Genomic DNA, 288358 nt, shown 5'->3' with positions numbered 1-288358 from the left:
TGTTGATGATTTTTCCTTCAAAACTGTTGTGCTGTCTTCTTGTTGGGATGGAAAGTTAATCAATTGTTTCACACAATTCATCCCACCTTTGCTCACTTGGTATCTCCAGATTTACCATTCTTCTAAGTATCTCACCAACTTTAGTATATATTTCAAAATTGGGTTTAGTGAGAAAAAGATGTCCAACTTCATATTTGATCGTGAGGTCAGGGCTCAAAGCTTCCAAAAAATCTTTTCCAGTAATTTGTCTTTTTATCCCTGCAAATTGACTGTTGTTTGCTACAATAGTATATAATCTTTCACAGTAATCATCCAATTTTACTAACTGATCATCTGATGTCACTAACTCTGGTAAACCTTTATTTTTCAAAATATAGAATTTAGAATGAAACCTTTGGACTACAATGTTCAGAGCTTCACACTTTGCTTTCAGCTAAGTCAGTAGATTCTTCTTCATTATGACTTTCTTAATTTCCAAAATAGCAGTTGCCTTATTTGGAATATTTATCTCTTGTAACTATTGCCTTGTCTTAGAGTTTAGTACTTTGATCCTCCCTACTGCTTCTTTGGGTTTTGTGCCCAATGCTACCCTCCTATTATCTATCTTCGTCCTACATCTAGCAATCAATTCTTGCTGCTCAAAAATAATTTGAATAGATGGCCATATTTCTATTATGGAGTGGCTGATATCTAACTAGATGTCCTCTTTGGTCTGGGCCAAAGTGTCCACCATTAGATTCTTACTCTCTAATTGTTTGACCCTTTGTTCTAATCTGTGTGATTTTTTCATTTCCTCTACATACAAGGTATCATTCTTTACCTTCTATGACTCCAGGGCTTGGAACTTTTGGAGTACCTTTTCATTCTATTGTTTTTATGCCAAAGAGGATAAGATAATGTTTATAGTCCAAATATTATTAAGAGCTAATAATATTCGACTGTTCTATATTTAGACTGGCAGTCTAAAAATAGACTCCGCCCATATGTCTAAAAATAGAAGTCCATCTATTTTGACCAACATGACCAATCATACACAAATAGCATCCTACAACTCATAGACCATGATCCATATGTCTAAAAATAGACAGTGTAAAAATATACTTTGCGCCAAAAATAGCCTGCGGGCCCACTTAGTGAAGGCGACTTCTTTTCACTAAGCTCCATCATCTTGTTGCATTTTCAAAACTCCCTCTCAACAAGATATGGATTATTTGCAACCCCTATCCTGCAACTCTGGAATGTTTTGCATGCAACACATTTGCCCGGTCCACTTGCTTCAACAACACTTGGAACAAAAACACTCCCAACTGACCACTCTGTTGGGATAGGAACATACTCTGATGCTGAAGCTCTACCTGCTGCTGACAAGTGCTCCCTCTCTAACATTTGCACTACTACAACATCTCCATGCATCTCACACCATTGCACACTTCTCTGTGCCACCTAGCACTATGTAAAACACTTGTGCCTCTCGCATTGTTGCAGCCTACTAGCTATGCATTGTCCCAGGATTTCCTACACTGTCGCTCTCTCTGCCACTCCATCCGCATCTGTCTCTACCCAATCATTTAGTTCCTGCTACTCCACATCGGGGCTCCCGTAGCAAGGTCTCATCTAAGAGGTTGGGTACCTCAAGGATCCTGCCCCTCCTCCTTGGGACGATCACTCTATATCGCCCCACCTCCTACCTGGAGATATGGTTGCATGTGATCCCTCAGCCCACCTGGCTCGAATTTTCCCCCTACTGGAGGTCTTTGCATGAGTAGATGTCTCTACTCGATCTCCTCTTAGTTTCCCTTGTTGTGGCTGCTTCACAACCTCCTGAAGCTGCTGCACCAATCGTGGCACCTCCACAATCGTCTGAGACTTATTTTGGCTCTACATGTTGAGAGGTAATATACGCTCCCTCTTAACCACCAAGTCTTCATCAGTTTCCTCGCTACTCAAGGCTTTGCATGAATCTTGAACCTCAAGAGCATACAGATTCTTGACCCGTGAACCAATCTGCTTCACTTGTCTAGTGATGATGTGTCTAAGGAAAACCTTTCCCTTACTGAAGAATACATCATTGCCTCCATCTTCCAGCATCGCGATCAACACCAAGTTTCTCTACAATCCTGGTACATACTTGACATCAGTCGAGGTAAGGCGAGCTCCATGATCCCTCTGAAAAATAATCGTGCCTACACCTGAGACATTATACTTCTCATCGTTACCCATCACTATGAGTATCTGGAGATATTTCTCCTCCAAAGTACTGAACAAACTCTTGTCACTGGTCATGTGGAAAGAAGCTCCACTGTCAAGAAACCAACCAATTCCCACCATGGATGAAACCATGCATGCAAAGAGTGTGAAATCCAACTCAGACTGTGAAGCAAGTGCCTCACCTTCAGATCCTTCCCAGATCCCTTCTTGGACTTCCTCCGTGGACAATTTGTAGCATAATGGTCCACCTCATGATAACGAAAGCATCGCACTTTCGATTTGTCAACCTTCTTCCCATCATTGGAAGAACTGGATTCAGAAAGAGAACCCTTCTCCTTCCCCTTCTTTGCTTTTCTAGCCAAAGCACAATTTCCTTCATCAGATGCCTTTGAGGAAGATCCGTCCCTGGTATTCCGCCTGATCTCCTCTTGCACAAGATCCGACCAAAGTCTCTTCCATCCTGGCAATTTCTCCCAACCATTGACAGAGTCCTGATAGGAATGCCAACTCTTCAGAAGACCAAGCAGAGACAAGCTCACCATGTCCTCATCATCGACAGTCACCCCCACACTTCCCAGCTCATCTCGGCATTGGGTGAACTTTGTGAGATACTTGGGCATACTGTCTCCATTCTCACACTCAATGTTTCTGAGTTTATCCTTGAGTGCCAACTTCCTCTGGTCGCTCTTGCTTTGGAATAAATATCTCAACGCTTTCCACATCAAGTATCGAGAAGCCTTTCCATGCAGGCTAGATACAATGTGATCCTTCACGCCCTCCAATAGAATCCTTCGACACTTTGCTGTCTTCTTTTGCCAAACCTCAACATGAGCAGCATCAGTAGGCTTTGGGACCTCATCATCTATGAACTCCTTCAACCCATTGTCATCTAACACCGCCTCCATCTTGTCTTTCCATGGCAATATAATTCGAGCTGCCTTCAAGGGCATACTCCAATCGCAATCCGTTGAAAGACATTTCAACTTTGACACCAAGAAAACACTGCTGCAAATTCGAATTCCACCAGCTCAAAACTCAACCGCTTCTAATCTAAAATCAGTGAGAACAAAGTATTTCTCATACAGAGATTGACTATATGGTCATTCACCGGATATCTCACCTTCCAAAAGAAGGATGAATCCAACGGCTACCTGGCCCGATTACAGACTCTGCCTAAAGAAATAAAATGTAATCACTTTCTGAATAATAGATCTGATGATCAACTTCGCTCTAATACCATGTAGAAATTCTGAATAATATAACACTTATTCACATATATTATCCTTATTATACACTATTTGCGGAATGCATGCATAATACATAACCTCCTCTACGTTGATCATCAATTTTGTGGAATTAAAAACAATGAAACATCAATCACATGCACACATTAACACAATATGTAATGGGGAAAGAATACAACTGAAAACCCCCCAACTATCTGTATATTATAATGATAGAGAACATGTAACAATACATAGTACAATACTCCTCACAAGTACTCAGTACTATCTTCACTTGCTACACACAAACTAGCTCAAATCTGAATCAAGTCACAGGTTCAAATCTCCTCCACTATTTTCCTGCCTCTACTGCACAATCCAATGTGAGAATTAGGAATGATCCAAGTTGAATTTGTTGGAAATAATACTGAGAGGGGGGGTGAATCAGTATTATCAGATCAATCAAACTTTTCAATTTCATACTCAGAAACATATACGCTACTTCAATTAAGTGAAACCGCGTGTACACGCTACTGTGTCTAATGAAACTCGCGTATATCCAGAGATCTTATAATTCAGTTAGCTTAATCTTCAGTAAATGCATCAGATCATTATTAAGCATATTAACAGTAAACAGGTGCAGAATAACAGAACAGAACATCACACAAGAGCCACACACATGAACGCAAAGATATAAGGTGGAAACCCAATGTGGGTGAAAACCACCTGCTGCAAGTCATCTCAATCTTCTTCTTAATAAGAAAATCCTTTTACAATATTTGTACTGGTGCAGTCTTATACCAGTACGGGAGCTACAACCCCCTTTGCTCTTGTACTAGCCGATCCATTTACTAGTACGCAGGCTGCTACCTGCTACAATGCTCCAAAGATCTCCTTTAGCTTTTGTACTAGCTTAGATACTAGTACGTAGGTGCTTGCCTACAATCTTCTCACCTCCAGGTACCACGTTTCATCAATTTTCAGACTGGATACACTGAAGCACAACACATAATCTGAAAGGCCACATTTCATCCAATTTTCATACTGGACCCATAACTATCATTGAAGCTCAAAACAATCATCAAACTCTGAATCACTGAAACCCTGTTAACAACACTGTCACCAGAACACAGAGCAGACACAAAACTCTGCAATAACCATCAGATCCATCTGCAACTTCAAATATCAAGCTTTACAATGTATACGCTACTTCGATGAATCAAACCCGCGTGTATACGCGCTTTTTCAAAAGACAACCCGCGTACAGATCTAAAAATAATTCCTCATAACTTGCAGCTGTACCAGACATCAATCATACTCATAATACTTATAGAACAATACATGCGTCAGTATGTAGATCTAGAATAAGCATCATAAAGATAGTTCATTTCAAACCATTTGATCCCGATCTCTCCTTAGATCTTGTTCTCCATCAACCGATAAGATCTCTCCTTAGCTCAGATCAAGCAATGCATCATCAACCCATAACCTGCATACTGGATCTCATACTTCTTCAGATATTCAAGACATTTCAGATACACTTGCCTAATGATTTCCTTCTCCTTATATAGCCTTAGGCCTTGTTCAATACCAAGAGCCAAAACCATAGTAACACAATACCATCAACTTCAAAACTAGGGATCGACACGCCCGTCGAGACACAATGGTCCGAAACCATAGGCACAACTTCCAAGGACTAACCGCCATGGACCAAAGGTACTTTTCCACATACACGCGCTTTTACTGAAGCCAACCTGCGTGTACACGCGACTTGGGCTTAACGCACCTGCGTGTATGAACTTTCTCTTCTTCTTATAGTCTGATCATCAATTCCTTGCTGCTGACCTTCTGCACTATGATTTGTCATCAGTGTGGTTTGCCATCAAGGACAACACTTATCTCATAATGCCAACAATCTCCCCCTTTGGACTTGATGGCAAAGCTAACTTGTCACACTTAGAATTAGCATCTGATTCCTTTGAGCTGTCCTCCATCAGTCACATCTGATATCTCTTCTGAAGATTCATCATCTGATTCCTTTGAGCTATCCTCCATCAGTCACATCTGATATCTCGTCTGAAGATTCATCCAGTTATACATAAGTGAGATATTCTTCCATCAGTCACATCTGATATCTCTTCTGAAGATTCATCATCTGATTCCTTTGAGCTATCCTCCATCAGTTACATCTGATATCTCGTCCTGAAGATTCATCCAGTTATACATAAGTGAGATATGAGAGGGTTGCCATCAAGTACAACACATGCATCATAATGCCAACAATCTCCCCCTTTGGACTTGATGGCAAAAACACCAAATCACTCTCCCCCTTTGACATCAAGGGCAAAGGGTGGACTAAGATATTCTCTTCCTTTGCTGAATCATTCCACTGTCCATACTCCCCCTGAGTACCTGCTGAGATCTCTGAATAATCTCCCCCTTTGTATATGCCAAGGTGTACCAATCTGTCAATGCTCCCCCTGAGTACATGCCAAGTCTCTGTACTGCTGAAGTGTGCTGTTCATGCTCTTCCTGACTGTAGGCAAGATCTGCAAAAGATGTTCTTCAAGAAGAACATGACTCTATACATCATAAAAGACCTTCCTATCACCAAAGACTCATACATACATCCATCTCTCAACTAAGTGAGGATATACAAAAATTGACTCATCCACCCAACCAAGTGGGGATACATCAAAAGTTTACATATGACAACCAATCATATTGCATCAATCATCCCAGGCATAGTGGGGAAACCAAAATAGGTCGTTACATGACCTTGACACCATGAAAGAGATACCACAAAAGAGATATATGACATAGAGACGAAATAACTAGACCAAGACTTATGAAAGTCACTAGCAGCATCTGATAATCACCATTCAGATCAGCAACCAAGAGATCCTTCTGTTCTCATTTCGCCTTTGTTCCTCTTGAAATCAACACCAAATGTGAACTAGAACCAAAAGCTTTAAGATAATGCCAACAATGCATCATTGGAAGATTATCTGCTCCCCCTGAACCTGTGCCAGATGATCTCTGTCAGACCTATATTAGACTTTCTGCAACCAACATCTGTCCCTGCTGATTTCCTTCAAATCTCTATATACGCGTCTGTATACACATAAACAGGCGTATATACGCAGATATAACTTACGCAACACGCGTACACCATATACGCGACTATCCCCTTGTAAAACTGCGTATGCACGCGGGTATCCTTTAAACAACACGCGTACACAAATTTCCATATCAGCAACCTGTAAATGTCCTGTAGAGAATAGGTCATGAACCTATAACAAGGTATGTCTACATCAATTCATCCCTTTGAACAGAATTCAGAGTCATTCACATTGTATCATGTGTGAAACCACCATAGCCATTTCATCAAGCTCTACATGATCCAAGTATCATTTCTTGGGAACATCTGCATCAATTAACATATGTAAGTATAAACCTATCATCATATAGATAAGAACTCATCATCATGTCTCCAACAAAGCAATTTTGAGTAGTCATCCATGTATCAACATTATGTATCTTGAGCTCAAGCTCATTTGTCAAACTTCTTGATATCATCAACAGCAACAATCCTTATCCACAAGAGTGCCTGCATCATAACTGTATGACCTTTATGCATATGATATCAAGTGAGGAAGATGTGTATTCAAACTTTGTACTTCTCCTTGTCCTTATGCAGGTCACCATGTAAGCACCATATATGCATCATCAAGGAATCAACCATAAATCTGATCTGATCATCAATTATGTAACCCCAAGAATCATATGTGATACAACCACATCATAGCAAGATATATCATTTAGCCATATAAGAATCATCACCAAGGACTATTAACCATAATGCCAACAATGAATTATTAAAGGCATATGCTCCCCCTCAACCTGTGCCATATGTTAGATCTGATCAGCATATATCAGCAATAAGCATCAAAACATCATCATCCCCAAGTTAGGATCAAAGACACTTCTAGACATCATACAAGTAACAAAACATTTCCACACATCCTCAGCAGACTGTAACCAATAGAGCAAATAACAGACTGAATCATATCAGATCCTTTTTCTGATCCTGTTCCCACTGCTTTTCCTCAGACTGACATATACGCGACTTTGCAGTGTCTAACTCGCGTATATACGCGACTTCCCTTCAAGGAACTTGCGTATGAGATTCAGAACACTGAAGTTTTACACTTTCAGCTCCCTCTGAGTCTGATATGTCTGTGCTGTGCTGTGTCTCAGTACATTGTGCTGACTGTACTTCCTTCTTCCTCCTCATATCTTCAAGTGTGATGAGGTTTTCTCCTTTTGGTGTGATGTCCATCCTTTGTTCCTGCATTCCTTTGCTATATGTCCAAGCGTGTTACATGCATAACATCTTACATATTTCATATTCCTCCTGTAGCAATCAGCAGCTTTGTGACCAAACATATTGCAAGCAAAGCAATATCCATTAAAGTACCTTGAGTGTGATGATCTTTCTGCATGATGGTCTTGAACCCTTCTTCTTCTACATCTAGCTGCAACATGTCCAAGATTATGACATACATAACATTCAACATTATTCATAGGAGGAGTAACAGATTTTCTTTGAGGAGTCTCTTTCCTTGATTGTTGATGGGGTTGACCTTTCATCTCCTTGTTGATCATTTTAGATTTCTCTTTAGAGTTCCTTGCCTCACCTTGTGAACTAGATTCACCTTCAACAGATTCATGGAAACCAAGACCAGTCTTGATAGCAGGAGACCTTTGACTACTAAGAATATCATCCAAGACTTTAGAACTATCTTGAAATCGTAAAAGCTTATCCTTTTCTTCTATTTTACCTTTCAAGATATTTACCTCAACTTGAAGTTGTTCCTCCTTTTCTAGACATTGCTTCTTCATGTCTTCTCCATCTTTCCTTCCTTCTTCCAACTGATGCCTTAGTTTGAGAATTTCCTTTTCTTGTTCTTCATTCAGATCCTGCTGCATTTGACGAACTCGGAAGGCACATTCTAGTTGAGATTTTAAGCTGGTGACTTCGTTTTCTTGTTTTGCAATAGCTTGGAGTAGATCTGTATTCTGCTTCTTTGATTCTTCAAGATCTCCTTTTAGTGAGGGGATTGTAGCTTCAAGATTTTCATAGTAGCTGGATCTATCTTTGAGTTTCTTGATGGTTGTGCTTCTTTCGTTGACTTCTTTTCTTAATGATGTCACTTCATGCTGCAATTTTTGACATTGGTCTTCCTTGTCCTTGAGTAGCTTTCTTACCTTGTTTCCTTCTTCTATTTGGGCCTTTAGTTTGGTAACTTCTTCTTTGAAAGCACATTCCCTTTTGTTCAATAGATCTTGTTGATCTTTAACTTTGTCTGCAAGCCTTCTAAACACTGCCTCTATTTGACACTTTTCTTGCTCACCCATAAAAGCATGTTCAGTAGTTTCACTATCACTTCCATCACTTTCACAAGGAAATATAGCAGGAACATCAGAGGATAACACATTCATACCTGATAATGATTCTGAATCTGATTCTGAATCTGAAGAGCTTCTTATACCTAATCCCCAATCGACTCTCCCACTGTCATAGTCCTTCTGAGATGTCTTCTTCTTCTTATGAGCTTTCTTCTTAAGCTTCTTTCCCATTGTTCCACGGATCTCCTTCAAGCGATCAAGCTTCTACCAAAAAACTTGCTCCGATACCAATTGTTGGAAATAATACTGAGAGGGGGGGTGAATCAGTATTATCAGATCAATCAAACTTTTCAATTTCATACTCAGAAACATATACGCTACTTCAATTAAGTGAAACCGCGTGTACACGCTACTGTGTCTAATGAAACTCGCGTATATCCAGAGATCTTATAATTCAGTTAGCTTAATCTTCAGTAAATGCATCAGATCATTATTAAGCATATTAACAGTAAACAGGTGCAGAATAACAGAACAGAACATCACACAAGAGCCACACACATGAACGCAAAGATATAAGGTGGAAACCCAATGTGGGTGAAAACCACCTGCTGCAAGTCATCTCAATCTTCTTCTTAATAAGAAAATCCTTTTACAATATTTGTACTGGTGCAGTCTTATACCAGTACGGGAGCTACAACCCCCTTTGCTCTTGTACTAGCCGATCCATTTACTAGTACGCAGGCTGCTACCTGCTACAATGCTCCAAAGATCTCCTTTAGCTTTTGTACTAGCTTAGATACTAGTACGTAGGTGCTTGCCTACAATCTTCTCACCTCCAGGTACCACGTTTCATCAATTTTCAGACTGGATACACTGAAGCACAACACATAATCTGAAAGGCCACATTTCATCCAATTTTCATACTGGACCCATAACTATCATTGAAGCTCAAAACAATCATCAAACTCTGAATCACTGAAACCCTGTTAACAACACTGTCACCAGAACACAGAGCAGACACAAAACTCTGCAATAACCATCAGATCCATCTGCAACTTCAAATATCAAGCTTTACAATGTATACGCTACTTCGATGAATCAAACCCGTGTATACGCGCTTTTTCAAAAGACAACCCGCGTACAGATCTAAAAATAATTCCTCATAACTTGCAGCTGTACCAGACATCAATCATACTCATAATACTTATAGAACAATACATGCGTCAGTATGTAGATCTAGAATAAGCATCATAAAGATAGTTCATTTCAAACCATTTGATCCCGATCTCTCCTTAGATCTTGTTCTCCATCAACCGATAAGATCTCTCCTTAGCTCAGATCAAGCAATGCATCATCAACCCATAACCTGCATACTGGATCTCATACTTCTTCAGATATTCAAGACATTTCAGATACACTTGCCTAATGATTTCCTTCTCCTTATATAGCCTTAGGCCTTGTTCAATACCAAGAGCCAAAACCATAGTAACACAATACCATCAACTTCAAAACTAGGGATCGACACGCCCGTCGAGACACAATGGTCCGAAACCATAGGCACAACTTCCAAGGACTAACCGCCATGGACCAAAGGTACTTTTCCACATACACGCGCTTTTACTGAAGCCAACCTGCGTGTACACGCGACTTGGGCTTAACGCACCTGCGTGTATGAACTTTCTCTTCTTCTTATAGTCTGATCATCAATTCCTTGCTGCTGACCTTCTGCACTATGATTTGTCATCAGTGTGGTTTGCCATCAAGGACAACACTTATCTCATAATGCCAACAATCTCCCCCTTTGGACTTGATGGCAAAGCTAACTTGTCACACTTAGAATTAGCATCTGATTCCTTTGAGCTGTCCTCCATCAGTCACATCTGATATCTCTTCTGAAGATTCATCATCTGATTCCTTTGAGCTATCCTCCATCAGTCACATCTGATATCTCGTCTGAAGATTCATCCAGTTATACATAAGTGAGATATTCTTCCATCAGTCACATCTGATATCTCTTCTGAAGATTCATCATCTGATTCCTTTGAGCTATCCTCCATCAGTTACATCTGATATCTCGTCCTGAAGATTCATCCAGTTATACATAAGTGAGATATGAGAGGGTTGCCATCAAGTACAACACATGCATCATAATGCCAACAGAATTCCCTTTTGTTGTACTACACAATCCTCATTGGAAATCTCCATCATTGATTGTGAAAATATCATGCACAACTATAGTCACAACTTATAGCAGTCTCACTCTTTCACCCACCTCTAACACTTGTCTCCACTGAACTGTCCATGCACTGAGTTAAATGATGTATTCTTTAGTTGATTTATGAGTTAATAATTAGTGAATTAGTTAATAATTAATTCACATCAGTCATCACTAGTGTATTCTGCAGTTAGACTAAATACAACTAGTTGAACTAAGTCAATCTGAACACAACTCCATCAACTCCTCAATCAACTCCACCAAACTCAATCACTTGAGTTCTAACTAAAGTCCATCATGAAATAGCTCAACTAACCCATAAGAAAAGCGTATTTCCTTCTAGCAGTTGCATGTGCCACATCCGTAGCTCGAACTAAAGTGCTCCAAGAGGATAAGATAATGTTTATAGTCCAAATATTATTAAGAGCTAATAATATTCGACTGTTCTATATTTAGACTGGCAGTCTAAAAATAGAAGTCCATCTATTTTTACCAACATGACCAATCATCCACAAATAGCTTCTTGCAACTCATAGACCATGATCCATATGTCTAAAAATAGACATAGTCTAAAAATAGACTTTGCGGCAAAAATAGCCTGCGGGCCCACTTAGTGAAGGCGAATTCTTTTCACTAAGCTCCATCATCTTGTTGCATTTTCAACAGAACTGGATGTACAAAAGAATCTATGAACTGAGAGAATGTAAACTTTGTTGATGCTACTTTCAGTAACTCTGTCTAGTGAATCATTGATTCATTCACTCCCTGCTCATCTTGCCTGTTAAGTCGAATGTGCAATGAATCTCCCTGCTGAAACAAAATCAAATGGATTACGACTGAGCTATATTTGAAAACTCATTGTGTGGTAAAATTCATAAACTATTCATGTATATTATCAGCCAAGAACTCACTATAATTATACATGAAAGCTGGTTGATATTCTTTGTTGAAAATGGAAAAGAATCCAAGGATGGATTCATCAACAAGTTGATAATTTTCATAACTTAGGAGGTATGATAGGAGGGCGATGATATTTCTAGTGGCTTCAGGGAACATAGAATATGAATAAGGTGGATTTCTCTTAGGTAATTCAACATCTTCTGGCAGAAAAAGTTCAAAGATAAGGGCTCTCTATGGGAAGGTGAGTTTATTGTAAAGGTCCATGAGAGCTTCTAATGAAAAATGGCTGAGGGAGTCAGATGAAGTATCATTAGCATTTGGTTTATACTCTCATAAGTAATGGCGATCAGGATTTTTCCATCCTTAGTCATAACTGTTCTTTGTACAGGATCATACCTGGCTTGACACCAAGTGATCAAATCAGGGAAGTGATGAGTCTTGGGAAAAGAGTACAAGGGAAAACGTGTTGCCCAAAAATGAATGGGATCTTCTTTATCATCATATTTGCGCTTTAACCATAAATGAAATTTATGGAAATTGAATTCGCAATCACAATTAGTAACTTTAAACAGGGAGTCTACAAGGGTAATATGATCCAAGTTAAGAAAGGCTGTAGAGAGATTCCTTTCTTCAACAGTTTTCTGTGTTTTAGCTTTGGGAGCCATCTTACTACAGGGGGTAATTCAGAAACTATTTTTACTGAAGATGGATGATAGGGGAAAATGGCATAGAGTGAATATAGCTTTTGGTGTATGGATGGAAGCAGAAAAGTGATAAAGAGTAGAGCCATGTGATATTTATAAGTGAAATTGGGCTTAATTTTCCATTTAGCACTAATCGTAGGAAATTTATTGAAGAGGAGTGGGATTAATATCTAATGGAAAAGTAAACATTTAAATGAGGTTGGCAACATATTTGGAGCGTATGGCGCAATGGATTTGTGACTTGGTGGGTGGTGAATGGGTGAGATATAATGGATTAGTGACGTGGCAGATTCTGTATGGAGAAGGGGATAACAGGTCTATGACATGGTGCGGGAACAAGGTCAACTATTGGAAAGGAGAAGAACCATCAAAGAATAGCTTCCATAAATTAGTTTGATTTGATATAAGGCTTTCAAATACATATTCAATTTTTACTTGAGGTTTATGTATTTGATCTGAAGAGAGTTGGAAGCAGCTAAAATCTTGATTAATTGCATAGATGGGGTGGTTCCTTGGTTGATCTATTTTTCATACAATGTGCACAAATCTAAATTCTCTATACAACCTAAGTTTTTCTCCCCCATAAACCAGAATAGTGGCATAATACATGTCCATTTGAAGAGTTCCCCCTAATTTGGCACATCAAGACCTTGAAAGGATCATTCTAAGTTTGGGAGGGATGTCAGTGACAACTATATCTAATACTATGCTTTTTACTGGGATTTGGGCAAGAGTGTCTGCAAAGTCCTTAATCAATCCTAGACAAGGTACCCTCTTGGAATCAAAGGTGTCTAAATCATGACAGGATCTAGTTAAGTCAATATTTAAATGATCCATGATGGTTTTTGGCATGAGATTATGTGATGCTCCAGAATCTAGCATACAGTTGTATAACATAGAATCATTTTCCTTTAGTGTGAAATAGAAAGGGGGTACTATTTCATCTATCATAACTGAGCTAGGACCAAAGATAACTGTTGTTTTTTCATCCTGAAGGCTAATAACATTGCTTTTAGCATCAAGAGAGGTGTTTTGTATCCATTTGGAAACTTGATTTTTATATCCAGGTTTTTTTGAAAGTTCTGAAAGTGGTATAGGGATCTTAACTCTCTCTAACTCCTTTTCAACATTAAATGTGGTTAATAGAGTTTTATCAATTTGAGATGTATCAGTTAACTAATTTAATGATGGAATAGTAGTTGTCTGAGTTTCAACAGCTCTAGTATGAGGATAAATTATTGGAGGTTCCTTAAGAGGTCTTCTGGGACCAGGTCTAGGTATGAGATCATATCTTTTGTTTAGCTCTGCAATTAGAAATTTAGAGAAGGCATGATATTTGGAAACCTGTGAGGATTCTTGATCTTCTTGAACTTGTCTATTGTGTGAAAGAGGAACAATAGTGGTCTGACTAGAAGAGGTATCCATGTTGTTAATGTCTTTAGTGATAGTCATGGTATTATCATCAGGCTGTTGATCATCGATCAACAAAGGAGTTGGAACTTGTTGATCATTACTAGGTCTTTGAAGAATTTGTAATTGTGGAGCTCTTTTGTATTGACCTTGATTCTGATTTTGAGGTCGAGTGACCGTCTGTTGAACTATTTTGGGTTGAGTTTCAATCTTGGAAATTCTATTGGATAGATTTCTAAGCAGTGAAGTGATCTCATCAATTTTGTAATCTTAAGTTTTAGTTTTTGAAGAAGTAGAGGCCCCTTGACTAGATTTAAGCTTTCTTTGGGCCTTTTCCTCTTTAGCTTTCAAGGTGACTGAGGCAACCCTATTTTCTTCCACCTCTATAGTAGTAGTCTGCATGTCTTCAAGAGTCCTAGAAGTTATTTCTCTCAACATTACAACAAAGTAATCTTCAAAGGCTTTTGCAAACCTAGATTTGGCTATTGCTACAGGGGGTTTGTAATCAGGGGGCATCTTATGGTAAAGTTTGTTGAACCTTTTAATAAAATTAGCTACAGGTTCACCAAAGTTTCGTTTTAGTTCTTCAAAATCAGCCAAAAAGTAAAGAGGGTATTTCCTCACACCCCATTGGTTTTTGAATATATTTGTTAACTCCTCCTATGTCCTAATGGAATTGGTAGGTAACTGCCTAGACCAAGTTCTAACATTTCCCTCAAGGGATTGGACAAAAAACCTCATATAAACATTTTCTTGTTCTATGTTCATATTATTTTCAAAATCAAGAAATGATTGAAGATAGTCCTCAACTGAGGAACCAGTTTCTCCATTATACCTAGGAAGGTGTTTTAAATATCCAGGAGGGAATGCATCGAGGTTTTGAGGCAAAACTAAAGCTACATATCTAGCTTGTACAATGGGTTGGAATGCCATAGTAGAAGATGGTGTATGAGGTGTTTGTGTAGATGATGAAGAAGAAAAAGAGGAAGGTGGTTATAAAGAAGGTGTATATCTATGTGGAGGTGAAGAAGGAGGAGATGAAAGAGGAGATCTCCCAAATGAATATAAGGGAGTCCTAATAACTAGCTTCTGAACCTGTGAGTGAATGTCATCTTTTGTTTCAAAGAGTGGGTTTGAGTATACATAGAAGGTTTCTTCAGGTTGTTTAGAAGTAGAAGGGAATGAATAAGTAGTGGGGGATATGAAGTCTGTAGGTTTAAATTTAGGTAAATTAACACCTAATTCAACCTCAGATTTAGGTGATCCTAATGGTAGTGAGATTTCTTGACATGTTTCAAGTGAGTGAATAAGGAAAGCTGATTTAAAATCAACTCCCTTACCTCAAAGTTTAGAAATCCTAGGTGATAATTGTGTCCAATCTGGATTGGATGGAATGTTCCCTAAGGGATCTGATAATAATATATCTTTAGACTATAGGGTTGAAGAAGAAGAAGATGGCTGAAGTCTTCTTTTGGAATTGATACTTTTCACCAGTTTTTCTAGGTCTGATAGAGGACTAACTATGTCAGATTTAGAACGGGATCTAGTGTGCTTAAAAGGTGCCAGTTTGGCACAGTGGAGTCACCAGGTGAAGAATTTAGACCTATCTAGTCCTTTAGTCTCATTTAAAGGAATAGGATTTATATTTTTGTCCCACAAAAACTAATCAAATTCGAGTCCCCGGCAACGATGCTAGATTGATGTTGTACCTCTGAGATGATAATGGTCAATTGATGATGCCAAAGCATCTAAGATATTTGTTTTGGGGTTTTGGGTTTTGATATTTATGGAGGACCAATACATTAAACAAATTATTAACCCTTTTAGATAGCACTAATAAATAACAAAAGGGTTGTTATTTAACTTCACACAGTGATTTAAGTTGATAAAATGTGCAGAAAGAATAGTAAGGAGATATGATTGCTTTAAATTTCAAATAGAAAGCTAAATCATCATAAGTGGAAAAACCTTTGACCAATGTTCATAAGTTAAACAAAATATTCTTAAAATTACATAAGATACTAGTAATTTTATGATTTAGAGGGAGCCTTTCAGACAGATAGTCCAATATCTCAAACTCTTTATAATAATAACTTTAGAAGGAATTTTTAGAATAACTGTAACACATTTATTCTCACCTGATATCTCTGTAAAACTTAAACATATGAATGGAACATATGGAAAACTTACAAAATAAAATGAGAGTGTATGATATCAAATTTAGAATCCTTTGCTTTACTATCAGTGATCTAGAAAAATCTTGTCCATCAATGCTTTACAAAATTGCTTATGGAAAGGTACCACCTTTAATAACTCATAGAAGATAGTTATTTATACTAGTTTGGATAGTGAAAAAAATATCCTAAACTGATTACAAAAATAGCCTAAAAGAAAATAGGAAAAGAAAACTGTTGAATGATGTGCCCCTATGAGGTAGGAAGTTATTGATGATTGTTCCTTCAAAACTATTATGCTGTTTTCTTGTTGGGATGGAAAGTTAATCAATTGTTTCACACGATTGATCTTGCATCTACTCACTTGGTATCTCTAGATTTACCATTCTTCTAAGTATCTCATCAACTTCTATATATCTTTCAAAATTGGGTTTAGTGAGAAAAATATGTCCAACTTCATATTTGATTGTGAGGTCAAGGCTCAAATCTTCCAAAAACTCTTTGCCAGTAATCTATCCTTTTATCCCTGCAAATTGATTGCTATTTTCTGCAATAGTATATAATATTTAACAGTAATAGTCCAATTTTACTAGTTGATCATCTAATGCCACTAACTCTGGTAAAAAAAATTTCTTCAAAATATTGAATTTAGAATGAAACCTTTTGACTGCAATGTTCAAAGCTTCACACTTTTCTTTCAGCCACGTCAATAGATTCTTCTTCATTAGGACTTTCTTAATTTTTAAAATAGAAGTTGTTGTATCTGGGATATTTATCTCTTACAACTGTTGCCTTGCCTTAGATTTTTGTACTTTGATCATCCCTATTTCTTCTTTGGGTTTTGTGCCCAATGGTGCCCTTTGATTATCTATCTTTGTCTTGCATCTAGCAATCAATTCTTACTGCTCAAAAATAATTTGAATAGATGGCCATATTTTTGTTATGGAGTGGCTGATATCTAACTAGATGTCCTCTTTGGCCTCAGCCAAAGTGTCTGCCTTTAGAGTCTTACTCTCTAAATGTTTGACCCTTTGTTATAACCTACGTGATTTTTGCGTTTCCTCTACATACAAGGTATCATTATTTACCTTCTGTGACTCCAGGGCTTGGAACTTTTGGAGTAACTTTTCATTCTGTTGTTTTGTGCCTGTAACTCCTGTGATATCCTTATTGTTTCAATTGTTTCTAAAGATGAAGAAATGTTAGTAGGAGATCAGCTTGGATCTGTACTTGCTACGGGAATTGCTGTCACTGAGGTCACAACAAGCTTTGATGCCTTTTTTTCCTTGAGAATTTTTTCTATTTGCTCTTCCTTTTTCTTAGTCTATATGTTTTGCTAAATAATGAGCTTCAACATCTCCTCCCTATGCCATCTCTTTGGTTTGGGGATCCTCAGTTGCAGGAAGTTTCAAATGTTTCTTCAAAGTTGTTATCTTTAAATTCTTATTCTGGAGTATTTCTTCAATTGATTTAAAGTCTTGGGGATCATATCCAATTTTGATAATAATATCTTCTAAAGACTTTAATTTGTTATCTTTAGCTAAATATGACCATTTTCCAATCTTAAGTTGTGACTGCACATTTGACAAGGCAGTTCTGAGCTTTCAAAGAGAGATGGCAGTTGTAGTGATTGTTGAAAATAACATTTCACCCATTTTCTTATGCGAATCCATTTGTTCAATAGGATGTATCTGGTTTACTTCAAATGAAAATATGGTCTTCTTGTAATCTGCTGTAGATTTGGGAAATGGAATTTGAGCTTGCAATAATGCCATTTGCATCCTTCCTCTTTCACTATCAAAGGTAGAGAGAAGTTTGTGCTGAGAAGTGGATGTTTGCTTCCAAAACTGACTGTATACTTTTGATTTAAGACTTCCATTTTTTTGTTTGATTTCCAAAAATGTTGAGAAGATATTAGTATCTTCTGTTGAGCTAGTCTCAGTTGACTGAATAATCTCCATAGGTTCATTTGAAGAAGGAGTTGAAGAAGTAGAAGGACGCTTGGGATCAGTGGTCCCTGCTGATGAAACATCTTCTAGATCTACAAGATCAATTATTTGTGGTTGCTTGCTTCCTGATGACATTGAAAATCTAGTGTTCAATTTCTTTTGGAGTATATAATACTCTTTAACAGATTATGTAGCTGATTGAGTTTCCTCTCTAGAACTTTTGTGTTGAGTACTCTGAGGAACTGGAGTATTTACCTGTGGAGTGGTTATAACCTGTTCATCTGCTTCTAAAAGAGTCCCTTCAGACCACTTCTTTTGGTTCATAAACTTATCTAATTTTGGCATGTGAGTATGGTTGTAGGTGTTTCCTTCAACTGAACTCTAAGAGTTGAAATGATCACAAAAGGATCATAGGACTAGGTGAAGCTTAGCTGGAGATTCATGCCTTTTAATAATCTATCTGCCTCTGTACCTGCAGACCTAGTATTACAGATAAATGTTCCTACCTTGGCCTTGAGTTTGAACTATGAATTTTTCTTACTTGATACAAAATGGACTTCATCTGTATTTAGCATCTACCTGATGTATTCTAGTGAGAATATCCTCATTGGCACATACTTAGGAAGTTTGTATGGAGCTAAATCACTGCCATATATTATAATTTCAGTGTAGTTCTGGTGCAAATACCAGTCACCAGTCTTGGTCTGTTCTGATAAGTGCAATGTCTTCCTAATATCTTCCCCAATTCTGGGCTCTTCTTGGCTATTGAGTAATTGAAGAACTGGATTTACAAAAGAATCTATGAACTGAGAGAATGCAAACTTTCTTGATGCTACTTTCAGTAACTTTGTCCAGTGAATCGCTGATTGATTCACTCCCTGCTCATCTTCCTTGTTAAGTTGAATGTTCAATGAATCTCCCTGCTGAAACAAAATCAAATGGATTATGGCTAAGATATATCTGAAAACTCCTTGCATGGTAAAATTCATAAACTGTTCATGTATATTATTAGCCAAGAATTGGCTATAATTATACATGAAATTTGGTTAATATTCTTTGTTGAAAATGGAAAAGAATCCAAGGATGGATTCATCAACAAGTTGATAATTTTCATAACCTAGGAGGTATGATAGTAGGCAAATGATATGTCTAGTGGCTTCAGGGAACATAGAAGACGAGTAAGGTAGAATTCTCTTGGGTAGTTCAACATCTTCTGGTAGAAAAAGTTCAAAGATAAGGGCTCTCTGTGGGAAGGTGAGTTTATTGTAAAGGTCCATGAGAGTTGCTGGTGAAAAATGGCTAAGGGAGTTAGATGAAGGTACCATTAGCATTTGGCTTATACTGTGAGCAGTAATGGTGATTATGATTTTTCATCCTTAGTCATCACTGTTCTTTATACAAGATCATACCTGGCTTGACACCAAGTGATCAAATCAGGGAAGTGAGGAGTCTTGGGAAAAGAGTACAAGGGAAAAGTGTTTCCTAGAAACGAATGGGATCTTCTTTATCAACATATTTAAGCTTTAACCATGAATGCAATTTGTGGAAATCGAATTCACATTCACAGTCAGTAACTTTGAACAGGGAGTCTACAAGGGGAATATGATCCAAGTAAAGCAAGACTGTAGAGAGATTCCTTCTTCGACAATTTCCTGTGTTTTAGCTTTGGAAGCCATCTTGCTATAGGGGGAATTCAGAAACTGTTTTTACTGACGATGGATGATAGGGGAAAATAGCACAGAGCGAATAAAGGTTTTGGTGTATGGATGGAAGTAGAAAAGTGATAAAGAGTAGAGACATGTGATATTTATAAGTGAAATTTGGCTTAATTTTCCATTTAGAACTAACCATAGGCAATTTATTACAGAGGAGCGGGATTAATATCTAATAGAAGGGTAAATGTTTAAATGAGGTTGGCAATGGATTAAGAATTTATGGCACAACAACTTTGTGACATGGTGGGTGGTGAATGTGTGAGATATAACGGATTAGTGATGTGGCAGATTCTGTATGGAGAAGGGGATAATGAGTCTATGACATGGCACAAGAACGAGGTCAACGGTTGGAGAAGAGAAAAACCGCTTGTGGGATTTCGGGAGGAGGGGGGATGCGGTGGTTTATCATTTCATGCTTAGGGGGCCTAAAATTCTACGGGAGTGGCACGTAGCAAAAGAGGGCAGCCATTAAAACTACTTTTCGGACCCCCCTCCTCGTGTTAACAAGAAACGACAAAAGGGGGGCTGAAAAGCTTCCTCCGTCGTTGATACAGGCAGAGTGAATCCTATCCATTGAGAAAAGCTCAATGGTTATTTAGAAATGATTTGATGTTTTGTCGCTTCCACCTATACGAAAAAATCATATGTTATGACTATTTGTAATCAAGTTTTAAACAATAATTAAACCCTGATTAAGGAATTTAAGCACTGTTTAATTTTAAGCTAAACAACAAATTTCAAAGGCGCGTTTGAACTAGCAACCTTAATTTAATTTCTAAAGAAAATCTTTTTTTTATTGCTTATCTAACATTTTTGTCATTTTCCTTCGTTTTTTAGAGCAACTACCCTATCATTTTTTATGATATGGACCTGAAATGATAATAAATCCTAGCATTTTTTATTTTCAATTTTGTTTTTGGTCCATATCCTAACTTATCTTTTTTTCTATGGAATTTTTATTTTTTCAACTAATGGCTAACTTATAAAAAATGAAAGAGCTACAAAAAAAGGATACAAACACCCTTGTTAAAAATGGAATATTTACGTGTGTTCTTGGGAGATTTTTATTTATTAAAAAAATATTTTCAACATTTTCCCATTCAATGGCATATTTTCTACTTGGATTTCTATTGTTAGAAGAATATATGTTGATGGGCCAAGCTTTGATAACATTTGAAAACGAGTAATCTAAATGTTTTGAAACTTAGAATGCTTAGCTTTCTCTTTATGAATTTGATCCCATTTGAGAACTAGGCTACCAACAACAAATTCTCTATGGGTTGAAGATGACTTGCTCTAGTAGCGAATCATCCATCTCATTAATCTTTTACCTAATTTTCTCTATTGTTTCTTAACTGTTGTTTTTTTTTTTGTTTTTTTACATTTAGTGGTCTGTGAATAGTAACAAAGTATATATATTTTTCCTTATTTAAAATTTGAAATTGAATTGAGGAATTTGTAAAATGATATTCTGGTTGCACAATTTCTTTTGAAACTGCTACTATATTTCTTTAATTCATTATTTCTTTGAACCAGACTTAAGGAAAAAACATGCAGGGATTTCTTCGAACGTGTTCATTAATTTATATATTTCCTTAATTCATTGTTTCTTCGAACTAGACTTAAGAAAACAACATGCAGGGATTTCTTCGAAGGTGTTGATTAATTTCTCGTAAGCATGGCAACTATTTTTCTTTTCGTGAATCAAGAAAGCATGAGGAAATTTATTATTGATTTAACAAAAAATAAATTGAACGTGAAACAAAAAAATTGAAAATCTATATAAAAAAGAGCAATGCATGCAAATCAAGGGAAATTTTATTTTATTGGGATGATTGTACAGTCAGTAGGTCAGGCAATAAAACATTTTTTTTATTTTATGATTGAGTTATTCTATCTCGACCTCGACCATACCATAGTTGGGTGTTCTCATTAGGTCGGGTAGTTGGACAGTCCGACAATCCTGTGGTCGAGTGATCAAGGATATTATTTATAGAAAATTTCGTAGTCAGCCCAACTTGATAGTCGAGTGGTCGAAAGGTTAGTTAGTCAAGAGGTTATAAGTTTATTTAGAAAATATTTATGGATCCAACCTCTAACTTAAGTCTTCAAAATGAAAAAAAATGTTTAGGGCCTTTTGTCTTTATTCATTTCGCAATGCACTAAAGAAAAAAGGGTTCTTTTAAACCTGACAATGGGAATACAAATCATTTCGTGAATTTTTACATTAAAATTTCATATCAAGAAATTCTAGAACATGGGTACTCATCGAATACATGAGCATTGGATTTTGATTTTGAAGCAGAAACAACACTAGTAGTAACACAGATCCATTCTATCTCTCTTGCATTCAATTAATTTATGTTAATGTCTCAGGTACATATGATAATGAAAAATGACTCTGATATGCAATCATAGCTTTAGTTCTTGCGTGCTACCTACTTAACATTGGCAATAAAGAATGGATTTATTAATGTCTAAATAATTTTTTGCATTCTACTTACTTGAAGCTAGGAATGATATTAAATATAGTTAAAAATGGTATCTTCTATGCTTAGCACAATTAATTCAATGTACTTTAAGTATCCCAATGATAATTTTCCAAATAAGTTTCCAATAGCAATCACAATGACCATAAATGAAATTGACAGTAATTGTAAATAGAACATAAAATAAAATGTAGAAGACAAGCCAAGACAAGAGGACACCAGATTTGGCAGATGCGAGGGAAAAAAACCCCAATGTGGGGAAAACCCTTTAGTCAATTATTCTTATTATTATATCAAACGTTCAAAAAAGAGAGAGAGTACAAAAGTAAAAATTGACTTGCCAAATCAAAGTCAAAACAACCCTGTCAAATCTGCAGAAAACTGCAGTCAAACTCAACCCGAACCAAAAGGTCAAAGATGATCAAAGAAGTAGTCAAACAATCCACTTGGAGCTCGTTCAAACCCAGTGAAATTCGACCTTACTTGCTGGTAAAATTCAACCCAAAATAATCCTTCAAATTCTAGTCAAATTTAGTCAAATGAGAGAGAAAGTGCTATAATTTTGTTTGGTCAAAGTTGCATTCAACCCTGAAGTCAATGCCGGTCAAAGTGATTTTTTTTTCAATTTTTGTGCCCAATAATGTGGCCTAGAGATATAGAAATAATCCTTGAAAAATTATAGTCAAAATACGCCAAAGAGTCTGTAGTCAATGCTAGTCAAACTTGGTTAACTCCTGAAATTTTTGGTCTTGTAATTATGTCTAGAAATTCAACCTCTTTTTTTTTGCACACATGAGAGAGAGGGGGAATGCCCAATAGTTGTACAAACCAAAGAGAGAAGGAGAGATAAGTATGTGTGAGTGATGATGATGCCAAATGAGGTGATAGGTCACTTGCATTTATACAAGTCGCTGAGGGTGAAGTGACACATCTATGAGGCTTCATGAGCATACATGATGATGTGGCCAACCTGAACAATTTGCACATGTGTGGGCATAAATTCAAAAACACACTTTTTCTTGTCTAAATTAGATGATATTTATATCAATTTTGGTTCTCTCAAAAATAGTAATTTAATGGAATCATCATCTCCATCAAATGAGTTGTCCCAAGGTGGAATTTGGCCCTAGTTTCCAATTTTAACACTCCCTCTCAACTAGGGAGAGTTCAACCCGCCAATCCATCCATCATCATCTATCATCATTCCATACTATCATCATGAACCATCTCTGTATCTTATCTAATCTCTTCTTTGCTGAACACTAATATTAATAATGAAGACGAATCGATTGAGAGTGAGCCACAAGACCTTACCACTCTCCATTGGCAAAATTCAATCTAGAGATAGAACCTTAATCAGACTTGATCCCAGATCAAGTTGTTGAACACCATGCATCCTAGTCATAGGGAGTACGACAATACATGATGCGTCCATTAGTAGTGATATGGTCCTTAACCACCTTTCCCAAATCATTGGCCAGATGAGAGGTACTTCCCATGAGTTCCATACTACATGGGTAGGATGTATGTTGAGGCATCGATAGGAGAAGGTGAAACACTCATCCTACTCATATGCCATCAGAGAAGGTGATTCACTCATCCTATGCATATGTCAATCATAGGGGAAGGTGAACCCTCACCCTACACACATGTGCCATCAATTGTAGGGGAAGGTGAATCACTCACCCTACACACATATCAACCATCATGGAGTATCACAAGGGAAGATGAACCACTCACCATGTACATAGCGCACTAATAAGGGAAGGTTAACCACTCACCCTGTACACAACACACCAATAGGGGAAGGTGAACCACTCACCTTGTACATAACACACCAATAGGGGAAGGTGAACCACTCACCCTGTACATAACGCACCAATAGGGGAAGGTGAACCACTCACCTTATGGTTGCTCATAGCTCCAAAAAGTACCCCAGGCCCCCAGGAGCTCCCAAATATCAATGTCCAACTCAAGCGGGACCATCATGGGATGGTCTTTCCACAACTCCAAGTCTCTCTCTGAAGGCTAAGAATTCGACCTTCCCTAAGGGCTTCATGAGGATTTCTGTGACCTGCTCATCAGTCTTGATGTGTTGGAGCCTTATTTCTCCCCACTGCATCATATCTTGAATAAAGTGGTACTTGATATCAATGTGCTTGGAGTGGTTGTGGAACACAAGATTCTATGAAAGGTGAATATCACTCTGGTTGTCATAGAATATCATGGTGGTATCCAACACATGCTCAAATAGCTCACTGAAGAGATTCCTCAACAAAACAACTTCACAATAGGCCATACTAGTTGTAATGTATTCAACCCCAATGATGCTTAAAGTAGATGATTTCTGCTTCCTACTCATCCATGAACTTGAAGCAAGCCTCAATAAGAAGAAACATCCTGATGTGCTGTTTTAATGCACCGCATTTCTAGCCCAGTCAGTATCCTAATATCCATGTAGCCTCAAACTCCCGACAATGTATCTCAGTCCATAATTAGTTGTGCCATGGAGATACCTCAAGATATTCTTAGCAACAATCCAATACATGTCATGAGGCTCGAACATAAATTGACTAAATGTATTCACATCAAAGCATATGTCTGGATGAGATTTAAAAAAAAACATTAGGGTCCCCACAAGTTGTCTATATTCAGAAGGGTTTTCCAATGTGGGCCCAACAACACTACCACATAACTTATTGAAGTTGAGTTCCATCAGAGTAGACACAGACTTTCAATCCACCATCCCACATCTCTCCAAAATTACACAATGTATTTTCCTTGAGAAAAGATAATATCACCTAGGTTTTGCCAAACTTACAGGCCTGGGAAGTAGTGCATTAGTTCTAGGTCCTTCACCTGTAAATCAGAAGCTAACTTCCTCTTGCATTGATAAATGAGACGGTATGCACCTGTCAGAAAGAGATCATCTACATAAAGGACCAAGATGAGAGGCATATCATTTTTAACCTTGAAGTATAGGTTAGGATCAACATCACTCCTTGTAAACCTTAGCTTCATAACATAACTTTCAATCCTCTCATACCAAGCCCTAGGAGCTTGCTTCAACTCATAAAGAGATTTCTTGAACCTGCACACGTGTCCTTCGATCTTGTACTTTGAACCCCTCAGGTTTTCTAGGTAGACTTCTTCCTTAAGTGATCCATGCAAGAAATAAATATTAATGTCCATTTGGTGTAGGCTCCATCCTTGAGTGGAAACAAGAGAAATCATAGATCAGATAATTGTATATCAAGCAATCGGTGCAAATATCTCGTCATAGTCCACTCCTTCCTTTTGAGAGAATCCTCGAGCAACGAACATGGCCTTGTATTACTCAATACTCCAATTTGATCCATGTTTTATTTTGTATACCCATTTTGAGGTGACTACGGACTTGTTCTCCGGTCTAGGCACCACATCCTAGACATCATTTTTCATGATATATTCATACTCTTCATTCATCGCATCCTTCTAGAATTAGTGATTTATGAATTATTTGAATGTACTTGGCTTAGTTTGAACAATAGTACTCATAGAAACTAAGTACCCTTGATACATGTTTGACTTCTTACTTTAACGAAATTTACATCTTAGAGAAATATGTCTTTCAACATCTTTGAGAGTCTCTTTGAGCCGCAAAGCTTGAGGTAGAGAGATCACTAGGAGGTGGGATCAATGGGATCCATGAGGCCTTCAAAATCACGCATAGGTTCATCTGTCAAAGGTTTGGTTCATCCTATTTTTCTGCAACATCATCATTATCCTTCCTTAGAATGGGGATATCCCTGGCTTTTCGAAGGGTAGAGTCTTCATCGATGGTGACATGATGTCTTATTTCCATGTCTCTTTGATGAGGCACATAGATTCTATATGCCTTTGAATTTGCAATGTAGCTCGCAAGTATACCTTTCTTCCCAGATGCTTCCAACTTGTTTCTTTTCTCTTTAGGAGCATGAAAATACACATGACAACTAAAAATTATAAAATGAGAATCATCAGGTTTCTTACTACTGAAAACTTCTTTGGGTGTCTTAAAATATAATGCTTTATGCAGGCTCCTATTTTGAACACACACAACGGTGTTGCCATATTATCCCCATAAGAACTTCTCTAGACCTTGATCATGGAGCATGGCTCAGATGGCTTCCATGATTTTTCAATTCTTCCTTTCAACAACTCCATTTTCCCATGAGTGTATGGAACGATTATATCCCTCTTAATTTTATCCTCTCTGTAAAAGTCATTGAATTAATTTAACTCATATTCGGTTCCATTTCCGGTCCTCAATATTTTGATCTTTTTCCCTATTTGATTCTCCACCAAGGCTTTGAAAGAATGAAACCATTTGAATACTTCATGCTTCTTCTTTAATAAATAGATCCATGTTTTGCGAGAAATTTCATCCTCAAAAATGCATTGTACAAGTATCCTCCCAATGATGTTACGAGAAACATACTAGATACGTAAGAATTAACCAATTGAAGAATATCGGTAGTTTGGATTTCACTTGAAGGGAATGGTCCCCTTGTAAGTTTCCCAACTGCACAACCTTGACAAGCTCCTTCATGATTCATGTTTAAATTGGGCATACTTGTGACCATCTTCCTTAACCCAGGTAATGCTTTGTAATGAAGGTGGACGAATCTCCATTTCCACAATTCAGATTGAATAGAAGTATCCCAAGTCAAGGCTCCGAAAGGACTTATTCCAACTTGATAGAGACCATCAATCCCAAATTGGGGTTTTTCCCTCACATTTGTGAAATATATGTATTTGGCAGATGCGAGGGAAAATCCCCAATTTGGGGAATTTTTTTGATCAATTCTTCTTATTATTATATCAAATGTTCAATAGAGAGAGAGTACAAAAGTCAAAATTGACTTCCCAAATCAAAGTCCAAAAAATCCCGTCAAATCTACAGTCAACTGTAATCAAACTTAGCCCTAACCAAAAAGTCAAAGATGGTTAAAGCAATAATCAAATAGTCCACCTGGAGCTTAGTGAAACCCAGTCAAATTCGACCTTCCTTGCTGGTCAAAGTAAGCCCAAAACAATCCTTCAAAGTCTAGTCAAGTTTAATCAAATGTGAGAGAAAGTGCTATAATTTTCTACGGTCAAAGTTGCAGTCAACCTTGAAGTCAACACTAGTCAAAGTGCCCATTTTTTCTCAATTTTTTTCCTAGTAATGTGGTCTAGAGAAACATAAATACTCCTCCGAAAATTTCATTCAAAATAGGTTAAAGAGTCTGGTCAACGATGGTCAAACTTGGTCAACTCCTGAAATTTTTGGTACTGTATTTTTGTCTAGAAATTTGACCTCTTTTTTCTTTTCCACACATGGGAGAGAGAGAAAAAGCCCAATAGCTTTAAAAACCAATGAGATAAGGAGAGATAAGAATGCGTGAGTGATGATGATTCCAAATGAGGTGAGAGGTCACTTGTATTTATACAATTCGTTGAGGGTGAAGTTACACATCCATTGGGATTCATGAGCCTACATGATGATGTGGCCGGCCTGAACAATTTGCACATGTGTGGGAATAAATTCAAAAACCCACTTTAGCTTGTCCAAATTAGATGATCTTTATATCAATTTTGGTCCTCTCGAAAAGAGGAATTTAAGGCAATCATCATATCCATCAAATGAGTTGTCCGAAGGTGGAATTTGGCCCTAGTTACAAATTTTAACAAATGAAGGCTAGGTTTGGTAATTTCTAAATAATTGCTTGCATGTGACATAGTTAAGATTACCGATGAAGACTACAATTGATAGTCTCTAAGAAATTTTTTCAGGAAACTGGAAGCATACTACATACCTGCTATGCATATAACTATTTCTCCAAGTAAAATCCAAGACTGTTTTGATTTTCTTCTGAATTAATCAAAGATAATTTTGGGATAGAAAGTTTTGAAGACACTTATATAATACATGGCGATATTATAGATTCCAATGAAGGAAATAAATAAGAACCATATCAAAATAGCAAGGGAAAAGAGTAACCAACTTTTTAGATTCTGAATCTTTGAATAAAGAAGAGTATAACTAAGATCGCCATAGATATCATAGTTATCACGTTTTCCCTTATTTTTCTCTCTAGTGGCAAAGATTTGAGGGTATTCTACACGGTGCATAATTGCAAAGTCAGCAAGAGGAAATATATGAACATTTACCAAGTACATGAAAGGAAATAACACTGCTAACACTTGCCTCTATTTCAATCAGAACTGTGGAAAGTAGGTAGGAAAATGGAGTGCTTCTCAATGATTGGAAGATATACCTTTTATTCTTTGTTGACGAAAATTTATTAGGAAGTACTTTGGTTAGGGTTGCATACTAATTCTTTCTATTTGGAAGGATACTCAGATTGAATTTATGTTAGTCAATGTATTTCTCATTCATAGCTGAGTCAAAAAATAACATCTATATAGCTATAATTAAATTGGATGAGAAAACACAATGATAGATATAAAAAAAGAAAGAAAACCTGAAATTTTTGTTATTCTAAGAGCAAGCCCAATAGAAGAGTATGAAAAAGACATGGTTGTCGCAATGGTCGAAATCCGTGAAATTTCCTCCAAGCTTGGTAGCTTGGACAATATAATCTTTAATACACCAAACATAATCATGTATAAATTGCTTGATATCTAAAAACGAGCATTTTTCCCTTGTTCATGAAATCATGTTTTCCTTTTTTCACTATATTACAAGAACAATAGTTAGACTTCACTCCATATCAAAATAATCTCTAGCTTAACCAAAACATGCCATAAAACTATTTGAGAAGATGTAGGGTGCTGTTGGGTTACAATTGATGCTTACATCATGCTAATAGCTCCTGTAACTATTAAGAAATTAGACATCCATAAAGATTTGAATATTGAACCCAGGCACATAGGGAGACCTTGTAGCCACCTAGTGCAAAAATCAATATATCATAATTTGTCTTGTGAAGAAAAGTTAAAAAAGGACAAGAGTAAAGCATGGTATTCATGACTTGTTGGTTTACCTAGAAATGACCTTCACATCATCCCTGGTTTTGTAGTTTTTCAATTCTTTGACTGGGTGTGGCAACTTGTAACATTATGTATGTAGAAGAATGATATAATACACAACCATGAGAAATACAAGAGAATGGGTTATTTGCAAAGGCACATGATAAAATAAATAATTAGATTGAAAATCATGAAATTACAGGAAAAATTACCTATAACCAAATTAATTATCATATTGATATTGAATTATTAAAATATGCAATGCATGGAGACTAGTTTAAGCTTCAATAATGACTGCATTACTAAGCATGTCATGATTATCTAGGTGCATAATACTAGTATGTTAAACACATCAAATGTTAGATCAGTGAACTCAAAGTGCATTTGATAAAACTTCCCAAGAATATTAAACAATAGGTAAGAAGTGCCTAAAAAATGCATACCTCTTTATTCATAAATTTATGCTTTTCTATTTGCTTAGTCACTCCACCATTTGAAGTGTGGTGCACATGTTTTGCATCATCATTGAGATCATTTCATTGATTCATTGATAATATTGGAGTAGGAAGAACAAGTGGTTGAAGAGAAATTTTTGGCACATTCTTTGTTACACTCTATAACTTTGTTTTAAAATGCTCATCTAACATATGTTTGTTTATTCTTGTATTCATAGAAATAACAATTTCTCCCTCAAATTCAGGGCTAAATGAAACTGAATTAACATTGGACATAGTTCTACTATGCTTAATAGATGAAGGGATAAAAGCACTTGGCTCAATGATTCAAGAGGTTTGCAATATTTCTGAAGTAGGTGAGTCCAAAGATATAAGTTTACTGATATTTGTATCAATGACACTGATTGGATATTGTTACAACCAAAACATAGAGCCTAAAGTGACACAAGAGATAAAAAAATAAGCATTCATGTCACCGATGATTCATATATTATTTTACAAATTTTTGAATGTATTTTTTACAATATATTTAGAGTATTAAATTGCATATGTTAAATAATAAATACAAAAAATACCTAAGAGAATATTGTTAGGAAAAATTCTATCCTAGTGAGAGAGTAAAATTTGTCATAATGTCCAAGTAAAAGTGATTATATAGGTCTATGAAAAATTTATCATAACAATTCAAAGTTCAAAAATAACTAATATATTTATTATTCATAGCAATGACATTGTGCTATAAAAAATGGATGATTGACTGAAAATAGTACATATATCCTCCACCATTCACTAAAGGTTCATTATCACATGCCAAACATTCAAAACTATAAACAAATGCTATGATTAATAAGAATCGAAATAGCTTACAAAGGAAAAACAAGTGGCTGTAGAAATCATGCACGCTCATTACCATTTATGACTGGGGAAAAAGAGCTAAAAAAGTATTTTGTAGCATAGTTATAACACTTAGGATTAGAAGAACCACAATTTCCTTAGATTAGAAATAGATTTGCAATTTTTTGCAAGTTTATATGCATTATAAGAGGAAAAAAAAAGAAGAAAAAAAGTGAGATGCACATTTTGTTAATTCATTAGATCATAAATTTGAAATTATGTATAATTGCAATCGAACACTATATGCCTTAGAAAAGGAAAACCTCTATACAAGAAAGCCAATCAATAAAAACACACAACATGAAAAAAACACTTGTGCAAATAGAAAAATAGATTTTCTGGAATATTTGATATATGCGAACAAAAAAAGAGAACACAGATGTCTCAATGCTCTTGAACATACTTTTTTTGACATAGAACATTTCATTGAACATATACATAAATTAAGCAATTGAGACACTTGCAACTCTTTTTTATTTTTTTTCTTTTGTTCCTTAACACAACACAACTTCAAAATTTACAGAAAATGAGAATTCAAGTTAATATTGCAACAGTGGAAAGAAAAACATGGGCATATATATAATATGGTATAATAATCATTTTGGAATTACACTATGTTATTGTGAAACTAAGATATTATGGTCCTATTAACAAAATGATGCATTAATTTGGCAGAAATTCTGGAAAGAACAAATGGTTATAGAAACTACGGACATTCGTCTCCATTTATGCCTTGGGAAAAACAAGAAAAAAATTATTGGTCACCATAGTCGAAGCATATAGCATCAATAGAACCACCATCTCCTTAGTTTATAGTTAAATTTGCAAAAAAAATTTCTCTGAATTGAAGTGCACTTTAAGAGGAGATAAAAAAACTAAAACAGAAATAAGATACAAACTTTCTTAGTTCATTCGATGATAAATTATCAATTGTATATAACTACAATGCAACACTATATAGCTCATAAAAGGAGAACAAGAAAGTTAATCATCAAATGAACACAAGATGAAAAATCGTTATGCAAATAGGAAAATAAGGAGGATTTGATGTATGAGAAAAGAAAAGGAGAACACATATATCTCAATTCCCCTGTAGTGGCTTATTTTAACACAGAGCCCCCTGCCACCCGCCCCAGCCCCCCTTTTTTTTCTCTGAGTTGAAGTGCACTTCAAGAGGAGACAAAAAACTAAAAAAAAATTGAGATACAAACTTTCTTAATTCATTGGACGATAAATATTCAATTGTATATAACTGCAATGCAACACTATATAGATCATAAAAGTAGAACAAGAAAACTAATCATCAAATGAACACAACATGAAAAATAGTTATGAAAATAAGAAAATAAGGAGGATTTGATGTATGTGAAAAGAAAAGGACAACCCATATATCTTAATTCTTGTGTAGGCTTATTTTAACACAGATCATTTCATTGGGCATATACAAAAATCAAGACATTGACACACATGCAAATATTTTCTTCCCATTTTTTCTTTCTTAAAACAATACAATTTTAGAATTCACAACAAATGAGAATCCAAGTTAATATTCCAACAATGGAGAGAAAAATATGGGCATATTTATAATATGGTGTAATCAGTATTTTGGATCTACATTGTGTTACCATGGAAGTGAAATATTATGTTCATATTAACAAAATGATGCCATAATGTCACCTATTTTTTATGTAACTAAATTATTATACTACATAATGTGCATATGGCTCTTTGTTTTCATTTGCAACAGGAAAAGATGTTTGATTCAAAAGTTATAGGAAAAAGAGAACAAGAACTAGTTATAAAAAAAAGGTTCTTGATTCAGGTATTGTAGCAAATATCAACAAGGCAGTGAACAAGATTTTTGTATTTTGCAATTATGGAACCTGTAATAAAAGAAAAACTATACATTAGTGTTGGTGCAAGGACTTGTGAATTATGAGTTGGTGAAATGAAGGAAGTAAAAATGGAAAGAGAAAGAATATCTTAACTGTAAAAATGTATAAACTTGATGTACAGAGAAAGAATTTATTTTATTGGTCATAACTCTTTTATCTCAACAATAATGTTGTTAAATATTAAAGTGAAAAGACTCCGAATATAAAGTTTTCTTAAATTGAAAACTATATATGAAATGCTTTGCATGTATTTCTAGAAGCTTATCTCAGAAATAACTGGGAAATGTTCTTTTAGTTGCAGCATTTGCAACATACAATCAATTTCGCAACGATCCATTTCTAGTGTGCATTCAACAATGTGCTCATAATTAAATGTTCTATCATCTTTACGAAATGTGCATTTAGCTGTGTTTGGATGAACGAGTTGTTTGCAATTACTGCAAATTTGTTGAAAAGGAGGAGAAAAAACTTTTTTGGCTTTTAGAACTCTTTCCATCTGTTTTTTTTTTTTTTTTGAAAATTGAATTGTTAGGTTCAAATATGTTTGACCAAACTGCAAGGTTTTGTACGTAAAAGTAAAACTATTGTTACTTGAACAAACAAGGTGTTAGGAAATATACTTGTGTTCTTGACTTGACAAAAAGATAATAGATGCACTCTTGCAAATTCATCATTTAATGGATCAACAAAAGTTGTTCATATAGAGCACAATTGTTGATTGCCTTTCACATCATTTCTAACAATGTTTTTGAACAAATAGAGCAGAGTCGTCTTTGATGCCAATTCATGTTGTATTTTGAAAAAATGGTCTCTATGACTATCATTCAATAGCAATTGCAGTGAATCAGATAAAATATTTTTTGTTAAGCAATTTGCACAAGAAATGATGAGATAATTGCTAGCTTGATAACAATGGAACACAAACATACAAGAACACAGTTTGAAAGAAACTATTAGCTTTTGGTGAAAATGAAAGTATGGTTATTGTAGCAACAAACTTACAATTGCATTGTCATCTGCAGCTTCACCATATTTTATATTGAGTTCAAGTTTCTTGTTATTTTGCTGACAACCTATCACTATTGCTCCTATTGAACCAACTGCATATGTATCACTTGAAACAAGAAGACTGTGTATTGTTGTATTTGGAGCTAGTCTATGTTTTTTGCAAACTTATGCAATTGATTCAACTGTGGTTTTTTCTTGTAACACTATACAACATTTTTCATCTCCTCGTTCATAAATTCCCTTGTTTCTTATTGCAAAATTTATAATTTGAACACAGTTTCTAATCGTAAACATGTTTTGGAAATGTTCTATAAGATTGTTGCTCATGTTCACTATGATAGTCAGTTGGCCATGGCTATCAACCAAATTAGCTTGGAGAAACTGAGCCTTTGCAGGTGAGTTGAGGCTTTTAGTTTGTGCTAGCCCATAAATAACAAAGATACCACCTTAAAAAATCTTTTCATATGCTCCTAAGCATATTTAAATGATTGACAAGGGTGTTGGTTCCATTGTTTTTGGTCTATTTATATGCAAAGTTAGAATAATATTCTTTAAAAAACATTGTCATTGATTTAATGTAAATATGTCATTTGACTATACAAATATTCATCGCAAGACAAATCTAACCTCTTTGGATTCTAATTTTCCACCATTTCATTTTCAAATGATTCACTAGTAGAAAATGACTAATTAATTACTAAAAAAGGGAATAAAATTTGCATATAAATGACTATTTTTCGGTCGGTGACCAATAGTAGCTAATTTACAATATCTTATAATGTGACCAACTTTTAGTCGTTTTTAGCTTAGTCATTAATTGGTTGTCTCAATTTTATTATCTAGTAGTATATTTAGTCATAAATTTGGTCATTAAATTAGTCATTGATTTAGTCATTAATTGCCACAATTAATGACCAAATATACAACAAAATATATTACTAAATGATCACCCGAGAAAACCAATTAATGACTAAAGAAATATGACCAAAATGTTGGTCGTGTTATAAGATACTGTAAATTAGCTACTAATAGTCATATATATGCAAATTTTAGTCATCGTTTGAAACCAATTAATTACCAAATAAATATGACTAAATTTTGGTTGTGTTATAAGATACTATAAATTAGCTACTAATAGTCATATATATGCACAATTTAGTCGTAATTTGTAATCACAAATTTATCATTTGCAGTAGTCATTTATTGTTTTTTGGTAGTTTCATATTCATTATATAAATGACTAATTTAGTATTTTATATTCATTTCATTTACTTTCATTAATAATATTTATAAACGACTAATTTAGTCGTATATTCATTTTATTTATGTTCATCACTAATCAATATAAACTACTAATTTAGTAGTTTTAAATTGATTTTATGTGTTCATTATTAATCAACATAAATTAATTAGTATGATTTTGCAGCTAAATTAAAAAAATGCCATACAATGTGCATGTTCATCCAATATGAAAACACAAAGTTACATATGTTAATTACAATACTAAACAATAACAAGTGCAACTATAAATAATTACAACCACATAAATTATATTATATCAAATGTCAAGTATTACAATATTGTAGAAAATTTCTACAAATCCAACTTTGATACCATGTAGAAAATTTGTTGTAGGTTGACCCGATAATGCAATATAAATCAAAGAAGAATAATATAACCTACTTCTACTATCAATTTGCGGAAGCTTAAAGATCGAGCTGAACAATATATCCAGAAGAAGAATCAATGGCACAATACACATGAAAATACTTTGGGGAAAGCCTCAGCTAAAAACCCTATTGGAAACAATACTGAGAGGGGGGTGAATCAGTAATATTAAGTCAAATATTCCTTTTACAAAATCAAATGATATATGCTACTTCAATTAATTAAACCCACGTATATACGCAACTATGCAGAAGGAAACCACGTATACAAAGCAAACTCTTAATTTTACTTTATCTTTCTGATGATGATTGTTAATCTGTGTTTCAGAATAAAATAACCAGTAACCGGAATAGTAAAACAAAGTAGAAAGACAATCACACACAAGAACACAAGATGTAAGGTGGAAACCTAATGTGGGTGAAAACCACCTACTGCAATTTGTCTCTATCTTCCTTTAAATTAGAAATTTATTTTTACAATTGTACTGGTGCAGTTCTTTAACAGTATGCAGGCTACAACCTGCAGAGAGCTACAACCCTCTCTCATTCTCCAGCTTCTCTTGGAAGGGAGCTACAACCCCCTTAGCTCTTGCACTAGCCAAGATACTAGTACGTAGGTGCTGGCCTACAGAAGGCTACAACCTTCTCTTTCTTTCAGGGACCACGTTTCATGAATTTTCAGACTGGATCCATGAACATCAAACAATCATAAACACTTCCTGCATCAAACAACCTCATTTTCACCAATTAGACCTGAATCAAGTAGATACTTCTCTGACTGTTGTACCCAACTCCCAGTAACAGCAACTACACACCAAATTTTGAACCTAGAATACTGCGTATACGCTGTTTTCATACACTGAACCAGCGTGTATATGCGCGTTCGCTTCAACTGAACAATGATACTATCATTCAAGCTTAAAGATTATGATCCATCAATAGAAATTATCCTTCTCTTTGCGCTAATGTTCCTCCTTCATTCAGCTCCAGATCTGCACCATAACCCAATTACCAGTATTCCAGATCTAGCATTTTATCAGATATTCAACAATAATTCAGATGATACTTTTCCAAATGATCTCCTTCCTCTTTTATAGTCTTAGGCCTTCCACAATACCACGGTCCAAAACCATAATAAACCAATACCACGAACCCAATACTTGGGATCAACACTTCTGACAAGGTACCATGGTCCAAAACCATAGGTTCAAATACCAAGGACTAACTACCATGGACCAAAGGTAAGTTATCCAACATATACGAGCTTTTCCTTGCATGAAAGTGTGTGTATACGCGTACACACCTTTGAAACGTCTAACCCGCGTGTATACGCGTCTTAGTCTAGATGAACCTGCGTATATGTCTTGAAAGCCTGAACTGAGATCTGTTATCAAAGAGAGTTGCCATCAAGGACAACACCTGTGCCATAGCTCCAAACCTGTGCCATAATGCCAACAATCTCCGCCTTTGGACTTGATGGCAACCCAAAATCCTCAAAGTCATTCTCCCCCTTTGTCATCAAGGGCAAAGGGTTGTGCTCCCCCTGAGTACATGCTGAAATTTCTACCCTGCTATGTTGACCATGCTCCCCCTGACTATAGGCAAGATCTGCAAAAGATGTTATTCAAGAAGAACCATGAATTATACATCATAAAAGATCTTCCTATCACCAAAAGACTCAATACATACATCCATCCACCCAACCAAGTGGGGATACATCAGAAATTTACATATGACAACCAAGTTCATTACATGTTCATCCCAGACATAGTGGGGAAACAAAAATAGGCTGTTACATGACCTTGACACCATAAAAGAGATACCACAAAAGAGATACATGACATAGAGATGAAATATCTAGAACAAGACTTATGAAAGTCACCAATAACTGATAGCAGCAGCATCTGTCCATCACCATTCAGATCAGCAACCAAGATTTCCTTCTGTTCTCCCTCTGCCTCTGTTCCACCTGAAACCACACAACAACTGTGAACTAGAACCAAAATCTTCTAAGATAATGCCAACAATGCATTATTAGAAGATTATCTGCTCCCCCTGAACCTATGTCGGATGGTCTCTGTCAGACCCATATCAGAATATGTTCAACCAGAGCCTGTCCCTACTGATATCCGTCAAGCCTCCATATACGTGACTGTCTCCGCACAAACCGGTGTATGTACGCGGATCCTCCTTAGGCAACTCGCGTACACCCATTTTTCTCTGAAACAGACAAGATTTAACAGCAAGATGATGCATCAACTACTCCCAGCTTTTGTCTGAGGTATTCAAATGTCTCCCTGGGCAGTGGTTTGGTGAGAATATCAGCAACTTGTTCCTTAGAAGGAACATACTCCAATTTGACCTTTTGTTCCAACACTTGTTCCCGGAGAAAGTGATACTTGATCAGTATGTGCTTGGTCTTTGAATGCATGACTAGGTTCTTTGAAATGTTGATTGCACTTGTATTATCACATAAGATGGAGATAGGTGGTGTACAAGTGATTTGAAAGTCCTGCAAAGTTTGCATCATCCAAAGAAGTTGAGTGCAATAAGATGCAACAGCCACATATTCTGCTTCAGCTGTATATAAAGCAATCGAACTCTGTTTCTTGCTGAACAAAGATACTAATCTGGAACCCATAAAGGATGCACCACCACTTGTGCTCTTCCTGTCATCCACGCTTCTAGCCCAATCTGCATCTATATACGCATGAAGAGTGAGATCTGTATCTCTAGGATACCATAAGCCATAGTTTTGAGCTCCTTGAAGATACTTGAAAATTCTCTTCACTGCCTAAAGATGAGTTTCCTTTGGATTTTCCTGAAATCTTCTAACTACTCCCACTGCATGCTTGATGTCTGGTCGGGTACCTATCAAATAAAGTAGACTTCCAATCATAGATCTATAGGTTGGTTGATGTACTGCTGCTAATTCATCATTTGCACTAAGACTGCATCCTGTAACCATAGGGGTACATACTGGTTTCGAATCTTCCATGCCATACTTCTTTAGAATCTGCTTGAGGTACTTGGTTTGAGACAAGAAGATACCGCCTTCATTTTGTTGGATTTGCAATCCAAGAAAGTATGCCAGTTCTCCAAGCATGGACATTTCGAATTCTTTCTGCATCACCAAGGCAAAGCTTTAACTCATAGCTTCTTCATTTCTGCCAAAGATAATATCATCTACATACACAACAAGTATTAGCAATTTGTCATTTTCAATTTTTATATAGAGATTGCTATCTGTTGATCCTTTTGAAAAACCTTGTTGATAAAGATATTTTTCCAAACGGTAGTACCAAGCTCTTGGAGCCTGTTTAAGACCATAGAGAGCATTTTTTAATCTGCATGCAAGATTTGGATCATTCCCAAGAATGAAACCATCTGGTTTCTCAATGTACACTTCTTCTAAGTCTCCATTCAGAAAGGCTGATTTCACATCCATTTGAAATACTTTGAACTTCTAAAAGCTTGAGAGAGCAAGGAACATTCGGATGGCCTCAAGTCTAGCAACGGGAGCAAAAGTTTCTTCAAAGTCTATTCCCTCTTGTTGAGCATACCCTTTACACAAAAGTCTAGCCTTGTTTCTGATTACTTCTCCATTTTCATTCAACTTATTTTTAAAGATCCATTTTGTCCCTATGACATTCTTATCTTTTGGTCTAGGAACCAACTCCCAAGTGTTGTTCTTTTCTATCTGCTCAAGTTCTTCATCCATTCCCTTGACCCAAAATTCATCTTTGCATGCCTCTTTTACATTTTGTGGCTCAGTGGAGGAGAGCAATGCCAAATAGCTTGAGGCTTCTGCAATTGTTCTTCTTGTTTGTACACCTGCCTCTTTCTGCCCCAAAATCTGAGATTCTGGATGGTTCTTTTGAACATACCTGGATGGAGTCTTCTCTTCTATCCTTATCTGTTCCTCTGGTGCCTCTTGAGGTTCTTCTTCATCATCAGTCTGATTTGGAGAGTAGTCTTCATCCTCTTCGATATTTTCGTAATTTACTTTTCGAGGAATGTATCCCTTTTCATCAGCCACTACATCAATGATGTCAACAATTCTTCCAAGTATTTTGTTGTAACACCTATATGCCTTGCTGTGGGGAGAATAACTAAGGAGAATGCCTTCATTTGCTCTAGGTTCAAGTTTGCCAAGCTGTTCATCATTGTTCTTAATATAGCATTTGCTTCCAAAAATTTTGAAATGCTTTACCGAAGGAGTCTCACCATACCAAAGCTCATGAGGAGTTTGAGTGTTGTTCAATCGGACATTTGTTTTGTTGAGAATAACAACCGCGGCAAATGCAGATTCACCCCAGAAAGTTGCGGTAGTTCCAGATTCATCAAGCATAGCACGAGCCATTTGTTGGACCATTCTGTTCATCCTTTCCACCACTCCATTTTGCTGAGGAGTCCTAGCTGTAGAGAATTCCCTTCTTATTCCATGTTCTTCACAGAAATCGAAAAATTCGTTTGAGGTAAATTCCCCACCTCTGTCGGGCCTGAGGCACTTAATTTTGTGATCTGATTCATTTTCAGCCAAGTCTTTGAAGGATTTGAATTTTTCGAATGCTTCGTCTTTGTGCTTCATAAGTCCTAACCAAACCATCCTGGAGAAGTCGTCAATGAATAATATAAAGTATTCTTCTCCTTGAGGTGACCTTGTCCTAAATGGACCACATACATCTGTATGGACTAGCTCAAGAGGCCTGCTAGCTAATCCTTCCTTCTCAGGGAATTTAGTTCTGGTTTGCTTACCAAACTGACATGATTTGCATATTGTGTTGTCTGGAATTTTGATATCTAGAAGACCACAAACCACCTGGTATTTTCATGCTTTCCTTATTTGTGAAAAGCTTAGATGCCCCAACCTCCGGTGCCATAACTAGTGTTCATCATCCTTGATCAAATAGCATTGTTGTTGTCCTTCTTCAAATATGTATAAATTATTTGGAGTTCTTCTACCTTTGATCATTGTTTTTCCTGTATCAAGATCACGAACACTACATCCATTTGATCGAAATATTACCTTGGTTCCTTGATCACACATCTGACTGACACTCAGTAGATTATGCTTCAGGCCATCAACATACAAGACATTTAGCTTTGACCTTTTCTTTCAACTGAGCAGTTCCTTTTCCTTTTATGGCTGGAGGGGTATCATTTCCAAAAGAAACTTTCTTTCCCTTTTCTAAAGCAATATATGATTCAAGTTTTTCTTTATCACCTGTCATATGCTTTGAACATCCACTATCGATGTACCATAGCTTTTCCTGTCCTTCTACATAAAAAGCTATCCCACATCTTTCTGATTGTGGTTCCTTTATTCTCCATGTTCTGGTGCTTGAGGCTTGTTCCTTTGTCTGCCGAAACCTGCTCCTGCATTCAAAATCTTCATGACCGAAGTTATTACAAATAGAACATTCAATTTCATTTTCAGGGCCGAAAAGTTGTTATAGGTCCTTTTCACAATCCCAATCATACTTCTTTGTTTTTGAGCTTCTCTAGTCATGATTGTCTTATAGGCAACACATTGAGCTGCTTTGTGACCAAAGTTATGGCAAGAGAAACATTGGCCATTGAAGAAACCTCTACGATTATTAAATCTACCAGCCAAATGATTGTAATTTCTATTGTCATCCATTCTTGAAGCAAATTGAGAGGTTTTTACCTGTGGCTAGTTGTAGCTTTTGTTCACCCTTAATATGGATTGCCCCTGGTTTACCTGGTAGTCTTTATTTTTTCTTGATGTAATTCGTCCCTGTTTTACTTGGTGATCTCCATTGGGATTTTGATCATTCCTCCTTGCTGCATTAAGATAACTCTTTGAGGTGGATGCTTGAGATGTTTCTCCATTATAACCCAGACCTGTCTTGATTAGTGGAGAATGTTGTACATTGATAATCTCATCCAGAGTTTCAGATCCTTTAACAAATTTAAGATTAAGAGCCTTTGTTTTCTCAATTTCTTTTCTAAGGCCAACAATTTCACATTCTAACTTCTCAAGGGATTTTTCTTTTTCATCAAGTTGGAATTGTAGAGTATTAATGATCATATCTTTTTCTTCTAAACATGTTTTGAGTCGAGAAATCTCTTCATAAAAACCATCTGCATCTATAGCGTCCATTTAATCATCATCTTCTAAGGCCATTAAAATTTTATAATCATTTACCTCGTTCATCTTCGTCACTATTTGATAGGCCATCACTGTCTTCATGAGTGTAGTAACTTTTCTTAGTTGCATTCTGTTTCTTGTTCCATCTAACAGGTTCCTTCCCTTTGTCAATCTTATCCTTATGAGAACACTTGGCAGCATAGTGACCGACTCTTCCACAAGCAAAGCATTTGAAAGGTAACTTACCTCGGAATCATCCAGTACGCCGTTGAAGATTTCTGACAAAATTTGATTCTTCTTCTTCTTCTTCTGACACGTGTCCTGACTCATAGTGCTCTCCTTTGCCTAAAGCCTTGAAGGCAACTTCTCTCCTGTTTGGTGGACCTCCTTTCCTCATTTCATAAGCAATTAGAATTCCGTGCAGCTGTGACATTTTAAGGTTTTGTAGATTCTCCTTTTCTTCTATTGCAGAAACTTTAGATTCAAACCTAGGGGACAAAGATCTTAGAACTTTTTCAACCACAATAGCCTCTTTTATTTCTTCACCCAAATTTTTCATACAATTAACAATCTCATCTACACGAAGAAAATAGTTAGCCACACTTTCATCATTGTACATTCTGAGATTTTCATACTGAATTCTGAGGGTTTGAAGTTTTTCTCATTTTACCTGATCATCTCCTTCATAGCTGAGAACAATCTTGTCCCATATTTCTTTAGCGGATTTATACTGCATAACCTTGACAAATTTTGATTATCATAGGCATCCTAATAGAGTATTGACTGCTTTTGCATTTGTTTCATATTTCTTCTTCTCAGTCAGATCTGTAGGAGTTGTTGAAGGAAAAGTATACCCTGTTTCTATGATATCCCAGACTTCTGTACCAAGAGATTGAAGATAGGCAGTAACTCTTACCTTCCAATATACGAAGTTTGTCCCATCAAAAATCAGTGGCCTGATTGATGCTTCCCTCTCGTAGTTGCTCATGATGAAAGATCTTCCTTCAAGCGATCAAGCTTCTTCTGAAGGACCTGCTCTGATACCAATTGTTGGAAATAATACTGAGGGGGGCGAGGGTGAATCAGTATTATTAAGTCAAATATTCCTTTTACAAAATCAAATGATATACGCTACTTCAGTTAATTAAACCCGCGTATATACGCAACTATGCAGAAGGAAAACCACATATACAAAGCAAACTCTTAATTTTACTTTATCTTTCTGATGATGATTGTTAATCTGTGTTTCAGAATCAAATAACTAGTAACCGGAACAGTAAAATAGAGCAGAAAGAAAATCACACACAAGAACACAAGATGTACGGTGGAAACCCAATGTGGGTGAAAATCACCTGCTGCAATTTGTCTCTATCTTCATTTAAATTAGAAACTTCTTTTTACAATTGTATTGGTACTGTCCTTTACCAGTACGCAGGCTGCAACCTGCAGAGAGCTACAATCCTCTCTCATTCTCCAGCTTCTCCCGGAAGGGAGCTACAACCCCCTTAGCTCTTGCACTAGCCAAGATACTAGTACGTAGGTGCTGGCCTACAGAAGGCTACAACCTTCTCTTTCTTTCAGGGACCACGTTTCATGAATTTTCAGACTAGATCCACGAACATCAAACAATCATAAAGACTTCCTGCATCAAACAACCTTCTTTTCACCAATTAGACCTGAATCAAGTAGATACTTCTCTGACTGTTGTACCCAACTCCCAGTAACAGCAACTACACACCAAATTCTGAACCCAGAATACTGTGTATACATTATTTTCATACACTAAACCAGCGTCTATATGCGCCTTCGCTTCACTGAAAAATGATACTATCATTCAAGCTCAAAGATTATGATCCATCAATAGAACTTATCCTTCTCTTTGCGCTAAGGTTCCTCCTTCATTCAGCTCCAGATCTGTACCATAACCCAATTACCAGTATTCCAGATCTAGCATTTTATTAGATATTCAACAATAATTTAGATGATACTTTTCCAAATGATCTCCTTCCTCTTTTATAGTCTTAGGCCTTCCACAATACCATGGTCCAAAACCATAATAAACCAATACTTGGGATCAACACTTCTGACGAGGTACCATGGTCCAAAACCATAGGTTCAAATACCAAGGACTAACTACCACGGACAAAAGGTAAGTTCTCCAACATATATGCGCTTTTCCTTGCATGAAAGTGCTTGTATACGCATATGCGCCTTTGAAACGTCTAACCCGCATGTATACACGTCTTAGTCTAGATGAACCTGCGTATATGTCTTGAAAGCCTAAACTAAGATCTGTTACCAAAGAGAGTTGCCATCAAGGACCACACCTGTGCCATAGCTCCAAACCTGTGCCATAATGCCAACAAACCCCACTATCTGTATTATCATACAAGGTGGAAATACATAGGAATTATACAACGCCTTAGCTCTCACAACTAGCCAGCTCTCAGTAGAATCCTCACAAATGCTCATAGGCAATCTTGGTTGCTCTCTAGCCTTCCTCTCTACCCTCCAAGCTCTTATTTCCCTGCGATATTCCTATGGGATGATTCACGTTCAACCAAGTGGAACACTCTGATCTCACACACTGTCATAACTGCGCAATCCTCAAGGAAATGATTCCTTGACTGCATGCATGAGTTTTCTTTATAAGAAAACACATGCAACTGATAGTACACTATCCTTGTATTTAATCTCACCCGGGTCTTTCTCAGAATAGACATGCACGAGTTTCCGATGAGGGAATCTTCAGTTAACTGGAGTACACTAGTTGAGTGCATGCATGCATCAACTAACTGTTAACTCTCTATTAGTTCCTCAAATAGTTTGGAACTAATTTAACTGGACTTAACTCAGTAAACTGAGTTAACTAATTACAACTCAAATATAACTCAATCTTATCTCCTTATTTTAAGGCTTATCTCCTTAATTTAAGGGATAACTCTTGCATGACTTCGAAAAGACTTCTAACTTGAATTTATCCAACTAATTAATTCCAAATGAATTAATCAATTATTTCCAAGTAGTTGTTAAGACTAAATTCAATTTTAATTCACAATTTAATTCAAGGACAAATTGTTGTTGCCACATTTCAACACTGTCTCTCAACAAGAAATGGATTATCTGCCACCCCAATCCTGTCTCTATGGAACTCAAATTTGCACTTTGACAATGCCTTTGTCAAAATGTTAGCATCTTGCTCCTCTATCGAAATATACTACAGCAACATGATCTTCTCGACCTGTGAAAAGCCACGGGCAACAAATATTGCCTTATGGTTCTCCACACTACCATTAGTAGCTTGATTTACCTTGTAAAGCCAATGGGAACTCACAATTAACTTGTTCTCCGTCTCAGAACCATGTCCCAAACATTGTTATGAACTATGGAGTCATACTCCTTCACCATAGCATCAACCCAAATCGGCTACTACACTGCTTCCTCGAAGGAAGATGGCTCAGTCTCAAAACATTCTCCAACAACGGCCATGTATCCAATGTACCTCTCAGGTGACCTCCTCTATCTGCACTGAGAATATGGTTCTCCCACATTCTCTCTCGCATCCTCCAACAATCTGTCAGCTTCTCTTGTGCGCTTCCATCCATCTCTGGAAGACTCTGCTTGAGTGGATGTCTCCACTCCTGGAACCTATGCATATGGCTGCTCCACATCAGTTTGAGGTTCCTCCTCCTTAGGAACCAATAGTTCCTCTACAAACTGTAGTTGGAGCTCCCTCTCAAGGGAAAATCGCATGGCCTTTTGCTCATCAAACTTGACATCTCTGCGAACCACTGTCCTTCGATTGGTAGGCAAGTACACCAGATAGTTATGAGGTGTATTAGTGTACCCCAAAAGTATCCCCAACTCTGTTGTCGGCTCAAGCTTCTTCCATGCATCCTTTGTCACCTGGCAATATACCGATGAGCTAGAGATCCTGAAGTGACCCACATCTAGTCTCTTCCTAGAGAAAGCTTCCTCTAGTGTCTTCATCCCAAGTATGCAATGTGGGCTTCTATTATGCAAATAGACCATTGTGTTGCATGCCTTAGCCCACAAGTGAAGTGGTAGGCCTTGTTCATGCAGCATTGCCCGTGCTACCCCTATAATAGTTTTGTTCTTCCTCTCGGCCACCCCATTCTGCTGTGGGTTATGAGGTTCTGTCAACTCTCATTTAATTCCTTTCACTGCACGTAAGTCCTTAAACTCTTGAGAGAAATATTCTCCACTGTTGTCACTTCTCAAGGCCTTGATCTTCTTCCCTGACTCTTTCTTGACCAAAGCTTTGAACTCACAAAACTTTGTGAAAGTTTGGTCCTTCTTCTGCATGAAATAAATCCAGCATTTATGAGAATAGTCATCAATGAAAATAACATAATACCTTTGCTTCGCTGTGGATGCCATAGAGAATGGTCCACATAAATCAGTATGAACTCGATCTAAGATAGCCTTCGCTTGACTGTCTTGATCATGAAAGGAAGACTTGGTGTACTTTCCCAAGGTACAACCTTTGCATGTGTCAACTTGCTCAAGTTTACCTTTGGGAAGTCCTGTAGATATCTGCTTCATTATCTTCAAAGCCCCATGATAAAAATGGCCCAACCTCCTGTGCCACAACTCGCCAATGTCTTGGCTTTGCACCAATTATGCTCTCGTACTCAATGATGCAGAATCATCTACCTCTAGTTTATAGAGATTCTTCACCCGAATCCCTATCCTCTTGTTCTGACCTATGGCTATGTGTCTTAGGAATGAATTTCCTTTACTAATGACAACATCATAGCCTTTGCCTCCAACATCGTGACCGATTCCAAGTTCTTCTTCAGTCTAGGCACATACTTCACATTTGTCAAGGTGACAGGAGCTCCATGCTCCTATGAAAAGCAACCGTGCCCACTTCCGAAACACTATACCTTCTGTCATAACCCATCTCTATGCGCATCTTGAGGTCTTTCTCCTCCAAGACACTGAATAAATTTTTATCATTGGTCATGTGGAATGAGGTTCCATTGTTAAGATACCACACAAAACCCATCATCAATGACATCATGCATGTGATGAGGGTAAAGTACATTTTGAACTGAGAGGCTAATGCCTCACCTTCCGATCCTTCCGAGGATCCCTTCTTGGACTTCTTCAATGGGCAATTAGTCACACAATGTCCCATCTTGTGACAATTAAAGCATCTCACTTTAGACATGTCACCCTTCTTCCCTCCATGAGAAGAATTCGATTTGAAATGGGAAGCCTTCCCCTTCCCTTTCCTTGCCTTACTTGTTAAGGCCTGATTTTCTTCATCGTCATTCTTGGATGAAGAACCATCTCGTGTGCTCCTCCTGATCTCCTCCTGCATGAGATTCAACCATAGTCGTTCCCAATCCGACAGTTTCTCCCTTCCATTCACAGAGTCCTGGTAGCTATTCTAACTCTTTGAAAGGCCAAGGAGAGTGAGGCTCACCATATCATCATCGACAGTAGTTATTCCCACACTGCCAAGCTCATCTCTGCAGGTTGTGAGCTTGTTCAGATATGTGGAAATAGTATCACCCTTCTCCATCTTGATTCTTCGAAGCTTATCCTTGAGCACCAATTTCCTCTAGTCGCTACTATTCTGGTAGAGGTCCTTCAATGTCTTCCACATTGAATATGGAGTATCCTTCCCATGGAGACTCGAGACAATATGGTCTCGAACTCCCTCAAGGATGATCCGTCTCGCCTTTGCCACACACTTCTTCCACTCAGCCAAATGTTGTGCATTAGTTGAAGCTGGATTTTGGATTTCTTGATCAATGAATTCCTTCAAGCCATTGCCTTCTAATACAACCTCCATTCTATCTTTCGATGATATGTAATTCGAGATACCTTCCAAGGTATACTCGAGTCTCAAGCCATAGAACGCCATTATCCAACCTTGAAGTATGATATGAATTCGATTGCACCTGTAACCCCGAACTTCAAACTTCAAATTCTCTTCTCAGTATACTGTTCACAGCTCTGATACCCTGTATAAAATTTCTACAAATCCAGCTCTAATACCATGTAGAAAATTTGTTGTAGGTTAAATCGATAATGCAATATAAATCAAAGCAGAATACTATAACCTACTTATACTATCAATTTGTGGAAGCTTAAAGATCGAGCTGAAAAATATAACCAGAAGAAGAAGAATCGACGACACAATACACATGAAAATACTTTAGGGAAAGCCTCAACTAAAAACCCCACTATCTGTATTATCATACAAGGTGGAAATACATACGAATTATACAAACCCTTAGCTCTCATAGCTATCCAGCTCTTAGTACAATCCTCTCATATGCTCACAAGAAATCTTGGCTGCTCTCTAGCCTCCTATCTACCCTCCAAGCTCCTATTTCCTTATGATGTTCCTCTGGGATGATTCACCTTCAACCAAGTGGAACACTCTGACCTCACACACTATTAGAACTGCGCAATCCTCAAGGAAATGATTCCTTGACTGCATGCATGAGTTTTCTTTATAAGAAAACACATGCAACTGATAGTACATTGTCCTTGTCTTTAATCTCAATTTGGTCTTTCTCAGAATAGACATGCATGAGTTTCTGATGAGGGAATCTTCAGTTAACTAGAGTACACTAGTTGAGTGCATGCATGCATCAAATAACTGTTAACTCTCTATTAGTTCCTCAAACAGTTTGGAAATAATTTAACTTGACTTAACTTAGTAAACTGAGTTAACTAATTACAACTCAAATATAACTCAATCTTATCTCCTTAATTTAAGGCTTATCTCCCTACGGATAACTCTTGCATGACGTCATAAAGACTTCTAACTTGAATTTCTCCAACTAATTAATTCAAAATGAATTAATCAATTATTTCCAAGTTGCTGTTAAGACTAAATTCGATTTTAAATTCATAATTTAATTCAAGGACAAATTAAATTGGAATATTCTTGATGCCACATTTCAACAAATATGAGTTTCCAACTTAATATTGGTTTGACTACAATTTACACGTGAAATATTGTTTCATCACTTTGTGTTGCCAAGGCATTTACAGGTGAATTCACCAACTCTGAAGATTCGACCATCAATATCTATATGTGTGTCTTATGTGAGATATTGGCTCTGAGGATATCACTAGACCAATTCTCTTATCTCTCTCTTTTCGCATTTGTCGCTCCAATGTTCTTGTTCTCCTCTTTCTTCAATTTCTACTTACCATCAATATTGAGTTTCCTTTCTGAAAAAAGAAAATACAATGCATAGTGTAAGACATGAAAGACGATGAATACTAGAATATAAACTAAAGTAGACTATAAAGGATTTATATGACATATACCTCAACATCAGCAATGTCAAAGCCATTTTTCCCCATAAAAGCAAGAAACTCGAACAAGTTTTCTTCAATTGGGTGATAATGGCCACTATGTGGCCAGATGACCTGTATAAACAAAGAAAATAAAACGTCACCATAGAAAAGAACACCTTAGTAACTTAGTATTCTACCTTCAAGGAAAGCTTAGGCACAATCATGTCAACTAAGTTACATGCTAAAAAGCTCAAGCTGTAGATAACTTGTGAAAACAAATAATCTAAGGTGTGATGTCTAATCCTTGTCATTTTATTTGCAACAACATTTCATTCTCTAACGCATGAACTTGGTAAAATATATAAACATGTGCTCAAATAAGAACATGAAAATAAACTTTTCTAATAGTCATGAAAATATTTTAACACAAAACAACTAAAATGATTTCAATGAATATCATGCAATACTAATTTCATATTCAAGGTTTGGTCATTGTTTAAATGGACATGATACCAAGTATTTTCAATTTCATAGTTAAAAGACAAAACAAAATCAAAAGAAACGTTCAAAATACAATCAAACAATAAAGGGAGGATATCATGGAATGAACGTTGCAATTATAAAAAAAGTGTTTACCTGCCCACCAATGTCTTGTCTGGCATTCCTAAAACATGTGCTTGCCCAAAATAACCATAAGGTGAAAGAATCACAACATTAAAAGCCATAGGAATCCCTACTAGAAACATTTCCAAAGTCGATGGCGCGAGTGCCTGATGGATCTCTAACAGCAAATGAATCATATCCAAGACATGCTCTGCATTGTCTTCCCATCTTTTTTCCAATCACATTTCTTGTAACCTGCCCACACCAAAGTCAATTAACAATCAAACGAAGGCATTAACATTTGTTTTTATCTTTTATATCTATAAACTTTGAATCTGATTTGTTTTAGGAACATATTAATTCATATTTAAAGTCTTCTTGTTGTGAGAAGGTATCAATCAAGTAGGACATCAGAAAAATCGAACTCAATGAGGTCCTCAAACAATTTCTACAATATCAATATTTTTCTTGTTGTGATATCTTGGATAGAAAAATGAACATATCTGCAAAAGAAAAAGCCATATATTACTTATGTTCAAACTTTGTATATGGTGTATTCTTAGGAATATTTTTAAGATGTTCCTCCGCCTTTACCAAAGAAGACTATAGCTTGGTTAAACTTTGTATCCTTTCATTCAGCATCAATTTCTGCAAGATAAATGTCACACATTATTCTTTCACATTTCTCAACATGCTACATATGATAAATTGTAAGTCACATAAAACCAAGAAAAAACCCTTTTCTAACCAAAACAAAAAAACAAACAATGCCTCTAATAAAATTTCACACCTCATAAATTACTCTGTCGCGTGCTTAGGCTAAAGGTGAGATTCTTTGAATCATCTTTAAGTCATATTTAATGGGATATTCGTATGTTTACCGTGATGTCAATTTGGTGTTAAAAGAAATATATAAATCCAGGTTATTATCAATGAAATTCAAGTATAATTCAAAAAAATAATGTCATTGTGAGGTAGCAATACAACTCACCATAAATGCAATAGGTAAGAAAAATATAGTAGTACAAATGTACTTGAAAAGACCTCCTATGTCACAAATGTAGCAGTACAACTCACCATTTTGTACTATATTCTTTTGTGCATATATCCATTAGAACTAACCATTCAGGTTATACTCTTTGATAAGTTTATGCATCTTATATCTAACCATGTTGTCCATGTAAAGGGACAGAAGTGACAATATTTTAACCATAAGAAATACCAATAAATATTTCAATGGAATTCTTGAGCAAGCTTGTAGTTAAATATCCTAAGCGAGAAGAGTGGAGGTGGGAAAAGATCTCTAGAATCCCTAGAGTATCTAGTGATCTAGTCATTGGGACAGGTTTCTTTCACTAGGGGTGATAGTTGTATATTTGAGCAGTCTATCAATGGTTAGGAGGAGATTTTGAAACCTGATCCCAATGCCCATTTTAAGTCAAATTTTGCTGAATGTTTCATTAACTATCTAGGTAAGGTACAAACTACAATGTTGTATCTTTTTAGGCATTTTGTTAATTAAAGAAACAAACTCATGAATTTCAAATTGTAATAATAGGGTATTGTTGGGTTAAGAAATATACAAACCTCCTTGACATTGATATGGAACAAGAGGTATAAATCTAGGCCACCAGGTATTAACTATTAAGAAAGTGAATTGATGCCTCAAAAGGCTTCATGTATAGTCTTTACATGATATCCCTACCTTAAAGATGATAATATGGTACTCATTGCCTATGAAACATTAATGGTTCACACACCATACATTTTAATAACTATTATATTTTTTTATTATGTTGTGGCGATGTAACTTAGTTATGTGAGAGAATTGTCATTGTGTTGGAGCATTGTCAGTCTGGCATAGTTTGTGAGTCTCTTAATTGATCGATGGATCCTCTGTTGTATTGTGGCTCTATCACTAGAGTGTATGTATGTCCTCACTACTGCATAAACACTCGTTGATAGTAAAAAGAGTTCCATTGGAACACAAGGTAATGGTGGTATACCAATTTTTGTGTTAAAATGGTTTCCTTACCTGTTAGTCCATTAATGTGTTAACCAACACATAATGTATTATTTCAACACATGGAACTGTTGACACACAACATAGATTAATGTATAGGACCACTATGCTAATGCATAGACATAAAGTAGTGCTACAACAAATCGTCTCATTCCAAAGTTGAATACATCGTCGTATTGAGCAATATGTATCCACCATGGTAGCACTTGCAACCATAAGAAATGTTGTATATCTCTCTTTTGGCATGTAAAACTAAAGGTAGTTTGTTTCCTTTTCTTGAGAATGTGACATACATCCCTCACATATCCCCTGCCTTCATAATACTTTGTGAGATAGATGGATGTATCACATGTTAAATAGGGGAATAGAACAAGGTTACAAAAAGGATAATTATGTTAACATTCCTGAATGTGCCTCAAGAGGCCTATGCATTTGCCTTCAAAGTGAAACTTGAGTCAAACGTTACACTAGACAAAGATAGTTCGAAGATTTATCAATGCAACACATGCAAGAGTAGATTTGATCAAATAGAAGTCGATTTGCTTATACATGTCAGAATGAGGACACACATAACATAGACCTATTATCTCATTCATAACAAGGTGAAAACTTATGGATGAAACTCTCTACAATCCCATTGCAAGAGGAAGTTGATGGCAAAGATTACAGGGTTAGGTAAGACATTAATGACTAACCTTTGTGAGGCATGAAAAGGTTGACGAAGACCTTAAATGGGCAACAATAGATCATGTCAATCCAGGAATTGACCTTATGCAGAGTTTAGGTAAGTGAGGATTATCTTACAATCTCAAATTAAAATCAATTGGAGACATGGGATGAAGCCCAAGAAGAAACTGGATGACACTTGTCACAATGATATTTTCCATGCTTGGATTTCTTTCACCATCCCATCGTGGTGGACTTATGACAACTATGGTTCTCTTGTGGGTGTTCATGGGTTTTTTTGTTGGTTACTCTTCTGGTCATCTATATAAGATGTTCAAGGGCACAAAATGGAAAAAAAACACGCTGAAGACTACATTCATCTTTCCTGGCATTGTTTTTTGGCATTTTATTTGTCCTCAATGCACTGATTTAGGGTAAAGAGCCCTTTGGTGTCGCACCAATTGGGACAATGGCTACTTTGGTATTTTTATGGTTTGAGATATCTATGTCTTTGGTCTTTGTTGGTAGTTACTTTGGCTACAAGAAACCTATAATTGAAGATCATGTTAAGACAAATAAAATTCCCAGGTAGATTCCAAAGCAGGCATGGTACATGCAGCTAGTTTTCTCAGTACTCATTGGAGGCATATTACCCTTTGGTGTAGTTTTCATTGAATTATTCTTCATCTAAACATCTATTTGGCTACATCAATTTTATTACATTTTTGGGTTTATGTTCATTGTCTTTGTTATCCTTATTGTTACTTGTGCAAAGATCACTATTGTCCTCTGCTACTTTTAGTTGTGTAGTGAGGACTACCACTGGTGGTCGAGAGCTTATCTAACTTCAGGCTCATCTGCACTTTACCTATTCCTGTATGCTACATTCTACTTCTTCACCAAGATGGAGATTACGAACCTTGTCTTTGGTATTATGTACTTCGGCTACATGACAATTATCTCATATGCTTTCTTTGTATTGATAAGTACAATTTGTTTCTACTCATGCTTCTAGTTTTTATGGACCATTTATGCTTCATTGAAGATTGAATGAAGTTACATGTTGTAGCCAAATTTTCCTCAAGGCTCAAATTTTCATTTGAGCAGAATCAGGTGGTAGAATGCTAGATGTGTGTTCTTTTCTCTAGTGTTTAGGAAAATAGAATAGGAATTTTGTTGTGCTAGCAAGAGGAGATATCTGAGTGGATATCATGAATATCATGTATTAATTAAGTATCATGAGTTCATTGTGTCAGATATGCATATCGAGGTAATTGCAAACTTATAAAGATGAACAACCAATGAAATTTTAAAAACTATGAGATTTATAAATTAAAGACATGGAGGTATTTTGATGGAGTTTGTCAAGGTATTACTGGAAAATATGGAGGAAGATGCAATATAATTATTGGAGACAACCATGTTGTTACTTTAAAGGCAACAATCGGGGTTGATACTAATAATAGATTAGAGATATTTGCACTTTGTTAATGCTAAAAATTGTTGTTGAAAGAGGTATAAACTTTCTTTGGATAAGGGATAATTCCAAGTTCATTGTAGAATGCAAAAAGCATAATTAGAGGGTTACTTCTAGGGTTATGAGTAGATGTATTCAAGAGCCCAAAATGAAGGGAATAAGATTTGATCTTTTGAGAGAGCCTCAGACTACCAAGAAGATGAAAAGCTATTATGACACTACTCACAAAATGGGGTGATTCACACATTGTGACATAGCTAGCAGGTCTTAATATATGGTCCATTTCCAACAACACATATTTCAAAGTTTCAAATGTGCATATAAAAGATCATCTATTCTCACTCAACTCAACAAAACAAACTTGTTGCCTTTCACAAAGTGAATAGAAGTGTAACTACTCCAATTTATCATTGTTGATGATGAGCTCCCAATTGTGAAAGAATGATATTGGCAAGTGTTTGCAGGTGTAAATGATTTTCACCACAAAAAATCCATTTCTAGAGTAAGAAAAGTAGAGAAATGAAGTTGATCAATAGATGAATGAATCCAAGAGAAAAAGTAAGGGGAAGAAGGAGATAGCTAGCAAGTGTAGATCAACTACATTAATTGACTCAAGAATCTTTGTTGGTTGCAACAGCTGAACTACTATCAACTCAGTGTGGAAAAAAAGGGAGGTCACAAATGATAATATATGGAGTTGTGAAAGCTTAGAAGATCATGAAGCTCTACAAATATATCAATGTTCTAGGCAACCTAAAAAGAAGAATTACAATAGGAAATCTATGGAGAAATTAGAGAGAACCCAGCTTGGTCCAACAAAAACTAGCAGTTTACAGAGGCCTGAGGTAAGAAAACACATTCTTCAGTATGGTTCTAATAATGTGGCTCGATTGCCTAGCCTATACAAGATGATGATGATCAAGACTAGAGGAAAAATTTTGATCAGCCCCTTGAGAAAACTGTGAAATAAATGTTTGATCTGGTTCATGAGCCATTCATGGTGAGTACCACAATTATCACTTTCTCTAGCTCCTATAGTTGTAGGTCAAGTGACTCTAATTTATTAACTCTTGAGGAGTTATCAGAGGAAGAAATCAGCACGAAAGTGCCATTTTTCAACATAAAATATCCTGATCCATGCAATAGCACTTCGAATTTAGAGATGAATTAGAAGACATTTGTTCAAGAATTGGAGCTAGAGAGCATTAAGCTTCCATCCACTACATTCAAAAATGCAGAGCCCATGCCAAAGATTACTTTTGAAATAAGAGGCGTAAATTTTATAGTAAGTTATTAATATGATATGAAGGTACAAGAGATATGGAGACCAAACAATTAGGGAAAATTTTATGGCAGTACATAATAATAATAATAATATATTAAAATTTAATTTAGTTTCTAATAGTGGCTAGAGTTGACAAATGGGACTGCAAAAAGGATGACCTTAGTGCATATTAGGAGTGTTCAGGCACATGCGGTAGAGAGTGGTACCAAAGTGCACAAGTGATGTAATAAAGCAAACTGCACAAAAAATGCAGTGAAGCAGAAGAAAATCTAGTGGGTTACTAGAAAAGGTAACAATAGTAATAATAGTAGTAGTAGTATCAGTAATAGCGCTAGTAGTAATAGCAATAGAGTAGTGGTTTTAATACCATGTAGTGATGGTAATGGTAGTGGTAGAGGTAATATTTTAAAATAATACTATTAGAAGTGCTAACAATAATTATTAATAATAACAACAATTCTGGGAGGGATTTGAGAAAATATTGTATGGAGTAGATAATTGGTGTTCCGAAGAAAACCAAACACCACTCTGAGAAAATATCTGCTCATAACAAGTATGATTCTGGGCAACCTAGTTCGAGTTCTCACATGAATTTCGATAGTTATAAAGGATTGGATGCGAAGCAGGACATGTCTGGTGGATCAAGGTCTCGAGTCATCCAAAGTAGAAGAAAATATGAAGGATTATTTTCCAAGACTGAGAGGAGGGTTAAACAAGCTCAAGCTCGATTCTCAAAATGGTTCACATGGTCCTTTTCCCGAGTATGAAAACTGTGATGAACATCCTGCTAGTTCGGCTAAGAATATTTCATTCTCTGATAGCTTTGCAATGGTGAAATCCTTGTATGACCCACAAATATTTCAGAGATTCGATGGTGGAAATGATCCTGGAGAACAATATACACTATTCAACAGATCTTCAGAAGTTGCTTCGATGCTATCTATCCCTGAACTCTGATGAATATCACAATACCATCATCAAGGTTTTTGAGATCCAACTGCAAATTTCTTCCACTCATATAGGTAGGAAAACATTATAAGACATGGATCATAGTGGGTTACATGGCTTCTCACTATGGTGCAAATCGTTTACACTTGCAAATATCATTCTTTCACAATTGGGAGCCCATCATCAACAGTGCTACAAATCGAAGTTATATATCAAACATTGCATGCCTTCCCTATACCAAATGTGGTAAGGCATGTTTCAATTCATAACATGCAATCATATTCCCCTCATCCACTGCATATGTTCAGATATTTTGGTTTTAAAGTGGCACTGGGTTAATCAATTCATAACACTAGTGAAAATTTATGCAGGTGGGATTATGAATATCATCATTGTTGATCGCTTGGGTTTGGAATTCAACCAAATGGAATTGCACAGGCTCAACCTTTGATTCCTAAGAAGCATTATATCCCAAGTGAAGCCTTTGATTGTCAAATTAGAGCTAAATTCTCCCAAGACCAGTCATTTTGGGCTTCACAAAGATTGTATTCATACTTTGAATTTTAAAGGAAATGCATTCATCAGAGGGTCTGTAGTGTCTGTGTCCCAGGGTTCTTTTCAAGGAAAAGTGTTCTTTGCATTAGGAGGAACCAAGCAAACTTGTGAATTTCCTTTCACGTAGCATTCTCTAGAGTGTTTGTTCTCTTTCCCTATGTGAACAATACTACGGCATTGAGATTAGGCTACAGGAAAATATATAGCTTTTCCAATTCTAGGTTTGTTGTGGTTAAGTTTGGGAATAAGGCTTATGCTTTTGGTAAATCTGTTTATGATTTTGGACTCTTGAGTTTTCTCTGTTGTCTCACCCTAGACATGTGGTTGCTCCTTAAGAGACCAATTCAATGTGGAAATTTAAAATTGACACTGTTGTTGGGATGTATGAATACACTGGTAACAATAACTATCCTAGGCATTTCCCTCTTCACATATATTACGATATTCAAAGGATTTTGAGGCATGAGTAATTGACAATAGGTAACAGTATATCAAAATTTTCACTGACAAGGAAAGTGAATGCACAGGAGGACATCCACAAAAATGTATGTGCCTTTGTAATGGAGAATTATGTTGCAAAAAAAATGGCAAATGCAAGCACAGGAAGTTGAACGTAATTTTCTCTACCATATTCTTACAAAAGAGTATGGATTCACAGTCTATAGCCTCACATGTAAGAATATCAATAGAATCAGCCCAAGCAAAACTCAAAGAGGAAGAGACTATCCATCAACTACATGCAGCAATAGATATGGATGGACTGAAAAAAGTAAATAAAGAAGAAGCTTAGCTACATAAAATACTCAAAATAATAAAATGAAATGTTCAAGCTAACACCCTCAAGGAGGGATATCCAATTGATTTTGATGTAGATTTTAGATATCCTCTCTAATCTCCTAGGTTAAGTCTCATTTAGATAGTAGGAGCTGACCTAGAGTGTCTAAATATTACATGAAAAAGGGCAAGTCGATTGATAGAAATGGCCACTAATTGAAGCAATTAAGAATAACCCATAACAATTGCACCAAGGAGGGGTCTATTGAAGCAATACCCTAAACTCCACCTAGATGATAGATTGAGGAATTGCATGTTTGCAGCAGATGAAGCATCATAATATAAGGATCTAGAATCTCTCTATCCTATCCCAATCAACCCAAAGCAATCTAGGTCCCCAGACCTTCAAGCCATAATGGGTCATGGCTCTAATGATCATGTCCAAAGAGGTGCATCTTGAAAGAGATGTCCTAGAGAACTATCTGTTTAGCCAAGAAAACCATATTCCTTATTAAGTTGGGGCTAGAAAGCATGCCTCAAGCTAAGCTAGACTCCTAAGATCTGACCCCCAAGTATGTGTAGGTTGTAGTAATATCAATCCCATCCCCTCCAACATAAAAATGGTAGTCGAAGAGAGCATGTTGAGACATGTTGAAGATCATAACCTTAGTCTCACTAAGTTCAAATGTCAACTATAAAAGATCACAAGAGTTGGATAAGGCATCAATTTGTCTCTACAACCCCTTAAGTGAGGTGCCAAGAGGATCATGTTGTTGAAAACTAAAAGCAAGGAGATCAAGATGTTGGGTAGAAGACAACCAACACCATCCTATATGTGCTCCTAAGAAAGGAGTCCATCTCATCGATATAGAACCCAAAGAGAGTTAGTGAGAGAGGGAATTCCTATTTGACCTCTATAGTACTCCTAAGGTAGTCTAAGAAGATGTGGATAGTGTAGAAATGACCAAGCACTGACTCATATAGTCTCATGATAGAATCCAATGTCGTATCACCTCTAAAACAAGGCCTCTCTCATGAGTCATGACAGAGTCAAATGCCTTGCAAAATCCAACAAATCAAAAAAATATTTTCAAAGAGAAATGATGGGCCTCTCCGATAATGGCACAAAGAGTGAAAGATGTGGCTAGTAGTTTGGCACCCCTTGTAGAACCCTAGCTACATTCTATCTCTAGGGTTCCTCCACTCTAGCTCATTTAATAATCACATGGGGTATTGTACCATAGAGCATGGAAAATGTGTGTGCAATCATGATGGTCAGATAATTGTTTTAGTTTTAAGCAACCCCCAACTTAAAATTGGAGTGGATGATATGGTGGGGCCATCATAAAGAGAAACCTAAACAAACAACATGATTACACACATAAAATGATGGCTTCTGCCAAGCACATCTTGAACATGTAAATAGTTTTGTTAATTGATTTGACTAAAAGGTTGGGTTGAGGGGGTGAGAGAGCCCTACATCTCAGTTTCCCTTTCTATAACAAATTTACAAAAGAAACCGTAGACAACATTGTTGAATGGAAAGATGGTATTATTTTCCCTGTAATAGCTACATCCTGTGAGCCTTGAAGTAGATGAGTAGAGATCATGTTACCCTACATGTTGGCCCGTCTTTAGGTGACTCACGTGGAACTGTTGATTGAGGAATTGATATAAGTTGTCCACTAGGATTTGGGTGTTGAATATATTGTAACTGAGTTGAAGGATGAATATTGTAGGTTGTGAAGTATGGTGGTTTGTCCAACTTTACAACATTCTCTTTTACACTTGTTGGTGATGATCTAGAGGGAACACTTAATGGCATTGTTTAGGTGGTTACTTGGAAGCTTTTTCTTTCAGTTGTGGTAGCACATCACCTACTTTTGATAAAGAATCTTGATGAGTTGCTAAAGATACACTCTTGTGAGAACTTTCTCCTTTTGATGGATGGATCTACGTATCCAATATTACATTTTCAGTTTGCATAGATGCACTTGTTTGTAAAGATCAATTTTGCATTCTTTGCAATAGTTGGGCTGGTGGAGCCAATCTAAGTCCAAAATCGTGAGGAGAGAGAGGTCTTGATGACTGGTTATGACCAAAATGAGTAGCTAAAACATAAGGTGAAGCAGATTCATTGAGGTCAACATATGCTTTCTGCTCACTAAATATAGTGTGCTTTAATGTGTCACTTTCATTTGGATTATCTGACTTCCTTAGAAGGTCAAGAATGTTTTGGCTGGATAGAAAACATTTATATGCATAAATTGAACATCTCAGTATATTGTAATATAGAAAACTAGTTGGTGGAACAACAAATAGACAAATTACTTAATAACAAAACATGAACCAAAACCTTGCCCTAATAAATATGATGGTTTGTTTGAACCAAATATGTTTGTGGGGCTGTCAAATACATATGAGTTTTCAGAAGCATAACCTATAGAAAAGTCCCTCGGATGTCCTCCTCCCAGATGTTCTCTTAAATTGGTTTGCAAATTTGAATTTAGAACATCCTGCAAAAGAAACAACTGCTTACTACAAAAGGGCTGCAAAAAAATTGAGCATATGATATCAATCTAAGCGTGAAGTATTTTCAATTGAGATAAAAGGATGCACAATACTGAGAAAATGAACTTCTTACAAGGATCCACAATATTCATAGATTAGATATTTCTTTCAAGTCCAAATAAAGTGAATAAATTTAATACCTCTCTTGCATTCATAGTACTATTTTGTGAGCCTGTCCTAACCACCTTTGAACGCATAAAGTCTACTTGTTCAGGAGCCTTTTTCCCTTGAGAATCCATCTGCACTATTCCTCTTAGAAATGAGTCTTGTTTAACACTTTCTACATGCCACTGGTTCATTGAATCCATTCCTACTACCTGTTGGAGCATGTGCCTAGGGCACATTCTCAACATACCATTTCCAGAACATTCACCAGAACCAGTACTCAATCACTGGGACCTAAGTAAAACGAGTCTTGTTTAACACTTTCTGCATGCCATTGGTTCATTGAATCCATTCCTACTGCCCACTGAAGCAAGTGCCTAGGGGGAATTCTTAACATATCATTTCCAGAACTTTCACCTGAAGCAGTACTCATTTTACTTAGCTCCGAGTGATTAATATTACTTTAAGATTGCAAATTATCTTCCCTTTGAGGACTTTTCTTAGTGTAATCACTTCCATATTTTTCACTCTGATTAGAATTCCCCTTGCCTATTATCTGACCAACACTTGTGCAATCATTTTGACTGTATTGTGACCTATTTATATCATTTGTATATCTCTGAGAATTGTCACATATTGGGAAATGTATTTAAAGCTATTGAACTATTTCCCTGCTAACAGACCAAAGTGTTCCCAACATGTCTGTTTTTGGCACAAGAGTCCCAAATAACATTGTTAGAATTCAACTGGTAGTTGCTTTCTATTGCTTGCTCATACTTTTCTACATTTCTCTCCTGATTATCTACATTAGGATTCCTAGTAAATCTACCCATGTGAAAAACTTCTTGCTATATTATCTGCCCATTCTGGCTTGAATTAATGTTTGGATCTTGATGCTAGAATGACACGATTGTGTCTTTTCCTACCTTATCATGTCCTTTGTTGACATTTACTAAAAGCTTATTCTGTTAGGATCCTTGTGCTTCACTTTTTCTCCAAAAACTCTACCCCTTGGATGTAAGATGAAAGATTATGTCAGATTCAGACTTTACCTTGGTCCCCTAATGAGTTATATTGTTTCCTCCTGTCAAAATTCATATAGTGTAAAGATACCCTACCATCAGGAGGGAATTTTTCAATATCCTAACTTTTCCAAGAATTATGTTGTTGGTCATCAAAATTAGTGTGAGAGTGAATATTGCAACTATTTTCTGAAGGTTGATAAAGAATCTTTTCTTGCAATCCACCAGCTTTCTTGGGTGTTTCTTGAAGAAATTGGGAGAAGGACAATTTAACATCCCATTCATATCTCCTTTTAAGTTACACCATCTTTACATGCCTCAGAACTTATAGAGGAAAGTTTCCTGTCAAACGAATATGATCCAATGTTTGGCGTAGACCATACTGAACTACAGCTACATTACCCAATCTAAAACCTTCTCCATATGCCAGTGATGTGTCCACTGAAATCTAGTGCATGAAGAACTCCCCAAGTTTCTTTTCAAATTGAGACCTATTTTCCTTTTTTGATGAAGAGGAAGAAGCTCCCGTTGATGTTGAAGCTACATTGTTGCTTGATCCTACCATGACCTCTGACTCTAGCCACATATGAGAAAGCACTTGACATATTTCCTCTTCAACCTTAGGGCTGAGATTATGAAAGCCTGTAAATGAGTCATGTTATAACAAGTAAAATTATTTGAAGCAACAATAATATCAATCTTAAGAAATGTCAAATAGATTACAGTTCTTATTTTGCTTCAACCGGAAAACAAATAGAATTCCAGGAACATATAAATATAACGTTAGCACAAACCAAAGAAAAAAAAAATTTATAATGTGGTGAAGGGAAGACGTAGGTGACAGAAAACATTCTGCCTACTCCAAAAGTTAAAACGAGAACATGCATACAAACTATTTGTGGTCCATATTAGCTTATGGATATTGCATGTGTTTGACCTCTTAATATAATGGAGCATGACCAAGGAGATCACAAAAGGGTGGTTATATGATTGATGATGTGTCTTTTTGCAATTTTGGCTAGTCACTTACATAATAGAATGCAAGTGACAATATCTGCTTCTTTGACTAAGAGTTGGGTTGTAATGGGATGCAGAATTTGATGAATGGAAATAATCAATATTTGTTATTTGATATAGTTTTACTTTATAGCTACATACAGAAATGTAGCTGAGTATTATTGGAGGCATTCAATATCTATTGTACCGCAATGTAAATACTCATAATGATTAGCAGAAGCCCTAAAACTCTAAACGTTTATGGCAGAGTTTACAACAAAATACTTAGAATGGACCTTTAAAAGATAAATGAAGTTGGATTATTTATTTCATATTCTTGAAGAATAACATGTGGCATCTTAATATAAACACAAAATCTAAATTATGAAATATTTAGGTGAAACCTGGTCAAACTGTCCCTGGATTCCAAACATTGTATCTCAACCAAAGAGGACCATACACAATATGCTTCAAGAAAGCAAAACAATAGTAATAATAATTCTTCCCTATCATCTATAGCATATATATAAACTCCCTTTTGTGGACACATTGGAATTATAACCCTAGCTAAAATTCACACAATTTATTGCTTAAGAGCCAAACTGCCAATGCACATGATAAAATTGGGCACATTTGGACCACATGAAAAAATATGCACTCCAGTAACACATGATGTGACAAGATTGTGTAGCACAGAGATATGTGTGCAATAAAAATTCGACATTCTTTGATCATATTGTGGGTATATTGTGCCCCTTCAGGATTCATTCCAGACCTGAGGAAGTCATGGGATTACACTTGAGAATAGCAAGGTTAGGATTTTGTCCTCTGCAAGTTCTAAAGGGTTAGGTATCAGGCCAGTTGATTAAAATAAGTTATGGGAACTGCAAGATGGGGTTATAAGCCTATGGAAACACCACATTGTTAGATTTTAGGCCATCAGGTTACATATATAAAAGCAGACAAGGATCAGCTAGTTGGAGGCCCCCATGTTGTACCGCAAGATTAGGTTGGAGACTGATAGGCTGTAGAAGACTAAACACCCCATAAGGCTGTGTTGCAGGTTAAAGGATGCATCACAGGGTTTGTGAAGATTGAAGAGAGTGGAAGAAAAAACAGATCAAAAAGAAAATGAAGTGGAAGAGATCAAGAGGGAAGCTAAAGAATCAGAAGCTGAAAAAATATATGTAACAGATGTAATTTGTAGTTGATATGTAATTGCAGTGTATTTATAGAAAAGATTTTGATAGTGAATGTGTGAGAAATAATATGATTGTGTTGTGTACTTTCCATCAATGAAATATTGAAATGAATATTTGCACTGATTCTCAGTGTTCCATGTGATGTGTTTTACTTGGATAGAATGTTCTTCAATTGTTAAATACAGATGATGATGTGTTCTGTAAGTGAATTTTCTTTAACGAGCTAAGGATGGGTACACTGTCATGGGCAATCACTTTTGCATGAATATGAAGAGTATAAGTTGAAAATACAATTGTATTGCTCATATTTCTTGAACGAGAGTGAACACAAACTAGGAAGCTATGACATTTATCCTCATCCTTAAGGTGAGAAACTCAAGTGATGACCTTCATGTTAGAGAAATAGGGCAATGAAATCTGGCACACCATGCCTAAACTCCATAGTCAATTTTTTTACTAATCAAGTTAACATATTTAGAGATATAATTTGGATAGGAGCACAATATCAACAATGCAAGGAGATACTCACACAAAAAAAGCACAAGAAGGCAAGCTTGAAAGCAGATTGCCAGAACTGTATACATAGTTTGCACTCGTTTGCATTACTATATCTAGGGTACAAAAGTGTGTGGAGTGTGATCAAAGTTGACAACGTATTATAATAAAATACAATGAAGTGGGTGATGGATCAATTTAAAAGCCTACTAAAGTACATAAAAAGTAAAATTTTAGTATATAGTTCACATGTTCATTAGACCAAGTCTCATCACAATTTCATTTTAACTTATTGCCATGTTACTTTCTTGTTACCAGGTTGAAAAAAGTAGCCTAATATCAAAAGAAAACAATTATTCCATTCAGTATTACAATATACATTCAAGGGCCAACAAGAAAGCTTGAAATTATATGTTGCATATGGTAATGTGTTTTTAAAAGTGTCTTTCATGGCCCTATCTTAAACTGTGGCAACCTACTGTGCATATTTTGTACCCATGGTGTCGCATTGGATCAACTGTTGAGTTTTTAGATTTTTACACATTCAGTTACATTTAGTAAATTACTATATTTAGTATATTCCACCTTCCTCTATACAAAAAATGCACTAGCACCCCAGGCTTGTAAATGGGTGAGAAAATTACAACATATATTTATCTAAATTCCATATAAGAATTGTTGGGTTGATATTCTGCCACTATAAAATTATTACTTTCAATGGCCATCTGAGACATCAAGCCACCCAAATGCATAAATTTAGACACATTATGCATTGAAGAATGATAGGGTGATGGAGAAAATTGGTTCCATAAAATTTGTTTGTCACCAGGAAGAAGATGTAGTTTTTGTTGCCCAAAGTGTTGTTCTAACTATTGCGCTTGTTGTTGTTGAGCATGCTTCTCCAACTGGTGTCGTACATACTACTTTAAGAGTTGGTCTTGATGTTGTCGAGCATGCTCTAACTATAGGGCTTGCTGCTGTTGAGCATGCTCTAACTGTTGGGCTTGCTGCTATCGAGCTTGTTGTTGTAACTGTTGGAATTGTTGTTGACAAGCTTGATGATCTAACTATTGGGCTTGCTATTGCCAAGCTTGATGCTCTAACTGTTGGGCTTGTTGCCATTGAGCTTGCTACATGAACTGCTAGACTTGTTGCCATCTTACCTGTTTCTCTAACAGCTGGGCTTGTGCTTGTCTTGCTTGCTGCCTTAACTGTTGGGATTGTGGTTGCCTTGCTTGCTGCTCTAGCTGCTGAGCCTGCTATTGTCGGGCATGCAACTCTAGCTACATAATTTGTTGTTGTCTCTGTAGCTCTTGCACGTGATTTTAATATGAAAATTGTTTCCATAGCTACTTCTAATCCTGGTTGCAACCTTGTACCATGGAATTGTGGACCTGCTTGAAGCTGACCTTTCAAGAGAAGATGGCTCCCAAGAAAATCATAGTTAACCTGAGCTTCCACATGTTCCACCCCTTCTGAATTGTTCCTACTGTGATTCAGCCTTGACCAACAATGTGTCCCTATTGTATATCAAGCCCTGCTAAGCTTCCCATGCTTGACTGATTTCGCTCCAATGTTCCACCATCTCCAGCTGAATTTTCTTGATTTGATGTGATATATCCAGCTGAAGACCCGTTCACTAGCCTGTCAAGAATCAAAGGTTGGTTCCTTGATTGAATTTTCATAACATTATTGTTTGGACCTTCTTGAGGACTTCTAACACCTAACTCCATGTGAGATGTCACCCATCATCAAGCCGTGTGTCTGTTGGCATGAATGAAAGCATTATAGATGAGAATATGTAATTATTTTGAGAATGCTCAAATATTGAATTATCACGGGCATTGTTAGCTTTAAAAGGAATATTTTTTCTACTTACTAGGCTCAGTGTTATATGATGATTGTTGTATGTGGTGGGATGCATTCCTCTAGTTGTCATTAGGGCAAGCATTATTTTTCATAACAGAACAACTCACTTTATCCAATTGAGACTGTTGTTGAGATAAATGCTCTTGCTCAAAAAAATCATGTACTTCGTCTCCTACTCTTTTGCCAGATGTAGATAGTTGTGGTTGTAGATTATTGGATCCTGACTGTTTTGTAGAAAAAAATACCTTGTGGAATAGATATATGAAGTTGAGATGATGAAAATTTTGGTTCTGGATTTTCACCCTATTGAATAGAATATAGTGCCACACCAACATGAAAAATTAAAAATCAAAGGAAGCTTTGAAAGTCAACTTTAAAATCCTCTAATATGATTAACCATTAAAACAAACACAATAAAAATATAATCCACACCAAAATTATCATGTTGTTTAATCAGGGTTAGATCACAACACTTACTCCTTGTATATACATAATAGCAAAACTGGAATGAAGTTCTTTTTCCTTTCCCCAATCCATGTCCTTATGAAGTTCTGGTCTAAAAGTGACAAGGAGAAGATCAAAACCATGAAAAATCCAGTTACGGTTTATTCATAATAAGATGGGAATACCTGAGATGCACAAGAACACTAGGCATTCTCATTAGACAATGCCCAAAGGTAGAGTTCAAAGGAAAACAAAAGTCATGGCAGACTGAGGTTTCTGGTGAGATTTGCTTTCTCATGTAGACCTCTCCCAAAAGGTGGTTCTCCCCATACTTTCCTTTCAATTTGTACATTAGACAAATGCTTTTGTAATTAGTAGCAAGCAGTTTACAATTAGGGAACATATTATTATTGGAAAATTACAAAATCTCAAATGCATAGATTGACCAAGTCAGAGAAGCAAGTCCAGCAGTTAGAACACTAAGCTCATTTCAGATGCCTTACTTGCTACTTTAACTGATAGGCTTTCTACTGTCAGAATATGACAGATTTTCAGTTATGTGTGTGATAGCTTGCACCCTAATTTAGCTCCCAACTACATACCACAAATGTAAGCTAGCACATCTAGGTAAACAACCGTTTAGTAGCCCTGCCCATGTCACACATGAAGATATTTCCCTTCATATCATAGGTTGTGCCATACTCAAAAGAGTTAAGATACATTTGTCACCCTGGAAATTTTCAAATGTCTATTTTGAAATTTTCTAGACACTTAGTAAAATAAAAAACTTAGGAATATATTTGAAAAAATGTTTATGAAATTTCATATAAATGCAGTTCTGTTTTCTGTTACCTTTCATGGCTATACAAATGTGCTTCCTCTGCATTGTGAAGCACACCACCCAAGGATTTGATGCTAGAGCCATCCCAAAAATCAAGTGAAGGAGAAGAGGAATCTGTGACCAGGAAGAGCCTCTAAATTAGAAATGTCTTCTAAATGCTTCAAGTCAGAAATCACCTTAATTGTATACATTGTTGAGTTATACATATCAATTTTCTACTATATGATTGACATGCTTCAAGGTCCAACTGGGGGAAAGGGATTGTAAACAGGAGAAGCACAAAAATATAAAGGCTTGTGGAATCCCAACATAGGGAGACCTGACGAGATTTGTTAGCAATTTCAAAATTCTGGTGATCTTCTGGATTCTGATGGGGCTGAATTATGATGACATTGACATAATGAAAAATATTAAACCAGGAAAGCATAAATATTACTAGCTATACTATAAAATAATCTTTAGACACAAAATGACAGGCAAAATAAAAGAGAAATCTAGCTAGAGTATGAAGTTAAAATTCAGAACCTAGAAGCAATGGAGCTGTAAATTCCAGAGCTGATGCAACACTACAGATGTCCAAAAAATAGATTAATTGCAAGCTATTACATATCTTGTAAATTTTGTCTTATAGAGTGTGTGGAAACACTGTAACACACCCCCTTATCTAACCAGGGATGGTTACTATGTTACCCAAATCTTATCTTGCAGTTAAAAGAATAGGGTAAAGTCTCCTCTGCCTTTTTTTTCTTTTTTCTTTTACTACCAAAACAAATAGAACTTGGAAAATCAACTAACAAGTATCTAGGCACAACCATGTGCTCAACAAGTAGTCAAAGGTGCTAAAGGCATGCTGCAAGTTCTATCCAACTGATTGGAGGGCAGTATTCAAAACTAGGGTGACTACCTTTGAAATTGTGTAATTGAATTTTCTACTTAGCTACTTGTATAATTGCACTAGTTTGTGTCTACTTACGTAGCTTCCTGTACTTGTAACAAGTGGTGCAAAGACAAATAAAGATCACCTTCAATGGAAGGTCCAAAATGCCTATCAATGATAATGTTTAAAACCATTTTATAGTGGCATAAGACTACATGTACTATTACTTGTACAATGTTTACTACCTTGTGATTCAAACTAAAAGAAAGAAACCAAACTAAGCCCATATAACAATTCTTATTTAAATAGGTCGCAAACCATGGAGAAACATTTCATCCCTCTTCCTTTGAAATATGGAACACATGAAAATTTTCATGTGATTCTCTCTCCTCTCTCTCTCTCTCATATGGTCAAATTTGATTACGTTATAAATAAATCATTCTCGTTGTTACAAGATAAAAATATAAGCACTCATGTAATTTCCAACAATTTTCATAAACAATTTTTCCACTTGAAGAAAAACCAATCCCTTTTATACCAACAACAAGTGTCATTTTCCAGGACAAAGATTCATCTTTGATTCCATTTTCTAAAAAGAAAAATAATTTGATGTTAGTAACACTCGTCAGATAAGATTTCAAAAGTTGAAATCAATCTAGAAATATTTTTCATCCTCACAATATCTACATTTTTGTACATTAAAAAAATCAAGAGTATCACATGGCTTTCATCATTTTTAATATTTACTAGCATAGATTCATCTTAATTTCATCAAGAGTATCACATTTACAGGTGCCAAAAACATCCATTAATAGAAGCAAAAGGACATCACTGATGATCGGATAAACCAACAACAACAGATTCAACACTAGCAACAAAAATTCTAGCGAAATATTTGATAGTAGATTTTTGTAGCACCAATAGCATAAGGAAAACCAACAATAGCTACAAGTAACAACACTTGAATGCTCAAAATCCTCAGCACATAAATTTGAAACTTTCTTACACCAAATCGAGCCAAATCCAAGGAAGTATAGATGCTCCTCTTGGCCCAAACAGTCTCTTTCAGACTACCTATGATAACACACTTCCCAGGAGAAACATCCATACTACCTTAAGCCCAAATATTCTGATGATGTTGGGTCTAAAATTTCCATGGCAGTAACTTATATTGGAGCAGATCATGCATTACAAAATATCACAACTTAGAATGAAACTCGTAAATTGTTTTGTTAAAGGTTTCCAAACTCACATACAGTATTTCAGCCATGAAGAGTATTACACAATGTCTAACACTCGGCAGAATCCAATAGGGACCCATAATTGGTTCAAAAGGCAACACTTTTGGCAATAAAAATATTTTTCATTAATCAAACAAATCACAACATCCCACCAAGAGGAACAACCATTTTCCACCAATATTGTTGGGCAAGTTTACAGGGACAGGCTGGGCAATATATATTGTTGTGTATGTATATATATATATATATATATATATATATATATATATATATATATATATATATATATATTCCAGGCTCGATCTAGATAGCACCATGACGAGGACAGATGTACCACACTGGGCTCCCAAATTTCAAAGATATGAAGATACCTGTCAGGACTTGACAATGGGTCCACAAGAAGAAGCCCTTCTTGTTCCACCTCACATTGATCAAGATAACTAGATATCATGAGGTTTTTGATGCAGAAAGTCACAAAGCACTTGAAGAGAGCATTGAAGAAGATGGGAAGTTGTGTGATCCGCTGGTTAAAGACTATTGTGATGTAAATTTTTTTAATTGGACTTTGCGTTGAATAAACAAATGAATTTGACACTATTTTCCAAAATTGTGAAAGTGACCCTATGCATGCACTTGTCTTGGAACTTGCTAAAACGCACAAGGCATTGAACTCATTATGTGTTGCTGTACAAATGAAGAATGATAGTAAGAAATTTTAGGCTTGGATCAACCCTCCATCTTATCTAGGGAACAACTAGAGCTCGACATAGCAAAAGAAGAATGGGGAGATCTAGAAGAAGATACCTCTGACGAAGAAAACTTAACTTGTGCAAAAAATGAGGTTGGTGATGAAGCAATTGTTGAAGAAAACATTGCAGACCTACAAAAGCCATAGACATCAACTTCTGACTTCATCATTCTTGAAGACAGGACAATATGTGGGGAGTTTTTGAGCATGATAACTGACACAATTCTTGATAAATAAATGGAAAATTTTAATGGTTGGCATGAGGAACAGGGGATAGATGATAAAACCAAAGATGCCCCTCTTGTGATCCATACTAGTGAGGATCTTGGTTGCAGCCCTGTAGTAGAATATGAAACACCAATTGAAGGATGTTCCCAGCCCTTTAAATTTAATAATGCCTTTGAATATTGACAAGATCAACCAGCCACCATGTAATTTCAGTTTTGGTAGGGAAATGACTTCCAAGCCATATGATTCAGATAAATGTTGTGTGTCCAACTCATGGAAGGGATTTTTTCTTCACGTTTTCAGATGATGACCATTAGGATAATGATACATTTGTTTTTCCACATAAAGGTAAGGAATAGGTGTCAGGGGATGAAAGGCAAGAAATAGGTCTTGCTATTTTCCTTGAATGTGTTAAAGCCAACAAGCAATCCCAATGTATAGGCCTCAATGATGGGATACCTATTGTCCCAGAAAAACAACAAATCCTACATGAAAATGGAGATCTTGTTATACCCCTTAAAGAAAATAAATTCATTATTGCACATCACAATATGGACTTTAGTGTAGACAAAATCTCAGTTTCAGATTCTAGTATTCGCTCTAACATAACATTCTTTAAGATGCCTAACAACATTTCTAGCTCTCCCACAAGTTTTAATGCTACCCAAGACTAGCTAGATTGTAGGCATGCAGAAGGAACAATATATATACAACCCATGGCCATCTTTGGTAGTGCATTTCACAAGCCTGAATTGTATGATCCAGACCTAAAATATTTGGGTTATACAGGGTATGTTTCCTTGCATAGAAAAATGACTGGACAAACAACCCTTGATCAAGCAGATAAGTAGTTTTAAACCAATGCTACATTGAAAGGCCAATCAAAACCCATTGGCATTTAACATAAACAAATCTCAGGTGCCCTTGAGAAGCATGATGAGATTACCATTCAAGAGATGGAATTCAAGGTAACAGAAGATTGGTCACATGATGATATGTGTGCCATAGAAAATCAACTAGTGAAAGGAGTTAGTGACCATGATTTCAATGGCTCTCTTGGGAATTCAAACAGTTTCCTTGCGATTGCAAAAATGCACTGCGATCCCTCTGATACTGACTTGACAGAACATAAACAGAGGTCATGCTACAGGCATCAAATTGACAAGATGAAATTCAGATAGCACAAGGATATTAATAAAACCCATAAAGGATTATACAACGTCAATGTTGAGAATGTAAATTACAATATGGAAATCATTGGTGGAGAGCGTAGACCTGATCCGAGTGAAAGTTTTCCTTTTTATATTCCTTCGAACAAAAGGATGCCATCCCCCACCTATGCAAGTGAACAATATTGAAAATTTTCCAAGAAAAACTGGCCCTAAACCATTGGTAATTCCACAAAAAACAACCGAAGGACATTTAGGTGGTATCGACTCTGATAAGTAGAAACCTCTTTTCATTGGTGCAGAAATTGAATGTCAGCTCTATATTGAGAGGTAATTCTGATTTATCAACAACCTGAAAGGTTGCCCCCTAGTTTCTTAAGTCCAACCTAATTCACAACTTGAAGCAATGAACAAACCCAACCGAATATGAGAATTTATTTACTGCAATAGAGCGTAACTAAAATCATAGTTGGAAGCATTAAGCATAGCCAACAAAATGTAGGGACATAAACAAAACACATCCTCACAAAGCCATGCATGCACAATAATATATGCAGAGTGAAATTATGGTTGAGAAATGAGTTCTGCCACTCTTTCAACAGGTCCCAAGTTCCATTCTCCCCTACAGCCTATGATGTCTGAGTCCAAACACCTTTAGAGATGCCACAATTATCCCTTACTATCCAAACAACCCACCAAATCGCTTGATGGCAGTGACCGACCTAGACCTCTTTGGATGTGCAGAGGGAAATTGAAAGAGAAAAGAGCATCCACTACCAGCCAAAAAATTAAAATGCCCATTACAGAAAAACCAAAACACCCATGGATAAGTAAAACCAAGTACCAAGCAATGCAGAAGGATTTGTAAACATTATCATGGAAAGTTTGAATTGGGAACACATGATTCTACACGATTCTAAAGTGATCAGGCCTTCCAAAGTTTAGAAATGAGTTTTTATTCTCTCAATAGGTCCCAAGTTCCATTCTCCCCTGCAGCCTTTAGAGAGATGACACAATTATCCCTTATTGTCTGAACAACCCACCAAATCGCTTGATGGCAGTGATTGGCCTATGCTTGATGGCAGTGACCATCCTAGACCTCTCTGGATGTGTAGAGGAAATTTAAAATTAAAAATAAATGTAAATGTGCAAAAGTGAATTTAGAATGAAAAATAAATGTAAATGTGTAGAGCAAAATTTAAAATTTAAAATAAAATAAATTTGTGATCATTAAAAAAATAGGAGGGAAGAAAAAATATGGAGGGAAGGAAACAAAGATGGCTTTGTTATAGTTTCACTAACACCATATGGTAATAAAAAAGATCAATTTCTTAGATTTAAGTGTTTATTCACATTTTTTATATTGAATTGTTAAAAATTAAATTAGAGTGAAAATATGGTGGTCATGATAGTCATTGAGAAGAACCCCATATATATATATATATATTTTTCTATTTATGACAAGGATATTGAGTATGTTAATATGTGTTGTGGTTAATCATTTTAATAGCAACTTTTATGTTGGTTTAGTAGTGTTGGTTTCATTGGCTTCATCAAAGAATTAAAATTTTATTCATAACTCTTGATTGTGAGAGGATGAATTCTAGTGTGAATTATCACGTGTGTGTTGTTATTTTTTCAATTGTAGTTTTGACCTCCACAATTAATTTGGTTTAAGTCCTCTAACTAGTAGTCATCAATCACCCATTCGGTGCCATGTGGGGTATTTTACTTTTCAACAAATCCAAGGCACCTATGTTGCATTGGGATCTAGTGACCTTGTTTAAAAACCCTAGCAAACACCTTTGAGACCATCTATTAGCACTAGTTGGACTTTAACTTGAGATTTCCAAAAAAATCAAAGGAAAAAATTATGAGGGTTGCTTGGCCAATCCACTCATAGCCTAAGCCTCTTTGGTGATGAAGGGAAACCAACTATAAGATATCAAACACGTTCCCTCACACACACCCATGGAGGCTCTACACCTATACAGGTTTTTTTTTTTTTTTTTGTGTAAGTTAGAAGATTATATTATAGAACAGAGTATAATACAAAAAAATCTGCCGAGGCAGATTGAAAGCAGGGATGTACAATAATCCAAAGCTAATCACCTGCTTAGAAGTTCAAACACAAAAAGACAGACTAGCAGCACACCGCGCAGGGTGGCTCGATCTGAGCAAAAACCTTAAAACTGATACTGCCGACACATTACAGTGAAAAACAACAACACAGACAGTCTAACGCCGAAACAGAAAGAAAGCAGAAGAGAACTACACAGGTGCCTCCTTAGATGTATTTGCCCATTTGGCCGATGGTATCCAGTCCTATCTCCCGCACATGACGATCCACCTTCGCTTGCATGGCTGCAAGGGACTCGGGCTCGTGCTCTTCAGTGGTTGCCGGCTGTGGGGTAGGAGGAGCCGAGTTGATAGTGTCTCTCAGAAGCCTAATGAGCAGAGTTAGCATCCGATTGAGAGTCTTAACCGCTTCATGCACAGTAGAGATCCTGCTATCCAGCAAGCTATTGTAATCAATAATTTTGGCCAATCCACTGATAGCCTAAGCCTCTTTGGTGATGAAGGGAAACCAACTATAAGATATCAAACACGTTCCCTCACACACACCCATGGAGGCTCTGCACCTATACAGGTTTTCATATGTGTTGTTTACATGGTTTGAATATGTGTTTTTTATGTTAATCATTATTAATTTTGTCACTTATTATCTAGTTGTATATTTTAGTCTCGGACTAAATTATTCATTTTAGTTAGTCACTTTTAGTTTGGTCACTTATTATCTAGTCATATATTTTATACCTAAACTAAATTAGTCATTTAAGTTAGTCATTTTTAGTTCGGACACTTAAAATTACTCAAGTTTAGTAGTAATTCACTTGAAATAATTGTGGTGACTAACATTTTTAGTCACCTAGTCACTAATTTCATCATTTTCTACTAGCGCTTGTTTGCTAGAGCTATTTAGTGCTTCCATGATGTTTTTGCAAATGAATCGTCCAATTGCTACAAGAAAACATAAATCCAACTGGTTTAGTTTGAAACAGCTGTATAGAGAACCTTTTAAAACAATGTATGTTCTACAGTGATCTCTCTCTCTCTCTCTCTCTCTCTCTCTCTCTCTCTCTCTATATATATATATATATATATATATATTATATATATATATATATATATTTATATTATTTTTTATTTTTAATTTTTAATTTTTGTGAAAATAGAATGTAAGGAAAACAAATGGATATGTAGAGAAAATGGCGAATTGAAAAAAGGTAATTAACAAAAAGTAAAATGAGCATGGCACTGTATGGACACTAGCCAATTTTTGTTTTGTTTTGTTTATGTATTCTATTTTTATACTACTATTAGCCATTGTTGGTTTCTATGTAGTAAATGTGCATAAGTTACAATAAAAAAATGTATTATAGATTTCATTGACAATTACACATAAAGTTCATTTTTGGAATGTGTTATTAAGAAACACTATGGCTACACACACACACACACATTTTCAAAGTCAGTTGGACAAGAAATAATGAAACATGAACTAGAAACTAAAGAAAATAATGGTATTTAGTATATGGAACAAAATGTCACAAAGTGAAAGCCAAGATGTGTAAATTCCTTGGTAACTATGGCATAAAAAAATTACAGTTATGGAAGACAAACTGAACAAATTTATGTTGATGTTTCAAAGAGTTATAGGAATTTTATATTTGCATTTTTTTGTTGTTTTCTTATTTGTTGTTGTGCACAACTCTTTTTTTTTTCAATGTTTGCAAATAAAAGTATATGTTTAAGGTGCACATTTGCAAATGTGACAAGTATTGTGATAAATGAACAATGAAATTGTAGAACATGAACAATTACAAAATGATTCAAGATGGAAACAAAGATATGGTAAGATAAATTGTATGATGATTTGTCCAATAGGCATCCAAGACATGGAAAGAAAAAATATTAATTGCAAGGTTTATCCAAAAGTGGTCTAGCATTGAGCTATAGTCAGTTGTTGTTTTTATGGTATGAAAATTGAATTCATTACTTTGAATAAGTGAAAGTAGTTTTCTTTGTTGACGGTTATTTTGTAACATGTACAAATTGAAATCACCAACAAACACAACTAGGTAGCTATTGCATGTGTTATCTAAAATGAAATTGATGAAATTAATTATTTCTTGAATGCTTGTATTTGGTGCAATGTATACATTCGTAAGTGTAATGGTTTTTTTTTTCAACATGGAATGTTGCAATTGTTGATTCAATTTAACTTTCTGTATAAGTGAAATGATTGCGAACTACAATATTTTTTTGTGTAGTATGTGAGAATTCCATGTAAGTGGTATAGATGTATGTAGTGATATTTGTTTGACAAAAATGGATTTGATGGAGGTGATTTTGTTTTTCTTTCTTGGAAACAAAGAATGTCAACACTCATTAGATCATAGTTAGCAATGCCATCCTCAAATTGCAAGGAGAAATTACGTGTGTTCAATGAACATATTTCCAAGTCGTCATTTATTTACTTTGATATATGCTATATTCAAGCTGATAAGAGGCATTTTCTCTAAGTCTGTCTAGCTCAACAATAACTTTGTAATTGAGGGAAATTTTTCTATGTTCCAATTTGTTTAGCAAATACAAGGATTTAATATATTTGACACGAGAAAGTGAAACATATATGATTCCATGTTTCCTAACTCCTTTTGGTTCAAAATCTAATTTGTCCATTGTCAACCATTGTGATCGATGTATAGTTCGTGCACATGCAAGTTGAACATGGAATTGTTCTCTTGTAAAACTAATTTTATTGTTTGATTCGTTATTCCTACAAACTCTGGTAATAGATGTCCATATATACATTATTCCCTGTTTGAACAAATGTGCCTTTTTTTTCCATTGAATAGTTCCAACAATTAGATCAGCAAGTTCAATCAAAATTGCACAATTTTCAAATGTCGTGGATGCTCTAAAAATTCTTTTAGCGCCATTGACCAAGCCATCCAGAATATCGTAATTTATGTCAATTAGTTCAATAAGCATATTTTATTTGAGCACAATGGTAGATGTCAACTGAACTTTGATGTTTTTATTTTGTTTTGTATTTTTTGATTCAATTATGTTATCATATGCCTTTATTATGTTTTCTTCTTTGTTGATGAGAGACAACATTCTTTCATTATGTTCATGTACATTCTTGTTTAAGTAGAAGAGTTATGGAAATGTTGGATCATTTGGTGCACATATATAGCAATATTTGTTCAAGAATGCAAGATCATCATCAATATGTGAACATGTCCTAATTCTATTTAATATAGATACAAATTATTTATTGTTTAAATTTCATGTTGCCTTTCCGGAAGTTGAAAGGAAAAATAATAATTCCTTCAAGACATGGTTGATAAAATATCCAATGATCATGTACAGGCTGTTCTTGACACAGGTCACCACAAAATATTATGTCAAGGTTCCCAAACAGGGAAGCTAGAGTGTGCACGATTTAGTGAAGTCACTTATCAATGTTATATAGCAATCAAGATCTAATTAATGAAGCTTCATCTATCAACATAAATTTAAGTTGTTCATATTCTTTGCTCAATATCAAACATGTAGAAGCCAATGACACCATGTGACATGGTGAAAGTGGAAAATGAAAAGTTGAATGGACTATGATACCATGTGTAATATATGAATCTTTTCCATTAAATGCAAGTATTAGACCCATTTTTTCAATGGGTCACCTTTTAAGTCTTTTTCATAAAGACGTACTAGTGCATGGTAGAGTGATTGTGTAGCGAATGTCTTTCTTGTGCACCTTTGGTGATGAAAAATAGAAGCGCTTACCTGGATTATTTTTTTCCATAGAACTATTTGTTTGATTATTGATTGTTGCTCTTGATTTAATTGTCTCATAATTTCATGATATGCCATTGTATCTAAAACAAAGGGATTCTTAATGAATTCATTTCTTTTTGTATATTTAGTTTGAGTGTTTCTAAATTGCATTTTCTTTTGCAGGTCATGATGAATGTCATATTTTTCATTAGAACAAACCCTATTATCATCTTCTAATGGGAAGTGAAGCATAAACATTTCATCATTTTGGGATGCAGTTGTGGTAGAATCAGTTTCAATTTAACGCCATGGTGTGATTAAATGAAAAAATTGTTTCCCAGTGACATCAACAATATGTTTATGCGAAGAGTATGCTTCAACCCATGTTTCTTCATTTTTATTGAATGTGTATTCAGAATCTCTGTATGGGATGTAGAGAATCATTTTTTTCTCTATAATGGTATTTTGGGTCCATGTGTTCGTGGTATCAAATGAATCTTATGAAACATGGATGTTTTATTTTTTATTGTTGTTGTTTTTGTGATTGAATAAGAGGAAACATATTCTGTAAGAAAACTTGCTCAAGGGCAATGACTCGTGCAACATATATATCAATTGTTGTCATGCAAACAATATATTTAGAGTTATCGGGTTCTTGTTGTAACAATATATGTCCTTTTAGAACATATGTTTGTTTTTCATCTCGAGCATTGTTAATGAAAATTGTTTCTCTAGAAGTTGGATACAAAGGCAATGAAAGAGCAACGTGGACTACTTGTTGACTTGACATTTGTTGCATATTTAGCAATGTGTTTCAAAGTTTATGAATAGTTTCAATTTTTTTGTGTCCACAATATATGCAATTTTCTCAAATTTGTATGAAGACATTTGACATGGAGTGATCCATTTTTGTCATATAAGAGCTACAACATGTTGCCGCAACATAGGTATTTAAAACAAATTGTGCATTTGTGTTTGCTTTCCACAATGAAGGGATTTTTCGAAAATTCATGTATCCACACATCGAAAGGGTTACTTTTGAGTAGTACAATTGGACGAGTAATGCAAAATCATAGGAGCATGATGTATTCTTGTTTTTTAATTCCAAGATCAACTAAAAACATGTCAAATGCCATGTTTTTTGATTAGAATTTTTTTTGTAGAAGAAATGAAAGTTTCTTTTGCATTTGATCGGATATTGTTTTTTTCATTGCACAAAGGGTGTAAGATACAAGTTTCATCAATTGGTGGAATACAGAAACGAAATCTACATGTAGAATTTTTATGTTTTTTCAATTTTTTCTATGGTGATGAGTTTGAAATTGAATCATTTGATTTGACAAGATTGTTGAATCATAAGTCAAATACTAATCAATGAAAGCTATGACATTGAAATCAGGGGAATGTTGATATAATGTCGCACCTTGAATCCAAAGTAATCCATGGTCATGCTCTGTTCCTCTACTTTGGAACTCTGTGATAAAAAAATAATCTTGCACTTGACCAAATAATTCATTGTTTTTTGTTAGCAAGGAATGTAGTGACGCGATTCTATGCCTATAATGTTGACTGCAGATGACTAGTTGATGATTGATCAATGTTTCAATACATTCATCATCAAATTTCTTTTTTTGATTTGTTGTAGAGTCAATTCTTTGTTTTTTTAGTGCATTTATCAATGGATCCCAAAGATGCTCAAAACTAGTGAATCTAACAAAGAAAGTTAGTGAGCCAAGATGTCGTATCATTGTAAAGATATATTTTCATAAATATTCAAAATAGTCAGGCGATGTGCAAATGCTCCTTAAACATTGATATGCAATTGGTGATTTTTTTTTGTAAGCTAAGGAGGGACCATTCTTTTTCTATTACTTCAAATTGAAACCATTACATTATCCTGGTGGCCTCAACCTGCCCCGAGGGGAAATCGGGTCTGTTGGCCACCTTAAGTTTTTGACAGCCATCCAAAAACAAAAAATACTAATTCTTCTTGTCCAGGCTATGTAAACTAAACATTCGAAAAGATTACTACTGCTTCTTGTTTGCATTCTAAACTGGAAATAGAAACGAGACTATCCAACTACTTTCAAAAAACTAAAGACAACATATACATATCTTCAAATATTAGCCCGCCATGACTTCCTGCTGCTCCTCTTCTTTCTTTATGCCTGGGTTGATCTCCTTTATCTGCTGATGTATCTCTTCCAATTTTTTATCCTACATTATCAAAGTGACCTAAATCTTCTGCAATTCTTTCTTCAAATTTGGAATTCCCTGGGATAGTTTTGCCATCTCCATGGCCACCTATTCCATAGCCTTAGCCAACAACCTTTTCATGACCCAGTATACATGCAAGGCCTATTTATACAGAGTAATGCGTCCTCTTGTCTTCCCTGGATTCGGAAGGAGGTATTCCCAATCTTCCATTTCCGATCCTGATTGACCCTGGGTCGCATCTTCCTCTAGTTACTGAATTATCCTTCTGATGTCCTTATTAGTGTTCTCACAATAGGCTTGATCCGCAAACTGTATCTTTTTCTTCAGTGTTTTCCTGTACTTTCTTGCTGGTGCTGGTTCATGCTCTTCCCGTCTCCCTTCTGACCATCCTCTTCCTCTGCTGCATCGTCCTCGTCCCCCGTCCTGCTCTTCCTTTGTTCTTGTAATTTCCCCTGCCTCCCCGACTCTTCATGCCCGAGGTGCTTCCAAATTCACCTCCCTCCTCTCACCCTTTGCTCCTCCTGTCTCCATACTCCCTGTCCTCCTGTGTTTTGTCCTGTGTTGACCCCACGTCCTTCCATATCTTCTTTCACGGTTGCTCCATTATATCTTGGTCCGAATCAAACATTTCCACTTCATCTTTAGTATCGTCCTGAACTGTTTGATACTTCTCTGCCATTTCTCCATCCTCGATTCCTTTCCCTTTCTTTTCCTGGCTTCTCTGTCCTCTGTTGTCTTTGTCCCTGTTGCTTCTCATTCTCCTCCTCGTTGTCATTCGATTCTTCCTTCTGGCGTTGCCTGATTGTTTTCTCAGCCTCCTCCGCCTTTCTGTTACCCTACCTAGAGCTTTCGCCACCCTGCTTCTTCGCAACTCCTCTACAAACTCATTTAACGTCCTCCTCTCTTTGTCTCACCTTCCTTCTTTATGATGTCTCCTTCGCCAATTCTCCTCATCTCTCCTCACCTGCTTCACCTGCCACCTGCTGATTTCATCATCACCCACCTCCCTTCGTCCTTCTTCTATGCCGTCGTACCCACGTCCAATCTCTGCTGCCTTACCTCCACCAGCTACTTCTTTCATTACCTCGTCGTCGTCCCTCCTCGATATGATACCTTTTCTAGTGATTTCTCTGTCCTCCTTCATCATTACCAGTATACCTTTTGCCTCGTCATCCTTCCTTCCATGATCCGTATTAATTTCCCTGATCGTCGTCATTATCACCCCGATCGGGGTCTCTGGGTGTCTTTTCTATTAAGGTGCGGATTCATTATGGTCTTGAGTGATTATAGTGGTAATTTCATCCCATCCCAGTTTATTCCTTATTGTTGGCCAGCTGTTGTCGATCTTTTCCTCCTGTTCTTTACTCCCCCAGTTTGCAAGGTAGTCTGCAGCCTTGTTTCCTTTCCTCCTAACGTGATTAATGATTTTGGATTCTATTCTCTTTAATAATTCAGCCAAGTCTTGGACAATCCCAGCCGTCCTCCAGCTTCTAGCTACTTGCTCCTAGTCTTTCCCATTGTTGAGTTTTTGTAACATTTCTACTGCTATCTGTGAGTCGCCTTCTATTTCCAGGTTCGTGTAGCCGTTCCTTACTGCTATACTTAGACCTTGATAAACAGCCCACAGTTCTGCTTCATTGTTGGTCATTTCGCCTCCCCCTCCCGCATACACCCATCTAGTGTGTTTCTCACTGTCTCTAAAGATGCCCCCAAAGCCTACCGGCCCTGGGTTCCCTTTGGAAGCCCCATGAAAATTCAACTTAATGAAATTTTTCCCAGGGTATCTGAACTGTTCTGGACTCTGAGTTTTGGCTCGTTGCTGTATTTATTTTCTAGGATATACCATTCCGAATTCCAAATTTAGTTTTGTTAATATTCTTCCTTCTTCCGGGTTTGCTTTCCAATCCTCCTCCTCCCAAATCTTGGCCAGAACAGTTTCTCTAATTGATTTTTGAATTCCTTTCCATATCATTTCTGGATTATTTAACTTGTCAAGAAAGATCCTTCGATTTCGTTCCTTCCACAGGAACCATATCACAAATCCCACCGCTAAATTCCAAATTCTCCTTACAACCCTACATGAAAACTGTCCCTTGCCCCATTGAAAGATGGTCTTTTTTATGTCACTGGGGTCTCTATTTGATTTTCTAGAGAGTCTTCTAACCTCCTCCCATTGATGCTGAGCGAAAGGGCAGGTGTTCAAAATGTGTTCCTGGGTTTCGGTCCCCATTTTGCAAAGGCTACATCTCGGGGGTCCGAAGAAGCCTCTCTTCTAGATCTTATCCGATGTTAGGATTCTTTCTCTTCCAACTAGCCACGCAAATATGGATATCTTCAGCCACCACTTACTATTATAGATAGCTTTCCATTCTGTGGTTTCTCCCTCCCTCTCCTGATGAGTTGTTAAATAATATGCTTCCTTGACTGTAAAGGCCCCTTTCGTTGATTTTCCCCATCTGAGAATATCCGGTCCTGTTCTAGCTTTGATTTTCCTTGATTCCAATTCTTTTATATATATTCCTTGCTGCTCTTGATCTATGTTTTCATCCCATTCTTCTAGATTTCTCCATATTCTCCATATCCCATTTGGCTCCCCTTCTTTCCAGTAGTCTCTTACATGTTCTCTCCCCTCCCGTATCGCTTTTTGCTGTATATTTTGCAAGGCTTGTATACTGACCAATTTTTTTCTTTGTTGCCACTCCTCCTCCAAAAATCTAGCAATACCTCCTCCTCTTATTTCCCAAAAGGCATAATTGTTTATAATATTTCTGTTCTGGCTTGCTAATTCCCAAATTGTGGAGCCTTTTGGGGTTTCTTCAACTCTGAGGATGCCTGCCGTTGTTGCTGGCATGTTATATTTCTGGGTCCATATTCTCTTCCATAAGTCATTTCCTCCCCTCATCCACCTCCACCACAATTTTGATCCTAGCACTTTGTCCAGTATTTCCGGATCTCTAAGTCCTAGACCCCCTTCTTCTTTTCTTTTTTTCAAGATTTTCCATGAAACCAGTGCCCATTTCCTCTGCTGCTTTGGCTCTCCCCATATGAACTTGCCAAATATTTCTTTCATTCTCGTGCAGACCCCTTTGGGGGCAGCCATGATAGATAGAGGGTAAATAGGTATCACTTGGAGGACTGATTTCAGTAATACCAGTCTGCCTACTATGTTCAGCGATATAAAAGACCAACTTGCAAGTCTATTCTTGAGTTTTTCTATGATTTGCTGCCAGTTTTCCATTCTTGTGGGGTTTGTATCTAGTTGATTCCCCAAGTACTTTGTTGGAAGTTCCCCATGTCTGAACCTTAGTGTTCTGGTTAGATGATATTTGATTGTGTCCGGAGTGTTGAAGATGAAGGTACAAGATTTCTCTTTATTTATCTCCATACCATATGCCTCCATAAACAAATCTAGGATTCTTTTAACGCCCCTTACCTCCTTTATTGATACTTCACATAATAGCATGATATCATCTACAAACTACTGGTGGGTGATGGGCAGATTGTTTCCCCATAGCCTTAAGCCTTTAATTTTCCTTTCCCTCAGCTCTTTTTTAAAATACCTTCCCAAACCTTCCGCAGTCATTATGAATAAGAAAGGGGATATAGGATCCCCCTATTTTATTCCTCTAGTAGCACTGAAAGTTGACGATGGCACCCCATTTAACATGATTGAAAAAATAGGAGTTGATATCATACTATAGACCCAGTCTATCCATCTGTTACTAAATTCAAAGGCCCCATGAATTGCCTTGAGGTATTTCTAGTTTAAGCGATCGTAGGCTTTTGATAGATCTAGCTTTATCATCATTCCTTTCTATTTTTTCTGTTTTAGAGAATGGATCGTTTCCTAGGTTACTACTAGTCCATCAAGAATTTTCCTTCCCTCTACAAATCATGTTTTCTTTGGTGAGATTATGCTAGGGAGAATGGGTTTTAATCTTTTTGCTATCAGAGTGGCAATTATTTTGTATATTACATTGCACAGGGAAATTGGTCGAAAACCCTGGGCATTTTCTGAATTAGCATTTTTAGGGATCAGAGTAAGGAAATTCGAATTAAGACCTGGCCATACCTTTTGCTTCATGCGGGATTCCTCTACTGCCTCCAGGATCTCCTGTCCAAGAAAGTGCCATGCTGCTTGATAAAACTCCACAGTGTATCCATCTGGTCCTGGCGCTTTGTTTTTACTCATACCTTTCACAATTTCCTCCACTTCCTCTAAAGTGGCTGCCCTCATCAATGCCTTATTTTGTTCTTCTGTTATTATTCTAGGGATCTCTTTACAGATAAGGTCTGTAGCTGCTTCTCTGTCTACTTGTGATTCTGTTAGGATGTCTTTATGGTATCCTACCAATACTTGCTCAATTCTTTCCTGATCAATTATCCTTTCTCCTTCTTCATTTTTAATGGAAAAGATCATGTTCCTTTGCCTATGCTGAATCATAGCTTGGTGGAAAAACTTAGTGTTTCTTTCTCCCTCGCGTAACCATTTAATCCTGGATTTTTGTTTCCATAGGATCTCCTCCCTTTTCCTCCGCTCTTCAAGTTGGCTTATTATAATTCCTTCTTCTTTACTTCTTTCCTCATTTTTTCCCTCTGTAATAATTTTTTGTTGTATCTCTTCCATTTCTTTCTCTAGCTTTTGTTTCTCCTCCACTATATTCCCAAACTCCTCCTTATTCCATTTTTTGATTTTCCCTTTGAGTTCTTTGAGTTTTAACTGAAAAGTATGCATCTTCCCTTTTCCTTTTTGTGTACTTGGAGTCCACCATTCCTCTACCTTAGATAAGAACTCAGGGTTCCTGAGCCAAAAGGCCTCAAACCTAAAGGGTATTTTGCATGAGTTTTTCTTAATATCTATTTCCAACCTGATCAGCCAGTGATCTGAAACCATTACCTGCATTATTTTGGCTTCAACAAATACGTCCCGGTTCATTATTTGTTTTGATATGAGGAATCGATCTAATCTAGAAGCTACATGATTTCTTCGTCCCCTCCGGTTATTCCATGTGTCGATGTCATTGATTGTTGAGATATCTACCAGTCTTTGCTCTGTAATCATTTCATTAAACTCCTCCATGCTTTGATATGGTCTTCTTATGCTACCTTTTTTTTCTTCTGTCGTTCTGATCATATTAAAGTCACCCCCTACTATCCACAGTATTCTAGGGAAGATCCTTCTAGTTGATTGCATGTGTGTGCAGCCCGTAGACTCCCGAGATGAGGATCCATTCCGCTAATCCTGTCATTCTAAATAAGCCTGTGAGGATTCTGGGAGAGCTTATCTAGTTTTCAAACAATACCTCCTCAAGGTTCCAAAGGATTGCAAGACCCCCTGCTATACCATTCGCATCCTGGCCCATTGCCTCATATTGTATTTTTTGTTTTTTAATTATTCCTTATAATTGTTGGGAGCTAATTTTGTCTCTTGGATTATCATTATGCTAGGCTTATCTTTCATTATTCTTTCCTTTAGATACCTCTGATTTCCTTTGCTGTTGAGTCCCCTAATGTTCCAACTTGTAACTATCATTTTATAACTTTTTGGATGGTTGTTGAAATACCTATGAGAGAGGTATAACCCTGCCTGAGTTAATTAATATTTCTCCAACCACTTGTATGGTTTCATTCAATGCCTGTCTGCCTCATTTCCTGCCTCCTTTGCCAGTACTGTCCATTCCCAGGCTTTGGTTTCCTTGCGTTCCTGTTTGATCTGTCTAATTTTCTAAAGTGTCGCCTTTCTTCTCCTTGTATTTTTGGAATGTTTCTTTATACAATTGTTTTTGGGCTTCCGGGATAAATCTTTCATCAAGGTTTTTCCAGTCCTGTAACAATCTTCTCATGATTCTTTCCTCCTCATTCCCACTATCCTTCCGTGTATCTGTCCCCATCTGAGTTTGTTCTGTTTTCATTTCCATGCTCTCCTCAGTTCCTCCTTTCGCTTTACTATTCTGGTTTAGATCTGGTTCCTTTGTCTCTTTTATAATTTCCATTGGCTCCTCCTCATTGTCATATTCTTCGTTCTCCTCTTCTTCCTCCTATAAAGCCTGAAATTTATTTTGGCTTTCTATTGTTACTGGTTTTGCAGGTTGTTGTATCCTTGTTACTTCCTTTCCTAGACTTTTTTTCCTATGGACTTCCTGGAAGCCCGTTTCCCCTTCATCTGTTCTTTCTGTCCTCCTTTGCTCTTCTTCCTGTTTCCTTGGTGTTTCCTCTTTATTCAGTGGGCATTGTTTGAAGAGGTGTCCATATTCGTGGCACCTTCTACATCTGAAGGGTATATCCTCATAGTCCATTGGTTGTTGCCAGATTTCGTCATGGTATTCTAGCTCTATATACTTTGGTAGTGGCTCTGCTATATTTATGTAGACGCATATCCTTGCATAGGATGTGTACTTCTCTCTTTTTGTTGACTTTGCTACCTTGACAAAAGTTCCAACTGTATTACCTATACCTTCCAGGATATCGGGGTCCCAAAACTCCATTGGTATACCAAATAGTCTAACCCAGATGGGTGCTGCTAACATATTTTCATGGTCTGGGTTATATCTGTCCTCCCAATGCCTCATAAACACACCAGCATTATTCATGAAATATGGCCCCTCTTCGAAGGTTCTTTCCTTATCCTCCAGGTTTGCAAATATCACTGTAAAGAAACCCTTTTCCTCTAATTTTAGATCTATATGCCCTTTCGGATTCCATCTTTGTTGTATCAACTTTGCTAGGTCCCTTTCTGACGGCCAAAAACCCAGAAACTTACATATCAAAGTATGGTCTCTCTTATAACATCTGTAGTCTTCAAGTTTATTGTTGGGTATTACATACCTTGGTTTCTTCTGAGCCCTCGGTAAACATATGCCCCCAAGCTTTGTTTGCCACCGATTCCCCAGTACTGGCGCGTCTTTGCTATTATCCTTTGGGTTTCTCTGCATCCCGCTCCCGCTTGATTCGCCCTCTATCATATTTTTGTAGGAGGGGATCTCTCCCCTCCCCTGCTCCCCTTCCATGGTTTCTTTCAGCCCTGTTTAGCATTGTTAACCCTCCTCTTCGTGTTATTTCTTTGCAGGTCTGATTGCATGCAGAATATTTACCCTCCTGCCCTTGTCGTCGTCGTTGTTTTTCTTCCACCTCTGTCTCTGTTAACCCTAAGTTCTAAAAACCCTTGCTCGACCTTCCTTTCTCGACACTTCCTCATCTCCCCCATGTCTAATGAGTTTCAACCGATATTCAATTGGTGATTTTAACAAAGTTTGAAGATTTCTTTTATTTTTGACATCTTTAGCAACTAGTTTTTGTCCTTTCAGTTCTCCTTAGCGACTAGAAATCTAGGCTGAGTTAGAAATCTGGTTAACAAAATGTGGATTGATTTAAAAAATATGTTTGTAACATGTGTAGAAAAGTCACCAGACATGTGCAATGATTCCCATTGTGTAAGTTTTTGATAGTAAAAGTGATTGATAACATTAGTAGGGTGACTTGATCCAAACAACATTGTCAGGAAGTCTAATTCTTCAAAGAATTTGTCTTGAAAAATTCCTTGGGGATGAAACTCTTTAGAAGGTGAAATATATATTATTCTTGTATCAAGAACATGGATGATGTGGGCCTCTGAATAACCATGTACAAGTGTTTCAGTTTCTGGTCCTAGATCACTATTTTCATTTGGTGAGTCTAGTTTCTTCATTTTTGGACTATCGTTCTGATTATTTTGCTTACTTTGATCAAAATGTTTTTTCCATTCATCGTTGATTACTATTTTTTCACTTTTGTATAGAGATGTGTTGCACAAGTCATGTAGTGTAGACATCATTGTTTTGGGTCAAATATTTCCAGACAAATAAGCATTCTTGTATTTCGTTTTTCTTTTTAGCATAACTCCCACTTCCATGTTTGAATTCTATCTAAATTGGATGGAACATTTATGATTGTTCATCTTAATCCAATTTGTGATCTTTTGTAACCAAGTTGTCTCATTTGGGAAAAATCCATTATAGGTGCCACTAATCTCTCTTCCAAATATGTCAATTGTGCAATGACGATTGTTTTTTCGTTTCATCGAATATAAAGAGGTGATGCAAATGTAGGAAATTTTTCATTGAGTATTACATTATTACAAGATTTTCATATTTCTTAATTGGGTTTCATAACTTTGAAGTTTGATATAGGCATCAAATAGAGAATAGTCAATAATGTTAGTTTATCAATATGTTGCATGTCCTTTTCAAAGGACAATCTATCACAAATGCAACATGCATATGTAGGTGTGTCTTGGATTGATTGCAAATATGCCTCAATTTCTTTATTTGACTTTACATGTCGCTTTTGTGCTTCTTGTATTAGATAACCTTGTGCTCATATTGCAGATTTCAATTGATGTAAGTGAGTGTATCACTTACTATATCCATTGGAAAAATAGGTAGAGACTTCTTTTTTATTTTGTGTCTCCATTGAAAAAGGATTATTGTCCTGATTTGATGATGTCAAATCCTTCGATACTTCAACTAATTTCCTTTTTTGATATTGTATTGTCAATTAAAAAATGGTTTAGTTGAGTACAAGATCTAGTGAAACTAGAATATTTCCTAAAAAGATATCTACAAGGTACACTTGAAATTGACTTGCAAGTTTCTCTTTCTGAGATTCTATGGAGCACTTGTGGTATCTTGTCATTATGGTCAATATTTTCAAAATTTTTAATTTTAGTAAGTGTAGTGCATGTGATGTTAATATTGGTATATGCATAAGGTATAATACTTTCGAGCAAGTGTTTGATGAATATAATATCAAGGAAATATCTTGTGTTTCTTTATTCTAGATATACATGTTAACATCAAGTAGTTCACATATCCATTGTATTAAAAAACCTTTTCCTTCTATATTTCCATATACATATGGCATTCATAATTTTATAATATAAGATTTCTAATCATTGATACATTGCTCTTTCTCAATGTTTCTAGCATTCAGGTATAGTTTTAAGCAATTGGTAGCTCTAATGTCATTGCAAATGAAAAAATTGTACAAAGTTTGTGCAATTTTTTTTCTCATATTAAACATATCAAACTATGGTGCAAGTGTACAAATAGACTCAAACAAAGAGTCATGGCAGTCATTGAAATTTTGTTGATAGATTAAGAAGCCTTGCTCAATTGGCAATATATCAAAATGTCCAAGTGAGAATTTGTATGGAAAAATTTATGAGCCAATTTCTTTATATATTGGCACTACAATATCTATTGTTCTATGTAACAAGAGTGGTTCAAAATGTTCACATGCAGGGTTTTGGTTATGTAGAAAAATATTATAATGATAACCATGAATGTTTGGATTGAATCATGGATATTCTTGGCCATTTGTAAATAGCCAAACGTTGACTAGAACTGGCAACCATTTGATACAGAACGCATCCCCCCATAAGCTAATTGTAGATGGAGCACAAATAGAATGAGGTGTAGACAATCCTTGCAAGTACATTTCAAGATCATTAAAATGATGAAGATATTCAAGATATTCAGGAGTCAACTTTGTATGCAATGAATGCAAAGCAACATCATGTCCATGAGATAAGCAATATAGGAAGTGGTTTACAATCCCATGTCATATTTTAGCTAAAGTATAGCAAAAGTGAAGGAGAACAACAAATGAGTCAAATACACAGTGACCAGGATAATAGAAGAAATTTTCTAATCTATGTAAATTGAATCTATATAACTTATGATCAATTTTTTGCAATTTCAATCCATTCAATGCAAAACTATTTTTCATTGCCATGAAGTATATTGAGACAATAAGACAAATTGTCCAAATGTGACAATGATTTATAATGTTAAGGGCATGGATCACATTGAATATTCAATTACCAGGTGTCATAGTAGAACATTTTTAGAATGCCTATATATTATGTACTCTTCGTTGTCTTTGTGACTATATTTTTTTCTTGGTTTTTGTTTGGCAATACTCTGAAAATGAATACCTAGCATTGTGACAAAGACGTAGAGGAAGTGGGCATAGGTAACTTTGAAGATTGCATTCTTAGCAATCAAAATATAATTTAAAACTAAATATATTTATATAAAATTTAAAATAATACCAATAAAAGTGTTATTATCGTTTTAACAAATTTTAAAAAACTATATTTAATTTGTAAAATTCTTAAAAAACTTTGAAAAAAACCGTAAATTCTTTTCAAAATGTATAAATCAAATAGAATCCAAACATTAGTTTCAAAAACCAATTACAATATAGCCTTGTATAATAAACAACTTTAATCTAAAAAAAAAAAAAACATAAAGCTATTTAAAATAATAATTATATTCAAAAGTTTATTGAAGTAATAAACATATTCAAAATTTTATTACTATAAAGCTATCAATTGCACCATGTCTAAGTTACTAACTTAGTGCTGCATTATAAAGACATTATGGTATCAAATAAAATGTAAAGTATTTAGGTTCTTAGCATAATGTAATATTTTTTCTTTAAGACTTGGTGCAGATGAATGCACTTCCAATTGATCGAGCATACCTATGGTTAACACATGAACATTGTAGTCTTTTGACATATGCACATCATAGCATTTGGAGTGAGTGTCATAGCTAGTGTGTGCATATGGGGGAAAAAGCCCAGACATAATGGGTGGAAAAAAACAATGCATAGAGTTAATGGAAAAAGAGATAACTAAAAAACTAATAATTGATATCTCTATGTAGCAAGAAGCACCAAAGAAACATTGTATGTGTTTTGATTAGTAAAACCCACTACACATTGTTATTTGTTTGCACAAACAACTATGGAAATTATTGTCATAAAAATTCTAGTATTTTTTCTATATATGTGATTTTAGAATTATTTTATGTAAATTGTCTCTTTATGATTTATGATACAATAAAATTAATCACATCAGTTCTATATACTTTGCCTTGATGCATTGCTTATACATAGTTTAATTGTATTCGTGATTGCCCACTGATCATTAAGAGATTGGCATACTTAGAACGAGACCACATGAGAACCATATTTGTTTCAAAAGTAGCATTTATGGCACCACAACCATCAATTTATGCAAGGTACACAAGGCTTGTGTACAAAGACAAAGTAACATTGGATTAAGTGCTAGTGGAGTATTATTTTTAAATCTATTTTCTGCAAATAAAAATGACCAAAGGTGGCCAATGTGGCTTTGTATCACACTGTTTGCTAGCCATTGAAAGTATTATCTACTATGTCATAAATAACAAATAATACTCAAGTCGCACATGACTAAATAAATTTAAAAAAAAAACCATCGCTCAAATGTAATCATCGTACTACAAATACATTAAATTTCATATGTACTTTAATAAATGTGTCAATTTGAGTGAAAGATATTCCACCAAAATTGACTAAAAATGAAATAATTTAAGCTTCTATAACCCCTCATATTGGAATACATATTCAAAGTAGACATAGATAAGATAAATGACTATGAAATTTAGAGGTACATGTAATATTTACTCATTTTAGCATTATAATTTGTGAAAATTCTTTGTCACATGATTCCTTGTGAATCCACAAATTTATCATTTAAATCACAAAAAACAATTTGTTGCAAGTTCGCCATTGACACTCATTCAACATTCTTTGGATTTTAAAAAAGATATTGCATGCAACAACACCAACACTTGCACTAATTTAAGCTGCAAATAATCCACCTACTACGGAAATTGCATTTAAAGTGCTTATTATTTTTATTCTTCTATGCTTTATTCGCAGAATCCAATTTGTGGTTAACGATCTCTTCCTATTCTATAAGTTGTTGCAATGATTTTGATAATTTCACAACTACACATTCCATGAGTTGAAATTGTTCATGGTTACATAACACTGTTTTTAATAGATTCCACCCAAACTAGTAGACATCACTTGAACCCAATATATAATCAAGTCAAAAATTATTTAACAATCTAAATAATTCTGCTCTTTAAAGGTTTTTTAGTATCAACTACAATAAATAATAATAGGAAAAAGTGCTCTAAAAACTAATTCTGTTAGTCAAATATGTTCAAATGTAAATAAATTAGACATTATACTTCCAATCATATAGAACGTCGATTGACCAAAAAGTCAAATGTAAGTATCTAAAAATATTTGAAAAAGATTATAATTATCTTTAAGTGTTTATACATTAAATGCTATTAATTACCACCATTGCCAATAACAAAGGCTGTAAGGTTCTTTAATTCCTTCTAGTTCCCATATGTCTTTTATTGCTTTTCACTTGTTTTGAAAAGAAAATGGACATAATTGCTACATAAAAACATTAATATTATTTCATAACTTAAAATTTTCAAAAAGTTTAGATTACCACCTAGGCATAAATAACATGTAATTTAACCCCAAATTGATGGACAAGAATAAAGTTCATTTAAAATTCTGAAAAATCTGTCAACTTTTGGATATTGCCTGATCTAGATAAAAGTATTTAGCACTTTAAAATTTAGAGAAATTTCAAACTTGCACAGATGTCTACAACATCTTAATCATTAGGATCCCAATTTTATAATATAAGAAGCACATGCAAAATCAATTATTTCTCAGCTAATATAGCCATCACTTTATGGAATCCTAAAAATATATATTTCAAAGACCCAAGATAAATATTATGGAGGCAATAAACTGGTGCATCATCTATTTACATAAAATACTTAGATAAAATAATTTATACTAATCATTCGTATCTATGATTCTATATTTTTATTGCTTAAATCAATTACATTTTTTTTTATAATCTCTCCTCATTGAATATCAAGCAATGCATCATGATTTACAAAAACCACTAATAGAGACAATAAAATGTTTCTAACTATACACCATTAAATAATAATAATAATAAATAACAAAAAGATTATTAATAATACTATGAAATATATATATATATATATATATATAACATTATTGTAATTTTCATGTTTATTTACATTTTTTTTTTTAAATTTAATATAAGTGAGACCACATCACAATGATGTCCAAGAATACTAGTTGAATAAGGAATTTTAACATCCATGAAATTTAAAATAACCAAATATAAAATGACTTAATATAATAATTTAATACTTTATTTATTTATATATAAAAACATTACCTATTCTATAATTCAATAATAAAGCATTTTAGCATTATGTAAACAATATAAAGAGTACAACATTGTTGAAATATATATATATATATATATATATATATATATATATATATTATTTAATAGTTCAAATAATTAATTTATAAAATATCAGAATAAAATTAAATTAAAAGTAAAATAAAATTTAAATTTGCATCCACATCGCTTTAAACTAAGACCCATTTACTCTTATAAAGTTTAGTAAATTAATAAAACTTAACAATATAATTGCTTTATAGAATTTAAATTTTTGGAAAAAATAAAAAACAGGAGATGGTGAGCAAACAAAGTAAAAAAATCTTCATATAAATCATATTATAAACCAAAAGTTAAAAATACTATAAAAGTGTCTTTTAAATATAAATTCATAAAATAGTTAAAAAATATAAAAGAGTTTAATTATTTTATATACATTTTTAATTAATTTGGTTGTATATTTTTAACTCAAATCCCTTTTCAATAGATATCTCCTCAGATAAAAGCACTTCCAAGACAACTATTGTTGCCACCTATGTTGTCAGTGTATAATGATGTAAATATAGGCAAGCATGTTCCTTACAATTTCCTAACTATTTAAAAGACCACGATATGGAGTCGAGGTCAATACCTTGTGCATAGGTCTTGTGGAAATGGAAAGATGAGCCGACAATGATGTAAATATAGGCAAGCATGTTCCTTACAATTTCCTGACTATTTAAAAGACCACGATATGGAGTCGAGGTCAATACCTTGCGCATAGGTCTTGTGGAAATGGAAAGATGTGCTGGCTTTCGACTTCGCAAATTTTAGAGAGCTAAAATACTGAAAAAATCATCCTAAACATTATAGGAAAACATGAATTTTTTATGTTGATTATTAAACAAAATTCACTACAAGATTACATTTTCAATAAATTTCTATTAGTTGTGGTCAGTTTCTACCTTGCAATTTCATATAACTTCATATTTTAACTTGTTTTCTACATGCGGGGACGTTTATAAGCAAACATGCCGGTTGTAATTGCACTATAAATAGTTTTATATTTTCACATGCAAGCATGCTTCTTTGTTTCTTGTGATTCCTCAATCCATAAATAGTTGAATATACTCTATTTCTTTGTCTGATTCCTCTAAATTTAACTAATAGTTTTCAGTCATTGTAACCTAGTGTGAACAATTTGTTTATTTATTTATTTTTTTAATAATTAACATATACTTGTGTCTATGCATGAAGCTTGACTGAGGTTAGGCTTATTTTATTCGCTAGCTAAATGTTTATGCCAATAGAACTCTCACGTTTATGCCAATAGAACTCTGACGCCCCAACTATTTAAAATAAAACAATATGAAGTCGTGACTGACACCTTGACCACACTACTTGTGGAAATGGAAAGATGGACCAACTTCCGACTCCACAAATTTTAGAAATTTAAAAGGTTGAAAATTTTCACCATAAACGTTATAGGCAAACATGGAGTTTCTATATTGATTATTAAACAAAATTCCCTACAAGATTGCATTTGGAATAAATTTCAATTAGCTGTGCTCAGTTTCTATTTTTCAATTTCATACAACTTCATACTTTAACTTTCCTTCTACATGTGGAAACATTTATAATGAGACATGCCAGTTCTAATTCCGCTATAAATACTTATATATATTCACATGCAAAGAGAGCGTCTTTGCTTCTCGTGATTCTTCAATTCATAAATAGTTGAATATAATATATTTCTTTGTCTGCTTCCTCTAAATTTGACTAATAACTTTCGCTTTATATGAAATTTTTATTTAATATTTACAATAATTAACATATGCTTGTGTCTATGCGTCAGGCCCGACTGGGGTCAGGGTTATTTTTTTCACCATCTAGATGTTTATTCCAATAGAACTCTGACCCCCTAACTATTTAAAATAACACAATATGGAGAGGCGGTCGAGACCTTGCTCACGAGTCTTGTGGACATGGAAAGATGGGCTGACCTCCGACTTCACAAATTTTAGAAACCTAAAAAACTTGAAAAGTTTTGCCATAGACATTTTAGGATTGAATAAATTCCTATTACTTGTGTGTGGACAGTTATTTTTTACTTTTTTTAATAATTAAAACATGCCTATGTCTATGCGTCGGGCTCGACTAAGGTCCGTGTTATTTTTTTCGCCAACTAGATATTTATGCCAATAGAACTTTGATTCTCCGACTACTTAAAAGGCCATGATATGGAGTCGGGGTTGAGTCCTTTCTCATGAATCTTATGGAAATGGAAAGATGGGTCAATATTCGACATCGAAAATTTTAGAAAGTTAAAATGCTGAAAATTTTCGTTGTAAATGTTATAGGAAAACATGAAATTTTTATATTGATTATTAAACAAAATACCCTACAAGATTGCATTTTGAATAAATTTCTATTAGTTGTGTGTGAACAATTATTTATTTAATTTTTTTTTAATAATTAACACATCCTTGCGTCTATGCGTCATGCCTGATTGGGCTCAGAGTTATTTTCTTCACTAGCTAGATGTATATGCCAATAGAACTCCAACCCACCAACTATCTAAAACACCATGATATGGAGTCAGGACGTCACCTTGCTCGCAAGTCTTATGAAAATGAAAATATGGGTATAATTCTTACTTCGTAAATTTTAGAAAGTTAAATTCGTGAAAAATTTCATCGTAAACATTACAGAAAAACATGGAGCAATTATATTGATTATTAAACAAAATTCCTTACAAGATTAGATTTTGAATTCCAATAGAATTCGGAAACCCCGACTATTTAAAAGTAGACGATATGGAGTCAGGGACAGGACCTTGCTCACAGGACTTGTGGAAATGCAAAGATGGGTCAACTTCTGACTTATATATGCTCAGTTTCTATTGGTCTACTTCTATAGGATTGCATTCAAAGCATCAAAAACCAACCCTGCAACAATGCATTGAGATTATTTATGTTTTCTCCCATTTGACTTAATTACATGTACACCTCGATTTAACACTGAAACTTTGGTGTTATTTTTATATTTACCCACAAACTCCATAATTTTTTGTTAAGAAATAAAATCATGAATTAAGAGAGAGTTTGCTCGCTGGAATATCTCAAAAAACCTCATCAAATGTGAGTTTTAGATCTAGATTAATAGGTGTATCAATATTAATATCCAAAAATAACAAAACCAACACATAGAGAGAATTCTTATCGAAACATTAACCTAATTCATCATCAACAATTCTCTAAGAATATTGCAAAACCATAACCTAGCAATTTTCAAATTTAATGTGAATTTTCATGTCACTGGAGACATCAGAAACTCAACAGATTTTCATTGGTAGAATCTAGCTTCAGTGAGGGCCACAAAGCTAAGAAAATAATGCATAGCCTTTGAGCACAAAAAATAGCTCGAAGCTGCAAAAGACTAGTTTGATTCACATAACGCCCACATTGGACAAAGACGATCCAATAAAATCTATTGAGGCTTTGAATGACTAAAAATGTGCTTATTGATAATCCCGTAATAAATTATCTACCAACACTCTTAAATCCAAGTTTATGACACAAGAGCTCAAAGCAAGTGGTATTTAACTCTCATATGTATGCAAAATCCCTGTTTATGGCACCTACTCTGTACTACCTTATCAACCTGGTCAATCGTACATGTCAAGATGACGTCCACCCTCAAAACTTCTAGTAAAGGATGCAACGGCAAGATATACTCGAAAATCATAATGTTAACTATATAAAAATGAAAAATTTCCACATACGAACATAATAATACAACTCAATCTATAATAAATGTCATTGCACAAGTAGTGAGATAACAATGAGACAAGAAGGTGCACCATCATTAAGTGCATAATATGATATATTTAAATTCCTTAATGATCAATATTGGTAGGGAAGTACAAAAGTGATAATGACTTATATCATTAACAATTGGACATGGTGGTAAAGGGACCATTGACATGACAATACATTGACTTGTAGTTAGCATGGTGGCATCCATGGTGGAGCTCAAGTTGAATCTAGTATTTGGTGTGGAAGCTTGTTATTAGCATATGTAAATTTGGTTAATTTTTAATCGTGGAATGTAACTAGCTTTATAGATGTTAGTACACGATCAACATATAACTAGTTTTGTAGATGCTAGTATACAATTAACATATAACTAGTTTTATTGATTCCAATAACTAGCTCCCACACTAATGCTATATTTGTTAGATATTGACATACATAGAGATATCATCAACACTTTCATTGATCTTCTATGGCAGAGTGCTTATCTTCTACTTCCTAGTTCAATTTAACAATTTTAGACTCATAGATTTTCATTTTCGGTTAGAACATGTTTAACCAATCTTTAATGGTGATATGAGAGATATGAAGTTTTTCCTACTTTACAGTTTTTTTGTTGATAGTTAGTTTTAGATCACTGATTTTAGCTTTTTCTTTTCATGCCAATTCATTGATTATTAATGATCAATGTTATAGAATTACAATTGGCATTTCCTTCCATACCGATATTTTCAAATTAAGCAATCTTGGTTATTTTGTTGAACACCACTTCAAATTTCCTTTATGTAGGACTAAATATTGTAGTACCACACATTCTTTGATGAGGAGAATATTTTCAAGGTGGCATAGTGTTGAGATAGATCTTAGGAAAATCCTATGACACCCTAATTTTAATCCCTGCATTGGAGATGTGTATTTCTAAATGTGATTAATTGTTGACATCCAAGTGGTGTATAAGTAAACATTTTGCATTGAAAGTAATAAAATAAAAAATATCACCAACTATATATGGATATGAATTAAGTAATGGGGGCTATGTTTCCACATGAGAGTGGAATAAAGGGGGGTCCAAGGGAAATTCTACATGCCTAATAATCCCAAGCCACTTGTCTAAATTACTTTTGTAATAAAGCTTATGTTATTATTATTATTATTTAAAAGACCCAATCATTAAATGCATTTAAGATGTTTGTTGAGAAAGTAATCTCACCTAGTTATTAAAAGCATGGGATGGGTACAATCAACTTCGGGTAATGTGAGAGACAAAAATATGGGAATAAAGAAATTCAAGTAGGGAGAGGGAAATTTTCATAACTTGGGAGAAAGAGAGGAGATAGTTTTGGGTGTTGAGAAGAGAAGGTAGCAATAGAAGGTGTAGAACATTTCTTGTTGGAGCTAGAAAATGAATGGAGAATTATGTTGTTATACATGTGAAAGAGTTTTTTAAAAGAGAATTACCCAATAAAAAGATAAATTGCTACTTTGGCCATTCCTATTATAGTTGGAATTCTAAGAGTCCCGAACTAAGAGATTTATTCACCAACTTGTGGTGGAGCATTGGGGGGGAAGTGGGATAGTGTGAGGGATTGTGATGTGTAGGTTAAGGGAGAAGAGAGATGGTGGATTCTAATTTTTGAAGGGATTAGCTTACTATGAATTTTCTTGGGTATTGAGTCCTTGAGTGGACAATAACTAGCCATAGGAGTGATATCTTCTTGTGGATTCATAACCCCAATTAAGGGCGACCTACTACTGATAGAATTGTAGTAGAAAAGTCTATGGTTCGGTGGAAGATCTGCCATTTGTAGCTAATTGTGAAATTGTCAATATGATAAATGTCTTGATCTTTTCTCTTATTTATTGATAAATTTTATGTTATGTTGCTACAATTTATTTTATGTTTTGAGTTTTTAAATGCTACCATGTATGCTTAACAATCTACGCTCACATTTTTATATTAATGATAGTTGCATTAGCAATATTTTCCATGTTGTATGCATTTAATTTTCATAGTATCAGAGAATTTGCATTAGGTTTAGCAGGAGAAACAATAAAAATCCTTTTGATCATCTGCTGCTTATTGCATTCTATTATGTTTTGGGTAGTATGTCTTGTCGTACACCTTATGCTGAGTACAATTCATGTATATTTGGTGATTGACTTGCAGACCCAAATTGTTCATACTAAGTGATGCTATAGTATAACTAGATTGTAATTGTAGGTTAATGGTGCAAGATTATATCACATGTAATTAAACCAAGCTACAATAAGATATTTTCATCAGATTTATTTTTATGTATCTTATCCATTTCTAGCATTATTGAGGTAGTGGTTTATTTCTAACTTAGTGCACAAGTTTTTGTTTCCTAGTTAATTTTGTTGTGGTCTTAGCCCTAATTGGGTATTTTGTTCCACACTAAGATGTGTCAATTCTCCTAGTAAGATAGTGAGGGCTTAATTCCTATAAGAAATTTTGGTTAATATCTACATATAATGTAAATAGGTCTTTCTTAGGTGTACAATTAAAAGTAGCTTATGGTGTTTTTCCTTGAATTGTAATGTCAAGTCAAGAGTACCTCATGATGTAAATGTCTATATATGTGGAAATTTGTGTGATTATGTAAATTCTTGATAGGGGACCAAGGCCAAGTCCCCACTAATGAATACAAATAACTCATAGTATATTTTGGCTTTTCCTAAGTTGAATAATTAATGATGAATTAAGTATGTCTTTTTCACTTAGACAAGAATTAATACATATTGAACATATGAGTGACTATCATAGTATAAAATAGAAGGCACTATCACTGATCAAGTGGTGACTATAAAATGGGAGATAGAATTAGGGACACTAACCACACCCAACTTGTCCTTCATTAGCTGAGAAGTGGCTTAGCAATGTGAACCTTGAGATGAAATTTGAACTTCACATTCTTGGAGGCTCTTATATACTAGATTTTCTCTTGTATTTTTGTTACTTATGGGGTGATGGATGAAATATCAATACCCGTGTTTAGTCAATTATATAAGGATTCAAGTGATATAGAGAATCTATGTGATAGTTTGTGATTATCTGTTAAGTTATATTTCTACTTACATGGAAGGATGTTAGTGACATGTTGAGCACACACTATGATAGAGTGGGCTACATAAGTAATTTAATGGCATCTTTGTTTAGCAATTAGGCTAGCAAGAGTAGGGATATTTTTCAGTGTGAAGGTTAGCAAGATATCCTTAGAGGTAACATGTAGGCTATGTCCAACTAATTACTGCAATGCTAATTTTGTGGATGCTTAGAGTTGTTGCAATTTCTTATACCGATCATGTAGAGTAGTGTATTCTACTAGATTAAAATGATGCATTATTATTATTTGTACGTTGAGCTTCACATAGAATGTCCTCTAGAAAGAGTTTCCCTTAGCCTTTTCAACTTGTAGCATCAATTCCATTTGTTCATGATCTTACATAGATAGTCTTATAATTATTTGTATGTTATGCTTCACATAACATATTCAAGTGCTTAAATGATATATTTGGAAGTTATTCCTCTAGTTTTATTGTGCTAAAAATATCTATTTTGATACATTCTTCCACATATTTAAGAGATGCATATGGCTTGTTTCAATGTGTCTCGTATTTATCACGCATGTATGTATGGTGTAAATTTGAATATTATAGCTAATAGTTTGATTTGAGTATTCCAATATATAGTGAGAAGGTTGAGTGCATTTTTTATTAATTATAGATTTTTTAAGAGTTTGAGTACACAAAACGCTAAGGTGCCTAGGACATCATATTAAGGTTAAGTAAAGAAGAAAAATGAATGTAATCACATAATCATATTCTCGATGGAAAACTAAAATGTAACATCTTATAATCAGAGTATACAACATATAGTATAGACTCGTATCGGACATTTGTTAAACTCCCAATACTAGATCATACATATAATAATAGGTATCCAAATCTGGGTTTACAATGATGTACAGGGATAAGGAAAGATCTATCTGCCGAAGTCACTAGATATCAGAATAGATATCTGTGACAGATTCCCATATAATTTGCACCTCGTTAATTGCCTGTGTTGACAAAATACTCTGCAGATGCGTAATAACATTTTCCGAAGGATATTGTTTTCGTTATTTCTATGTTTAAAGATGGTGTCCAAGTCACCACCAAACAGACTGAACAAATGTTTTTGGCCAAAAAAAAATCCAAGTAAAGAAGAAACTGGGCATAAAAAATATTGCAATTAGAGGAGGAAATTGGTCACAGAAAAAAATTCCAAATAGAGGAAGAAACTAACTATCAAAAGAAATCTAATCGAAGGAAGAGACTAGGGATTTAATTGACAAATACATTTGAATGGTTTTGGTATCAGCCAACTGATAAATTGGCATCGTGAACTCAGATGCCTAACATTTCCTTGTGGGCTTCAGAACAAAACCTACAGGAAGCTGTAAAACAATGGGATATTTCATTAGTGCTTTCCACCTTTCTTTACTAATAGAGTCAATCGGCACTGTCAAGCATTTTTTTGGGTGCTTGTGCTAACTCTACAAATAAGGAGAAGCTAAGCTGGTTCCCTCATACAACCACCTGGGAGAAGGAACTTGTACTTGTCAGCATGCTTGATTAGATAAGAAGGAAGATGCACTGCAGAAGAGAATGGAGGTATAGAACCCATGTTTTCAATTATCTTTTGAAAAGAATACTCCTCTGGCCACATGTCAAACAGATCTGCCCCATTGCAAATTTTCTTCTGTATTCTCAAAGCATCTAAATAATAAGAGAATCTCACCCGATCTAGATGGCTGTAAGCCTTCATCTTGAATATGAAGTCATTTATATGGCGAAAACAAAAGCTGCAATGCCAACCTGCATCTGCAAGGATCTCATCTGTTTGACGATAATGGGCATAATGTGTTTTGCCTGGCCTGTACAAGTGGACTTGTGCCCTCCAACTTTCATAGCCTACAAGGAACTCAAATGAATACAAATAATATCTCAATTCTAAGTGAATTATAGGGGGTATGTTATAAAACCACCTGAGAAGATTTATGGTGTGCCCACTTGGGATTTCATCAACATCAGACATGATAACTAGGTCATCTTCCCAAATGCCTGAATCTCTCAGAAGTCTATCTAATAATACTCTTTGGTGTGCTTCTCGTACAAAGGGACTCTCTCCAGCCGAAAGAGGCCACCCCTCAGCAGATCCATATTTCACTTTGGCCTCTGCAAATTCAAATTGCTGCCTGTTCACAGCAAAGTTCAATGGCTTCGGCAGGCCTGTGAAGGTTGCATTGGACTCAAGAATCACAAACTTTGTCACAAAAGGATCCAACTCGTGCCATCTGATAGTTAGCAGGTCCAATTCCGTGCTGAATAGAATGGCATCAAATACACGACGAGGAGTTTCTCTAATTCTCCATCCATGCATGCCACAGAGTTGCTCCATGGAAACATTCTCTGCATAGTAGTGAGGAATGTGGTGGAAAGGCTTCGGTGGAGTATCCCAAAGAGGGCGGAAGAAGTAGGATAATTTCTGGCCATGGAAGTAAATTCCAAGAGCGAAGGTTGGTACCATAACAAACAAGATGAGCAAGGCCTTCAATTCGATTACAGTTGGAATACAACGAACAGTACCTGTCATGTCCAAGATACCTTTACTGGCATCCTGTCACAGAGACAAACAAATGTAATATCACCTTGGTGTCTTAGATAACTTCTTGTTTCAATTCTTCATTGCTGAATTCTACTGAAAGAAAGTATGAATCTTACCAATGTGAATGTAGCATTCTTAAAGTTTGGGAGTAGAAATGAATGCACCTTACCTTCCACTGTTATGTTTTGTTCCATCCATGGCCAGAACCATGGATAAAACAGGTTCATTAGGTTTTGTTCTATCTGTGATTGGAAATAGCAGAACCATGCACGGACAACTTGAAATTGTAAATGTAAAATGAAGATTTCAACATGCATATGTATGGTTCCACCCATTCCAGGAAAAAATCAATACAAGCATGCATTGTGCTTAAGAATTATAATTTTTTTGACCATATAATTTGTAAGTTTAATATTACAGTTAAGAGTATATTCCCATCCAAGAGTGCTGAACTTGTGTGGTATGTGGACTGCAGATTCCTGGAATCTGACAGTCAGAAGAAAGATCAAATAATTGACCAGGAATTTGCAACGGACATAAGGATGTTGCCCCAGAGAACAGAAATGAATAAATTTCCAATCAAGGGAGCATAGTGAATACTGCCCAGGGTTTGTTTTGCGGATATGAAATAAAAGGAATTAATAAGTTTGGAGACTAATAAGGATACTTTGCATGTAAATGGGAAAAGCTTAAGTGTAGGTGATGTTTTGCGGGAAAAAAATATATCATAACTATTATGTATATAAAGTTTATAATTATTAATGTAAGATGGAATTTCAAACCATTGTAATTAGAGAACTTCAAATTATTATGAATATCAAATAAGATAAATGTTTCATTAAATAGCTTCATTACAACAGGAAATTTGGAGTCTTATATTTCCAAAGGTCAAATTTTTAATCTAAATCAACTCAAAACTTTGAAAAATCTATAAACCACGTGAAATTTTACTTTCTCTAGATTTTTTACAACCAGGTTCTGACGAGAATAGAGCTTTTTAGGATGTTTTGTACAAAGAATACATAATACTTCACATTGTACAGAGAATATACAATACTTCACATTGATAGAAAATACGGCAAAGCAACAACAAATAAAAAAACTGTTGGAAATTTCTGTTCATTTCAAACATAACAAAATAACACAGAGAACAACGCTCTGGTTTTCTACAGGATCTTAATCATATAAAATAATAATAAAAACTGTTACAGAATTGTCTTCCTCGACTCAGAGGGATTTACAACAGGAACTTCAGTTCCAGAATCTGATTCCACAAACTCAGAAAATTATATCTTCAGCATTGCTGTGCGTTGCAGAGAAGAAAGAGCTCTTCTTGCTAATATTCTACCCACGTCTCTGCTCTTGCATTCTTTTTATATATAACAACACAAAAATATCTTTTTACAATACGAGTTGCTTTTCCCTTACTTCCGTGAAATAAAAAAATAGTAAAATTTAAGATTTCACCTACATTTACCAACCCTAGTAAATATCATTAATTACACGGCTGAAAAATATCCTACTGGAATTTAATGCATGGCTTATCACACCATCGCATCGCAAGAAGAGAGAGGATGTGCCACCGCCTCTATAACCTTTAAATCATGCGATCTGCGATCGATCGCATCGCAGATAATACAAGCATGCAGCGAAGGGTGACGAGGGAAAGTGCGATATGCGATCAGATCGCATCGCAGGGAAAGTCCAATCGCTGTTTTCTGAATAAGCTGGGTCACTACTCAACTGTCAGCTCCCGGCAGTTTAAAATTATCATTCCAACACTCCCCCTTAATTTTAACTGCTGGGTTTTTTCTGCATACCCAGGCATTTCCTGAAATGATCAAAGCTTTTCTTTGCCAATGGTTTTGTCAAGATGTCAGCTAACTGTTCCTCTGTTCTGCAGTGCTGCAAAACAATCTCACCATTGTTAACCAATTCACGTATGAAGTGAAATTTGGTGTCTATGTGCTTTGTCCTTTTATGAAAAACAAAATTTTTAGACAATGCTATTGCTGAGCTATTGTCACAGTAAATGGTTGTGCCCTTTCCTTGTTCATGACACAAGTCTCTGAGAACTCTTCTCAGCCATACTGCTTGGCATGCTGCTGCTGTTGCTGCCACATACTCTGCCTCTGCTGTTGATAAAGCCACAACTGGTTGCTTCTTGGAAGCCCATGAGATGGCTCCCGATCCCATATGAAACACATATCCTGATGTGCTTTTCCTATCATCAACACTTCCAGCCCAATCACTGTCAGTGTACCCTGTCAATATGAAACTTTCAGAAGAGGAGTATAAAATACCAAACCCCTTCGTTCCATTCACATACCTTAGAATCCTCTTGGTTGCCTGCCAATGAGTCTCTTTCGGTCTTTCCATAAATCTAGAAATTAAACTCACAGCGTGCATAATGTCCGGCCTAGTTGCAGTCAAGTACATAAGGCTGCCAACTATGCTCTTGTATAATTTTGGATCAAAATATTTGCTGTTGTCTTCTTTGGTCAATTTCAACCCCATTATAGTTGGAGTCACAACTGCATTGCTGTTCTGCATATTGAATCTCTTCAACACTGCTTCTACATATTTATCTTGAGAAATGAAAACGCCATTTTCACTTTGGTCTACTTCAATTCCAAGAAAATATCTTAAGAAGCCGAAGTCAGTCATTTCAAATTCACTTTTCATGACTGCTTTGAAATCAGCAATGAGAGAAGCATCATTGCTTGTAAAAATTAAATCATCTACATATAGAACAACGATAAGAATCTTACTGTCATTCTCCTTTATGTAGAGTGTGGGTTCACCATCACACTTGTCAAACCCATTCTTAATCATATAAGCATCTATTCTGCTGTACCATGCTCTTGGAGCTTGCTTCAACCCATAAAGAGCCTTCTTCAGTTTACAAACTTTATGCTCTTGGCCTTCAACTTCATAGCCCGGAGGTTGATCAACATAAACCTCTTCTTTTAACACTCCATTCAGGAATGCAGACTTAACATCCATCTGATAAATCTTCCATTTGTGTTGTGCCGCAATAGACAACACTGTTCTGACTGTTTCCATCCTTGCTACTGGTGCGAAGGTTTCATCATAGTCTTTGCCTTGTTGCTGCTTGTAGCCTTTCACAACAAGTCTTGCTTTGTGCCTGTCAATCTTGCCTTCAGCATTGCTTTTGGTCTTGTAGACCCACTTAACTCCAATGGCATCTTTGCCTACAGGGAGGTCCACTAACTCCCATGTTTTACTCTTCTCAATTGCACCAATTTCTTCATTCATTGCTTCAATCCATTTATCTTCATTTACAGCATCTTCAAAATGGACTGGGTCATCAACATGACAATATAAATCGAATAATGAATTCAGACCGGTATTGTTACTTACCTCTCCTTGTTCATAAATCTCATTCAGATTTCTGAATCTTGGTCTTCTTGGTGTACTTGGAGTTCCATCCGAACTTGAGGGTATGTTTGATCCCTATGGTGTGCTTGGAGAAGCACTTCCTTGACTTCTTAAGGCTGTTTGGATTCCAGTTTGCGGTGTGGTTTGTTGTACTTGTTGTGGTGGAGGAGGAGTCACCAAGGAAGGATTATTTGCTGCTGTCCCTTCCTCTTCTTCTTCGTGAGACACAATTGTCTTCACATTCACTGTCTTCTCTAAGCTTCCATCCCAAGCTTCATCTTCAATGAACTGCACATCTCTGCTTACTATCAATTTCTTGGTGGATGGATTATAGAGTTTGTATGCTTTTGACTCATCACAATAGCCAATAAAGACACACTTCTCCCCCTTACTATCAAGCTTCTTTCTTAGCTGATCCGATACATGTGCATATGCAACACAACCGAATACTCTTATGTGAGTGACAGTTTGTTTTTGACCACTCCATGCCTCTTCTGGTATTCTGTTCATGACAGCTTTAGTTGGGCATCTATTCAAGATGTAAACTGCGCAAGTAACAGCTTCTGCCCAATACTCATGCGGCAAGTGTTTTGCCTTCAGCATACTTCTGACCATGTCAAGAATGGTCCTATTCTTTCTTTCAGCAACACCATTTTGCTGAGGTGTATACCTCGCGGTGAACTGCTTTTGTATGCCACTCTCTCTGCAAAAATGCAGAAAGTCTTGGAGATGTACACTCCTCCTCTATCTGTTCTGAGCACTTTGATATAATGCCCACACTGCTTCTCAACAAGAGTTTTGAAGTGGCGGAATTTCTCAAACACTTCACTCTTCTGTTTCAGCATATACACCCATGTCTTTCTGGTGTAATCATCAATGAAAGTTAAAACAAATTTATTTCCGGCAAATGATGGTGTTTGCATCAGTCCACACACATCGGAGTGAACAATTTCCTATGGTGCTTTTGCCCTTATACTCTTTCCTGCTGGAAAGCTTTCTTTGTGTTGCTTGCCCAAAATGCAGCCTTCACAAAGGCTGTCTGGTTTCTCAATCAATGGTAATCCCTTTACCATTCCCTTTCTGTGCAACAGATTCAGGCCTCCGAAATTGAGATGTCCAAATCTCAAATGCCACAACCAATTCACATCTTTCAATTGTTCCTGAAAGACTTCTTGTGTTACAGCCGCAATAGTTCTGCCTTCCTTCAAATCTGCCCTGAGTTTGAGAGGAAACATTCTATTGCTAGTCATTTGCACCTGTGCAATGATCTTCTTACTTGGAGGTATGTCTCTGATTATACACAAATCATCTTTGAAGAACACATTGTAACCTTTGTTAATGAGATGTCCAATGCTCAAAAGATTACATTTCAGACCAGGTACATAGTATACATCTGGCACAATCATCTGTTCTCCATTTTTTGCTCGGATACTGACTCTGCCCTTACCCTTGACAGTTATCTTATCATCAGTCCCTATTGTTACCTCAGATTTCACATTTCCATCCAGATTGGCAAACATTTCAATATTTCCAGTCATGTGATTACTACAACCTGAGTCTAAGAACCAAAAATCTTCTTGTTTGTCTTGTGCTATGTTACATGTTAACAGCACATTCTTTGGATTCTTTTCTTCTTCATTTGCAAAATTAGCATTTTGCCTATTATTCATGTCATTTTGTTTTTTCCTACATTCATTGGCATAGTGCCCATATTTCTTACAATAATGACATTGGACTTGGGATTTGTCATACCTTTGTCCATGAGATTGCTGTCTGTTTGAACCTTCATCTTGGTTCTGATTGCAGCTCCTTCCGCTTGTGCTTGCAGGATAATTTTTGCCTCTGTTTTGGCTTCTTCCATGACCTCTGTTATTTGCTCTGCCTCGACCTCTTCTTTGGCAAAAAGACATCTGAGTCTTGAATGCTTGCTCAAATGAGGAATCTGTTCCTCTACTCAGTCTGTATTCATGAGACAAAAGAGAAGCACTCAGCTCATCTACCGTGAACTGTGAGAGATATTTTGTTTCTTCTATTGCTACCACAATAGATTCAAACTTTGAGGGTAAACATCTCAAGATTTTCTCTACAATCCTTCTTTCTTCAAGAATCTCACCATGAGATCTTATCTGGGTTATTAGGCCAATAACCTGAGTGAAGAATGAATCTATTGTTTCAGATTCCGTCATGCTGAGATTTTCAAAGTCTCTCCTCAACATCTGCAACTTTGCAGTCTTCACTTTCTCCATGCCTTGATAGGCAGTTTTGAGAATATCCCAGGCCTCCTTAGATTTTGTTGCTGCTGCAATCCGCGTAAAAATACTTTCATGTACTGATTGGAAGAGGAAAAAGAGGGCTTTGGCATCCTTCTTCCTGTCGCTCTTCAACTGGTCTCTTTCTGCTGCTGTCAAAGCAGCCAACGCTGTTGCATCTGCTGGTTCAGCATAGCCAGTTTCAACCAGCTCCCATATTCCTTGAGAAGCAAACAATGCTTTCATTGTTATGGACCAATAACTGTAGTTTTTCCCATTAAGCTGTGGCAGTTGGGGATTTGTCAAACCAATTCCAGCATCTGCCATCTTAACTTGTGAAAAATAAAGAAGAGATACTGACTGTAAAAAAAACAAGCAAAAACTTTCTCTGCTGAAAAAAAAATGCTCAATAAGCTTCTTACAGCTCCTACAGTGAAAAAATCACCTGTGTTTTTTTTATTCACTGAGTGCCTAGACTAACTCTGATACCATGTTGGAAATTTCTGTTCATTTCAAACATAACAAAATAACATAGAGAACAACGCTCTGGTTTTCTACAGGATCTTAATCATATAAAATAATAATAATAACTGTTACAGAATTGTCTTCCTCGACTCAGAGGGATTTACAACAGGAACTTCAGTTCCAGAATCTGATTCCACAAACTCAGAAAATTATATCTTCAGCACTGCTGTGCGTTGCAGAGAAGAAAGAGCTCTTCTTGCTAATATTCTACCCACGTCTCTGCTCTTGCATTCTTTTTATATATAACAACACAAAAATATCTTTTTACAATACGTGTTGCTTTTCCCTTACTTCCATGAAATAAAAAAATAGTAAAATTTAAGATTTCACCTACATTTACCAACCCTAGTAAATATCATTAATTACACGGCTGAAAAATATCCTATTGGAATTTAATGCATGGCTTATCACACCATCGCATCGCAAGAAGAGAGAGGATGTGCCACCGCCTCTATAACCTTTAAATCATGCGATCTGCGATCGCATCGCAAATATCGCATCGCAGATAATACAAGCATGCAGCGAAGGGTGACGAGGGAAAGTGCGATATGCGATCAGATCGCATCGCAGGGAAAGTCCAATCGTTGTTTTCTGAATAAGCTGGGTCGCTGCTCAACTGTCAGCTCCCGGCAGTTTAAAATTGTCATTCCAACAAAAACAACACAAGCTAAGAACAAATTAAATAACAACACAAAGTATGACACTAAAACTGTAATGCAAAATTACAAAACAGAGAAAAAAAAGAAAAAGAGTTGTGTCAATGCTGCAGAGAAAACGATTTCCCAATCAAAATACTCGTCCTTGCCCTAGCAACATAACAAGCATGCCCTACATACTAACATTAGTGAATAAGGCATAAAAATGATTTCAATAAGGCTTAAGAATGAAAGAAATCAAGTGAAGTGGGAAGCAATAAATGATAAAAATTGAATAATCAACTTTATCAATAAACTCTGCAGTTTTCAGGTAAGTGGAGTGGGAAGCAATACATGATAAAAATTGAATAATCAACTTTATTAATAAACTGGGCAGTTTTTAGGTGAGAGACTATTGCACTTAGAGACTGCCTCCCAAAACGCTCTACATCTATTCGCACAAAAGCTTGTGTGTTATATATAAACTAGCACATAAACAGGGTGGTTTGAACCACTCCCTAAACAATAAGATCTTAGACCTAATCAGAAGATCTCAATCTTATTTTACAAGGACAAACAACCAAATATAAGAAAAGACTAACTTTATCCATTAGTTCTAACAATAAATAAACAACCAAATCTACTAAAAGACTAACTTTCTCCATTAATTCTAACAATAAATAAACAGCTCAGAATTATTACTCCAAGAAATTGTCCCATCACACTATCATGTCAAAAATAAAGCTCATGAGGGAGAAAAATAAAAGCAAATCCATATAATTGATCACAACTCTATCGATTCAAACAAACCTATACTTGTCTATCGGTGTAAATGAAGATAAAGAGACGAACAAACACAATGAAACGAGAAACCCAAAGAAGCAAATTTGCCAAAATGACAGCATACCAAGAGTGACGAGCAAAGTCAATGAAATGAGAAACCAAACAAAGAAAACTTGCGAAATGATAACATTTCAAGAGGGTGTCACATATAGTTGTAAAAGGAGGACACCATCGTGCCAAAACAGATCATATGAAGGAGAAAAATCGGTGTTGCATAGAGTTGTAAAAAAATAACAACCATGCCAAACAGAGCATATGGCGACATAACTGCAGAGTTGAAACAAACCTATAGCCTGTCTATGGGTGTAATTGAAGACACAATAATGGACTGACCCAATTAAATGAGAAACCACGAACCAAATTTTTAGCCAAATGACTACATATCAATAGTGATTAACAGAGACAATGAAATGGGAAACCAAATAAAGAAGATTTGCTAAATGACAACACGTTAAGAGGATGCAGCATACATAGAGTTAACGAAAGGAGGAACTTAGAATAGAGTTAAACAAAAGAGGAACTTAACAGTTTCAAGCCACTTATTCAAACAATTCCTCACAGTAAATGTATAGATAAAAGGTCAAAACCCAACACAAACTGCCCAATGCAAAGAGTAGAAAAAGAAAACAAAATGAATTTGGCAATTGTAACCAAACCGCACTGCTAACGACAAAACCACTTCATAGAATTAGAATTATAGTAATTATAATGTTCTTAAATGGCCAAAAGCAGCGTACTGTTTTAAAAAAAGCCAAAAATTGACAATTGTAACAATAAAGTATCATGTCAGAGTATTCGACACAGCTCCAAAGAAGTTCATGGCTCAAAAGAACACGAAAAAAAATGCATAGCATAGTCAAATATTCCATTGGAGTGGTGGCAGCTAAAACAACTGTGAAACATTACGTGGCTTGATTCTCCTCATCCAAAGAGATCTAGCGACGACATATACACATATAAATTACAGTTGCTCCTAATCCCAATAAAGAAATCTATCCAATGTGGCAGAACTGGAATTCGCATAAGGGTACACACAACACGTCCAAGTCTTACTAAGTGTACTAAACCTCTCAAATCTTGCACAAACCTTAGTCCTCCCAGTACTCTTTTAACATTTTAATAGATACCACTATAACTTTTAGGTGGAAGTTGGATGAATTTGAACATCCAATTTTTTTGGTATATAAGATTTCATTTTAGTCGCATTTTAGCTGTTGGAAATTTCTGGTAATTTCAAACATAAATTAACTGAATAGAGAAAAGGGAAGCTAATAAAATTTCTGAGAACAGAGATTTTTCACACCCATAATAAACTTGTATTAATTTATAAAAGGCCTGATACAAATTTCTTCCTCTGCTAGAGGGATTCACCAAGAACTTTCACCAAAACAAAATACTCTGTCTCTCTTTTACAAATGATTTTTACACTGATGTGTAAAATCTTCATTCACATTTTACTGCTGGAAAAAAAACTTTTACATTTACTGCTGTAGAATAAAAATTTACATGGATTTACTGTTGTAAAAAAAATCCTTCACATTCACCCCTCTGTGAAATTTTCATTACATTCAAGCGGCTGATCATTCACATTTCATATTCAATTAAAAAAAAACAATTACATTTGCGCTACTGCGCCATACCATACATTTCGTTTCAATGCATATGCATATGCTCCATACATTTCGTTTCAATGCATATGCTCCACAATTTTATTCGCACTGTTGTGCGTTGGATTTCTTGTTCTTTTCTTTGTTCCGCGAGCCCTCTTTTCATCCCCTGTTACATTACACACTCTTTCACACTGTAGTGCTCTATATTTTTTTTATCCCCGTGTGCAATACAATTAAAAGGTCAACGCCTCAAAACAAAACATAACGATACCTTACCCATACTTCCGTAAATTTAAAAAAACAATAAAATTAAAAACGTTTACCAACTTATACCTATGCCTATGACAGTGCATTAAATACATTAAATAAAAACGGCGGTAAAAACAAAAACTAATGTTCTGGCAGGTTGAATAAGATCTATGTCCGTTGACCTGATCGGACGCATTTCGCACACCAAACTCACACAAGCCAAACGATGTTTAATGTCCAGGGAATTGGTGGTTTCGGAGTTGTATATTGGACACGTGTCAATTGATCGGGGTGTTCGGAGCCCTTCTTATGGATACCGCTTTTGCCAATAGGTGGTGTGGGGAAGTCTGGATGGTTTTGCCAAAATCACGCTGCAATAAATGTGCGGTTGAAATTAATATTTCAACACTCCCCTTTAATTTCAACTGCTGGGTTATCAGTCATACCCAGACATTTCCTCAAAAATTCAAAGCTTTTCTGGTCCAATGGCTTTGTCAAAATGTCTGCAACTTGTTTCTGAGTCCTGCAATGTTGTAGAACAATTTCTCCATTGCTCACCAATTCTCTGATGTAGTGAAACCTTGTGTCGATGTGTTTCGTTCTCTTATGAAACACCGAATTCTTGGATAACGCAATAGCTGAGCTATTGTCACAAAAAATCACTGCTGCTTTTGTCTGCTCTTGGCCTAAGCTCCTCAACGTTCTTCTCATCCAAACTGCTTGACATGCTGCTGCTGTAGCTGCCACATATTCTGCCTCTGCTGTAGACAATGCTACAATGGACTGCTTCTTAGAAGCCCATGAAATGGCTCCTGAACCCATGTGAAAAACATAACCGGAAGTGCTTTTCCGATCATCTACACTTCCAGCCCAATCACTATCATTTTATCCAACCAAATTTAAACATTCTGAAGTAGTATATAAAATCCCAAATCTTTTAGTACCTTTAACATACCTCAGAATTCTTTTTGCTGCTTCCCAATGTGCTTCCTTTGGCCTCTCCATGAATCTGGAAATTAAACTAACAGCATACATTATGTCAGGCCTAGTTGCAATTAAATACATAAGGCTGCCAACTATGCTCTTGTACAAGCTAGGATCAAAATCCTTGTTGTTGTCCTCTTTGCTGAGTTTTAATCCCATTATTGTGGGAGTGATTGCTGCCTTGCACTCTTGCATATGGAATATTTCCAACACTTCATTTACATATTTTTCCTGTGAGATAAAAATTCCATTTTTATTTTGATCTACTTCTATTCCTAAGAAGTATCTCAGCAAACCCATGTCAGTCATTTCAAATTCTTCTTTCATGACTGTTTTGAACTGTTCAATGAGGTAGTCATCATTACCTGTAAAAATCACATCATCAACATATAACACAACAATTAGCAATTTACCATCCTTTTCTTTGACGTAGACAGTGGGTTCTCCGTCACATTTGTCAAATCCATTCTCCAGTAGATACGAATCTATCCTACTGTACCACGCTCTTGGTGCTTGCTTCAGCCCATAAAGAGCTTTCTTCAATTGAGACACTTTGTGCTCTTGGCCTTTCTTCTCATAGCCTAGAGGTTGTTCAATGTAAACCTCTTCCATTAACACTCCATTTAGGAATGCTGACTTCACGTCCATTTGGTAAACTTTCCACTTGTTTTGTGCTGCTATAGACAACACTGCTCTCACGGTTTCCATTCTTGCAACCGGTGCAAAAGTCTCCTCATAGTCTCTCCCATACTGCTGCTTGTATCCTTTGACAACCAGCCTTGCTTTGTGTCTTTCTATTTTGCCTTCAGCATTACTCTTGGTCTTGTAGACCCATTTGACTCCAATGACTTCTTTACCTTTTGGTAGCTCAACCAAATCCCATGTCTTGTTTCTCTCTATGGCATTCATCTCCTCATCCATAGCTTCTATCCATTTCTTATCTTTAATTACATCTTCGAAATGAATAGGGTCATCAACATGACAATACAAAGCAAACAAAGAATTCATTCCTTCATCATAAATGTCACTTAAATTTCTGAACTTCTTACCTCTTTCATTTGGTGTGCAAGTGCTTGAAGATGCACTTGAATTTCCTCCTTGTGGTGTGCTTGGAGAAGCACTTTCATTTATCCTCAAGGGTGTTCCTTGCTGTCCTTGTGTTGGCGCTACTGTTTGGGGATGTATTTCAGCCACCTCCTCATCATCTTCATCATGAGACAAACAGTTTTTAACATTCACTGTTTTCTCTATGCTTCGATCCCAAACTTCCTCTCAATGAACTGAACATCTCTGCTGACAAAAAACTTCTTGGTGGATGGGATATACAACCTGTAAGCTTTGGATTCCTCACTGTATCCAATGAAAATACATTTCTCCCCTTTGTTGTCCAACTTCCTCCTTAGCTGATCTGGAATGTGTGCATAAGGCACACATCCACAAACTTTCATGTGGGTGACTCCTTGCTTTCTCCCACTCCATGCTTCTTTCGGGACTGTGTTCATCACTGCTTTTGTAGGACACCTGTTTAAAATGTATATTGCACAGTGTACAGCTTCAGCCCAATGATCATTTGGCAAATGCTTTGCCTTCAACATGCTCCTCGCTATATCCATGATGGTCCTGTTCTTCCTTTCAACAACTCCATTTTGCTGCGGAGTGTACCTTGTGGTAAACTGTTTGTGTATTCCATTTTCTCTACAAAACCTTAGGAATTCCTTGGAGATATACTCACCTCCTCTATCAGTTCTTAGAACTTTGATATGCAGCCCGCTTTGGTTTTCCACAAGTGCTTTGAAATTCCGGAATTTTTCAAACACTTCACTTTTGTTCTTTAGAAAATAAGCCCAAGTCTTTCTGGTGAAATCATCAATGAATATTAGAAAATATTGGCTGTCTGCTAGTGATGGAGTTTGGATTGGTCCACATAAGTCTGAGTGGACAATCTCTAAGGGTGCCTTTTCCCTTATGCTTTTCCCTGATGGAAAACTTTCTCTATGTTATTTTCCCAAGATACAACCTTCACAAAGGCTATCCGGTTTCTCTATCAATGGTAATCCTCTTACCATTCCTTTTCTGCTCAACAAGTTAAGACCTCCGAAGTTGAGATGTCCAAATCTCAAGTGCCATAACCAATTTTCATCCTTTGGTACACTTTGGAAAGCCTCTTGGGTAACTGCTGCAATTACTTCTTTGTTTTTCAAATCTGCCCTTATTCTGAGAGGGAACATCCTGTTCTTTGTCATCTTTACTTCAGCAATACATCTTTTGCTGGGTGCTCTATCCATGATGGTGCATACATCATTCTCAAAGAAAACATTGTAACCCTTTTGAACAAGTTGTCCAATACTCAAGAGGTTACATCTCATTCCAGGGACATAGTAGACATATGTTATGGTTTTCTTCTCACCTTTCTTTGTAAATATTTTTACTTCTCCTTTTCCCATAACAGAAATTTTGCTATCAGTTCCTAGTGTGACTTCTCATTTCACATTTTTATCTAGGGCAGAAAACAGGGCTAAGTTTCCTGTCATATGGTTGCTGCAACCTGAGTCTAAAAACCATATGTCTTCACTGTTTGTTTCAGCCATGTTACAAGCTAACAACACATTATCTTGACTGATGTTTTCTCTAGTGACATTTGCATTTGGTTTATTACTCATATCATGCTGCTTCTTCCTACATTCATTTGCATAATACCCATATTTTTTACAATAATAACATTGGACATTGGATTTTTCATACCTTTGTCCTTGAGCATGATGTTGTCCTCTTTGTTGGTTGTTGCCTTGTCCTTGGTTCTGATTTGGATTACTGCCTTTTCCTTGAGCATTTGCTAGGTTGTTCCTTCCACCTCTGTTTTGGCTTCTGCCTCTTCCTCTCCTGTTTCCTCTGCCTTGACCTCTTCCTCTTCTAAAGGACATCTGGGTCTTGAAGGCTTGCTCTAGAGATGAGTTTTCATTCCTACTCAACCTCTGTTCATGTGTTATCAGTGATTCATGTAGTTCATCAACTGAAACGTTTGAGAGATCCTTTGTCTCTTCTATGGTGGTGACAATCACATCAAACTTTGAGGGTAGGACCCTCAATATTTTCTCCACAATCCTCCTTTCTTCAAGAGTTTCTCCATGAGTCCTTATCTGTGTGACCAGACCAATCACATGTGTGAAGAATGACTCCTTCATGCGCAGGTTCTCAAAATCTTTCCTCAGCAACTGTAGCTTTGTTTTCTTCACTTTCTCCATGCCTTGATAGGCTGTCTTGAGGGTTTTCCATGCTTCTTTGGATGTCTTAGCTGCTGCTATCCTTGGAAACACACTCTGGTCCACTACTTGATACAAAAACACACGGGCTTTTGAATCCTTCTTCCTATTACTTTTCAATAGATCCTTCTCTGCCTGAGTTAATCTATTAAACTAATTTTCATCTACCAAGTTCCCATAGATCTTGTGAGACAAACAGGGCTCTCATGGTTATTGTCTAGTAGCCATAGTTTTTCCCATTAAACTGTGGAAGCTGAGTATTAAACATGCTCATGCTAATGCTTGTTCTTCAGCAGTAACAAAAAAACTTTGAGGAATACCTGGATTCTTTTGCCTCAGACTTCACTTTGCTGGAGAGGATTTACTGCTGCAACAAAAGGAACCTTCCTTCAGCTTCTTTGGCACCTTCAAAGAGCCTGGATCTGCTCTGATACCATGTTGGAAATTTATGGTAATTTCAAACATAAATTAACTGAACAGAGAAAATGCACAGGGAAGCTAATAAAATTTCTGAGAACAGAGATTTTTCACACCTATAATAAACTTGTATTAATTTATAAAAGGCCTGATACAAATTTCTTCCTCTGCTAGAGGAATTCACCAAGAACTTTCACCAAAACAAAATACTCTGTCTCTCTTTTACAAATGATTTTTACACTGTTGTATAAAATCTTCATTCACATTTTACTGCTGTAAAAAAAACTTTTACATTTACTGCTGCAGAATAAAAATTTACATGGATTTACTGCTGTAAAGAAAATCCTTCACATTCACCCCTCTGTGAAATTTTCATTACATTCAAGCCGCTGATCATTCACATTTCATATTCAATTAAAAAAAAACAATTACATTTGCGCTAGTGCGCCACACCATACATTTCGTTTCAATGCATTTCAATGCATATGCTCCACAATTTTATTCGCACTACTGTGCATTGGATTTCTTGTTCTTTTCTTTGTTGCGGCGAGCCCTCTTTTCATCCCCTGTTACATTACACACTCTTTCCCACTGCAGTGATCTATATTTTTTTTATCCCCGTGTGCAATACAATTAAAAGGTCAACGCCTCAAAACAAAACATATCACATACGATACCTTACCCATATTTCCGTAAATTTAAAAAAACAATAAAATTAAAAATGTTTACCAACTTATACCTATGCTTATGGCATTAAATACATTAAATAAAAACGGCGGTAAAAACAAAAACTAATGTTCCAGGTTGAATAAGATCTATGTCCGTTGACGACCCATTTGGCACACCAAACTCACACAAGCCAAACGATGTTTAATGTCCGGGGAATTGGTGTTTTCAGAGTTGTACACTGGACGCACTCAGATGGGGGTGTTCGGAGCCCTTCTTACGAATACCGCTTTTGCCAATAGGTGGTGCGGGGAAGTCTGGGTGGTTTTGCCAAAACCACCCTGCAATAAATGTGCGGTTGAAATTAATATTTCAACATTAGCCACTTGTCAATTGAACTGCTCCAGAAAACTCTACACTCAGAAAAATTACATGAGCTGCCCAGAAAACTCCACATTCAAAAACAAAAAAATTACATGCGCTACCCAAAAAACTCCACATTCAAAAAATTACATGATAATAAGGAATTGTGGAGTTATGAACAAAAAGGATTCAGACACAATCAAAACTGCCTAACAAAGAACTGCAAACCTATACCCAACAAGCCTACCATACACATAATGTTACATAATATATGTCAACAAAATGGCTGAACACATCCAAGCCTGCTCAATGGATTCAAACACAAACAAAATTGCCACAGAAAAGTACTGTCAGTCAATAAAATATCACTTCATAGACATTATATGAAATCAACACGTTTTAAGAAAATATGCCTAGAACACCCTGAAATATAAAACATACAATTTTTTTCTAACCAGAAGCACTAATTTTTTGAACCAGTATGAAATTCCATATGCCTAAAACACACTGAAATGATAAATTATGCAACATCTTTTCGCAAAAGCATAATTTTTTTGATCAATTTTTTACAAAAAGCACTATTTTTTGGATCAGTATGAAACTCCTGGGATGGTTTGGGGACTACCAAATGTTAATGCACCGAGAATTGAACTTGAACTTCTTGTGGTAGATTCCCTCGGCCTCACGCTAGACCACAGTCAAACTGACTAAAGATCAAAGGCCTTAACCCTATTAGGCTTGGGTTCATAATATGTGCAAGAATAAGAAAAGCTTTAAGAAGAACAAAACCCACTTCTCCAAATACAGGCGAAACAAATCTTTTCAAGATATAGTCACAACTAGTATCTCAATAAACTACAATAGAATAACAGAGACCGAAGGCTTTAGAAATTGGATAAACAGCAGCCAAACAAACGCTGCTATTAAGTTGATCCAACAGACCAGCTTAGCTGAATCAACTCAAGTCTCACTGAGGGAAAAAAAACAGTAACGCTACTATTGTATCACTTGTGAGATGGTGCAAACAGTTACAGTCAGAATTGTAAAATCTTCTTCAGAAGAAAAATGTGAACACAGAAAATTATGGGTATGTGAACACAGAAAATTATGGGAATACCTGAACACAGGCATCATGGAAAACTTGGTCTGTCTTTTTGCAGAAATAATAGCCATTCAAATTGGTCTTGATGAAAATAACCAAATCCCTTCCTCATATGCATTAATATCTCTGGTGTCGACAATACCTAAAGCTTCCACACATTCTAATCCCTGGTAATAACGTCAAGAAAACCCTTTTTCTAGCTATCATATGTGATCACTGGTGTACCTAGATTTGGCTTGATAAAAAATGAAAAAAATATAGAACTGGGTTGGCCAATATCTATAGCTTATTGTCAATATTACATCCTGCAGTCCATCTCTGTTCTCCTTTACTTTTGGAAAAAACATCCTTCGAATTTACAGCAGACACTAAGCAGAAAAGCTGTCAAGAATAGAGTAAAGTGCAAACAGCTGTGATAATGATAAGGATAGTTGATGTTTTCCTTGGCTTAAAATCAACTACTCGTTTAAACACTACAACTAAAGCATGCAATTTCCATCATGTCTAATGGTTGCTCACAGAAAGGTGGCGATAACACGGTTGAGTATATTCAAGAACATATACACACAGATATACCACGTCTGTATATTTAAGAGTCTCGTGCACCTGCTACCTTCGTAATCTGAGGGAAACAAGTCGCCTTGCCTGTATCACGATGGAGATCCTTCTGACAATTTCCTGAAAAGCCCACTTCTGCGTGTTTCCCATACTAGAGAGCCAATTTGCAGCTTCAATGGCCGTGGCAAGATTTCGATTCTATTCGTCGAACTCCATCCTTTTCTTTTTCGAAGGATCGTTAGTGTTTAAGACATGTTGCATTAGTCATTATGATCACGAAATTTGAATCCTACTGCACTGAAGTGAGGCTCTGGAGTAATCAAAATTGGACTTTTCATGGTACTTTGAGGGTCCAAACACTTTCCACACGGGGAAATCAAGAATCTATCTTCAAAGAAAATATGATAAAATAAAATAAAAATATCTATATATTCTAAATAATTCATCAATTTCACTCCCTAGTGTTTAATGATGAGGTGCTTAATGATTACGGTTAGGTGTTTAATGATTATTGTGAATTTAGTGATTACAGTTAGGTGCTTAATGATTATTGTGAATTTAATGATTACATGAGGATGGATGGGAATAGTGATCAAACTTCAAGCCTTAATACTCACTACTTATTATTGCCATCTAAAAATTATTTTCTATATTTTGTTGGTTTTTATATATGATTCTTATTTATTTTTCTCAAATACTAAATTTATTATACCATTTATATCTATATAATTTTATTTTCAGATTATCTACCTACTATTTTAAGTGTTATTTAATGATTTTCTTTAAAGTTTGGAAATATTGTTTTTTTAATCTTGGCTTGAATTTATAATATTTCACTCTTGTTATTAGTGATATATTTAATTTGTTATTTTTGTGTGCAATTTTATGGCTTTGCAAAAGACCAAAACAATTAGTCATGGGTCACTAGTGTAAATTGTAATGGGATTGAAAGCCTATCAATAAGATTAATTGTACATACATGGCTCAATGACACTTCTGAAAAGCAAAGAATAAACATCCATTGGAAATGAGGTCATTTCTTTTTCTTTATATTCATATATTTTATCTGTCTAAATGTCTCTAAAATGTTGATTCATAGTTATTTTGTTGCAATGGTAATGTTATGTGTCTGTCAACGATGACATGGTTATAGCATTGGTATCAAATATTTGATTATCATTTTAGCATATTTGATGTTGACATCTCAATAATCTATTATGTAATTCATGCCATACCCATTATTGCAATAGATACTTAATAGTGACATAACACATATCAGAATCCATATTTTGAAAAGATAAGTTTATTTTTTCTACTCTTTGTTCATGAATTTAAAGATGGAAATTATGGAAGACATAATTATTGGAAGATGAGTTGCAACTCTTAGGTGAGACAAATCTTACATTAGACACCGATCGTGCTCAGTATTACTTTCACCAAGCCAACAATCAAGCACATATATAGGATACTAATCAAGTTGAATATAATCTTATAATATAGGATCTGAATATTAACAAGGATTGTTTAGGAAAATCAGTTAAAATATGACTCTAACAAAATATAACAAACTCTAATAATAGGAGATTCCAGATTTCTCCATTATTCTGACACCCCCCCTTAATGGAGAAATGTGCTTGCTAGCACACCTAATTGATTCCTACATACCTCAAAATTTTCTTTTCCAGGAGGACTTGTAAAGATGTTAAGCACATTTTCACTTGTATTACAATAAAGTAAATCAATTTCCTTAGACTACATCTTTTTCTTGACAAAATGATAGTGGGTCTCAATGCATTTTTATCTTGCATAGTATACATGATTGTTGGCTAGTTATATGGAGCTTTGATTATCACATTTGATAGTTGTTGGTGTTTTCTATTCTTCTCTCACATCTTCAAGAACTTGCCTCAACCAAATTGCTTCATAAGTAGCACTGCAAAAATCTCTGTCCTCAGCTTCAGTTTATGACAAAGAAATAGCTGGTTGTTCTTTACTGCTCCATGCCATGATCCCAGATCCAAGGTTTATTGCAAATCTTGAGGTTGATATTTTATCATAAGGATTTCCAATCCAATCTGAATTAAAATAGCCTGCCAACTCAACATAAAAAAAAGTATATTTAATACCAGAAATTAGTAGTCTCTTGGACTCTCTTTGCTAATTTCCAATAGCTTTTGAGAGGCTTATCCATGAACTGACTTAAGATGATGATAAAGTATGCTACGTATGGTTTGGTTGTAGTGAGATATTTTAGACTTCCCACCAGCTAATGATATAGTGTACCATCCACCTCTTTTGTCCCATCATCACTGTAGAGTTTGACATTCTATTCTAAAGGTATTGATATTGCCATACATTGATCCATTTTGAACCTTTTGAGTAGCTCTTTTGTATATTTTCTCTGTGTAACCAATGTCTAACCAAATTTTCTCGATATTTAAAGACCTATGTAATAATGCAATTCACCAAGGTCTTTCATTTCACAAACCTATGACAATTACCTTTTTATTTCATCAATCAAATTAGAAGCATTACCTATTATAATAAGATCATCAACATATAAGGAAATCATAGTAGCATGCCCCTTTTGATCTGACTTGGTATACATGTTAGGGTCGTCCTTTCTTTTCACAAAACCTTTCTGAAGAAAGAAAGAGTCATTCTTCACATACAAAGTTCTTGGTGCTTCTTTTAATCCATATAAATCTTTCTTTAATTTGAAAGCAATATGCTCTTGACCCTTCTTTACTAATCCTTTTGGCTAAATAAGATATGCTTCTTATTTTAGTTCCCCATTCAGAAAAGAAGACTTAACATCTAGCTAATGTAGCTCCCATTTATATTTTGTAGCTAATGCAATCATATTCTAATTCTGTTTAGCTTAGCTATAGGTGCAAAAGTTTCTTCATAATCAATTCCCACTCTTTGTGAATAACCTTTTGCAACCAACCTGGATATATATTTATTTATACTTCCATCAACATTAAATTTGGATTTGAACAACCATTTTGATCATATTGGTACTTTTTTTAGGTAATTTTCCCAAGCATCATTTTTTGTTATGGACTCATATTATTCCTTCATTGCATCTCTTCATTCTTTATGTTTATTAGCTTGTTTGAAATTCAAAGGTCTTGTGGCATTCATTACTTCAGTCATTAATGCATAATATTTAAATATTACTAGTTGCTGAGTTTGACTTGATGACCTCATTGGTGCTTCATTGTTTTCATCTCTTATCCCGCTTTGTTGTGAATCATCTCCTCCTCTTGGTGTGTTGTGGCTTGTAGAGGTGTCCATGTCACCATATTCTTCCTCCTCTTTCTGCTCCTTATCATCTGCTTCTTCTTTGACATCATCATAATCATAAGGAATATTCCATGCATCATAATTGCCCTACTTATGGCCTTCATCTACATGCTCATGAAATAAGACATATTTTCTTGCAAAGACTTTAGGTGTGCAATGACAAAACAACTTATATGATTTGTGATAAGAATGGTAACCAATGCAAATACACTTGATAGCTTTTGCATCATGTTTTCTCTTATCTTCTTTCGTAACATGAGAAAATGATTTCCTTCCAAATACAATTAAATGGATTACTGTTGGTTTATAACCATAAAGAGATTCAAAAGGAGTCTTATGATCTAAAATTTTAGTTGGAATTCTATTTTTAAAATAAAAATGATAATAAAAACTTCAGCCTAGAAGGCATTGGTAAGGATTTTATCTTTTACCATGCTCTATGCACATTCTACTAGGGTTCTATTCTTCCTTTTAGCTACTCCATTCTATCACAAAGTATGTGGTACCATGTATTTTTGTATAATTCCATCAAATTTGGGTTATTTGATGGATTCACTTGAAGTATATTGCCCCCCTTGATCTAATATGATGATCTTAATGTATGTTCATGTTTTCTTGTCAACTACATTTTTGAACTCCTTTAAATATTCAAATACATCACTTTTCTTTCTCATGAATTAAACCTGTGTATTTTTCATGCAATTATCAATATATATCATGAAATAATATGCTCCACCTAATGATCTTGTCTTCATATGACCACACACATCTGTATGCACAAGTTCAAGAATGTCCCTTTTTCTTCTATCTGTATGAGTACGTAACTCTTCCCTATGCATCCTCCTTCACATGTAGAATATTTATTCTTAATCATTGGAAGTTCTTCTACCATTCCTTGTTTTTGAAGTAGAAGCAAATCATGATAATTAATGTGGCAATACCTTTGGAGCCAAAGAACTTCTACAATCATGGTTGTGGATGTCAATGCTTGATGAGTTTTTCTTATCACATGAAGCTTATATAAACCTCCAATCCTAACTCGTGTTGCAATGGACTTGAAGTCATCCTACATATCTTTCACCACACAATTTGAATTTACAAATTCCATCCTTAAACGTTGATCTATTATGGTATAAACTGAGATTAGACTCTTCTTAATACTACACATACATCACATTACAGATCTGTTTAACATAACCATTTGCTAATGTCATAGATATATCATAATACCCTTTAATTAGGTGTGAACGATCATGCCAAAGATATATATTTGCAGCATTATCAGTGTCATGAAATTTTTCAAACTAGTGCTTATTACAAGACATATGGATGGATGCTTCAGAATCAACAAGCCATGTATTTGGATAATCTATTTCAACAAATAGTGTAGTATCTATAACAAATAGTCTAATAATTTTGATGTCATCATTCATCTCTTCTCATTTATCAACAAAATGACTAGTGTTCCTTATGTTTCTATGCTTGGACTCGTGATTCTTATTTCTAAATCAATGTTAAGAATAATGTCCAAACTTACCACAATAATGAAATTTAACTCTAACATCAATCTTTGGAGATACCATACCTTGTTGTGGATTTCCACATGATGGTTTTCCTTGTGGTGGCTTTCATCCTTTATTACCTTCCCACAGATTCCATATGGAAGGTTTTCTTTGTTTTTCCATGAGTTGCAAATCAAAACTTTAGGATCTATGGTTCTTTCACCTTTCTTCCTCCTGCATGAGTATACTTGAAAACTCATCAAAAGTGGGAGTCTTCTCCCTTGCTACAAGACCTATGATGAACATATGATACTCATCTAACATTCCATTTAAGGTTATAGTGACTAGGTCAATGTTAGATACCATTTCACCTATATCTCCAAGTTTATCTTTAATGTCTTTAATTCTTGAAATGAAATTACTGATGCTTTCATTTTTTTCCATTTTAACAAAAAAGGAGCTTAATCTTCAAGGACATGGGTCGATTTGTATTCTTTGACTCATACAAATATTTGAGTGTTGTCCACATCTCATTATATGTCTTGTAGTATCTAATATGAGGTGTAATATTGTCTTTTACAGATATTCTTAGCAACTTTCACCTTAGTCTCTCACCTCTCCCAATCTTGAATTGATACAATTGTAGCTCCTAAGGTAACCTCTCGATTCAATTCATCACCACTTATATTGATTTGACATTTTATCCTTCCATCAATGTCTGCATTTTAAACTTCCAATTTTCATAATTGATGCCATGGGTGAATGCATGAAGATGTGTTACACTTTTGGGCCAAATGTGCCAATGAAATTTCAAAATTTTCCTCTTTTATCAAATATAGCCCTCAAAATTCACATAATAAGTGAATTTTGATCCAGTGTAAAAACACAATATGTGAAGAATTATGTTTTTGTCCTAATGATATTTTTTGCAAAAAAATTTAGTGTCATATAATCTCTCAATTTTCCATTAAATGCAATACTTGTCCTTGCAAATTTTCGCGGATATTAAGAGGTATGCGTGTGTTCATGTAGCATAACTTAGTATATATATATATATATATATATATATATATATATATATATATATATATATATGGTTTGATCTAAAGAGAGAGAAACAAGTTTTCCATATTGAAATTTTGTTTTTTATACAAAATTACATTTTTTATTATTTCTCAAAGTTGGCGAAGTAATATTTCAATTGCATTCTGGAGACACACATGTTCATGTAATATTTTTCTCAAGTATTTAAATAAATTGAAAAACCAAGAGTATCCTTTTGAAGAGGACTCGTAAACAAAGATAGTGGTATTTTTTTGAAAATTTTTCATTGTGTACATTTTATGTTATTGATTTTTATTTAACCTCTTTGAAACTGTCAAAAAAATTTCAAATGTTATGTTTAAAATAAATTAGATGAAAAATATCATATGAGTTCAAAAGTGTCAAATTTATATGCCATTGGATAGAGGATTATTTCACAAATCCAACATGATTAGCTCCGCCACTTAAGGAAAGTTTCTGCCCTAAATCCGCTAGTGTACAAAATGGAGTTGCAGAGAAATATGCCATTAGACAAATTTTGAGGTAAAAAATTGGCCTCAAAACAAAAATGTACAACAAAAATCAACATTATAAGAACCAATAGGATTCAATATGATGATGTCAACCATGGTGGATGATTCGCCATTTTTGGAGTCAAAAAAGTAAAAACTACTTTTTCAACTTATCTCCCTATGATTATACTCAAATTTTGAGTGGGAGCACTCGATGGATGAAAAATTTAAATTGTCATCGAGGGAGTACCAATGTTCATTCTTTTGATTGACTGTACTACACGAAAAATGTGAAATACATGAAAAATATGATTGAAAACACACTTTTCCATGTATTTCACATTTTTTGTGTAGTAGGGTCCATCGAGAGTATCCAACATGGGTACTCCTTTGATGGAAAATTAAATTTTGCATCCAATGAGTGTTCCCACTCAAAATTTGAGTAAAATCATAAAGCGATAAGTTGAAAATATGAGTTGAAAAAGTAGCTTTTTCTTTTTTCCCTCCAAAAACTGATGAGGTAATCTAATCTTATTTTATTATTTCCACTATTATTTTATAATATTCCTTAGGAGACCCATTTTAGACCTCTAAATTTCTCTGATGAAAAGGGGTGTTGAAACTATGATTTTGAGGACCTCAAGAGTGTGATCAAGTACTTCAAATGCTCAATCAAGTGCTTAAATTCAAAATTCAACATTCAAATTGCTTGACCAAGCGTTAAAGAAACCATAGGTCGAGGCATATAGGTGGTTAACCAACAACTTGATCGAGCCTTTTTCTTGATCGAGCCATTAAAATGCTAACCACCACCAACTGCATATCAGCTTTTATTAATATTATTTATGAAAAATGATATGGCTTAAGGACTCAATCGAGCCTCTACTACCAACCAAAAACACAGAATTTAGTATAAATTTGAATGTAGAAAAAAAAAATAGCATATATTCATTCATATAGAAATAACAAAGCGTGAAAAATACACAAGGATTCACAAAAGACATGGGAGATTAGATATTTGGATCTAGAAAAGGAAATAAATTGCCATCCACAAAGGAAATGTGAGAAAAAACTAGAGAGAGGATGAGAAAAATATGTCAGACATTGAGAGAACAAGAAGATCATGCAATTCAAGAAATTCATGCAAATACATGTAATTCAAATTGTCTCACTTCTCATATTACTTGCTCCATATTGTATGCATTAGGAAACATGAATGAGAACCATAAACAATTGGAGAGTAAAACACTAAAACTAAGACAAAATAAATATTAAAAGTAATACCATGTCTAGTTAAAAAATGAGATGTAACAACAACTAAAGAAAACCACTTGAAACCATGTAAATGATTGAAAGCCACTTGAAACCACACAAATTATTGAAACCACTTGAAACCATGAAAAATATTGAAAACTACTTGAAACCATGTTTTATTGGAATTTTCTGAAATCACTTGAATTCATGCAAATTATGAACCACCTTCAAATTGTAATGGTTTAGGATAACCCACAAAAACTAAGGATGTGATTTAACCAAAGAAAACCATTGAAACATAATTTCCATATATTATTTACATGAACTACAATTCATAGTAATTTATATACAAGAGGGATTAACAAAAATGGTTGTCACATGGGTGCCCTAAAACCTATAAAAACTAGTTTGATTAATGTTTGATATCCTTGTAGGAGTTAAAAAAGAGAAAATGTATCAAGATCTAGAAGGAGCAAGAATATCCCTACTTCTAATGTGCATGAACTGATAATACATTCTCTGTTGAACATATATAACAACATTAAAATTTCATAACATTCATCATCATATATAACATTTAATGGTTCCTTGAATCCCAAATGGTGATCCCTAGCTTTGAAAACCTCACAACTTTCTTATTTCAATTCTCACATGAAGGTTATGAGAATTTTTTAAAGACATCAAGTTTTTTTTAAAGACATACGAAGTGCAGTGTAGATTCGTGCTTGCACAAAAAGGAGCGTCACTATTCCATATAACTATAATGATCTATGGAAGGCTCATGTGGTTAATCAATATTAAATTCATAAATAATAAGTGCAAAAGAAATAAATTAGCATGCATGTATTGATGATATGCTAGAAATGTTTACAATGTTAATCTTCTTAAAATGTGACAATCTAATGTCAATTAAATTCATCTAGTTGTTTCACAACATGTAATGGTGAAATATATTGCAAAATATGGTTCAAAAGTTAAAAAGAGGAGTTCCTTATTTTAAACTTTATCAAGATTTGATGAAAAGAATTGAAAACATAAAAGACACAAGCATAAAAAAGATTCCTTGAAGAAACACATAGTTTTTAAAATCTTCTTTCCCCTCCTTGTACTCTACTTGATAATTGTGCCAAAATTTCCATGTACATCTTCCCAAAAGACTCTCAAATCATTTGTATCCCTTTTCACCACAAATAATAACAATGTACATTCATTATTAATAAGACCTTGAAATATTCTCGTTTTCTAAATATAAATAATATTAAAATAAAATTATTCCAAAAACATTCCAACTTAAAAGAAAAAAAAAAATAGTTAGTGATCAAATTGGATACTCCATACATATCCTCTACACCTTTTCCCTAAAATATGGGGGCATTTTCACAAGGGGGTACTAGCACAAGCAATGAACTAAAGTCTTTGAGGTGTAGGTTTACATGCTTGTAAAGGCCTGCAAACCTCCGAGACTTTAGGATGGGAATGTCCATGGATACTGAAAGCGCATATTTAAATTAAAGAAAAGAGGAAAGAAAAAGGAGGAGGAAGAAAGTGCGTTCTTAAAAAAAATAAAAACTAATATAGGATAGACACCGGGAAGATATTTCAAATGTTTAGTGATTGCTTGGCATCATTAAAATATAAAGTAATATAAGTGGAGATAGTGGTCGGTTAAAGTGAGGTCGTGAGAAGACATGATTTTTACAACGATTCTAGTTTAGTTCAAACTCAAGTAAAAAGTCAAGAGTCTTTCATCATAACATCATTGGAAATATGAAAAGAGCGGTGAGACATGGAAGTGGGTAGAAAATTGATGCATACGTGTTGTTTTAGTTTCTCTTTTGTTATTCTATCCCTCGTATGAAATATAGAGACGCAACCCAATGACGATAACCATGAGAATGGAGGTTGACATCACTCACATGGACGCTCTCATTTGTCAAATCACACTTGGCTTTATCTATATTGCTTACAGATTGCTCTAAAGCATTGGATAACAGCAAAAATTGATAGATCTGAGACATATATAGATAGGTGAGGATTAGAGATTCTATAATTATAAATGCTTTCAGAAAGAGGTCTGCAGTCACCAGAATTGTATTATGTTTACAAATTTTAGGTCATAGCAATTCAACCACATTGGACTCTTTTTTATTTTTATTTTTACTGAAGACTATTGTGTGCATCATGTTGGTTATCCATGATCATGGGACGCAATATGGCAGGCCAGGCAAGAGACCCAGAGTCGATATGGCTGTGAGTCAGAATATGGACGTTGCAGTTTCCGTTGTGAAAGAAGAGGACCAGCTTCTCCAAGAAGAAATTATAGGCTGTGGTCATCTGTCATTGTCGTCCCTAACGGCTAATTGCTGTGTTCAAAACAACTCGGCCTTCTGCATAACGAACAGCAACTCTCGGCTGTCGGGCACCTATCGTTGCCTGCAAATGCAGAGGCCGGGAAGGCGGAAGCCATGGCGATCAGCTCGGATATCTGTTGGAGGCCTCTGACGACGAGCTCGGAATACCCATTGAGATTCATGATGTGGGTGCCTCTGAAACTTACTAATGGTCTAGTGATTTGCAGAGCTTGGAAGCTGCTCATGCCTTAAATGGTGGTGTTGAGAATTCCGTGTATCGAAGAAGTTGGGGATTTGGAAGTTTGGGAGATGGGAGGACGACAGTGTGATGATTATGGTTTCGGATTGGCAAGTGAGAACGATGAAGTCAACTGCATCTCCAGAGATTTGGGGCATGCTACATCCGTTCAGACAAGAGAGTAAATGACTTTGTATTTATTTAACAAGTGTTACATAGTAGAGGATTTAATAAATCAAGAATAATAATAAGTGTAAAATTAATAGTAGCTATTATAAAAATTAAGTTTTAATTAATGTAAATAAATTATATTTTATGTACATGTAATCTGTATTTTTAATTAATAATATTTAAATTAATTAATGTCCGATCTAAGATTTTTGTAATCTAAGTTTTAATTAATGTAAATAAATTATATTTTGTGTATATGCAATCTGTATTTTTAATTAATAATATTTAAATAATTAATGTTTGATATAAGACTTTTGTGATTTATAATTTAGAAAACAGCTTTTCTCATTAATCACATTGTAAGGATTGGGTTTACGTTTCGAACCAATGAATGTGGTTCATTCTCAAGACAATGTGAGAAGTGAGACCCTCTGAGAAAATAAATAGCATAAATGCATCAATGTAAAAGTATTAGTTGGTGAAGTAAAATACTTTAAGCGAGATTAACTAGTATTTAGTCAGAAACTAGTCGTTATGTAATAATTAATTATTTATTATAGAAATTGTCAAAATAAATTAATTTTAAATAACAATATAATCTAAGAAAAATATTATAACAAACTAAGGTAGTCCTAGACAATGTGAAAAAAAAGAAAACTCATCGTTACCATGATAAAGTAAATAATAATATTAATAGCATTAATAAATTAATAAATGTCAATGGTAATTTGACGTGTGAGAAGAAAACTAACCATTATAATGAAAAATTAATTTATAAAATAATATCGGTTAATTCAAATAATATTAATAATATAAAATTAATTTAATATTATTAATATAATTATCAACTTGTTATATTAGAGTATAAATAATTAATTATTATTATTCTCACTAATAAATTAATAATATTATTATATAATATATTAATTTATCTAGTGTCTTAAGAAAGCTTGCATGAAATAATAAAAAAATATTGATGGTAAGAAAAGGGAGCAACTCTTATTTTTTTAATATAATATAGTAATAAGTCTTCGTTAGGTTTTTTATTTAAAATTTTAAGATTAGACATTGTATACTTTTTGTTGAATAACTTAGACCACAGTTTATTTTAAAGTGTCGTTTTAATGTGATTTATTCTTATCAATTTGTTACAATAGTCAATATACATGGCTTCCATTACATCAAATTTAATATGTGACCAACCTAAATTTAAAAAAATTATAAATTTATTTATATTTAAAAAAATTATATTAATTTATTAATAGATTTATTTGAAAAATTATAAATTTATTTATATTTAAAAAGGTTATATTAATTTATTAATAAATTTATTTGAATAATTAAAATAATTTATATTTTTTTTTGTTAATTTGGGAAAAAGTAATAAAATTTAATACCAAAAACCCAAAATTAGAAAACCTAAGTTTGTCACATTGTCATCATGATTTGAAAACTTAAGTACGTGCATGAGATGTGGGCACTTCCTATTTAGCACTTTAATGATCTCGGTTTATTATTAACTTAGACTACTAAATCACAATGAGTGATATCATTTCTTTATGTTTTAAAATACATTTTGGACACAATTATACACATTTTTGTTCACATGTCCTTGTTCATGTCATTAAACCGTCATATTATATGCATCATAATTTAGTCCAGATTTTTATCATAAAGTTGCCTTCATTTATTTCCTTGCCTCATTATAACTAAAAAGTAATTCAGATCAAAGCTTGGTAGTCCGTGGTGGAGCAGATATGAACGGACGACAGTCGGGGACCATCAATTAAATGTCATTAAATAATAATAAAATTTAATTTATAAAGTTAAATTAGTGAATAGGTTCACAAAATTTTTTTGGTTAAAGATAGATTAATAGCCCGTCAATGTAAATGCGTTATATTTTGCTATAACAGGTATAACAAGGGAGGCTGTGAAGCAGCAAGTCTTTGTCGCTGATTGAAGAGAAAACATGAGCAATTGAAACAAAAGCAACCTTTTCCGCGGATTGACACATCAGCCTATTTGTCTGACGTAGGTGTTGTATAGACATGCTTAGTTACAGTATGGAGTACATGGTAAATCAGAGATAACGAGAAGCTTGGTTCAACTCCATAATATTATAAGTTGGATATCTTATAGGAGTAGAAGTGAACAAAGAGATCGAGTCGGTTCAATGATGCTTAGAACTAGCGCAATGACACGGTCCTCCTTGCATTGAGTCCAACAACTAAATATTCCCACTGACAACAGACTTTGAAAAAATCATCATCAAAGCCGCAATTTTGACAACAGCTGAAGCTCAACTCCTCACCCCCTTCGGGTCATAGATATGCGAGTCCAAGTTCAACGTAATACTAGCTGTAGTCTAAGAGTTTTCACTACAGCTAATTAGAACTAATATTGAACTACGAAATTGAATAATTAGGACTAAAAGTTGAACAACTAAATGGAAGTTGTAATAGGAAGATCATCATTAAGATTAGGAATAGGAAGCAATCTAGTATATAATATAGATTTGAACATAATGAATAGAACCAGGTGTTACTAACTGGGAAGTATAATATTCATAGATTTCAACTTATTCCAACTATTTCAATTTCAATTTTTATTTTGGAAACTACATTTCATTGTTTAATGAGCTACTCTTTTTTAATAGACGAGTCAAGCTGATAACGACTAATTAGGACCAGACAATCAATCGGACAATTAGCACCAAACAGAAATAACAAAAGCTTTTTTCCCATGAGCCCATCCTATCCCATGCCATCCGAGCCGAGCCTTGGATCTCATTGTGATCCACCACGTTCCAAGACCTTGCCACATTCCAAGACCTTTAGCAAATCTGCTCAGAATTTGCTAGCAATGAGAAAAACAAAACATCAGTCAATGATACACATGTTTCCTTTAAATTGACACTTGCAATGCATGTGCCATGCTCAATCCACATGTAATACATGTGTGGTGCTCCATGTTTAGTGTTAAAAAACAATTAAACGAACAATTTTGTATTATTCAATTTATTTAAACATTAAATAAATTTATGGCCCATCCAGTGAACACTTGTCTAGCCTACAATAACATCTGTCATGCATGTTCGACGAGGTTGGTTTCAAATTATTTTAAGATCATCCACCAATTATGATATTAAGTTGCAGAAGCATAAGAAGAGATTGACCCAGTTCCAGCAAAATATTAAGTAGCCCCAGTTCCTACTTTTAACCCTGTTGAGGATAAACAAACCCAGCTAAATAAGAAGTAGTTCTTTAAGTGCCGACCCCACGAAGTATAGGTTCGCTGAGTAGAGCTTCCTGAATATTGAGAGGTAAATGCAAAGACTATAGGTTATTTCTAGCACTTAGAAGAGATCTAACATTAATGAGAAGAGCTCTATCTACTCGACTATGAGGGTGTTGCCTATGGGCTATGACTGTCACTGAAATCTGGCATGGAGTGGATCAACTAGTGGCTATCGGCAGCTCTCGAAATCTTTGAATCGACCAGAGCAGCATTAATGATAGGTAGAAAAGGTTGAGCTATCCAATCAGACCCCAGGATATTGGAAGGGAGGGCTTGGGTAGGCACTTTCATATTTATATTACCTCCTTTCTTTAGGGTCAACCTACTTCATGAATGAATTGCAGTTGGATTGGTAGCACCAGTACTTGGATCGTGGCACCAGAGGTTCATGCACTCACTAAGAACAATTGGTTTAATCCACAACTTGATTTACAAATAGTGAAAATTGAATCATGCATATAATTTTCAAAATTTCAAACTTGCATTTTATACCACAAATTGATTAGACTCGATTTTTTCGTTCAAACCGCAAATTGATTAGTGTGTAGGTATCCTGTGATAGAAAGTTTATGGTTTCGAATGGTTGCCCAGGTATTTGTGCAAGAGTATATTTTACAACAGAATGAGGAGACTGAGTGTTTGCCTGCATAGGGTAACTACCGAGTAGTATATTTTCCCCAATAGTGTTGTTGCTACAGATATATTGCAGCAAAGAGTGTTATTGGTATATCTTATCTTGCCACATAGAGTGTTATTGCTATAGATTATATTGCCACAAAGATTGTATTAGTAATGCGGTAGTGTATAACCTCTCCAAATTCTTTTATGCATGGTCTAATTTTCAATATTGCAGAGGGTTACGAAAGAGCGCAGTATTATAGTTGCATATGAGGATACTAACGTAGAATATAATTTTTCATACTGATTGAGATTGATAGATTCCACTAAACATATAGCTATACAGACAAGGTTGAGCCATCCAGCCAAATCCTAGGATATTGGAAGGGAGGGCTTGGGTAGGCACTTTCAGATTTATATTACCTCCCTTCTTTGGGGTCAACCTACTTCATGAATGAATTGCAGTTGGATAGGCAACACTAAGCCTTGGATCATGGCATCGGAGGTTCATGCACTCACTAAGAACAGTTCGATGGAGCAGAGAGTTAGTTGATGAAGGAGAATAAACATATTTTTCCTTACCATCTCATATAGTAGCAGTCTATGGTTAGGAACCATCGATTTTGCGCTTCCTTATTTTGAGAATATGAACACCGAATTCTTTTTTTGGTTCCATATATGGTTTCTTTTTCCACAAGCACGTATGGTTGAATGTGGGCTCGATTTCTAGCTTACAACTTCTGAGAACAATTTTTGTTACCTGGCGAGTTAGCTTGTTCTTCTATAGGAATGTAAGCTAGAGCCAGTAACAGAGGTAGTAGAAAAATGTATCTCATCACTGGATTCAACCACCGAAGGGTCATTGCTAGCGGATGCGAAGACTACCATCATAATCATGATAACTAGTCCAGCTCCTACCAAAATAATAAACAACAATGAGCTCATCTTCTTGTGGGATTGCCGAGGCCGGGGCAGATTGAGATTTGATTTGGAAATCAAAGTAGACTACCATCATAAGCACCATAACCAGTCCAACTTCTACCAAAATAATAAACAAGAATGAGCTTGTTTTCTTGTGGGATTGCTGAGCCTGGGGTAGATTGAGATTTGAATTGGAAATCAAAGTTCCCTCGTGAGCTCAAGATGTAATTATTTTGTACTTCTTCTATTATTTGTTTCTAAACTAGCTTATACTTAGAACAACCAGATGTTGAGGTAATTATATTCTTTGTTTCTAAACTAGCTTCCGTACTTATTCTATTATGTTTCTAAATTAGCTTTAGTCTAGCTCCTACCAAAATAATAAACAAGAATGAGTTTGTTTTCTTATGGGATCGCTGAGCACAGGGCAGATTGAGATTTGATTTGGAAGTCGAGATTTGATTTGGAAACCAAAGTTCCCTCGTGAGCTCAAGATGTAATTATTATGTACTTCTTCTATTCTTTGTTTCTAAACTAGCTTAGACTTAGAACAACCAGATGTTGAGGTAATTATATTCTTTGTTTCTAAACAAGCTTCTGTACTTATTCTATTCTGTTTCTAAACTAGCTTCAGTCTAGCTCCTACCAAGATGATAAACAAGAATGAGTCCATTTTCTTGTGGGATCACCGAGCACGGGGCAGATTGAGATTTGATTTGGAAATCGAAGTTCCCTCGCGAGCTCAAGATGTAATTATTCTGTACTTCTTCTATTCTCTATTTCTAAACTCGCTTAGACTTAGAACAACCAGATGTTGAGGTGAGTATATTCTTTGTTTCTAAACTAGCTTCTGTACTTATTCTATTCTGCTTCTAAACTAGATTCGAAAAACCAAATGACAAATAACTAGATTCTAAGGTTTTCATTTTACATCATATTCTTCAGTGCAACCTAGTTTTTTTATTAAAAACTTCCCTTTTCTTTAGGCATTTGAAAACAATATGAGATGCTGAATTGAATTTCTCACCTTGATCTTCCTGTGATCTCACAGAGGCAAAGGCTAGAAGAATTGATCTTACTGTGATCTCGCAGAGGCAAAGGCTAGAAGAATTGTAGGATATGCTTAGGATATGCAACAGAGTCTACGACTGTACCTGGAATTTGAATTGGAATTAGAATTGTAGGTCCTAGAATTGGAACTATGCACCTCACCAACTGAGACTTCAAAACTGCAGAACAAATGAGGCAATAATCCATTTTATTAATAGAATGAACTAGAAGGGGAACATGCCCTATGTGATATCCATCGAGGTTACCAGATGGTAGTGTCAAAGTACCATAGCTACAAATTATGCTAGCCATTGAGGTGTTACAAATTACCAGATGGCAGTGTCACGAAGACACTAAACAATCAACCAAACTTGATATTGCATTTGGTACCTCGCATAGCATTTAATGCTTTGAACTAATACCAATATTAGTTTAACACTTTCAAAATGTAAATGAAACTGATGAATATGAACGAATATAGTATATATTTTAGCCTCCCCTCCTCAGGAAGAGGCCAAATAAGATGGCAACCAAGATTACATTAGCTGATTATTTAAAAACTTTGGTTACTCCCACAATAATTAGCTTAAATTAATATCATAGCAACTCATTTCGATTATTATAGTCCCAACCGTGCCTACAGTCGGGACTAATAAGGTGTTCATATGATTTAGTTTCAATGTTTTCTAGGACACCCAACTCCAACTATTAAAACCTTAATTTGGTTTCTACAATAAGTTTATTTTATTTTCTTTTATATAAACCAATGTGAATCCATTCCACCAATGACCATCACCATAATCAACGTGTAAGTAATCAATGTAAGTTTGAGTACAACTGTAGGATGACTTTTTTTTCATGGTTTTTTCGGGGAATTGTATGGAAAAATTTATTACAATTTAGTTGTCAAATTAACAGAGAGTTATAATTAGGTACTATTTATTAATATAAGTTGATTTTTTTTTACCATGATTTTTTTTTTAGAAATATATGATTTTTTATGGCAATTTAATTATCAAATTAGCAAAGTTATCATTCAGTGCTATCTATTAATATAAGTTGTGTAATCATTATTCTTGAAATTTTAGTTTATGTTGATAGATTTCATAAGTATATTTTTTTTTTTTAGTTTTTAGATGAAAAAGAGAATTCAACATTTTATCAATAAAGATTGAATAGTTGGCATCAAATTTTGAAGTATTTAAATTAATTAAAACTGAACAAATATTTTTAAAATATAACTTTACTATAAAAATTGAATTATAATATATATATTTTTATTAAATTTATAGTTAAAAATATAGATTATTTTAACTACAAATATTTTATTATGCCGTAAGGCATTCCTCTTTGAAAAGAACTCCCCTAGTTGCCACACTATACAGGTTTGCAACATTGGATGAGATGTTAGACGATTGAAAAAATATTGACCATTGGATCACCACTAACTCCTCTTACTTAAATTGTGAACCTACTCCGTGCACTTCTGACTTTTCAACTTCTTCTTCAACTGTTTGGTTCTGAGTCATGGGTTCTGAATTACAGGCGTGCAAGGTTTTCAATCCATCTCGAGAAGAGAAAAATGAGTTTACGAATTTGAATCAACTCAAAGCAACATCTGGTGAACGTCCTCTAAACTCTAGTTTTAAGTTTTTTACCCTAACCATCTCCTTGAGCTTTTTAATTTTTTCAATAGCTAAGGTTTCCATTTTTTCTTCAACAAGAATTTCGAGGTTCTTTTTCTTCAACAGTAGATTCATGAGTGTTTGGAGCCAGCTCTCCCAATTTTTTAATTACTTCAATAGTCAAGGTTTCATTGTTTCTTCAACAAAAGGTTGGGGGTTCTTTTTCTTCAATAGGAGATTCAACCATGTTTGGAACCAACTCTTCAGGCTTTTTAATCTCTTCAATAGTCGAGGTTTCCACTGTTTCTTCTATGGGAGGTTTAGGTATGCTTGGATGTTTGTTAATGGTGTGAGGTGGAGTCTAGGCGATGGGATTCTACGGGAGACTCGACCCTTTCTGTTGGCATTATGATACAAGTGTTGTCCTTGATGGCAACTCACTCAGAGACAGGTACAAGTGATGGCAACTTGATCAGAGGACAGATCTCAGTACAGCAGGACAAGAAAGAGATATATGCAGGTTCAGTAAGGAAAATCAGCGTGTACACGCAGGTTTGCTTCAAGAAAAGCGCGTACATGTGAAAACGTACCTTTGGTCCATGGCGGTTAGTCCTTGGAAGTTGTGCCTATGGTTTTGGACCATGGTGTCTCGACGGACGTGTTGATCCCTAGTTTCGAGGCTGATTGTATTGTGTTACTATGGTTTTGGACCGTGGTATTGTAAAGGGCCTAAGGCTATATAAGGAGAAGATCATTAGGCAAATAGAGTAAGCAAGGTGCAAGAGTGTGTGAGTAATGAAGATCTGAGGAAGTGTGAGATCCAAGTGCTAGTTATGGGTTGGTGATCTGAACCAAGGTTTCACTCATGTGGAGGATGATGAATGATGGAACGAGATCTCAAGGCTTGGAATGATTATCTTCATATGGTTTGACTGTGGATAGATCAGAACTACTGACGCATGTTTATTGTTATGATCTGGGTATGTTTTGATGTCTGATATAGCTGCAGAGTCATAAGTTAGAATTTGCAGATCTGTACGCGGGTTGGTTTTGGTAAAAGAGCGTATACACGCAGGTTGGGTTCATCCAAGTAGCGTATACAATGTGAAGTATGATATTTGAAGATGAAATTGGATCTGGTTGTTGTTATGTTGACAGGGTTACAGTGATTCAGAATTGGGTGTTTCAGTGATTGATGATGCAGGTTGTACTACAATGGTGATTGACTTATGGATCCAGTATGAAAATGTATGAAACGTGGTCCCGGGAAGATCGTAGGCCGGCACCTACGTACTGGTAAACATATCAGCCAGTACAAGAGCCAAGGGGGTTGTAGCTCCCTTCCAGGAGCATTTGGAAAACGAGTGAAGGTTGTAGCCTTCTGTAGGGTTGGCACCTACATACTAGTAAATGGATCGGCTAGTACAAGAGCTATGAGGGTTGTAGCCCTCTGCAGGTTGCAGCCTACGTGCTGGTAAATGACTGCACCAGTGCATTGTAAAAGAAGTTTCTTATTAAAGAAGAAAGAGACGAATTGCAGCAGGTGGTTTTCACCCACATTGGGTTTCCACCTTATATCATGGTGTTCATGTGTGTGGCTCTTGTGTGATGTTCTGTTCTGTTATTCTGCACCTGTTTACTGTTAATATGCTTAATGATGATCTGATGCATTTACTGAAGATTAAGATAACTGAATTATAAGATCTCTGGATATACGCTAGTTTCATTAGACACAGTAGCGTGTACACGCGGGTTCACTTAATTGAAGTAGCGTATATGTTTCTGAGTATGAAATTGAAAAAGTTTGATTGATCTGATAATACTGATTCACCCCCCCTCTCAGTATTATTTCCAATACTTTCTGGGTTATTCTTCTCACTTGTAGAAGATTCAATAGGTCATTAACTCCACCACCAAGGTTAGTTTTCGTTTTCCCTTAATTCTCTATTTTTCTTACTTGCAAAAGAATTTATAAGAATCTATGGTATGGGTTCCAAATTATAGGCATGCAGGGTCTTGAATCCATCTCTAGAAGAGAAAAACAAGTTTATAAATTTGAATCAACGCAAACCAACTTCTAATGAACAACCTCTAATTTTGACCTATCGTTCATTAGAATTTAAATGGCCATAACAGGCTTGATAATTTTAACTCTCATCTTAGAATCCTTTCAACTAAAATGGATGGTAATTTTTCTTTAGAAAATAGGATTTTGGTTTTTATTCCTGGGCACAAAATCTTTCTGAGTGTTGTGTTGCACATCATGGCTACCAACCCAATTGTGTTTACTTCACTTTTTGTAGTTTTCCTGATAACTCATTGCAAAATCATCAGACTTTCTTGCCATTAGATTATTTATGTTCATGAAGAAGCCATGACACGGAATTGTTAAATTCAATTTTAACCTTATAACCCTTCAATTAAAAGGACCTAGGATTTTGGATTATTGTCAAAGTATAAAAAAATCTTCTTGTTTGTATTACATATTAGCGTAAATTTATCTTAACCTAGATCTAGATCTATTAAGGATCACGGAGGATCTAAATTATCTCAATAACAAACCTTCAATGCTCTAAATATCTAGGATTACATATATTTATACTAGTTTATTTATTAGTATAAACCTATCTTAACCTATACCTATTAAACATTAAAAAGGATCTAACATATCTCAATAACAAACATTAATATGGATTCATACTAATTTATTTACTCTTAAGTGAGACTTTTTAAAAATTACATTAATTATTTATCCGTGAAAGAGTTGACATGTCTTCCACTTGAGGTTGTAAGAGCACTTCTCTTGTCTTGGTGCAATAGATGGGTTGCATGCAAATGGAGTTTATGGCTAAGAGAGTGGCTCACAGACTTTTTAAACTCAATTTTGATCTTAGAATCTTTCAGTTTAAAGGAATGACAAATTTTCAGTAGAATGTAGCACCTGGTTTATTCTCAGGGCTCAGCATGTTTATCAAGGTTGTGTTGCACATAAATAGGAAGCATTCCAATGTAGTTTCATGTCATGTCTTGCAGTTTCATGATAACCCACTGTGAAAATCATCACACATTAGACTTAATGATCATGAAAAAGCTAGAGGAACATGGGCATGTTAAACTTAGATCTGATCTTGGAAACTTAAGTTCAAATGAATGATAATATTTCAGTAGAACATAGGTTCTAGTTTATTTCCAGGTCACAAAATCTTTCTCAGGGTTGTTTGGCACATAAATAGGTAGCAACCCAATGGAGTTTTCTTTGAATAGATTAAGGTTTAGTGAGCAAACATGTTTTCTTTGAGCTCAAAGGCGAGCTTCTAGATGAGGAAATTTGACTGTACTGTTGATGGTTTAGGATGGAACCTATTCGTTGGAGGTTAAACTCTATATGAAAGGCTCTAAATTTCCCATTTCAAAATCCAAGGAGCTGCAAACTAAAAGCAACACACATATACACTCCAAGAGGGCATTTTGTTGATAAAGAGAGAAGTAGTTGAAGGATTTCAAAGTCAAGAATTTGCAAAATAACTTACTGTTCAAAAGAGTCAAGAATTTTCAAAATAACTTATTGTTTAGAAGAGTTGATATTTTTTATTGACATCATCACCATAATATGATTGCACTTGTATTTTAGTTTTTCCTATAATACTTCTGAATTTTATGGTTCTATCACTTAAAGAGTTGTTGATGAGACTGATTTTATTGTTAGTTACAGGTTGTGACCACATGGGTACTTCATCTTCAATTATATTTTGATTGCCCAAGTTATTGAAACAACATCTTGATTTGAATCCAGTATCAAGGATGCTTGTACCAGAGATCACCCCTGTGACTGCCCAAAATGTGGCCCGCCTATCACATGGTAAAGTTATTTTTTGTTTTGTTAGTTTGTTTTTCCAAGTGTCTCTTTATGATCATACATTCTCCATGCACTTTTGTGTCTAATTATGGTAACATCTCTTTCAAAAAATTAAATATCTTACCTGTTTATATGCAAGGAAAGACCCTTCAAGCATGAGCACTGCAGAGGAAGCACACACTTCATTAATAATCAATGAAGAAGGGGAATTAACTACTGATTCCCTACTTCCAATCTCTATTAAGGTAGTATATAGCCCTTTGAGTCTTGTCTTGAAAGTTTTAGATCTATCTAGGACATATAAGCCTTTTTCAGACCATTAGTATATATGACATGTGATGTAGAGAACTTCTTGATTAGCCTAACCATGAAGTTGTTTTGTAGTTTACAGACTTGGAATACACTGTGCAATATCAAGTTGCACATAGTTTCAAATGGAATCCCATAAGTAATATTACAAGGGTGGTGAAAATCCATGCGAATCAGAAGAAGATCTTGAGTGGAATAACCAGTTATGTAGCATCAAAACAAATTCTGGCTTTGATGGGGCCATCGGGCAGTGGGAAAATAAATTTTATAAAATTTATTGGAGGAAGAAAACCAGAGAATTGACTGGTTCTTTGACATACAATGAGGCCCATTACACAAATTTCCTGAAGAGAAGGTCAGTAAGAATTTAAATCAAGTATTGGGGGTTTTCGCAAGGCATTATATTAGACATTTTTTGGGATTCAACTACGTTAAGTAAGTCATTCATCTACGACCATTTCTGTGAGACGTAGTTGTAACTGACTAATTTCTCATGATTTTTGAATAGTCCACTTAACACTCATTGCATCAAGTGATGCTCACAGGGGTGAAGAAGTGGGATTGAAACTAGTGAAATGAATCACATAGTGTCAATCATCACTTCCGGGGCTTGCACCCGGTAACTAGGACTTCCTAGGAGGTCACCCATCCCAGATCGCCTTTGGCTCAAGCATGCTTAATTGTGGAGTTTTCCCCACAATCAAGCCCACATAGGTTGCTACCCCATTTTCAAAACCTTAGCAAGTGTTGTGCCTCATGAACCATTCAATTAAATGTTATTCATATATTGAAACTTTATAGAAAATCTTAGATGGTAGTTTTAATTAACATAGATATTTCATAATTAAGCACAAGTTATCTGTATGGTTTTATTATTTATTTAGGAGTTTCTTTTACACTTTCACACTATACGATTATGTATCGTCAACTTAACTTTGTGATTATTTATTATACTGATAAAATTATCTTTGATATATCTGACTTTTGTATTAATTCAATAATTTCATGACTAAAGTGTTTCTTTTCCATTCATTACAAATGGTTTTTCAAAGTGAGATTTAGACTCAATGTCCTCATAAGATTCATTAAGATGACAAATAAATTTAGAAATGCATAAATTTGAGTAGTTAGAGGTTTGTCATAGTCCAGCAAGAGTAGAAATTTACTAAGTGTTTGGATGTTGAACTTAACTTGATTGCAGGTTTAGGAATATTTCAGAAATATGATGGATAGCAGTGAAGTCAAACAATTGACTTTGTTCCTTTCCATCATATTTTCAAAGTATTCTGAAATATGCAATCAAAATAAAGATGACCATGTTTTGGATTTACCACTATGCTTTTAATATAATCTACTTAAAAAAATAGGCTAATCTGCTAAAAAAAATAGGTCAATGAAGAGTTACAACCATATGTAGGATTAATCTAATCAAAAACTTTCTTTTTGTAGGATAGGATTTGTAACACAAGAGGAGATACTTTATGATAAGTTAACAGTTTATGAAACACTTGTTTTTGCTACCAAGTTGAGGCTTCCGAGCCATATGAGCAAACAACAAAACCTTTTGAAAGTAGAAGCAACACTTCAAAGTCTTGGCTTGGAAAGGTATACTCTGTTTATATGTGTAGAGGCTAAACATGACAAATGGGATTAGAATTGAATGTAAAGGCATAAAATATAAATGTAACATTATCTTTGAATACACAAAAATAAAATCTACATGTGGAGAGATTTTGAGAGATGATATTTACATTGCAACTTGATATTTTTTTTGTTTAATATTGGCGAGATGCCGAAATACAATAGTTGGTGGATACTTTTTGTACAGTGTCTCTGGAGGTGAGAAGAAGAGGACTTGTTTTGCCTGTGAAATACTTGTGGATCCATCCATTCTATTGTTGGATGAACCCACAATAGGGCTTGATTCATCTACATCACTCAAGCTACTACAAGTTCTTAATAACATTGCAAAGGTACACTAATGCATATGTGATGTTGCTTGCAACTGAAATATTTGAAGGTTCTTATGGATATGTAAGGAGCATATTTGTTACTTTTTCTTCTTAACAATCACCTAGATATAATTATGACATGCAAGTTGAATTATGTGCAGAGTGGCACCACCATAATTACGACAATACATCAGCCGAGTAGTAGGATTTTTCATATGCTCGACAGAATATTGGTGTTATTAGAAGGATGACCTATTTTCTCAGGTCAAGCAAGAGATGCCATGGGATATTTTGGTAGTAGGGGATTTACACCAAATATTCCAATGAATCCTACAGATTTTGTACTAGATTTGGCAACAAGAGACATCTCTATGATTTCCACACCACTAGAGCCAAGTATAACCATAGGAAATCAAGCTCCAAAGGAAATACAAAAGATGGTGATTGAGGTAAATTTACATTATGTCACTTTATTAGGTTGTTTTTTATTCTTTATACTAAACCTTGCTTTGGTAATATTTCAATACATTGTGTTTTTTTAAGTGGTGAGTTATCTATTATATGTTTTGGAGTTTTTTTGGGCATATTTCCCTGTCAAATTTGGGATTTATTGGAATCACAAGTTTGAGTTTTGAACTATCCACAATTGGAATGCCCAAAAAGTTTTTCATGAAATTGAATCCATATATACAATCAAAACACATCTTAAATAATAAAAAATCATGATTTGACCTAAACTTATTTTACCCAAATCCAGCCAAAAACTCTAGAACATATAATAGTCAGAAAAAGCCTTCATTCTCTTTCTCTTTATGGTTGCTTTAGTAAATTAACTCCATTTCATACACTTTAGTGTATACAGGATAAGTACAAAATTGATTTGGAGCCTAAAGAAAGAATTATGATGGAAGAGCTGAAAATTAAAAGCAAGCTGTAGGAAGCAATAAATCTGAAAAAGGAATGGTCTACATCTTGGATCGAACAATTCTTGACACTCTTAGTACGGAAGTTCAAATAACATTGAACCGATTATTTTAGCAAACTGAGGCTTCTACAGAACATTGGAGTCTCCCTTCTTCTGGGATTTCTCTGGTGGAAACCTTGAATGTCGACAGAAGCACAACTTAGAGATCAGGCGAAGTATCAGAAGTAGTATTTCTTTAACCATGATCTTTGTTATTGAATTTTCCAATAGGTTGTGCAGAAACAAATCTACACCACGATTAAATTGGACCCAAAATTTCATTCCTTGCTGAAAATATATGCGATACTAATTAACATGTTTGATAGTAACTAAAACTATAATATGTGGTGCAGATTGGATTGTAAATGTATTTTTAAAATAGCTAAACATTTAAAAGATAAAAATGCCATCACAACTATATAGAATGTATAAATCCAAACAAAAGAATGGCTAAAGATCTAATTTGAAGCCACAAGGGATATCAAACTCTCATTTGAAGCCACAAATGATATTCACAAGATGTTTAGGACACGTGGTTTGTAGTGTCAACAACCTACATGTTCAAATTAAGCATCATGAGTTCTTTTTGAAACAACAAAGTTGTAATTCTTTCCTTGCAATGATCAATTTGTCATTTGAAGAAATGACCCTTATCCACATTATTTATTCGAAATTGACAAGTATAATTTTTGGGTATTGCACCACTTGATATTTGTTAAAAAAAAACTTTAACTAATATTTTAAAAATAATATTTAATAACTTTTTATAATTACTATTTTAATTATCAATTTTAAATCAAAATAATATAACATAACATTGTGATTTTACAATATCTCAATATAGTGACAAATATAGAACTAATGAGAAATGTTTGAAGTTCAAGCCTTTTTGAATTGCCCCATACAAATTCTCTATATTTTTTAAAAATTGCCTATGGAAAATTTCTACAAAATTTGTGGACGTGCAAAGGAAATGAAAAACCCATTCAAAAAAGACACATGTAATTAACCTTTGCTAGAAATATTATAATATTAGTTAACATGGATGACAATATGGACAAAGTTTTCTACTCCGCTTACATGAAACCCAAAAACATTTAAATCTATTCTTTCGATAATTTCAAATTTTAATTAATAATTATAAATAGATTTTAATTATATTTTTTTTCTTTAAAATAACATAATATAACTCTAATGTTTAATGGATTTAAATATGTTTGTAAACAAATCTTTAAATAATTTGGAAGCCAAACCTTTGAAACAAAAACATCTGCACGATAGAGAACTCGACGTGCGGGGGATGACATTTTAATGCCAATAGATTAACAACCGAACACGGTACCGAAGTAGAGATTGATTTGTGCTGAGATAAAAGAAAGTTATGGTAATTGTAAATTATTAAATCTTGATTGGAATGAATAATATAGTTCTAGTGCAAGTTCTATGTTCTATGTTGATTGACGATATCAAAGTTCTTCATCTTCATTAAGTCAAAATATACATATAGAAACTTTAAATGTTGGTGAATGGGAAATAAGAGGACGACTGATGTATGGCCTCGGGCTTTGTAGCCCTAGTGCTGGTGGTGGCCATATGTTGGCAACAAATTTGGTATGAAGACCTTTAACCCTAAAGTAAACTTTGTAAAAGTGTGATCACTATATGTCACTGGGTGAACGCAATGACCTAACAAAGATGGACAAGAGGTATTGTGCAACATCCTTTTTGTATGGATGTTTTTTTGGAGAGATACTATGTGGCAAATTGAAAATGTCATCCACTATAATCTACTACTTGTAATTTTTTATTGAAACTTAAAAAAACATCTTAGAAGATCAATATCCAATCTTTGTTAGAAACATTATACTATCTATAAAACTCAGATAATATAAATCATTTAGCTTTATCTTTCAGTTTTGCATTCAATCTTCTTTATTAATTCTTATTTTCAATAATCATTTACATGTCATGAATGTTCCTCAATTTATGCCTTACAACTTTTCCTTTACAACATTTAATGCAAATGCTAATTTTATTTATTTTTAAATAAAACACTATTTATTCCAAACAAAAACACACTAAGCTAAGCACGAAAATGCCTTTCAATTTCTTTTAAAGGTAGAAATTCACATTATCTCGAAAATACCAATATCAAGCATCAAAATCTATCATTCCTAACTACTATAAATTATGATAAGTATTATGGTGTATTCAGTTTGATCCGTGTTGATGCAATTATGATTTTAGCAATGGATCATGAGATTTTCTATCTCATTCCTAACCAATATTAATTATGATAAGTATTAGGGTGTTTTCAAAACCAATTATGATAAGTTCTATCAAATTGATGCATGTTGATACAAGTATGATTTTGGCAATGGATCGTGACATTTTCATGGGGTGCTCGATTAGGGGCAACATATTAGAAATGTAACTATATTACTTTGCTTTAAAGTAGAGCTATCACAGATATGTCAACCTAGTTAGTTTACTTCATTCAAAGTAGTAAAAAGTTTAAGTATATTTACAGTGGTAAAAAGTAAAGTTTAAGTATACTGTTATATTTAAATGAGAGAAGTATCTAAAACAAATCAGATTACTCAATTTAACTTAAATAAATAAAAGGAAATTATAAAATAGATGAAAGATTTATAAGAAAAATATATATTAATACATTAATCTTTATTAAATTAATAAGAAAAAGAAATTTACATTTATATATAATAAAAATTTATAAAATTGAATATAATCTTTTTTAAAGATAGTTCACTTAATCTAGAACCAAACGTGAAATTTTTTGATATTGTTAGCGATTATGGATTTGATTATCTTAAATGTATTAAATTTAAGAAAGAGTATTTTATGCTTTTATTTAAAAAATAAATAAATAAAAAATTAAATTTTTATTATAATATTTTTTCTTGTTATATAGAATTTTGTCCCACATTAAAAATAAATAAATATATTGATAATATACAATATTTTAATATGAATATAAGTACTAATAACTAAACCAAAATAATCAATATCATCTATAAGCAAAATATTTATATTCTAGTATTTACCTTAAATAACACAATTTTACATCAAATTTATATAGATATAAATATAAATTAATTGACTTAAAAACACTACAAATTAATATGAGGGAAATGTTATAATAACTCTTAACATAAGACATTTAACTAATAATAATAATAAAATTAAAAAAAATATCAACTTAATTAAAAATTAATAAAACATAATAAATAAATTCAATTCAACAATATATATAAATTAAATTAATCATAATTTTTAATAAATTAAATTAAACATATATAAAATTAAATTAATCATAATTTTTAATAAATTAAATTAATAAATATATGATTAGAATTTCTACTTTAAAAATTAATTATATTTATATTTATATTTATATATATATATATATATATATATATATATATATATATATATATATATATATCATTTTACTTAAAACCTTGATTTTTAATCAAATATGCCCCCGCAACCCCCAAAAAAATTATACAACTATCCTACTTAGTTTCTCATCTACCTTAATGTGATTTAGGGTCAAAGTAATAGTTAATGTGACTTAAGATCAAAGTAACAGTTAAAGGTATGTAATGCACCTTAACATATTATGGTCAACCATATCTAATATATAGGTTTAAACGCGTACTTGTCGTAAGATTGTAACCATTATCAAAGTATGTTAAAGCCATATTAAAAGTCATACCGACATATGACTTAGTCAAAATAGACCAAGGTAGGTAAAATAAGCTTATGGTAACTACCCTTTCCAACCTATTACCTTGCTTAGTGTGTCTCTTTATTTACCTCATTTGCAATGGGGATTGCAAGTTATCTACATTAATCATTATAATCATGTGTATATTTTTTAAAACATTACTTTCCATATCAAACATTATCAATTGGGTAGTGGGATAAATATAGGATATATTTCATTTATATTTATTCATTCTGTTTCATCGAGTTAATGGTACCCCTCCAGTTCAAAGAATTATTCATTCTATTTCATCGAGTTAATGGTACCCCTCCACTTACTCCAAAGAAGTGAAGATAATTGGATCAATTCAAAGGAAAGTGGAAGTGATTGTTGGGACACGACAAATTATGCACATATATATCAGATTATAAATTTTATAAAATTTTAAATATATAATTAAATAAAAAATTAGTAGAATTTTTATAAAAATATTTTAATTATTTTATTTCTAAAAATAAATAAATAAATTTGAAATATTTTACTTTCTTCAATTTATAATGTTAATATGAAAATTTATTTGGTATTTTTAAATATATAAATTATAATTTCAATATAACTTTTAGTCTCATAGTGTTAATATGTCTTTAAGTTATCTTTTATTTATTGATATTCATAAAATTATTATAATCAATGAATATCTATTCGTAGTGAGATAAGTTATTTAAACAAGAAATTATAAAATGACAATGGAAAATTGGGTAGAACTTAGTTTGTACCTTTGGTTTTGAGTGTTTTTATATAAGGATGAATGTTTAATGGTATAATTAGATAGGAAGAACTTTGGTAAAAAATAAGTTGGATTTAGGAAAATATTTTTTCATATGTGTAGCTTGAATTTAATTATATTTAAAGGTAATTATTTAGATTAAAAAACATATTTATAAGTATGCAATCACAATATTTATACGAAATTCTTTTCTATACAACCATTGTGTGATTGAGTGATATGCATGAAAATTACAACATCTATATGCATAACCTTTTTATACAACGATTGTATGATTGAGTGATATGCATGAAAATCACAATAGTACCAACTACAAACCGTAATAACAAAAAGAAATGGTAAGGACATTGGCTCTATACAAGAGATGTGGAAAATATGTATGAAGGGCTAAACTAAGTGGAGGGAGTGGTTTCTTCAATGTTCATGCATGATCCAAATAACAACTAAGAAACCTAAAAACACCACATTCTTGATATTCTAGTAGGGCTATCAGTAGTGTTCTAAGGATGTGTTTCTAAATAATGTTATTTAATATTAGCAACAAGTTGAACATAAGGAGGTTGGATCTACAAAAATATTTTATCCATATGCAAGAGTTGGATCTAATTAGAGGTGAAGGTAATGTTGTGGATTATGCAATCACAACATCTACACAAAAAAAAGCTATTTACACTTGACTATTGTATGATTAAGCGATATGCATGAACATCACAATAGTACTAAATGAAACTAATAATAATAATCATAAGATATGGAAAGGACATTGACTAAGTAGATGAAACATGGAAAATATGTGGGAAGAGCTAGGATTAGTTGACGGTTTCCATGATGGTTTCTTTAAGCAACCTATAAACACCATGTTATTAACAATTTTGGTAGGGCCATTAATGGTGTTCTAAGGATATGTTTTACTATAATGCTAGTTAAGGTTACCACCATGTTAAGCATAAGGCCTCAAAACATATTTTCTTACTACTATTCCTCTTAAGTGCTTAATGTGTGCATTTTGAAAGTTCTTTGAATATGTACATATCTCCAGCCAAGGTTGTGAAACTAAGCATGAGACTGATTTCTAATATTACTAATGTAATATTAGCTAATTTCTTACTAATTTTTTTTTATTGTTAAGATAACTACTTCTATCACTTATATAATGCATTACTACCATAAATATAATATCAAAATTATTTTCATATAGATAATTATAAGTTTTATAAGTTATACAAGTTTAAATTATTAGTATAATTTTAATAAAATATTTTTCCAAGCAACCATGCATTCCCTAAATCTTGCTATGGACTTGAAGGACCATAAGGAATGGAAGAACTCTCACTATATACAAGGTTTCCCTGACTAATTGGAAATTTGGCTGGTAATTTTTCTTTTTGTACCAGTTGCTAACTACACCATACAATAATTTTTATATTTTTATGCGTTCTTCTTACATTTGTCCACTATCTATGGGCTAACATAAATTAAAATGACCCATGAATCTATTAAAATGGACACAATTTGTTTAGGAGATTACCTTCTATTTCAATCGTAGTGGATTGATGTTCAACTTGACAATCTTCCATGGCAACATCGATTCTAGGAATGTTTCTAGCTACGTCATTCATGGTGGAGGATTCTTGTACATTTTGTAGAGCTTGAATTGATTTTACATTGTATGGGAAATTCCAAATCATATGAGGCTCTTCAAAACCCTAACATTTCAATGGTTCCTTTTCTTTTGCATTAATTCCTATATTGTTCAAATCAATCATTCTCTACTTTGTCTAAGATTGATTCTTCAATTGCTGATTGCATTCATTATTTTGTCTAAGATTGATTCTTTGATTGCTAATTGCTATTCTTATTCAAATTTTTGTTTTAGTGATTTTTACCAGAAATTTGAAGGAAGAAAATTTAAACCCTTTTCTTCTTGCCCAAAAAATGTCCTTTTTCTTATTTGGCCAAGATTTTGAATTTTCACTCCTTTGCTTAGATTGTTGTTAAAAATTTCTAGCCTTCGTGATAACTTCATCCATAGCTTTTAGGTTGTCATATTCAATTTTTTCTTTGAATGAAAGGGGGAGCAAGTTGATAAGACATTGAAATTTACCTTTCTTCTTGCGAATATAGGGTACATTTAAAAGGAGATGGTTGAATTTTGTAACCAGTTCAGCCATGGTCATCTGACCAAGTTTTAACTCGTGAAACTTCTTTGCTCTATCATAATAATATCTCTCTTTCAGATACTTTTTTTGAAAATATTCCCAACTCATAGCCTTGTCCTCTATAATATACAAAATCCTAATCTCATCCCACTAAAAGAAGACCTTTCCTTGCAAGTGATAAGTTGATGGTCTAGCTTTTAAATTTTGACGATGCTCATACACTTGAAAATATTCATGCATATTTAATAGCCATGCCTCTGCTACTTCATCTAATTAACCATCAAAGGGTGGAGGTCTAATATTTTTAAACTCCCCTTGCAGATTTATCTTTTGTTTCTTCCCTTGACTAAGTACTGTTGGAAGCAATTTGACTAAATTTTATTTATTTTCCTCTTCATCTTTAGGTCTGAAATCCTCACTCTCATCCATACTATCTCAATTTTTTTGTTTGTAGGACTCCTCCCTATTCTCCTCTTCTACATTAGGTCCTATTATTTTCATATTTGGATTATTAGTTATATTTTTTATGAGTCTATATTTCTTAGCACTAGCCTTCAACAAATTTTGATTGTGTGCTTTAATACTAACTAATTCTTGTTCCATACCTCTCACCATATCTAACATTTCTAATGTATGAGGTGATGCTTCACCTCCTAGTTGTACCAAAATTTGTTCTTCTCCTTCAGTGGGTCTTGTAAATGTTTCTACCATCATTGTCTTCTTCTTTTCACCTTACTATGTGTAAAAAATCATTTATTTTTTTTAAATTCTAGATGTAATTAGGTCCATAGGCCTCATTTTTGTAGCCTACAACTCTGATACCACATGTAATGTACCCCAAATTTACAACATTTTTGTGTGTGTGTTGTTTGACACTTTTTATTTAATATTATTATGATGATAGGCATTTACACACTTCTCTTCAATACACATTGATAAATATATAACCTGCTTATTGATTATACTTTAATAATGTTTCTTCATAGTCATTTTCCACCTTATGATAGAAGTATTTTCTTCCAAACTCTTTTTTCCTTTATTTCTTCTAAGGAATTCATCATATGCATGTAAAATTATAAGGTTTATAAAAGGGGTGGATTCAAGCCTTGAACTTAGAAGTTTGAACCAAATAAAGTTATTAACCAAACCTCTATAATATTAACATGTCATTGCCTACTGTTTAGTCGTTGTGTCACACATTATTGGGGTTTGATTCATCATATATGTATGGCTTCTCATGGTCACTTTTGAAAAAGTTTTTGTCTACTTTATTTCTTGAACCCATAACCTTATCTTTGTGTAATGATGTGCCTTGCCATTGTGTCCCACACCTACTTTACTCTTGAGAGTGGATATTCTTTGGAAAATCATTATTTATTTACATGGTGTTGGAAATTATTGAGCCCTACTTATGCAGTGACATGTCATGTGACCTAGGCTATGTGGTACATCCTTCCACCTTACACATAGACCCAACTGTGTAAATTGTTAGTTCTTTGACAATGGGGATCTTTCGAAGTGGTCCAACAGTGGGAAAATATTGCTAGTGGTTTTGGTTAGGGTTGTTACCCCTTTCTTCCCAGCATTTTCTTTGTTGTTCTCATCGTCTAACCCTCTATAACCTCAAGTAAGGGTTTCAAATTTTCCCTCCTTTGTCTTAATCCTGACCTTCCGATCTCGTCGCATATGGAATTATCAGGCATCCCCAAGGACTCCAAGGATTTTCCTTTAATCATTTGGTTGTGCATGAGGAAGAAATTATAGCCAAACCTACCATCCCTTCCTTAGACCAAGGTTTCAATTATATGATTTTTTTTGTGTTTTTATCTTCCTCTTATTTTTGTTAAAATCAATTAGGCATTAACCCAACAATTGGTTTTTCTTTTAGGTCATGATGGGACAATTTGAGCTATCCAAAATTTGGTTCAAGATTACCCTAACTTGAATTGGTAATCCCCTTTCTCTATTAATAGAACCTCCCAGAGTAAATAAGAGAATCTATATTTTTTGACTAGCATGACCAATAGACTTTTGGGGTTTTGAATGTGATTATTTGACTCTCTATAAGAAGGTACAATAAATTCTCTTATTCTTTTGTCTTTAATTCTCTACATTTCTTTAAGATTTTAATTTGAGTCTCATCAGAGCTCCTAAATTTGCATGTTTAGGGTATTGTGCATAGAGGACCACAAGGATACAGGAATTGTACCCACTTCCCATCATCTTTCCTCGGCCTATGACAATATGACGCTTAAGTCTTGGACTTCCTTATTTCTTTCGTGACAATTTCCTTTTTCCTAACTTAGGTCATATGTTTTTTATTCAAATTTCCTTATGTGCATCCTTTTGGGGTTTGTCGAAGGACTTTTTTTCCATTCCTTTGGAACTTTACATCAACACAACTAAGTAAATATTATCAGGTAATTTATCCCCCCTTATTCTGAATTCCATTAACTACCCTTTATTTAGGGTTTTGGTTAAGTTTTTCTTTTTTCTTTTTTCTTTTCAGTAGGTTTGTTTCTATATATTTGTATGTTCTCTTTTCTTAGTTCTGAGTTCTAACATATTCCATGTTGTATTAAATCTTTATGTTTTCAATCTTGAGTTTTGAATATTGAGGGAGACCAATTGTTATGTATGTAGTTGACTTTGGATTTCTTTAGAAATTTTCGTCTAGCCACATTAATATAACTACATTATTCCCTTGAATTTTATTTGATTTTAGTATACATAGTGGTTTTATTATTTAGTTGGGTTTCTTAGTACAATTTCCATTCTCCTTTTTATTCATTATTGATGTGACACGTCTAGTTCAAAATGGTTACCAGCCTAGACCCATCTTAACTCTTGATCTATCAAGTGCCAAGAGGGATTAAATATCTTATGGTGCAAACCTATTTTTGAGTGCAAAATTTGAGGAAATATTTGCACCTCGAGAGATTTGATCCCTCTCAATGCTTAATAAATCCAGAGTTAAGTTGGATCTAGGTTGGTTTGAGATATATATGCTCGGTAGTTAAGAAATCCTATTTGAAGCTCTGTTATTAGGTTGTAAAACCTAATAAGCTCATCTATTATACCGTAAAATCCAATAAGAATATGTACCTCTATATTTGCATGAGTTGAGGATATTAACTATCCTTGGTTTAATTTTATTTCTAATATTATCGTTCGATCTCAGCAATTGTAGCTAAACTAAGTCCTTATGAACATATGAGAGACATATTCTAGTGATTTTCATGTAGAGGTGAATACCAACATTTGACACAATCTAAATTGAGCAACTCCAATAAACTTTAATGGAGAGAAAAAAATATCAACAAAATTTAGGATTGCATGCACCATATATTTTTTTCATGCTCGGGTTTCTCCTCACTTTCAAGAGTAAAATTTCAACCATTAAAAATAAAATGAATAATCTAATTAGTGAAGGTTATGTAGCAAAGTGAGCAAGGTTGTTTTTCCCAAGTTTTACCTAGAAGACATGCATCCAAAGAGCTATAAATTCTTCATGTAGTGTGCTTTATTGAGTTGTTTTCCTGTCCATATTAGATATGAAAATTGCTCAGGGTTATGATATTTCTTATGGAAATTAGGATTTATTTTGGTCTAAGTAAAATATTCTTTTGCAATGAATGTCTCACATTAGCTAATATTACCTTTAAATAGGCTTCATAAATTAACTATTTTATGTCAATTTTATTTTAATTATTATTTTTTCTTTAATTTGACTATTAGAGAATAATACCATAGAAAAAACCATAGATTGTGAAAACGTGGAGCCCAAAAACTTCCATCCATAAATTTATTATTTTCTCTAAATTTTATTAATTTTTTTTATTCCCATATATATATATATAGTCTAACTTATAGATGAAATAACTTTTTTCACCAGAATTGACCAAAATTTGACAATACAATTTCAAGACTTTTTATTGTTTAAAATATATGTTTGAATGCATAAATGGAGTCAACACCCTAAAAAATCCATAGGGCATGTTGACACCTAATCCTCAACGGATGGGTGAACTGGAACGCGAACAGTCATCAAGAAGATGAACTGATCCGTCCCATTTATGTGTATAAATGATAGTTAGCTAATGAATTAGGCAATCAGTTTTTCTCTGCCCATTCTGGAGTTACCCTGGCCTGACATGGTATCAGAGCATAGGTCCCAGATTCCTTGTAACTCCTCTGTCCATAACGCATCTGTCCATAATGTTCTCTGGCGCACCAGCGTTGCCTCTGTCTTGACATGGTCTGTCTATAACGCTAGTCTGTCTATATTCCATAATTAAACGTTTGTCTGACATGCTCCTCTCTGCTTTCGTTTGATCTCTCATTTGCCCAGCTTGGCTCACATTTCACCGCTTCTTGAAAGGCTTCTTTCGCTCCGGCCATCCGCCCCGGGGTCGATCCAAGTCCATGGCAGGAGCGTCGTTCTACAGTCCATAAGAAAACTGTGGAAAGCTTTATTTCTATCCGTCGAATGTGTGAGCTTAGTGGAGTAATAAACCCTCGGCACTCTGTGCTATTTGAACGGCAAAGTGTTTGCCCTAATGCGAAAATGAAAAGCTGGTCTAGCTCCGGAACACAGCTTCATTAAGATTTTCAAGAATAACTGTGAAGGGTCGTAGAACCGACTTTGCAATGAAAAGATCTGTTCTGTTCTGATGTATTTTTTTATTTGAAGCGTTTTAGGACTGAAGTCTGGGAGCGCAGGCAATGGATTCTCCCTCAATGAGTTCGGATTTGCAGAGCCTTCTCGAGCAAGAAAAGCAAAAGCGATGATGAATGAACTCGTAGGAAAACTGACACTTCAGGCCTTTGCAGCAGTTTGCGTGCATGGTGTGAACATCAACTATTTGTGGGCTCCTCTGGCAGAATAGCATTGAACGCTGGCCTATTTATTTGCGTGACTGTTTAACCTGGTATGTGTATTCCCGCCCTGCTAAAAGTTGAGCGAACCGCCTCGTCAGATTTTGCTGCATCTAAAGTTTGTCGTGGTCTCACGTTAGCGTATGCATTGTCACAAGAGAATGTCGGCCGTCGAATGTTAGTTCTCATTCTGGTTGAGTCTGCACAAGTTTCTGAGAAGTGCATACATTTGGATTGTATACATGGACTCCTTTAGGACCGGCAGTATGTGTGGATTTTGAAATCAATGTGTATTGCTACACACTCTTCAGGATAGTCAAATTCCTACTAATTTGTTAGTTTTTTTATATAAGGAATTTGAGAAGAAGGGACTTGTCTGGCTTGTCTACACATCGTTTGTTTCAGAGGATTATAGTTTTTAAGACTTGGAGATGCTGATGAAAGGATTTAAAATCATCAGCCTTTGATTTGAATGCCTATGATATTGCACAGTTTTGTTCATTCAAAGCAGTTGTAATATTGCACAGTTTTTTTTATCATTTGAATGGTAATGCTGCTTTGAAAAGTTAAAGCATTAAAGTGATATTGAAGTGAGAAAGTTTTTTTTATCAGCAGAAGTATTTTTTACAGAATGCATTCAATCATTTCTATGGTAGGAATAGTTCTCACTGGCAAGGAGAACTATTCAGAATGGTCTCGGATGGTAAAACACACCCTCATCTACAATGAGTTGTGGAAAGGAGTGTGTGTCGGAGAAGAAGACAAAGACCCTGTGCAGCCTACATCAGATAAAGAACTTGTCATTTGGGAAAACAAGAACAGCAAAGCCTATGCATTGATCGCAGCATCTGTAAATGAAGAAGTAAGTCGTCATATTTCATCCTATTCCACTGCCTTTGAAGCTTTACAAAAGCTGAAAGAACTCTATGATTCACATTCTGCACTTGAAGTTGTTCAGCTCATGATTAAACTCTTCACTCTTGAACTGAAAAATAATGATCCTCTTGCTCTTGCATCTGAAATAAAGTCTATAATGCATGATATTAAATCCACTAAGGTTGAGCTGGATATTTCACTTATTTCCTTTCTCAAAGCACTCTATCCTACCTACTCCAATTATCTTGAGTCTTTACAAGCAAATGGAAATCTTAAAGACATAACCTTTGAGTCTCTTCTGAAAAAGTTTGCTGAAAGAGAGAAAGCCTTTGGAAAGAAGACAGTCCCTGAATCTTCTGAAGAGACTGTTTGCCTTGCTCATAAAGAAAAGCATCATGCTCAAGATTCTACAAGAGGAAGAGGTGGATGAAGAGGAAGAGGAAGATACTTCAGAGGCAGGGGGGCAGACATTCTCAAGCAGAAAAGGCAGATCTGCATTGCATTCGTTGCAAACGAAATGGATCACATGATGCTTCTACATGCAAGCTACCATGGGACAAAATTGAGCAGAGAAGAAATCAGCAGAAAGGTAAAACTGATGACACAGACAAAGGTAAAGAACCTGAATCTGCTCACTATATTGAGGCACAATGTAACATTGGAGTAAATGAAGATTTGTTTAATGCTTCACTTGCTTCTTCGAAAAATGACTGGTTGCTTGATTCAGGAGCAACCTGTCATATGACTCATAGGAAAGATTTTTTTGAAGATTTCACTGATAATGTTGATGGAGCAGTATACTTTGCAGATTAGTCAAAAATCAAGCCATCAGGGCTTGGCACAATCAGGCTTAAACTGCCTGGTCTTCCAGACTTTCTTCTGGATCATGTTCTATATCTCCCACAGCTCAAGAGAAACTTGTTGTCCCTGGTCCACATCCACCAGCAAGGTCACTCCATTCACATGTTTGATGGAAAGCTTGAGGTAAGAAAGGCATCTGACCACTCACTTGTCATGAGGGGTATAGAAGAAGAAAGACTTCTTAAACTGCAATGAACCTCTGCTCATGCACAACATTTCTCATATATTTCTCATCATGAAGAAGGTACACTTCCGTCAAGTTTATTATGGCATGCTAGATTTGGACATTTAAACTATGATAGTCTCCGCTTGTTGAAGAAAAATGGTGTTTCTAGTTTGCCTACAATTCCTAGAAAACATAAGCAATGTGATGCTTGCATTCTAGGAAAGCATAGCAAACAATCTTTTCATGATTCACATTCAAGAGCACATAGGAAGCTTGAATTCATTCATTCAGATTTATGTGGTCCAATGCCTGTTCCTTCTGCAAATGGAAATAAATATATCATGACATTTATTGATGATTACACCAAAATGTGTTGGGTTTATTTATTGAAGAACAAATCTGATGCTTTTCAAACATTCAAGAATTTTCATAAGTGGATTGAAAATGATGCACAATCTCATATTGGGTCTATTCGCACTGATAATGGAAAAGAATATACATCAAATGAATTTGAACACTATCTTCGCCAACATGGGATTAAACATCAAACAACTGTGCCTTATAATCCTCAACAGAATGGTGTAGCTGAAAGAATGAACAGAACAATTTTGAATATGGTACGATCCATGCTTTTCTTCAAAAATGTAAAGATAATGTTTTGGGTTGATGATGTTCTATGTGCTGCATATATAAAGAATAGATGTCCATCTAGTGCTATAAGAAACAAGACTCCTTATGAATTGTGGTATGGACATGTTCCTTCGGTAAAACATCTCAGGATCTTTGGTTCCACCTGTTATGCTTTAATACCAAAGGTACATAGAAACAAACTTGGTGCTAGAAGTCGTAAGTGTATCTTCCTGGGGTATTCAAACACATCTAAAGCATACCGTCTCTATGATGAAGTAAATAAAAAGTTTGCTGTATCTAGAGATGTCATTTTTCTTGAATCATCCAAATCTGACAGTGTTGTTGAGCGGCAACTTGATCGCTTGGATAGATTCGCAAAAACGAAATCATTTCAAGAATTTGATAATCAGATTCCACATCTTGAAGGGGGGATTCCTATACTAGAACAACATGTGGAATCTTCTTCTGAAGAACAATCTCCCCTGCATGAAACTCCAACAACGGATGATGCTTTAAGTGATGTAATTGATAGAATTGGGAGACTCAATCTTGATTCAGTCCCAACTCAATCAACAAAGCAGCCTGGACCATCTCAGAAAGGTCCCCCAAAGTGGCTGACAAAGACACTTGAAAGTGTTCATCCTGATGAAATTGGAAAAACAGGAACCAGAAATACAAACCGACAAGATGGAGGTGATGTAGTTAACTCTAATTCACCTGTTGATATGGATGCTACTTATGATTGTGAATTGAACTTGTCTACAGATTTTGAACCAACTTCCTTCAAAGAAGCTGCTTCTCATGATGAATGGAAAGAAGCGATGCAGAAGGAGTATGATGCCCTCATAAAGAATGGCACTTGGAAGCTGGTTGATCCTCCATTTGGAACCAAACCAATTGGCTGCAAGTGGGTCTACAAGAACAAGTACAAAGCTGATGGCTCACTTGACAAGCACAAAGCTAGGCTTGTGGCAAAAGGTTTTGCACAGAAAGAAGGGGTCGATTATGAGGAAACTTTTGCCCCCACAGCAAAATGGGCCACCATCCGGACACTCTTTGCACTAGCTGCTCAGAATGGTTGGAAAGTCCATCAAATGGATGTAAAAACTGCATTCTTGAATGGAGATCTAAAAGAGAATGTTTTTATGTCCCAGCCTGAAGGATTTGCTGTGAAAGGACATGAACACAAAGTATGCAAACTTGTGAAGTCCTTGTATGGCCTCAAACAAGCACCACGAGCCTGGTATGAAGAACTAACTGAGCATCTTTTGAAACTCAACTTCAAACATTTTGATCTTGATGATGCAACTTTATTTGTCAAGAAAGTTGGCAAAACAGTTGTATATCTTGTGGTATATGTAGATGATCCTTTAATGACAGGGAACAATGAAAGCTATATTGCATCTATAAAGAAAGAATTAGGAAAAAGTTTTGAAATGACTGATTTGGGCTATGTTCATTACTATCTTGGCATTGAAGTAACCCAACATCCAAAATCCATATTTCTTTCTCAAAAGAAATACATTGGAGATTTGTTAAACAGATTTGGCATGACAGAGTGCAATCCTCTTTCTACTCCAATGGAACAAAGCTTGAAGCTCGCATCTATTGAAGGAAAGGAATTTGAGGATGCAACAAAGTATAGACAGCTTGTAGGAAGTCTCATCTACCTCACTACTACCAGACCAGACATTTCATTTGCTGTTGGAATCCTCTCCAGGTTTATGCAAAAACCTTGTGAGGGACATTGGTCTGCTGCAAAAAAGAGTTCTAAGGTACTTGAAGGGAACTCAAGACCTTGGAATCAAGTATACACAGGTGGACGACTTCAACTTGATTGGATACTCTGATTCAGAATTCGATGGAGACAAAAAAACTGGGGTATCTACTTCAGGATATGCTATGAGTCTTGGATCAGGAGCTGTCTCCTGGAGATCACGCAAACAATCAGTACCAGCAGATTCCACAACAGAAGCAGAATATGTGGCAGCAGCTGAAGCAACGAAAGAAATTGTGTGGCTCAGGAAAATTCTTGAAGATTTGTAGGTAAAACAAATACAATCAACTCCACTCATGATTGATAACACCTCTGCAATAAAGTTGGCCAAGAACCCAAAGTTCCATGATCGCACTAAGCACATCAATACTAAATATCATCTGATCCGACATCATGTTGAGGCCAAAACAATCCATCTCCGTCATTGTTCCACAAATGAGCAAATTGCAGACATCTTCACCAAAGCGCTTGGAAGAGAAAAGCTTGAAAGATTCAGAACGATGCTTGGACTCACCAACATCCCTTCAGATTAAGGGGGGGAATGTTGACACCTAATCCTCAACGGATGGGTGAACTGGAACGTGAACAGTCATCAAGAAGATGAACTGATCCGTCCCATTTATGTATATAAATGATAGTTAGCTAATGAATTAGGCAATCAGTTTTTCTCTGCCCATTCTGGAGTTACCCTGGCCTGACAGGGCACTCGAATTATGCATATTAAACAGTTTAAACTCAAAATTTTAAAAAGCTCTCCCGAATTTTGAGTAAAATTAACCAAAAAAATCATCATGGAAAATATCATTTCATCTATAAGTTACGCTATGCCTATATCTGTGTATGTGTGTGTGTGTGTATGTATGTGTGATTTAACAATTATAGATGAATTCCATGGGAAAGACCACAGGTTGCGAAAGCCTCAAGCTCAAAGATTTTTGGTAAATTTACTATTTTATGTCAATTTGATTTTACCTATTAATTGTTTTATATATATATATATATATATATATATATATATATATATATATATATATATATATATAATGTAATTTGATATAACATATGTATAATTACGAGTCAATTTTTTTTTTTTTTAATTACATATTTAAGTATTAGACATCTAACACCTCCACATCTAACATCTAACGCCTACACATCTACCCCATACTGAGCTATAGAGTGTTTCTCAACACAACTACTGTATGCAATGTTTCCTTATGTATTTGTATAATTACTTGAATTATAAATATAACTATTTTAACTTATACATGATAAAGGTATGTTACCAATCATTTATGCTCAACCTATCTTATTTGTGTAGTTTCAAATACCAACATAACTCTATGAGTTGTTTAAATATCTAACTTCGTCTCTATGGTATTTTCTTGCTATGTGTACAAGTGTAACTAAACTTTACATTTTACATTTAACTTTACATTTTACATTTATCAATGAATCATGCACTGAGTTCCTCAAGTTACTTGAGGTATGTTGTTTACCTTATTATTTGACTGAGTTCCAACATATTTTCAAATCTTTGTAATTACGTATTTGACCTCGTGGGTTCATATTAATATGATAATTTATATAGAGCCACAAAATCTCTCTAGCTTACATGATTTCTACTTTTGAGAATATGCTTAAGATTCTATATTGTTTTTCGGAAAAAATAAATATTAATTAAGCATAATACTAACAGGACTTTACAATATAGATATTGTGGCCTTTCCAACAAAAAGACTTAAAAATATTCCATGCATAAATGTACAAAGAATGCATAACATATAAGAACCATCTACCTAGGTACTTTCTATGGCAACCCACACAAACTTTTAAAAAATAGATTCAATATTTAGATTTTCTATTCCAAGTTTCCTACACCAATTAGCTTTTCATTGTAGGCAGGTCATATTTGTTAAATACATCATTGCTTCTACAGGTATACTTTCTGCTAATATCCATGTTGTTATGATTATGGTTTGGCTCCACATCAATATTGTATACATACTAAAGTTTATGCATAATTAGATTCTAACTTTTAAAGAATTTGCATATTCTATCATTTACTAAATTTACTATATATTTCTATAATTAATATTTTCAATAGCTATGAGATAAACTTAACTAGACTAACACATCTATATTTCCATAGATATTCAAACACTACCTACAATTAAACATTTCCATACTCAAAATAAATTCAACTACTTATCTCACTAGCAAAAAATCCCTTGGAAATACTATAGGAAATTGCATGCTCTTGTCAGCGAACGAGTTACTGTCCTAGCAACTCTCCCTGAGCTTAGGCTTCTCCCTACTTCTCTCTTTTTTTCTACAAAATAGAAAAACCATCTCAATTATTTTCACTTAGTGGTGATTTATTATTTTCCTTCCCAACAAATTTTTAGTAATGTCCTTCTTTTAAGGTCCTCACACCTTTTTGCTTTACCTAGGAATTTTCTAAAGCATGAAAAGTATTTCCTTTTTCCTTCTTTAATCATACATTTCTCTCTACCAACGATTATCCTCATTATAGAATTTCTCTCCAGCTATGCTTATCCACCGAAGATACATTTCTTTCTTGTATGTTGTTTGGTGATGGAAACCATTCTCCTTGCAATTATGGAGAATTTTGGAACGTGAAAACTCTTCCTCTTTTTTATCAACCATTCAAATTTAACCACTTAACCATTTCTTGAATATCACAGAAGCCCAATTTATTCACGTGTTATTTCCCATATCATTTCCAAGAGAAAATAAAAATTTATTTCTTATAAAATTTATTTACATAAATCAATCAACTCAAACTTGGCCCACAACTAACATTTCCACTATCACTATTTACAAGTAAATATAAAACAATAATGTCTCGAAAAGAAAGGGCAATAGGGGTATCACATCTAATGCTACAAATGAAGAGAAAATAAACTATAAATAAACTATTTGGTGACAAGGATCTACAATAATAGCATTGCACAAGTAGTAACCCACTTAGAAAGAAAGATGTAAAAACTTCCCCTCCATTCCTTCCTTTGACACGCCGGCACCTAATTCGTCATTTTTATCTGTTTTTCGTCCCCACCCGGATGAACGAATTCCAATATTGGCGAAATTTGTTGCACTCCAAATCGGGTTGAACAAATTCATTTTATTTTGGTGAATTCCAAGGCACATTTAATGATGAACTTGAATTCTCGCATAAATATGCAAATTAGACACTTAGCTAGGGTTTATTTTTAGTGCAGGAGGTAAGGATTGTGAGGGAATAAAGGAGGATGGGATAGCATTATTATGAAACCTCTGGATCAATGCTTCAACCTTCTGCGGAGTATTTGAGAACAAACTTTGTACGTTATTGCTGTGATGGACTAGTCCGGTTCAGGGTTCAAAATTGAACACTTCACAACCCTTCAAAGGGGGTCTAGCATGTCATAGAGGTGCTAAGCGAAACTATTTCTACTTATTTAAAAACACACATAATATAACAAAATGCCCAGAGAAGGGATGCCCGATAAATTCCCTGTTAATCTACATTAACCAAGGAACTCCATTAATATGCATTATTGTTGTTCTAGTTTTCTCACTGTGTGTAATTTAATGAAGGCTTGAATGCTTCGTGGATTTTGGGATCTTGCGCAAAGGATAATTTTTCTCAGGAGGTACAAATAAAGTACTCTTTGCAGCGATTTAAAGCTGCAGTTGCTGGCCTTTGAATTGGATTCCACATTCCAATCCGTCAAAACCCTAAATGTTTTTTGGGCATTTTTATCAAGGCTCTGGATTCAGATCACATGTCTTGAGCCATTCTTGTATATTCCGGAAACGTATTTCTCATATATTCTGTACAATATGGTCGACAATTCTATGTATGGAGTGGGAATCTCATGGGAAAGGACATAGGTATACAATAATACGAGGGCCAAGAAATGCTCTATGTTGTTGTTGCGTTCACGGTTACTACTATGGGGGGCTCCATCTTCGACTATGATATCAGTATCTCTGGTATGTATGTTCAGTTTATGTAAATAGTTCAATTCCAATTTATAGTATAATTTAGAAAATAATGCTTCAAACTAATCATGAACAAAAGACAATAATGGAAGCCTATTTGAGTTAATGGATTTGTTGAATTTTGAGCTATGTTGTGAATGACGGGGGAGTGACATCCATGAATCCTTTTCTCGAGAAATTATTTAATATTCATTATACAAAACATCTTCTCCATATTTAGTTAATACGATTATGTAAGGTATTCGACAGTCTAGCATAGTTTTATAGGAATTAATGTGATTCCTTTTATTTGTAGTGTATTTTCATTTTGAATGTATTCTTATTATAGAGGAGGAGAATATAGCATGAGAGTTTTATACTAATTTTCTGAATTTTATTTCATCGCACATAATTCTCTATTTTATATATATATATATATATATATACTTTCCATACACAAATAGTTAGAATATGTATATATCTTTGTTCTCAACAAATTATATAATATACTTAATCATATAGTTTAACATAAACTTTTATACTTGTATTACATAAAATATTTAATTATCATGCTCAATTACAGTTCAAAACTTACACCAACTAGCTCCGATTTATTTATAAAAATATATTTTAACTATGCATGTACTATTTCTCATTGGCAAGTTTAGAATTTAATTTATAATATATTCCAATTCATCTTTATAATAACATTCAACTATTGTTTGATTCAGCATGTAGGAACACAATGGCCCAGATCTAACCATAATCAGCTACTTTGGCAATTACTTTATCTACGCATGTATAAATTATTTCGCATACAAATAATTCTTTACTTTCACATTCATATCGTTCTCTTACCACAAAGCATTAACTATTAGAAGATTAAGAACATAGGAATCACTGTAATCACATATCGAATCAAATTTGTTGCTTTGGAGGTAATTGATCTATATATGGAAAACTTGTATCATATACAAGTGATTCTTTAAATTAAACATCCAATTTACATTCTCAATATAACAACATTAAACTATTTCAAAATCAACATGTAAAGTACAAACATAAATATATCTAACTGTAATTAGCATCTTGGGGAATATTAAGGAAGAGAGCACATTACACTCAACCATTAATTGTCTTTGACAGTTCCCAGAGCTTAGATCTTTTTGCCTCCAAGAATCAACAATCTTCTTGTGTTCCTGAGTGGTTTTCTTATTAGTGCATGCATGCGAATATAAATTATGCAGAAAATTAGAGAACTGCAAAATAAGCTCACACACACATAAAAGAGAAGATATTCTTTTTGGTAAACCCTTTTGAGAGAAAACCCAAATGGAAGGTGAGTCATTTTCACTCTCTTTCACTGTCCAGAAATATAGCTGCAGGTAAAAAGAAGTAATGCTATGGCATGTGGGCTACTACAATGCATATATCCTCTCTGTGTGCTCTACCTCCTATCTCTCCTAGTTATCTTTGCTCAACTGTGAAACAAAATCCTCTTGAAAGAATGAAATTCCTCTTCCTCCTAGAGGCCCGATTATAACACAACCTGATAGCCTACTAGTGGTTAATTTTGACGACATCAACTCTTAACTAGAGTTACAAAATAAACTTTTCTAGAGTATTCTACAACACAACAACATGGATAGCCCCTTTTCCATAAGGGCCTGACCAAACAGGAAGGTCAATTTTTGAGTGATATAACTTTGCATACATACTCTAATTGACGTGATTCTTATGTCATCATAAATATCTTTATATGTGATGAAAAAATGTGAAAGTTATTCCCCCAAAAAACATCATTCGATGCCTCAAAATACTCATGAAAGGTTTCGCACTTCGTTTTTCTAAATTGAATCCCATTGGTAAAAACAGTCCCGTGATCCAATTCTTCCATTTTTTCTATTGCAAATACATCGAGATAAGTAACAAACAATATAATGATCCAATTTAAATTATATTTAATTTATTAAAAATAATTATAAATTTAAAAATATAAAAATAATTCACTTAAAAATAATTATAAATTTAAAAATATAAAAATAATTCACTTAAAAAATGCTTTTATAAATTACATTGATTAAACTTTTAATAAAACGTTTAATTTAGTAAATTTACCTCACATTACCGAATTATTACTCATTACTTTCTAATATATTTTTATTTAAATTTATATATCTATATTAAAATGAATATATTTTTTATTCATAATAATATTTATAAATTAAATAAAATATTTTAAAATAGATTTATATTAATTAAAAATTCGAATAAATGATCTAGGGTTATGCCATTTAAATTTAGTGTTTTTAAGAAAGTGTCAAGTATAACGATATTCTAAAGTATCACGAAATGATTATTTAAATCAATGCTTGCACGAAATTTTTATAAATGTTTAATGTTGAAATTTCAACCTTTTGAAATTATATATTTATTTATTATTATTTTTCCTTTATTAATTAAATTATTCTAATTAATTATACATATTTATTTTAGGAGTTTTTATAAAGGTATAATGTTAAAATTTCAACTTAACCTTTTGGTATTATATATTTATTTATTATTACCTTTTGTTTATTAATTAAATTATTTTAATTAATTATACATATTTATTTGAGGAGTGGATTATTTATTTTATTTTCAATTTTTTGGTTTTAAATTTGTATACATTTATTTAGTGTTTTTTCTCAAATGAGATTTACTAAATTTTATTATTTGTAAATAAATGGTTTTGGTGAATGTTTGTAATTTTATTTGACAACTTTGGAGTCAACAAAAAAAAATAAAAATTGTCAGGAACATATTTGGTTTTTAATCTTCATAATCTCAATAACACTCTTTTGTAAAACTATATTTTACTCACAAACACTTAGTACTAATTGTATGTAACCTTTTCACCTTAAAAAAAAGGAACACTTGGGAGTTTGGCTCACCAAAGGACATGGAAGTTAATGAGTGACTCTTCATTTATGAATTTTTTGCCTTATATACATTAAGGTATGTGTCAAGCTCTAGAGTTGGGCATGCCTTTAATCGAGGCGTGCACCATGGGTGATATCATCCGCTTGATTTGTGATGAAGACATTTATGGAAATGGGATGAAATTAGATGTTTGGTGACGGTATGCCAACACAAGGTGTCGAAAAACTGACACTTGGTTTTCTTGGGGCACATGTGGATGGCTTGGTGGCATGATGGATGTCGATGATCAAGTGAAAAACTTGATCAAAGAATGAGTGAGAATTGAGCACTAGACCATGGGCGGTGGCACGTGCACCCTATGTCCAGCCCAAGAAAGCCTCTGCGATGAGTGGCTGAGTGGTCAAGTATGTTGGCTTGAGGCACATTGGGACAAGCAAGGGGTGAAGTGTCTGAAGGAGTGGACTGACCAATCGAGCACATTTAACCGAGGGAATTTCTATCAAGGTGAGTTGAAGTGACATGTGCAGAATAATTAGGCAGAATGGGTGAGACAAGTGTGGCATGCGATCCGTTTGAAAAAATGGTGTAGGTTGGAATGAGCTAAGCGGCATGACGCATGGGACGAGCCAACCGAAATGTAAAGATATGCATCTGCATAAAGGGAGGGAACATGTCATATAAATACAACAAGCACATAATGGAGAGAACAATAACCAATGGCCATCCAAAGTCATGTAACAAGGCTTGGGATGAGGTGAAAATGAGAGAATAAAGGTACAAAGATGACATAAATGAAGGGAGGTCTCGAGAGTCTGTGATCATGTAGACCTAAGTGCATTCTAAACCAAACCGAAAGTGAAGCTACGCCAAGGGGTGGGTTGACCCGAGTAGGCTCCAAAAGTTGCAAGACAACCCAAGTGGGCTGCAAAATGACATGACTAGATCTGAGGGGTGTGAGACGACTTGAGTAGGGTCTCAATATTTCCAAGACGACTTAGGTGTGGTCCAAATGGGTAGAAATTTTTTTTTTTAATGTAATTTGATGTTTCTAGCTATATATTTCTATTGAACCAAACCAATATCTTGGAGGGTTAGTATTTGTGAATTATAAATAAATAAACAGGCAAGACAATGTTTTCTCTAAACATTGTGCATGTGTATGATGATTTTAATGATGTATTTCATATGATGTACATGTATGGTTAATGAATGAATGGAAGATTAACTGAATTAGAAGAGACAATAAGATTGTTTGCGCTAGATCTAGGGTTATGATATTCTACTATGTGACAAACAATATAGGTATTATATAAGTAATATTGTTGTGATGTGTAGTCTCAGTGGAGTAACACTATACTCCATGAGGCAGGTATAGAACACATTGGTGCCACACACTCAATGGTTTACAATGTTCCCACATGGCGCCTTGTGACCACAGGAGCCCCCAAGGTTGTGACATGCAATATTAGAGTATACCACTCTACATACAAGTAAAGAAGTTAACAATACAAGTGGTGAAGAGAAGTACCACTTGAAGGTGGTATCAAAAGAACCAAAAATAAAAGTCCATGCATGGATCTATGTAGGTATTTAAGAGGGGGAAGTTACCTCAAAGGAAGAAGCAAGAGACAAATGAATATTGTAGTGATAATGCCTTTATGTCTTACAAGCTATTGGGGATGGGGCTTCTCTAATAAATTTTCAGGTGGGTAAGGGGATTTTGGCTATTAGATCTTGCCATAGGTTTCATTTTAGAAGTTGAAGTGAGCCTGAAAAGGTTCACATCTAGAGAAAGTAGGTCATGGTGTGAACACTAGATCTAACCTAATGGACCGAGATGAGGTGGTATTGTCTAAGAGGGTCCAAGATTTTTAAAGAAGATTGGCACAAATAGTATATGGTATGGAAGGCCATGGAATGGAATTTGAAGGACACTGAGCAAAGATACAAAAAATTAAGGGAGCCATTGAACTGTGTTCTTATTCTATTGATTGAGTATTAAGACAAGCCCAAGATCATGAAGGTTGGATGAAGGACTTGGAGGATCATGTGAGGTCATTTGTGGCACTCAAAATGGATCAAACATACACTATAGTAGTATTGAAGCAAACCATTGGGTAGATTTTGGCCAGTTCATCTATGAAGGTGAAGTAAAAAAATTAGAAATATATGATTGGACTAGAAGCACTAAGGTGCTTGGAAATTTTTGTTGGGATGTAGAACACATGCTAGAAAAAATGAAGCTACGTTTTGAGAGACAAAGGCCAACACAGTAGACATGCATCTCATAAGAATAACAAATCTTTTGTGGAGAACCCAATTTGAAGTCTTAGTAGTTGGTTGCATCACAGATAAGATTGTGAGTTCTATAGAGTTAAAGGAGGTTTTGTACATGCAACTTAGACTAGAGAATCAAGAGTGGGTGGGAGAGTATAACTTTATGGAGTTGAAACATACCGAGAAGATATAGACGCATGTCAAGGAATTATTAGGCATTATTTTCGAACTTAGAGATTTGCATGATAATGACAAGATGTGTTCCTTTATAAAAAATATCCATGTATGAGAAAAAAAGAGAAATCATGAAGGAATGTGTCTAGACTCATGCAACAATTATCATTGAAACAAAAAAGCTCTTTGACTACTATATAGATGGGAAGGATAAGGAGGTGTGGGGTGATAAGAGTAAGAAGGAGAAGAAGGACCATGAGAATTTGAAGGCTTCCAAAGAAGGAAAACCGGCAGGTGTAGCCAAAGAGGAGAAGCCCATGTCATGTTGGACATGTTGAGAAGATCACTTCATGGGAAATTTCTCCATTAGGCATAAGGTGGCTGCTTTGGAGTAGCAAGAGGTAGCTAAAGTCTGGATGTTGAAGGCACCATGAGTAGTATCTTCCCAAAATAAGAAGGCATAATACAAGGTTATGGAAATAACCTAATTGGAGTTCGTTGAAATAGAATTGAGAGGCATCCAAGTGACATCAATGGTTGAGAGTGCAGCTACCCACAAAATTGTGAACGAAGAAGTAGTAAGGATTCTTGGTCTTAGGGTCAAGTTTGGAAAAACATCCTTTAAGGCTATCAACTTTGGAGATATGTAGGTGATTGGATTTATTGGTGATATACCTATCCACATGGAATATTGGTAGGAAAAGGTGGACCTTACGATAGTGCATATTGATGAATATGACTTGATGTTGGGGCAGGAATTCTTAGTTGATGAGAGAGTTGTCCATATGCCTCATATGGGGCATATGTTCATTCTATTGGGACCTAATAAAAATAAAATGAAGGATTAGAGGGGATATTTTAATGCAACAATGAGGATGGCCACCATCTTTGAGGAGGAACAACCATTTTGTAGAGCTACATGTGGATATCTAAACAACAATGATGTAGAGTCTCTTCTATCACATGTGACATGTGGATACTATGTCTACTTTGATAGATAGGATAGAGAAGTTTGACAAGAAGACAAGCAAATTAGAGCATAAAGGGGAGACTGAGATGGTGGAAGTGATTTAAAGATGTGACCATGGAAATGTGCCTTGGTACATTGAGGCTAAGGAGAGATTTGGTACATTGAAATCAAGCCCTAGAGATTAGCCATGGGACCTTGAGATTGAGATACATGTTGAGGAAGTAGAGGGCAGGATAGGGTCATATCTTCCCTTACTGACTTACATGACAAGGAAGTATGGAGGAATGCTTTTGAGTGGAAATATGGAAGATGAGGGTTTAGGTAACTATTGAAAACACTTATTTTCATCATATTGAGGCATGAAAAAGTGGCTCTACAATAAGAATATTAATGAACAAGGATGATATGAGGTCGAGGTTTTTGTATTGTGAGACATGAGTTTTTAAGGAGCTTGGAGTGACAATCAAATTAACTACCTAATTAACTGAATGACATGAGGGGATTAAACACATGGTGATATGCAAAGGTGATTTCCAGAGATGCATCTAGAGACATCATTCAGGATAAGCTACATCATGACCCCAATATCTAGTGTGAGATGACGAGAGATTTATGACTAGACTATTGTGAGGGAGACACTAATTTTGAGTGGGAAAGGATGTTAAGCCTTAGAGTCAGGAGTTCCTTTAACCAAGGTGCATGCCATGGGTGACATCCCCATAGCAAAAATTGTGACGGAGATATTGCAGGAAATGTGATGAAAGTAAATGTTGCACTAAGGCGTGCCAACACAAGGTGTCTAAAAAATGACACTTGGGGTTTCCATTGGGTGCATGTGGATTTCTTAGTGGTACAATGGGTTTTGATGATCAAGTTCCCACCTTGACTGAAAAATGGATGAGAACTAAGAGGTATATCATGGGAGGTGGCACAAGTGCCCTAGGCGCGGCCCATGAACACCCCTAAGATACATGACCGATTGGTGAAGTATGTTGGCAAGGGGAGCATTGGAACAAATGATAGAAAAAATGTGCAAAGGAGTGGAAAAATCAACAAGACGTGTTTAATTGAGGGCATGTCAGTTGAGATAAGTATACACAAAATGGGTTGAATGAGTGAGATAGGTGTGGCATATGAGCACTTGGGTGTCAAAATCATGAAGGTTGGTATAAAATAAGGTGCATGACCCATGAGACGAGTTGACCCAGATGTAAACAGATTAAACCAGATAGAGGGAAGTCATGTCCCATATAAATATAACAATTGCATGATGAGGAGAAAAACATCCAACGACCAACCAATGTTAGATAACAAGACTTGGTATGAGGTGCGAATGACAGGAGTTAGGTGTACGAATAGGGGTGAAAATAAGGGAAGGCTTGGTACTCTGTAGTCATGTATACTTAAGTGCATTATGAAATGAATGAAATGTGTAGTTGGGCTAAGTGGCAAGTTGACTAGAGTAGGGTCCAAAAGTTGTAGGATGACCCAAGTGGGGAGCATAATGATCTGAGAAAATCTGAGGAGTGGAAGATGACTCAATTAGGGTGTGAAGGTTACTGAGAGAAGTTAGGTGGGCTCTGAATGAGTGGAAAAAAAAATTGTAATGTAATTTTGATGTTTCTAGCTATGTACTTTTATTCACTTGAGCCATTGTCTCGGAGGGATGTTGTATCTATGAATTATAAATAAAGTAGTAGGTTGGAGGGTCATTTCTCTAAACATTATGCATGTGTATGATGGTGTTAATGATGTATTGTATATGATGTGCATGTCTAGTTAATAAATGAATGGAATATTAATTGAATTAGATGATGTTGGGTGTGGAGTGTGGTTATATTGATGATTAAGAAGTCTTGTTTCAACCACATTTGGATCCCAATCTCTGACGAGGGGGTGTGGGAGGGTTTTCCCCCCACTAAGAGCATTGCCGAGGGTGGGGGCAGGGGAGAGGGAAGGGGCAGACATTGATTCTTTGGAGCCTCCCCTAGGAAGGGTTTAAGGGAAGCACCCTTGAAACAAAAATTGGATAAAAACTTGCCTTGTGAAATATTGTAATTTCATATTCAATCTAGGCTTTTCATTGGGCAAAATATCTGATAGTAGAATTTATGTTAGTTTAGGGGTTTTTTCCCTAGAATGAAACCCTCAGTTTATATCAGGTAATTGCACAACCATGTATTATTATTGTATGCGAGAAAAATAGAGGAGATTGTGTGAGGGCGAAAAGGAAATTACAACAGACCTATTGTATGTTGTATCTCTTCATTTTGTTGTATAATATAAAATGAATGACTGGTTGTTTCTCTGTGAACATAGATGAAATTGGGTCAACCATGTATATTCGTGTCTCTCGTGTTTTATGCTTTTCTATGTTTGTTTTTTTCCACAATATTTTATGTGGTCCATTTCCTTGTTAATTAATTTCTAATAGATGAGACAATAAGGTTACTTGCAATAGATCTAGGGTTCCGATATTCCACTAAGTAACTAACAATATAGAGATTATATAAAAATATATTTTTGTGAGATATAATCTAAGTGGAGCAACTTTGTACTCCATAAGGCAAAGAGGTCAATGCTACACAATCGAAAAGTTGTGGTGCACACAAGGCACCTTCTAACTATATATAAGAGCCCCATTGAGGTCATGACAATATACCTTTCTTAAATATTTTTTTACAAAATTTACATATTTAGATATTTTAAAACTAAAATAAAGTTAAAATATATTTCTTGAGTATTAATTCTACACTATTTTAAACATAATTATATTTTTTTAACAAAACATATATTACATATATTTATAGTTAATTTTTTTATATTAATATAAATATTTATAAATTCTAATTAAAACACATCTAATTTCATATATATATATAATTTAAATAAATTAATAAAAATATTACAAAAAAATTTAAATTTCACTATAAATTATTTACATTATAAATTGTTAATATTATAAATGTTAATTTAAAATAATAATATTAACAATGAAGCTATTATCATAATTTTCAAATAGAATATTTATTATTCTTTATATATAAAAATATGTGGAGAATAAATTTCAATTTAAAAATTATATATACGTATTTAAATTGCGATGTATAATAAATTAATAATAAATTATTGTTATAAATTTACATTTAATTTATAATGATTTTTTCTATTTATTTATAATTTATTAATTTAATTTATAATCAAATTTATAATATTATTTACTGATAAATAAATTATTAAATATGGTTTAAATTTTATTTATAATTAAGTTATCATGTATTAAATATGGTTTAAATTTTATGTATAATTAAGTTATCATGTATTACTTTTCAAATATCTAATAATAATTATTTTGAAAAAATAATATTAAATGAAAAATATACTAATTTTTCAATTTATTGGTCGAAAAAGAATGATGGAGATTTGTCACCTTAATTGAATTGCTACAAATGACATTGTGAATTTTGTCATTTGTAAATTTTGATGTAATGTGTATTCAGAGCCACTCTGTCGAACATTACATGCCATATCCTAAAAATTAATAGGAAGGCTGAAGCATAAAAAGGAAATAGTGTATTTCACTGTCGTGGTTCTTCATCATATGATTTCAAGCACTTGGAAATAGTATATTTCACTTTCTCATGGGGAAGGAATGTTGATTGTGACAGACGTTACCTTCGCTTTAAGAAAAGGTGCAACTCAACCTGGTACGGATAGCTGGAAGAACTTGTAGATGAGACCGGTTAGTTGCTTGGCATTATTGGATTAAAAAGAACAGAATACTACGGGCTTTAATTTAATTTACAGGGGCTTCTCTTAGTGGTCGATTACGGACACCCCGTATAAAAAGCCAACCCAATAGTGAGATAGTTATATAGTTATAATGAAATGAAATGAAATTTTAATAGTTATAATGAAATGAAATGAAATTTTAATGTTTATGAGATTAAAAATAATTTATGAAATTATTAATTTTTTTGTTTTTGTTTTTATTATTCACATATAATTTTTTTTGTATTTTTATTATTATTCAAATTAACTATGAGCTGATCTAATTTTTTAAGAGTCACTTCACTGGAAAGACCATGCCAAGGAGCAAATGTTAATATACTATTGTAACTGTCTTGGTGTCTCTCAAAACATTACCTTCCAAAATGAAAAGTTTTTTCTGATTATTTGACATATAAACCTTAGTGGTTTAAGGATGAACACCCATCTAGTGCCTCTTTTGTCAAATCACACTTTTCTTCGTCCATATTGCTAAAGCTTTATATAAATTCTTATAAATATATAACAATGTTGAGATTAACAAAATATAGTTGATATACATGGTAAATATTAACTTTAATATATGCTATTAATAATATAAATATAATATTAATATACATATTGATAAATATATAATAATAATAATAATAAAGAAGTAACATTTAAAAAATAACTATTATAATAAATATTAATATTAGTATCAATAATAATAATAATAATAATATATATTAATATTAATATAAATTAAGTTATGTTAATATAATAAATTAATTTTATTAATTTTAAAATATAATAACTTAAATTTATAGTAATTAATTATATTAATTTTATTTATATTAATATGATAAATTAATATTAATAGGAATAATAAATGAAGGGATTAATACTAAAATTCTAAGGGATTATAAACTTAAGAGGATAATAAATCGAAGGGATTAATATTAAAAATCTAAGGTATTTTAAATCCAAAGAAATAATATTAAACCTAAGGGATTAATATTATAAACTCCAGATATATAAATCCCAATGTAAATATTACAAACCCTAAAATAATGTTCGATTGTTGGACTATGGTTGACCATGGTTTACTGTGCTTGATTTTCACAATCCGGCGTTGGACTATGGTTGTCCATGGTTTACCATGAATGATTTTCATATGGTGACCAAGGGACTAAAAACCCAAGGGATTAATATTATAAACCTAAGGTATATAAACGCTAAGATAAATATTATAAACCCTAAAATAAATATGGTCCACCATGGTTTACCATGGTTGATTTTCATATTGAGACAATCTTAGTTAGAACGGGATGATGGACCATGATTTACCGTGGTTGATTTTCATATTGAGACAATCTTAGTCAGAATTGGATGATGGACTATGGTTGACCATGGTTGACCATAGTTTACCATCATTATAAACCAAATTCATTTATATTAAACCTTAGGATTAATATTATAAACCTTATACATATATTATACCCCGGGGATATTAACTCTTAAATTAATAAACCCAATGGATTGATATTATAAACCCAGGGGATTAGCAAACCCAAGGGATTAATATTATAAACCCAAGGTATATAAACCCTAATGTAAATAATATAAACACTAAAATAAGCATGGTTGACCATGGTTCATTTTCATATTGAGGCAATCTTTGTAACAATGCGACATTGACCATGATCAATTTTCATATTGAAAAATTATTTGTCCTGGTCTGACGTTGGATCATAGTTGACCATGATTATAAACCCAAGGGATTTATATTAAACCCTTATATTATAAACCCTATCAATATATTATACCGTAGGAATATAAAACCTTAGATTAATAAACCCAACAAATTGATATTACAAACCCAAGGGAATAATATTAAACCTTAGGGATTAGTATTATAAACTCTAGGTATATAAATCCAATGATAAATACTATAAACCCTAAAATAAACAGGTTTGGCCATGGTTTATATTGAGATGATCTTTATCACAATGCAACATTCGACTATTGTTGACCATGGGTGATTTTCATATTGAGAAAATATTTGTCACAATGCAACATTGGACCATGGTTGACGATGACTAACCATGGTTGATTTTGATATTGGGACAATCTTTGTCACAATGTGATGTTGGAATATGGTTAACCATGGTTGTTTTTCATTTTGAGACAACCTTTGTCACAATGAGATGCTGGACCATGATTGAGCATGGTTGATTTTCATATTGAGACAATCTTTGTTATAATGTGACATCAGACCATGGTTTACCATGGTTGACCATTATTATAAACCGAAGGGATTTATATTAAAACCTAGCATTAGTATTATAAACCTTATGAATAATATTATACCCTAGCAGTATGAACCCTTAGATTAATAAAGCTAAGGGATTAATTCTTAAACCCAAAGGGAATAATATTAAACCCAACGGGTTAATATTGTAAACCCAATGTATATAAACACTAAGATAGACATTTTAAATGCTAAAATAAACATGGTTGACCATTCTTGACCATGGTTCATTTTCATATTAAGAAAATCTTTGTCAAAATGTGACATTTGACCATGGTTGAGCATGATTGATTTTCATATTGAAACTATAGTTTTCAGAATGCGATGCTAGAACATAGTTTATTTTCATATCAAGAAAATCTTTGTCACAAATGTAGTACCATGCTTGACCATGATTATAAACCCAAGGGATTAATTCTAAAATCCCAAGGTATTATAAACCCAAGCGAATAATATTAAACCCAAAGGATTAATATTATAAACCCAAGTTATTAAACACTAGGATAAATATTATAAACCTTGAAATAAACAAGGTTGACAATGGTTCATTTTCATAATGAGAAAATATTTGTTGAAATGCAACATTGGACCGTGGTTGACTATAATTAAGCATGATTTATATTCACATCAAGATAATCTTTGTCACAATACAATGTTGCTCCATGGTTGATTTTCATATTGAAAAAATATTTGTCACAATGTGATGTAGGACCATGGTTGACCATGATTAAACCCAAAGGGATTTATGTTAAACCTAGGGATTAATATTATAAACCCTATGAATAATATTACACCCTAGAAATATGAACCCTTACATTAATAAACTCACATATTCATATTATAAACCCTATGAATAATATTACACATGGGAATATGAACCCTTAGATTAATAGACCCCGACATATTGATATTATAAACCCAAGGGAATAATAAACCCAAGGAATTAATACTAAAATCCCAAGGGATTCATATTATAAACCCTAGGTATATAAACCCTAAGATAATACTATAAACCCTAAAATAAACATGGTTCACCATGGTTGACTTTGATATTAAGACAATCTTTCTCACAATGCAACGTTGTACCATGGTCGACCATGGGTAATTTTCATATTCAGACAATCTTTATCACAATGTTACATTGGACCATGGTTGACCATGGTTGATTTTTATATTGAGACAATATTTATCACAATGCAAAGTTGGACCATGGTTGACCATAGTTGATTTTCATTCTGAGACAATCTTTATCACAATGAAACATTGGAACATGGTTGATCATGGTTAAGCATGGTTTATTTTCATATTGACACAATCTTTGTCAAGATGTGACATTGAACCATGGTTGAACATCATTATCAACCCAAGAGATTTATGTTAAACCTTAGCATTAATATTATAAAACTTATAGATAATGCTATACCCTAGGAAGGAATTTTGATTGTGATATACATTACCTTTTCTTTAAGAAAAGGCGCAACTCAAAATGGTATAAATAGTTGGAAGAACTTGTAGATGAGACTAAGTAGTTGCTTGGCATTATTGGATTAAAAAGAACAAAAGTGTCTCGCACTTTAATTTACAAGGGATTTCTCTTCGTTGTCGATTACGAACACAGGGTATTGAAATCCAACCCAACAATGAGAGAACCATAATGATGAATATTATTTGTCATATTGGCCTTAGTGGTTTACTAATCCACACCCATCCAGAGTCTCCTGTGTCAAATCACACCATTCTTCCTCCATGTTGCTCGAACTTTATATGGGTTCTTATGTATAGTAGTGTTAATATAATAAGTAGAGGCATACCATATATTGTTGAAGTTTTATATATAGATAACTTGAAATGAATGCAAATGTAAGTTACTTTATAAATTAAATTTGGATGTATTAGAATAACTTTTCATTAATTTATTAAAAAATCATAATTGTCTATATCTAATTTTTTTAATATATTTTTTTTACATAAAAATAAATATAGATATTTTATTTAAAAGACAAATTTATAAACTATGAAAATTATTGCAATTTTTCTAATGATGAACCACATTAAGTGGTTCTAAATGCATCAACCTTGAAATTTCTATGTGATTTTTCTTGAAGAGACTTGACAATTTATTATTATGCTTAGAGGTGTTATGGAGCTTAGCATGGTTAATAGTTTCAAAAATATATCATGCTTATGGAATACTAATTCGTCTCTTGCTACAACTCTGGTGGCACTTTAAGTAGGGTAGGAGTACGCCTTCTCTAATACCATGTTAAACATATACAAAAGTAATAGGGAAGATTTAGACAACTTGTGTGATGCATTCTATCCAAGAGGTATTTTAGACTTCCCATAACTATTGGCCTTCACTTGAGGTTTTACTCGTTCAATTCAAGTGAATGAGACAAGTTTGCATAACCCAATAGGATTATGCTTCCAACACTCCCCACCTAATCTAAAGAGGTGTATGTGAGTCCAAGAAGAAAACTGAAATACAAAAGTGCATGGTAACCAATTGTTGGATGTGCTCTCTAAAATGGTGGTTTAAGGAAGACCACAAACCAAATAAGGTAGCAGATGTTGAAGTATCCTACTAGTGGTGGTTTAAGGTTGACCACCAATTATAGAACTTGGCTTGAAGTAGTTCTTGGAACAATTTTTAATTTGACTAGAAACTAAATTCTTCTACAAAGTGGCACTGCTTCTTGATGATGGTTTGAAGATGACAAAAGACAAATAAAGTGGGTAGTAGAAACTGAAGTCCTATTTTTATGTTGTCATAAAGCTGGCCACTAACCAAATCATGCTCATGGAACATAAATTTAATTTTGGCTACAACTCTGACTCTGGCACTGGGTTACTTTGGCTCTAAGCTCTGGTTCAGGTTATGGCATAGGCTCACTTGATATATCTTTGAAGCTAGTAACTAACTAACAATTCTCCCCTATTAGATACAAGGCAATAAGAAGAGGATATATCCATTATAAATCATGTCAATACTTGAAAATGAACTTGGAGGTATGACTGATATATCTTCTAGGATGTTGAAGACCATTGCCAATAAGTGATCCATCCAAGGTGAAGCTTTCCGCTTGTAGAAGTCTTATGTCTGGAACATTTCTCTGAATGACGAGTATGTTTTCCACAACGCTCACACGGGTGAAGATCAAAAAACTAATCTTTCACATGGGAAACCTTTTCACAATGTTGGAGTTTGATAATTTGAAGTGGAAATGGAGTAGGATGAGAAGGTGAAGATGAACTATCCTGACGAAACCCATGAATATGAAACATGATGGATTTGGACTAGTTTGGAATATTTAAGGACACTTCCTTTTCGTATTCGAGATTGTTTCTATTATTTTTGTTGTTAAATTCTTCCCAAAGTATGATGATGGGTTTGGGAACTCCATATTGAACCTTTGAATCTTTATGTAAATATTCTCTTGAAGTGACCTCACTAATTTGATCAAGTGTTGGATGCTGATGAGAGTCTATCTCAAACTCGAAAAGACAAATGTTGTTAATAAGAACTAGTTTAGAATAATTACTCTTATGTTGCAGTTCATCTTGTTGGAGATGAGATTCGAGATGGAGTAACTTGATTTTTCCCTATGCAGTTTGTAAATAGACTTGAATATCAATGATTGTGGCCTTGCTAATTTTGACCATATCGTCAACAATAGAGACTATTAAAATGTTTAGTAACTCTAATAACTCATAAATTCAATACATTTAACTTTGTGTTTGATTCAATGTTCTTCTTAGGTTTCGATTCACTATATTTTCACCATGATAACTTCAAAAGATTGCAATTTCATAGTTTGTGTGCATTCACAAAATTCAAACTTTTCTTATTCACATGATGCATATGTCAAAAAGTCTATTAGTTCAAACTCAATAACTATGACATAGACAAAGGGATGATTATAATAATCTCCTTATGTCAGGAGCACTCAGATTGAAGAAGGACGCAAAAATAGTGCCTCACAAACTTCAAGCAGGGGACTATTACACACATTTTGACCGTGTTAAACACACAAAAGTAATAGAAAATAATTAGATAACTAGTGTGATGTATTCTATTCACAACATATACATACTAACACAATTTTATTGGCCCTTGGTATTCATTTTTCAAGAGGTCTCTTGGACTTTCCACACCTATTGGCCTTCACTTGAGGCCTTTTTCCTTCCCTTCAAGTGAATGAGCCAATTTTACATAACCCAATAGGATTATGCTTCCAACAATTACATTTAAAAATAATAAAATAATACTTACATTTACTAATTAAAAAAATTCATATCAAGAACCTAATAGATTATATATATATATATATATATATGAATTACACATCTCATTCATATTGTATTGTAATATTAATATTATTTGTAGATACCATGTGTCAACTCCATATTGAGTAGTTATGGGGTTACACATCTCTCTCATACTAAAGAATAAAAAGCAGTATAGATGAAAATAGAAATTTTTGTGGCAAGAGGTGTTTTACGTCCTAGTATGGAGGAGATGTTGCAATGTTGTGTTAGTTAAGATGTAGTGGAGCCTTAAAATATTAAAATATTACTAAAACATATGACTAGAAAAATTAAAAAACAATAAAAATAATAACTTAATTCAATTCGAATTTGTGATATTATGATTTTGTTTTTATTAATAAAATTATAAACTATTTTTTTGAGAAAACAATTTCTACAATCATATAAAAATGTAGATAATGATGATTGATATTAGTAATCATGATATTTCATAACTTCATATTAATTTTAATTAATAAATGTATTAAAACATAATGCATTTAATAATATCTTTAATAAAAAAATAATTAAATGTCAAAGAAAAATGCCAAGCATATATGTATTTAATTATATGTAATATCAAAGTTTCAAATAAAATTAAAAATAATAATATATAATATAAATAGTACGGTTAAGAAGCAACATAGATGTTGAGAGGAATTAAAACATTCCCTCAAGTTTTGTACCTAAAGAATGGTTTGCATCTCGAGAGATTTGATTCCTTTTAGCGCTTGATAATTATGGAATCATGCTGAATCTATGTTGGCTTACTTTCAATTACTTTATTTTTCTATTTAAGTTGATATAAAATTAAGAGAAAAATTGAAGTATTTTGTTAATGGTTGACATTGAAATATTTTCTTTTGATAATGTAAGTATTATTTTATTATTTTCCATATAAAGCATTGAATGAATGATAAATGTGAGTGTGTGTGTGTGTGCGCGTGAGAGAGAGAGAGAGATTTATAATTCAAATTGAAATTATTGTGTTATTAATGAATTTTAATTGCCACATATCAACTCCATAACAATTAAATAAACTTAAAGAAATGTTATTATCTCGAGATATTTGATACATTTTTACATTTGATAAATCTAGGGATTACACAACTCGTTCACCTTAAGAAATTTACTAATAAAATGTTTTAACCATAAGAATTTTTTCATTCTCATTTGATTTATATATCATATATAAATAGTTGACATTGAAATATTGTATTCAACATGTGCATTGACATATTTTATTTATGACCCACATTATCCACATTAATTCCCTCTATTTTCAAATGTTAAGAGGGATAAATTGTATGGAGGTCAACTCTATGTCGAGCATGGAAAGAATTACACATATCCTTCATGCTGAGAAATACTAATAATTTTTTTTAACCATTATATTTTTGTTTCCTTTAAATGCTACATACATAGTTGACATTGAAATGTTTTACTCAATATGCCTATTAAAATATTCTATTCTTACTCACATTATCCATAAATATATGATGAACATGGAAGAAATTATATATCTCCTTCATTTTAATAATTATACTAAAACAATGTTTTATTTTCAATTGTTTTATTTTATATACATAGTTGACATTGAAATTTTTTATTTGATGTGAGTGTGTGTTAAATACACGTCTAGCTTGTATTGGGTATCTATAGGATATAAACTCTTTCTCTCTTCTTTACAGAACATAATATGAACTACACATCATCATATTAAACTATAATATCAATACTAGTTGTCGATGTTACCCCCCAACTCCATATTTAGTAGCAAATTGATTAGATATATCCCTAATACTAAAAAAATAGAATGTAATTAATGATGAAATAACTTTCAATTAATTTATCTCTCTATATAAAATTGATGTGAAATAAAGGTAAAATTGAAGTATTTTATTCATGGCCATACTATAGTCCTCTCCAAAACTACTATCAAGTTTTATTCAAGTGTCATATAAAAAGAATAATAACACTGACAACTCTTGGTATAATAACGATTGTAAAATTGCCAAAGAAGAGAAATTTAAAACTTGATAAGATAAATAGGTACGAAAGTTTTATTAAAATAAAAAAATATAGTATAAGTAGAAGGTTGGAGTACTTACTACACCTCTCTAAGTATGACCCCAAAAGGTTTTGGAGGAAAATTTTGGTTCTTAAGACTAAAGAAAATCATTTGATTCCCTTGAATAATTGAATTATTTGCCTTGAAAACCTCTTTGAATAACCTAAAACCATGAAAACCATTTTGAATGCACTTATAAAGGATGATATGTTTTCTTTGGAAGACTTCTAGTTTGGGATTAAGAAACTCTCTAATGGGAAATCCATGGACATTGAAGGATACCACATTGAAGTTTTTAAAGAGAACATATCCTCATCCTGCACATACACGACCTCTTTAATTTGTTAATGGAGAAAGGATTCCTTAAGCCTTGGACATAGAGATTCATTGTTCTTATATTTAAGAGTAGGGATAAAATCATTCCCTCTAATTATATGACCACTATGATTAGCTACATTTATCCAAGTTGTACGAGTTGTTTTTGAAAAAGAAGATCAACCTTTGGCTTGAAATCCATGGTAAAAGAGCTATAGGCCAACCTAGGTTTACGAAATACAATTAAAACATGAACCATATTAGTACTCTTATGATAATTGAAAATGAATATTTTAATAATAAAACTAATCTCTTATGTTGTTGTTGAATTTACAAACAATTTAACACATTTCTTTCAACAACACTATGGCAGAGGCTAGAAGATATAATGACTCCTCTTGAGTTGAGGGTCATTGTGACAAGGCTATATGAGAATGTTATTTCCAAGCTTAGTACCACTTAAGATTGTTTGGAAGAAATTAAATGAAATATCAAAGTCAAGCAAGGGTATCCCTTATCCCCTATCGTTTTTGGCATATACATTGATAAGTTAGAAAAGTGTTTGGAATGTGCAAGTTGTGTTGGGACAATTATTATTTTTATGACCATAGCTCTTCTCCTTTATGTTAATTATATTGTTCATTTGGTAATGAGTCATTCCAATCTTGGCAAGAAACTCTAAATCCTCCAATATTTCTAATCTGAGATGGGTATGATTATTAATACCAATAAAACTAAATTCATGATAATTAAATCCAAAAATATCATTAATGATGTTTTTTATTATGAAACAATATTCTTGGAGGAAGTTCCTTCACACAAATATACGGGAATCAATATCAATAATAATTGCAGTTGCCACTATAACATAGATAAAATGATAAATATAGGTTGGAAATATTACAATGGGCTTGAAAATGATTGTAAGTCGATAAATCTTTGGATTTGAGATAAAATAAACTCCTCTTTAATACTCTCATCACTTTTTTTATTTTATATGGATGTGAGGTTTGGTGTTGCCAATATATCTAGAGATTTATGGAGTAATACTAAATAGATCGAGAATAATTTTATATCCTACAACGTCAATATTAAAAGAAATAATTTGTACCCCATCCTTCTAATTGAGGAAATCATTTTCCCCATTGGAAGGATGACTACAACTAGGTATCTTATGTATAAGAATAAGGTATACAACATGGATTCGAAGATGTTTCCCAAATTTGCATTGAAATTTAAGCCAAAATACCACCTTTCGCTCGAGTAAGTGGGGCATAAGAATGCCTTGTATTTGATGGAAAATTTGGGAACAAAGGAGGAGATCATCTTACATAATCTAGATATTATTAAAAATATTATTAATTCCAAATTTAAGGAGATTTTTCAAGAAATAAGGAGCCAGATGGAATAGGAAAACTAATATATTGTAAGGAGGTGATGAACCCAAATCATGAAAACTAAAATTATCTTTCTATCTTGACTAATGTTAAGAATAAACTGAACATTGCCAAGAGAAGAACTAATTCTCATGAACTTGGGTGTAGGTCATTTGCCAAAATACCATGAGATGAAAGAGTTTCTCAACTTTGCCATCCTAATATTGTTGGAGATTAACATAACTTTGTCTTACATTATCCATCTTATATTCACATTTGATCTAATTTTCAAAATAGTTGTCACAATACCAACCTTTTTAACATTTAAAGTAAAAAAAACTATGGTTATTTTATAGCATTTATCTTCCTTCTTTTTGAGTTTAGAAATAAATTTTAAACAGTTTTAATTAATATCCCTCTTAAGGTTTGGTATACCATATAGGTCTTAGTGGAGGTTAATAATCATGATCAATCATCATTTTATAATTTTTAAATTTATATAACTAATTTTTATATTAATTTGATGTAAAATAAAGGTGAAAATTGAAACATTATTTTATTATTTCTAAAGTTATATAAATTGTTTGCTATATAAAGTTGATCTAAAATTAAGGTGAACACTGAAATATTTTGTTGATGACATTATTAGTATTTTTAAATTTGTTAATATAAGTATTATTTTATTATTTTTAAAAGTAATATTACAACATCTTCCCATATTGGGATGCAAAGTGCCTTTAGCACAATTACACATATCTCTCACAATGAAAAGTGAAAATATAAGCATTTTTAAAAATTTTGGTATAAATTTATGTTACTCAATGTAAAAATAGAAATATTTTATTTATGGTTGATTTTTTTTTGTTGTTATACATACATATATACACAAGTATGTATAATAACATATGTCATCTAAAAATATGATGAATTACACATGTCCATTTCCAACTGTATCAATATTATTTGTAGATGCCATGTGTCAACTCCATATTGAGTAGTGAAGGGATTATACGTGTGCTTCATACTAGAAAATCAAAAGCAATTATAGAGAAAATTATATATGATGATGATGATGATGGTGGTTAATGTCCGCTAAGACCAAACATTGGTCTATCGGACCTAAAGAAAAAAATTATTTATTTTGATTTAAGATTTTATTCCTATGCTAAAAAAGCTTGGAGAGAAGCCTCCCGAGCTCACTATAATTTTGACATTGTAAAAGGCTAGGAAGGTCAGTATTGTAACAAAGATTTTGAAATTGAGATCTAATGTGGTTGTACGTAGGGCACTCTAAGAGGAAGTGGTTTTCGTCCTCGATGTTCCTATTCTCACATATATGGCAGATCCTTTCCATCCATGGTGTTTTAGGAACTGCCCAATGACCTGTTTCACTATGGAGCTCATGAGAATTCGTTCTAATCTTTGCTATATCAATTTTCTTCTTTGAGCTAGTTAAAATAGAGAGATACTTTTGATCTTCTGGGGTGGGGTTGATGACCTTCTTATAATAACTTAATTTTCTTTTAGCTGCTAAATCTTTCTCACACCACATTTTTTCTTTGAATTTAGAAGTAACAATATCTTTAATGTTTATCTATGTTTTTCAATGCATCATTCTCGTTGATCTCCCAATAGTTTAACCAGGCCCTTATGTCTTTATGCCACCCTCGATTGAGCCTTAGGTGGTTTTGGCTGGAATTTAAAGCTAGCTTAGCAAGTCTATGATCGTCTATGTTATTGAGTTTGTGCTTGTACAATAGAAACCTAATCATAGCTAGGCTCTCAATAGGGGAAATACCTGCTTTTATATATATATATTCTTTTCAATTACCTTATCTCTCTATCTGTTAATATATAGTTAAGGTGAAAATTGACCTATTTTATTCATATATAACATTTATGCAACAATACCTTGCTCATACTTCATTGTGGAGTTTCTCTTAGAACAATAAAATATAAATTTATAAATTATGAAAATTATGAAAATTATTTAAATTTATTAGCATTATTATTGCTTAGATATACTTTATATCTTGTTATAGGAGAAATATTGTGATATATAGTTACTTTTAAAAATAATAAAATAATTCTTACATTAACTGATTAAAAATAATAATAACACATCATACATGTTCTTAAAAAACGACAAAAACCATTTATATGGAAAATTTACATTTAAAAAGGGGACAAAAACCATTTATATAGAAAATGTACATTTTCATATGCATTGAGTATTTTCATGTGCTACAAAGATATTATCAACACACCATTAGGATTATAGTTCATTTTTTCTCGAAGAGGATTCCTAGATTTACAAAATTTACAAAATTTTCACGATAAGCTGTAAGAAAATATATCCATAAATACCCTATATAAAACTTACATAAGAAAAATATAATGAGATGTTTATATCCAAGCGTCCAAAAGAATTTTAGTTTGTTGGCCTTCGTTGTCTTCAATAATTTTCATGATCCTTTGTGAATGTCCATACTAGCATTTGAGAGTGAATCTATTTCTGCATTTTTTTCCTATGAATACTACCAAAAGTGAGTTGTGTGAAGTCTGGGTGATACATTGGCAGAAGAGTATATTTTTTTAATCTTGCAATTCTTTTCATCCGTTTATGACCATTTCAGAGTCCCAGACATGTGAAGGGATAAAATGTGTAGAGGTGTAACCAGTTGAATGAGAAGGGAAAATAGCTTAATGGGCTTATTTTTTAAGAGTAAGAAAGAAAGTGTGAGATGTTTAAAACTATAATTCCACTCAGAAGAATAATATTAATAATCAAAGCGAAATTGAATTTCCTTTTTTAGATTATTAATTATAATTATAATTATAATTATAATTATAATTATTTATATATATATATAGTGTTAATATAAAATTAAAGTGAAAATTGAAATAATTTATTTATTGATAATATTTAAACTTTTTTATTATTACCATTTTTAATTTGTTATATTAAATATTATTTTATTATTTTCAAATTTCATATTACATCACAATATCTCTCCATATCAAATTTTGGAAAAATTAGATTACAATAAAACATAAAATTATAAATTATAAAAATTAATTAAACTAATTTATATTATTATTATATCTGGAAATAATCTACAACCTCATATATATTAAAAAAACATACAAAATAAATTAGGAGAATTAGTTAAATTTGTTAATATTATTATTACATCTGGAAATAGTTTACAACCTCATATATATATTTAATGCATATGCGGGGGCATTCATATGGCTCATGGTCTCATTATAATATTGAAATAGCATTGCTACCATCTTTGAAAATCATAGTCGTGGAGTCTTTCCCTATGTGGAAAGGTATCATCAAGAAAATATGAAATTGCCAAAATTAAAAAAAAATGCATGGAAAGGAGTCCCTTTTATAGCAAATAGTGCTTCTCATTATATATATATATATATATATATATATATATATATATATTATTTAGATCTATTAATTAAGAGTAAATTTATTTTTCATATAGCACATATATTTATAAATACCATATATAAAACATATAAAAGAAATGTGTAAAGAATTATTGAGATCCAATGGTTAAGAAGAAATTCAATTTGTTGGCCTTCTTTGTTAATAATAATTTTTCATTATCCTTACTCCATGTGCATATTAGCTTTTGCGAATGAATCTACATGCTTGTTTATGTGTTTGTAAGGATGATTAAAAATAAGTGATGTGGAGTTTATAATTTTCTATAATATACGATAATATATTGGAAGAAGTGTATAATTTATTAATCTTGCATTTTTTTGCATCCATTTTATGACTATTTAACCGTCTCCATAGATGTGAGTAGGGGCTATGGATGTATATTTACTAGAATGAGAGCACAACATATATTTGAAGAGTGGGAAATAAAATGCGAGCTATTAAAAAATATAATTCCACTCACACCACCTGTAGGAGGATAAAATTGAGAAGTACCCTGAAAGAAATATTCTGAAATTTTATTGAATTTTTAGTTTTTTTTGGAATATTTTTGGATGAGATTTTTGTTTAGAGGTTGAGAGGTTTACACACATATATGTATGAAACAATATAGATTTATGTTAACTTCAAATCAAGCATTGATATGGATCAATTATTTTTTGGTGAAAACTCTTTTTAGAGTGCAAAACAAGAAGATATATATATATATGTGTGTGTGTGTGTGTGTGTGTGTGTGTGCGTGTGTGTGCGTGTGTGAGAGAGAACTCCATGCAAATCCTCGAAGGAAATTTTACATATCTCTATCTTAATCAACACAACAATAAAATATTTTAACCATAATTTGTTTTTGAATTTTCTTTATATATTATATATATAGTTGAGATTAAAATATTTTATTCAACATGTTCATTGAAATATTTTATTTATGATCCACATTGTCCACTTCTCTCTCTATATAGCACCTTATATATATATATATATATATATATATATATATATATATATATATATAACATTTTAAGTGAATATTGAAATATTTTGTTCACAATACACATTGTAATTTTGTGTTATTAAGATTTTTTAAGTGTCAAATATCAACTTCTTTCTAAGAATTGGATAAATTATATTTATCTTTTTATATAAATTTGATGTAAAATTGAAATGAAAATTGAAGTAATTTTATTCATAACTGATATTGAGTTTTTTTTTTTTCTTAATTCATAAGTATTATTTTATTAGTTTTAAATGTTACAGGACAACATATCCCCATACTAACTTGTAAAACCCACACACACACACACACACACACACACATATATATATATATATATATAAATTTATACAATTTTATGTTAACGTTCCTTTCGCATTAAACTCTTTCTATTGAGTTATTTTTTTCTATAAATTATTTGTCATAGAGAGTGAATCTAAAAGTAACAACCCATAAAAGGTCACTGAAAATGAACACGCACAAAACAAATTATACTCTCAACTACCTATATTTACACTTGAACTTCCATACACACTTAATACCCATACACAAGTTAATAACCATTTCTCTATATACTCTTAATACTAATTAAACATAAATAATTTATTATTATTATTAATTTCATATTAAGTTTTATAATTTAACTGAAAGTATATATATATCTATATATATATATATATATATATATATATATATATATATATATATATATATATATATATATATAACTTAATTATTTTGTCCATGGGGTTTGGATTGGTGATCAAGTTCGGTGTCAAGTTAATCCTAGAGGTTAAGTCACTGATTCAATTCCCTTTGGGTGTTATTCTTTGACATGACCATGATGCAACCCCACCAATGTCGAAATTACAATTTTTTTTTTTGTAAGTTGATTTTGCATTGCCTCAAAAATTCAGATTCCAACTTCCACACCATCATAATTCAACCTATTACCGGTCCTAATTTTCCACAAGGGAAACCAAATCTATTGATCAATAATTTAAAAGCAAGTATAAAAAAAGTATATAGTTCTAAAAAATATAAGATATGACTACTAGTGAGCTACATAGGAAATAATGAAAAATATCAAAGAGACACAACATGAGGTCAAGAGTTAGAAAAAGTCACTAGAGAAGGATCATATCTGCTTGTTCCATCTCGAGTTGAGATCTTGAGCTCGCGTAAGAGGTGGTTTTCTAGGTGAACTTGGTGAACATCCAAGCTAGAAAAAAATATCTTGTTCATATTAATCCAAGCTAGATTAATATTATTCAAGGAATAAGTGATGTTAATACGATCCTCATGCTTCTCTTTCAGGATACTACCCAAAATATTTTTCATCTACCAATGTATGGTGATAGAATTCAAGTATTGGTTTCATCTTCCCCTAGTGTGACCAAGGTGAGAAACCTAATTGGAAATCTCCTCCAAAATCTCAAAGTTAAAATATTCCTAGAGGTAATTAGTAGTGAGAGTGTCAAGATAGTGGATTTCTTGATAGATGTCAAGAGGTGTTTCAAAGTGGAAGACAACATTTGTTATGTAGGATTGGGCTTGGGTGTGTGGTGGGCCTTGTGTACCCCTGTCACTGCCTCCCCTATGGTTACACATGCATTGTTGTACTATTATGGAAAAAAATAACCCAACCAATTGAGATTACAAACCCTCAACAAGTTAAAAATGTATATAATGAGACTAAAAAAATTAGGACATAAGTGAATCCTGAACATGTAGAGATTTCGAGACAAATTGGTTTAGTACAAAAGTGAAACTAATACACCAGAGGCCCAAAAGTCACCCACCAAGTAAAAACACCAAATCTTCATGAAGCCCCAATGTGCAAGCCACAATGGACCCTAAGGAAATTAAATGAACATCTATAGAAAACAGAGTTCAAAAGGAAAACATGTACCTAACAGGTGTTATCCCAAGATGTCAAACCAGACCAAGTTACAAGCACTGAATATAGGGTGGTAATGATGACCACCTCCTCCTATAGCACTAGAAAATTTCTCAAAATTATGCTACACGAAGTCTTCAGAGACCCATTTTCAACCTTTGCGCCATGAACTAGTAACTTAAGCAAGCAATTGTAACTATTGGATTTTGAAATTGATATAGCCCGCGTGTAGTCTAAGAGCATTTCCCCTGTATCCCTAGAGACAAGAACCCTATTCAAAAAAAAGTTCAATAATCATGCCATAGCTTTCCAGACTTTACTTTATGTGCAGACCTCACACAATCAGATAAATGAGGGAATAATACCACCAATGGAGGCGGGGGGGGAGGAATTCGTACAACATGAATTATGAAAATGGAAATACTATTCATAATATAGAGGAAATACAAGTGGCTTAACATTGTAGTGAACAAAGAATAAAGTTCACATGTGTGATCTTAGGGTGGTATGGCTACGACACCCTACCTCTTAAATGCACTGGGAAGCGATGGGGTGGCACGAGTCCTCCCCAAATTTCATTGTCATGTTTTTATTCACACCGATTGAGGGTAGGCTATCAGAATCTAAGCTAAATCGCAAAGATTCTTTACAACTAGGTGACTCCACTTTAGACCAGGATTTAGTAATACAAGTGTAACTATACTAACACTCCATATTTGATAGGAAATTGGCCTCTTCTTTGCCAATTTGTATCAAGTGCGAAGCAATGACATAATGGATGGATATGAGTAGTGGCTAGACAAGGAAGATGACTTGTTGAATTCTATGGGTCTTAGGCAATTTGTCAATAGGTGCTCCATTGATGATTTTTTTAAACAATCTTAATAACTTGTGAAGAATCCTCGTTGACTTGAATTTTAAAGTATCCCTTATTGATTTCCAAATTCACTTCTCATTCAAGAGCAAGGAATTCAACTACATTATTCTTCTAGTAATGAAATGCACAACATAGTCCTTCAAAGTCCAACATTCCCAATCGTGAAATATCTATCCATATACAGCCTCACCAAGATTGCCTTTGGAGGCGCCATTGAAATTTAAATTCAAAAAAATCACCAAAATGGAAGAAAAGGAGAAAATGGGGGACAATTTAGGAGAGGGTTAATTGGGGCTAAATGGGAGATCATGGATGGGGAGAGATCTTACCTACAAATAATATTTGATTCTTGAAGGTTCATTTTACAATCTTCTTGAGAGCAAGCTTCTGACATAATGGTCTCATGGATGTTTTGCGAAATTAATTTGTAGACCAAGTCTTCACTCTTTTTTTCTTTTCTTGAATATTTGATTATTATTTTCTTTTCAAAGCAACCATTACAAAAAATCAGGGGTGAGAATTCGTGCTCTATTGATCTCTTAATTATTGAATATACTAGGTATCCAATTCTCCAATGTTTTCATCAAGCTATTGAGATTGTGATCCGAGGATCCAAAAAGGAGAAAACCTTACTCCAATCAATGAAATGGAAAACATTTAGGAGATGCTCCATAGACTCTCCATGACTCCAAAAATGAGTACAAAGAGAAGGGCCATGAAATGATGTTTTCCTTATTTAGTCCCATATAAGAATCTTCTGTCATCTCAACAACCAGAGTAATTGAGAAAGCTTGGGACAAAAACCATTTGTCTAGATTTTTCTCCAAATGGGATCCCGAAGGAGATCTTGATAACCATCTAGAAGAGAGTAGGATTCCTTAAGGGTAAACATCCCTCTGGTATGATAACCCCACCTACGTTTGTCCTACTCCTAGGAACTAGATATTTTCGATTTTGCAACTTTTTAGATAAAATAGGCCACTAGGAGAGAGTTGGATGAGATGGCCAATATTCAACTAATTTACATTATCACCATAGTCTAGGGCCTTCAATTGGTTTCCAAAATTCTGCTTCAGTAATACATTAGTTCTCTGAAGTGAATGTTTATAATCCTCTGAGGTCAAATCAATCCCTCAATTGCAACATTTGTTGCCAAGTGTATTTCTAGAGTAATGCAGTGCAACCATCCTACATTTCCTAAAAAGCATGACTTTGGATTAAGTTATGGTTTTCCAATTCCTGATTCCATATGGAGGATCCTAAATGATACTCGATTTCTCTCAACTTGTCTGATTTTGAGGAGAAGTGGCCATATTTCCTATCCCATATTTGTTTTAAGATTTCAACTCCTTCATAAAGTAGATGACACCATAATTTTGTTCCTAGCACTTTATTAGGATGTTTATGTCCCTCAAGACTAATCCCACAAACATATTAAGAAGACAAATCTTTTCCCAAGTAGCTAATTACCACTTATTTTCCTTATTTGATCCTCTCCAAAGGAAGTTTATATAAAGGGATGAAATTGTGTTGAAAGCTAAAGCTAAAGCTAATAGTTGATACACCAAAATAGCTTGGGGTTATGACTTGAGCAGGACATGCCAAGATGCCATATTAAGATATTGGAAAGCCCAACTATCCAAATTATTAGATATACTTTGTATAATTTCTTACCAACAATCAGAGAACAAGTAATTCTCCAATAGAGGGGCTCCTAAATATTTAGAAGGAAGGTTATTTATTTGGAAGTCCATAATATGAATGAGATGTCTTTGTATAGTCCCATTAGTGCTGAAGAAACATACACTGGATTTTTACCCATTTATCAAAGTTGTTGAGGCTTCCATAAAGTGTTTCATAATCGATTTTAGAGCCATGGTCTCCTTCATGGTGGGTAGAGAAAAGAGCATGACACCATCAATAAATTATTGATGGGTAATGCATATATCATTAACATCCAGGTAGATACCCTTAATGGTATTTTGATTTCATGCTACTTTGAGATATCTTCCCCACCCCTTAACTACCAAAATGACTAAATAATGGGAAATGGAGTCACCTTGGTGAAGGCCTCTAGATGGATTGAAAGTTAAGGTCAAAGAGCCATTCAAGAGAATAAAATAAAAAGGGGTTGAGATTAATTATTAATTCACTCAATCCATAGGGAAGAAAAGCCAAAGGCGTAGAGAGTATGAATAAGGTTATCCCAATTTAATTGGTCATATGCTTTAGATAGGTCTAGTTTTATCAAAATTCTAACTCGTTTATATTTCTTCAATGAATGAATTACCTCATGGGCTGCTATAATCCCAACAAGAATTTTGTGGTCTTCCACAAATCCATTCTGATTAAGGGAGATGATACTATTTAATACCGACTTCTAATGGATCACAATGATTGAGGAAATAAATTTTTAAATCATGTTACTAAGGGTGATTGGATAGAACCCACTAGGATCATCTAGCTTACCTAATTTAGAAATTAAAGTAATAAAATTGGCATTGATACTTGACCATACCTTCCGATAACAACGAGATTATTCCACTAGTGCATGCACTTCAAAGTAGATGAAGGGCCAAAAAGCTTCGAAGAAGTCAGTGGTAATGCCATTACAACTAAGGGCTTTGTTCTTGGGTAGTGCCATTACCACCTTCTCAACCTATGTAAATGAAAGTTCCCTCATCAAAGCCTCATTATGATCTTAGTGAACAAGGTTAGGGATATGCAATGTGATACAATGAATATAATCAAATCTGTTTGGAGAGGGGTCTATAAGCAAGGAATGATAATATGGTACAATATCTTGTTCCAACTCCTCATGTTTCACCATTTTCTCACCATCCGTAGAAGTAAGAGATAATATTCTATTCTTATGATGATGTTTTATCATAGCTTTAAGGAAAAATTTGGAGTTCCTATGTCCTTATTTGAGCCATTACACCTAGAACTTTTGCTTCAATAGAGCCTCTTCCTATTTCCATCACTACTCAAGTTGATAAATCAATTGTCCTTATTTTTAGTCAAGCCATCTGTATGAGCATTAGGAATAATATGTTGTTTAATATATCTCATGCGTTACTCAAAAACATGTTTCTCATTAGAGATGTGGCCAAACTACTTTCTATTACATTCTTTGAGTTTTAAGTTGAATTTATTGAGTTTGAATTGAAAGGTGTGCATGTGATTCATACCTTGAACTTACAAATATTCCCACTAACTTTTGGATTTACCTAAAAGATATGAGTCATGGAGCCACAAAGTTTCAAATCTAAAGGAGTGGTTGTGTGGAGAATCTTGTAGATGCAATTCCAAATGATTTGGCTAGTGGTGAGAGCCTATATAAGGAGAATTAATGATTCAACAAAGGGACCTCTATCTTGAAAGAATTCAAAGACTAAAAAGAGGTTCAATATACAAGAAACTTGATCATCCCCTCCTCTATGATTATTCTAAGTATAGACCACATTGATGGTGTTAAGGTCATCAACCTAAAGATATGGGATTAATTTCAAAAATTATTCCACCTCGGAGTCAAGTCTCCTAATCGCTTCCTTCTTTTCCTCTAGATATTTGATGAGGTTAAAATCTTCACCGATGACCTAAAGCTCATCTTGATGGATAGACCTAATTCCCCAAATGTTTGACAAGAAGGATAATTTTTCCATGGAAATATGAGGGTCATACACAATAGTCAGGCATCCAATCTCTTTTTCACCTACATAATGAAAACGGTCTGAGAGAATACATGGTAGAGAAACCCAATCTTCAAATATAACTTTGAGGGGGTTCCAAAGAATAGAAATGTCAACCATGTCCTATTTGGTCTCCAAATCTATGGATTCACAACCCTTCCACCATCTATCATCAATTTCTTGAATTTTTTCACTCGATATTTTTGTTTCTTGTACAATGAAAATTGAGGTTATTCCTTCTTTGTTATTTATTTGAGATATCTTTGCTTACCCTAGATGTTGAGACCATGGATATTTTAAGAAATGATCTCCATTTAAAGGATTGTTTGGACGAGGAAAACACCTTCAATAATACAATTACCTAACACATATTTACTAGATGTTCCCTAACTTCCTAGATCAAAGATTTGGTTGTGTTTTGACCTCTTTTCTTAACTTCCTTTTGCAGTTGACCTTTTCCTTTTCTGATTTGAGACTATATGCCAAACCCCTTGGCAGCGGAGCTAAATTCTCCATCGGTTGACACTGTCAAGCTCCTCACCTTGAGATAAATTTCTTGATACCATGCTTTATGGATCTCTAAAATGGTGCTAGGATATTTGTTCTTCCATTCCTAATTAGGGTTAGCTAAATTTTCTCATCATTTTTCAAAGTCTCATCTTCCTCCCATGCATCTATTTCCACTGCATCTGGCATGGGTGTCTCAACCAGTTGTGGGATGTTAGGGGAAGTTTCCGGGGAACATCATTTTGGAAAGGGTTTGGCTTATGGCCCCTCCCCATTTGAATCTAGATTCATAATGTATTTAACCATCCCAATATCTTCATTTAGATTTGAAATTGACATGTATTTATTTTTAATAGAGGTGGGATTCACTCTCTCTTGAGCAGATTGATATTTTGGATTCCTTTTTTTGGTTGTGACTGTTTGAAACCCTTATGGATTGACTTTTTGGGATTCTTATTGTAATTCTGGTTGGTGAATCAAGTAATCTCGAAATAAATAGCCATACTAGTGGCTTTCCTAGCACCAAAAGGGCACATGCTCATAATCTTAAGGTTGACACTAGACTTCATCATGATAAAAAAAATTGATGGAATTTGGAAAAGGATATGACATATTCATATAGATGCATACTCTGGCATATGAAGTATATTTTCAATGTCTAGTAACGTTTGAGATCTTCACAAATGATCTTATCGAGTTTCCAATTTCTTTAAGTATCTCTAGATCCCAAAATTATTTGGGTAAAGAAAAAGGGCTCACCAATATTGATGCTACTAAAAATTGCCCTCTTTCAAGGTTATAATGTTCCTCCTAGAACCTGATGAAAATGACAACATTGTTAAAAATAGGGGTCATTTTCAAACACATAGGCCCTATCTTCTAACCATGAGAATATTACCATAAAGAAGCCTTTTGCCCCCGATTCTAGATTAATTTGGCTTTTAGTTTTCCATTGGTTGTGGAACCATTTCACTAGATGCCACTCTGAAGACCAAATCACAACAAATTTTTAGATGAGGGCATGGTATTTCATATATTGTATGTAACCTTCTAGTTTGTTGGGTTGAACCTCATATTTTAGATTCGTTTTTTCTCAGGGCATACATATTCCCTTGAAAAAATATTGCCATTTGGATCCCAAAATTGTATTTTTTCAAGCATTTCCTTCTTCATTACTCACACTAGAGCCCCCAACATTAGTCTCATTTTCACCATTCACTGAATTTTTGTAAGAAAGGCTCTGATCCCTCCAAACATGTACACTGATTAATTAAATCAGGATCAACCAAAATAGTATAGTCAAAACCTAAAATGTCTCCTAGTCAAATGGTAGTGGTTCCCTAAATCAGAAATTGTAGATTTTTTTCCAAAATCAAACCCTAACCCCTGCAAAACTCCATTTGCACCAAAATACATTTAAAATCAAAATTTAACTTTTATATTATATAAATTGAAAAAAAAAAAAAAAAAAAAAAAAAATTATGTTACTTTATCCATGAAGAAAAAATTAATAAGAAAACACCTTTTGTTAGTAACTAATACAAAATAATAATGATGCCTATTAATTTAATTTATAAACATATTATATGAAAATAATTAAAACATTGTATCAAGAATAGAAAGGAAATAACAACATGCAAAGCATTAAAATAAGAATAAAATGAAAAGAGACGCGTATTGGGAGTGCCCAACATGGGCACTCCATGGCGATATCCTAAAAGCATTTGCCAAACAAAATGCAAAGCATGAAGCACAAGGAATGAATTACACTTTGTACGGTTTTGAGTCACATGATTGCAAGAACTTGGAAATAATATATCACACTTTCTGTTGGGGAATGAATTTGGATTGTGACACAGATTGCCTTCGCTTCAAGAAAAGGTGCAAGCCAACCGGTGAAGAATTTGTAAAGGAGACCGAGTGTTTGATTGACATTATTGAAATATGGAGAGCGGTATTATTAGGAGAGAAGGGGGAAGCCATTAAAAGATATGACTGTTATTGAAAATATTAAATATTAGTTGAGGGGTGAGAGTATACGTTTGTGTAAATATTTTGATGAGTGTATAACTGGAGAAAAGTTTTGTATTTTTAGGAATTTGATCCTTTTTAGTGTTTTAAGAGATGAATTTGAGATAAATTTTATATTTTAAAATTAAAATAATAATATTTTAAAATTTATTAACAATATACTGGAATTTAATGTTGTGAAAGAGAAAATCGGTCACACTATTTATCACATATATTCACAATAAGCAAATAATAACAGAGTGTGATATTTTCAACTTAATTTATAACATTTCATAAATAGTATGATTAACAAATTTAAATAGTAGGATCTATTTTAATGGTTTATGATAAAGTTATGTTGTCATTTTTAATTGTTTTAATTAATAGATGAAATGGTGTATTTAAAATAGACTATTTAAATGAAATGGTACGTACTATGAAAAAAAAATTCTTCTATTAGTTAATTTGTCTTCTCTTTTTAACCTCAATTGTAATTATCTTTTTTTGCATAAAATTACTTTTCATTTGAAAAAAAATAGCTATCAGATTATTGACCTTGACTTGGGATTTTATTTAATGTTCTATACAGATTATTTTTTATCTTTACAGTGTGGTGGTTGGTTATAGCAACAATGTCATTTGTTTTTGTGTTGATTTGAAATTAGGACAATCTAGCTTTTGTGTTGATCTGAAATTAGGAAAATCTAGCTTCTACAAAGGACATTAGTTGTGGTAGAGATAAACTGGATAAATGATATAAAAAATAGAATTCTATGTTGAAGAGTTGAGTAGTAAATATAAAAACTTGTATAATCATAAGAAGTCTCTCTCTTGCAATAACCAAACTAAGTTGATGAAAGTCATGTTTACTAGATTACCATTTTTGGGAGCTAATTTCAGATTGGGATTATTATTAATCTTTATGAATCTAAAAAATGTTCTCACATTTTTTAATCTCAGTAGATATATTTAATCTAGATTTTAAATGCAAAAGTGTATTAAGTATATTTTTTGGTGGAGTAATAAGAATGGTTGGAATTCACTATAATATTCTAGTCCATTTTAATTTAATTTTTTCCAATCATATTCCATATGATTTAGAAATTACAAATTTAAATTAAATGTTATTTTTTTATTTAACAATAACATTAAATCTTAAAACATTTGATAGAAAAATAATTGTAATCATGCCACATTTCTCCTTCCAATATTTCATATAAATTCAAACTACGAAAGTCTACACTCACAAAAATTGTATTTTCTAATTACAAATTCTTCTAATTAAAAAAAAAAAGTATTCTATTAATAGTTGTTGAAGGCTTTTATTTCAACTTAAGGTGGATGAAGATCTATTGACTTTTTATTTTTTATTTTTAGTTGATGTCTAGATTAATTCTCAAGGGAATATACTCATCATATGCTTAGTCTTAATGCTTATCAAGGATTATAGTGTGTTATACAATTTGCTAGGTTTCATTGACTTTTAATGAATTTAAAAAATTAGATTCTTTCCAAGTGGCTCCCCGCCCACCAATTTACTAGGGATTTGAGATTATTCCAATTCTAATAAGTTCCTCCATGATAAATTCCTCATTATTATTTATAACGTTAATTTATGTATAAGAAAATTTTATTTAGCAAAATGGTCCATTACTTTTAATAAATTTAAAAATTAGATTCATGCAAAGGTGCTCCCCCAATTTCCTAGGGATTTGAGATTATTCCAATTCTAATAAGCTTCTCCACTATAAATTGCTCATTATTATTTATAACATTCATTTATATATAACCAAATTTTATTTAGCAAAATGGAACATTTTACAATAAGATGTGTAATTCTTTTTTTTCTCAAGTTAAAGTTGACCCATAACCTTTTTATACATGGTTAATTAGGTAAATGTATGCATTGGTAAAGTATTCTTCTTATTACAATAAAAAAAAAAATTGTTATATTTATGAAACCTTAAAGGCAGGTAGCCATCCCCGAAAGACACTTCGATTCGCCATTGGGATTATAGGCCCTCATCTTGAGGCCGGGAGACCGGGAGCAGGCTTGCCCCTTATATAAAAATCATAGTAGAGGAAAAGGCACCATAACCAAAGGTCCTGAAAGGTCAATCCTTCTAATTTGAACCCGGTAAGGTCCTGGTCTTACCCGAGCTCTGCGAAGGTAAGGTCCTCTCCCTTATGGTCGAGCCTGCTTGCGCATCCTTAAAGGGAAACCCAGTCCAGTAAGGTCTTGATCAACCCGGTTGGTAAAGTCCTGCCCCCTCATCTAACAGATATGATCTCAGTTTATATAATTGTGGGAAGAGTTGACCTTTTCTTTCTTTGAGGGGAAGAAATACGGGCAAACGGTTTGAAAGGTATTATCAAGGCCTGAATGAAAGGTCAATCCAGTCAAGTCATCAACTACATCACAGTGTTTTTAATATAGTTATACTAGTATACTAATGATAGCTCAAAATACCACTTTCTAATTTCCCAACAAAAATATAATCTAATTGTAAATAATTAAATACAAACCATCATAATAATTCACCTTAAAATTAGCTCACAAAACTTTATCCTACCAATGATTAACATTACTAACTAATTTCAATATTAAGTCAGTAATTTTCCAAATATATAGAAGTTAAAAATCTCACATAATCTTAATTATGTTATACTTCGTTTTATAAATTAAATAATGGATTTTGGTAGGATTCATACTCATCAAAAGAGAAGTCTTGTAAAAATTATAACCAACTGCGTGTAAACTCCTCCATATTAAAAATCACTAAACTAATTTTAACTTATGTTGAGACTTTGATCCATATAAAAATAGTATTCAAAATAGTATTCAGTTTTACTTTGGTAAAGTAAACCTCCCTGTTATAAATTGTTGAGCGAATCCAACGAATTTTCGCTTTCCAATGAACTCGATGTTAACTGAATGCGTGAATATGAAACGTGATTATGTTAAGATTAATTTTATTTCCATCCAACATTATTTTCTTATTAAGATATATTTATAATTAAAAAATTACGAAATCACACAATGACTTCATGATTCTTTTAATATACATGAGTGGTAGATTCCACTTCTGTGTTGTAAAGTAAAATAACGTATAATTCTATGCACAATATCTGATGATGTGGTTTTCAACGAAGAAACAAAATAATAGTACGGGCTTTCCTCAGTGGTTGATTACGATCACGGCATATAGAAAGCCAGCCCAAACAGTGAGACATCTATGATGATCGCGATTCGACACATCGATATCAGTGATTTACGGATTCAGTGATAGCCAGTCTCTTTTCTCACATCACAGCTTCTCCCATATTAGTTTTACCATTTACGTAGGTTGATTTAAAAGGAATGTAGTTTAGCGAGGTGGAGGAATTGCCTATTTTTCGTTTCCGGTCGGAAAAACTTCTGGCCCTGGTCGGCCATTCTTCTGATCTATTCGACTCATCTCCGTGTGATGTGATTTTGTGCTGTCAGAATCTGTAGCTACACGGATCCAGCCCGATGCGACTCTCCATCAACCTCATTAATGCGCAGTGGGTGGCGGTTGGAGGAATGGAATTCAAATCAAAACAAGGAAGCCAAAACCTCGCATTTCATCTTCTGCTCATTGCTTCCCTTGCAAAACCAGAGACCACAAAGCATAACTCTTTATTTCACTTGCAATTCTGGTTCTGCATGTATCGAGATGCTTTCGGTGTTCACAGGGAAGCTTTTGCACATGGTTATGGCAGTGATTCTTGTGCTTTCCTATTGAATTCAATATTGCATTAGAGGATTTTTTTTTTCCCAGAAATATTCCATCACACTTGTGTGCGTGCGGAAGGTGCCACCACTACCATCCTGTGCTTCCTTTTCTTGGCGCTCAACCGATCCCAATTGCTCTAACGACAGTCCCTGGGAGGAGCACAACTCTGACGCCAGAGATCAAATTCTGGTAATACTAAACAATATATGCTACAATGCAATACAAAAGATATATGATGAACTAGATTGGTCGAATAAACGCATATACTTTGAGTCCGCTTCATTTTTTTATTTACAGGAGTTTAAGCATCCAAGGATTTTTGTGGGACATATAAAAAACAAAGTCATACTTGGAAGTTATGGGCCCGAGAATTTGATGTATCATTAACACTCAATAGATTGTAGCCCATTTCATGTCACCTCAACACCTTGGTTTAGGGTATTTTGCACTCTAGGGTTTCTTCACATGGTAATAAATGGAGTTTTAGGCTTTCTCGTTAAGGGCTTTTTAGTAATAAGTGCAACCACTTCTCTTCTTAAGGATTGCTGCCACCATTCTAGCCATTGTATATGTAAAATGTTTTTCACTATTGTTTCCAAAAGGTAAATTGTTTTCATTGTATCTTGTGTTCTTTCTGCAATACTTTGCACTCTTTAATTTCATTTTCAACCAAATCCAGGTCAACCCATAATCACACATAGAATCTATTATTTGCAGTCCTCTTTTAGTTGGGAGTTTCTTTGCCTAGCTCTTCGCCAATCATCTTTCAGGGGCACAAGTACTCTATCAAAGTTGCATACTCTCCAACCTAAACAATTTAAAGGGCATCAATAATCCCTCAATTGACCCTTGAATTCTTTTGAAGGGTTGTCCAATCACTTCCCTTCCAATCCCTTCAATTTATAATTATTTGGGGCTTGGATTTGTCCATTTGTGGTACACGATAATTTTTCTTCTTTTTTTCATTTTAGAAGATTGTGTATTTTCTCTTTCATAGACTTGATTTTTTCATGTTGTTCTTGGGGCTTTGTCAAGCCTCTTTTGTAGGATACTCCTTAATATTATGTAGATCTTCTTTCCCAAGTCCAACTTCATCCCTAACCTTATGTACTAACCGTAATATGAGAAGCTCCAAAGAGAGTCTTTTCTGAATTTTTGAGGTTGTAACACCTAGATGGAGATCCACCATGCCTATGGTTTGTTAACAATCGAGGTTTCCTCAATTATTCTTTCTTATTTAAAAATGAGCAATCGAGGTTTCCTCAATTATTCTTTCTTATTTAAAAATGAGCAGTCCAATATAAGATTGGAATGGGAATTGGTCATACACTTATTTAGAGCAACCAATCTCCTTTCTTGTTTATTCTTCTCTTCATAATCAGGTTACCAAACAATGCAGAATTATGCACTTTTTCTTCTTACCATGAGAAAGTACATTTTCCCTTAATTCTGTTATTAAAGGGACGACTTTATAATGAGATTAATTTCTGCGCTTTTAAGTTTTAACTAAATAAAAATATAATCTCATCCTACCTTCCTAGATGACATGGCATGACATACTTATCTGCCAATAGTATATCTTTAGTTAGTTTGTGCATTCATACCAGAGTTTGAAATTTGTATCTTAGGGAGAAGTGATTTGCAGGCTCTCATGTAAGAGTTAATGTAGAACTAAGTATCTCAGATAAGATTGCTCTGTATTGCAGAAGATTAAGATCCATTTAATTTGCATGGATGGGATTTCAGAAGAACTTGTATTCTTTTTCTGTAACTTCACTTCACTATATTTTAAAAATGAAAGAATCAGCTTACTAGTTAGTAGAATCTCTCAAAATCTAATTCTACAATTGGTTTTTTACAGCCAACACTTAGGAATTTTACATTGTTGTAATGATTCTTCTTTGTAATACAATTCCATAACATTCTTCTATCTTTCCCATGTTGTTTCTCCTCTTCTCCATACCTTCTTTCTACATAACAGGCTCTTGAACAAGCAAGTCCTCATCCTCAATTTGGTTACAGGCAATTATTTCTAAGCTTCGGCCTCCACTCCCTTCATGAAGGCTCTTTGTAGTTCTATCACCCACGGCCTTAGATATTTTTCTCATAATTGCTTCTCTAGCAAGTTTACTTTTAATTCTGGGCCCTGGAACACATGCTTCCACTCATTACTCTTTCTAGCCGAATTATTTACAGTATCCAAAGACTGCCTGACCACAGAAAATAGAGCAACAATGTTTGTGCTAGAGATGATATTATGAAAGTCAAGAAATGTCTCTAGTCTTTGCCTGGAAGACAGGTTCTGTTTTTGCCAATGTGGTTCCCTATCTACCAATGAAATTATAAGTGGTTATGCGAAAGGAAAATATTCCCATTATTTGTGCACATTTGTTCAGGACTTAATTTGTGACCTTCCCAGCAAGGATCTACCAGGAAGTATATTGAGATGATAAAATGTCTTCCTCTTATTGAAGTGTATGCAACTACAACAGAAAAAGAAATCAGTTAGGAAGTTCAACCTCTTCTGAGTTGGAATCAATTTGTTTTCCTTAATTATTACAATGGACAAAGAAATCAATTAGGAAATTCAACCTCTTTCTTAGCCTCTTCAACCTCAGAGGCCAGTTGTTAGAGAGCTAGTGAGAGACTAAAAAAGCAATTTTTTCCTTTGCTTTTGCTGCAACATCTACTACCATTTTAGATATGATTTTTATGAAGTTCAACATTCAGAGATGTTTCTATTGTTTCTCCTTTTGTCTCTCTTTTTCAATTCATCCATTTCCTTCTATACCTGCTCCAACTCAACCCTTAGAGAATCCAAAAAGATTTCAAATAAATACCCTCTTTTGTGGCCTTCTTCAAATCATCTTTCTCCTTCTCGAATTAAACAACCATAAATTCTACCCAAACATGGTGTTATTCCTTTTTCCAATCTCCCATTTCAATGTACAACCCAACACAGGCCCAGTTCACAGAGCCCAACAAATTATCCATAGATAAGTGTAGATTTTTTTTTTAATTTCTCAAGTTAATTTAGTATATATGTTAATGTCCATTGGTAACCAGAGATTGGCATGGAACTGGAACAAAAAAGGGTACATAAATAGATCTAATGTAAATATCTCTTTTTGGTTTTTTTAATTTAATGTAATTCATATAATAATGATGTCCATTAGTGGTAAAAATTGGCAATGTGCCTCACAAAAGATATATGATAGAATATGCAATGTCAATAGATCACAAAGATCCAAAGATAATTGTAAGCACAATTTCTTTATTTCTCCAGTCAATTTAGTTTATACAATATTGTTCCCTGATAACCAAAAATGGGCAATGGGACTGGAAAACAGAAGGTAAATGAATAGATCTACATAAAGATATAGGTTTGTATTTTTTACTTTAACCTAATTCGTATAATTATATCAACTCATCAGCAAAAATGGGCAATGTGATTGGAAAAAAATATATAAATATCCTATGCAATATCAATAGATCATTCATGCATTTCAAACAAAGAAAAAACACAGTGGAGATTGGGATAAACAAATGGAATGACTCAAACATGCAAACCACCAACCAAACCATATGGATGGCATGGGTATATATATGTCTTGCAACAAAGTTATATGCTTCATCTATTTTCTTTTGTTGTCTTGATTTAGAACGGATAAATTTGTTGCTAGCATGTTTCTATATAGGCTATTTCTCTGATGTCCTTGCATATTGTTTGACCAGAACAGTTAAAAATGGGCAGACGAAGCAAATGGTAGCATATCATGGATCTTGAGGTGCATGACCTTAAAGAAAAAATGACATTCTCTAGTAAAGACTTGGTTTGGACAGAAATAAATCGAAATAACAATAGTATTGATCAAGTTTCCTTAATCTTGTTAAAACAAGTTTATGACTTTATCATAGGATAGGAAGCAAATCCCATTGCTCGATGTAATTTCACACGAAAACAAACAAAGAACAAAGATAAAGAGTTACCGCTACATTGCAATATGAAATGCGAGTATTTAAAAAATCCATTTTTTAGATCCTTTGAAACCACGTTTATCTTTCTTTGTATGTACTAACATTTGAAATTTTTGATGTAGTTATCATTGTTCATTTGGCCCAGAGGACAAAAGAGGAGATCCTCCAGCTTAATGAAGGACCTCATTTGTGTAGAAGAGGGGTTGCCAATGCCATTTTATTGTGAAGGTTATGAATGAAATTCCTGATAGAACAATATTGACTTTCAATAAGTATGAACATGAATATGGGGATAGTTGGCCTTGTCATGGCTAACATAATAGTTTAGGTGAGACCAGGACCTTGCATATGCCAAATCTTTCAAGGGATGTTGTTTGATATGCAGAGAGTTGTTTCTTTTTGGGAGTGTCTATTAATATAGTGTTTAGAACCCACATTAAGAGACATGTTGACATGGATGTGACAACTCCAAATAGGGATTTCCTCTTATGTAGGAAATATATTGTAAATATATATAATAGGTTGGTGAATAGAAATTATTAACTTCACCAAAAGGATGAAATGGGTATAAACCTTTGGTACGAAAAGCATCGAGAATATTTTTTCTTTTACCAAAAGCCCAATGGTCTGGAGGCCTCTTTTATAATAGGGATTCAAACAAAGTGGATGTTGGAAAAAATGTTCAAGTTATCACACAATAGCTTAATAGCCATGGATTCAACATTTAATACAAATAAATATGGGGTAAGTTAGATACCAATGATTGATTGAATATACTTATTTAAGTTGTAGACATTCAATATGATTAATAACTTATATTTGATTTTATGTACCATTGAATATGACAATATCAGTTGTATACAATCATGGCATTTGATGAAAAACAAAGCGGGGTGCCAGTTGCATGGGTCATGGCATCACGAAACACATCAGATGATATCGCACTATGGTTGGCGCAGTTCATGCACAAGTGTTTTGAAACCCGTCCTGATTGGAAAGTCAATTCTTTCATAGTTGATGATGCATTGGTTGAAATCATTACCTTGAGGTAACTTTAACATTCTCATGATATAACCAAACTTGCATTTTTCTAAAAATGGCACAATAAAATGCATTGAATATGGTAGGAGGATCACAGGTTATGATGTGATTTTATGTGTTTTTCATGTATGGAGTTCTTGGTTAACAAATGTCAATCGGTTGGCAACTAGTTCCATAAAAGCCAATGATATGTTCAGTGAGTTAGGTTTCATCATGAAACACACTCTTAGTAATGAAGTGGAAGATGAAATCAATCAATTTTTTTATCAAATTTGTAGATGAAGAGAATTTCTTAAACTATTTCCACAAGAATTGAATTGCTAGAGATAATATTGGTAAGCAAACAAAATTTTCATATTATATGCATTTTTATTTTCTATAAAAGTGATATATTGAGACTAGCATGGTTCTCTCGACAATTAGGGATGTTGGTGAAAGGTTTTGGGGAGTTTCCTCATGCAAATCAGGAGACCAATAATATTATTGAGTCATACCATTGTTACTTAGAAACAACATTTCTTTCTAATAGAAGAAAAAAGTGTGCCCGAAGGATAGCTTAGTTGTTGCATATGCTAATAACAACCTTTGAATCTTGTTATCAGTTCAAGAAAATATTAAAAGAAGAAGGATTTTCAAACAAATACAAGAGAGAAAAATGGTTGGAATCATCAGTGGAATGACAAAGAAAAATTCTAGAAACTGACTATTGTCCTCATGAGAGCATAACTCGTGCTTACTGGGTGAGAAGTCAGACAGGTCAAGGTCAAAATACCTCGTCACTTGGTATCACACAGATTTTATAACCTATGAATGTCCATGGTCAATTTGTGGAAACATTTGCAAGCATGATATAAAGGTTAATTGGTTGTATTTCCACTTGGATAATTCAAATCCAATGCTTCATCATCATGCAGAAGATAACATATTCAATGACCCACCTGAGATCAATATAGAGCCCCAAAACCATGATGTAGATGTTGATGCTACACTTATGGCCACAAATATTGTTGATGCAGATGTCGAGGAACTTCATTTCGCAAGGGAGGAGTTTTTTTGCCATGTACATCTCATTTTATATAACCCTCTACTACTTTGACGAAGACAAACCAATTGACTAGTCCGGTTTAAAAAAAATTGGATGAAGCCAATAATTTTTACATTATGGATTTCGACATCACACCTCAGTTGGGTTCTCATGATTCATCTTTGAAGAGGAAGAAGAGTTTCCTTAGCCCTACAAAGAAAAGAAGAAGCATTAGAAAAAAAAAAATGGTTTAGAAATTGATTTAAATGTTCATCCATCAGAATATGAACCATTTTAGTTTTGATACCTTAATAAGCGAGAATGTCCTTGATCAAATAATGCTTTGTCTATCGTTCTAGCTTAGTTTCATGTGTTGACTAGATTCATGGTTTTAGATTTAATTATTTACTCATCACCATTATTTAACATGTGGTATGTTTATTTTTATAACAATGCAACAATCCACAACCATGGCAATAACCCAAGACCAAAGGGAGATGCAAGATCATCCAAACTTACATGCCATGTTAGATACATTTGACACTCTATTTGTTGTGTGTGCACATATACCTTGATGCTCTAGCAAATTTCATTGCGCTAACATATGACACTTTGCTAGGTAACTATAGAACAAGTGGAAAAGCATCATCTTCTACCATGACTGATCATCCATGGAAGGGCTTCAACTCTAGTGGGAATCAATGAGGTATGCACAAACAATAGGTAAGTACTTTCGAGAGAGTGTATGCATGTACTTTTCGAAGTGATGGGCCAATTAAATGCATATTAACTTGGATAGGGTTCTTTCATTTATTTGGTTTGAGTGGTAAAATATTCTTAATATTCTTTATTCTGCCATGTGAAATTTGCATGTGCCTCACATTTCTTGTGCTGGTAATGGATATGAAAAGACCTTACTTGCTAAATTATTGAATTTATTTTAGGACTGTTGCAACATGCTTTTGCAGGCCTAGTTTTCCTAACAATATTGTTAGATAGCACTTTCATATGCCCATTTGACCCCCTAGCCAAATTTAACAAAGGCATTCAGACCTGCAGTTGGTATTCAGAAATTTTTTTTTTCTTAGGCATCGCAACTTCTATGTCACTAGACCGAATTCTGAGTTTTTGAAAAATCATCTAACAAATAAATAAGATATATAGATATATGATTTATATAATGTTATTCTTAGTATTTTTCTTGTTCTCATTTGTTGAGTGCAGTCTTCTTGCATTTCTGTTATTATTTACGGGATCCGCTTATGTGCAACACTACGCTTGGAACATCTTCAAACTGTGGGATTTTGATGGAGAACCAGTTGGTTCCTATAGTCCTGAAAAGAAGTATTATGGGAACTCATGATGAAATCAGCTCAAAGTAGAAGACAACAAAGTTAAATGAATCAATTTGATGTGAGGATCGTATGATAATAGATTACATATCTTGTGGTGAACTTCATGAAGATTTATTAGCAAGGTTTCTTGCACGGTTGCCTGTGTCTAGCTTCTTTCGTTTTTGTTCAGTGTGCAAAGGATGGAATTCAATGATATATTCTCCAAGTTTTTTGAATGCTTGTTCAAAAGTCCAATTCTATTGTTCATGGTTCTACATGGTGGACTCCAAGTTAGATGATGGAACTGTGTATTTGAACATAGCTAGTGTATGGATTATAAATGCAATCTTCATGTATACCATAAGAAACTATAAATATAAGAAAAATGAGATGAAGATCTCAACTTTTTAACAATTCTGAGATCCTAGCCATTGTCAAATTTACTCTATTATGTGATGAAGTGCATTTTTTGAGTTTTTGTCAAGGCTAAATACATTATATTTATGATCTGTATTTTCATGTGTTAGGAATGTGATAAATATAACTTAGACTTGAAGAAAACTATTTTTTTGCAATATGAAATAATTCTTCATTAATTGCATCTTGCTGAGGAACCTCAGAAAAATGGACCTTGTGCATATTTCTGCCATGTGAGTCTTCATTCTAGTTAAATTGGCAAAGCTTGAGAAGAATCGTTGTCCAAAAAGTCATAATTGTTGTTACAAATAAGGAATCACTAATTTGCATTGACACGTGACCAGGGACTCTATTACACAACCAATATTATCCTAAAAAGTTTGGAGAGATTGGAGGGTTGTACCAACTTATCTTAAGTTGGGAATATATACTTGAACTCCATATTTTATCTATATATAAAAATTTTAGTTGTCCAAAATGGTCTTGTAGCGGATTTTATTTGCATATATCGTTGTCTTCATGGTTTGGTAATTTACAACACTTATATGTCTTGTTCATTTGAGATAAGTTCAGACTGCAATTGTTGACAATAACTTTGATATTGAAGACAATAGGGCATAATTCACTACTTTAACTATTGTTACCATTAAGTGATTTTCAGTTGTTGTTTATGCATCATGACGATTTCCTTAAAAGTGATGGAACTTGTGGCATAAGTTTTGATATCTTTTCTCGTTAATTTCCTAGTGGATTGGAGTTCTTTAGAAGTGAAATATTTTTATTATATTTCAAATTAGCACTAAAGTTGTAAATTCACATAGACTAGATCTAGGAAACCTCTAGGAAATAGGTGAAATTTCCAAGGTTGCGTTAATTTCCCTAGAACTAAAAATTGCAACAAGAAAATGGCTTCAAAAAGAATGACCCACGAAAATAAAGCATCATCTATTCAAATGCTCCTAAGAGATAATTCAATGCTAGGAGAACCATTTCAGAAAGAGATGTCAAATTGCAAGAAAAAAATGCAGTAGTTTGGGATTTAGTTTCAGATTTAACATGTCAATATTCTTCAATAAACGTCTAAAGATGTCATTTGAAGAAATGTTGCAAGACTTCGATTCAGAAATAAGCTGACTGGAGTACCTAATAATTGACTTGGGAAAACATTAGTCAACACTCAAAAAAAAAGTGGAGAATAATTTTTAGAAAAATGCATAAAATTTCAACTTTGACTCTAGAGGTTTTGGCCACCTTAACTACCACAACCTAATGGTTTTAAAGAAACTAAATATGAATCGTTGGTTTCTTCTTGTTGGATTAGACATATTTCTATGTGAACTTTGTGTCTTAAGTAAGAAACACAAGATTAAATTTGCCAAAGAATGTGCATGGAGAAAGAGAAAGCAACGAGAGTTAGTAAATTGAGACTTAATTGGTCCTATGAGAGCAATGCCATGGAGGTGCAAAGAAATTATTATAATTGTTAATGATTTAAGGTGCTCCAAACATTCAAAGAATGAGGATAGAGATGAAAAACAAATGAATCAAGAAGGAAAAATGACCTCAAAGGGCCTAATGAGCCCTAAAGTTGGTAAGGGAGAGATCTCAAGGATTTTGAAGCAAAGTGTTGGATCTACCCCCCTGCAAAGAATATTAGTTCAATCACATCAGGCCCTAAGCCTGGGCATGGGAGATCCCACTTAATCCACTTTTCACTATCACGGAAGAAGTGAAAGAAGTATATCCAAGGAGGAAAAAATATCAAGAGAGAGAGAGTGACCCTCTAAATTTATTTAGTTAACATGTTCAATAGATGTGTTTAGCCATGACCAAATCAAATATTTATAGTCAAAATTGTTTATGCTAGATGTAGATCACAATGTCATAAATCCTCTACAACATGTGGAGCTTGTTGTGTAGGAGAGGAGGGCACCCTTTTGCAAAAACCCATTATGCAAATAATGCCTCACCCTAAAGATTTCATGCCAGAGGTGTTAGTTCCAAGTTATCTCAAATCTACTTCAAACATGCATAAAGGCTCATATTCTAAATTTGTTGCTTGAAAAACATAAATCTATGTATGTGAATCAAGAACACAAAACTCAATGTGTGAGGAATATTTCAAATCTATTAATATAGGTGAAATGGTTTTGGCTACAATGCCTTCAACTATAAAATTGTGTCTCCAAACATGAGAATTATTGTTGCCCCCAATAGACATGTAAATATATAAGTTATGAAGGAAGAAAAACATCCAACAATGTATTCTCCTTGATCACATCTCAATCACTATAGATCACTTCACTATGTAGACTAGATTCTCCCTTGAATGCAAAGCATAACTCTATTCAAAGCATGCCAACCCCTATAGTTTCAAATCTAATTGGGTCAAATCTAACTCAACACAATAATACCACATAAGGCATGATGAATGTACAATTTAGTGGCCATAAATAATGTCATTGAGAGCACAACTATCGCAAATAAAAGTGATGATATGCCTCCAAGATGTCTTTTTTCAAAGTAGGTTGCATTGGCATGCTGTAATGTTTGGAAATGATTGGTTTTATTGTTCATTATTCTTTCTCCAAGATGTGGATTTTAGTTTTATCTATCCTTTGGAAAGTTGGGTGTAGGTTTGTCTTTTAGAGCCAACCCAACTCCTTGTCTACTTTTTTCTCTCTCTAGAAGATATACGCCATCAACTCCTGACTATTCAAGGCTTCCATGCCAATTCTGAGAAAATCATTGGGTTCCTTATAGAAATGTGATTTGATGAGGTTGATTTCATCCAAATTCAACATGTTTCTATCATTGGTAGTGTAACTTTAGATTTTCTATATTTGGCAATGGTCACATAGACATCACCTTCATTTTCAAACTTTCCTACTTTTTTGGTTTTTTAAAGCTACATTATTTTTTCAAGTTTGTCTCTGTTAAGTAGCGTCTTTGTGGCAGGTACAGTTTCTGATGCAATGGTTCAAAGTGTTCAATGATTTAGTGGTTCAAGGATTTCGTTGTCAAATTTATGCATGTCATTCCTCAGTTCATTGTACCACCCAGCAAACTTCCTTTTAGGTATTGGAGAGAATACATAAGTTCTTGTCTTCCTTTTACACCATTTGGATGAGGTCACAAACTATGTGACATCATGATTCTCAATTATATATCTTTGATGAATTGATAATTGTTTTACAAAAATTACATTTTCTTTGGGTGATGAGATTTATAAGGGTCAACAAGAGAATTGATGGAACCAATTCTCACCTAATTTTTAAAATAGCCTCCTTATAAGTGTTCCGGAGAGAGAGAGAGATCCAATCCACTTGGCATAATGAAAAAGCCAAGAACAAGTGTGCTAGAGAATGTGACAATGAATAGAAGATTGTCTAATAGCTACTTATGGTGTGTTCCCTAGGTTGAACGAGTACAATGGTTTTTAGGGTTGATTCATCCATTCTTTAGCCAATTGAATTACTTATTTTAACAAGGAAAAACCTCATCTTACTTCATCTATTTCATTTTAGGTACTAATAACCATCAAAAAATTTATTATTCACCATTGTGTTTCAATAAGTGGGCATCTACTTGTGTTATGTTCACTCATATTTAGAAAATTCTAAACACCTATGATAGTCATCCTTCTCAAATGAGTCTTTTCCAAAATGTTAATGTTGAACTTGATGGTAAAATTGACAAAAATGGACATTGAAGTTACATGCATACCATGAAATTCATTTCATCTATAATTTTTCATCTCATTATGATTTATCTTCAAGGAAATGTTTTTATTCTTGATCAACTTAAATATAATGATCCTAACTCAAGATTTGATCTTGATAAGATTTTTTCAAACCTTGAAGACAATATTTCTAAGCCTTCCTTTCTAACCCTCATCTTACATATGAGACTTCCCAACGTTTAGCTAATAACATAAGTATCATATCTAATTTATATTTGGAGGCATATTTTTTCCCTTATAATATACAATAAATTATGCATTTTCAACCTTCAAGAAAAATATTCTTGTTAAGTATTTAGAAATAAATTTCTAACAATTTTCCCTTGATTTGTATACACATACACATGTAGAAACTATATTTTGTGAAAATCAAAGAAGACGATAACTGTGAAGCAAAAAGTGATTATCTCAGAGGAAATTTTTTAGATGAATGTGAAAAATCATTGGTCCCTCCAGAGATTCCTAAGTAGCCAAGCCCAATGTCTATTCTTGATCCATCGCTTTGTAAGGAAGATTGTTCTCCACCTCCGATTGTGAAGTGTTCCATCACCTTCATAGGTAACATAATGAAGCTTTTAAACATTTTGTTAATCATGTTATCATTAAATAAGGGACATATGATAAAAGTGCATAATGTTTTAGAATGCCTAGTTTATATGGCTGCAACAATTCAACTTTCATGCTTCAATAGGTAAGAAATAGATTTTGATCAGTTTGAGTGTGTATATTTTAGAGGAGGAGACTAAAACTCATCATGATTCTAATCTAGGCAAATGGAATCACCTCGGATTTCAGAAAAAGTAATGCCAATTAGATGAGCCCCTTCTCGTTACTTACAAGATGTTGAATGATTCTAGAAATGGTATCCAACAACTAGAAATAGATTCAATAAAATATTCAACATTGTCAATGATATCCTATACAAGAAGTTCCTCCTTATCTGCATTTACAAACATGGATATGCTCCACAAACAAAATTTTACGAAGAATACCCATAAGACAACAACTTCTGTAATAAGTATGGGGTGAAATTTATTGCCTACCTTTTATTCCATGAGAAGATATTTGTGATACTATATGTAAAATTCTCGAAAAGGATATAGCAGAAACTATAAATTCATGATCTGATCATAAAACAGATCTTGCAGGAGTGGTATTAGACATAGAAAGGATGATTTTTAAGGACTTGATAGATGAAACCATCAAGGATATGGGAGCTCTTAGCTATAGATACAGACAATCCAACTTGCTTCCCATACCCAAAGAAAACTCCACTTCAATTGATTTCATTTTTCAAACTTTGTACATATGTTTTCCAAATGTCTTCCTTAAACCCTAATAGAAAATAAATAGGAGATACATGGTGAATTAGATATTTCAACATTTATTTGTATCAGACCTCATTGTTGGAGTGGAAAAGTTAGCAACAGGGATCTTAGATCAAATGAGTGTATTAGAAAGAAATTGAGGAGAATATAGTTAACTACATGGAAGAGGATTCTATAGTGCTTCAATGAGAAGAAAATCAAGAACCTGTTTCAAGTTCTAGAGATTCTAGGCAAGGAAGAAGTAGATAGCTCTCAAGTTTTTAGGAGAGATAAAATGTTATAAATATGTATTCATAAATTTCCATTTTAGGTGTGATATTGACATGAAAAAATGCATAGGTACAAGAAGTTGAGCATACATGTTATGTAGTTCTCTTCACAGTGCGCCTAATTCTTCTTTGGGTTATGTCAAAGTATAGTGTCAAGTATAACACTGTAATACTTGTAATACTTAGTCTTAGCAGTTAAGGTAGCCATTCGTTTCTTCGGGGTTCTTTAATGGAAAAAGCTATTCCCTTAATAGGTTCATAAATTCCATGCTTTTCATTGAGCTCATTCTTATGCTCTTTATATTCAATTCTCTGCTCTTTAAAAGAACAAGAAAAGGATCCCTTTCAAAAATTAAAGTTTTGATTGTTATTCCAAAAAGAAACAATATCATGAGAACATTTAAGAGTTATAGTCTGCCATATTAGTAAATGATGTTACACACATATACAACTAGGCATAACAACCCAAAACATATGATGTTGGGAATATTACAAATAATTAATCATTTTGCATAAATTCAATATATATTTCAAGGTAATTGGCAATGGGACAGAGTCTGCAATTTTTCTTTCGATTATTGAAAAAGAAAAGTATCAACGAGTAACAAGACTTTTGTCAAAAGCTTCTTATTTAATCGATCTACTCCCTCATTAGCAGCAAAGGCCAAAATTGTTTTATTTACATTTTGAGATAGATACAATTAAATAATGATTTCCACTTAAAAAAATATTTCGCAAGATTTCAGCTAAAAATCTAAAACATAAAACTTAGTTAGACAACGACATAATTTTTTAATGGAAATCACAATACAATGAACCTGCTACTTTTCTCAAAATACATTTATCCATATACATGGAATATATTACATTTGTCCATATATTTGTCACCCATACAAAAAATCGTAATCGTTGCAAGTTGTGAAAAAATAATACATTAACAAGTTCTTCTTTAGTGATAGAACCATGCCATGATAGACCCAGTAAAAATGATAAGAATAACCCATTTGCATACTAAGGACCTATCTTGATCAATGATGTTTGTTGCAATGGATGGTGATCCTATATCATATTTGACATCTACATATGCACTTAACAATGCTTTGGAAATTATATCAATAGGTATCCTTTGAATGTCTGCGGAGAAATTGATGGTAAAGGATTGAAATTGAAAACTCCAATTTATTGATTCCTTATAAATGGGTTTTAAATTTTCCTTCAGAACCTGATAGACTCCTTTCATCTGATTACATATCAACTCCAAGTTGGTGAAGACTTGAATATTATTGAAATCATGTTATTTTTCCTCATTTAGCCCATCAACAAGGGCAATGTAGTATGCTTCATTGTTTTTCGTCCTTCCAGGCACTTCTCTCTTTCCATGGAGCACATGATTTCTTGCCATATTGTGAAGGGAAAATTTCACAACTGCTTGACCTAGATTTGGAAAGCATGACACTTCAATGCATAAATACCACTTTTGCAACATTTTTTATACTTAGAAGACCTGGAAAATAAGATAACAATAAATTCATATTAGACAAGTAGGAAGTTATCTATTTATTAATACTCAACATGTTTTTCAGTACTATATAATTGAAAAAATCCATTATTTATTTCTAATATATTCCACTAATTGTTAATTAATTAAACAATCATAAACCATTCCATTCTTCTTTCCTATTATTCCTTTCAAATATCAGGATAAGGAAAAACAACTTTAAAATATCATAACACACAACTAACATCACAACAAAACAACTAGCATATCCAAGCAAGAAAAACACAACATTTGGGAACATTTGTGGACACATCAAAATGAAACAACCATCCTCTCCAAAAAATAAACACGAACCATTTCGGAACATTTCTGATGGATAAATTGAAATGAAACAACTAACATTTCCAAGAAAAATCCTTGTAGCATTTGGGAACATTTTTTGTCGATACATAAAAATGAAACAACCAACATCTCCAAGAAAGAAACATATAGCAAGATGGGAAGGGCATAGTAGAACCATGAAGTTAGGGAACAATATAGTTTCATGACTTTAGTCCAATACCCTGATGGTTTTAAATATAATATGTTTAATCCAATAATGGGAATTTCATGCTTGTTGCAGACTATAGGGATGGCCTTTAAACAATAGGCAGGTTGGACACCTTTAATTTGGATTCAATGGTCAGTATAGATGTTTTTGAAATTGCATAAATGAATGATTATGCCAAAAGGAACTTCTACAGCTTGGTATAGTAGAGATGTCACATGCGTAATGCTTATGTTAGCATATATTGGCTTCAAAAAAAATATAATACTCATAAGAACAAATAATAATAGTTACAAGCATAAATAAAAATATCTCTATATATGAAAAAGGAAGATTTGATATGTACACGTGATAAAAACAACGACCATATAAATAGAGAAAAATATATATATATAAGATTTACACATAGGTAGAAATCTATATATATGATAATAAAAAATGATTATTGTTACAATGAGAATATACATATTCTAATAATAATGAAAATTGTAGTTTTAAATATTCCTAAAAATGGCTCTTTTCATTGAAATACGGATGACCAGGTTTGATCTAAATACTGAATTGAGATGGAACCTATTGTAATATATATGTGTGTGTGAGAGAGAGAGAGAGAGAAACTAATTTAGAAGAGAAATTTCTTACTATAGGAAGTTTAAAAGTGTTGTGTGGATATTGTAGGAAGAAGCAACCACTCAACAACTCTGTTAATCATTTTTGCAGCACTGGCTTTGCAACACTTAACCCCCTCAAGTGCTTAAATCCTTATACTTGTTTAGGATTTCATAGGTTGTAGAAAGGTGTATCTAAGGAAACCATGGACATATCTTAGGTCCAACCCTCCCACTATTTTTTGTCAGGGCAATGCCTTACATAAAAAACATGGTATTTGCATTCGGTACAAGAGATTTGGTTTATGGTATAGAAAAATGGCCTACATTCATAAATTTGAATATGCACGAATTGATAAAATGCTAACCTACGTAGATTAGAGCACCCTTCTATTGGAATTATGATACAGATATGATATAGGTGTTGTCCTTGATGGAAACTCACTCAGATGCCAAGTCATAGTGCAGTAGGTCAATAGCAAAGAATTAATGATCAGAGAGACATATACGCAGGTTTTCCATGACAAAGGTGCATATACACGCGGGTTAGCAGACCAAAAGAAGCATATAATGTACACACACACTTTCACAGAAGGAAAGGCACGTACATGATTGGAAAATTAACTTTTGGTCCATGGTATTTGGTCCATGGTATTTGGTCCGAGGTATTGACCCCAGGTATTGGGTCCAAGGTATTGGTCCTACATGGTTTTGGACCATGGTATTGAGAGAGGCCTAAACCTATATGAGGAGAAGATCATTAGGCCAACATGTGCAAGTGGTGCAAGCATTGAATATCTAATGAAGTGTGAGATCCAATATGCAAGTTATGGGTTTGTGATGCTTTAGTTGATCTAAACTAAGGATGCACCTATGTGGATGATGATAGACGATGGATCAAGATCATAAGGCTTGGAATGTATTATCATTATGTGGTTTGATCATGGATAGACTAGATCTGAATTATTGACGCATGTTTTATTGTATAAATGTTATGATCTGGGTATGACTGATGTCTGGAATAGCTGCAAAGTTATGAGTAAATATTTTCATATCTGTACACACGTTCACTTTGGTAAAATCGCGTATACACGTTGGTTCAGCTCATTAGAGTAGCGTATACTATATGAAGTATGATATTTGAAGTTGCAGTTGGATCTGGTTGTTGTTGTGGAATTCTGTGGTCTGCTTTGTGTTCTAGTAATTGTGTTTGAATGTTTTAGTGTTGGGTGATTCAGAGATTGATGTTACAAGTGTAGTTGATGGGTGTATTGCAGTGGTGATTAATTTTGTGCTTTAATGTTGTTGATGGATTCAGTATGAAAATTGGATGAAACGTGGCCTTCAGATTATGGTGTTGTGCTTATGGAGTATCCAGTATGAAAATTATGAAACGTGATCCCTGGAGGAAGAGAGAAGGTCATAGCCTTTTCTAGGCCGGCACCTACATACTGGTAAACATATCAGCCAGTACAAGAGCCAGGATGTTGGAGCTTCCTTCCAGTAGCAGCTGGAAAATGAGTGAAGGTTGGTGCCTTCAGTAGGCTGGTGCCTACGTACTAGTAAACATATCGGCTAGTACAAGAGCCAGGGGGTTGTAGCTCCCTTCCAGTAGTAGCTAGAGAACCAGAGAAGGTTGTAGCCTTCTGCAGGTGGGTGCCTATCTACTGGTATGAGTCTGCACCAATACAATATTGTAAACAGGTTTTTCTTATATTAAAGGAAGATGGCAGCAGGTGGCTTTTGTCCCGCATTGGGTTCATGTGTGTTTCTTATCTGTTCTGTTTTACTGCACCTATTTACTGTTTATATGGCTAATGAAGTTTCGATGCACTGATTAAATATTAACATATAATGGATTAACTGAATCATAATTTTACTGGATATACGATGGTCGCATTAAACATAGTTGTGTGTACACGCGGGTTCCCTTAACTGAAGTAGTTTATATGAATCTGATTTTGGAAATGAAAAAGTTAGTGACTTGCTAATACTGATTCACCCCCCCTCTCAGTAGTATTTCCAACAATTGGTATTAGATCAAGTCCTTTGGTAGAAGCTTGATCGCTTGAAGGAGATCCGTAGAACAATGGGAAAGAAAGCACGTCAGAAGTGGAAGACAACTCAAAGGAATAATGACAGCCTGCTGTTAGGTGGAAGCAAGTATTCAGATTCTGAATCACCTCAGATTGAAGACGAACTAGCAAATGAAGCATCAGATAAAATCATATATCAGCAAGATCTATTTAACAAAAGGGTGAGTGCCCTCAAAGAAGAAGTTATCAGTGTAAAAGCTGAGCTAGAGTGTGCCTTCAAAGTACGTCAAATGCTGCAGGAGCAAAATGAAGAACAAGAAAATGAGATTCTCAAACTAAGGCAACAAGTGGAAGAAGGAAGAAAGTATGAAGAAATCTTGAAGAAGAAATATTTGGAAAAGGAAGAATAACATCAGGTTGAGGTAAATATCTTGAAAGGTAAATTAGAAGGAAAGGATAAACTATTACAATTTCAAGACAGTACTAAGATTTTGGATGATATTCTTAGTAGTCAAAGCTTGCCTACTATCAAAACAGGCCTTGGTTTTTATGAATATGTTGAAGGTGAATATAGCTCACAAGGTGAGGCAAGGAACTCTATTTCAAAATGCAAAATGTTCAACAAGGAGATGAGAGGTCAACCACATCAACAACCAAGGAAGGAAAGTATTCAAATAAAATCTTTTGCTCCTAATTATGGAAGTGATAGATGGTTATTTCCTCCCATAAATAATGTTGAATGTTATGTATGTCATAATCTTGGGCATGTTGCAGCAAGATGCAGAAGTAGAATGGTTCAAGACTGTCACACAGAAAGAGCATCACATTCCATGTAATTTAAGGGGTATTGTTTTTCTTGCAATATGTTCGGTCACAAAGCTATTGACTGCTACAAAAGGAATATGAAACATGTAAGATGTTATGCATGTAACAAGCTTGGACATATAGCAAAGGAATGCAGGAGAAGATTTTGGGCACCATACCAAAAGGAGAAAACATCATCACAGTTGAAGATATGGAAGAAAAAGGAAGTACAATCAGAAAGATGTGGCATAGCAGAGTATACAGACATGATAGACTCAGAGGGAGCTGAAAGTGTGGAACCTCAGTGTTCTAAATCTCATATGCAAGTTTCATGAAGACAAGTCGCGTGTATACGCGAGTTCGAAGCTGCACAGTTGCGTATATGTTGGTTTGAGGAAAAGCAGTGGGACAGACTCAGGAAAAAGGGTCTGATATGGTTCAGTCAATTATTTTCTCTGTTTGATGATGGTTACAATCTGCTGATGATGTGTGGAAATGTGTTGTTATTTAGAAGTGCTTGATGTATATCTGATTGATGATGATGCCTTGATACTTCTTGTTGATATATGCATGATCAGATCTACAATGAACAAATGGAACAGGTTCATGGGGGGCATATGCTTCGAATAATGCGTTGTTGGCATTATGGTTAGAAGTCTTTGGTGACAATGCTTATGTGGCTAAATGATACATCTTGCTACTTATTGTTGGTTGGTCAAGAGAATGGTATTGCAAGTTACAGATGCTGTTGACAGATGCTTATGGTGCATCATATATGGTGTATGATAGTTACTGATGACTATCATTGTCTTGTTTAGATTGTTGGTCTTTATTATAAAAGTCATGAATATCATTTGGTGTAAAGGTCATGCAAAGACCTAATTTGTACCCCCACTATGCATGGGAAGGACGATGTAATAATTTCTATTTTCAGTCATGTATAAACATTTGGTATATCCCAACTTGGTTGGGTGGATGAGTCAAAATGGTGTATCCCCACTTGGTTGGGAGATTGATGTATGTGTGATTCATTGGTGATAGGAAGGCCATACTCACTTAGTTGAGTTGTAGAGTCATGTTTTTATTTTGAAAAATATTTTTGCAAACTCAGCATGTGCTCAGGGGGAGCATGGATGGATTGGTACATCTTGGCATGTACAAAGGGGGAGTTCAATCATAGAATTCAACATGTGCTCAAGGGGAGCATGGACGGATTGGTACATCTCAGCATGTACAAATGGAGAGCTCAATCAGAGATTTCAACATGTACTCAGGGGGAGTATGGACAACATAATGTATATCAAGGGAGAGAATATCTTGGTCTACCCTTTGCCCTTGATGTCAAAGAGGGAGAGTGACTTGGTGTGGTTGTTGCCATCAGGTCCAAAGGGGAAGATTGTTGGCATTATGATACAAGTATGATACAGGTGTTTTCCTTGATGGCAACTCACTCGGATGATAGATCATAGTGCAATAGGTCAATAGCAAAGAATTAATGATGAGAGAGAGGTATATGTAGGTTCACCATGAAAAATTTGCGTATACACGCGGGTTAGCAGACCAAAAGAAGCGTATAATGTACACACGCACTTTCGCAGAAGAAAATGCACATACATGATTGGAAAACTAAGTTTTGGTCTGTGGTATTTGGTCCAAGGTATTTTGGTATTGGTCCATGGTATTTGTTCTGAGGTATTGACCCTAGGTATTGGGTCTAAGGTACTGGTCCTACATGGTTTTGGACCATGGTATTGAGAGAGGCCTAAACCTATATAAGGAGGAGAAGATCTTTAGGCCAAAGTGTGCAAGTGGTGCAAGCATTGGATATTTGATTAAGTGTGAGATCCAGTATGCAAGTTATGGGTTTGTGATGCTTTGGTTGATCTGAACTATAGATGCACCTATGTGGATGATGATGGATGATGGATCGGGATCATAAGGCTTGGAATGTATTATCATTATGCGGTTTGATCATGGATAGACTAGATCTAAATTATTGACGCAGGTTTTATTGTATAATTGTTATAATCTGGGTATGACTGATGTCTGGAATAGCTATAAAGTTATGAGTAAATATTTGTAGATCTGTACGCAGGTTCACTTTGGTAAAAGCGCATATACATGCTGGTTCGGATCATCGGAGTAGCGTATACAGTATGAAGTATGATATTTGAAGTTGTAGTTGGATCTGGTTGTTGTTGTAGAATTCTGTGATCTACTCTATGTCCTGGTAATTGTGTTTTAATGTTTCAGTGTTGGGTGATTCAGAGATTGATGTTGTACGTGTAGTCGATGGGTGTATTGCAGTGGTGATTAATTTTGTGCTTCAATGTTGTTGATGGGTCCAGTATGAAAATTGGATGAAACGTGGCCTTCAGATTATGGTGTTGTGCTTCAGGAGTATCCAGTATGAAAATTTATGAAACGTGGTCCCTGGAGGAAGAGAGAAGGTCATAGCCTTCTGTAGGCTAACGCCTACGTACTAGTAAACATATCGGCCAATACAAGAGCTAGGGAGTTGGAGCTTCCATCCAGTAGCAGTTGGAAAACGAGTGAAGTTTGGAGCCTTCAGTAGGCCAACGCCTACGTACTAGCAATCATATTAGCTAGTACAAGAGCCAGGGGGTTGTAGCTCCCTTCCAGTAGTAGCTGGAGAGTGAGAGAAGGTTGTAGCCTTTTGCAGGTAGGTGTCTACGTACTGGTATGAGCCTGTGCCAATACAATATTGCAAACAGGTTTTTCTTATATTAAAGCAAGACGACAGCAGGTGATTTTTGTCTTGCACTGGGTTCATGTGTGTTTCTTATCTATTCTGTTTTACTGCACATGTTTACTATTTCTATGGTTAATGAAGTTTTGATGCACTGATTAAAGATCAACATATAATGGATTATCTGAATCATAAGTTTACTGGATATACGCTAGTTGCATTAAACACAGTTTCATGTACACGCAGGTTCCCTTAACTAAAGTAGCATATATGAATATGATTATGGAAATGAAAAAGTTAGTGACTTGCTAATACTGATTCACCCCCCCTCTCAGTATTATTTCCAACACCTTCTTGCGTGACTAAATTTTACTAGAATATTACATGCATGACAAGAGGATCAATGCATGCAATAAGCACTTCACTCTCTTGGGAAGCTATGTCCTACCTACATCTCGAAATTTCCTCTAACCCATGCGCCTTTCCCAACTCTGGAAAAAGTATATCTAAAATAAAACAATAGTTCTAATTTTGGGAAAAGAAAAATTACTAACTCTAAACTAAAGCTAACCAGATATAAAATTTGTCATGAATAAACCAGATCTGAAATTCACCTTATAACAATAGTCATAACAGTAATAAACATGTCTTATCTTCTTCAATATTAATTTTAGATCACTTAACATCTTCAACCTTAGCTTACATCAAATCAGAAAGTCAAAAGTGCTTGGAATTATCAAACCATGAAGATGAAGACAACTCAAAATCAAATCTACAACAAGACTACTACATAAATTACGTATGCAATGTAGTTTGGAACCTAATAATCTTTAATATTTACTCAGATACCCTTCATACTCAATAAATGACCTACCCAGATTGGAAGAACTTGGGAAATTATTTTGTTGTCGATTTGAATAACGATAAAAAATAATTGGATCTATTTTGGTTGCTGGAGGTTTTGTCAAATCTCAGGTTCGAAACATAACAACATTAGTCAATAAACAAAGAACAAAGTTAATCAGGGAAAGGGTTCTCTATGTGATGGAATATATTGAATAGGCATAGATTTTTCATCAATGTAATTATCCATAGCGATATTATTTTTAATGGTGTTCTATTTTAGTCTTGTCTCCATTTGGTTCTTGTCTTCCTTGTTTTCTTGTTTTCAAGCATCCAATTGGTACTTCTATTTTTCTTGAACACTATTTTGATTGCTGTAATGTTTTGAATGCCTGTTAATATAGTTTTTATAATAAAAAAATGTAATAATAAAATTGAGGCTATTTGTGGCATTGATTTTGATGGCATAAAAATGATTTAATATGAATTTTTTTATATTTTTCACATTGTTAGAGATATAGATAAAGCATATGCCAAAAAGTAAGTCATTTTCTAAAATCATCGCTTTGTTGACTTCATATCTAGTTTCTAATTATCACTGCATGGAGAAATAGAGAAAAAGCATGACCAAATTGGGAAACTTGAAATTGGACTATCATCTAATGCATGGATTTTGGTACATCTAATACATGGGTACTGGTAAATTGTTCATCATATAGAGTCTAGACTGCTAGTCACGGGCTCAACAAATTAGATTGTAATGCATACTAACGTAGATTGGGCTTCTAGAACCACTTTGGAAAAGGAGTTAGAGTTTACTTTGTGTGCTTACAAAGGTTTCTCATAGTCTACAATTTTCTTTAGTGTTCCTAGTCGAGATTTAATCAATACCCTACTAATTATCTAAATACTTGGCAGTTTAGCCACTTCATTATGATAGCTACCTCTAGCAGTTCTAAAAGTCTGTAGAAGAATTCTTGGCATGCAATCTCAGGAGGACATATCTGAATCCTTTTATTTTTTTGTAAGTCCCTTGCTTATTCCATCACCATGACATTACCAACTTATACTTGTTGGTGGTTATTCAGACCCAAGTATGAGATTAATTTCAAAATCATACATGCTGCTATGCACATGAGAAAAATTGGTGTAAAACTTCTATCTATCTATTAGATGTAGCAAGAGAGAGAGAACCACTGCCTCTCATGCTTTTCTTGGAAAATCCATGTGCCAATGGGGCTTCCCAATGACACCTGATTTCTAGTTGTAAATTTTTGAATTAGGGTACTCTCACAATCACAATATTATAACTTTCTATTTTTAGAATTAGAATCTTCTAATTTTTAAACATTTGCACAAACATTTTCACTCCCCCGCACATGTATGAACTAGTTCACCTGCATCATATTGACATTGAACTATGATTTCCACAGTTGTACATGCACCAACACACCATCTATGTTCCACATCCCATCTTGTAAAGCTGCCCTGGCACCACTATCTGGTTGAATTTCACACCAATGTAGCCTTTACATAAGCCATACTTCACAAGAGCTTGCCTCCAATAATTTTCAATTTTCCTAATTAGAGGGGAATTTTCCTCCAAAATAACTGCCTTGGGCCCGCCTTATTAATTTGTAATTAATTCCTTGTACAATAAGACCAATAGACAAATCTACCCTGCAACTGTTGTGATCAACTGCTTCTTCAACAACTTCCTTGTCTAAATATTTGTGACTGCTAATAAGCCCTCCACATTTAACTCATTTTATATATTCACGTGCTACAACAAAATCTCTTTATCGTTAAGGACATTTTAAAGGCCACCTTTCCAATTACAAATTTTTAAGGGTAAATATTTTCCTCGCATTCAATAGATGACTTGAACAACTTAGTTTTTCTTGTCATGTCCATCAGGTCCTCTGAGATCCCAAAATCATTAGTAAATGTCAAAATTTTAGAACTCCACTAACTATGATTTCTTTTGTTGTATTTATTTTGTAAGATAATTTATTTTTGGACATGTCACAAATCTATCATTCTTGTAGATAATTTTTTTCAGAAATGCAATGTAAGATTGACAAAAAAATTATGTTTGAGTACAAGACCAAGTTGAATTATTTCGATATTGTTACATATAAGTATCCTTATGGTTGTTACAATGTCATATTTCCTACTATTAGTTTGATCCCTTAGAAATACTAAACCTAGAGAAGAAACTTTCACCTTGCCTTGATTGGCTAAACAAAGGCAATGGATTCCTCCTACTAGGATGTCTTGCAATTTTAGCTAAAGGTTTGTTTTACTAAAATTCTAGAATAACGACATCAGGTGTTACACCATTTTATATTTCCATCTTAATTGCATGTAGGTAAATATAAACATGAATACCAAAAGAAGGGGAAAATATCCATTGAAAAATGTAGAATACATAAATAATCTTTGAAAGTGGCCTTATAAGTATGTGCACCAGATAGAATTCATCTATTTTAGATCGTGCTATTAAATCCATCTATGGTGGGTTCTAAAGACACAAGACCATGACAAAGGGGGAGGATCACTGCAGAAATTAGGGATCTTCTCATTGGTTTCCACAGTGCAGCATAGGTAGCATAGGGGAAAGACAAACCTACACTACCTACCCTAGATATGCCAATGGCCTAGCAGGTCCATTCCTTTAGCCTATAAAACACAGGTTGCTATGATTTTATTGCAGCCCTTAAACTTGAAGTCCATGATGTGTTGAATTATCACACACTTCATTGAGAGATCAAAAGATTGAATCACTCTCTCAATCGAAGCTAATATGAACCTGGACCAAATCCCTAAAATATTTAACTCCCTTTGTGTAAATTTTATGAATACAACAACTGTATGAAGCTCACCATGCCTTAGTAGAGTCAGCGTAGCTACTGCAAATCAAATTGATTATGCATAACAACAATCTAGATTCTACATTGGTCATTAGTTGTTGTTGTTTTAGCCAAGTTTCATTGCCTTATTGACTTGTAATTTTCCCCTTTAATTAGCATTTGTGTTTACTTAAGGGTAAGCTTATTGCCACTTGTAAATGAACTTGTACTGTTAAACCTAAAAATTCCAAATGATATATGTTAGCTTGATCTCTTAGTCAAAACTTCAAAAGTCTGACTGAGATTATTTGGATTCCCTAAAATAAATTTTAACTATGCAAGATACTTGAGAACTTTATGAGAACTCATTCATCATGACTTGCAAAAGTTCCAGAATTACTTAAACAATGGTTGTACGTAATCACTGCTCTCACATGCTCAACTTTGAAAGAAAAGAAAATTTTAGTAGCATGAACATACATTCAATAAACAAATTAATTAGATATATTTCAATTACTGTAAATCCTTTATTGGGTTGTTCAACCAATACTTGCATCTTCAAATTCTCTCAATAGAAACTTGACAAAAATTGAAACATAACTCTTTGAGGAAGTTAAACACTTAATACATGTCAGTAAATATCTTCAACCATCTTCTGCTAGATGACCATGTTTGGCTAGAGTCAATTTGAGAACCAAGGGGTGTTGTTGATGCATATCCCTCATATAATCTTTCTCCTAATAATCATAATGGTTCTTACTGTTGTAATCAGGTTGTCTTGTTGTTTTCCATGAAAACTCCCTGACCTACCTAGATAGGAAGAACTTGAGAAATGATTTCGTTGTCGATTTGAATAACCGACAAACAATTTGGATCTATCTTGGTTGTTGGAGATTTTATCAGATCTTAGGTTGGAAGATATTATAAGAATTAAATGACCAGGGGAAATACCCATATCACCATCCCTTAAAGGTTTGAGCAAAGCAACCCAAGAAAATAAGTACACCGTAATTACTTATTGGTCTGCTTTTGTGTTCCCCAAAAAGAAGGCCCCTAAAGAGCACTAGCGGGGCGGGTTGAAGTTGGTTTTGGGTCATGGAGGGCTCAAGGGTAACTGTTTCTGCAATGCCATTTCTTTGAAAGCAAGGTTCGTGCACCGAATTTACTGGGTTGTTCAAGACCTAACTGTATTTCTTTGAATACCCAATTATTTATTTTGTGGCCCAAACTTGTTTTGTGAAGTGGGTTTGATATCTATATATCGTTTATGACTAACATATTTGAAGCAAGGTTCATAATCTTGAATTGTGTACATTGTTCACCTAAACATTTCTTACATGCTCCTGTGATTTTGAGTTTTTTTTAGTGCAGAGGATGGAAACACTTACACAGAAGGACAAGATTGGGCTGCAACTCACCGAGCTCGATGCTAGATGGGATTGTTTATGATTTCTCTGTGTCCTGGATTTGTCACAGTGCCACTTGATGAGCTTGAGTGGGATTGTCTTCATGTATTGGTTCTGCCACAATGTCGCTTGGTGAGCTCGAGCGAGGTTGGAGGTCTGCGCGTAGCTTCAATGAATTCGAATAATATCCACCCACTCCCTACCTCCATTAACTCGGATGCACTGTTAGAGTGGCCAGATGTGATGGAGGATCTTAGCAGAATCAAATCATAATTATAATTTGGCAGTGAATATGGAGAATTAATGTCAAAGGGGCAAAGGAATTACCGATGATCGAAGACATAAATTTTCCTCGCCAACAAACAAATCTACGAAATTCCTCCACCTAGGTAGACTACTCCTTAAAAAAATGTATAAAAATGTTAAACAATAATTAAGGACTCAGTGGTGATGGTGAGGAACATGTGTAATATATAGACACTCAAAGGTAATGGAGGTGGAGGTGGTGACGACGAGGAGAAGACAGAGATAGTGGTGATGGTGAGGAACAAGTGTAATATATCGGTGCTTGAAGCCTAAAAATTTATTAAGTCTGTTAAATGTGTTGTTTAAGTAGGAATGGAGCACAAATAATGAAGGGTGAAATGCATAGAAGGAACCAATGGTGATGGTGAGGAACACATGCCACACACAGGCGCTCGAAACATGAAAATGTCTTATCTACATCAAATGTGTAGTTTGAGTAGGACTGGATTTTCTTTGTAGGTGGTGACAATGAGGAGTGAAAGGACTTAGTGGTGATGGTGAGGAACAAGTGTAATATGTAGGTGCTCGAAGCCTCAAATTTCTTAACTTTGTTAAATGCACAATGGGAATGGAGTGTGACTAATGAAAGGTAATACTAAAATTTTTAGTGGGTCAGATAGTCAGTGGGAACAATACTTTTATGACCAACTTAGCAGAATATACAGGAGAAACATCTAACTTGGTTTCATTCTAGCATTCATAGCTCGAAAATGGCTTATATTCATCATTGCATAGGCAAAATAGGAATGGTGCTCATCTATTGAAGGATAAAAAGTAGGTTGTGTCTCAGCAGATTTAGCAGCACTCAAAGGTATGATTTTCAAGTGCTTCTTCTTATTTGTGCACAGATATTGAAGCTTTTATGGTTGATGAATACGGTTTGGATAGAGGCTTTGTGACATGCAAGAAGCGGAGATAACTAGGACAAGGGACTCAATTCACGACTTTTCATGGCGGTCGGGTGAGAATGAGAACTATGATTAGTAGTGAATGTCTTGAGTCTTCTAGCTAAACTGGGTCTAGCTTTGCTCACTTGTTTTTATATGGGTTAAAGGCTGTCAACAACTACTGGAAAACTCTGGTCACTTCGAGAACATTCTATGAGCATGCACAAGAAGGAATTGGGGGTAGGTTTCTTTAAAATTTAGGTGTGCGTGGAGTTAGAAAAATGTAGAGTTTTATGGTGCAATACATGGTGTTGTTGGTGACAAGATTTTTGTTCTTAGTATTTGGAGTGATTTGGATATTGAAACTCCCCGCTCCTCCAATTCACCGAGGGTGAGACTGAAGGGGGACTAACAGAAGCTTACTTTTTTTTTCATCCTGACCTTTGGGACCATCTTGAAGGTGTTGTCTTTTTGTTTTCTGTCGGTCTCATGGCTTCTCAATGTAATTAAGAGGGTTGGTGGTCGGTAGATAAATTCAAAATTTGGAATTAGGGCTCTTAAAGTTTGTATCTAAGCCTATCGTTGTCTCTGGAGTGAAGTTAGGTGGTGATTATAATATTAGTCCTCTATTTCTTGTTCAAGGGATGTGAAAAGCTATGAAGTGGGTTGAATCGAGTTGTCTACTTCTAGTGCACTTTAGAACAAAAAAGAAGTCTTTTAACAAATATTTTTCTTGTACCTGCTGAATTTTCCATTCTAATCATAGTGTCAAACTACTAAGTCTTGGGGAGTTATGCATGGTGATGTCAATAAGTTCTTTTGCTTTTCGTATTTGGTCAAATAAGCTTTATTGGATCTCCATGTGGGCATGTGATTGGCTATTAGTCCTCTCTTGCTTTTTTAAGCGATGTGAAAAGCTATGAAGTGGGTTGAATCTAGTAGCCTACTTCTAGTGTAGTTTTAAAACAAAAAAGAAGTCTTTCGACGAATATTTTTCTTTTACATGTTGAATTTTCGATTCTAATCACACTGTTAGACAACTAAGTCTTGAGGAGTTGTGTAGCCCATGGTTTGCTGAACATTTTGTTTTCCCATATTGGGTGGTATTAGGGGGAAATTGTTAGCCTCACACTCATAATAAAACAATTATAAATCCAAAAATCATAATTAAATAAATCAAATCTTGAGAATTAAGAGTTAGTTCCTCAAACTAGGGAGTTTAGTTAGGATGAGAGATTCTCTCTAGCTAGTTCTCCTAGATTAGTGTTTTGTTGAGAAAATATCTCAACCACAGTGTCCAAGATAGATATACTATCTTGAGGCCAACTTCCGCATGTATTTATTTGTACTATTATCATTCTTTGTACATTGGATTGATTAATAATGATAATGTGAGGAATGTTGCAAGGCTTAGGCCTTTTCCACCATGTCTGGTTTCTATATTTCTGAGTGTTTATTTTATTGAGTTTATTTTATGTGTGTTAGTTTCCTTCATGCGGTATCAGAGCTACTCGTTTTTTCCCAGATGTTACTTTCTTATCTGAGTTGAATTGAAGAAATCGAGCACTAGGGCACAGTGATTCGATTGGTGCAACGATGGATATGGCGTAGTGTTGTGATGGTGTAGCATGAGTGTCGTGATGCTTGTGGAACTAAAGAAAGACAGATCCAAAAAAGCCAGCATGAGCCAAAGGACCATTTTCACCTGCCCCTGAAGTTGACACAACAACGTGAGGACCTGAGCTACATTGGAAAGAAGCGTTAGCTTGTTGTTTGGAAGTTGATGCTAAAATTAATCTTTCAGTTTTTTACAGATCACACCATTCATGAATGCTGCAAAGTCAAATGGCTATGTTTTTAATCTGCTAGAGTTCTTCTTAGTAGACAACAACTCTTGTGGCAGTGTCCTCATCAGCAACATCCAGTTGTGAAACATCCTTAAGGAGAGGTCCCCATGAAAGAACATAATCAATAGTGAGCTCGATTCGGTGGAAGGTTTAGAGGCAAATCCACAGAGTGTTGGATCTTCGTTCGGTGCATTTGTGACTGTTGAGAGAAGTTTTCGTGTGTCCATCCTGGATTAGAACTAGGGATCAGACAACCCTCTTGATTATCGACTCAAATATTGCCATCGTCTGTGAGTTTCTGGTCCTATTTGTGCATTTTCCCTGGGAGTGACGGAGCCGTATGTGGGTGCGACAATACTGGATTTGACCAGCAAGGCACAACAAGATGATCCTTGAATACCTGCAACTCCTGCAATTTTATACTTGGTCTGTGAGGAAGTAGCATAATTGTAGCAGTTAAATCATCTATGGGACAAACAAGTAATTCAAAGTTGAAGATCTCTTCGCTCCTCCTTTTGCTAAAAAAAAGTGGTTTCCTCGATGGCTTACTTCCGTGTCAACTCCATTAACACGTTAAGTATTTCAGTTCTTTCTGTGGATCAGAAAGATTTAGGTAGAGGACAAATTGCGTGGTTTGACTTCTAGATTCAACAAAATGGTACTCTTTGCTTTCAGATTTGTGAAGATTTAAAGATATTTCTTCATCCTTTTCGTGATATAGGCAAGTATCATCGTACTGATCTGAACACAGATGGTGTCACCATACCTTGAAAGGTTGATGTATATCATCCATAGTAATGTACACAAGTGTCTCATTGTCAGCCCATTCCAAAAAATCGCGTTGACTCCACTGGGAATCTTCGATTTACAATTAGGTGGAAACCTTGTAGCGAAAGGCTGGCGGTGTGAACTGTAAAGGTGTGAAGATGTTAATGTAGCAATCAACTCATGCGTTAAAGAAATGGCAGTTGATTGTGTGCCTGGTATCTGATTTGTCCTTTCTAGAACAACAGTTTGTCCACTGTGCATATCCTCTGGAGGTGAAAGTGACCTTGGCATGCCTGTTACACATATTTTTGGATCCCCTTTTATGGGGATTTGAGTGTAGCCCACATGTGAGATAGGAAACTGCTCACTTTGAACATAAAGTTGTTGCACAGGATCATGTAAATTTGTCTGCGACGGATTTGGCTACATAACACTACCTGATTGCTGTAGAAACTTGACAATAGCTGGAAAACGATGATTGGCACGAGGGGACTTCAAAACATGCTCTGAAAAGTCAGCGGGAGGCACCAAAAACAGTGTTGTCCCATCACTAAATTTTGATATGTCCTTTTATCTTCATAGTTTGAGGAGTGGTAATTCTTGCCAATGCTTTACAAGATATGGTCAGATTCATTTCTTCTTTCTTTGGGGTTGGGTCTTGGCGTATATCCTCTTCTTTTGATGTTTCTTGATCCTTTTCTTCCTCCTCTTCATACTCTATCTAAAATGATTTCTTCTCAGCACACTTATGACCTTTAGTGCATTTTCTATCACAATTGTAACAAATCCCTTTTTCTCTTTTTTCTTCCAATTGTTGTGGTGTAAACCTTATAGGTTGTGGAAGGCTAGGAGAAGAAATAATTATAGTCATGAGTGGTGGGATTCCTTGTTTCCATAATTTCGCTTTCAATTTTTCTTGCCCACCTGAATGCTTTCTCTAATGAATCAGGTTCCCAAAGACGAACCTCATGTTCAATGTTATCCTTTAAAGTACCTATGAAGACATCAATCCTTTGCTTCTCTCGAATATCATTTACCCTTATATTCAATTTTTAAAAGTCCTCATTGTGCTATGTGATTGAACACTTTTGTTTGAGATTTATCAATTGGCTAAAGAAGGTGTTTCTCTTTGTATTCTCATAATGTGTTATCATTTCCTCCGTGAAAATTGACCACGTAATAAGTGGTTTACGAGAACAAAGCCCTTTATACCATAAAAATTGATCCGGTTCTAAATATTAAGATGCAATACGTACCTTTTGTAATAGTTGCACTTCGTGGACATCAAAATATTGCTCCATCTGTAGTATCCAAATTTACCGGATCCTTGCCATCAAACTTCCTCATATTGCCTTTTCTTGATTTTAGGATCTCGATCTTGAAACAACAATAACTCTATAATTTCAGCTCTTCCAATTTTGAAACTACGACCTGCAGTAGCCCTCTGTGTCCTATTTCCAATGCCATCAGTCTAATCAAAATTGGATTATCCAAGAAAGAGTTAAGCATAATCTCCCAAGATGACCTGATTATATACTTTTTCAGAAGAGCGAATTTGTATGATGTGCCACGTGTCACTGTTTTCACCTTTGGATTTGAAAAATAAATACAAGAAAATACAGTCTGTCCTATTTTTGTAACTTTTTACAAAATTTCAATCTGATGCTCAGAAAAACAATTATGATAATTTTCCCAAGGTGACATGTTTGGAATATAATTCGAGGGTCTGCAAAAACCCTAACTTCCTCAAACTATATCTCCGCAACTGTATAGAGAAAGGATCTGAAATTCAGAGTCGAGGTTTAGAACAATTTCTTCTCAAATGGGTTTTTGTTTTAGCTTTTGAAAATTTGTAGCGAAAGAGTTATAGCGAAAATCCCACGATGACATGTTTTAGTTGAAATTTTGGAGCTTGCAAAAACCCTAACTTCCTCAAATGATATCTCCGCAAATATAGTGAGACAAGCTCTGAAATTTGGACATGAGGTTCAATGCGCATTCGTCTCATCTGGGTTTTTTTTTAGCTATTGAAACTTTGTAGCGAAAATGTTATAGAGAAAATGCCACGATGACCTGTTTGGAGTAGCGAAACCCTAGAATCCAATGCTCTGACACCAAATGTTATGAAACCAACCCACAAAAAGATAGAAAAGATATATGAACGCCTTATAAATTAGCCTCTTCGAGGGGGAAACCTCCTCCTTTACATTACACAAATGAACAATTCTTGGATGATACAAATGACAAGACCTCCTTTCTATATATAGGAGTCTAAGGGGTCATAATATAATCAGAGCTGACATAACAATAATAATATAAGGGTACAATAATAACAATAGTGGGCTTCTATGGGGAATAATAATAACAATATGGGGACTGCATGGGTACAATAATATAATAAGGGGGTTGTACTAATAACAATAAGGGGTTACACTAGTAGTATAGGGGCCTAACATGGGCAGTCTGATCTGAGTGAAGTTGATGAATCTTCAGTTTTTGTATTACAGATCAAGAAACACATTTGAACATTTGAACATGTGAGATAGGAAACTGCTTGCTTTGAACATATAGTTGCTCCACAAGATCATGTAAATTTGTCTGCAATGGATTTGGCTGCATAACACTACCTGATTGCTGTAGAAACTTGAGAACAACCCGAAAATGATGATTGGTGTGAGGGGCCTTCAAAACATGCTCTGAAAAGTCAGTTGGAGGCAGCAAAAACAGTGTTGTCCCATCACTAAATTTTTCAACACCAGCACAATGTTTTGAATCTAGGTAGCACAGAAGAAATTGCATTTTCGGGGATTTAAGTGCAAGCCTTTTTAGGGACCGAGTCATTTAAGACCAACTCTTCCTAAGAATCAAAGTGTTGCACTGAGTGATGAGGAGATTCCTCTGTTGACATGAGTGCATTTGCGATAAGGAATTGTTGGAGGGACTAGTCTTCTGTTAGTATGTCGAGAAGTAAGATGAGCCTATGTGCATCTACGTGGATCCTGTGTTGACGCTGCTATTTGTAGAGGTGAAAATCTGCAAGGAGTGTAGCCTGTGCAATGCGTGGATAAGAGTACATGTGTGGCAGACCGTCAAATGAGTAAGATTGCATTTTCTACTATTTTTTCTTGATAGTGGTGGATATGAATAAGCTTTTTTCTTCCAAATGAATCTTGTAAAGGAGGATGGTGAGCCTCTCTATAGAAATGGGTAGTCTAATCTGAATAAAGTTGAAGAATCTTCAGTTTCTGTATTGCAGATCAAGAATGCATTTACAAGATTGACCGACCCATTTTCAGCTCTCTCTCATTGATAGATGATTGTTTAAGTCCCATTTACTGCCTTTCAAAGCCTTGCTTCTCATGAGTTGTGATAAATCTTTGATTGGAGGCCAATTTGTTTGCAAGGGGCCATTGCTTTTCTTCAGAGTTGTGCTATCTTCATATTCATTATAGTTGACATTAAGGGTGTAATCTTCACATTTCGCCTCAGCCAAATATTATTTTGGAGTGCTAAGTTTTTTGCAGTGAGAATAGGTGATTTTTGTACATTTTGGAGAGATAAGGAGTATTTCTAATTATTTATGTAAATTTGGAGCAATAAGTGAATTTGTTTGGGTGAAAGACATTATTGCAATCTAAAGTAATCTTTTACTTTGAGAGCAATTGAGTCAGTGCAGGCAGTTTTTTAAAGACAATTTGCTTACAAGTGTGACATTCTCATCGAGAGTTTACACTACAAAGTTGTGACATTGAAGAATGATGTACTCTAGTAATTAATAAAATCATAATTTTTTGTGGTGCTTGTGTCCTAGATCTGCCCGAAATTGAATAAGGGGATCTTAGGTACACCATGTGTAATGAATGCATGTGCATGACTTGTGTTGAAATTATCTCTTTCTATTATGCTTAAACAACTACATGCACATAATCAAGCTCAAGTATAAGAACACTTAATCAATCTCCTACAATCAATCTTAAGTACACAAGCACAAACTGTCACATCATCAACTTGATAAGATGATCTTACAAGAAAGGACATTTCACATCATGTAATCAAAGAAATAAAATTAAGGACGCTACAAAAATCAAGCATTTCAAGCCAAGACGACATCAAAATTTTCAACACTTTTTGTATCACTTGGAGATACACATTTTTTAACTGAATTTTATGGGTTCATTCTTGGTTGAAACAGACACCCAAGCTTTGAATTGATAGGGAATCAATTAAACCCAATGAATCCATTGTTTTTAACTAAGTCATTCACATCATTGTAAGCATTTCTCTTGGGTGCATTTTCGATAGTATTCGACACCCTTCTTTTGATCAATCAAGAGTGTGAGTTCAAGCAAGTGCAATTCTCACAAACATCAAGCGAGCGTGAAAGCAAGAAAGTGTGAGATCAAACAATCAATTGTTAAAACAAGTTCAAGCGAGTGTGCAACAATCAATCAAACATTAAGCGAGCGAGTTCTACAAATCTAGCAAGTATTAAAAGCAAGTGAGCGTGAGTTCCAACAACTTCACATGGTGAAAAGCATTCAGTTGTTAAATATTCTTAACAATTTGATATTCTTAACTGCTAAAGACATGGTGTAAATAAGCAAATCAACTCTTGTTTATATTTCAATGAATCTACAACATGCACATGAAATGATTGAGTTTATTCAACTAGAGTCACAACTTCAAAGAGATGAGTTGCAACAGAAGAGTGATGTTTCCAAGTCTTTCATCTATACCGATGAAGATAAAGCTGTTGATTCCAAATCATTGATCCAAACAACTTCAAGTGTTGAAGTGTTCCCTAATCCAATCAAACTTTCTTCCAAACCAATCGTCAAGCCATGGGAAGAACTTCAAATTTAAAAAAATCGACGAGGCTTAGAATATGTCAAAGATGATGCCAACTTGCATATCTCTGATTATTCAAGGCCCATTAAGTTTTTTAGTGTAGGGTTTCTTACACAAATCACATTGGCTAGTTTTGAGAAAGTTGAAGACAAAAAGAAATACACACAAACTGAAGTTGCAACCAAATATAAATACACGCAAATTGAAGTTGCAGTCAAACCAAAATGCCTTCATTGTCAAAGAACCGGTCATCTGGAAGATCAGTGTTTTGATCTCCATCCTTGTCACCATTGTGGCAAGTCAAATCATTCATCAGCACAATGTAGTGAACAACAACAATCAAGTAGATTGAAGATCGATTACTCATGGATTGAACCTTGGGAATGGTCATCCACAGTCAGAAGATTGTATAATTTTTACAACAGAATTCACTCACACATATTGCAGCCAACCGTAAAAATGAAGATGGTACTCTCATGCAGTTGAATGGGGAAGTACACTAGTGAAACACTCCTACACCTGAATGGGGGGAGTTCAAAAATAATTTGAAGAAGATTGTCTCTCCTTTTAGTTGACAAAGGGGGGAAATGTCAATGAAATTGATAGTGGTTGTCAGACTGAAAGTCTCGACAACATCAACAAAGTAGCCAATGGGCATTTTTTCATCAATGAGTGAGCATCAACAAATTCGCCAGTGGGTGATCGACAGAAAAGTTAGCCGTGAGCAATTTTCAAACACAAAAAAAAACAATAGTGAGTTGTTTTTCAACGTCATCAGCCAGTGGGAGTTCTCAATATTTTGCCAGTGGACACAAGATGCTAATTTCAAGCAAAGGACAATTGGATCCTTTTGCAACTTGGCACGTGATGGAGTTGTCAAGTGACATTCAGAGATGAATAAGATATGCAGCTGACTCATGGTATCTTCATATTGCAGTTTCTTTAGCATCCAACTTTGGTGGTTTTTCAGGCAAATGTTTTTTTAGGATCAACCTGAGAACTTGGAAGAGGGATCCTTGTTCTTATTTTGGATTTATCATTAAGGGGGAGAATGTTAGCCTCACTCTCATAATAAAACAATTATAAATCCAAAAATCATAATTAAATTAAGAGTTAGTTCCTCAAAATAGGGATTTTAGTTAGGATGAGAGATTCTCTCCAACTAGTTCTCCTAGATTAGTGTTTTGCTGAGAAAACGTCTCAACCATAGTGTCCAAGACAGACGTACTATCTTGAGGCCAACTTCCTCATGTATTTATTTGTACTATTATCATTCTTTGTACATTGGATTGATTAATAATGATAATGTGAGGAATGTTGTAAGGCTGAGGCATTTTCCGCCATGTCTGGTTTCTATATTTCTGAGTGTTTATTTTATTGAGTTTATTTTATGTGTGTTAGTTTCCTTCAGAAATAATTTATTGGCCAATCCCATCAGGGATGCCAAAATATTTCCCTTCAAGTGGTGGTTTCCTAACCATTTGAATAGAAGCGGATGGGGTCTCCAAATCACCTGTCCACATGGACTTCCAACAAAGATTCTTTGACCAAATCCAAAATGTAGAAGAACTTATTGACATAAATATCGTCGTGGAAAAAGAATTGGCAGGAAGGTAGTTTCAAAAGAGAAGGAAGTTGAAAAGGAAAATGGGTAGGAACATTATGCATGCCTATTATCAGAGGAAGTTGTTCAACCTTGTAAGGGGAAAAACAAGGACATAAAGCCAATAAAGGCCGAAGATGATATCCAAAGTTTAATCTTAGGGGTCAATGATTTATGGGACAATGTTTTTAGGCTAAACAAGTGAGTCCTAGTGGGTCAATGAGTGTTTTTCTCATACAATAGTGCATAGATGAAACAATGGACACATATAAGTTGGCTTTCTCTCTCAAGTTACAGGCCAAAAGTCAACACCCTTGTAAATAGTTGGTTCGATTTCCATTTCTTGTCGCAGGAGGATGCAAACAAAATTTCGGAACCACCATGGGTTAAGGTTGATGGTTTCTTAATCTTCCATAAATGGAATATTGGCTTTGATCTTGCTTTGGAATGCCCAAAAAGAAAAATTGGTTGGGGAAAATTACTTGGCCTTCCACTAGAACACTGGTCAAAGAAGACTATCTCAGTGATTGGAAGTAACATTGGTAAAGTCTATTATGTTGATGAGGGTTGTATCAGATTTCTAAACAAAAGGGTGGTCTTGTTCTTAGTGGATATAGATCATTTAGATGGCCTTCTCCAGTCTATAGATATTTTCTGGGGCACTTTTTCAATTAAACAACATATCGATTTCTAGGTTATTCCTTTTAGGTGTATTGGGTACAAAAAAAATTGGCATCTAGTGGCCTCCTATCCTCTTTGAATGAAGGAAGGTAGTAATGTGTTAGACTCGTAGTATACTAGAGATAATATATTTCCCTATAGACAGAGTAATCAAGTGGGATCTTATGGGTACTCTGATTCACTGATTCCTCAAGTTGCATCTCCCCACACAAAGGCCATCCAACAAACCCCGATCCCAAAGTCCTTTCAGTAGAAAAATTGGTTCATGGTTTCGACTAAGAATGAACAAAATAAAATTTGAGAGGGGAAATATCCTAATCTACTACCCCCCCAACATGATTGGGCATATAGGTCACTTGGGAAAGTATCTCTAATTTCACTAATTCGATTAAGGTCTTATCTCACAACAGATACATCTCCTCTGTGTGTGGAAATTTAGCTAGAATGTATTGTTGGAGCCTCTTCAATGAGCATAGAACCCTTGTAAATTAAGAGGACATTTTTTACATGAAAAATGTAAAAAGAAACCCCAAGCACAAGGGATTAAAAATTCTCTCAGTAGAAGGAAAAAGAAGACTAAGTACAAAAATGTCTCATTATGTGGAGATGTGGGGGCTGAGTTGAATGATTGCTTTTCAAAGACTTTGGAGAATAATTTATATCCTCCCTTTGATCGAGGGCGTATCTTAGAGAGACACTCTATTGGGGGTAACAAAGATAGTCAACATCTTAGAGAAGAGTTCCCTAGGTCATGTTTTATGATGAAAATAATTTCCTTGAACATCACAGGATTGGGATCTCCCCAAACTTCTAGATCCCTTCTTTATTGTATATAGCTAAAGGCTCTGGATGCTATCCTTCTGCAGGAGACTATGATTCCAAAGGACAAGACTTTTGAAATTATGTTGAAAATGTGTCCTCAATGGATTTATTGTGCCACTAACACTACTGGTAATTCTAGAGGATTGGCATCTTTTTGGAATCCAAAAAAAATCTCCTTCAAAGAATATAAATCAGAGGTTCGCATAATTTTAACTAGATATATTCTAGGGATGAGTCATAGGATCATAATCCTTAACATATACAAACCCTACTCTAACAAGAAATCATTCTGAGAAAAAATCGATGGAAGTGGCCTCCTAGACCTAGAACATTTGATTGTTACCGGGGACATGAACCTCATTATGGATGCCACTGAATGCTGGGGACATAAAGTGAGTTTGGATCACCTTGCTGGGTATTTCAAGGAATTATTCAACCAAATATTACTTAAGGACATTTCTCCTCATCCTCTTTGTCCTTCCCAGAGGAATGGGAGGTCTGGTGCTAAAGGGATCACCAAAAGGATTGATCGATTCTTAGTCCAGTTGTCCTTGACTAGGTAGATGGATGATATGGAAGCCTCATCCTTCTACTCTGAGGTCCCTGATCACCATTCTATTTTGATACAATGGAGGGGTGCTGAGAATTTAAACTCCCTATGTTTTAAATTTAATCACAAATGGATTGAAGAGAAGGATTTTAAGGACTTAGTTTTTCAGTCATTGAATCTTCCTACTACTCTTGAATATAAAAACGAAAATGAAGTCTTTTAGTTCTAAATTAAAGAGACTTAAAGGTAAATCTTGGGTCTAGATTAGAAATTGTAGGGAGGCCCAAGAAAAGGGACTGTTAAAGATTGAACATGATCTAGCTTCTTTTATGGATCCAACAATTCTTTATTTATTTTCTGACCATCCGAATAAATCAATTCCATAGCTCGTGGAAAGGAAGAACATGATCATCAAATCCCAAGAGGACTAATGGCGCCTTAAAAGCAGGGATCGACTTGATCAAAGGAGGGGAAAAACATGATATTTTTTGACGAAACAACATCTAAATGTAAGGTTGCAAACACAATATGGCAAATCAAGGACGCTAAAGGAAGAAATCTCTCCTCTTAAGGACATTCGACAAGAGGCTTATAACTACTTCAAATTTAAATTCAAATAAAGGGAGGAGGACCATATCCTAGAAGAAGTCGAAATGGAAAAATTATATCCAAGATGTGTCAATGAGGAGGAAATCAGACTTATGGATTGCCCTGTTTCAGAAGAGGAGCTCATCCAAACGATGAAAGAAACAACCAAGGATCGTAGCCCAGGGCCTGATGGTTGGCCTATTGAATTATATATCTCTTTTTTAATATCACGAGGCTTGATCTACAACAAGTGGTAGAAGAATCTCGTACTTCTAGATATATATCAGTGGCTATAAATGCTACATTCCTTGCTTTAATTCCAAATAAATCAATCTCTTGTTGCTTTTTAGTCTTTAGACCTATTTCTCTATGCAACTCTGTATACAAATTGATTTCTAAAATTATATCTAACCAAGGTAAAAAAATTCTTTCTCCATATATATTTCCAGAGGAATTTGGTTTTCTTCCTAACAAAAGAATTCAAGACACTGTCGAAACTGCCCAAGAGTGCATACACTCAATCAAATCAAGCAAGCAAAAAGCATGCCTCATTAAAATAGATATTCTACAAGAATATGATCAAATAGATTGGGAATTATTTTGATGGATTCTTCATAAAATCAATTTTCTTGTCCGACATGTGAGATCGATAATGGTCTGTGTGACATCATCATCAATGCAGTTTTAATCAATGAGTTCCCTACCGATTTCTTTAAAATATACAGGGGTTTGAGACAAGGATGTGATCTCTCCCCATTACTCTTTATCTTGGTAATGGACTCGTTTAGCAAAGGTGTAAGTGCAGCTAAATTGAGGGGTAAAATCTCTGGACGTAGGGCCTCTTCCACTATCTCAACTACTCACTTACTTTTGTGGATGATGTGCTTAGTTTTGGAGCTGCTAAGCTTTTTGAATGGGAAAATTTACATATAAGACTTAGCTTATATTTTATGGGGAAGATGTAGTGGTCAGTGAACAAATTTCAACCTTATTTAGGATTAAAACTATCTCTCTATCCTCGGGTTTCAAATATTTTGGTTGTTTCCTCAAGCCTAACAACTATAGGATTTTGGACTGGGAGTGGTTGGTTATTAAAATCCATAAGAAGTCGTGTCAATGGGATCATAGGTCATTAACCCTTGGAGGAAGGGTGATCACGATAAAATCAATCCTTCAAGGAATCTTCGTTTTTTGTATGCACCCTTTTCTTGTGCATTCGGCAATAATCAACAAAACTAATGCTATTATTGCCAGGTTTTTGTGGTTCGGAAAAAGAATTTCTAGAAAAGCTCACCTGGTCAAGCTCAATTCAATCACTCACCCTCTAGATGCTGGTGGGTGGGGTATGAGGGATATGAAATATTTCAATTTGTCTCTTCTCACTCTTAATATTTGGATGGTTTTTAATGAGGAGGGTATTTGGAGTCAAATTATCCTTGATAAATACCTCCAACAACAAATTTTGGAAGAATGGATTGCTGCAAGAGCCCCATTCAAGTAGAGGAAATCATATATTTGGAGTAGCTTGATGGTTGTTGATCTTGGTTTTGTGGAAACCTTAGGTTGCTTGTGGGTAACGGTGACAGGATCCTTATTGGATTGGATGTTATTAAATGCATGTTTGTTGATCATACTCTATCCGCACAAATCATCCTTTCCCTTCACCGTTTGGGTATTTGTCATCTTGGTGATCTTAAGCATTGGTTCCCTAATCATCTTCCCTCTTCTTCTTGGCCTCATTCCTAGGATTTGGGTCTCAATGTTGCTTTCGAAGTCGAATGGGAGTCCTATAGGTTGAAACTCATCGAGGTAGGGATCGTGTTGTTTGAGAGGTCTGATTCTCTTGCCTAGGGTGGACGTGCCGCTGGTGGAAATCTTGCTTCTAGTGAAATTTATTCATACATCTCTGGTTCCCCTTGTTCCTGCCCTAACGACGTGTGGACTATGGCTATGTGGAGATGGGAAGCTCCCTTGAAGATCAAGTTCTTTTCTTGGTTGGCTCTTTTTAATCGCATTCTGACTTGGGATAATTTGATGAAAAGGGGCTATAATGGGCCGAGCCGATGACATTTTTGTTGCTATGCTTTTGAGGATATCACACATTTGTTTATGTGATGCCCACATGCCAAGTCTATTTGGGACCAAGTGGCGGTTTTGCTAAAAATCAGGGTTGATAGGATTTGGTCTTCTATCTTGGATTATCTAATGTACTGGAAATTGGAACAAAGGCCATTTTGTGCTCTGCCCTTATATGTTTTTTGGGGTGTCTGGCATTCCGGGAACGCATCTATTTTTTAGAATGTTTTCTATGATTTCCAATCTACCAACGTTAAAATTGCTGGTCATTTCCTGGAAATTGGTCTGTGGTTCCTCTCATCTCCACGACCCTATGTTCTATTTAGGGATCTAGGTGATCATTTTCCTTTGGGCTTCTTTGATGGGGCCTCTGCTGATGGTTCATGTGGATGCAAAGCTCTTATCTAACTCTTCCCTAGTAGGGAATATCATTTCTTCTTGAATGGTGGCAGAGGAAATAACAATCGGGCAAAGATAGCGGCGTTGTGGGGAATTCTCCAGAATGCTATGTGGCTTGCCATTTATTCTTTTAGGGTCACTAGAGACCCTAAAGTTGTCATAGATTGGCTACATGGGTAGAACTCCCTCGAGGTTCATTTGCTTCACCATTGGATGGTCAACATCAAGGCTCTCTGTTCCTCCTTTTCTGATATCACCTTCATGAATGTGTACAAAGAGAAAAAATTGGTCACTGATGTTCTACCTAAGAGAGGGATCACTGTCTATCCTTGTTTTATGGTTTTTAAGCTCCAGATTGATGGCACTATATAGGAAGTTAGCTCCTTTGGTTTATGATCCCCTGTTTCATTTCTTTTGGGGATGCCTCTATTTCTTAGTCTCATCTATCTTTTTTCTCCTCCGTCTTGGCCTCATCTGTCTTTTTTGGTGCTACCAATGTTGGTTCTTAGTGATCTCCACTTTGCTTCTTTGGTCTGGCGTTGGTCTAATCCAGTGTTTTGCCTTCTTCTCTTTGGTTTCCGCGGTCTAGAAAGCCATATGGAAGTTCTCATTTGATTAATGAAGAATGAAAGCTTTTTTTTCGTCTGATAAAAAGAAGAAGAAGAAGAAGAAAAAAGAGCAGTAGAGGGGAGACATACCATATTGAGTCTTGCGAATTTGTTGCCTTCTTTTCTTCTTCTTTTTGTGAAAAAAATTGATTGTGAGAGTGTTTAAATGGTTTTTTATTTACTATTATGGTGGAAATAGATTCAGCACTGCCAGGAACTTTAGGAATACCTAAAATCCTAAAATTTATTAACTGATCCAGAATTTCAAAAGTTTCTACCCAATTCTCTCAAAATCATACTTGAATTTTTATTATTTTCCCAAAAAATTGTGATCTATTTAGATGACGCGTTTACATAAAAATAACTCTACACTGGCATTCATTTTTGAGATATATATATAAAACTCGACCAATAAGGAGGAATGTGTAAAACTATCTATATATAAAACTCATGATATGCCTTGACTATTGGTTTAACATTGTTATACATTTTTGAGAAATCTATATAAAACATGTCCAATGTGGAGGAAGGAAGGCGTGATATGTTAAACGAATCAGGAAATATACTCATAGATCAGTAAAAGTCATATCGTTTACTGGCTTCCCTCTTCTTTCTCACTAATACTCCAATAATGCCAAGCAACCACTTGGTCTCCTTTACAAATTCTTCACGCTGTCTGTATAATGTTGGCTTGCACCTTTTCTTAAAGCGAAGGTAACATCTATCACAATCCACAATCATTCCCGAGCGGAAAGTGCGATACATGATTTCCGAGTGCTTACAATCATGTGACCCAGAACCACACTGAGTGTAATTCATTTCTTATGCTTCAGCCTTTGCATTATAATCGGCAAAGGCTTTAGGATAGGGCAGGGAGTTCTTCATATGGTTTTCGTGTTGTCTAATTAATAAATGAAATATTTTTATTTATTTATAGGAATTTGGTAATACAATTTCGATGAAGTTTGTGAGTTTTTGTTTTTTTAAATATACTTTTAAATCTATAAATAGAATTAACATTTTAAATGAGTTCAAGAAATTCAAAATTTTGCTCAAATTTGTATATTATAAATTTCTAATTATTAGAAATTTCTATCGAGTTTTGGACCAGAAAGAGTGTCCAGAAAATAGTCATATTTTAGAGCACTTATTTTAATTATGATTATAGGTATGTTTATTTTGGAATAGATGATATAGAATTTTAATTTAATTTCGAATAATTATTAGGTGGATGATAGCAATTCAACATCCATAAAATATTTTAGAATATTCTTAATAGTATACACAAATTAAAAGTTGAGGTTTATAGACAATGTAGTTATGTCTTTTTAATTAAATTGATTAACTAAACAAATTGTTATATAAATGAGTGCCACATGAAGTGTGCTATAATTTTTTTTGGACATGTGGTATTGATAAGTCATGGTATTAACCCATAACATTGTAAAAAAACATATTGACACATTAAGAATTTCTATGAAAAAATGGAAAAATATTATTACATCTTTTTAATTACATATGTTTTAACTTGTATATTATTTTTTTAATAATGAATAAGAATCATAATAATTTAATATAAAATTATAATCTACTTAGTTTTTTCTATTTTTTAATTTTATCCTTAATTTAATGTTATAAATGATGTTATTTCCTCGTATTCTTCCCATGATGTTTTTTTATTATTTTTATGTAGTAAATATATAAATTAAATCAATAAAAGGTTATTTTCATTATTATTATATATTAATTATTAATGAGATATAGATTATTATTATTTTAATTTTAATTTTTAATTTAATTTATATAATATAAAATAATTACAGGTGCGGAGGAGTGCGATGGAAACGAAGGTTGACGGATTCAATGGTGGGTTGGGGCTCTCATTGAAGTTTTTTATTGCAGTTTTTACTGAACTAAGCGCGGATTTCTCATGGTTTATCTGTCACCTAGGTTCCCTTTTTCCTCGGGGTTATTCAAAGTTGGTTTATTTTATTTCACTCCTCGTCAATGGTGTTCCTTGTCACTAACAATCACGGCCTCACGAGGGTTTTTTCGTCTTATATTGCTTGCCGCTTGGGTGGTTACCTTACGTTGTCATGGGTTTTGACAACACTATCAATGGCTGAAGATAAGCCTCCATGGGGTTTGCAATCCATCGCTTACAATTTCCCCTTGCAGGGTTTTGTTTTTCTCAGTTTAGAGTCGCCCTCTAACCCTGGTCAATGGGCACAAGGGTTCCTCTATGGCTTTCTCAGAATGGCCCCACATATTTATCTATGGCAGCTATCAGTTGAATGGAAGAACAACTTCTTGATTATTCTTAACACTCCCTGGCTCGAGAAGACATCTCGGCCAACTACTCACACTTGTCAACTGTCGAGTCTACACCGGAAGGTAACTGCTTATCGGCCCCTCACGTAATGAAACTTACCTCACTTTTTGATATGGAGGTCTCTATTGAAGACTTGGGCAACTCTCATCTGGTGGTGGCTGCGTCTGGTGCTATTTTTGGTTCAGGCAAGGGTGCTAAATCACCTTTCTTTTCCATTCCCTCTCCCTTTGAGCTCCATGAATGGTCACGGGCTCTCCCAACTCTCTCAATCCCTCATAGTGGTGTAGGAATCTCGGTGGGGCTGCCTAGTGGTTCTCTACTCACTTCACAAGGCTTTGATGCTCAGGTTGGACCCCTAGACTCGGTGAGTACAAGCTCAACACACTTTCCCTAGGTCCCGATTTCGTCCTCGGGGTTTTTCAGTGGTATTTCAAGGACTGATATAAACATAGAGGAGAACAAGTCCTCGAATTCTGTTCCTAAGGAGGGTGCCCCAACTTCTCTTCCATGATCCCACCGTGAAAAGAAGAACTCAAAGCTCTCCAAGGTCCCTGAAAGAAACAAGAGACTGGTTTTTGGAGCTGGTATTACTCTAGAATTGGTTGCCCTTACAAAAAGAACTGTGCTTGTAGGTAGGGTTCAAGGAAGGAATTACACACCTGCACAACTACGAAAATGGACCGTTGAGGTTTGGGGCAATCTGTTGGCTCAACTTCCTGGTATCATCACCTTATCACGGGGATGGTTCGCCCTGATTTTTTCCTATCCTGTTCAAGTCGATTGGGTGCTAACTAGATACTGGCACATTGAAATGGCTTGGTGTTGCTAAAGTGTTGGCCTCCACTGTTTGATTCGAATAGAGAAAATTTGGGTGTCGGGCTAATTTGGGTGCGCTTGCTGGGTCTACCACTACATTCTTGGGCAAACGAGGTCTTTAGGGTCATCGGTGATAATTTAGGGGTATACCTTAATCATGATCGGGCTCACTAGGACACGAGTTGCTTGGCTTTGGCCTGAATTTTGGTACATATTGACACCAGAGAGGGTTTAGTGGAGAGCTACTTGCTTCAAATGGGGGATGTTATGTGTAGGTAGATTTTGGATTCTAAAGCCATCCCTTTCCATTGCTGAATATGTCATGAGGTGGGTCATTTATACAAGGATTTCCCTCTTCTATTCAGTGCACAACATGAACCCTTGAAAGCTTTCATCTCATCCAACACTCAAATAGTGGACTCGGACTTTCCCTTTGCGAAGGCACAACCTGTGGTTAGGGAGCCACGGATGCTGGGTGCGTAGGTGCCTACCTCTCAGCCAGTCTCTTCCACTGTTATGACTACACTCACCAGTCCTCGGGTCTGCAACTCAGCCTTTGTAGGTACTTCTTCCACCCATCTCCTCTGATTACTGTTGATTGTATGGTTTCTGATTCTATTTATACTTCTTTATGATCTGGGTTGCTCGCTAAATCTAGAAATTTGTGCTCCCCGGTGTGTCTGATTCTCCCGGCCCCACCCTTCTTACCTGAATCATCACCTGCAACTAGCTTCATGTTGGCCACCCTTAGTTGGCGTGGCAGCCTGACCTCTAGTGGCTCTCACTGGTATTTTCTTCACTCCCTTCCTACCTCTTAGCCTCTAACCTTCGATCTGGAAGCGGATCCCCTCCCCCCCATCCCCTTGAAACCTCCCTTTTGCAGAGAGTCCAAAATCTCCAAAGCCATTAAGAGGGCCAGTGTGGAAGTGGCTTCAGGAGTGAAACATCCCATAGATTGGGTCCTTAGAGCAAAGTGTAACCCACTTTCTGATCTCCCATGAAGTGCCTCTCCTTCAACTACAGGGGTTTAGTCAGCGCAAAAAAAAAATGGCTTTAAAAAGTCTTTGTCTATCACAGCATTTCAATGTCTTTTTCTTGCAAGAAACCCTTGGAGAAGGGAGTTTGGTCAATTCCTTGCTCATGAGCTTCCTCCCTGATTGGAAATTCCACTTCCTGGATGTCCGAGGTCATTCTAGAGGCTGTGCTTTGGGCATCAATAAAAGAACCCTCTTTCTCCATAATGCCTGGGAAGGGGAGGGTTATCTAGCTGTTGACATTACCTCCTCAGAGTTAAACAGGCCTTTTAGGCTCATCAATATTTATGGGCCATGTTACAATAAGGAACGTTTTTGGCACAATCTCCTGGATGTTGACTTTATGCAAGTCGATATCCTGATTATTGGAGGTGATCTTAATTTTTCATTAAGATTGGCGGAATCTTGGGGTTGTCGGGCTTAATGTGATCACCTCTCAGACCTTTTCGATAATTTGCTGGATTCACATGATCTGCTTCCCATTCATTTGGCTAAGATCCTCCCAACCTGGAGAAACAGAAGAACTGGTGTTGGGGCGCTTGCTACGATGCTCGACCGTTTTTTGATAAAGGCCCTGCTCCTCGCCAGCTTGAACCTCTTCCACCAATGGGTGGGTTAGGTTGGAATATCGGATCACTCCCCTATTTTTTTGGAGATCAGCGATAACAATTTTAAAGCTTTGGCACCTTTCAAATTCAATTCGAATTGGCTTCCTGAAGTAGATTTCCATAAATTAGTTACTGATTCGTGGATTCTCTGTGAGCTTGACAATCCTCTCTCCCCGGATGAGGTTTTCTCCAACAATTTGTCCTGCATTAAATCTAAAACTATAATCTAGGATAGGGAGAAGAGGAGAAGAGATGAGGCCAATCTCCTTGAGATTGAGGAAACCCTAAAACCATCCGGGATTGCTTGTTTTGCATTGGAGGGAACAAAGCCCCATTTAACTCATCTAGAGTCAGAAAGATCCAAATTATTGCAACAAAAGGAAGACCTCTGGAGGCTCAAGAGAAGAGCTCTTTGGTTACAAGTAGGTGATGAAAACTCCAATTTTTTTCAAAACTTTGCCCGTGCAAGAAACACAATCGACACTATATGGGAGTTGCAGGATTAGACTTCTAGAAAGGCTAATAATTTTGAGTAGTTGGCCGATATGGGAGTTCATCATTTCAGAAAAATTTTCAAACCCCCCATTGGTGTTACTGATGAGCACCAGTATTGCAGCAAGGATGTTCCAACTCTTGGGCTACGAACTTTACTTATCAACCTGGATTTCGTATAAAATTGGAGGTGATAGTGCTATATGCATAAGTAAAAGTTGAGGTCCTACCTGTTGTCACTGTTCATCTGATGAGAGACTCCATGGGTTCCAAGCCAGACTTCTATAGAGTCAGAAGAAGCTTGATTATTTGATGGGAGAAGAGAAAATCTATTCTAAGAGAGCTACTTTACTTCAGTAATGAAGAAAAAAACATGTAATGCTAAATCACACCATATCCTAATTAACCATTTAAACAACTATGCTAAGAAGAATTTCTAAATCAACACTAACATAATGCTATCATCTAAGTTACAAAAGTAAAGAGCATCAAACCAAACTAATGTGTAAGCAAGGAAACTAAACTGAATCTTTTTTCACTTTTTGGGTTTTATTTGGTAAAATCAAGCATGGAATTTAGTTGTTCTTGTAGATGTGACCAGTGGATGGAATGTGGTTGAGGATGGCTAGAAGCTCTATGGAGTGTTTGGATAGTGTGATGTGTGTTGAGTAATTGAATTATAAACTGTGTGTGGATTAGAGTAATTCTGCATAACATAACTGTGCAAGGAATTCAAAAAGAATCCGAGAGAGAGGACAATGCTCAGAGGAGTATTGTGATGATCAGACAGCGTTGGAGTCTGATTGAATATCGGGAAGGAGTCAAGTGGAAGAGCAATCAAAGATCGAAATCAGTGAAAGGAAGAAGTAATGAAGCAGTAGGGCACAGGAACCGTTGGATCAGTCGGATCAATGAACAAGATTAACGGAAGATGAGCAGCGAAGATCTTATCGCAGTAGATTACGTTAATATATGGATGGATCACATCAATTCACGTGTCGACATAAGGGTGGAAAACATGCAGAATGATGGAGTGATCTTTGTAGGTGGTAAGCAGTATCTTGCGCGCCCTAAAAGTTGTAAGTGGAATTCCTAAATTTCAAATAATTGCCTGCACGAATCCATGTAACAGCTTGCATGGAAGCTATAAATAAATTGGATTCTCATAGCCGCCCACCATGGTTAACAGCACTCCCGTTCAGGGGTATGGTTCTCTCTCATTTATGTAAGGTGGGGTCTTACTCATACCCATAAGAAGGTTTCTGTTGAATACTAGTTCCTACCTCTCACATATGAAACAAAAGGCACGGAGTGGAATGACTCATATTCATAAGAAGGTTTCTGAATACTAGTTCCTCTCTCGCTTTGCATAAGAGGTGGTAAATATCCTTCCTTCCATATAGATTTATTTACGGTAAGCCTTGGTTCAACGAGCTCCTAGGGGAAATTAGCCTATGTGGGTGACACGTAGCACGAGAAACCACTTTTTATGTGCATTCTCTATCGGATATCAGTCATGCAAGAATTCACGCGAGATTGCACGATAGCCATTGGATCATTCAGGATTGATCAACGATGGAGATCGGCCAAGCTAGTTGGCGAGCGGGTGGCGCAATAACTGTTGGATCAAGAGAAACAGATCGATGATGGAGATCAACCAAGCTAGTTGGCGAGCAGGTGATGCGATAGCCATTGAATCAAGTGAGATAGATCGACAGTGGAGATTTGGAGCACCTAAAGTCAGACATTGAAATGAATACATCAGCTATGCGATACACGGTTGATGGTGATTGGTCAGGTTTTTCATGGATTGGATGGTAATCCACCGGTATAATCTGATTAAGATGTGATTTATTAGCATCCACTTAAGCATTTCAATGTGTCTAGGGGAATTTCAATGGAAAAGGATAAGAAAACTAGTGAGCATGAGGGTGGACCAAGAGATGGTTGAGGTGGATGAGGTGAAAGATGGATGCTGGTGGTGAAGTCTAGACCTCCTCTAGAAGTACCTACAATGCTTAAAGCATGTTTGTCTTCCACGAACTATGCAACAAGATACATTCTTGTAAACTAGAAAGGCATGAATCAGTTGCCCATATTATGCATGAAGGAAGTGCTGAAGGAAAGGAGAATATGAGTGAGATATTATTATAGAAATAGAATGATGGAAAAAGATGACAATGAAATGAACCAAGTACTAAATCAATACAACAAACTCCAAAGCTCATGCAAGAACTAGAAATCTAGAAATCTATGTTTTTGGGGTTGCTTAAGGGTCTCCTCGTCAAGTTATGGTCCTGGAGGGAGGAGGTGTGGTTGAGACACCTACTAACAACCTTATGGTGATCTTTTTATCCTCGCTAACCTGCTAATTGAAATAAGGCACAAATGGAAGCAAACTAAAACACAACCAATCTACTCTACACTATTGTAATGGAATTGCAACTACTTAAGCAAACAAACGATTAAACCATGAATCTATGCTAGCATACATCTACAATAAAGAGGAGCCTTGGCTGCTAGGGTTGGGCCCTAACCCAAGAGCTTCATCCCTCTAAGTTAACTCAGTGCTGGCTTGAAACAAAACTCATTCTTGTTATCAAAACCATGGATTACATAAAAAAAATTGTCACAAGTCTTGTAGCTCGAAAATAGAGTAGATTTTTACAATAAAAAATCTGAATCCTAATGAGGTCCTAGGCCTCTCTACTTATACATCTGAAGTCTCCAACGCCTTCCTTAAAATTAGGGAGGCTCGGCTCCCAAACTCGAGATAAACTGGTGCTTTGACTTTCACTTGCTTGCCTGCCTTGTAGTCCTCATGATTTGGCTGTTTGCACTCCAAGCTAATGGAGGAATATTCGAGTGCGGCGGTAGTAAATGAGGATGATTTACCTCTTATAATTCCTCTCCAAGCTAATGGAGGAATATTCGAGTTTTGACCAAGGTCTTTGCCAAAATTCCTTACTTTTATCCTTTAATCCCGCATTAAGTGCACATTAGACCACAAAGCAAAATATCCAACTCTAACTCATCTCATAAATAAAATATAATCAAAAGCATGCATTAAGTTGAGAGAATAGATGGTTTTACTAAGCTAGGAGGTGAATTAAGGCCCATATAATTACCCAATTATGAGGCTCATCAGTTACCGTTCCAGAAATCCTTCAAACAATAGAAGCTTTGCCCCAATTTGTTGACCCTGATGAATCAGAGTCATTAAACTCCCCAGTTACTAGAGGGGAACTGGAGGCTGTGCTAAAATGTTTCAAAAAGTACAAAAGTCCAGGTCTGGATGGGTGACCGGTGGAATTTTATAGCTCCTTTCTAGATCTTAGTGGCAATGATCCACTACTAGTCATAGAGGAATGTAGAAGAACAGGTCGAATCCTTGGGAGTTTTAATGCAACCTTCCCAGAACTCATCCCAAAATCAAACAACCTCACATCCTTTGATAATTTTTGCCCTATTTCCCTTTGCAACAGTATCTACAAAATCATTGCTAAGATCATCTCTCTTTGAATTAAACCTTTTCTCTCTTGAATGATTTCCCTAGAGAAATTTTCCTTCCTCAGTCAACAACAGATTCATGAAGCTATAGGAACAACTCAGGAAGCCCTGCATTTAATCAAAAAGCAGTATTTAAAGTCTATCATTCTCAAAATCAACCTCTCCAAAGCCTTCAACAGGGCTAGTTAGACCTTTCTTCAGCTCACTCTTATTCATATAGGATTCCCCCATGCCTTTGTCACCTGGATTATGTGTTGTTTCACTTTTGTTTCCTTTAGTGTTCTCATAAATGGTGTTGCCTCCAATTTATTTCATGCGGAACGCGGGCTAAGGCAGGGATGCTCTCTCCCCCCTTACTCTTCCTCCTCATTATGGAAGGTTTTAGCAGACTGATTAAAAATTATTGTGGTTGGAGATTTGAGGGGTGTCCAATTTTGGACATGATCACTCTCTCCCACCTTCTGTTTGTTGATGGTATACTTGTTTTTCCAAATGGCACTCTTTGTGACTCACAAGTGTTCAAGAATATCCTGTCACTCTTTTGTAAAGCAACAGGTATGGAACCAAATTAGGCGAAGTCATTGATTATATTTGTAACTCACCTTCCTAATGAGGCAGGATTCACATCACAATTGTATGCCTATGTTTGTCACGAGATGGATGCAGGTTTAAAATATTTAAGCTTTTTCTTGAAGCCGAATGGATATCATATTGCCAATTGGATTTGGCTCCTAGCAAAAATCGAAAACAGAATCAATATTTGGTAGCAGCGCTGGCTCTCCAGAGTGGGTCGACTCACCCTTATAAAATTTGTCCTAGAGGCTATCCCTGTGTATTGGATGTCGTTGGCATGGATCCCTAAAGGTATCTTAAAAGAATCCAACAAATTTGTTGTCGCTTTCTTTGGAGGGGCCAAAATACGAGGAAGGTTTTTTCTTGGGTAAGTTGGGACTAGATTGCCAATCCTAAAAAGTTGGGGGGATGGGGCATAAAAAATCTATAGTTATTTTCAAGAACTCTTGCAGAAAAAATGGGTTGGCATATTATCAATTCTCAAAGCCTTTGGCAGCAGGTTATGTACTTCAAATATATCTACCCCCTCCCAATGTTGGATTGGATTCATAGGCCCATCCTTCCCCTAACTAGTGCTTCTTTAATCTGGAAGGCTATTACCCAGTCCCTTCCCATCATAAAAAAACAGGTTGGCCTGGAAAACTGGTCAAGGAACTTAGGTGAGATTGGGCACTGATGCCTGGGGTGGATGTTGTAATTCCCACATTCTTCCTCACAATCTATGTCATTTTCTTTCAAGGCTAGGTTTCACTCATATCTCACAGATTGTTGTTACGGGTCATGATCAATGGACGCCCCAGAATTGGATGGACCATCAGGACTTAAACATTCCAGATAGATGGATTGAGGACTGTCAATGTTACACTGGGGATCTTTAGAACGCCAATATTAGATTAACTGACTAAGAAGATGTGCTCATCTCATCTACAGATCCTCATGGTAGATACACTCCCAAAGCTAGTTATTTGGCAGCTATGGCCACTCGGGAAACGAGTGATTTCCTTTGGTGGTGGCATCATCTCTGGAAATTAAGTGCCCCCCCAAAAGCAAGGTTGTTCATGTGGTGCATTCTCTTAGACAAAGGCCCAACTGAGTTAATCCTTAGACACCGGGCCTTCCAAGGTCCCTCAAGATGTTGTCTCTGCAAAGAGCAAGAAGAGGAATCAAACCACCTATTTTTTTCCTGTCTAGTGATGATTGGTTTCTTGGATAGTATTTCAACAAGTCTGAATCTGTCGTCGGTCTGGTCTAGGAAAAATGTTGGGGAGGCTTGGAAAAACTAGTGGAACAGGGCCATCACTCACAAAGCTAGAAACCTTCCCTTGATTTTTTGTTGGGGTATCTAGATCAAAAGAAATAGGGATATCTTCCTGGATGCCTCGGTAAACTGGTTAACTTCCTGTATAAATTCTTTATCCATTTACAATTTGATCCCAGACGATCTAATCAACAACCCTCGTTGGGTTATCTCTCCTAAATCTATTCGACTACAGTTACACATGGGGATATTTTAATGGTTCGCCCAAGCTGAGGGTTGTGGGGGAGGGGCTATCTTTCACATCAAAAATATTGTGTCCTTCAGAATTCAAGTTGGCTTGTACTGGGGTACCAATAATTTTGCCGAGCTTAATAGTCTCAAACACCTTCTCCTTTTTGCAAAGGAATAAAATTGCCAAAAGATTAAAATATTTGGGGATTTTGAACTGGTTATCAATTGGTTTAATGAAGTTTAGCACTGTCACTTGCACACACTCATACACTCCATGGAGGGTATCTTATCATTAAAAGCTCAATTTGATTTTACTGTATGCTCTCACATATAGAGGGAAAGGAATGAGATCATTGATCATCTTTCCAAAGAGGTCACATAACTAACTAGAGGACAATGGGAAATCTAGGAATTCAGGGAAGGTGTCTGTTATTGTTTTTTCCATAGGTCATTCATAGAGATGCACATGGATCTTTTGGAGTGATCCATGATCACTCTCTTTTTTTGTTTTTTGTTCCATCGCAGTAAATAGTTACTTTATGGACATATCCTATGTATTTTTGTTTTTACTAGCAACATATTTATCACTATCGACATCTATGATGTATTTTGTATATCTGGTTTTTAAAACTTTTATCTACTATTGTTCTGAGGTTGCATCTCATACATGCTAGACTAATACAACATGTAATTTTCTTAGATCCTTAATGAAAATTGTGCCTTTTTAATCAAAATTTTATGGTTATGTTTACTAACCCTATGATTATGTTTACTAACCTTATTTGTTACTCTCTCAGTTCTCTATCCATTTTCTCTTCTTATGGCTAATGTTAGTGGAGGGAGAAACACTAATTCTTACAATAAGATTATTATAGGAGGAAATATTCCAAATCAATCATCAACTTCCATTCTGACCTCTTCTGGTCTTAACCCTAATGGAGAACAACACAATTTTCAACATTCTACTTCTCAACGTGATAAATGTTGGTCAGGAAGTTGCCTACCAAAAGATGCAATAGACCCGAAATTTTAGGTTTTCTAAATTTGAGTTGGAGAATATATAGAGTATATGTGGGATCATGCACTCATTAGGAAATTTATATGCATTTTATCTTAAGTAAAATCCCTATCTCATTGCGTAGAAAATAAATAGAAACCCAAATTCCAAATCAAGCACAAATTGGAAGGGTTTCTTTGCTATTGTATTCGCTAGTCTAGAGGACCACATACAAGTTTTTGAGAATAGACCATATTTCTCTAATTTAGCCAGGCTTTATGTATGTTTCTAAACATATTTTTGTGCCACACAAGGAGGATTTCATGATGGAACTAGTCTCGATCTGAATGTACTCTTTTCCATAGGAGTTCTAGGATGAAGAAACCTTCATGAGCATCAAAAACACCCTAGGCCACTTCATCAAAGTATCTGAAGTGACTAAGAATATAAGGTCCATATACTATTCACGTATCTACATTTATATGAATATTTATGAACCACTCAAAAAATCTATAGAAATTTACTATGAGGACGAATTATGGAAGAAGACCCTTGATTACAAGAAAATCCAATTTTGTTGTCGTCAGTGCCATGAATATGGCCCATATCTTTCACAATCTCCCCATGCTACAAAAAAATGTAAGCCTAACCCCTTGTCTCGATCAAGATAATGAAGGACTCAATATAGTGGAATAAAAACATATAAACCCTAAAACACTTCCCTCATAGCCTAATTCTTTGGTGGCCAAATATGTTGAGTCTAATTGCTATGAGCTGATCACATCACTTGAACCCTCTAATCCCTTTTCAGTTGAGTACCTCGCTATATTTATTATGAAGGATCCCTCTTTTTACCCCTTGTCCTCTAACCCACACCTCCTCTCAAATTTTACCCCACTTCCTTCACTTGTTAACCCTTCTTCCTTCACCACGTCTCCACCAAAATCCATTATCCCCATTACCCTCTCGCCATTTATCCTCTCTGTTACGCCAGAAGGGATGGATTAAGCCCAAAACCAAAGTGAATACATGGATCATGATTTCCTCAACCTACCAGAGTTGGCCAAGGCCTAAAGGGAAAAGATCCATTCTCTCTCCTAAAACACCAAGTCTATCTATTGGGTCATGCTTACCTTAATTATTGTCATGCAGTCTCTAGATTGAAATTAGGAGCAACAAACACAAGTTCATTTGGTGTCCAAACTCACTTATTAAAAGACATGACCAAACCTCATTGTGATGAAAAGAAATGAGATAGGAAGAACAATTTGAAACTCTTGGGTGAACGAGGAGGAATTTTGGTTAATCGAGGTGTATCAAGGTAATCAAGGAAGATTTCAATTCCTCTAACAAGACCCAATCATGAAAATAATTTCTTGGAATATTTGGGGTCTTAATTGAAAATGAAAACATAAGATCCTCAAAGAGAAATGGTGCTCGGAAAATTATACAGTAATGATGATCTAAGAAAAATTTGTTTCGAGTGAGGCCCTCACCAAAATAACAAGCAAATGGGTGGAAATTTCCAAACAATCACATTAGATGCACAAGTTATTTTTAAAGTTATTTCCATTATATGGAATGATTAGTACATTAGGAAACTTAATATGTGTTGCTACCTTTTGTATCTTAACCATACATTTCCATCTCATTAGCTTTGGTAAATCTTGTTACCTATCCAATATCTACGTCCCTACCATCTATAAATATAAACCCTAGTTCCTTCATTCTATCATCAACACCCACATTCTTCTTTCCCCTTCTCCTTGGATCATTGGTGGTGATTTTAACCTAATGAAATCACTAGATGAGTTTGAGGAAGAATTCTAAGGATGGATGTAGACTCTACCCTATTCTAATAAAAAATTGATTCCTTTGATCTTATCCATGTCAATACAAGAAGTCAAATCTATACTTGGAATAACAAGTGTGGATGAATGCAATAAGTAGGTTGGATCTCTTCCTATAGGCATCCAACCTCCCCAGTCATTAATAAGATCACTAGACCATTTGTCTAAGTATTGACTTGAAATCATAGCTTTAGTACCATTTCATTTTGAAAAAAATTAGTTACACCACCCAAAGATCCAAACGAATGTACAAAAATGGTTGGGAGAGCTAGGTAAATTTTGTGGTTCAACAATGTTTACACTATAAAAATATCAAGAACATAAAATGGAGACTTAAAGTTTGGAATAAGGAAAAAATTGATAACATCTTAGAGAAAAAAGGTAGAATGAAACACAAAACATAAGTGATTCAATAAGAGGCTATCATATTTGGCATATCTTAGGCATTAATTAAAGAAGAGGAAACTATTGTTAATGATATGGAGTAATGATGGAAGAAGGAAGGATACCTTTAGCAACATAAATCATGAATCTGCTAGCTCAAAGAATGAGTAAAAATTATGCATTCTTCCACAACTCCATTCAACAACATTGACACCACAATTAGATATATTCTCTTAATAAGGTAGAAGGAGGAAAATTAGAGAGCCATAAGGATATCTCCAAGTAATCCTCTCAATTATTTTCAATTATTCTCTTTGAGCCTGCAATTCATAGATCAAGGATGATCTAGTACATACTCAAAAATATCACAAAAGTGATAATGCTACAATAAAACAAAAACTTGCTCAGAACTATATATTTCAAAGAAGTGGAAGCCACTATTAAAGAACTACCAAGCAATAAATCACATGGATTGAATGGCTTCACTATTGAATTCTTCCAAGAATTTTTCCTATTATTTGGAATGTTGTTTGGCAAGTTGTTGTGGAATATTGGTAGTCCGAATCTATTCTTAATTCTTTCGATGCCACTTTGATAACTTTGGTTCCTAAAATAAAAAATTTGGAAGATACAAATGGCTACAAACCTATCACCTTATGTAATGTGGTTTACAAAATCATTACTAAAATCATAGCCAATAGACACAAGCCTTTTATCCCAAAGACTGTTTCTCAAGAGTAGATAAGCTTTGTAGAAGTCTAACAAATCATATCTAGAATCATGATTTCTCATGAGTGCATTCATTCTTTGAAAACTAGTAAGAATCTAGGAATGTTTCTTAAACACGATCTCTCCAAAGACTATGACAAGATGACCCAACTATTTGTATGTAACATTCTCAAAGATTTTGGTTTATCCAGTGATAGGATAGAATGGATTTATAATCTTATTTCATTAACTTCATTATCCATTCTGGTCAACGGAATCTCCCTCAACTATTTTCCTCTATTCATGGGATTAAACAAGGAGATATGTTATCTTCATTTCTCTTCATCGTTTTAGTGGAGAGATTGGGTCATTGTTTTAAAGATGCAACTACAGAGAAAAGGATCAAGGGACTCTTTCTATTTGGGATGATCTCCTACTCAACCACCAACAATTTTTGGATGACACTATGGGCATGGGAACCCCAATGGTTCATGAAGCTCAAGAATTCACTAGTATTCTAGAACTATTCTCTACTACTTCAAGTATGGATATAAACAAAAGTAAATCCCAAGTATTCTTCTTTAACACCCCAATTTTGTCTAACATCATGTAGCCTGAATTTTAGGTTTCCAAAAATTTAAATTCCCTTCAAAATATGTAGGTGCCCCTTTAGGTAATAACCCCCTAAAATGGTGTCTATGTGAAAAATTATTATTTAAATTTCATAAAAAATTGGTGGGATAGAATTTTTAGTCCCTTAACATTGTTGGAAGATTAGTACTCCTTAAATAAATAATCGAGGTTGTACGTTTATATCCATGTAGCTCAATCATTGTCGTTGAATTGACAGACATAGTTTGCAAAGATCATCGAGATGAAACCAAGCCATAACACTCTTATTTAACTTGAAATGTATCTAGTTACATGAAGTTTGGCGTAAGTGTGTCAACTACTGGAAAGAAAGAGTTCAACCTTTGATAGAACCAAGAATAACATAAAAAATACTTAACAAAAAAAATATCATATAGCTTCCCATCAACTAAAGTGAAGATTTTCGTTTGAGTCAAGGTTTCACCCATGCATGGCTCTAACTAGGTCTATGTGTTTTGCAGTTTATTTCTTTCATATCCGATAGTCTAGCTAACTAGTCCACACAAGAAGACAACCATTTGACTCAACTTGGACCCCAAATTTTCAAATAATAACGAGTGTGAAATTCAACGCAAGAACAATAGTACAAAGATATCCAATCCTAGTGATACTAATCAAAGAGAAAGTGTAGAGCACAAATGGATATCTGGCATGGGATGTGCATGAAGGGTTAATATATATATATATCTAATAGATTAGTAAATATCTAGGTTAAGGAACAAGCATTCTAGTGGACCAAAATTAGCACAAGTTATATCCATGGTGGTCCTCGTAAAGATAGTTATCTAGAAAAGTTGAATCTCGGCCATACAACATCTGGGGTGTAATGAGGCATGGTACATCTAGATCCATCAAGATCCTAATGACCAAAATGAGAGAAAGGTAAGAGTGTTAGTGGGTTAATTTGAGGTTTAAACTCTTTTTGTTTATAACGTGGAGGTGTTTTCAGGTATGGTAAAAATCCTTAACACATTTTAGCTAAGCATCAGTTCTATCCCTCAGTCATATGCATGAGCTATTCGAAAAATATGGTACTAAGGGAGTGAAAATTTAATATTATGCATGAGATTTTCTATGGGGTTATTGTGAAGAGTTAAGGGAAAGTGTTGAGAGCGCTAATAGAGCTACAATCTATGTGTTCATTCGAACCAAATACATAGTTCTAATAACAAAGTGTGCATTAAGGGAGAAAGCATGACCCAATGAAATGGGTTGAAAATTCTGGGAATACCACCATGATTATATATAGGAGGATGCCACAATAAATATTAGAGAGAGGAAATAAGGAGAATTTTGTGAGAGAGAGAAACAAATGTAAGGGGGGAGAAATACAAAGGGAGAGAGATGGAGAGGAATATAAGAGGGATACATGCAGAGAGAGAGATGGAGATGAATATAAGAGGGAGACATATAGAGAGAAGTATGGAGAGGAATATAATATGGAGACACACACATAGATAGATAGATAGATGAGAGAGAGAGAGAGAGGTATTCATTTTTATACAAATAATTTAACAAATAAATTATTTATTAATTATTTCATAATATTCTAAACATCCTTGTGAATAAATAATTATTTATGAATTATTTCTAGCCAATTTATCCTCTCAACTAAAACTAATTTATTTATTAATTATTTCTAACTATTTTACCTAGTTAATGCAAGTAATATAATAAAACATTAATTACTTAATAGTTTTCATCAATTGACTCAATAAGTTATTATTTTTTAGTTAGTTACCCAAATAAAAGTAATTAACCATCATTTTTAACCTTTTCGTCTCACAAAAAATAAAAAATAAAATACCAAATTAGTTAGATCTTGATTTGGTCTAATAAATATTTCATAATATTTGACCTCATCAAATCTACTTGATATTTCACTATAAATTATAATTTTTTTTCCTCCTCACTTCACTATGAACCATTTTTATCATCCTCATTATGATCGTATGCCATTTGAGTTTTCTCCATTAGTAAGCTCAAAATATTTCTTACTTTTTCTTCTTTGTTTTACTTTCTATTTGGAGAGAGGGATACCATTGCTTAGAGACAAGATTTCTAATGAACCCTTCCACGGAGGCAGTCTCCAAAACCTCTCCAAAACCACCATTCACATTATTTTCTCACAAGTGATATCTTTCTTAATAATGCTTGTCCATATTTGGGTATTTTGGAGTATCTTTGTTCATTTCACATGTTGCATTTATGAAATATTTTTGCAATAATCTTAATTAAATCTATAGTAATATGCACATGGTAATGAATAATCAATAAAAATATAAGGTTGAATCATAAATCCTCAAGCTTTTTCGTTGGGCTATTTGCAACCCATAATTTAGATCTTGCTAACTTTTGCTACAGAAATACACTAATAGAAAATGGAGAGGCATAGGGGTAGAGAGAGACATATATGGGGAAAGAAAAAAAAAAAAAAAAAAAATATATATATATATATATATATATATATATATATATATATATATATATATATGATAAGAGAGAGAGAGAGGTGCTTTGAAGGAAAGGGAGGGGGATAGGTGAGATGTAATATTGCAAAATGGATTTTTTTACAATACTACTTTTTTTTTCAAAAAATTCAATCCTATACATACCAAACTTAGGGCTTTAAGAAAATATATGCATTATGTTCTAGAAACAAATAACATATCGATCCTAGAAAAACAACATTTTTTTTAGTATACAATTTTTTCATAAATAAAAGTTACATATTTAGAGGGAAAATTTGTTGATGCCCTTAAAATATTTGAAGTACCTTTAGTAATTAATTTTAATAAATATATTTCTATTTTTGCATACTTCTTGCAACTAATGTGTCATAATTGAGTTGCATTATCTTCATAAGAGAGAGAGATAGGTAAAGGGGAAGAGAGAGGAGCGAAACATGAGCAGAATGAGAGAGAGAAGGGGATATGGAAAGAGTGAGAGAGGGAATCGTGGGGATACAGGGAGAGGGGAGGGCTTAGTGAAGGGTAAAGGGAGGGATGTAAGAGGGAGACATAAGGACAAGGAGGGAGAAATGGATGAAGAGTGGAGATAGGATGGAGGGAGATGATAGAGGGAGGGATATCATATGGAGACATAGAGATAAAGAGAGAGAAACTAAATGATAAGAAAAGGTGGAGAGGGATAATGCGACATATATAGAGAGAATGACAGGGAAAGGAAAACTGAGAGGAATTTGAATTAGGAAAAATGAGGGAAAGAGAGAAAGCGAGATAATAAGAGAGGGGCATGAGAAAAGGTAGAAAGAGGGTGGATTAGGGTCAGAGAGAGAGATACAAGGGAGAAATAGGAAGATAGAGATATAGAGAGAAAGGGAGAGAGAGACAAAGAGGTAGTGAGAAAAATATAGGAAAGAGGGTTAAGAAAAAGAGGGAGAGAGAGATGGGGGACAATGAGAGTTGAGAAATATGGTGGAAATGGACACTTTAGATTTAGTTTCAAACTAACAAATGTTTTAGTTTGGTGTGCATAAACCAAAAACATATCCATTTTTATAATTGATCTATTTTTAACCATGATTATGTATATTGTATACAAAGTCATTGCTAATAAAACTAAGAAAATTTAAAAATAAGGAAATTTATGGCGATCACTATAGATTCTAAATATACATATACATATACGTATGCATATTATTATTTCAGAATTTAATTATTACTATTATTTTTATTATTATTTAATTTTCTTTTAACATATATCAAATTTGTAAAAATACATAGGTATTTTATTTTTTTTATAACTTTTAATTGATCAACTTAAAGTTTCATTGTGTATTTAAATTAAAAAAAATAAAAAATCATAAAATTAATATGAAACATAATGAAAAATAAAAATGCATAAGATCCATTTATAATCTACAATATTACATTTATTTTCAAATTTCTATATCATATACATACCAAACCGAGAGGTTAATATGAAGATATATATTATAAAAACAATTTTTTTATTATAAAAATTTCTGTAAACCAGAATTAAGAATTATATATTTAGAAAAACAATTGTCCAGGATTTATCTTTTTACATGGTGCCATAAAAAAAATGTAAATAACTTTAATATTTCATTTAGTGAATATATTTCTATTTTTCCATATTTCCTTGGAAGCTGTTGTTTATTGAATAACATTATCTTGAACCAACCTCTAAATTCAGATATTTTATAAAAATAAATAAATAATATAAACCATATTTCCAGATACATAGAGCCAAAAAGTTGAAGGTGAAAAGTTACTCATTAGCTTCCCTGTCAAAAGCCAAAATATTCATGTTCTGCTAAGGTGACAAAGTTATATATGACCGTTGAATGGTATCTGTGGCTTCGATGTAGTTCTCCAAATGTGCGTTGTGGAGGCTATGAGTAGCTGAGGATGTGAGATTGAAACCTTATTATGCTCATAAACTTATTGTGTTATCTTATTTCCTTTACCATAATCTTTTTATGATATTACAAAAATATTATAGTTTTAACATAATCATTTTATGATATTACAAAAATATTATAGTTTTAATAATTTATCATGTAAACTGCTTTTTAAAGTAAAACCCACCGTTTAATTATTCAAATTCATTGTAAATACCATTGAAATTGTAAAATAAAGTTTATTTCCATATGATGTTACAATATGAGTGTCACACTTACTGCGTGGATTTGTTCACAACCCATCCAAGGACCCCACAAACAATAATTGATAGTTATACAATTAGAAAATCTAGAATTTGCCTTAAAATAAATAATAAACACATATACTATTTTAATTAATCTCAAACGTGTATATAACAAATTCATAATAAACACATATACCATCTTAATAGATCTCAAAACCATCTTAATTTATCTCAAACGTGTACATCAGAAAAATTGACAACATCCCCTCCGCGAAATGTTTAACCAACACAAATCCAAAAGGAACAACGTGTGGGTGCAACAGCATTTGTAAAATGCAAGGTTGTGAAACCAAATCACAGCAGAACAGATTAAATATATATGTCCCATCAATGCAAATCTTTCAATTACTTCTTTACCACTTTTGCAGGCTTGGACCGTTGAAGATACTTGAAATCAGGCACTTCAAGGACTGTTAATGATCCAGTACCCTCTGGCTGGCTGGGATTTTCAGAGTCATCAGCCAGCTTCTCTACCACCTTCAGCATACTCTCCTTGCTGGATTGCACGATATAGAAAACATAAAATAACGAATAAAATCCGACAACCCTAACAGCCCTCATCATCTTTTCCATTGTTTCTGTACTCGGCCTCCGAAGCTCCAATGCAAATCGCCAGGCGGTCCCGAACGAGACATAGGCTTTCATGAAGTGAGCGAGGCCATTGATGCCGGAAGAGTATATGGTGAAAAATGGCTGCCTGCATGACATGTCGAAGAAAAACTCGGGGTCATCAACAGTGAACGAATAGGACACATTTTGGCTCTCGGCAATCGCCATGGAAACGGCCTGTCGGATTCCAGAATGGTCATTCGACAGAATCTGGAGCCGGAATACGTCGATGAGATGGAGAGAAATATTAATCTGCCCTTGAATCACTTCTCTTAAATCTTCATCAAATTCTGATTCGGAATCGTCTTCGGGATCCTCACTTCTTTTTACCATTGGGAACACGGGAGGTGGTACTTCGAAGGGCTGATGGCTATAATGCGTTATGTCGGTTATGTAGCGAATGAATGTCTCGAAGCTTTTTACGCCCTGGGGCCCTCTGACAGTGAAAACGCTACCCCGATTTTCAGCATAAGCAGTTGCCATGAAGGGCGATGTCCGTTCGTCTTCTCCGTAAAAAGTTCCAACATCAGAGAATTTGAGAAGACTAGGGGAATGTTTAACTGTGGGACGAGTGACTTCATCAACATAGAAGTACTCATCCTCGTAGAGATGGAGCCCTAGTCGGAATTTGTCGGGCACCCTGTAACCGAGCAACGTGCTACGAAAAGTGCAGACTACTGGTAACGATACCTCGGGCCTCATCGAATGCAAATCGTTGGTGATTATCAGGTCTTTGAGATCTCTGAATCCCATGGAGGAAACGAAATTCAGTAAATCGTTGATATCAATTGGTTTTCGGATTACGCATCTCTTGCTGTATACCCAGAAGAGTATTTCTCTCCCGATGGCTGGGTTGTTTCGGTGCAGGGTTGAAGTTAGGTCGTTTAGTAGATTCTGCCCCATGTTTTCGAGGTCCTCGTTAGAAATCTGCCTGTTTTCGCTGCGGAAAAACAAGTAACATTGTCTTTGGAGGTACGATTTCATTTGTTCGACATGGAAATGGAAGACGAATTCAGTTCCCTTTCCTGACTGAAATCTCAATGCGCCATCGCAGGGCGTTTTTGCACCTTCATGTCTATAGCTAACGATGTACCAGGGTATCAGATACTCATTGACGAAGTGTATGTGGCGTTGAGCAGATGGGGCTTTTCGGGGTGGCATCGCGGCGGATAGCTGATTAATGGATATCTGATTTCCGGGTTTTTTTTATTTTGGTTTTCGTAAATCGTTGCCATCCTCGATAGGTTTTATAAAAAGGCTTGTAGCTCATAAAAGACGCGACCGTTCAATATCTCAATTCACACATTTGCTTAAAAAGGCTTGTAGCTCATAAAAGACGCGACCGTTCAATATCTCAATTCACACATTTGCTCCTATCATTTGTTATATGTGTGCAAAGCACATTGAATTTGTTATAAAGCTTTTGTTAACATGATATGGATTTAAGGGGTTAGGCCCGATCAGGTAGCCCAACCGCGAACCGCGGATAGATTCTTTCTTTCGAACCGCGGATAAATTCTTTCTACTAGATTTGTCTAGATTACTTATGGATGTAGCGACTAACCAGTATGAAAGTGAACAACAATTTAAAAAAACAACATATAAACTTGGAAAAAAAGTAAAGCCAAACATACATACAAAGTCAACTACTTGACTCCTCAATCCAACGCCATAATCCCCATTTTATTCTCTCATCTCCCAAACTTCCAAATCGCCTACTTCTTTCACACGAACATAATTCTCATGACCACCATTCCACTCATTACTACCATCCAAGCTCTGAAAATCATCAAACATTCCATTAATTTTTCAAGTGCCCACTTCGTGAATCTCAGTGGATATTCCGAATTCCTCATCAAAGGTCCTCATCCAATATCCAAATTAATCATCATGTCAACTGCATTTGCAGGCAACTCAGAGATCATAGCTCTCGGGGTCCGACAGGCGAGAGGTGATTCCGTCACGCAGAAAGCTGAGTTGTTTTTAACGTAGGAATCAGCCGTTATGGACGAGAATGACAATTGCTCACAGGTCATAATTTCTTTGTGGAGAATGTGGGCCTCCTCTTCTTTCAGAATGGACTATGCAACCTCCATATTCTGACCCACTGCCGTATCGATTCTGGTTCTCTTGCTTGGCCTGCCATGACACTATCATGGATCTCCAACATAGCGCCGTATCGATTCTGGTTCTCTTGCTTGGCCTGCCATGACACTATCATGGATCTCCAACATAGCGCAGAACAATAGACTAGAAAAACTTAAGATGTTGCTGAACTGTTATGATCTAAAATTTGCAAGTGTGATACAACTACTGCAGTCAGATAATATAAATGGAAGGCATCAAAAGTATCAGGACAATTACTTCGTCATACATCTTCAATATCAGTTTTTTTTTCTCGTCTCGCTTGAGATAGTCTAATTGCCTTTATACTAATTGCTTTAAAGGTGGTTATTATTTTTAATTTTTTTTATAACATTTGAGCATGTTTCAATATCACAATACTTTTTCCCTGACAGTTTAATTGTTTTAAAGGGTGATCCCATTTTTAACTTTTATCCATGACATTTCGACATGTTTTAATATTTTAATATATATATATATATAATCTTTTTTGAGATAGTTTAATTGATTTTAAAATGATTCTCATCTTTTACTTCTCTTAGGACATTTGAACATGTAACTTGTAAAAGACTAAATTCCATACAAATTAACTAGTTTACACCTATTACTTTATCATACATAGGAAGTTGCTAAAATAAAATAAAAAATAAAAAAACTTAACTAAACTATAATTTTACTTAAAATAATAATAATAATTATTATTATTAATGATGAAAATATTATTAATAATGACAAAAACTATTAATATATAAGTAGAATACATATACATTGGAAAGAAAATATGTACCAGAATATTTAACTAGAGAGATTTACCTCATTTTATCATGAAATTTTTTAATATGTAAATAGAATTTATTACAATAAGGTAAACCAATACCATGATTTATTAATATACGCTTCCAAACAACTATAACTCATTTCAGATGATATTTTTCTATATAATTTTTTTAATTAATAATTTTAATTAAAAAACAAAACAACTTTAATAACAAATCTCAAACCTTTGATGGGTGTAAAAAAGCATATCCGAATAAATATGGTCAATGCAAAGAGCTCTACGAAAACATAATTAAAGACATAGACGAACTGAACCTCGCCTATCTGCAGATGCATCTATGCTTATTGTTTTAAGCCAGCATTCCTTTTTGAGCTATCTAAATATAAAACTCTAGCAATATGGTATGCATGTGCTCTGCTTATTGTTTTAACACTACAATATACCTTGTAGTACATAAATATTATTGAACTTTTGGATTTTTTTATTATTTTGAGTACGAGGTAAGTTTCAATTTTTTTTTAAGGATGGTGGGTCAATTCGCAGCAATGTTGTTCAATACTTTTGTGTAATGTGATTTCGAGGAATATAATTTGAATCAATATTTTGATATTATATTGAGGTTTACTATTACATTCAAAACAAAAAAACATTATTTTATATAGTTGTTAATCTTATTTTAAAAATAAAAAATGTTATTTTATATCCGTTGTTAATTTAGATTGAGAAATCTAACGAGAATTAAATTTTTATGGTTCAGATTTCAGATTTTTAAGTATAATTTATTAGGTCTATTGTGATGAGCTATCTAGTAGAATATAGATGGTGATTTATGGACCAATGTTGGCCATGAATAAAATACTTCAATTTTTACCTTAGTTCATTAGAGATAAAGTAATTAAAAGTAATAAAATTCTAATTTTATGTATAATTGCTTCATTTTTTAATATGAGGGGATATGTAATTCCTTCCTTACTCAATATGGAGTTCACACTTTATTTTACATCAATTTTATATATAGAGATAAAGTAATTAAATGTTATAAAATTCTAATTTTATGTATATTTTCTTTCTTTTATAGTATGAAGGGGATATGTATTCACTTCCCTACTCAATATGGAGTTCACACGTGAAATTTACAAATAATATTGATATTATAGTTCAATATGAAAGACATGTGTAACTCATACTATTTTTAGTTGATGATATTTCAAAAATATACATGTTAATTAAGAAAATTATTTTAATATCAACCATAAATAAAATATTTCAATTCCCATGCTAGGTAAGATAATATAATATCAACTTTGTATAGAAAGAAATAAAGTAATTAAAATTAAAAAGATTCTTGTATTTATACTTTTCAATGTGAGGGAGATATGTAATTGAGCTTAGGGCACTCTATAACCCAGTATGGCATGGGGCGGAATATTTTTTGTAACATTACATTTAAAAATAATAAAATACTCACATTAGTAAATTGAAAAATATTAATAAAAAAAGATATATTTCAATATTGGCCATGAATAAGATGCTTCAATTTTCACTTTAGTTTAGGAAACCTGTTTTCATACATGTCATATAACTTATTCTTATGCATAATATACCTAGTCATATCCATGCTTCCGTGGCATAAAAGATTACTTCAATAGAGATGATAGGGTAGAATCATTTCCTTTAATCTCGGTGTTGTTGGTTATAAATATATTTTTTATTTATTCAGTATTCCTACATAACTCAAACCTCACATAAATATAAAATAACATAAGTTATGAGAGTTTTAAAGAGGAGCATGTTTATCTCAAATCCAAATATTTGTTGAGTTATAATTGTATTCATGCCCATAATAAGATTTCCAACCTCTATTTATCATTCTCTCAATGCTTTAATTCCGATTGAGCTTATGATTGATGTTGATTCCTAGATATTTTTATGAAAGAACTTCCCCCAAGGATATATTATCATAAATGAAAGTATCATAGGTGATATTTTTGGATTTAATTTTCATGACTTCAATCCTTCCAGTATTAACAGGCATACCCATCTTAGAGCATTTTGAGTTTCCTACCAGGATCATAATGGCTCATTTCCAAAAGAACAATATTATTAGCACAAATGAGAAAGATTATGACCATACCATTAAACGTGGGGCCAACACAACTTGCATCTCCCATGTATGTTTTAACACTGTATAGAAATTACCTGCAAATGAATTCTTCAAACAGTAAAATATACAATTGAGAGAACATAAAACATATATACATAAGGATTTTCCGCTCGATCCCAAAATTGGGACTACTAGATTGATTTTTCATTATTTCCTTTCAATGTTACTATATATATATATATATATATATATATATATATATATATATATATATATATATATATATATATATATATATATATATATACACACATTTGTTGAATCATCCATAAACCTCAATCCACTAACCCTGGATTAGAACATAATTATAGTTTCCTTGACCAGATCTACACAATACCATGGGAATAAAACCATCACGCCCAAAACCATGTGCAAAACCCTTGAACAAAACCATGTGTAGGTCTGCCTACCATCTTTGGTTCCATCCCCTATCCTTGGGTCCGCCCAACTATTATTGGGTCCGCATAATTTATTTTTTCCTCATGCGCTGCCTCGAACCCTATGCAAGGGGTTGGACAGGGTGGTTGTCGTCCCCCCTATGATCCTCGGGCTATGCTTGGCGCAATTTACACTGTGTGGACCTAATAATATAGCACACAGCCAACATTCCAAACATTCTTCTAGGTTATAAATATATATGCCAGAAAGGGAGGGGGTAAGGGACATCATTGTTTGACTTTTAAATTTCGTTAAATTCTTGTGACCAAACCTCAACGATCCTAATACTGGTAATTAAATTATCCTGTAGAATTTTCAGAACAACCCTCAGTTTGAGAGGAATTGTTACCTCTTATATCCTCTTCCGTAGCTTTGTCCTAGCAATGGCATCAAAATATATTCTATGGCCAACAAGACAACAAAAGAGATCAGATTTATTATTGCAACATTCCTTTCTAATTATCCAAAAATTAATAATATGTTCCATCGGTTGAATGATATCTCCTAAACCTAGCTTGGCCATTAGTTCCTTTACCATGGCTTTCAGGCCAAAGGTTGATCTTATTTTCTAAAATAAGCTCATACAACTTGAATAAAATGTGTCTAATTGTAAAGGTCTTGTAATTAGTTGGAATGATTTTATCCCCAGTCTTAAAGGTAGGGAAAATAAATATCTGCATCCAAGGCATAGGGAAGCCTTAATTCACTTCCAAATTAGAGAAATTTTTTGTGTGAGAGATGATAACATGTTTTACCATTTAAAAGTTTCATCTTGATAGACTTCAATGCCCAAATTTTTCCCATTAGCAAGTTTCTTAACTCCAAACTCAATGTCTTCTAAAGAAAAAATATTGTTCTCTATAGGGACATTGAAAATGGTGTTCATAATTTTAGATGATTCATATAGGTTTTAAAGGCATATATTTCAATTCTTCAAGAGAATGAAATTATTTTCTTTAGTCTTACGAATCATAATTTTCCCCGAAAAATTTATAGTTTCGGACTTAGAGAGGTGTATTAATTTCTCTTATTTTCTACTTCTATAGAATATTATCTTTATTTTAATAAGAGATTTGCACATATTTATCTTATCAATATTTAAGGATTCATTATGAGCATGTGATTTACATGTAGTGTTGAAAAGCATTATTCATACATGGCACAATAAAACAACCGAGACATAAGAAAAAAGATCTTGAAAAGAATACCTAATGAGGCTCATCATTGGGTAAATATATGGACGTTAATACACCTCCAAGCTTACTAAAATAAACTCTTCTCATAATTCCTTACATGTTTTAGTTATATTTTTCTTAATGAGATGAGTAAAAGTAAGATGTTATGTCTAGTGGTCTAATGTGCATTGATTGTAGGTTTTTGGGAGCAAATTATGGCACTTATGGCTAATTAAGGTGCAGGAACTCGAATGAGACAAGAAGGAGAGATTATAGGAGATGGATATTCGTCACTAAATCCTCACTCATTCGAATATCCTTCAATCAAATCACACTAGCTCGGAGTTGCAGGCAACCGAGTCATGAAGATCATTGGCAGTCGAGCCAGTGATAGTTAAGAACCAATTCATGTTGAGTTTGGGAGCCAAGACTCCCTATATTTAAGGAAGTTTTTGGAAACTTCAGTTGTATAAATTAGGAGGCTTAGAGCCTCATTAGGATTCAGATTTTTTATGGAAGATAACTAAGCACTTTCGAGTTGAAGGATTGTGGCAAAATACTGGTATGTATTTGTTGATATGTTAATGAAAATGAGTATTTCCTTGATCCATCACCAAATTGACTCAGAAGGCTAAAGATCTTGGGTTAGTGCCCAGCCCTAGCAGTAGACGTTCCTCTTAGTGTACTTTTCTGCGTAGGTTATTTCATAGATTACTTTTTGAATTGATTTTGGCATTGTTTCATTGCAAGTATTCGTGAATTTGATTAGTTTGCTTCCATTTGTGCATAGCTTAAGTAGTAGCTTTAGAGAGATAAAGGAATACCAAAAAGGCTGATAATAGGTGGAGCTTGCATCAATCCTCCCTTTTGGGACCATGGTTTGAGGAAAAACTCCCATTCAGCCCCAAAAAGATAGAATTATGATTTCTTATGAAATTTATGGTTTTCTGCTAATTAGGCCAACATCTTTCAGTTTTCAAGGATAGATTGCAGTTGTTATTTCTGATATCTCCATCTTTATATTAGATTTCATGGTGTTTCACAATAGGCTGCAAGTATTTCCATGCATGAACTAGGCAAATGAATGATGAAATTATGTTTTCTTATGTTGTTGGAACTCTTTCTTGTTTTCACATAATTTATGGGTAAATGCCAATGATGTGTATTGAACCTCATGTACAGGAAAACCTCATGTCAGTAGGCCCAACTTAACCTCATCCATCCATTATGGTCTGGTCCTATAGGAATACACGGGATCCTGTAGGTGCATTAGGACATCATGTAGGACGACCTGTAGTGGATTGTTTTGAGGTTGATTTGTGAGAAATGCATCATGAAAGATAGGATAAGGCCTCTTCTTTCCTCTCAGGCCATCTGACCCTTCGCAACCATCTCTCTCCACGCCTAAACCACCTACCATACAATCAAGAAGAATTAGCATTCATTTTTTCACAAAAAGGACAAAAAGAAAAAGGTTGTTGTGTTCATTCATATGCACAATAGTAAAGTGTTTAATCAGATCAGATTGCATGCTTAGGATAGCTAGGGTTCCACATGTGTTAGCTTAGAATCCTTTTGAAGCAATATCTCTTAACAAATATCTATATGAGTGGTGTGTTTTAAGCATTTATTTCAGTCTTTCATTATTGCAGTAGATTACCTTTCAATTCTCCTAATTAGGGTAAAATTCCCCTTTCTTCATTAGTAACAAAAGCTCTTCTAAATCAATAGAAGTCTAGTTCGAGAAACCCTGGTGGTCTATCGCCAGCTTAACAGCGACAAAGGGTGGACCCATTGTATCTATTTGTCTATACAACACTGTCACCTCCACGTTTTTAGGAACCTTGGGTTGATAAAGTAAGGTTGGTAGCCCGAGGAGTTGCAACATTCTTGCTACAATACTGATGCTCTTCACTTTTTGGGTTGTTGCCGGGGAGGTGTCTAAGTAGATGTGATTTCTGCTTTCTTTTGTGATTACTGCCTTCTTCTATTTCCTATTGCAACATTCTGCTAATAGTTCATTTTAGCAAAAGTAGACTAGTCATTTCTTTTCCTTTCAAGTTCTACATTTGCTTGCTTTCCTTTCCAATTCTGCAAATTTCCATTTCAGCAAGTTCATTTCAGTTAGTTGCAATTTGTTTTGATTCAATCGATTTTAGTTTTTGCAGGTACTATCAGTGTGGGCAAAAAGAAACAAAAACCAAACAAAAATATTTCCTTTCATGCCTCGTAGGAATAAAGGTAACTCACGAAAAAAAAATTCCAATGCCCCCACTGCTTCACACAGCCGACCTTCTCTCTTCTTCAGTGGCTGCGATCGAGAAGAACCCTTAGGTGAACAACTAGACATATTTGAAGAACTTGTAGGGGAAGAAGAAGAAGAAAACATTCGTTTGAAGCCAATGGCTTAAAACAGAACTGCTAGGGGGAATGGAAAGAGAATAGAGGGTACCTTTCCCATTTGGGAGACCAATGGGGACACCAAAATGAAGAACATAATCCCTTCCGCCCTACCTCATTTCCATGGTCTGACTACAGAAGATCCTGACACCTTTTTGTTCAAGTTTGATGTTATCTATCGAACCTATGACTATGCAGAAGATGAGAAAAATTTGAAACTATTCCCTTCTACTCTCAAGGATGCATCAGTGCGCTGGTTCATGGGGTTACTTGGCAATAGCATCACAACTTGGGCTCAGATGCAACAAGCCTTTAACAACAAGTATCGAGACTATTGTAGGTCAAAAGATACTAAAGAAGAAATATTTCAAATGACCATAGGAAGTGATGAGTCCCTGGAAGACTATAAAGAGAGGTTCTAGCTCAGTGACAAAAGGGTCGGGTGTACACTTGAACCTGAGTCTCTGAAGTTGGTCCTACTTAGGGGAATCTGGGAAGATCTTCTAGACACCCTCCATTTGCTGGTTGGGGGAGACATCTACAAACTACCCTATGAGGACATAAAGACTGTTTTTAGAAACCATTCTAGAGAAGCCAAAAAGAAAGGTAGGGGGAGTCACCCTATAGCCAGTACCTCTTCCTCCAACTCATCCACTGAAGGAGAAATTGGAAACATGCTGAAAGAATTCCAGAGTGAGATGTTGCAAATCTTGCCATGCAAATGGACACCTTACATATATAAAGAAAACAAGAGGAAGCAGAGAGGGCTTTGGCCATTTTTTGCCCTAAATGCACCAGGAGGCATCCTAAGAATGAATGCCCATTGAACTCTATAGAGGTTTGTTCAGTCTGTGAAGAAAATCATTATACAGATAAGTGCCCTTCCTTACCCGGACTTAAAGCTGCATATCAAGGGGCTGAGGGAGTCACTGAACAACTCTACTACATAAACCAAAGAAGGCCGCCTGGACCTAGACCATACCAACAGGGGATGCAAGGGACATCTTAGGCATACTACAACCCCAACCAAGTGCCCTCCATACCTTCTTGGGGTCCCCCTGTTCATCCTTCCTGGTCCACACCACCTCCTTGGTCCTTCACATCTCAATATCATGCCCAACTAGCTACTCATTCCTTTCAATCCTATGCTCAGCCACAACCTCAGTGGAATGCATCTCATCAGGGGTTGTGGCCCCAATACAACTCTCTTCCCACTCTTATGCCTCCACCACCTGCCAAACCACAACTGTTACCTTCTGCTCCACCAAAGTAACCCCAAATGCCTGCCCAGCCAAATCTGAACCGAAACAACAGACAGGCTCAGCAAGTGTAAAGTGGGGAACCATCATTCCCAACCTATGCTATGGAGATTCAAGAAATCAACTTGTGATTTGGGAAAGTTCTCCCAGATAGCCAACCTCCACCCAGGGAGGTTGAGGAAGATAAAGAGGAAAGTGAACCTAAAGCAAATCCAGCCTTTCTTGAGAGACTATCTACGACAGTCCAGCCTACCCCATAAGAGACTGAACTCCTGGGGGAATTGAAACATTCATGTATAAAGGTACCACTTCTCCAAGCCATAAAAGATGTGCCTATCTACAATAGGTTGATCAAAGATAAGTGTTTTAGGCAGCCAAGAAGGCGCAAGAGAGATGCCCCAACCATCAATGTGATACGATAACTATCCGACCTGATGTTGGGGCAGGTAATCTGTCCAAAAATATTTGGACCCTAGAAGCCCAGTAGTTGATGTCCACATCAATGGCACAATGATCCTACATACCTTGCTTGATCTGGGAGTTGTTATTAATGTGATGACAAAGGACATAATGCTCAAACTCAACCTCCAAGGCTCCTTGAGGAAGACCATGATGGTGCTATAGCTAGCAGACTGCTCCACAGTGACCCCTGAGGGGATTTTGGAAGATGTGATGGTATCCATTGATTCTTGGGAGTACCCTGCTAATTTCTTAGTTCTCTAACCAAAGGCAAAGCTCACTGGGTATCCTCTCATTCTGGGAAGACCTTGGTTGGCTACAACCGATGCCTACATTAGCTATTGAGCTAGGAACATGACCATAAAGAAATGGCACATTTCCAAGCAGTTAATCCTATACCCTCCTGCCCAACCCTTGCTAGAACATGATCTACCTCTCTGGTTGGAGGAGGAAGATGAGGATGAAGTCTATTCCGCACCACTTTGTACATTAGAAACTACCATGGGGGGAAACCACAAGGTGAGGATGATATAATCGAAAATTTTATTCAGAATCCACCTCCCAGTGTATCACCATTAGAAGACATAGTAAGAGAAACCCAAAACAACCCCTCAACTGATCTCTGTGTGGCCGATCCTACTCCTCCCCGTGTCAAAAATATAGATTTCATCCCAGAAAGGACATTGAAAATCAATCCATGCCTATATACTTCCCAAGAGAAGGAGCTATGCAACCTGTTGAGGAAACAGCTAGATGCCTTGGCCTGGAGTTATAAGGAAATGAAAGGAGTGCACCCTTCAATATGTACTCATCATATATACATCAAGGAAGATTGAAAACTAGTCAGGTAGCCTCAAAGGAGGATGAATCCAACACTTAAAGATATTGTTAAGGAAGAACTACAGAAATTGCTTGATGCAGGATTCATCTACCCCATCTCTGATAGTGAATGGGTCTCTCCTTTGGTGCTAGTGCCAAAGAAAAATGGTAAGTGGAGAATCTATGTTGACTATCAGGAATTGAACAAAGCCACTAAAAAAGACCATTTTCCTTTACCTTTCATAGATTAGGTGTTAGACGGTCTGGCGGGGAAAAAGTTTTCTCTTTCCTAGACGGATTTAGCAGGTAAAATCAGATTCAAATCAGCCTGGAAGACCAAGATAAGACCACTTTCACTTGTCCTTGGGGTACCTTTGCATATCGGGTCCTTCCTTTTGGTTTGTGCAACACTCCAGCCACTTTCCAAAGAGCAGTATTGAGTATATTTTCTGAACTGGTTCATGATGCAGTAGAAATATACATGTATGATTTTACTCCTTATGGGTCTGACTTTTAGGAAGCTTTATCTAACCTAGGAAAAGTTCTAGAAAGGTTTATTGAGATGAACATGTCCCTCAGTCCAGAAAAATGTGAGTTTTCAATGACTGAAGAGACCGTGTTAGGTCATGCAATATCTCAACAAGGACTGGAGGTGGACCCCAACAAAATTGCCATCATCCAAAGGGTCCCACCTCCTCAGAAGGTGAGAGATGTCAGAAGTTTCCTAGGCTTAACCAGATATTACAAAATTTTCATTAAAGATTTCAGCAAGCTAGCCTCTCCTTTGATTGGCCTCTTAGGAAAAGATGTTGAGTTCATATGGTTGGCAAAATTGTCAAGAAGCCTTAGATACCTTGAAGAGAAAGTTAGTGACTGCTCCAATTCTCCAAGGCCCAAACTAGACCCTACCTTTCCACATTCACAGAGATGCCTCGAACAAAGCAATAGAAGCAACCTTAGGACAAATTGATGAAAAGTTACCTTATGCCATATACTTTATTAGCAAAAACTTGTCAAAGGCAGAGTTAAACTATATAGTGACCGAGAAGGAACTCCTAGCTGTAGTGCATTCCTTAAACAAATTCAGACATTATATCACAGGATATCAAACCTTTGTGCACACTAATCATGCTGTAATTAGATATTTAATGAACAAACTAGATTTAAATGCTCACATTATTAGATGGTTGATTCTACTACATCGGTTTGATTTGACCATTATTGATAAGCCTGGTAAAGAAAAAAAATTTGCTGACTTTTTGTCTAGAGTAAATTTGCCTGCAAGTGAAGAAGGAATGGTGGATGACCAAATTCTAGATGAACACCTGTTTGCTATATCAGTCCTCTCTCCATGGTTTGCTAACATGGAAAACTACTTGGTGTCAACACAGTTTCCACCACACCTGTCTTCAAAAGAGAAGAGAAAGATAGTAAGGAAAAGTGCCCCTTTCACCTGGATTGGGGGCAATCTCTTCAAACTTGCCCCAGATTAGATCTTGAGAAGATGTTCTAGGGAAGAGGAAGTATTTGACATCCTGCTAACTTGTCATGACGGGCCTTGTGGAGGTCATTTTGTAGCAAAAAGAACTGCCTTCAAAATATTACAAGCAGGCTACTACTGGCCCACTCTTCATCAGGATGTGAGGAGATATACCAGCCAGTGTGATCGGTGTCAGAGGATGGGGAAACCTACTCCAAAGGATGAGATGCCCATGCAACTTCAAGTGACCTTTGAGCCATTTGAGAAGTGGGGCATGGACTTTGTGGGTCCTATCAGCCCTCCTTCAAAGCAGAAACAATACATCATTGTGTGCACCGATTACTTGAAAAAGTGGGTAGAGACAAAAGCAATCAAAGCAGCGACAGAGGAAAAAGTAGCTAAGTTTTTGAGAGAAAACATATTTTACAAGTTCAGGTATCTAAGAGAGTTGGTCACAGATCAAGGCAGTTAGTTCACTTCCAATTTGATTGAAGAACTACTCACACATCATAGAATCAAGCACAGGACTTCCACCCCTTACCATCCACAAGCCAATGGGCAGGTTGAGGTCACTAACAGAGCATTGGAAGGGATACTGACCAAGGTAATGAGCAGCAGCAGAAAATACTGGGCGAATAGATTAGTTGAGGCCACTTGGGCCTACAACACAACATGGAAGACCACGACAGGGTTCACACCCTATGAACTAGTCTATGGGAAGAAGGCTCTGATTTCAATAGAATTTGAATTCAATACCCTAAGGATGGCAACTTAGCTGGACCTAGACCTCATCCATGCACGAAAAGAAAGATTACTTCATCTCAATGGATTGAATGAACACAGATTATAGGCCCTTCTCCATACAGAGGTAGTTCAGCTTCAGAGAAAGGTATGGCATCAAAAAAATATCAAGGAGAAGCAATTCCAAGAGGGAGATTGGGCACTACTCTATGATTCAAGATACAAAGATTTCAAAGGCAAACTAAGAAAAAGATGGCTGGGACCCTACACTGTGGAGAAATGCAATGAAAATGGTTCAGTTTTGATCAGAACCATTGATGATGAAGGCATCCCCATGTTTTTCAATGGACATCGGTTGAAAGTATACAAGAAAACCCTCTCCAAGCGAGATTTCATTGAATATTTGAATAAGATAGTTATGGTAGTGGAGCATGTCTTAGCCTCCACTTCACCCACTCACTGAAGAAAAAGAAGAAAAGAAATAAAAAATAAGGACTCAAGTCAAAACCTCCATGAGTCGCTTGAGTCCCATTATTGGGTTGAAAACCTCTTCTGAGGCGGCCCAATGATGTCAAAAAAAAGAGAAAAAGAATAATATCCCTGGGTGAAAACCTCCCTTGGAGGTGCCCAGGGTAGGCAATTAGGGTGAGAACCTCCTTGAGGCACCCTAGTTGCTTTCAAAAAAAAAAAGGAGAAAAAAGGAGAAATGAAAAATGAATTTTCAATTGCATTGTAGGTTTACAGGAGGACTACAAGACGCAGAAGAAGGTGCCAAGGGAACCCTGACATCCACACTAGCACATATCCTACCTTCTCCACACTTTTCTCCATCATTTTTGGCATTTCTTTCACCCCTTTGTGCTTCTTTTTAAAAAACTGTGTTTTCTACAGGAGTCTCCTGTAGGAATTACAAAGAGCCAGAAATGAATATAAAAGGCAGTTTGAGGGACAGGGAAGCTTCATGAATAACCTATAAACCCTCTTACATTCTTCAAACCTCCTTGCCATCATTTCCAAGCTTGCATCACACCCCAAGCATCAATCTTCTTCCTGTCCAAGAAAAACATAGAAAAAATAGTTTTTTAGGAAAAGAAAAAAAACAAAAAATAAGAGAGGAGGCAACACCATCCACCTCATCTGAAGCCTACCTACTACCTCTCCATCTCTATCTACACCTCTGGAATCATCCTCAAAGCCCCAAGAACAAAAAGAAGCTGAAGTTTCAAGGGGAGAAATAGCTACATGAGATCTTGTAGGAATTCCTGTAGGAGCTAATCCCATCAAAACCCGATACCAGTAGCAGAAGAATGCACACATGAAGGTTGAAGAAGGCACTTGAAGCTCAGACCCAGCCAGAGAAGAACCTACACAAGACACAGCCACACATCTGCAAGTATACAACATGCATCAAAAGAAATAAAGGCATGCAACAGAGAGAGAACCACAATACCTCACAACAAATACATTCGAATCACAGGTAAGTAACTAACCCGCTCCTCTATTTTCATTTGTGTAATTAGAAGTCTTGAAAAGAAATGAGATGGTTGAGGTTGAACGAGAGAAAGGTGGCTATTTAACTTGGCCACCTTCATCTAGGTGACTCCACTCATCCGAGATGTCACCACATGTGCACACAGTCAACTCAAGAAAGATGTCAAGGAAAGTAGTGAAGGAGGTGTGAAATTTGATGCAGTCATGAGGGATGATTATGTGGAGGAGCCATGATAACAAGGTAGGTGGGGACCAACAGTCCAAATATGGCCAATGTATACTTTGTCAGCTTACCGACCATCACCAAAAATATCCATAAAGGGTAATAAGTACTCCTCCCCAAGCATTCTCACCACCTTTTCCTTCATTCTCTCCTCGTAACTCAGCTATAGTAGTCTTCTTGTGCCCCCACAACCTCGTAACCATCATCCTCCATCGATCTCTCCCATATTCCTGCTCTCGGCATTTTCTACAGGAGCATCTACAAGTTCTACAGGAGCACCTATAGGAATTCTATAGGAGGGACAGTAGGCTTCTATAGGAGGGGCAGTGAATTGTTTTGAAGGGAGAAAACATGAGTTTTAGCATGATTTTCGGTCTGAGGAGGTAGGTTCCGTGCATGTCCCCATTGAATATCAATATATGGAAGAAGTGGTTCAAAATTGAGGAGGAAATAAAGTCTTTAGGAGAGGAGAAAATACATCAAAAAAAATTATGCTTATTTAAAAAAACACAATCTCCTCTGTTTCTCTGTTTTTCTCAAAAAATTTGTCTCCATCTCCAAATTTGGTTTCCCAAAAGAGTATAAAAAAATGATAGGAGGGATTATGAGGAAGGAGTCCACTAACTCCATTAGGCTCCATGCACATCCCCAAGTAGTGGACATATTCACAAGAGCAAATTGGATAAATGTTTTTGAGAAATTCCAAGGGTTTGATGAGGAGATTTCCCAAGAATTTTCCCACTCTTTGGTCCCTCACTCAAGAACACATGCCACTATCACCTTTAGAGGTATGTCCATGGAGATAACCCCTGAATTTATTAGTAGGGCCACTACCCTTCCTCTTGGGTTGCCTTGGAGTATGGATGAGAAACCAATTGGCCAAGCTACCAAGAATTTTTTTTTCCAAAATAATAAAACCCTTGTAGAGGATACAAATGGCATTAGAAGGGCTAGCATACCATACCCTTAGGATGAAGTTAGCTATCAAATAATAAAATACATTTCCTGTGATGGGAGGTACGACATTGTCTATGTTTATCACTTTAGAATCCTCCATGAATTAAGGTATGGCATGGACACTCCAGCACCTCAGAGGCTTAGCATCCCCTACTTCCTCCTGCAATCCCTCATTGACTCCAGCACTAAGGTTCAAGCAAGGAATTCCAAGTAGCTATCTCACCATGGGTTAATCAAAATCTTAGTGAAGAAAGCCCTCCATACATTTACACTCCCTATAGCATGTGAAGTCTTCCGAAACATGAGAGCTGAGGATGACATAAAGGACCTAACCTATGATGTCAGTCCTACTAGCAGTGAAGAGGAAGAGTAGTAAGGGGGAAAAGGTGAAGCCACTGGTGACTTAGTAGAACAAGGAAGGAAGGAGGAAGGAACTAAAATAGAGGAGGAGAAAACTGAAGAAATAGAGCAGGAAGAAACAGAGCAAACAGAGACAGAAAAAAAGACAGAAGGAGGAGAAAAAGAGGCAGAAAAGGCAGAACAAGGAGAAGGGTCCCCTAAGACTCTGGCAAGGGAAGCAGCAGTTTCCCTTGCAACCCTCAGTACAACCATCAAGCCAAAGCAAAAGAGGAAAAGGCAAGGAAGAGCACAAGAATCAAAACAGGCAAACCTTAACCCTCTTCAAAAGTGCCCATTACAATTGAAGATTCACCCTCTGCCAAGGGGAAAGAATCCCCTTCAAAGACACCTATCACATATGAAATGGGGACTCCTAGATCTTCCACATGGAAAGAAAAGGTAGTACTACAGGACCTAAATACAATCCTACAGGAGGCTCAGACAGTTCTACAAGAGACACTGTCAAAACTATAGGAGACCCAATAGCTTGAGAAAAGGATAGAAGAACAGCCACAAGTGAAGGAGGAAGAACCAAAGATACAAGAACTTGATCCCTAGCCTATTATGACTTCCTATTACAATCTACTTGAGGGAGGAAGGATAATCCCACAAAAGTTTGCAATTCCACTATTCTTTGAATTAGAGAAAGAGAGAATAAGAACACATAGGCGGATGCAAATAGCCAAATCCAAAGGAGTTGAGGATGTTTGCCATATGGAAAACAAAATCAAAGAGTTGACTGCTATCAGACACAGGGAAGCAATTACAAGAAGCCACCTTGAAACTGAAAGACAAGGAGACTCAGCTGGAATGCATGGCCAACTTATCCATGGAGGCATTGCAATGTAGGACACTAAAAAAATCCTATGGCCTATATCTCAAGGACCAATGGTTACAATTCTAGATAAAGACTTTGGCACAAAGAGGCACAATGCCCTTCCAAGATTACAGGCAGTTTATGGATCTGTGTGACCAAAGCACATTAGAGGATAAGGAAAAGATGGCAGAATTCTACCTACATAACATGGCCCTCACAGACATGAATGTGTGGGACCCCAATGCCAGGCTAGGGCACATGAAACTAATGGCCATGGCCTCATGGATGAACCATGAAGAGATGAGGGTAGAAGAAATAAGAAGATTAATGATAAAAGAGTAGAATGAGCCATTAATGATAAGAGCTGAGCCATCAAATCTCATGGCACTCATCAACACACACAACCTGCTTGCCAATAATCCTCAGATTTCCCCTGGATATATAAGTGATCAGGGACAAGCCATTGCACACTTTGAGGATATGCAAAGGCTACTTGGGGATGATTGTGTGCATGCATGCATGAGGAGATGGAACACCTTACCACACAGTCTGGTGATCAAGGAATATCATTCCCCCATGAAGATTAAGGAGGCATTAAGGAGAGTGCCAATGTACAAGCGCTCCATGTAGAGGCTGAATGTCAATTGGATTGGCCTCAAACTGAGTCCCCCACTGCTGTTAGGCATGCTGGAAGGTAGTAGAGAAGAAGAAGAGGAGGAGCAGTGGGAAGAGATAGACAGGAAGGCAGGATTCTATGAGAAGGAAGAGCAAACCACATTAGAAGCTTGGGATGCTAGGGAAGTCATCAGGGCCATAAAAGATGAGGAGATGGACTAAGTTTCTCAGAGGATTAGCAACACATTCAGTAGCGGGGTGATGATGAGCCTCATAAATGGGTAAGTATATGGGCTCATTTTACCTCCTAACGTAGTCAAATCAACCATTCTCTTAGCTTATTGCATGATTTTATTAATATATTTATGCTTATAGAGTGAGTTGAGTTAGTTATTGTGCCATGTGGTCTAATGTGTATTTAATGCAGATTATTGATGATTTTCGAAGTCAAAGTCAAGCATCCAGTGGACGAATGGCAAAATATCTCAAAGTGGACATAGGAGAGGACTTATAGAAGGGAATCCCCCTCATTTATTACTCCTCACTTCGAATTCCCCTTCATTCAGCTCGGAGTACAAGCAGCTGAATCATGCACTAGGAGGCAGACGAGCAAGTGAAGGATGACTGATGATTATCTTGAGTTTTGGGAGCCAAGCCTCCCTAATTTTATGGAAGTTGTTGGTAGCTTCATTTGTATAAGTAGAGAGGCCTAGGGCCGCACTAGGGTTGTATTTTTGTTGTATTTTTGCTTATGTAAACTCTGCTCAACTTTGAGCTTATTATTTTGTGACAGTTTCATGTAATCTTGCTATTGTTTTGGAAATAAAGATGGAATCCTTTTTGAGTTAGCACTGAGTTAGCTAAGAGGGCTGAAGCTCTTGGTTTATGGCCCAATCCAAGTAGCCGAGCTCCTCTTTACTTGTATCTGTATGCTTTGCTTCAGTTGGTAGATAAGTTTGCTGTTAGATGTATTTCGTTTATGGTTAGAAATAGGTTTCTTTTGATGATTCAGTAGTTTGGTTCCATTTGTGCTTTCTATAGCAGCTTAAGTAATGATAAAGGAAAGGTTCAAAAGGCTAGCAATAGTGCCTTGGCCTCTCTTCCTCCCTTTGGGACCATTATTTGAGGCAAAGACCCTCTTGCTGCCCCAAAAAAATGGATTTTCCTCCTTCATGGGACTTCTAGTGTTTGCAGCTTTTTAGTAGGTTAACTAGTCCAGCTTTGCTTTGATTTAGATCTTCTTTATCATGCTCACTTCCTGATTTTCAATAGTCTTCTTTCATTATTTCCTTTCCTATAGTATTTCATAGCATTTCCTTTCATAGATCATAGTTTAGACTAGTTTGATGCAAAACTTTGGTTTCCTAGATGCACTCATTTCATTGCTTGTTGATATTATTAGTTAAATATCAGTCCCTTTGCAGTAGATTTCTTCTAGTAGTAGTCTAGCCCTATAGGTCGCCTAAGTCTCACCTCAATTCTGCCTTAGTTTCCTACATTTTCTATAGAACTTCTTCCTCTCTCCTTGAGCATATCTAATCCTCTTTCTCTCTCTTGGTGGTCATGGTAGACCATAGGCACCCTAACACCTCATTTCAACCTTCATCCACCTTTTTCACCCCTTCTCACACCCTCAAAACATTGAAAATTGCTCTCGGCCTCCACCTGTAGGCCTCCTGTAGAACATTGTTTTTCCTCCTGTAGATTTCCTGTGTCCTCCTGTAGATTTTCCTGTAGGCTTTCTTTTGAAGGCCGAGTGTGGGAAAAGCCTCCAGAAGGCCACCCGAGACCTCCTAGGACCCATCCACACCATCCTACATCCTCTCAAGTGCCAAAACTGCCCTCCAACGCTACCTATTCGCTGCCATACTCACACACAATAAATTACATGCATGTCAAATTCACATAAAAATACATAAAAATCCAAAAATATGTTTTTTGCTTATTTACTTCCAAAAATAGCATAGTTAGATTTGGTTTACTTCCTTGAGTAGGGAATGGAATTCCTTTCATGGTTTTCATAGTGCTTTTTGCAAAAGTAGAATTAGTTGGTTAATTAGGATTTACTAGGTTTGCTTTACATTTCAGTCTTTCTCCTTTATGAAAGTAGAATACCATCTGTAGAGTAATATTTCTTTCCTTCCATCACATATAGAGCTTCTTCTGGAATCCATAGAAGTTGGCTTGAACTCCTAGTGATCTCACGCCAGCTGACCAAGTGACAACCTATAGTGAGAACTAGGACTTGTGTATACAGCACTGATGCTTCCAAGTTTGTTACGATCTACTAGGTTGATAAGAGTAAAGTAAGCAGCCCAGAAGTTGCAGCATTATTGTTGCAATATTGGTGCTCACCAGGGACTATGGAAGGTCCAAAGACACTGAAGAGGAAATTTTTAGAGTGACCTTGGGGCATGATGAGTCCTTAGAATATTATGAGGAAAGATTCCAACTTATCTACAAAAGGGCCAAGTGCACACTTGATCATGAGTCACTTTAGCTAGTCCTAATCAGGGAGGTCAGGGAAGATCTTCTCGATACCCTAAACCTGCTATCAGGAGGGGACATCTTCCAGCCACCCTATGAGGATAGCAAGACCATATTTAAGAACCATTCTAGGGCCTCTAGGATAAAGGGTAGGGGTAGTCAAATAGTGGCCAACTCATCCTCATCCAAAAATCTATAAAAAGTGAAATTGGAAACATATTGGAAGATTTTAAGAGTGAAATGATGCAAACCCTTGCCCTCCAGATGGACACTATGCACATCAAGAGGAAGCAAAGAGAGCATTAGCCATCTTCTGCCCCAGATGCACAACGAGGCACCCTAGGAATGAATCTCCATTAAACCTTATAGATATCTACTCAGTCTATGAAGAAAACCACTCCATAGAAAAGTTCCCTTCTCTACCTGGACTAAAATCTGTGTATCATGGAATTGAAGGGGTGACTGAATAAGTCTATTACATAAATCAAAGAAGGCCTAATGGGTCTCGATCGTACCAGCAAGGCATGCAAGGGTCATACTATGCATATTAAAACCCTAACCAAAACACATCCATTCCCTCTTAGTGACCCCCTTCTCATCCCTCTTGGTCTACACCTTCTTCCTAGTCTTTTGCTCCTCAGTACCATTCCCAGCTGACCAACTAGCCATTTCAACCATATACTCCTCCACAAGCTCAGTGTAATGCACCACCCCAAGGGTGGAGGCCACCATACAACAATTCTCCATATTTATTTCCTTCACCTGATACTCAACCACAAATTTTACACCCTGGTCCACCTAAACAACCTCAGATGCCTGCCCAACCAAATCCGAAACTGAGCAATAGACATGCAAAACAAGTCTACAGTGGAGAGACATCCTACCCTACTTATGTTGTGGAAATTCAAGAAATCAACCTTAGGTCTGGGAGAGTACTCTTTGAAAACCAAACTCCATATCCACCTAGGGAGAGTGAGGAGGATAGATAGAAAAGTATGCCTAGAGTGAATCTACCACCCTTTCCACTTCTCCAAGCCATTAAGGATGTACCTATTTACAATAAACTGGTTAAAGAGAAGTGTTTCAAACACCCAAGGAGGTGAAAAAAAGACACCCCTACCATTATTGTCATTGGACAGTTGTCCGACTTAATGCAGGGGCATGTAATTTGCCCAAAGTATTTAGACCCTCGAAGCCCTGTAGTAGATGTGCACATCAATGGGACCATTGTCCCACATACCTTGATTGATATTGGGGATGCCATTAATGTAATGACTAAGGACACCATGCTTAAGATGAATCTCTAGGGTTCATTAAGAAAGGCCATGATGGTGTTGCAGCTTGCAGATCGATCCACAGTAGCCCCTAAGGGGATTGTTGAGGATGTGATGGTCTCCATTGACTCCTCAGAGTACCCTGTAGACTTCCTAGTTCTCCAACCTAAGGCCAATTTTAATGGCTATCCTCTCATACTTGGGAGGCCTTGGTTAGCCACTACTGATGCCTACATCAATTGCAGGGATGGAAACATGACTATAAAAAATGGGCATCTATCCAAGCAGTTGGTCTTGTACCCTCTTTCTCAACCATCTTTAGAACATGATTTATCTTTATGGCTAGAAGAGGAGGAAGAAGATGAAGTCTACTCAGCCAAACTCTATACCCTAGAAACTACCATGGGAGGAGGACAACCTGATGAAGATAATTTGATTGAACACATCCTCCAAAATACAACTCTTAACACCTTGTCTCTAGAGGAAGTAGTGAAGGAAGCCAAGGGAAGCCATGAGATTGACCTATTCTTAGCTGAGTCAAACCCTACTCATGTCAAGACAATAGAACTCATCCCTGGAATAACTCTCAAAATCAACCCCTCTCTTTCTGTACACCAAGAAGAAGAGTTATGTAACATGCTAAGGGAGTATTTGGATTCCTTTGCTTGGAATTACAAAGAGATGAAGGGAGTGCACCCCTTGGTGTGCACTCACCACATTTATATCAAAGAATGTTGAAAACCAGTCTGACAACCTGAAAGGAGAATGAATCTAGCTCTCAAGGATATAGTCAAAGAAGAATTGCAAAAGCTGTTGGATACAGGATTCATTTAGCCTATCTTGAACAATGAGTGGGTGTCTCCTTTGGTCCTAGTCCTAAAGAAAAATGGGAAGTGGAGGATTTTTGTTGATTACAGAGAGTTAAACAAAGCATCAAAGAAGGACCATTACCCTTTACCTTTCATTGACTGAGTGTTAGATGGCCTAACAAGAAAAATGTTTTTTTCTTTCCTAAATGGGTTCAGCAGGTACAATCAAATCAAGGTTAGCCCAAACGAACAGGATAAAACCATTGTCACCTATCCTTGGGGTACTTTCGCTTATAGGGTCCTTACTTTTGGTCTATGCAATGCCCCTGCCACTTTCCCGAGGGCAGTCCTGAGTATATTTGCCGAGCTAGTCCATGATACAGTAGAAATTTATATGGATGACTTTACACCCTATGGGTGTGATTTCAGGAGGCTCTCTCTAACTTGGGTAAGGTACTGGATGAATTCATTGAAATGAACCTATCCCTCAGTCCTGGAAAATGTGAGTTCTTGATGATTTCAGAGACTATTCTAGGTCACTCAATATCCCAAGAAGGACTACAGGTAGACCCAAATAAGATATTCATCATCAAAAGGGTCCCGAATCCAAAAAAATAGAGGGATGTCAGAAGATTTTTAGGCTTATCCGGATACTATAGTAGATTTATAAAAGATTTCAGCAAGTTAGCTTCTCCTTTATTTGGGTTATTGGCCAAAGACTCCAAATTTTTATGGTCAAAAAGCTGTTAAGAAGCCTTGGACACCCTAATGGACAAGTTGACTACTGCACCTATTCTCCGAGGCCCAAATTGGTCTCTTCCTTTCCATATACATGTCGATGTCTCTCACAAATCCATAGGAGGAGCTCTAGGCCAGATAGATGACAAGCTACCTTATGCCATTTACTTCATCAATTAGAACTATCAAAAGTCGAGCTGAACTAGACAATGACTAAAAAAGAGCTCCTAGATGTTGTGCATTCATTAAATAAATTTAGGCATTACATTACTGGTTAACAAACATTTATACATACTGACCCTGCTGTAATTAAATACTTGATGAATAAACCTAATGTAAATGCCTGAATTATTAGATGGTTACTTTTATTGCAACAGATTAATTTAAGAATTATTGATAAGCCTGGCAAGGAGAATGTTGTTGCAGATTTTTTTATCTAGACTGACTTTTCTTGCAGGGGAGGAAGGAATGGTTGATGATCAATTACCAAATGAACACTTATTTGCCATTTTTTTTCTCTCTCCATGGTATGCTGATATAGCAAATTACTTGGTGTCTACACAGTTTCCACCAAACTTGTCCTCCAAGGAAAAGAGCAAGATCGTAAGGAAGAGCGCCCCATTCAATTCGATTAGGGGAAATCTCTTAAAGCTAGG

General features: G+C 34.9%; 1 protein-coding gene across 1 annotated transcript; it reads right to left on the bottom strand.

Annotated features, from left to right (window-relative positions):
• Positions 1–100424: 100424 nt before the first annotated feature.
• On the bottom strand, positions 100425–101523 carry LOC149226049 (uncharacterized). The gene has a single exon (XM_089380088.1). It carries the CDS (start codon positions 101505–101507, stop codon positions 100425–100427), a length of 1083 nt encoding a protein of 360 aa, XP_089236214.1. The 5' UTR covers positions 101508–101523.
• Positions 101524–288358: the final 186835 nt, after the last annotated feature.

The sequence above is a fragment of the Pinus tabuliformis genome, chromosome J (assembly GCF_031772625.1).
Source record: "Pinus tabuliformis cultivar Carrire ecotype Pingquan chromosome J, CPIR1, whole genome shotgun sequence".
Lineage (NCBI taxonomy): Eukaryota > Viridiplantae > Streptophyta > Pinopsida > Pinales > Pinaceae > Pinus > Pinus tabuliformis.
This window is presented reverse-complemented; position numbering and strand designations above follow the sequence as displayed.

Bases quoted from the DNA above. Each gene is read 5' to 3' on its own strand.
- LOC149226049 (XM_089380088.1), bottom strand. From the start codon at position 101,507: ATGACAGGTACTGTTCGTTGTATTCCAACTGTAATCGAATTGAAGGCC.